A 286,831-nucleotide genomic window follows, 5' to 3' on the forward strand; every position below is an offset into this window, starting at 1 on the left:
AAAATATTCATGCACATGTGGAAAATGTATTTTAATGCTTTATGATAAAATATTAATTTTGAGCATTAATCCTAATTTCGAATTTTGAAGAGATTTACAACATTACTCTATAATTTTAATGTGAATTTGTTCCCTTCTTGCTCATGCTTGTTTCCTTGATGTGCTTGACTCCATTGTGTAGACAACTTGAGTTTGAGACTTCTTTATTCTTTGAATTCATTTGTTATCATCAAAATCCATGTGTAAATATATAATTACACAAAACTTGAAATCTTGGGTTCAACATTTTATTTGCACATTAAAAAAAACATAGAAAGTTTGAGGTCTTGATGAAAGTCGGAAAGTTTCTGATGTTTAAGTTAGTATCTCTTGAATAGTTTATACAAGAGTTCAGAATAGTTAGAGAATTTTTTATACCCAACGACCAGTTTTTACACTAGGTTTATAAGGCGGGACAATTCATACCCTACCTCAAGGAGTATATGTCCCCTTAACTTAATTTGAATCCTTTAAAGTGGCGTAACTCCTATGGTGCTGCCATTAATGTGGCGTGGAGTCTGGGAATCAGTGTCATTAATGCATTGTAGCTTCCTGACCTCTTTATCTCATGGGTGCTCATCGCCAAGCCTCTTTATACTTGTTGTTGGAAGATCAAGAATTTTCCATATTTTCCGCCCACTTGTTTGTGCAGGTTTTTTAGTGCTATTTGTCATAAGGGGTACTGGGACGATGAGTCACTTCCATCTTTGCCCATGGGTTTTTTTGGCGTAATTGTAATCGTGAGTTAGCTTCAACTCTAGGGTCAGGTGGCCTCAGCAAGCCAAGGGGTAGCTTGGCTTTCCTTATATGGACTTGCCTCCTCGGCTTTTAGTAGGGGGAAAATCTCTTTAGAGTGAGTGTTAAACAATTTACCATGGATACACCTCTTCCCTCTATAATTAAGTAAATTACCCTCAAAACATATGTATTTATATATATGTGTGTGCGCGCTTACCGTTAAAAAACAAAAAAGCATGTATCTTAAATTTATTCATTTTTTTCAAAAAGTAGTATTCGAGATTTACTCACCTTAATATTGAAATATTATTTATGTATGTATATATATATATATATATATATATATATATATTGTGTGTGTCATGTTTATTATATGTGAAGTTTTCTGCACAAAACAATTTAAATATATTACATGACTTTCATATTACTTTTTATTTATAAAAAGGAGATGATATTGCTTATCAATTTTTAAATTTTCTTTTAGGAAAGTATAAAGAAATAATCTTAAAGTGATGAAAATATTTACATTTATATTATAAGGTAAAATTGATCAGATAAAAGTATACTTATGTAAAATTAATTTTACTCTATCTATTACATTTATATATAAATATTGCTAGAATAATACTAGTTAGTCCCCTCATTTTGCCCTCTCAAAGTTATCCTTACTACATTTTTTTATTTTTTTTAAATGGTTAAAAATGTTACCACTAATGCATTTGTGTAGTTTTTTTTTAACATTTGAAAAAAATAAAAATAAAAATGCACAAAAAATTAATTTAAACTAATGGTAGCTTTGAGGTGGCAAATTAATAAGGCGAACCCATATGCTAACGAGTTCTTCTACAGGTACACAGGAATGGGTACACGCGGGGGAATCAGCCGACATGTATTATTAAAATAAAAATTAAAAATTAAAAAAAAAAAAAGATGAGAGAGAAATGTCAAAATGAAATCTAGAAACCACATCCAGCTCTCATGTACCTATTCAAGTAGATGAAATCCCATGTACATCCAGCCAAATCGAAGAACTGACCCAAGAAAGCAAACCCAGCCATCAACACTTACAGCAGTACAAGGAGATTGTACCGAACTGATCCAAGAAATCCAGGACAGAGGTCTTCGCTTGGAAAAGATGATCCAAACCTAGTCAAAGATAGCCACCGAATCTGCCCCAACTGGTGGTCATCGTTGTGGGTAGCCAAAGAGGTCTTTGTATGATTGGTCTGAATTAGTTGTTCATAGAAATACAAAATTAGGCGTTGTGAGTGATTTATTTTTGGATTTAAAAATTGTGCAACTTTTTTATACTTTATGTAAATTTGCTCTTCAGAAACTAGCTCGTTTGTATTTTAATTTGCCTATGAAACAAATGTTACATGGATATGGGTGTAAAGATCCTCATAGCATGAAGAAAGTATGCGTATAAAGCTAGATCCTCATATTCTCCATTCAAGTTTATTAGTCTGTTATAGCAGTTCATAGCATCTTGGAACGATGGCAATGAGGTATGCGGTTGAATCCACGAATGTGAAGACGAGAAAGGAAGAAGAAGATGGAAAGATGAAGTTGAGAATTGACTGACTTGTTTTCGTGGCTTTGTGTCAAAGTGAATCTGCTTGCATATGAAACACAGCGTTTCATTTATCCACGTGGGACCCGTGTGCAAACAGCATTTTTCTATGCTAATTAATGCCACCTCCATACATGTATAATGCATGCATACATTAACTGCTGCCCTCTATAATAGAAGTATACCAACAATAATGCAAGCAGTTACCAATCAAGTGTACGTAACTTCGTGACCTACCGCGTTCTCCATAACCGGCCATGCATGAAGCCACGAAGTCATTATTTTCTTCTGGTGGAGATTAACTTCCTCCGGCCTGCATGCATGATGTCGTCATCTTGTACCATAGGTTCATGCATTACTCACGTCATCTTCAAAGCATATACTTCAGTATAATACTCCAAATATTCCAAAGAGACTTCCACCGATTATTTTTTTTGTTTTTAATTTAATGATTAAGAAAATATTTTTTAATGAGTTTGTATTTTTTATTTTCTTAAAGATATTTAATAAAAGAAATTTTAAAAATATTTGAAAATAATAATAATAATAATAATAATAATTTATATAATGCAACGTGGCGGTGGCCTGTACGTCTGTGTGTGTGCAGTACCTTTGGAACACATAATTAACATACATGACTGAGTGATAAAAGTTTATTGTCTCGATGTCTATTCCATTATTGTATGATAAAGTCATGAGAGCAGTGTCAAGACTCAAAACACGGTACTATTGTAGGATTCATTATTAATTATAAATAAAATAAAATATTAATACTGTGTATACTAATTTGGATATATAATATTAATAAATAATGATGCAATTCAATAACGTCTAACCTTGCAGGCAGAATTTTTAGGAAATTAGTAAAATTGTTAACGTATATAGCTCATAGCAGCTGCAAAGAGATTAATACAAATCACGATTGGATTAATTATTAATTAACTTCACATGGATGCATGGTGAATGTCTTTTGAAGCATCTACGTACACAGACTTAGAAAACACGAAGATCATCAACTGCTTACACACGATCGAGTCTTGCTAGCTTGAGAGCACACATTTATTTGACAACCATCAACAATTTTTTTTTTTTTTTTAAAAAAAAAAAAAATTGTTTTTTCTGAATTTTGAAGAAGATAAGTACGCTTGTTGATGATTATCAAACAAATATAATTGTGTTATCATTTTTCTTAAGACGCAGATATCAACTCCACCAAATTGCTGAAATCTCGTGTAGCACGGCCGCCGGGGCTAGCAGCCCTGTGTACAATATCTTTGAGGGATTGGGCTTTCTCCCTCATCTCCTTCCCTATTTCATGATCCAAGATGAGTTCCAAGCTCTTGAGCAAACCACCCTTTGTGAGTTTCCCACCCTCTACTATGAGACCAGTCTTCCATACCTCCTCTACCAGCCGTCCAGTCATTCGTTGATCCCCGAAGAACGGCCGGCCGATCATCGGCACTCCAAATGCCATACTCTCGTACACGGAGTTGCAACCACAGTGCGTCACGAAGACACCTATCGAAGTATGTGCAAGCACTTGTGTCTGATTCGTCCATGCCACTATTTTTCCTCGAGAGCTTGTTTTTTCAAGAAACTTTCCGGGCAGGAGTTCCTTCATATTATCCTTGAGAGACCAAAGAAATGGAATCCCACTCGCTTCCAGTGCCTCGGCAATTGCTGTTAACTCTTTATGGGGTAAGTAAGCCGTAGTTCCAAAGCTAACATAAGCCACCGACCTAGCTTTCCTCTCATCCAACCACGACAGGCACCCCGTTAAATCCGAGCTCGACGGTGGCAATGGCGGTGGTGGCAAGGATATGGTGAGAAAGCCCACGTTAAGCACCTTTCCCAACTTCGTTTCTAGATCCTGATTGAGAAGAGGAGGGTTTAGCTCTTCACAGAAGTTAATCACTACAGCAGTTGCTCGTGGTAGCACCAATCCAGTTTGGGCCAGAGCGCGCGAAAAAAGTGACTCTTCTTGGTTCTCAGGTACCAGCACCTCCTCCGGCAAGTCGGAAACACGCATAGCTGACAGCCCTGGAATGAATTCCAGGGTTCCATCTTCATCTTTACGTCTAGCTCCAGCCCCAACGCCATTACTGGAGTAACGCTTGCGGAGAAGGTCGGTGTAAACATGAGCAGAGAGTGAGCAGGGCAAAGACAGCCAAACCGGGATCCATGCAGCATGAAAAGACTCCGCCACGTCTCCAGCAAACGTCAGGAATGCATCGGAGAACAAGTAGGAGATACTCTTCCCAGTCTCCGCGACTGCCGCCTCTATCCCCCTTTTGATGTTGTCGGCCGGAAAGTCATTGAGGAAAAGTTCCACTTCCTCCAGTGGATTTTGAGAAAGCACGTGACCCGCCGGCATGCCATCGTCGACATCATAGGCTTTTATGTTGGGTGGGAAGGCGACGTCGGCTTTTGCAGCGGAGAAGAGTGAGCGGTTGGACTTAGCAGTGTTTATGAAAGAGAACCGAACGTCAGGGGCAGCGCGTGCTAATTTGCGAACCAGATTCAGAAGAGGCACGGGATGGCTGCCGAATGGAAAAGGCAACACCGCCACATGCTTTTGCGAGGACTTTTCTGTGAGCGACATGATCACAAACCTGCCCGGCCTGGATGTAGGTCTTTAATCGAGCGAGAGAGATCAAGCGAGAATTAAATGCCGTTCTAAATTCTAATACGTAACTTGTTAACCATCCATCTTTATGTAGCACCGTCCTATATACACACAAAATGAATAAGGATCCGACGTTCCAACGTTCCATCAGCTGGCCAGTTGGTGTCGAGTCATCCCAATGTCTTCGAAGGGTAGGTGTACGCAACACGTGATTTCAAAGCACTTCTTAGTAATTTAAGACAGCCTGAAGTGGGGACGATCATGTATTTCCCTTTAAATATTCTATTTAAATACAGTCCATCTGGAATCATAGAATATTTTTATGATTTTAACTGCTAAAGCTGGCCCAGCCAGCCACTGACGTGATCATCTCCAAACATATCGATCGCACCGTTGTTGCTTTAGATAGCTGGAAAAAATTTAGTTACAATTATAATTGTATGTTAATATATATATTAATTTAATATAATTATTTAAAAAATTAATTTTATTAAAAATAATAATAATTTAAATTTTAAATATAAAAAAATTAATATTGATACGTAGATTAATATATAATTTTATTTATATATATATTAAAATTTATAAAAAAAAATTAGGTAAACGGGACCAAACCCACTGATCCGGTATAAAGTTTGATTCGGTTTTTTTATATCGGTACTTAAATCAGAAACAGGTAAAACTACCAATTTATAAAAATAATGGATTATTTTAAAAAAATATAAAATTAATACGTACCGATTTCATCCTTAATTTTATTCCAAACAAAACCGTACGGATTAGTTAGACCTGCTCTTTTATGATCAGCAGCTGGCCCGAGGACTACTTTGGTCTATCTCTTAGGTCAGCGACACTCTAAAGATATGTTTCGCCATTATCAATTTACACTCCAGGCAGCAGCAAGCACGTGTTCCAGTTCAAATACCTCCAGCATCCTTATCTTTTATGAAATTTTGGGCATGGACTAGAAAGTTACACGCATTAGAGCATTGGCATTGGTTTGGCCAAATTCATCTTTAAATTTGGCCAATAACAACACTTTTTTACATTTGCCTACTCCATCAAAATTCAATTCCCACATTGGATTAGCCATTTATTCTCTACATAATAATAAAATATTATTAAATTAATAAATTTTTTATTTAATTTATTTTCTCATATTTTGTAATTCTACCAATTAAATGTTAATAATAATTATATTATATTAAATTAATATTACAAAAAGTATTATTAAATGTTAATAGTAATTATATTCTAATTAAATTAATATTAAAAAAGTATTATTAAATGTTAATAGTAATTATATTCTAATTAAATTAATATTTAAAAAAGTATTATTAAATGTTAATAATAATTATATTCTAATTAAATTAATATTAATATTACAAAAAAGTATTATTAAATGCTAATAGTAATTATATTCTAATTAAATTAATATTAAAAAAAGTATTGTTAAATGTTAATAATAATTATATTATATTCAATTAATATTAAAAAATATTGTTAATAATAATTATATTCTAAATGTTAAGTGTTAATTATATTCTAATTAATTTAATTTATTTGTTTGGAATGAGAAATTAATATTTTAATGTTTGATGAATGAATAGTGGTCTTCCATCTTTAGCCAACCACTATAGCAAAAGTCCAAATTATTTTAGATTTGCCCAATCCAATGTGAAGGATTTTTGAGCCAAATTATGTAAAATTTAGCCAAGCACCTCATTTGGCCAAGCCAATGTGGATGCTCTTACCGATGCAAAAATCGCTATCACTACTGTGGCTGAAAGTTTTTCCTAATCAATATTCAAAAAATATTATTTATTGTCTAGAAGGTTTTAATCATGTAGAATAATGATAAGTTTATTACTCACTCATTAATTTTTTATTACTCTCTTTATTTTTTTCTTTATTTTTTATTTACTTAATAATTAAGAAAATAAATATTAATGAAGTTATATATTTTTAAATTTTTTTAATAATTAAGGATATTAAAAAAATAATTAAAAAATAAAAATTTTAATTACATTAGAATAATAAAAAGATGATAAAAAGTTAGTAAGTTTATCATCACCCAGGGTTCTGCTTGGTAAGTGAGATGAAAATTTTGAATTTAAGATAAAATATTAAAATATTATATTTTAATATTATTATTATTTTAAAATTTGAAAAAGTTAAGAAAAAGTTAAATTATTTATTATATTTTGTATGGAGATTTAAAAAATTTATAATGATAAAATGAAAATTTTAAATTTGAGATAAAAATTTCTATCTACCAAACGGAACCTCAATGTATTCATCAAAATTAAAAAAAGGTTGCGCGCGTAAATCTTGTTTAAGCCTTCAGACCACAGACTTTTGGCGGAAAGTAACACATGCTCGGAAAGTATCACTAACCAATATTAATATCCGGAAAGTATCACTTACCACGTACCACGCTGGTAGCTGGTTGGAGAAAAATGTTTCACACTTCTCGATCTTTCCAATATTTAATATAAAAAATATTAGCGCGTCCCTATGGATTTATCTATTTATTTTAATAGCTTATATATTTTAAATTATTATTATTATTTTTATTTAATATTTAAAAAAATTAATGTATTGATATATATTTTTATTTTAAAAAATATTTAAATATATTTAAAATAAATAATAAAAAATTTAAAATTAAAAAATGATATTTAACTTATTGGGTACGTTGGCGGCTAAACAGCACAACTCTATTTAGAGTTTTATTATATACAAGTAAAATCGTGTAGTAATCTGTGTATTAATACTGATTCATTTATATTCAAAATTTAAATTAGTACAATTTTTAATAAAATTTATTTTTTAATCAATCATATTAAATAGATACACATATTAGTATATAATTATGTTTGTAAATAGATTTTTTACCTTATTTAATATAAGAAAAATGTACGACCAGACTAATGATAACAACTTATTAAACTTGTGGATTAATTAGTATGTCATTTATTTTAATAGTAAAATTTAATTTATAAAAATTAAATTTGATTTTTTATTTTTTAATTTAAATTATATTCTAAACGTCGACTTGTGGATTAGCTTCCGCCGCGACCACGACAACGACCGAGCAAGTTTCTTTTCTTTCAAGCCATTAAATGCAAGCTTTGTTTTTCAAACAAAGATCTTAAACCTACCATTCGTAGATGTTGAAATTTGAAAGTTAAGTCAATGCTTATTACGTCTTGTCCCCCCCTCGTTTTTGCCTAAAAAAAATAGATAAATGTAGTTTAATTTTATAAAATTTTATTATACCGAATACAGTTACGTGGCGTAACTTAATTCACTTGAAAAATATACTATATAAAAATGTCTAACTGAAAATAACACGAAAAATTATAATTGCTCAAAGAGTTTATCTATTAGTACAGTGTGTAATTATATTTATAATTAAATTTTTTTAAAATTTAAATTAACATTATTTTTAATAAAATTTATTTTTTAATTAATCATATTAAATTAATACATATATTAATATATAATTATATTTATAAATAGATTTTTTCTTATTCAAAAATTATGTATATTGTATGCTAACTCCTTTATTGAACCAGAGTTGAATTCAACGGATACATGTGAAGAGGCGATATCGTCTCCTTGACAAAAACAAGTTCTTCCAACGTCGTCAGTGCTGTCGTTTGTCAGTTTAGACAATCCCGAAATTGACTTTAACAGTTAATAATTTTGGTAAAAGTAATGTTACATATATTATCTTTTATATATTCTTTATACATTTTATTAATATTATTAACTGTATAAATTTTTTTGATACGTAAATAATTATTTTAATAAAATATATAAAAGAATATATAAAAATGACTATACATATAAATTTTGTTATAACAAATATATCCTTATCAAAAATTCTACTCATCATTTCTACGATACAACGTGCTATTTTTTTCTTACCAAATATATAACATATGAATGATGAATATAATAATTTCAGTAAAAATAAAATGAAAACATATAATAAATAATAAAAATAAAATAAAAACAAAATATAAAATATAGTGTGTGAGATGATGATTAACAAAACTCTTTATATATGTCATACAAAGAATTATTTACTTCTGCATATAAGTTGTTAGAATTAATAAAAGAAAAATGTTATGGTGTGTAAGTTGGTGCATTTAAAAAAAATAAAAAATTGATTAAATTTGAGATTCCCATAAAAAATTGTTCTTAAATGGTGACCCATATATAAATTTTAAAAGAAGTATACGTGACTTGCACACAAACTATATATAGACTTAATCAAATCAATATAAATAGATGTGATGGTTTGACATTTATTAAATTTGAAGAAAAATCTTTTCTTGACTATACTATTATTAGAATATCAAATTGGGCTTTGCTACACGCAGTTGGGAAACGCAGTCGGCGTGTAGTCGGCTGTACAGAATGAATAAAAAAAAATTATAAAAAAATTATTTTATATTCAGGGGGACCTGCATGAATTATAAAAAGCTATAAAAATAATTTTTTTTTTTCATGTAGGTCCTGTATTAATTTTTTTTTACAGCCGACTGCACGCCGACTGCATTTCCCGACTGCACAAATCATTTCTGTATCAAATTTGGTTGTGACTGATGTAACGCCCCGTGCTCGAAAGGTCTCAGAGAGTTACCATCTAACATCTAAAATCATCTTCTCACAATATAAATAACATTTCCAAATATTTCATAAACATGAATTCACTGATTCTCACCAAAAATATATACAATCCTTACAAAGTTTTCAATGAAACAATCCAACAAGATAAACTAACAACTCCACAAATTCTCAACAATAATAATAAATCACCCTGTAAATCATATCAATATAATAACAAAATCATCTACACTAAATAAATTCCCCTCATAACCACAATACCCTTAGGCACTCAATAAATAGTCCACGGCTAACCCCGCCCATTCTTTCCAATCTCGGTTCTCAAGTGCATCATCAAAATCATCTAAAAATATTATAAAGATAAATGAGTGAATTATCAATAACTCAGTAAATTGATGACATATACCAATATGTAAACATGAGCATTTACAAAATATATGATGCAGAACAAAATATTTGTAGCGTTAACATGTAAAACAAAACATGTTATTCAAGTTAATAGAGCGATAGTTCAAAATATTTATATTCCAAAGTCATTTGGTATAGCATAAATTATCATCATCATCAAATCACATGATAACATAGTCTTTGTTTAACCCTTGTGGTAAGGTTGTGCTATCCTAGATGGTTAAATCAGGCAGCGATAGAAGTGAATCTTCCTCTTATCATTATCAGAATCCTGAGTGTGCACACAAGAAATATCAAACAAAAATCACTTTTATTTCTAAAGTAGGTGTACTCAGAGACAGAGAAGTTAGTACCAACCCAAACAAAGGCCATGGTTTTACACTTGTGGTGAGGTCTGAGCAGAGATCAAAGCAAAAATAGAGCCAAATACAAAATTAGAATATCATGCCAAAAGTTTTCATATGCCACATTATATCAACATTGAGTACTAAACATATTCATATCCTCACATAATCAAAAACAGATTTAAAGTATCTTCACTTAATCATGCATAAATATTTAGATTTCATAATCACTTGTTTTTGCACATTTCAAAAACAAATCATTGAGTCTGTTTCAAATTTCTTTTCATAACAAAACATACATACTTTTGTAAAATCAACCACAGTCCATTTCTTTTATGCAAAGTTTATCATAGGAACCCCGCTTACCTAAAATTTTTACTTTTTATGAATTTTTCCACAACAGTGCTGAATGAATATCAATCGTTACCTATAAAGTAGTTACGTAACTTTCATAAATTTTCAATTGAATATGTATTTCGACACTTAAACCAGAAATATTAAAATAACTTATTTTTTCCTAAACATCTAAAATTCTTGTAAGCCTAAAATATCATCATTTCTCAAATTTATGATATCCACTTAATTTCTCCAACTAAGATAATAAACTCTAAATTATTTATGACTGAGATCTAACTATCAAATTTTAATACCAACTAAAATAATTTAAAACCCTAAGTTTTTTTATGTTAAACAACTTTGTAGGCTAATTTAAAGTGAGCCGAAGCTCGCTTAAAATTCGGCTCACTTAAAGTAACACAATAGTTTTCTAAAGTCATGCTTGGGTCCATCGTAAAATCAAACCCAACTGAAATATGAGTATTCACGATAGATTTTTTATCTTATCATTTAAAATATATGATCAAATTTTTTTTATATATTATTTTTATAATATACAATATATCAACTTATCTAGTTTTTGTTCATATCATTTAAATTTATACCTTTTAATATTTTGTATGAAAAAAAGTACGAGGAGAGAAAAATTAATTTAGAAGAAAAAGTAAAAGAAGAGATAGAAAATAAATTTAAAAAAATATTTACATTTATGCACAGTCTCTTATACATCTAGCGGCAATCCTGAAGAGAAATAGAAAGAGAAATAGAAAATAGAAATGAAATGGAAAATCCATCCCCATTTAAACTAATTTCCTTTAAATTTTATATAAAAATGAGTTTTACAAAACCGGGAGTGCTTTAAGTTCAAACACCTCATGCTTTGGCTTATAACTCAGAAGGGAAAATTGTAAAATATCATAAAACTAGTTTTTTTACTATGAGCAATGTTACATACAATTATAGAATTGTAAACGTCGTACAATCACTTTAAAAAAGAGTAAAGTCTTCGATTAAAAAATTAGTTTTTTTTTATATAGATTCCATATTAATTCATTTTTTTAAAACGACTGTATACTGCTTACACAATCACAACTACAAATATCATTTCTCTTTGTACTATAGGCGTAAGGAGCTTTACGTAAAATGCAAAAGCCTTAGTTTGTAAGGATAAATGTTCGTTAGAGAGACGCAGGGCCGTGCGATGGAGACTCATCGTGAGAGCAGCTACGAGGAGGTGGCGAGATGGCTAAGGCGGCGGAAGTGCACTGTGGGAGCGTGAGAGAGAGAGAGAGAGAGAGAGAGAGAGAGAGAGAGAGAGAGAGAGAGAGTTTACATTGAGAAAGAGGAAGGGGAGTTGCTAGTGCCGTCATGGTGTAACCGTGTAAGGCAGCCACCGAACAAGGTGGGCTTTCGGTTTGGGTGGAGCTGGGCGGTTTGAAGAGGCTAAGCATGGGAGGGATGCCCACGGGCCACAGTGGTCTCAGTTTGTTTTTGGCTTCACGGTTGTACTCGATGCAAATTTCTTGGTAGTCATCAGTGGCGTATGTTGGGTGGCCTTCTAAGGGGTTGCCTGGATTTTGTGTCTCACGTGGGTGGCATCCCGTGCACTCAGCGGCTGGCAGCGTCGTGCGGTTGTGAAACCATTAGACGTGGGGGATCCTTCTTCCTTGGTCGTGCTCTGTTTTGAGTCTTAAAAACAGAGTTTCGGTTTGGTTTATAGAGGGTGGTGCAGGCTGGCGGTTTGCCGTGAGGTACTGAGGATGGCTTACTCATCCATGGGTTGGCAACAGTGATGGTGGCCCTTGGTGGAGGTACTGCGGCGTGGGGTGTGTAACAGTTCGGGGTGGCCATAACATGGTACGGTGGTGAAGGGCAGAGGCGTGAGGCAGTGGGCCCGGCAGCTTCCGTCGTGTAGGAGCGAGCTCGGTAACATTAGGTGGTGGTTCAAGAGTGCAACAACCACGCTAGGTCTCGGTTTGTTATTTTTGAGGTGGAGGAAGAGGAGAGTGGCAGCGGATTGGTGGCTCTCCATTTGGTTGGGCTTTGATGATGATGGTTGTTGCTGGTGTTTGTTAACAGAGGCTAAGGGGATGAACGCCAAGTGCATGACTCTCTATAAATGTGTAAATGTGATTGTGTGTGCAGTGGCTTGCGGTTTGGGTTGGCGTGTATGGGGATGAAACGGGGAGGGGGAGCCGTGTTTCGTGGTGGTTGATGCTTGAACGTGGGGCTTTGGTTTTGGGATGCTCTGAACGTGAGGAAGGGTGCGGCAGCCCTAGTTTTTGATGAGGAAGATGAGCCTCCATGCACGGCTTGGAGTTTATACACAACTGGTCTTGGGCCTAACGAATTTGGGTCCAGTTTATGGGTTTGACCTACAATATTCTTCAAGGGCCTAGTATCAAATAAATTCTTATGGGCCCATAACAAATTCTAAAATAACCCAACTCATTCCAAAAACATTTCGGACCAATTAGCAAATAATAAGATTCTAATCAGATCCCTAAAATATCGCATTGTTTTAACCTAATTATCAATCAGTAAAACCCAATATCCCACCATAAGAAATTTTGGGCCCGTAGACTATTTTAAAAAAATAAATTTTCTCGTTAAAACTTAGGTGGGCTTCTCCAACCTTATTAACCAAAAAAATTTATAGAACACGGGCTTAGCATTAGGATCCAGGTGTTACAACTAAACCGTAAAAGACTGAGAGTAAATAAAATCTCCCCGTGTCACAACAGGATTATGGGAAATGTTGCAAAAACATGAAACATATACAAACTTTAAAGGATCTCTGTTTATCTTTTGTTTTTTAAGGTAGTATTATAAGTTTTGGGTAAAAATCCTATTTTTTTCAACTTACCTACAATTATAAAACTGCATCAGTCTCAAGCATTGGAAAACAAAAGAAGTCTTGGCTTTAACAAACTTTGAAGTCAAATCCCTCCTCCTTCCGCCAGCAATATAAACACGAATTAGTACAAGCCCATCGTTAGTGGAAGAACTAATTTATTGCCTAAAAGCTCAAACCCATTTCTATCCAGCGATAGATATGGAAGTTTAAAATTAGATATGGGTCACGCTCCCTCGTTGCCCAAAATTCAGACTTTGACCCAATAATGAAATAAACTAACCCCCACTCCGCCCCAAGTAATCCACAATCCTGAATATCTTCTAGAGACCGGAGAACCACTAGTTAAAAGAGACTCTCTCTCTCTCTCTCTCTCTCTCTCTCTCTCTCTCTCTCTCTCTCTCTCTCTCTCTCTAGTTTGTGGATTCAGTGAATCCAGCTCTCTGTTTTGAACTTTTGGCACCACAATTTTTACCACAAAGAAGATATTTAAGTTTACGTGCATATAGTAATTAAGTAGCTAGCTAGATATTGCCAAAAGTTCAATTTAAAGTGGTCCGTGGTCTCTCATCTATAGAAATGTTTTAATCATAAATAAATCCCATAAAGTAAATTCATAAACTGACATGACTTTATATGCCTATTAGATTGTAAAGCTACTTTAATTGTAAAGTAGATCTAACGTATCATATGAAATCATATTAATTTTTTTATTTACTTTTATGGAATCTCTTTGTGGTTGTAATACTTTTTCCTCTTATAAATTTTTTCTCATGTTTTATCTTCATTTTGTTCTTGCCAAAAGTTCCCAATATTTATAAACCAAAAGCAATAAAATCAAATTATTAAAGGGTGTTTTGTAACTACCAGTATTGAATCGCTATGAGTGCTTGTAAAAGAGATGAACGTGGTGGTCGAGTGTGTCTATAACACCATCGATGCTAAAGTTAGAAGATATCAAATGTTGAGAAGAAGAAAGCAAGGGCAGAGAGTTAGTTCATGGTGATTAACTTTTGCCTTTTACCCTCTCCCCCTTATTTATACGCCTTTCTCTCGAGAGATCTCTGGCTCATTTGTCACTATCATGATGAACTCTTATTTTGGGCTGCATGACGTCGCATTTAATATAATCTTTCCTGTCAGTGACATGGACTCGACCTTAGTGCTAGCCATTCGACATCGCATTTAATGCAACTGATCCTATCCAGAGCAAGATCCCAATCGAGTTTTTCCTCATTAACGCACCAAGCTTAGGAGTAATATGTATGCTTGTCCCTTCTTGAGCATGTGTTTTTTTCCTTCTATTCCTTGGACTGGGTCATGGGCCACCAATTTTTGGCGAAAAATAGTAGTAAAAAATAATAAAAATTAGATGAAAAGTATTGATAAATAATAAATAGTAATACTCTAGTATTCAAATCAAGTTCAAAATTGTTTATGATCAAATTCAAACTTCAAAGTCCTAGCAAGATATTAAATCGGGAAAAAAATATATATATGATACTCAATATATAGAGGTGAAGGTCTATTCAAGAAAGTATAAATAGTTATTGACATTTTCTATTTTATATTCAGGAATTGGGTGTTGACACGAAACAAATGCTCATTACTCAATGAGTTTTATTACGTAAGAATAAAGTCACTTATTAATACTAATTTTTTTATATTTAAAATTAAAATTAACATTATTTTTAATACAATTTATTTTTTAACTAATCATATTAAATTGAAATACATATTAATACACAATTATACCTGTAAGTAGATTTTTCTTTTACTCAATACTCACGGCGCGCCGCCTGGTTCCTATAAATGTATTGTGGACTAGTTTTGCTTCCACTAGCGCATAATTAAGGAAGTAGCTAGCAGATTGGAATATCTAGTTTAATTAGCTACGTACCGGCCGGCCAATTAATCTCATAACTTGGGTTGACACTTGAGTCTTGATCCCACATTCCTACCCAATCGATTGAATGCTGTGAAAATGAGATCCATGCCCTGCCCTCAATTTCTGACCATTTCTTTCTTTTCTCTTTCACTTTTACTCGGCATACGGCCGTGTTTTCTTCTTCCTCACCACAATTTGTGCGACATTTACGGGATAGACAGCAGAAGCACCTTCTTTGTGTTTGCTCTCTCCCACGCCTCATGCAAAGTGACTCGTCTCCGATCCCGTGCAAGCTGGAGCACAGCTGCACAGGTGATCATAAAGAAAATCCCAATAGCTGTAGATTCTGGTGGATACGTGTATGGCGTCCATTTGCTATGACGTGCACGTGACTATCACCAGGTGAGAGCGAGAGAGAGAGAGAGAGACGCAAATAATAGATTAAAATATAATGGTTTCGTACACGTAATAAATCTTCCAAAAAATGGTATAATGCATGTACACCGGGATACTGATATTAAAAAATCCCGTGAGCACGTTCTTCGCCCTGACAGCATTCAGCAATATGAGTTGTTATATTAGAACGTCGTTTCAACTGCGGCCTCGGGGATTCAGAGCTGAGACTGAAAAGGAAATAAGATATTAAAAATTGGGAGAAATCTTTTGGGCTGGTGTCATGCCTCTACCTCATGCTAGTTTTGTCAGTTGACAATTACTTGCATACCCTGTATTATAATATAATATCACTATGCTTCAATGACCATTTTAGCATCGTCCAACTTTTCCTTCTTAAACAATTTTTCTGCAATGCTCATCTGACTGCTACGTACTTGAAAAGAATTTTCTATTTTTCTTCATTTTGTTTAAGGAGGTTGCTCTTAACATATTCACTTCAATTTGTTTAATTGGTCATTGCCTCCTTCATGAACCAAACAAGGCAAAAGAAAAGACAGTTTTTTTTTTTAAGTTCTTCAACATTTGTATGCTTCGAGAGAGAAAAGGGGAGGGGGACCAAAGATAATGTTATGCAGAAGAGTTTGGTTTCTGAGATTAAAACAATGAATATATGGTTATCCAAAAAAAAAGAAAAAAACAATGAATATATGAGGTTCGCTCATATTCCACTCATGAAGAAAAGTTGACTGTTTTGGTTTTGTTATTTCTTTCTTTTTCATGGGATGTTCATGACGTTGTCTTCATAATAGTGACATGTTCATTTGTTTTTTCTTGATTCTTGTGGTATTATAGGCAATGAATATTCACATGAACCCAAAGACTCAAAAGAGAAGGTTAATGAAGAAAGTACATATATACTAGGAGGTCCATCTTCGTGCAATACCAATTGTTGTTTTTTTTTTTTTTTAAAAAAAAGAAAAAAAGGAAACAGCTTCATTTCAATAATATCAATCAATACAGAGTTTTTTCTTCGTTACATTAATGAGAATTGAAGGAGGCCATTTTTCAATCTGTATCTATTCTTCTTCCCATGACAAAACTAATTTAACAAGTTGAATTACTGTGTTTCCTTCTCTATAAATAAAATAAGTTTTTCAAGATGGCCAACCAGCTTTTAGAAGATTTCGTCTATAGTTTGTCCATACCAACTATCAAGACTGGCCAATTTTCTTCTTCACTATTAATGGCTTTTATAATAGCTTGAACATGATCGCCTGCAAGCATCACATTTGTAAATTCTATTTCAGAACAAATTTCCATAACCCTTCAAAGTGCACTACATTAAGCAATTGTAGGTTGGATAATATGTCTTTTATTTGCACAAAGTGACACCAAAATCTCTCCTTGATCACAACCCATCTGATCAAGGTAGGTAACGAAATCAAACCATAGCGACAGCTTACAGGATTCTTTTATTTTCTCTCTACTTAGGAAAAACCCATCTTAGCTTCTTCTAGAATTTCTTCCTATCCACTAGGTGGAGGGGGTTTTAGGGTTTCGGTTCCACCCACCTCCTCCCTTAGCCAGCTACAGTAGCTCTTTAATTTTATCTTTTCCTGTTTTGTCTCGTTTTTCTAGTTTTTGTCTTAGGTTTTTCTCCATAGTGCTGAATCTTGCTGATCTCCTGCTTTCCAATGACCTATGACCAACACACACCACCTTTTTTGCCTCTCTTGTTGCCGATCTTTAAGTTTTCAGAAGAAATTCATTGTTTTGTTTGGCGCGTTCGTCGCACGCACAACCGCATCCTGAAGTGGCTTTTGAGGTCATTCGCAGCCCCTCCAGCTTCAAAGGCTTCGAATCCTTCGGATCTGCCTGTCCATTCCACTCCTATGGTGGCCCATGTTCTACATGTGCCGCCACTACCTATGTTGGCCTTTCGTCGGCAATTCAGTCTTATTTTTTGTTACTACTTTTCTAAATTTCTATTTTTCCTAACTAATGATTAAGAGATAGTGGTCATGGAAATTTACTTCAACTAGTCATGCCCAGTTTAACTGTAGCACACTTTTCACTACAGCTTCTAGCCATAGGTTTATAATGTATTTTAGCTCCAAAGCCCTCATTTTTTATTTCATTAATATTGTATTTATTGATTTTGAGATGATTATTGGGTACTCCCACCCCCTTATACTCTTATATCTTGTAATCTGTAGTTTAATCTAAGAAATGCTTGCTTTGAAAAATAAAATAAAATAAAAAATCTCCTTGGATTAATAAAAAGCAAACTTGGTCGTGTGCATGCTGAAGTCTAATTAAAGTGGAATCCCTGTTTGGTTATCAAACGCGTTGGTTGGCATGAAAATTGCAAGCAATTCCATTCCATCATGCTCGCAAATAACGCAATCATTATAGCTAGGGCGCATTGATTGGCCTCCCACTCTTCACTAGCTTTCCCCACCCCCATAAAAAGTTCTGTTCTTAAGTGGGTTTCCTAGTTATCAAAAACTTTAATCGCAAATAGGAACCGCAATAGCAAGGCAAATGGACTAATCCCAATTGTACTCGCCCAATCAATCTCATAGAATCATCCTCGATCGGATGCTTTCAAAGTGGTTGGAATGTCACAGGCCAATGAAAAAGCGGGCCAAATTTAAAAGCTTCGTCACGACAAGAAAAATGCATGTTCATTTCATTTGTGATGAAATTAAAATTCTTGATTTGATTGCTGTCTATTTTTTTATGAAGTCGCTGAACTTACTAGATGAATTGTGACCTAAACCACTTAAAAATGTTTGTATTGTCCGCCACTTCCACTTATATAATTGTGGAAATATCTAGTAAGAAATAAGAAAAATAAAAAATACTCTCTAATTTTCTTTTCTTTTCTATTTTATTTTCAAAAGATCTCTTCAGTTGTTGATTTGTTGCTAGTTACCCATTTCAAAAAGAATTATTACGCTCGTTAACCCCTTAATCCATTTTACACCACACACTTTATATGGTACTTAAACCCTTAACCCATAATTGAGATTTTCTACAAACCCTTTCCAGGCATTTTCATGAAAATCTAGATTTTGGTTGTTGCAGATCTTCGTTCAATTCGCAAATGAACAGTGAAGACATTGTTTGTTTGTTTATTGGTTGAGTTTGTAGGGAGAGATAAATAGGGATGATTCTCTAATCGTTTTGATAGAAAGTAAAAGTTTTTTAATTGTATTTGAAATTTGGGATCTGTCCCTATTATTCTAGTTACCCTATTCGTGTGTATGTGTAGTCAAAATAACTAAATATGCTAACATGACTTTGTAGAAATAGAAAATTATTAAAAAAAAAAGGGATGAAAAATGAATTTACAAGAAGGCAACTGAATCAGGCATACAAAGTAAGTGGGAATAGTGATGATTTCAACTTTCTCAACAAGCAAATGTTGCATAAGGAAAACCTAATCAAATTTCAAAGTAGGAAAGTGGAACAAAATGAGATTTACCTTATGTCAAAGGAAAAGGCGATGCCAAGATGAAGAGAAGCTTCAATGGTTTAATTTGGCAATGATTTTTTAAAATTCTTGATTAGCTTGGAGGACACAGGCTATGTTGCGGGGCAGAGAGAGCTTGAGGAAAAGATAGAGGTAAGAGAGAGAGAGAGAGATTAAGGGGAGAGAGGTAGATGACAGATGGTGATGATGAGTTTGACATTGAAAAAAAAAACACATCATGTGTGGGGTGTGGAGGTGAATAGTTGCTGATATATAGCATATCTCTTTAAAAAATACTTCTATGCTCCATACTTTATACTGCTCAGTAAGCATCCTGATTTGACACTACAATATGGTGTTATGTGACTTATTCAAAAAAAAAATTAAAATACAGACATAAGAGTAGAAATATTAAAGGATTTTAATCTTCCTCTTTTAATGCTTTCTTTTGTTTTGAATAGATATTTTTTAATATTTTTAATTAGCCTCACGTTGTAATGCCACTTCAAGGGGTAAAGTGAGTGTCATAAATTAGAGGGCATATTGGCATTATCCTACTTATTTTTTAACTTAATTTCTGCTATTTGCTTCAGCTTATATATCTCACCAAGATGCAAAACAGTTGATTATCATGATATCCACAGAAGCAATCTAAATGTTTATACTTCAATTACAAATTATATCCACATTTCATAATTTGTTCTTAAACTTCCTTCACTATCAGCAAGTACACAACCTCTCGAAATCCTCTATGTTTTGCAATTCATTCCGAATATTTACCTTCTGAAAGTAAATAATTTTAAAAATCCTTAATTTTGAAATAGAACTAAAATTGATATAAATTATTTTACAACGTAAGAATGATTTAATATTAAATGATATATAATTCCTTTAAAGTCACGACTCTTAATACAGTATGGGCTAAAAACTTGTGACTATATCAGTACTCAAGTTATCCTTTATAGGTAAATTAGTTGAATGACATTACCTAATGAGTTCTGCTACCTCCCTTGGGGAGGGATGTGGCCCGATAACCTATCGAATAAGGTAAAAAATTTTAACACATTGGGGACACAAATTTGGAGCCCAAATTCGGGTTCTCAAAGCATTTATATTACCTAATATATATATTTAGGTATGGTTTGGTAGTAAGATGAGAATTTTAAATTTTAAAATGAAATTATTATTTTGAAATTTTAAAAACTTAAAAAAAATTAAAAAAAGTCGAATTATTTATTATATTTTATATGAGAATTTAAAAAAATTATAATAATGAGATGAGAATTTTAATCAACCAAACTGAACCTTAACAACATATATGATATATCGATCCCGATTAATTTTATAATGAACTAAACGTCAAAAGTCTTATAAATTGATAGTATATAGTTCGGTTCTCTATATGAAAAATTGAATTCAAATCCCCCACTCCACTTACAAAAAAAGCTTTATACTGAACTCTTCATCTCGTTATGCAATTAAAAAATATTCCTTCCTTATCAGTGTCATATTAAGGCTAAGATCGAGAAATGATTTTCCATGATAGAGCCGAACAACTATAAACAGAAAGGAATTAAGGATAAGTAATATTACCAAATATCAAACAAACAGATCAATTGAAGTATAAAAGTTTGTCAAATTTTTTTAATTGATTTTTGTGAAAGGGTTTTAATGTTTTTTTTGTTTTTGGAAATGGTGAAAGTAATTAACGATTATATTATTATTGTTTGACATCATATTGATATAGGTGGCATTTTTTTTCATTGGATGGAATTTTTTTCTATCTTAGAAACGAATCACCCTACCGTACTTAATCAAAATAATTACTTTTTTGTGAGAAGGGTAAAATCCATTGATTACAAGATTGCTTTAAATCGAGATCCACCATAATTGCTCAGTTACTCGTAATAGAATATAGGACTCACACTGCCTATCTTTTTTCCTCTCTTAAATCTTAATAATGCACTTTCTTTTAATTTCCGAAAGTTTGAAACACTTTTGAGATGGAAAGTTGAATAAATTACGTCGAGGCCTCGATTGTAAATTACGTCGCCAGACATGACTCTTTCTGCAACCCACTAGTTTATAAACAGCTCGTACGCTGTGTATCCGCCACCAAGAAGACAAAGAGAGGGACAACCTTGAGGCTTAAAGAGAGGATCATCAGCCTCCTGTTTCTCTCTCTCACTTGTCCTCTCTCTAGACTGGTTTTAGAGAGAGAAAGAGGCATTTTCAAATATAGAATTAAAGGAAACGGTCCTTTATCTCAGCGAAACTCCATTAACAGAGCGACAGTAGTGGAGAGGGGGCGAGAGAAGGGAAATGGGTGGGAAGAGATTCGCTGTTCTTCTGTGCGCGGAGGACTCTGACTACGTGAAGAAGATGTATGGAGGGTTCTTTGGGGTGTTTGAGGGAATGCTGGCCGAGGAAGGCGAGACTTGGGACGTGTACCGGGTGGCTTGCGGCGAGTTCCCGGAAGACGAAGAGATCGCTCTCTTTGACGGGTTTGTGATCACCGGAAGCTGCAACGATGCGCATGGGAACGACGTTTGGATCTGTAAGCTCTTGAATCTGTTGAAGAAATTGGACTCCATGAAGAAAAAAGTACTGGGTATTTGTTTTGGACACCAGGTATGTATCTCTTCTTTTGATCTTCTTTCTATACAAACTCGTAATACTAAAATTGGCTGTTTGTGTTTTTTGTAAATCACCTCCAATTCTTTTTGGCATCCTGTCATACATGTTAGTGTCTTAACTATCATTCTCAGAGAATGCGATGAAAAATTAGAGAAAGAAATAGAAATGCTTCCAAGTCTCTCCGCGAACAAAATAGTCGGACAGTTTTTTTTTTTTTTCTTTGGGGGGGGGGGGGGGGGGGGGAGGGGCGGCGCGGGGGGATTTGGTTGTGCTCTTTTCCTTGTTGATATTTGGTGTCAAATGCCAACCTAGTTGTTGTTCACCACCCACCATGGATGCCACATTGCACATACAGCCCATTCAATCCCAACTCCCAAGCACGTTAGCATCTAGCTATTTTTTGCTGGGTTTTAGTTTTTTCTTCTTTCCAATTTTAAAATGATACTTTATCAGGGTTGGTTTTTCTTTCTCTTTTTCTTTTTGGCATTCCAATCTAAAATTCGATCCATTCATATTGAATGGTATTTGCACACATGTCACACGGCCAATCTCGCCATCTGGGAGGCTCAAGTTTTAGGCCGTTTCCATTCTTAAATTGAGTCGGGGGAAAAAAAGAGAAGAAAAATGGAAAGCCCTTTTGATAATAGGGATTTCTTCAACTCTTTTTTTGGGGTCGTTTAAAGTCATAGGACATACGTCATACGTTGATTTTCCTGTTTCACGAGCGCAATCACTCCGAGTGAACACGAAAACTGTCACGAGACAAAAAAGTTAGAAACGCCAATGCCGCAACTGTGAGGGGGCAGAGAGAGAGATATGAAAGGAACAAAATCTCGGTTGACGGTTAGTTATACGGTTCGGTCCCGCTCCGATTTATAGACAAGACGATCGAGTCTCGGTCCTTGACCGCAGCATGCTGCATGCGTGGTGAGCCGTCTGTACTATGTACCACACGGGGCCCATTTCATACTTTATTATCTCCTATTTATTCATGCCCACTTAAAATTGCCTCCTTTAACACTCAGCTTTGTCAACCTTCAAAATAATTTAAACAATGCCACAAACTTCAAATTATTCAAGTTTCAAATTCCTGATAAATCCCCTTAATTGTAGACATGCTTAAGTTGGTGGGTAGGACTTTTAGAAACCCAGAAAAAGTCAAACAATAATTTGGAGAGCTTATTTAGATGGTTCCAGATCGCTAGTGGAAGTTCTTTCTTAAGCCCACATGAAAAATATTTTAGTAGAGTAGAAATCTCGACAATGCATGTGTACAACTGAGATGCTTATCTAATGATCAGGCATGTTTCAACCACTGGTTTTATTTATTGAATTGTTCTCTTTTTTGTTTTTAAAATATTAGATCATGACAGGTTTCTTTTGTGGGTTGTGGCTTTGTTGGGACATAGATGAGATAAGTTTCCCACATATGGTTGTCACATGTTACTGCGCTGTGCATAAATCTAGCTTATAATCCAATCAAATAATTGTCTTGGAGCCATAATGCTTACCATAAAATAATATGGAACAAAGTGCAAAACATTAAAATACGTTATCATTCTCTACACTGCTGGCAATGTGGACATGAGCCATTTATTTATTTATATATATAGGCTCATTCTATGGTTGTCACATAGCAATTGTCGGTGGACAAAGTCAGCATCTATCTGCTTAGCAAATGCGATGCCCTTTTGATCGCTATTATTGAATTTTGGTACGTGTGGGGACGTACTAATTTGGTTACCTGTTTCAGCCACGCCATCATAGTTTAATTCTTAGAATGATAATGAACCATGGGTCCTACATTGGATTTCCCAAAGCGACATGTCCTCTATTAATTATCCCCCGTCGTTAAGAGTACGAAAAGGAAGGATGTCCGACACTACATGTGCATTCGTTCTCTTTCTTTCTGATTTTCCAACCCATGAAAGATTGGAATTTGGTTTTATTGGATAAAGTTTTCTGATTGATATTCCATCAGGCTAAGATATTGCGAAGGACAAACAATCATATCGTTCATCACGCATTGTCGAGCGCACGATTCAATTCTATTTGGACAAGATGCAATTAATGATTGTTTTTGTTCTTTCTGTTTTTTTCTTTAGTTTTTTGTATAATATATTTATGGTGACAATTATGACTTATGAGCCACATGTTTCTTGCTTCCAAATCATGAAAAAAAAAAAAAATTTCTTTTTAACGCGAAAGTGAGCCATCATGGTTTTTTATCAGATACTGGCCCGTGCATTGGGAGGAAAGACAGGCCGGCACATGTCAGGGTGGGACATGGGAGTCACAACCATCCATCTATCAACGTCCTCGAAGTTCCTTTCATCTTTAAAACTTCCTCCGACTCTCTCTCTGATCGAATGCCATCGAGACGAGGTATTTTTATGTTTTTTTCCTAAAAGGCCACCTGGTAACCCAAATTTCTAAATGATCACGAGCACTGGAAAAAAAAAATGATTAATGCTGCTAGCTTGAACTAATGTAATATATATATATATATATAAACCAGGTCCGGGAACTTCCTCCCAAGGCTGAGAAGATTGCATGGTCTGATAAGACTGGAATTGAGATGTTTAGGTGTGGGAACCATCTAATGGGCATCCAAGGTCACCCTGAGTACACCCAAGACATTCTTCTGCACCTCGTTGATCGTCTTCTCCAGCGCAATATGATCGCGGTATGTCCTCTGTTGGATCGATCAAACATCAGGCTGAGCAGTAAGCAATAGAATGGTGTAGATAGTTCGTTGAAGAACATTAATTTTGACTATTTTTTTAAATGTTCATCACGTGCAGGATACTTATGCTGAGGAGGTGAAAACTAAGGCCGGGGCACGTGAGCCTGATAGAGAGGCATGGAAGAAACTGTGCATTAGCTTTCTCAAGGGTGGATTATGACGATGACGATCTCAATATTAAGAATAAAATAAGATTGTAAATATCAATTTATCCTCGGAATTAGAAGGAATGAAGAATTAGAGATGTGTGATACATCGGTGATGAGCTAGATGCATTGCTGCTGCATTAGGAGGCAAGTTTAGCTGTCTCTAAGTTGGCATTTTTTAACTTTTGAGATATGATTAACTGTAATCCGTATCGTAAAAGGAATCTCCAAAGTCCCTTGTCCATGAAATTACAAAAGTTTTTCACAATTCAAGTTGTTTTTATATTTGTGCGATACTAAGTATGCCATGAAATAAATAAATAAATAAAATCTGTTGATTATACCATTATACTGAGCATTAATATAATAAAACAGATATATATATATATATATATATATATTGAGATATGATTTATCATGAATGGATGGGTAAATATAAAATACGATTTATTCATTTAAAAAATTGCCTACTGATATAAATTTAAATTTAAATTATGGGGTTTTCCACTTATAATTGCATTATCTCGAATAGTAAAAGATACCCTCCCCAAATTTCTGAGTGGAGATATATAGCTACCAAGAAACAAAAAGGTGGGCTAGAACCAGTGGGAATTAATTAAAAGCTTCTTTCTCTCTCTTTTTTCCTCACCATCAATGGAAGTATGTGTTGTCCCACAAACTTCTGGAAGAATAAGGAAACATGAAACTTTGAACTGATCTCCCAGTCCAATATTCCAAGTCCTTTATCAGAATTGTGATGGTTGTTTTTCCTTCTCGTCCATTTTTTTAAAGCGTTTTTTCCCCTTTTGTTACCGAAGTTGAATATTGTAGACAGCAAAATGTATCGAGTCCTGTGGGGAATGGAAACCATGACCTTTAGAAGCTTGGTCGCAAGTTGGCCATTCGTACTTTGACCTTTCAAGGCCCTGACAGGCTTTGATGTATAAATATAACTTTTGACTTTGGAATGACAAAAACAATGTTTGACAGTACCTAGGACTAGGTCAAATATTCTACGTGTGTTGGAAGTAAAGAAACTTGCGAACAATGTTGGCGCACGCGTTTTGGTTACAGCGTAGAATTCCACTAAACCGGTTCACGATTTTTAAGATTTTTCATGTTCCAAGCTGGCTCCGTTCATATAAATATGATATATGATATAATAATGCCCCCGACCAATGATTTAGTATTTTATTTGCAAAGATGTAGGTCGGAGGCAACCGAGGATTCAAGCGCAAATGCAAGAAAAAGAATTCATCAGAAGTACTCGCACGTAATCTTTTTTTTTTCTAACAAATAAATAAATCCCCGATAAGCATTCGAATGTTTCAACGAACCCTACAACTTTTTCAAGCGTGTTATTCCGAAATATTCAAGACGTGAAGAAAGGGAAACCCATTAGCAAAAGAAAACTGCATTCTTCTGTTGTGGGCCTAGCAGGTAGAATTGCACAAGTCCAAAACGGCGGCGGCAGCAGGTTAAATTTTAACTAAAAAATAATTAAAGTGTAAAATAAAATATTATAATAGACTCAATAAATAAATAGTAAATTTAACTTTTAACTATATGATTAGCCATATTTATTAAGTGAAAGAGACTAGCTAAAGTTTAAAATCAATATTTTAATAGAATAGTGAAAGATTTGTTGAGCCTATTATTTGATGATGTAAAAAGTAACTAGTTAAAATTTATAAAAGTGAATTTTTTAATTAAATTTTAGTTAAAGTTTGTTGAATCCATTACTAATGCTTTTAAGTTTGACAAACCTATCTACAAGGGCCACTCGACCAAGGACGCATCCGGTGTTTATGTGGGCATCCACCCATCCCCACTTATCTTGGAGTTTTATTTTCTACGTAACTTTCCCGAACAAATGAGTACTTAACTTTTGTTCTATATATGTCATTATTCAAGTAGGAAGGGATGCAGCCACATCACGCCACCTAGCAATATTAGATGGCGAACAACCAAGTTCCAAGGAGATTTTGAGTGGAACCAAAGTGAATAGACAAGTTTCTTTCCTTTTCCCCAACCCAATCCTACCACACCATTGCAGGAGGCCAACTTGTAGATATATTGGGTTTTGTCACCCTCGTTTTTCAAGAGCATTGCAGGTCGGGAGATCATATTGATCAAAGATGTATTTAGGTGTTGCGATAGTCAACACTTCTCTCCATACTCCACTCTATTCATTACTTTATTATTACCTTTTACATATTTTTTACTATTATTCAATATTTTATTATTACTTTTCACTACTTTTTTTCACTAATATTCACAACAATACTTAAAATAGAAAATAAAAGTTCTCTAGACCATCACTTCTGGTTGGTTGAATTTGTCCGCTTCCAAACATTCATTCCATCAATCAAAAAATTCCAATAAGTAATACTACATGCAATTGTAAAATACACAAACGACACAATTATTTTGAAAAGATAGATCCAAACATTCACATTTTTCAAAATGATTACACGACATTTGCGTAATCACGAGTGTAACTATCATTTCTCTTTTACAATAATAAAACATAATATTCAACCATCGAAATTATTTAGCATTTGAGCAGGCGGAAAACAAAAAACCATAGTTATCCGCATGCCAGACACGTATCAACAACCCTAGGATAAGAGTTAGAAAGAATCTTATAACCTGTCGGTCTATTAAATCCCAAATAACAGCTCTTGAATGAGATATTGACAAATAGACTCCTCATTATAATTCCCGTGTGCTGCAGACTAGATGAAACCCATGTTTCGCTTTTGATATTTCTGCTACCCAACATCACCTCCTGCTTCGACCAACCCAAATCTCAAATCAGAAATAATAAAAAAATGAAATACATTCAGCAAAAATAATGAAGCAAGGAAAACGAAAAATGGACGAGCAATGGAGCTTGGGGCGGCGTCGATTTGCGCTCCAACTAGCAGTCGCTGCAACAACCCACCACCCACATCGCCGCCACCATTTTCTCTATCATCGGCACTATTTTTTGGACTCATTTATCAATTATTCTTACTCTTGAGTTATTCTCCATTGCATGTTATTCTATGGACGTTTATTTTGTATTTTTTATTTTTGAAGGAGCGTTTGTGCATTTTCGTGCTCCAGCACCTCGTTTGCCTATTAGCTTCATCATAATTTGTTCATTTGTGTATACATATGAAAAAAAAAAAAAATTTGTTCATTTGTGTAACTGAATATTAACCCACATTGTTTTTTAGCTCATTCATAATTTCTTTAGAATCATTATTGAAATGATTCGTTATGATCTAATTTAATAGACTTGGGAGATGAAGAACATTCAAGATTTTGAAGCAATAGGATCTGGTAAAGTTAGAAAACAAATTGTCGACGTCGATCTGAGATTGGCAACTCATTTAATGTCCTCGTAGAGATTAGATGGGTCTGATAAGGGGTTGGCGGTAAGAACAATGCCCCGATGGTGAACCAAAAGTTTACTCATTGAAGCTGTGGAAGAATAGAAGGAAATGGGAAGAAGAAGAGACGAAGACAAGGGAAATGGAAATGGGAAGAAGAGAAGGGAAGGAGAAGAGATGAAGCCGATCGAACTCAAGTTTGCCTTGTAGTGTGAACGCAATAAAGGAGTTTAGGATTTAGAAAAGGGCGCAAGGTTTCTTAATTAAATCATCTAGTGTAGTGTTCCCTACTGCTTTTGTGTGTGCTTGCTTATGTGGAACACTTCAATTGGAAGCTGTTTATTGCTTAACAACGGACGGACCGTTGTAAAGCGGCCCTCTAAGAGTTACCATCACATCTACCACCTCAACAGCTAGCTGATCGAGCCAACTGAGTAGGAGGCCGAGTTAAAAAGTGCTCGAATGTATTGGCAACATAGCACTTGCAGTGCCCTTAGATAGCTGTCAACAAAGACCACTTACCTGAATCCTTAATTATTCAAATTCAATTTAAGAGAAGTCAAAAATCAAAATAGGATTGTAGAATGTCCCAGTTCCAATAATAATGACATGCTTAAAGACACTCTTATCAGTATCTTCTGATGTAGATTATTATAAACGTCAATCTTCAACCATAAATGGAGTACCATATCACCATTATAACAAACATAAAATTGGGTTCATTGGTGCAAAGTTTCCATTGCATGGCAAAGTAAACTGGAGTGTCTAGGCATTCAACATAGAACCGGAGTTCCTCCTGCACTCGGCCAACATATCCATGTAGAACTGACACTTGCTGATGTCATTTCCATAGTTGTTCAAGCACTACAATAAAACAAAGCCAAAGAGACATTACCACTAAATTAATTTTCCACATCTAAAATTTATAACACAAATCCATCCATATATAAAAACAAGTATCTTAAAAGCATTATGATGTAGCAGGAAAAGAAAATTGAGAAAAATAAAACCGACGCGACTCATCAATTGCCAACTAAATTCTGGGATTCTCAACATAGTGTAGCTAAAACAGACAATTCATGTCCCTATTTAAGAACATTAACCATTTTCCAGTAATACAATGGAGCTATCAGCTTCAAATACTTGCATGAAAGATGTTAGGCCACAAACCTAGTACAAAGAGTACATTCTAGATTAAGTTGAAGTTTGGATAGTGAGTTGAGATGAAAGATGAAAAATGAAATGGAGCTATCAGCTTCAATTTGGCTGCTAAGAGACTACTGAATTCTCATATGTGATCAAATATATAAGAAATTTTAAATTCCGTTTGGTAGATCCATCCACCCAGGGATCCAACCGCCTGGGGAGTGGATATTTTCAAAATTGTAGTTCTTTATGTGAGCATGCATGAAAGCAAATTATTTCAACTTTAATATCTCTCTAAATATACCATCAGAAAAAACAATCGTGAACATGTAATGTAAGAGCAGAATTTCATACATCCTGAAATGCCTTGGAGTGGATGTTGCATGCATCAGAGCCACCAAAACTGTTTGTGGTAGGAGCTGGGGCAGCAGCCGCCTCAGAGGCCACAGTTTCATGTTGAATAGTGCGAGGACCCATCACAGCATCCACAGCCCTGTGGGCCACTGCACTTCCAGTGCCAAAAGCCATTCCTGTAACAAGAGAAAAATTTAGACTGGTTTTCACTTTAAATGAGCATCAACACTATCGCTATGCAAAGTGAAATAATCCACATCAAAATTTACCAATATATTTTTCCTTCACATACCCTGGGCTATGGTCGAACCAATGCCTCCTAGAATGGATCCACCACCACCGCCCTGTGCAGGAGCTGGAGGAGGAGCATGGTTAACTGCATAAAAAAAAACATTACAATCTCTCGTAATCAGAAAAATAAGAAACAGAATATGATACAAGTAAACGAATCAGGTGGATGACCCAAACAATGTCACGAAGTGTGAATAAGATATTAACCAAACAAAACGCTTGGAAGAAAGGACTCGTAAGTAATGCATACAATGCGTGACGCAATAATTAATACCTGGCTGAGGTGGGTTTCGCGCCGGTGCATGACGAGGGGGTGCACGGGAAGCAGATCTTCCTGCAGCGGAAGTCAGAATCATTGACCAGCCAAACCAATAAAACATGGATAAACGAAAGCATTATGTTGATTCAAAGTTGCAATATCATTCAGATCCACATAAATATATTTAAACAGAAAATCCTACACCTATCCCTAAATCCCAAGTTCCCAGATCAATCTACGCGCAATACCCACTAGGCCACGGTCACAAGCAAAAAAAAGTACAAAAATTTTCAAATCTCAAATTTCCCAATATCTGGGAAGCGATAACACTAACGCCCTAAATCAAAAATAGAACCGAATACAAATATTGACCTACTAAAGCATCTTTTTATTTTACAAAGCATAGCCTCAAAAAGTTGAAATCTTTTTAAGTTTCTCGGTGGTTCGCTCAGCTGCCAAACAAAACCGTACATAAACGGAGGACAGGAAACCCTAGAAAATATCAGGAAAATAGAAACAAATTGATGATAGGTAAGAAGAGAGATAAGGAAGACACTCACCTCCGGAGCTTCGGCGAGGCATGATTCGTGATGAAGCGGCGGAGAGAAAGATGCGATTAGGTCGGAACTTCCAGAAATATGAAAATACAGAGACGTAATAAGATATTCGTGACCTGTAGGCTGTGGCTCCTTAAAACCCTGAACATAGTTGAAGTAAGGCCAGATTCATGTGAAGCCCATAACGTGGCATCGAATGATTGGTTTTCCTGGTGATATTACTCTTTGGGCCGAGCCGAACATAACCGAGGAAGCTGCAGATGAGTTAAACAAGATGACAGCGGCTCCCGATGGACCCATCTACAAAAAGGCCTTTCAATGCCAATAAGAACTCCGTTTTCATTAATAATAAAAGGAACCTTATGCACTATACTACTACCTTATCTATATAGTAAATTTATATTTTACTATATATGATATGGTATATTTATTATCATTTAATAGTAAAGAAGTATGTAATAATTGATTATTCAATAATATTAAATGTGGCATATTTTATTTAATAAAATAATAATATAGTATATAGAATTTTCTTAATAATAATCAAGATCATGTTGGCAGAAACCTTAATATTATTTTTTTCTATTTTTTTTTCTCTTGCCAGTTAGAAACCCTTTGAACGCAAGGATGAAATGCATATCCCTTGTGGTTGCAGTGCAATACTGTTATATTTTAGATTATGATATATTTACTATCACATCTCTATAATTGTAGTCATATTATCTTTTTAATTTTTTTCTATGAAAAATTGACTTTATTCATTCATCTGAAAAAAATTAGATCCATAACCAGATATATACAGAGAAATTCTCAAATTACAAACTAACTACTACATTTGGAGCTCTACCAATTCACAAATTCTTTTGTGATTGGTATAGTCTTAACTACTATTATAGCTCTCTATAGACAAACCATTTAAGATATAGCACTTTGCCTAAAACAAAGACTCATACCTCACACTTCATAGGAGAATAGGACTTAACCTATACGGACAAAAAATCTGATAGACGATATTTTTATTTTTTATTTTTTAACTAAACAAAATGAAACAACAATGAAAACAAAAAAGATATATGTGAAAATGATGAATTACGTTTTAGATCTACTGCGGTAGACTTTGAAATTTGCATAAAAGTCATATCTAAATGATCTAATCTGGTGATCCGCTACTATCTTCTCAATAATCGACCTAGGAAGTATCTTGTGCTACTCATGCCTTACAAGAGGTGTCGGATAACTGTAGATCCGTCTTTTTAACCTTAAAGAAAATAAAATAAATTAAGAAAATAAGAGAAATGAGGGAATGAGAGGGATAAGAGGATGGATAGAGAGAGGAGGGAAGGAAGAGAATAAGGGATGGAGACAAGAGGAAATGAGAGGAAGAATGAGAAATGAGAAGGAGGAGGAGCTCGGCCTCTGCGATTTGGAAGATTTATGAGAATGAGTTTGAGAGGGAGAGTGGCGGCACTAGGATTTCTCCCCCTAACAACTATAGTATCTTTTTATTTTAAAATAGATAAAATCATTAATTTGATCACACAACTATATATCAATTAAGAGTAGTGTTATATGTACTTTTAGTTTTACTTGCACTTTTATTTATAAAAACTTATTTTGTTAGTTTCTTTTTTAAATTCAAATTTTGAATTTCAAATTTTAAGATTTTCAGCATATCAATAACTGGCATGTGAAGAAGTAAGTTTTTTTGTAAATTTTTCTTAAGTATATTTAACATTTTCCATAAAAAAAAATGCTATTCTTACTAATAAATTTTACCTTTTTATATATATAATTTGCTTACAAACCCTAAAATTAATAACTTCACTTATCGCGTTCATTTGATTAATAATGATAGTTGACAGTAGAAAGTGGAAGAGTATGGTATCAATTGGCCTGGGGGCATGAAGTCCATCAATAATATAAAAGAGTAAGCTTTAATTCCCAAACATACCCGACACATCTCTTTTGAAAAATTGTTCCCCACTTACCAACATCCAATTAGACAAGAAATCCATCAACAAGACTAATGTCATGAAGTTATATTAGTTATTTTGTGAAATTTCATTAGAGCATCCTTAAAAAAATTTAGTTCGTTGGTCAAAGAGTAAAGTTAATAAAGAGATGTTTTCTTCCATAAATTCCTTTTTCTTTTGTTGTCATTTGTTTGGTTATAAATGAAAAGGAATATGCTATATGTAGATAGGATCATGCCATATCTTAATAAGAAAAATTATATTTATAATTCGATGTGTATAACATATTTAATTTATTAAGTACTTATATGCTATAATTTAATTTAAAATATAAATTTTAAATTAAAATATTATAAATTAAACACTATTATGTAAGTAATATAAATCATGTGCTCTATCTTCTCATCTGTAAAATTAGATACGCATGCCACCGTCTCAAGCAACCGGCATAAAACCCGGTGAAATACATGTCCTATGTACTTCATTTATCTTTTTTTGAATAACATATTGGTAAATAGATTAGAGTAGCTATGTTTCAAAGTTTTATACCATATACCATTTATATGTTTTAATTTGATTTGTAAAATTTAAATTTTAATATTAACTTTTTAAATTAAATTATATCCCATAAATGATATTTAGTACAAAGACTTTCAAGTATAATTACTCAATAAATTGTAAGGTTGGAGAAAATCACCATCGTCTTCAACCGACCAAATCCATATACATTTATATAAAGAGTAGTGCTATTATGCTACCCAAGTTTGCCTACTTGGTGTGCCCTTAGTACACATTGTACTTTTTTTTTAACTTTTTATTTCAAATATTTTTTAACATGTTTAAACATTTTTAAAAAAATCAATACACTAACAATCACTTATCTAGCTTTGATTCCTAAAATAAATAACCATGTTCTTGTTAGTGAGTTAAGTCAATAAGTTTGTGTAATGTACCGTACAAACATATAAATTGAAAGTACTAGTAACCAGGTTAAAAAAGATTATACCTACTATCACGTCAAATTGCCAAAGCACATTCATTTCAGGGAGGCTCATCACATATAATATCATAGTGGCCTATGAAACTCTACACACCATGAAGAGCAGACAAAAGAAAATTTGAGAGTATGGCGCTTAAACTTGATATGGCTAAAACATATGATAGATTAGAGTGGAAGGTCTTAGAGACAATGATGAAGAAACTTGGGTTTACGGATGGATGGATAGACTTGGTTATGGAGTGTATAACATCTGTATCCTACTCGGTGTTGGTGAATGAATAACTTAGGGAGATTTTCAAACCATCAAGAGGTTGAGGCAAGGGACCCAATCTCTCCTTATCTCTTCATATTGTGTGCTAAGGTTTCAGGTGCTTTGATTGAAACATCAGAAATAATTAGTAATACAAAATGAGTTATTGTTGCTAGGGTTGGCAAAAGAACTAACCATATATTATTTGCAAATGGTTGTGTCATCTTTGGAAGAGCACTACTTTTAAAATGGCTACAGGTTAGTTTTTGAATAAACAAAAACATCCATATTCTTTAGCTTTAGTATTGCAGTAGATACAAGAACAGTGATTTTACAAACAACTGGGGTATCGGCTTGTGGGAGTTATGAAAAAGATTTAAGTTTGTCCTCCTTTGTGGGTAAATCTAAATACAACACTTTTAGACACTTGAAGGACATTTTGAGAGATATATAATTTGCATTGTATTATTCATAGTTAACTAATTTAGGAGTATTTTTTGATAATCTACCAATTATCAACTATTGTATTAGTAAAATGTTGTATATAAATCTTGTGCGTGTAAAAGGTATTATGTAAAGAGAATAATTGAATTACTACATGTAAGGTGATTGTAAATGTAAAAGGTGTTCTACATAGATTCTTTATAGTGGTACTACTCAAAAGTGTAATAGATTTCTATCTCTATCTGGAGGAGGTTTAATAGTGAATTTGAGAATTCTCATGAGTAGATTGAGGCAAGAACATAAGTAGTAGGGTTGAACCTTGTTAAAATACTGATTTTGCTTTTTTTTTTTACCCCTACTATACATATTGTATATACTACTACTCAGTATTTTGTTCATATTTTATATTCTAATTGTTAATTTTTAAATATAATCCAATTCACTTCTCTTATATTAGTCATTTGGGCAACAATGATACTAGAATTTATTGGAATAGCTGGAGCAAAATGAGTGAATCGAAGAGGACTGGAGGGTTGGAATTCAGGGATCTTGAATGTTTTAACATAGCCTTACTTGCAAAACAGTGTTGGAGGATAATTCAAAATCTAGAAACTCTAGTTGCAGCAATAATGAAAGAGAAGTATATTAAAAATGGGGTGTTAATGGAAGCTAAAGAAGGGGCTAGACCATCTTTGATATGGAAAAATATGTGTTCATCCTTGGACTTGGTCAAAGTTGGCTTGGTGTGGAGGGTAAGAAATGGGAAAATGATCAAGATTTTGAGGGATGGATGGCTGCCACTACAACCACACAACAAAGTTCAATTGCCAGTCAAAGAACTTAATATTGAAGCAAAAGTCTGTGAACTGATTGAAGATGGAACAATGCAGTGGAAGAATTGGTTGGTGGATGGAATTTTCAGAAGAGAAGAAGTTGAGGCAATAAAGAACATCGCTTTGAGTACAACAAGTGCAGAGGATAAAATAATATGGGGCCCTAGTCCAAAAGATATATTTACTATAAAGAATGCCTACCATGTAGAACAATGAGAAGATTGAAAGTTGAATCTTCATATTATAATGAACCATAATCAGTATAGTGGGGCATATGGAATTAAAAAGTACTTGGATCTGTCAAGCACTTCACATGGAAGGCAATTCTTAACATTCTCTCATCTAAAAGTAATTTATTAAGAAGAGAACTATAGACACTAGAATGTGCCCAATCTGTGAAAAAAAGAGACCATTGTTCATGCACTGGGGAGTTGTTCTACTGCAATAGATGTGTGGATTGAAGCATATAGAAAGATTAAAAAATTATCAACCATGGAGATGGACTTTATAGATATGTGGAAGAGATTGAATGAGAATGTAACAACTGAGGAAGTTGAACTTGTAGTCTGTGTGATGAAAAGGTTATGGCTAAGAAAAAATTCTCTGATTTATGAGAATAAATTTGAGGATCTGAGACGGCTATTTAATTATGCAAATAAGAAAAAAAAACCTACTAGAATACCAATCAGCTCAAGGCAAGGGGAGAGATGATCATCAACAAAATGCCATAGCTAGACCACAAGCAAGGTGGCTAAAACCAATTGGGATTTATCATTTATGCAAGGACTAATTTTGATGGTGCAGTAGATACTAAGGAAAAAAAGGTTGGAGTTGGGATTATTATCAGAAATGCAGATGGGGATTTATTGGCATCCCTATGTTCACCTACAACCTACTGCGCAAGGTCAGCCGCGACAGAAGCTTTGGTACGAGAACAATGACATTATGCATGGAGTTGGGGCTGTCACATGTGATTACGGAAGGAGAAGCTTAGATATTCATTGAAGATATACTTAAGAACTAGGAAAACTGCAGTGACTATGGAGTATTGATAGAAGATATGAGAAGGATGTTGGGTGAAAGACAAAGTTGGAAGCTCCAATTCACATAGGAGAGGCAAATTCTATAGTTCATAACCTTGCTAAGTTAGCCACAAATATGATAAAAGAAATGACGTGGACTGAGGATTGTCCTAGACAAATTATGAACTCAGTATTGAGAGAGAAACAATGTAATTGTATTGTTTCAGTTGATAAAAGCTAGCGATCAAATTAGAGAACAAACTCGAAGCATGAAACTAGCCCCTCATTTGATTTTATAGATTAAATGAGATGAGTTGAGATTAACATTAAAAATTAAATAAAATATTATTAAAATATGTATTTTTAATATTATTTTTATTTTAAAATTTTAAAAAATGAAATTATTTATTTTATTTTATGTGTAGAGATTTAAAAGAATTATAATAATAAAATAAATTAAGATAAAATAATAATGAAGTAAATTGAGATGAGATGGAACGGGAAGGCTACCATACTCTGTCCTTATATTAAAGGTATATAATATTTTGAAAATAAAAAAGAAAGAAGAGAAAAGGGGGGAAATCACCGTCGTTCTCAGCACGAAGGAGCCTAGTTTAACACTCCGCACCAATCCATCGCTCCATAGAAGCCCCCATGCCAAAAAAGCTCGGAATCCCCAGTCATACATAACACGCCTTCACGATCTCTCTCTCTCTCTCTCTCTCTCTCTAAGTTCCAAAGCCCTAGGGTTCCGAATCCAACACCACCGATCCAATCCTATCCAGTCCAGTTCAATAATTTCATGGCGGACGAGACAGTCTCCGCACAATCTCCTCCTGTGTCATCGTCGGCGGCGGCGCCGCTGGGCCACTCGGTGATCCCCATAGTAAACAAGCTGCAGGACATCTTCGCCCAGCTCGGAAGCCAGTCGACCATCGAGCTTCCACAGGTCGCCGTGGTGGGCAGCCAGAGCAGCGGCAAGTCCAGCGTGCTCGAGGCCCTTGTCGGTCGCGACTTCCTGCCCAGGGGATCGGATATCTGCACTCGGAGGCCGCTAGTGCTGCAGTTGTTGCAGACTAAGAGGAAGCCAGACGGGACGGAGGAGGAGTATGGGGAGTTCCTCCACTTGCCGGGGAAACGGTTCTACGATTTTTCAGAGATTCGGAGAGAAATTCAGGTACCTTTTGTACGCTGTTGCTGTTCCCAATATTTGTTTAACTGGAGGTTGTTTTTTATTTATTGTCAAGGAAGTGCGAGAGAATATGATTGACTGTGATGATTTTGATAATCTGTTTGGACACGAGGTTTTAGTTGTGGGGTTTATGGTTGTTTTGTTCAGTGAGAAGTGTGGGAGAGTATAAGAGAGGTTGGATTTTCAGATTGGTAGTTAAAATGTGTTTGGTTGCTAGGAAAAGTTTTAAGGAAATGTGATTTGTATTATGTTGTCTCGAGTGTATGATTCGTGACAATGCCACAGTTTACTGACGTAATAATATTTGACTGCTATCGAATGGTTTAATTAATCTGCATCGGAACCATCTCACTTGCCTTATAAGTACGGCAGCAATTGTATTGTATATGAAGTTTCTCTAGCACGAGCGCACTCATATATTAAAGAATTTGTAGTTAACTGAGGATATGAGGCGTTTTTTTAGTTGCGTCAATGCTTTAAAAATCACCTATTGCTCTCTCTCTTCGTTGCACTAAGCAAAGTTATCTTGAGACTGTTGGAGTTTTGTATTGTTTTTTCTCGGTTTGATGAGTAGCTAAAATCTTATGGGACTCAAGTTGTGTGAAATTTATTTGTGAATGAACATTGTAGTGGTTTTTGAGCACCAATTTTCTCTTTTAATGCATTTTATTTTCTTATTAAATAACCCCAATTTACTATAGGCTGAGACGGAGAGGGAAGCAGGAGCTAACAAAGGTGTCTCAGACAAGCAGATTCGTCTGAAGATCTTTTCACCAAATGTTCTTGATATCACACTTGTGGATCTACCTGGTATAACAAAGGTTCCTGTTGGTGACCAGCCCTCTGATATTGAAGCACGAATTAGGACAATGATCATGTCATACATTAGGACACCAAGTTGTCTGATTCTGGCTGTTACACCAGCAAATTCAGATTTAGCAAATTCAGATGCGCTTCAGATTGCAGGAAATGCAGATCCTGATGGTGAGTTCTGGAGTGAGAAAAAATATCTTCTTTGGTATGCCGTTGTCTTCATTTTTTTATTTTACATGTATTTACTTGACTTGTAAGTTTTAATTTTCTAATGGCAGGTCATAGAACCATAGGTATAATCACAAAGGTATATTATTTCTTAACTTGACTTTCAATTGTTAAAAAAAAAATCCTACTTTCTCTGCTATTGATTTTTTTTTTTTCAAACATTGGCAATTTGCGATCATTTTCTGATGAGATTTGGTGTTTATCTGTATGACTTTAGTTGGATATTATGGATAGAGGTACTGATGCCCGTAATTTATTGCTTGGAAAAGTGATTCCCCTCCGACTTGGATACGTGGGAGTTATAAATCGTAGTCAAGAGGTAATTATGTAGCTTTTGGGAGATGTACAAATGTCTCTTAATAAAATCTTTAAATTAGCTTTTCCTTGTGGGCCAAGACTGAGATGGACAACATAGCATGCAAGGCTAGTTTGCTAGTAGGATAAGGGCCTAATTATATGTTCAATTTAATGCTTTGAACAGGATATTATGCTCAACCGAAGTATCAAAGATGCTATTGTTGCTGAGGAAAAGTTCTTCCGCAGTCGTCCAGTATGCCCATGCCATCCCATATTATTCATTGCTTCATATAAATTCCATTAAAAAATAGTATAGTTAATTTTATTCTTCTTATTAGGTATATAATGGTCTAGCTGATCGATGTGGCGTTCCTCAGTTGGCAAAGAAGTTGAACCAGGTAGGATTTTGCTAAACACAATTCACTAAACATGCTATAGAATATCATACAATATAATTTAACTATTCCAAAGTAGATTTTTTTTTTTATCATCATCTACTGCAGCTCGAGTGCACACACCCCTCTTCCCCTCTCTTGGCCCCCTTTCCATATGACACAGTTGGGCGGTTATTTTGCCCCCTTCTAAGTTAATGTGATTATGGAAACTTCATGGTATTTTTGTGCCATGAATGCTAACTTATGGTTTTAATTCATAAATCCCCTATTAACATGAGACTCGTTGTGTATATTCATTTGCAGATTCTTGTACAGCACATTAAGGCAGTGCTTCCAGGGCTGAAGTCACGCATAAGCTCTGCATTGGTTTCCATGGCCAAGGAGCATGCAAGCTATGGAGAAATCACGGAATCAAAGGCATGTTTTGTTATGTCGAGAGTGCATGCAACTTTGGTTGGCATAATTTTTCAATCGATTGCATCTATATTGCTTGTCCTGAGGAGTACATGGGCTCTGCCTATTTATGTGGATCAATAAAATCTCTTTTACCTATCCAAAAAAAAAAAAAAATGCTTGTCCTGAGGTTATAGGTTCTGCCCTAGGCATAACAGTGGAATGTAAATTTTGCATTTCATGCCAGGTGTGATCCAATGTTGTGTATGGTATGGAATGATCCAGTGTTGTGTATAGTATGGAATGTTGGAGTTTGAACCGATTTTTCGTTTGTTCAATTTGTCACTGCTTTTTTTTTCATAAACAAGAATTATATTGATGAAATAGGCATAGCCCAAGTACACGAGACATGTACAAGAGCAAATTTTGTCACTGTTTGATGTTCATAAATTGTTATTTCATTTTGAAATCTTCTGTTGGCTACTTTTTAATGCTTTGCTTATAATTATTCAAACATGTCCACTAGTGGATTTTTTAAAAATATTTTTACTGATTGCTACATTTTATACCCCTTCACACTCAATAAGCTGTTCAGGGAGCTATTCTTGCATTTTGCCCTTCCTATGATCTGGTTTCCTTTCTGCAATTCTAGGTAATGGATTGATGGAATAATTTCCAGATGTCATTGCTTGATTTCATAATCTGCTCTTTATCCGCTTAGTTGGAAGCTTCTTTTTGGTTACTCATGTTTTGCAAGTTACTACAGTTCTCGTAAACCCCACCCCGTAGGGTGGCTCGAGGCCCTCCTGCATACTTAAAGCTCGGTATTTGGCTATTTCGCTTATACTAACTCACTTCTTCAATCCAATAGGCTGGTCAGGGAGCTCTTCTTCTTAACATTCTTTCAAAGTACTCTGAAGGTAAATATGTTTGTGTAGTTTATGTCACCTTTAGTTCTCAATAGTGCCATCAAACTAATGTTCTGAGCTATGTCTATACCCTTCTTGGTTCATTGATTGTGTCATCTTTTAATTCTCATAAACAGCATTTTCTTCAATTGTGGAGGGGAAAAATGAAGAAATGTCAACATCTGAGTTGTCTGGCGGAGCAAGAATTCATTACATATTTCAGTCGATCTTTGTCAAGAGTTTAGAGGTGTGTTTCAATAGCTACAGTTACTTTCCCTGCAACCAACCCCCAACCCACCTCAATGCATATAGGTTTGAGGGTGTGATTGCATGGTACTTCTTTCAGTTATTGTTTTTTTTGCTATAATCATTGGGTAATCTGTACTACTGACATACCATTCTATGTGAAAAACTGTAAATGGTTGTTAGAGTTGCATTTTTGCTCATTTTCTTTTGAAGCAAGTAAAATTTATGTTCACTAAATGAGGTCACATTGCGAGCAAACACTTAACCAAGGACGACTATTATCCATACACATACATGCATGTCTTTCACCAAACATATTCTTAAGCCAATTAACAGTCAATTATCTCCCTTACAAAGTTACTTCTGGCCGTCTATACACCACCCAATGGGACAATTTATGGTGTAGCTAATCTCTGGATAATCCTACAGTTAATAAATATCTCTTTCACTTCCTGCATTCATATCTCTTCTGATTGTCTACTCATTATGAAACCTCAAAAATTCCTTCCCCGTATGTAATTGTATACCATAACTACTGACAAATAAAAAAAAATTGTATACCATAGCTGTAAAAATGACCTTTGGTATTTTTTTCCCCATAAGCAAACAGGGTAGGAGGGGGCAACGAGAGGTGGCTTCCCTACTTGGATGCGTCATGCCAATACTAATGCATCAGACCCCATCATAACTTTGCCATAAGCGTGCTTGAGCGAGAATAGTACTAGAATGGGCGACCTTTGGTATGATTGTCACAAGAAACTTCCCTCTCATACACCCTACAACCAGAGTTTACAAATCTGCCACCAAATAGAGAATTTCCTCCATTGTTAAATTTGGTTTTGTGTTCACCCTTTAAAATGAATTTTATTTTCACTGAATGATTGTAGCGTGAGGCAATCACTATACTTGTTGAATAAAGTATGTTTCATGAGTGAGCTAGCAGGCTTCTGTGGGTGATGTAATTAATTCCATTTTGGTACCTGGGAAAGAGTGCTGGTTTTTTTTCTGATGCCAATTGTCTCTGGTGCAATTTGATCTCTCTTGCAGGAGGTGGATCCATGTGAGGACCTAACTGATGATGACATTCGGACTGCCATTCAGAATTCAACTGGCACTAGATCCGCATTGTTTGCTCCGGAAGTAGGTCTTACTTCTTTTTTAAAAGAAAAAAATTATTTAATATCATGCTATTAAATAATTTCTTACTTTTTCTGTGTATTAGGTGCCATTTGAGGTTCTTGTTCGAAGGCAAATAGCACGTTTATTGGATCCAAGCCTTCAGTGTGCCAGGTTCATATATGACGAATTAATGAAGGTGGGAGATTTTTCATTTCCTATCTCTGGTGGTCTCACAACTGAAGCACTTGTAAATCTTGATCTCAAATTAACACTGTTCTCTTCTCAGATTAGCCACCGTTGTCTAGTGAACGAGCTGCAGAGATTTCCTGTTTTGAGAAAGCGTATGGATGAAGTTATAGGCAACTTTCTGCGAGAAGGCCTTGAACCCTCGGAAACAATGATTGGGCACATCATTGAGATGGAGGTATATTGAATTCAAGATACAAGTTTATGCTCTAGACTAATAATGCATAAATTATGTAAATGGTACTTTTTTTACTTTCCTTTTCATTATGGGGCCTTCTAATTAAATTTTTCTACTAGAAACGGATAACGGCTAATGATTTTCGATTTTTCCACACCACATGACTTGGATTTCTCGTCAGTCAACAGTAATTAACTTATCCATCAATACTATTCAATGTTTACCTGCACTTATAAGCACCTGCGAAACATGTCTGAATATACCCTATCTAAATAATGTGACACAAAACACTATTGGTAGTTGCATAAGATTTATATATTTCAGCGTATGGCTATCTTGAGTGTGAGTCATTGCCTTTGTTGTTCCCCTTTTCTTTTGACATGGTAACTTTTTTTTGATAAGTGACTTTTGACATGGTAACTAATCCTTTTTTTGATACTGACATGGTAACTAATCTGGTCTTGGATGGAAAAGGAATCTAACACCTGTGAGATCAACAGTCAAAAAGTTAAAAATCCTTTTGCCTACTTCTCTCACTCACATTATCGTCATGATTTCTAAAATAAAGTTATTCATTTTTTGATAAGTTAAAAAAAAAAAATAAAGTTATTCATATTGCCTTATTATCAAATAAATAAATAAATAAATAAATAAAGTTATTCATATTGCCTTGTGTCAATCTTTTACCATGCTTCCCCTTCATGATGTATCGACACTCTATGGTGCTTGTTGAGCCATACAGGCCAGTTACATTAAATTTAGTTATGATGTTTATGAATGCTTAGGATTTTGTAATGTAATTGAATTTGCAGATGGACTACATAAACACTTCCCACCCAAATTTTATTGGGGGGAGCAAATCAGTAGAGATTGCAAAGCAACAACTTCCTAAGGTTTCTCTTCCTCTTTCCAGGCAAAAGGTAGACATCTGCTGTGCTTATAGTCATGTATGTTCTGCAGTCAGTATTATCATTCATTTCTTCTTCTTTTTTCCCATATTTTGTTTTGAAAGGATGGCATAGAGCCTGATAAGGTGCCAACATCTGAAAGAAGTGTGAAGTCTCGAGCCATTCTTGCCAGGCAAGCCAATGGTGTTGTGTCTGATCAGGTATGGAGACTATATTTCTTCAATTTGGAAGGAATGAATGCATGGAATTTTGAAGATTGTGAGAAGACAAAGGATGAATTTAGATCCTTGGTTCTGACAAACTCTTTATGTCTAGATGTTGGCTTAGAATAGTTATGGCTTTTCTAAGTATCTCTTCTAGCTCTTAATTAGGTGTTTTTCTCTTATATGCGTTTTGTGTACTTGGCGTATTCCTATTCCTTCCTTAAAATTAGGGCTTGTTTGGGAACATGAACCATCTCATCTCATCTCATAATTTCTCATAATTTTCTTCCCAAGCATCACTCAAACATAAATACTTTTCAATTTCAAAGTTTTAACTTTTTTCATCTAATCATTACAACTTTTCCAAACTTTCAAACAAAACACAAAGAAAACATCAATTTTCAAATTCCAAAACAAAAATAATATTAAAATTTTTTATTCTAACAACATCCCCTTAATAAATTTATTTTACGTATAGAAAATTTATCTCAATTTGTCTTTTTGTTAGTTGGATGCTTTCTCTTGTATTCATCCTACAAACTATTGGTTGTCCCCCCCCCCCCCCCCCCCTTCCTCCCTCTTTTTTCCCCTTTTCTGCGCTTATACTAAAGTTGTATTACAAAGAAGCTGTCCCCTCCTTTTCTCCCACGGCAACACAATATAAACCAATATACAAAACTTTTACCCATACTTGTTATTATAGGCTTAAAGTAACAAATCAATATTTTTTTAACACAGACTATTCAGTTCGTTTGATTTTTTTTTTTTTTTTTTGTGATTTCTGTTGGATGACTGCAGGGTGTTAGGCCTGTAGCTGATGTTGAAAAAGTCACATTGTCTGGTAATGAGTTACTTTGATATTTTATCCGTAGTTGTTTTTTCTCAGATGATATGGTTTGGACTTTCTATGCCTGTTTCTTTTATCCTCAATGATGTGAAATTCATGAAAGTAGTTAGTACTAGGATTTCAAGATTTTATAAAAGTTGGAAGGATTGATAATTGATAGGAAATACAAGTGGTTCAAGTTGGGGAATTTCATCAATTTTTGGTGGAAGCGATAACCGTGCTTCCGCTAAAGAAAGCTTGATGAACAAGTCGTTTAGTGAATCTGTTCACAGCTTGGAGCAAGCCTTCTCTATAATCCAGTTGAGAGAGGTATACTTTATCTGTCTAGTATCTGTTGTGGCTTTCCAATATTCTCCCCCATGTTAATATTTTCTAATAGATACTTTTTGATATTCTTTAAGCCACCAAGTGTGCTGAGGCCCACAGAAAATCAGTCAGACGAGGAGGCTATTGTAATTGTAGCCACAAAATTGCTGTTAAGATCATATTATGACATTGTTCGGAAGAACATTGAGGACTTTGTACCTAAAGCAATTATGCACTTCCTGGTATTCTCATTCTCTTCCCGTCATATAATGTAGAGTTTCATTTTTTTGGCCAATGTGCATTTGTCGGAATGGGTTATTGGGTTAGGAGTGACCTTATGCAGCTTATAAGAAATTCTTTTCAAACTTGCAGATCTCCCCATCCTCCACCCCCTCCCAAAAAAAAACCGTTTCACTACCCTAAAATTTAGTATGAACATATCTAAAAAAATTGTCCAGATTTCTGCTATAATTCAAAATCTAACCCAAATCTCATTATCCATAGTTTGTGATTTTTAATTGCTATAGACGTGTGCCCTATATTTCCAAACTGGTAAATATAGTGGTACTACTTTTTATATCTGGAAGTATGTTTATGATACCTTTTTTGTTGTATGGCACAATATTAATTATGAAAAAAATATATAAATATACTAATTTTTATAATACTTATTAGGCTCCCCCAAAGATGAATTTCTGAATTCTCCACTGCTTATAGGCATGTGAAAACAATGTTGACCATCTTTTATTTTCCTCAGCACTAAATGTCTTATGACAGCATCTAAATGGTGGCAGGATTCCAACAATCAATAAAAATTGTACATGGCCTTGCTCTCTATCATTATTTGTGTGGTGAAAGATTCCTCATTAGGCAATTTTTTTTTCATATTATTATTTAGGCTGTTATTGCTACATATCCAGGTAAACCATACAAAACGTGAGCTGCACAATGTTTTCATCAAAAAGCTTTACAGGTAAGGTAGAGTAGCTTAGTGATATATAATCCTTTTACTTGCAGATTGTTCACTTGTTTGTCTGTGCTGATGATTGTGTTCCATGCATTTTATGATCAAATCAGAGAGAACCTGTTTGAAGAGATGTTGCAGGAGCCGGAGGATGTAGCAATGAAGAGAAAGCGCACTCGAGAAACACTCCGAGTTCTTCAACAGGCTTTCCGGGTAAGTATTCGTGATCGGTAACCCACAGCGCAGAGGGTTTAGTGAAATTAGGGTCTGCCAATTCATTTTGATCTCTCTACTGCATTCAATTTTTTATAAGAGTAGTGAAAATTCACTAAAAATATTTGGGAGATTGGTGGAATTCATTGAGACTTGTTCTTTCACGTGTAGACATTGGATGAATTGCCTTTGGAAGCTGAGACAGTTGAGAAGGGTTACAGTTTGGGAGCTGATCCGACAGGGTTGCCAAAGATCCATGGAATGCCGTCATCATCACTGTATTCTGCCGGCAGTTCCACCGATTCGTACTCAGCTTCTCCTAAAAACCCGAAGTCCCGGAAGTCATCTCACTCAGGGGAGCTTCAGCCACCAATTTATGGTAACACAGATTCTAATGGAGGCGGACGCATGCACATGCCAGGTCTCTATCCGACGGTGGATCTGTAATGAATTTGACCGAGCGCATTAATCCTCAAGTATTTCTTAATGCTATAAAGGCTTTTATTATTCATTTGATTGCCTTGTCCAACTTTGGAGATGGTTGGAATTCGACCTGCCAGGGAGGGATCATTGGTGGGGTCAGCATTTTCTTTTAACTTGACTTGTGCAAGCCAGATACTGGTATTTCTCTGTTCTTTATTTATTTCTATTTTGTTACTATATTATAATATAGGGGTGATAATTGCATTGTTTACGAGGGACCAAAAAGAATAAAATGGAGCAGATAGTACTCCTCTAGTCAGCAGCTGCAGCCATTGAACATGTATATATATATTTTTCCTTTGCAAGCTTTTTGGTTTGAGATATGTTGAATTGTGATGGTTTTGAGCCAATTGTATAATCAATCATCTTTGGAGTACCTTGTATTAGCACTATGCTCAGCTACCAGGTAGGAGGATAATACTGTACCCTTGTCGATTGTAGGCGGATCGGCTCCTTTGCTTTGCTAAAGAAACTCACACAATACGATTTGAAAAAGGTTGTGGGTATATGGTAGCAATATTTGTTTTTGTCTAAACCGTCATCATCCACCAACCAAAAAAATTGGGTTGCTCCAATCCCAATCAACCACGGGAAATCTCAGAATTCGCAATCTAATTTGAAGAAGAAATAAATAATGCCAATATTATTGCTGCAAAAACGAAGAAACGCACAAAACAGTGTTATTCTTTCAAAAAAGGATATACTAATACACGTGAAACGAAAAAGAAGAGGTTTCATTATGGTCCGGACGTAACTACCCTCAAGATACATATAAGTACTTCGAGAAAGTTAAATACACCGCGTTATATGTGCAGTCGGTCAAAGCAAGTTGAAACTTACTACAGTTGAATCTAGATCGGTCAAACTTTTTTTTTGTCCCCCCTGCCATGACAACTGTAGTGGCACTGCAAGATTAGCAAGTAGTCACTCATCTTTCTGCAGTTACAGCTAAGTTATCGCCATTAGCAGTGGAGACAATCTCTGCAACCTGAGTTACAGCATCCGACTCACTAGCGTCACCATCACCCTGTGATAAACACCCGTGGAAAGAAGTGATGATAAAGGATAGAGAATCACTACACACCCACACACATATATTTTACAAATACATGTGGCCAAGAACCAGAAATTGCCTAGTGGAAGAAGGGTTCGAAGAAAGCAGAATGTTCTTCACAAGGGCTGTAACTCTACCTGTTCAGTTGCCTTCAAAGAAGGATCCTGGATACCCATATTTGAAACCTTAGAAAGATCTCGTAAAACTCCCTGCAAAACTCAAGTTATTATAATGAGATCACTGAACATACCATGAATTAGTTTTGTGTGGGAAAAGAAGCATGGTTATGAGTTTAAAGATGCATGTTTTCGTGCTCATTAAAAGGGTTGGGAAGAGTATGGATGTAGAAACAAAGAACACATTTTTCTCTTATCCTTCTGGATGATCAGGGGAGGCAATTCAAGCACGTGGTACAAAGTAACAAATAAAAAAAATTATGATCCTACAACCTCATCTATTCTAACAATGTTCACTACAGAAGCCAAGAGAAAAGATCAAATGAAGGAGAAAGTGGAAGTGAAGGGTATAGACGGTAAATATAATTGAACCTGATAAATACTACAATAAACAGTGAAGGTGAAGAACCGTGCAGCCTGTAGGGACTCAATGCACTCAGTATACATGGTTTTTTAAATATCCATATTTCCAATGAAAAAGAGAAGAAAATCAATCAGTATACTTTTTTGTAATTGCACAAACCTTGTTGGCCCACTTGAGCCCGCATGCATTACACAAAGTCCTTGGACCAGTTGGCCCTCGACGCATCATTGGAGTGGACTTTGAACTGATTCCACAATGTGTACATCTGCATAGAGTGTTGCATCAAAGGTTTACAAGAGAAGAGTATCTATTGCATTTTCTTTGCAAATATAAAATGATGTAAAGTTCAAACTTGCAGCTATCATCCTCTTCTGAGGACGCATCAGAAATTCAGGGAGCATTTATTGTAGCACCTTAAATGGAAAGGGCAATAGGCAGGTCATAGGAAGACTTCTTTTATGGTCCTCCGAATAAGCAAGAAGTTTCCTTATACATTGGGGAAAAAGATTAACACTCACGAAGTCTCCTGCATGCTATCATCTTGTCCAGGACCCTGTGTTGCACCATAAACTGAAGAATCTGATCCTGCTTCATCAGATATGGTCTTGGATGATGTAAACTGACCCTTCTTACGCTGCATCCTGACATAGTCATAGATGAAAGACGAGAAGGTGACCAGAAGGAAAAGCCCTCATGGTAGAATGAGGAAGACAGCAATATAAGTGGGGAAAAAAAAACTGAAGGCTCAAAGAAAACCAGTTCAACTAGTATTCTATGTTGAACAGAAAAGATAGTTTCTACACCCAATGATTTTATTTTTATTTTTATAAGTAAACACTTGGAAACAAAATGATAGTATGGAAGGAATAGAAATTAGCCCTTTTTAGCATTCCAAGTCCTCCCACTTTTTTTTCCGTGTTCATTAATTAACCAAGGCAAGAAAGAAAAAAAGAAACAAAAAGATTATTGAGCTCCAATTTTGTCGTATGTAAGTATGAATCCCTTGGGCAAAGTGATGGGGAAACATCCAACTAGGCACTGCTCACTCCCCCCTCTCCAAAGATAAAAGGATGTATTTTCTTGACATAAAACCAACATTACATTTATAATAAGAATGGATTAATTCAAAAATAATAAGGAGCTTTTAATTTGCAACTTGTTTTACACTAAAAAGTGTACTTTAGACATAGGCACGATATAATACCTGAGTGCAACTTCTTTCCGCACACTGTAACGGATTTTCTTATCAAAGCATCGCTCTTTTCTCTTCTCCCGGAATCGACTTAAAGAAGCAGCTCTCTGTGGTTGAATTGACCTCCCAGGAAAGTCGTTCATGCCCTGGAAAAGATGTAGCCAAGCCAGTGAAAGTAAAAACAAATCAACACTCTATGGAATGTTTTATATTTTTCAGAAAGTTTGTGTGAATTACGCATTTACATACCCTTTGATTAAGAGGGACTGTTCCCACAGCAGGAATGCCGGAAGGGATTTCATATCCACCCAAAAGTAACAACACTGCCTGCACCTGTCAAATCAATCCAAAAAGCTTAGATTACATAGTATTTTCATATTTACAAGCTTTAAACCCTAAAAACACCCGCTCATTTGAAACCACGCAAGATCCATTAAAGAACCACTTTATTCTTTTCCTTCTCTTCTTTGGATGGAGAAAACTATCGTTTTCTGGCGGAGAATCGGCATCATAGCACAAAATGTGGCATTATAACCAAAATCCATTTGGAAACTCTACACGTGTACACACGATTAGAAAACAGCGTCATATAAAAAGTAAAAGAAAGAACCACTTCACAAAATACGCAGTCTGCGGGCAGATAGAAAGCACAAGGTATGGCCTTATAACCAAGATCCAATTGAAAACTCTATAATGATCTAATCTATATTCTTTTAAGGGGAAATATCATTAAAATGGCGGGTGTGAGCACACAATTGGAAAACAGCGTCATAAAGTTACAAAACGTAGCACAATTAAAAAAAAACTAATCACAATCAAGCTAAAAAGTTAGAAACACTGACTTCCCCCGAGTGAATTAGTATGATAACACTGCATACTCCAACAAAGAAACTCACTGCTAAAAGGCACCCATGGCACAAAATAAACACGCACGAAAATTCACCAAATCAATCAAACCCCGTGTCAAGATCCTAAACTTACAGCCAAAATACAATCAAACACATTAACAACGCACAATTCCCAAAATTCAGTAACCCCCCATAAGCAAAAACCCGAACCTTATCCGGAGAGACGGCATCGAACACGTAAACCTCACCCTGGAACGAAAGCGTGAGCTGGTCAACGCCTCCGCTACCGGCCACTGGAGGATAATCAGAGCTGGGAACGTAGATAGTATTGGGAGCGACCTCCTGGACGCCACCGTTAAACGTCACAGCTACGGCGCCATCTTCAAATCGGATCTGAGGGTTGTCGATGGACTCCTCACCGCCAGCAACATCTTCGTCTTCGTCCTCAATTTGACTCTCAATATTATTGGTCATTGCTACTGAATTGAACATCGAAGCTTGGCGATTCGATTCCGGCATTGTTGCAGCGTTACATTACAGAGCCAATTCAATTCGAAAACAAGTTGAAGCAAAAATAAAGAAGCTAAATTCCCAGAATACGGCTAACACCGGAATGATTGACAACAAAGAGCCCTAAAACAACCCAAAGAATTCACGAACACAAGGAAGAATAAAGCTCTCGAGAAGGTCGACAGCTCGGAACCACAACAATTCAAAAGCGCAAAATTTTCGGATTTAAAATAAAACCTAAAATTCAGTACCAGTAACAAACCAAAAAACACGAAATTATCCCCAAGAATTACTAGAGTTCATTTAAGAAAACCGACAAGAGAATTAGTAATCCAATGTTCAAGGTCGCATTAAATGGATGATAAGGTTATAGTTGAAAAGGCAATATCTAAAAAGGGGGGGAAATTTTGAGGGCTTGGTTGAAAAACGTGGAAGAAGGAGAAGACGACGGTGGGAGAGAAGAGACGAGTGGCCGTAACGCTACTGCAGGGGACAACACGCAGTGGTGAGAGAGCCCGTAGGCTTTTTCCCTGGAGCATTAGCACCAAGCATAAAATTTGGCTGATATTGGCTAATCATAAAGTTATTGAAGATATTAATTTATATTAACTAGTTAATTAATAATAATTTTTGTATATTTTATAAATACATTTTATATATTAATTAATTTAATTTTTATTTAAAATTATTATTTTTTAATTATTTTTATCAACCTAATTATCCAACATAATATAACCTTATTTATAAAAAAAAAAAAACATTTCTTGAAAATCTGGATTTAATATAGCCTTGTTTATTGATAAAAATTTTAAAAATGATTTAATAAAGCCTTGGTTATTATTTATATGAGTTTGATGGGTGAATAGTGACTCTCTAGTTTTAGAAAGTCTTCTACAGTTACTGTAAGTCAAAATCTAAACTAAAGGTATTTAGCTACTCTAATGTATATCATATATACAAAATTTAGCTATATTTTAAATTTCATTGACATTTGGCTAGTGCTCTTAATTGGCATTGTGAGTGGATAGGAGGTGATGTCATGTTTTACAATTTTTCTTACAGAAATGCTAATGCCACACATGGTGGATCATGACTGTCTTTTTTTTACTTAGTGATTAAAAAAATATTTTTTAATAACGTTGAGAATTTTTTAAAAAATATTTAATAGCATTAAAAAAATACATGAGAAAAATACATATATATTTTGCACTGTTGGAATCTCCCATGTGTGACTGTAGAGCCACTTTTTTTCTTAAGCATCCGTGCATTAATTTAAGAAAAAATAAATTATATAAATTCCTCTAAAAATTACCGTCCGATTAATAATAATTTCAAGAAAAATTATATTCATGTTATTTGTTGATAATGTTTACTCTGGTATTACGCCATTTATAAAAACCTTAAATATGTTTTATGCTAAATAATGTCATAAGTTTTTAATTTATTATGGTGGTTAGAATAAACTTGTAAATAAAACTTATTGTCAGACTTACAATTATAAGTTTGGGACTAGTTTGGAGAAGACTTCTCTTTTTTTTTTTTTTTTTCAAAGTTAAATAATGGATGCGTGAGGGAAGGTTGAGACGGAAGTTTCTCAAAAATTTAATTACAATCACCATTACACACGAATAAAAGTACATTAAACATACATGAAGTGCTACCGTCACAAAAAATTTTATAAAAATAAACTCACGATCTAATCGTGTCTGAAAAATTTAGTTATAAACATAACTGTTTATTAATATGTGTATCAATCTGATGTGATTTGTCAAAAAGTAAATTTTTTTTAAAATATTATCAATTTAAATTTTGAATATGAATGAATCAATATTAATATGCAGATTAGTACGCAACTTTATTTATACGTAGTAAAACTCTAAAAGTTAAATTTACTTAATAAAAATAATTTTATTTAATAAAAATAATTTTATAATTTTATCTACAATATTAAATCACGTCAATTTATAAATATATTTGGATGAAATCTATTTGTAGTTAAATCATTCCTCTAAACAAATATATGAACAAAAATAAAAGCCAAAGGTGGGTGGATTGTGAACACAAATTCCATCATAGTCATCGACTCATCATAATATATACATCAACAAAAATCCCCTTTAGCGTTTATATTATGTTATTAGTACGAATTTAACTTAGATTCAGTGTAAAAATACGTATCTTATTATCTTCGTGCATTAATTTTTAATATTCCCTGAAAGAATCGTTGACATTAGTATATTCCATTTACGATTTACTATGACGTTGACATTCCTTGTTTTAGCAGCAATCCCATCAACCCCCTCTCCCCCCAGTTTGTTATATTTACCTTATCGCAACACCCACGGATATTCTGGAGAACTGAAACCATGAACGTAGAGGAAGAAGTTGAGCGTCTCAAAGAAGAAATTAAGAGGCTTGGGAAGGTCCAAGACGATGGTTCTTACAAGGTACACGCTAGAACTCGGCTTCTTTCTCAGTTTGTGTCCTTTTTCCTTTACACGTAGTAGTAGATTTGCTCTCACTTTTCTCCATCTTTCTCACCGACAAATTCCTATTGCTCCTTTGGTACTCGACCCAGATCAATAAATGACTTGAGTGGTATTTGAATGTCCGAAAGTTGATGCGATCTTGATCCGGATCCAGATTCTTCGTACCGTTTAAATGGCCGATCTATAACATACAGCTGATATAGATGGGAGATCTGACTGCGTCTGCATTCCAGTTCCTTTTATTTTATTGTCTGATTGGATTTCCTTACATATCCAAATGAATTAGATCGTGCCAATTTCAGTTTCAGACCATCCTAGGGTAGGAAAAAATCCAAGGGTTCGCGGGTTTGAAAAATGGCCTACATTCCGGAGTGTTCTGACGCTTTATATTGCTATATGCTCGAGGATTCATTTGTCGGAAGTTGGGTTAGAAAGTTGTCTGTTTTTTATATATAATATATATTTTCCCCTTTAGATATGCAGGGTAAGGGGCGGAGACATTAACCTTTTGCTTTACAATTTCCATTTGTTCTTCAATATGTCATCTGGGTTTTTTCTAATGATAGAAATTTGGCTTGTCTGTCTGGAAGGTCACATTCGGCATCCTATTCAATGATGATAGGTGTGCAAACATATTCGAAGCATTGGTTGGGACACTACGAGCAGCAAAGAAGCGGAAAGTTTTGACATATGATGGCGAGCTGCTGCTGCAAGGAGTCCATGACAATGTAGAAATCATACTCAAACCCACGCCAGCTGCTGTGGCAGCGGCCACAGTGGCAACCGATGCAGCTGTAGGGAGTTGAACATTTGTGCTGTTGCTCCCATCGTGACGTGTTTGGAAGTGAAGTATGCTTAATATTTTGCTGTTCTATGATGTGTAATTTAAGAGACAAACTTACTTTGACGAAGATGTTTGCACTTGTTTGATTCTCCATGAAATTGATCTTTCCCCTCCCCAAAATGAAAATGGAAGTTCAAGTTTGACATCCCGGTATCTATCTCACAAGTTTAAGCCGAGAAGCACACAAATTATCATGTCAATGCAAAGCTTCTCCAAGGCAGTTACTGTATAAAGGGTCCGAAAATGGCCTGAGACCAATAATCATCTTGGAAGTTGGAACCAATTATTACCTTGAGATGGGGGATGAACTTCATATACAACATCATACAGCCTTTGGATCAAATAATGAAATTGAGCACAATGACATTGGGACTACAACGCCATCCAACATTGCACTTAGGTTTCAGGACAGGGCTGTTAAAGTTGGGAACGGGGCTCAATCCTTTTTCACCTTCTCTGTTCTCAAAATATTCATCAGTACACTTAGAAAAATCAGTCATTATAAAACATAAAGGTAAACAATTAGAGCCAAAATACTTTTGCAAAAAATGCCAAGATTGGCATGCCCAGAAGGTCTAAATTTTCCTACTGTAATGTACAGTGTACACAATATTTTTTTTTTTGTTTGTGGGGGGGGGGAAGCAACTAAAACAAGCAACAAACAAGAGTAGTCGTCTTCTCTCAAAACATTATGAGCCATGGCCAAGGATGAGAAGATTTCATCGTGATGATCCAGTAAGAATGAATGCATGGAGGAGACTCTGAGCTGCCTGGGTTTCATCAGGTGTCCCGGATATGACAACAATCCTGTCACTTGATCCAGAGAGAGGATCATGCACTATGACCTTAGCGCCTGATATCTGATCAGAAATGCCAGAGAAACCACAAGTGCTTTAGAGAATAATTTTTGTAAAAGTTGATTTTAAGAATAGTATCTTAAAAAGACTAAAAATTGATGGCAACCATGGTCTATGGTACACAAGCATCAAAAGAAAAAATAAGAAAGGCCATTAGAGGTCTAACAGTGTCGTAGCAGCCACTTTGTGCATTTGCTGAGTTTTGAGATAAGGTCACTTCCACATATATATAAATTGCAATATTTGGGAAGCTTTAGAATTATAGGTAGAGATGGGGTAGCCATCATTAACTACCGGTTTGGATACAAAACTCATCTTAACTCATTACAACTTTTCCAAATTCCCACATAAAATATAATAAATAATTCAACTTTTTCAAATCTCAAAACAATAATAATATTAAAAAAAATAATATTCTAATAATATTTTATTCAACTTTCAATTTTCATCTCATCTTAACTCACCATCCAAACATCTATATGACTACTTGCAATGTTAACATTTAGAATCTGGGGATACAATGCTAACAGTATTAAAGGTTGAATTGGCTTAAAAAAAAGGGTGGGGGTTACCTGTCTCAAACGAGCCAGATTGCTACCATTATCCCCATAAACAGAGCTAATTACATTATCAGGAACTATGATCTCTACAGTCGTGTTTGTCACAATGGCAGATTTGCTTCTGCTGCAAATACCAAAAGAAAGTGTCACTGACTAATTTAAGATGCATACAATTTTTTTTAATCAGTAAATTAAATCATCAAAGTGTAGCCATGGAGTTTCAAACAATTAAAGATGCATGCAATTACACAGTTTTTTTTTTCTTCTCTTGATCCATCAAATAAAGTTTTATTGAATTATGTAAATAGGCATGCTGAGAACACCTAGTTCAATAACACAGTTTCAGACATACTTTTTTTTTTTTTTTTAAATAAGTAAGAAGTAAATTTTATTGATATGAATGAAAGAGGCATAGCCCATATATACAGGAAGTACAAACGAATCACCTAAATACAGTTTCAGACACTGATTGTGAATATGTTATACTCTCTTCTCTTTCTTTCTGAAAGTACGTGGACTAGATAGTTATTCAAATCAAATGATAGCAGATGCACACAATTATACAGTTTAGACCTTTTGAATTTTTTTGATAAGTAAGAGAATATTTTATATTATTCGCTTTAATTTTTTCCATGGAAAGCACATGGATAAGATAGTTATTGAGTCAACCCACACATTGATAAAACAGCGATGATGTAGTCAATCCTAAATTTGTGTGGCTCTTTGATGGGGGAAGGACCATGCTAGTCATCTGAGTGTCTGGTATGTAGTGGGTGCATCTTAGTGTCTTCTTACTCAAATAAATCAACGAGAAAAATAGATGGTTCTCGTTCTTGAAACTCCACTCTTTAAGCATCACTGCAGGTATATGCAGTGATACCACACAAAGCAGCTGTGTATGATCACATCTTAGATAAGTAATTTATTAGGTATTATGTTTACTGCTGGGATTGTGGTTGATTTTCCCCCCATCTTTTTTCTCTCTCCTCTACCTTTTCTCTCTGTACATGTGCACTTCTCTTCCATGACTACATTCCATGGCGGTTTAGCACCAGTACGAATTAACATCTTATAAGAAGTATAAGCGTTAAGGATGGGGTACATGAAGGCCTTGAAGGATGCGCTCGATCAGATGATAAGAAGAAATTTATCAAAATTTTCAGTTAAGGCAGCAGTGCTTATATTGCACAGAGGTTCTCTACGTTCAAGGTTGGGTCCTCCTCCAGTGCTGCACAAAATCTACTGGCGGCTGACACCCACCAGACGGGGTCAGCACAGAATCGACCGATGGGGGAAGGCGAGCCGGTGGCCTGATTCTTGGCCGAGGGGAAGAAGCCAGCGGCGCTGCCGTCAGACATAAGGGAAGCTGGGTTGGTTTTTGATACAGAAAATGACAGCGGATCTGATCACACAGATGAGAACTCACCCCAGAATGCACCGTCGTTGGAAATGGTGGACCTTTAGGGCCAGGAGAAGGATCCAACAGAGGCGAGGGGTTGCAAGGCTGACACGGAGGCAACGGGAAGTCCACTCACTGCGATGGTTGTCTTTGACTCCAATGGGACTGAAGGAGAGTATATGCAGAGGCTAGTTTTGGGCTTAGACAGAGTGGAGGTGGCACAAGCAGCACCTTTGGTGTGTGAAGATGCTTGCTGGGAAAAACCAACTCCACTGTTGTCCCTACATCCAAGCAAAAACAGCAACATCCAGGCCTCAGATTGGGTCTTAAGGCAAAGGAGATTTAACCCTGTGTGGGGATTTTATGTGACGGTTTCGAGGATCAGTTCATAGCCCTCCTTGCAGCTATAGAAGCTGGAAAGAATAATTGGTATCACCCAGGGAGCTCACATCAGCTACGAAGAAAACAAGAGAACTCAAAAGACTTGACTGGACAGTAAATGATGGAGCAAGAGAAAAAAGCTCTAACTGGGGGAGGGTGAAGGGAAGGGCAAAGGAGGTGGTTTTATGAAACCAAAAATTGTTTCTTGGAGCGTAAGGGGGCTGAATGAGAAGGATAAACGCCTTGTGGCGAAGCACAGGGAATCATGAGGAGGATGGTGTTCTAATGAGGTGAGTGGGCCTCATGGAGAGGGGCTATGGAAACATATAAGAAGAGGGTGGGACACATATGCAGCACATACTCACTTCAATGTTGGAAACGGATTGAAGGTAAAATTTTGGCATGATGTATGGTGTAGGGATTGGGCACTCAAGGAAGTTTTTCCACGAGTTTATGGCTTAGCAAGAAGGAAAGAAGCATTGATTGCGGATTTATTTATCATCTCCAATGGCCTTCCCCAATGGAATATTACTTTCCTTAGAGATGCACAAGACTGGGAAATGGATGACTTTTCGGTGTTCTTTGACCATGTGTACTCCACTCGTTTGTCCGCCGGGGGGGGGGGGGGGGGGGGGGGGGTGAAAACAAGATCTATTGGTGCCCCTCCTCTAAGAAGGGAATACTCACGGCCCGCTCTTTCTACCAAACCATGACCATGTGCTACCAAACTGCTCTTTCTACCAAACCAAGATCTATTGGTGAAGACAACAAAGATCCGTTCCCATGGAAAAGCATCTGGAGGAGCAAGGCACCTCTAAAGGCAGCATTTTTTGTATGGACGGCTTCTTTGGGGAAGATTCTCACTATGAATAACTTGAGGAAACATTGTATTATAGTTATGGACTGGTGCTATATGTGCAAGAAGAGCAGAGAGTTCATTGACCACCTACTACTACATTGTGAGATTGCCATGACCTTGTGGAATGAAGTCTTTGCTCAATTGGGATTAGTTTGGGTGATACCGAAAAGGGTATGTGACCTTCTAGCTTCTTGGAGCGGTATTCAGGGCAACTCTCAAATTGCATCCATATGAAAGATGATAACTCTACGTCTATGGTGGTGCATTTGGAGGGAGCGGAATGCAAGAAGCTTCGAAGACCAAGCGCGATCGATGGATGAGCTTAGATTTTTTTTTTTCCAATACTTTACTCCATTGGTCAATTGTAATTGATTTCCATGGCATGCTATTTCATGAATTCCTTGTATCTCTAAATTAGCATGCCTAGGCATTGCCCTTGTATATGTCCCGTATAAATGTTTACAGCCTACTAGGGCATGGACTTATGTCTACTCTTTTGATCAATAAAAATTTGTTTACCGATTAAAAAAAATGTTTACTGCCGAATAGGGCATGGACGTGATATGCATGAAGCATCAGCTAGAACTGAGTGGCATGTAAGAGGTCCCACAGGTACAACTATGCATAAAGGTAATTTTTTTGATATTCAATAATAAGATGCAAGAATGCACATAACATGATAATGCACAACAGCATCTGAGTTAATTATGAGTCAACACTCACCACTATTTCAAATTTAAATTGAAAATGACATTTCATTATCTCTGCAGATCTCATTTAATACTCACTAGAGCAATAAACAATAAAGGCTTTGATAAACATTAAAAATTTTACAATGTACTATACTCTTAATGTGAATGAAATGAAGTACAAACTTCTGAAATTGCAGTCCACTCGCTTGGAAACAAAACTAAAGACAGGTATAAACGAAATTATTTATGGATAAAACAATGGATGGAGCACTTTGAGGGCCTAATTAATCTTCGTTATCTTGGAATGTTTTGATTTGAGTTTTAGTTGGTACTGAATCCTGATCATTGATTACCTTTTTTGATGCTATAATAGGTAGCAGAATAGGTAATCTCCAGCAGACACTCCAAATTTAATTCCAATTCCCCAAAACCAAAAAAACAACATTGATTACCTTTTTGTTTTTCCTAATTGTTTGTACAAATCTGATATCAAAGTTCATTCATATAAAGCATTCCAGGCAAACAGAATCAGAACCAGACGAAATTGAATTTGGTTTACCAACCTGCCAAGTTCTAAGCCACCTTTAAGAGAAGTGAATCCTCTGCCAGCATCGGTATTGCTTCTTGGATTTACTCCAACCGCTAACTGCAAATGAACCCACCCATAAGAGAGAGAGAGAGAGAGAGAGAGAGAGAGAGAGAGAGAGAGAGAGAGATCTTACCTGTGATGCCCATGACCTTGGTGAAGGAGGAAGATCTAAACCATGGGAACTTCCAAGATGATCTATACTTTGACTTAAAGTAGTATGTCGACTGAGACTATGGGAAACACCTACTGATGGATCTGTACTTTGAGTTAGAGAAGCATGTCGACTGAGACCATGAGAGACACCAACTGATGGATGACTTCCAATAGGCACAGGATCTCTGAGTCTTCCATAGGGGCTGGTGTCAGACAACATAGAGGAGCTGCTCCTTGCTCCGACATTGTTCTGGGTGCTGGAGAAAAGGTTATCACGCAGTCTACCAGTTACATTATACAATGCATCTTGCACATTTGAAAACTCTCCTGAAATCTGTCAAATAAATAGATGCCTGAATACATTGCAGTACTTGCAGATTATTCTATTTGATTAAAGCCACCATATAAACAAAATCACCAGATGAAATCTGTATTATTCAGTTTGCTAAAAGATTGTTTCCCCAAGGATAATTATATTAAACTACTAATGCAAACATCTTTTCTTGAGAAATTAAAATGATTTTTTTTACCAAAATTGAAAAGGACGAAGCTCAAACACACATGAACTGCATTTAAAATACTCCTAAAAAATGCAGAAGACCAAAGAATTCCAAAAAAAGGGACATGGAATGCGAGCAATCATATCATATCAACAAACCTGGAAAGAACAAGAAGGATGAACCTCTGGCTGGTTCAAATGAGAATACTCCTCAAATAAACTACGTTGTCACATATTATAGATTTGAGACTTCCCTTAAATCTTCTTTTTGGCATAAAAAATATGCAGCCAGTGGCCAGGCATTATGCTCAAGAAAGACCCAAAAGCAATTAACTTTGAGTAAAGAAAGTATAGCCATTAATTTGAAAAAAGGATTTTATGCAATGCTTTTATAAAGAGCTAAGAATCATCCCCCCCCCAGCCCCCAAAAACACAAAAGCTCTCCACGCGATATAAGGAATAAATAAAATTGAAGCTTCCTTTGCCACCCTTCCATTGTACTTCAAAATAAGTGACAACATCTCACCTGCACCACTTGATCATTCTCTGACACACACTTTGGCACCTGTTCACCTCCAATTATTCGTATGCCAGCACCTGTAACCTTCCGCATCTCTGAAATTATTGCACCTCCTTTTCCCAACAAACAACCAACTTGGTTTGAGGGGATTACAAGCCGCACAGTAACAGGTGACCCCTTAGTTGAGACGGAATCTTGCCCCTTCTCAATACCTGCCTCTATAGACCTAGAGAAAACAAGAACCACCGCCTTTTGTGCTGGTGAGTATCGTGAATCAGGATTCTGCACAATAGAAATCCAGCCATAAAACCTATTAATAACCCGTAAGTAAGCAGATGTACTTAATGAGAGAGAGGGGGAGAGAGAGTACTCATCAACAAACCTCTGATGCAGTAATGGTAACTAATCGTTCATCACACTCAGCTATAGAAGCTCCAATACTTATATTAGCACCTGTCTCATTTTGAAATGCCCTGACAATGGCACCCCCTTTTCCAATTACGCCTCCAACCCTATCAGTGGAACAAAGCATCTTAAAAATAACATCCTGCAGCTGTGTTTTTGTTTCCAAAGCAGGAGCCCTTTCGACCTCTATTGACACCGGATGAACTCCTGAAGCATAATTCATAGAGCTGTATGGCATACTGCGTGGCCCTGAATTTCTCTGTGAAAGATGATCTAAATAGAGGTCAGATAAAGTCTCATGGGGAACTGCTTCTACAGGTTTGCTTCCAATCATCCTTGTCTTGTCAACTGGCAGACAATCTTGAAGACAGCGGGACACAGCAACAAGCGCTTTCTTTACAGCCAAAACATTCCCTTCTATCTGCAACATTGTTAACCCATTTATACAAGGGAACAAGAGAAAAATTTCCTATTAAAATACCATAGCAGTAAAAGAAAGCATCAGATAAACCTACATTTCTGCCACTCATGAAACTGTAACAGACCACTTGTACATGAAAAATGCAATATCTCGTTTTAGTTCCACCTCCCAGGCTCCCTCACCCATTGATACTTATAAAAAAAAGCTCCCCACCCATTAATTAAAGGATGAGGCTAAACACAAGAAAAAGGGGAACTCAACTAAAGACAGTGACTTCTCATGCACGAAATGGTACTCTTGCTTTAAAATGTAGACTACAATACCTTTCACTATGTTTTTGACCCAGAATGCGCACAACTTTTCATTAACCACGGCTCACTGGTTAGGATTTCTCTTTTTTCAATTTATTAGGTTATTGAATATTGTTCAAGAATAAAATAAATAAATCAGGAATTATTTTCTTCAAAATTTGGCTTGAGGTTCAAGGGCTTGACCTCACTAAACATTTCTTTATTTTTTTTTAAGTACACATTTCTTTATTTTCATTAGAAAATGTTAGAAAATTGTATTCAATATATTCTTACTTTAAACTGAATTATAAAAATATACTAGGATTTTAAACAGAATCACTGAAAGAATAAATTTAGTTCTCTCTCATGATTTGGAAAATTTTCACTGCTCCTTTCCCCACAAAGGATATGTAACTGCCTAGAGCTAGCTCTTTGAATAGAAACCATATCCGAACTCGCCTAATGTTCTTTGGACTAAACAACATCTTCAAGTAAACATACAATATCTCAATCCTCAGGTCAAGTTAGATAGACTCCGGTTAAATAATATTAAAACATGAAAATGTAGGCCTATATAATTCTACCGTGGAGATCCACTGGTTTCACTGACGTATTCTCAAACTCAATATCAATACCATTGCATTCCATCCTAGGGTAAGGATTTGGTACCTAATTGGTCATATACTAATGTTGTTACTTATAAAAGATGTTGTGATCAAAAGAGGTGCTAGGCGATGCAATTCTCTGTCCAATATTTGCAGTTGCACTCTCAAACAAGTGTTTTGAACCCCAATACCAAGGAAAACACTAATGGGAGGGTTAACCCTGTTCAGTAATAATAAAAATGAAAAACAAAAGAGCCATTCAATGAATAAAAGATGCAAAAAATTTAAATAATTTCATGCATCCACTGCTAAAGCTAACAAAATCAGGAATAAAGGATTGCGATGCCTGATTAGCTAATTTCTAACACCGAGAGGATCCCTGTATATATACTTGAGTTGTAACTTTTACGTTAACAAAAATTTGATACTTACTAAAAAAACATAAAGTAAACTGCACATAAAACTAAAAGTAAGAATATATATGCTTGCTTACTACTACATAACACACGACAATGCAGGCCATAACATTGCATAATATCGAAACTCGTCAACTACTCTCCCAGCCTCTAAATCTAGCTTAACTGGTCCAGAAGAAGTCAACTAAATGGTAAACAAAATTTAGCATACAACAGATGAATCCTAGCACAATGTACACTAGAAAGAAAGCAAACAACCAGCGAATGCTCGACTTCAAAAGAGTTGAAAACAAACCTTACCTCGATCATCTCGTCGGATGGGGCAGCACAGGCCGGCAACTTGTCGGTCAAAATCCTAATCTTGCAGCCACTCTCTTTCCTGATCTTCTCCACGACCTTCCCTCCCTTCCCTATCACGGACCCCACCTGCGTCGCCTCCACCAGAAGCCGGCACGATACGACCCCGACCCCAACCTCCGAGCCGTCACTCTCGGCCGCCACCTCCAGTATTCTCTCGAAAACCTTCATCAGGGCCTCTTGCGCCTTCGACACCTCAACAACACCGTCTGAATTCAGGGATACTTTTTCTTCGCCGGAGCCGCTGTAGTTCTTTAGAGTGATGTTGGTGGTGAGGGCTCCAGGGGCAACGACGAGAATGACCCGGTCGGGGGACTCATTTGGGGCCTCCTCGATCCGGATCTTAGAACCGGTGGACTGCTGGAGAGTCTTGATGACGTTGCCAGACTTTCCGATGACACCGCCGATGCGCGAGGAGTGGCAGAGGAGGCGGAATGCCACGTGGCCCAGGGGGGTGGAGAGTGGAGGGGGTGGGTGCTTGGAACGCTTGGAGGCCCCATTTGCGGGGCTCGGGTCGTACATGGAAGCCGCGGTGGATGCGTAGAGTGTCGAATTCGAACGCTTTACTGGTGGAGAGAGATAAGTGCTGCCCATAATCTAACTCGCAAACACAAGCATATACCCTCTCTCTCTTGTTCTGTCTATGCAGATTAGGGTTGCTTCTATTCTGCCTGCGTCTCTACAACGGTTTCTTGGGGAGTTGCAGTTTCAGTGAGGGAGAGGGAGGGTTTTGGGGCTAAACTTAGGATCAGCGAGACGTCGCCGTACGTACTGAAGTAAGCGCTATTTATTAATTAATTTCCTTTGGGTGCTGCTCGAGCGCTTTGATTTATTTTCTGAACCCAGGTTAAATTTTAGAATAATGATAGGTTTACCACTATTTTATCACTTTTTTACCACTTTTTTTAATTTTTTAATTTTTTTAATTTTTTTTTTTACTTAATGATTAAGTTATTACTAAAATTATATATTTTTAAAATTTTTTCTTAATGGCTAAGGATGTTAAAAAAATACTTAAAAAAAATAATAAAAAAATAAATACACTATAAATAATAAAATAGTGATAAAAAGGTGGTAAGTGTATCATTACCCTAAATTTTAAATGACTGTCAAAAGTCGAAGGTGATCCGCATATCACACGTGGCGCACACCGAATGGACAAGAGGACTCCAATCAGTACAGTATACGTCAGCATAATAGGTTAATAAAAATTACAAACAACTCAACAAAAATATAAACATACGTCTATTTTCACAATTATGTTTTAAAAAAATAAATATTTTTATAAAATATCTTATAAAAATAACGTTATTTTATAAAAATATCATTATTTTAAATATATATTTTATAAAATATATTGCAAATATGTTGTTTATTTATCATAATTTTTTTATAAATTACTTTATCAAAATACCCATAATTTAAAATATAATTATATAAAAAATCGTAAAAAAAAATATATATATATATATATATATATAGTATCTATAATTTTCCTTGTGGCTTTAGCTTAGTATTGTTTTCCAACAGAGCCGCGGACTATTCCTCAGAATCGCCATCAAAACATGCACCTACTTATTTGTATATTAGGATGCAACCTCATGAATTGTACTCTTGCTATTAATACTATTGTCTTGCTCCTTTTTTGTTATAATCTTCAAGCTATTCTTAGTTCCTAAGAAGATGAGTATGAAAAATAGGGGAAGACAAGGAAAGATTGGAATTTTACAACTGATACTTGGAGTGACTAGTTACAAACATTTTTTTTTTTTTTTTTTTTTTTTTGGGGTGTAATCCCTTGATTTTTCATAGATGGACATTGTTCGTAACACAAGCGATTGATTTGTAAACTAATAGAGTCACTAATCTTCAAACTTCATAGCCAGGATTTACTTTCTGTTGAACATCTCCATAACTCTCCAACTCTTCCATGTCTTCCAAACTTCCAAGAAACAGAGGAAGTCTTTGATGCAGCTCGACTGGTTGAATTGAAAGAATCCTGTTTTTACCATCAGATCCTCTGCCCCCTGCTTGTTCCACAAGAAAACTAAGAGGGTTTCCCTCATAAACTATACGGAGATGGTCCCTGGGATTCATTGCCACCCCTCCATACATAAGAGTCCGATGGAGATCAGCTACAAGAGAACATATATAACGGGCTGAGTACTTCTTGGGGTATCTGCCTTTTCCTTGTCTCACGGTGTCGATGTATCGCCTTAACCCTTCAGGCCAGTCGAAATATCGTGCATCATTCACTGAATAGATTTGCCCTGACATAATATAGAGCTGAATTAAAAGGAATCTAAAAGCATCTACACTAACACAGATAACTTTGGGTTATTCTGATCCTTTATATTAGATGCAAATAAAGTTAGCATAAACTTTGGGTTATTCTAATAATTTATATAGAACTATAATGTCATTCATGCATAATTACCATATAACAAGTGAACAGATTCATCATACCTCGGGAAGGAATTTTAATGCTTGGATGTGTGAGAATGAAATCTCCCGTTGAATGATCCAGAGTAAATGCATGTGTCCCTGAGCCAAAGCTGGCACAGAGTATTGTAGCTGATGAATACAGAACATAGCCAGCAGCTACAAGCCTCGCTCCAGTTTGGAGCGAATTCAGCAAAGCCTTCTCCTCCTTGGGTAGATCATCCAGCTCCACAAGACGGTTGTAAATTCCGAAAATTGTTCCAGTTGGAATGGATGCATCAATATTCCGAGAACCATCAAGGGGGTCTGTTACCACCACAAATGGCCCACCGTCAGTTAACCAGATTGGAGCATCATCTTCCTCTGAAGCCATGACAGCAACTTTTCCAGAATTGCGAAGAGATGACAAGATGATTTCATTCTGCACATTGAACAAGAAGAAATATTGGCCATTCATAATTGTTTCTTCCTTACTTGCCATTACTGGCCATGGACAAAACCAAGCTGCCGTATGCATGATTTTCCCTATTGGATAAGTAAAAAATTATTCAAAAGAAAAGGGGCAGCACAACTTAGAAATACAGGAAAGATTAACAGGTTCCCAAGAAGTTAAAGTCTAAACTACGAACAATCTAAAAGAGAAGGAAAATAAAAGGGGTACTGCCCATAGCAGTGATCAAATCATGCAAGAATTTTCAAAAAATAAGCCTCTGCTTATTCCAGAAAATCTCAACACCATGACAAGTCGGGTTATTCCTTTCTTGCCAAACCCAGATAGGACCAGACAGGAAATTTTGATATATTACTGGTTCTATGTCGCCAAACCTCCCTTTCTAAGGCAAGCACCTCAACAATTATATTAGAAATTACCCTTTGGGCCTACGGACTCCCAAAAGATGAAACACTCACTACAATAGGTCACCCTTCATAGTTTACTTCTTATTTGAGATCACTACAATCCATGCTATGGAAGTTTCACTAGAACATTAGTATTGACCTTCTGAGACTGGACCAGTGTTCATTTCACATAATTCCAAGGGGATTGACTAGGTTACAGGTCGTGGCCCACTATGTGTACAGTACATGTGGCCTTGCCAACCCAACCTGTTGAAAATGTTTGAATACACGAGTGAGTTGGGGCACTAACATAAAACTATAAACAGGTTTGGCTGGATTGGTTTGGTTTGACTGGGAAAGCTTGCTCAAACTGCACCTATATCGCTAACCACCATAGCAAGGAAGGCAGTATAAGTATGTTGAGCTACTCATAGTTTGAATCAGGTTAGAGTTTACTGCAAATATTACGGCAGCATGCAATTCCAACATATACAGGGTGCTTAACTGGGAGTCAAATTTTGCCCACCCAAATGCTGGCCATGTACCTCATGATGTAAAATAAAGTTGCTTTCCATCTTCTCAAGAAAACGATAATGTCACAGCAGAAAAATTTCCAATGCAATGTCAAAAACAAAACTCTCTAATTGAGAGGCACAAGAGAATTTCATACACGCATTTGCTTGCATTTGTAAGACTAAAATAGCAATTTAAGCAACTTACCTTGGCAAAAATTTGCACACCATTATGTGAATGGTGGTTAAAAAAAGGCCGTGATATGGTTCCGTACTCGGTCACAACGGAACAACATAAATACTCGATAAGTCCAAGGGGAAGCGCAAATACTGGGAGCATTTCAAAATATACCATCACTTTGATGCTCATCCAAGTCTAATAGAAGCTACGGGATGTCCAATCCTAGGATTTTACCCATAATTTGATAATTTTATCAATTGAAAGCTGTAATTAGCATCAAATCCAATTACACGAGTGTGCATGCTGCATATAGTGCAAGAAACCCCCGAACTTAAAAGATCCTTAGCAGACAAAAGAAAGCATCGTTCCTTCAGACCAACAATCTCCATGTAAAATGAAGGTATCTTGTATATTCATTTACCTTGAGAATGTTCAATACACAGTGTGCTATTTAACGGAAAATGTTGCTTAGACATAGTCTCAAGCAGATTGTGTGCGCTGGCATTTCCAGCCTAGCTCAGAGTCGGTTACAACAGAATACAATGCCTCAGTACAAGAAACAATTTCCAAAACAGAATTACATGATTATTCTAGAAGATACTGCCGAGCTGGAGTCATTGTTGGGACCACTTCCAATTTTGCTCTTGTGGAGCTGAGCTGGAGCTGTTATTGGCCTTCATGCTTTTACCCTCCCGCGAGTCTAGCAAGGGAATCATGGTGAGACTCATACGAAGTTGCAAAAAACGAGCTGAAGCCAAAGGCTTTGTGAAGACATCTGCGAGCTGATCATGAGAGGAAATGAAGGCAACATTCAATGTTTTTGCTGAAACACTGTCACGCACAAAATGGAAATCAATTTCCATGTGCTTAGTGCGAGAATGAAGAACCGGATTGGTTGACAAGTACGTTGCACCCAGATTATCACACCACAAGGTGGGAGGTGCGGAGAGAAAAATTCCAAGGTCCCTTAGAAGAGACTGAAGCCAGAGGAGCTCAGCTGTGGAGTTGGCAAGGGCCTTGTATTCGGCCTCAGTATTGGAGCGAGCGATAGTTTGCTGCTTCTTGGACCCCCATGAGAGAATATTTGACCCGAGAAAAACACAGAAACCAACAGTTGAGCGGCGATCGTCAGGGCATCTGGCCCAATCTACATCTGAAAAAGCATGTAGAGAGTAATTTGGAGAGGGCCAAATGTGAAGTCCAAGCTGAGTGGTGTGCTTGAGGTAACGTAAAATGCACTCCATGGCCTGCCAGTGAGGGACTTTGGGTGCATGCATGAACTAACACACTTTGTTCACAGCAAATGCAATATCCGGACGAGTTAAGGTCAGGTACTGAAGACTACCGACAGTGCTTCTATAAAGAGTGGGATCAGTGAAGGAAGGGCCATCAGTAAGAGATAGATGAGTCGATGTAGACATAGGAGATGAGACTGGTTTTGCAAGATCCATGTTTGTGTGTTTTAGGAGATCACAAATATATTTGTGCTGAGATAGATGCATCCCAATAGGAAGCATGTTTATTTCAAGACCAAGAAAAAAATGCAGAGGCCCAAGATCCTTGACTGGGAAAGACGTGTTTAGAGACTTCAAAACAGAGGATATAGCAGCTGAACAGGACCCAGTAAGGATTATATCGTCGATGTAAACAAGTAAAAACAGAGTGACATTTTCATGCTTGTTAAAAAAAAAGAGATGGATCAGCAGCAGAAGAATCAAAACCAAGATCAAGTAGTCGAGTGCTTAGCTTAGAGAACCAAGCTCGTGGAGCTTGTTTGAGGCCGTATATGGCCTTGTTGAGCCGACATACATGGGTTGGAAAATCTTGATTTATGAACCCAATTGGTTGAGTCATGTAGACTTGTTCGTGAAGATCCCCATGCAGAAATGCATTGTGGATATCAAGCTGTCGGAGAGACTAGCGTTCAGTGATAGCGATGCTAAGGATGGTCCAAATTGTTGTTGGCTTAACAACAGGACTGAAAGTCTCAAAATAGTCCACGCCATCCTGCTGGTGGAAACCCTTGGCCACTAAACGAGCTTTACGGCGCTCAATCGAACCATTAGATAGCTTTTTTGTCCTGAAAACCCACTTACACCCAATCAAATTAGTGATACCAGATGAAGGAACAAGAGACCAGGTATTTGTTTGTAAAAGTGCTTGAAATTCCTTGGACATGGCCAGTCGCTAGTCATGGTGTTTGGCTGCTTCACTGTATGAGGTGGGTTCTTCGGGTATGGAGGTGGTAATGGTGAGATGACTACGTGGTGGTGACCAGAGCACAGTTCCATCGGTGAAACGATGAGGATGGAGAGAATTTTTTTTCGAACGAGTGATGATTTGGTTAGACGAGGGGGGATCAAGCGAATATTCGGGAGTTGGAGAAGATGATTATGAGAGAGAAGGTACAGAGAAAGAAGATGAATTTGAGTTGGCAGGCTGAGACGAAAGGGGAAGTGTAGTGTCAGGCTGAGAGGAATCTGGAATTGGACTGCGGGGCTGAGAAGAAATGGGAAATGTAATATTGAGCTGCGAGGAATTTGGATTTGGATTGTTGGGCTGAGAAGAAATAGGAAGTGAAGAGGAAATGGGAAGCGGACTGGTAGTGGTGTGGGGCCGAGTGGACTGGGTTTGTGAAGATGAACCGAAAGAAGGAGAGATAGGTATTGGGCCCAGGATTGACGGGAGCGTTGAGGGAATGGGTAGAGAAGGTTTGGAAGTAAAAAAAAAAAAAAAGGAAAAAGGTGTTCATCAAAGACTACATTGCGAGAAAAATAGATTCACCCAGTGGGGACGTGCAAGCATCTGTAGCCTTTGTGAGAGTCACTGTAACCTAAGAATAAGTATTGCATTGATCAGAAGTCAAGTTTGTGACGGTTGTAAGGCCTAAGATGAGACCAACAGGTAGTGCCAAAAATCTTAAGAAAAGTGTAATCTGGAGATTTTGAGAAAAGTTTTTCATATGGAGATTGATTTTTAAGTATTGGAGTGGGAAGACGATTGATGAGATATATTTCCATATGAAAAGCATCTACCCAAAAAATTTGAGGTAAGGATGCTTGAGCCATAAGAGCAAGGCCCGTTTCGACAATATGACGGTGTTTTCGCTCCACAGCCCCATTTTGTTGATGGGTATGGGGACAAGATATTCTAGGAGAGATGCCTTGATTTTGAAGGTGATAATGAATGGAGCGATATTCACCACCCCAGTCAATTTAAAGAGAGATTATTTTAGAATTAAACAATAATTCAAAAGGTTTTTGAAATTTAAGAAAGACTGAAAACACTTCAGATTTTTGAACAATTGGGTACCACCATGTATAACGTGTGAAGTCATCTAAAAAAGAAACATAGTATTTAAATCCTTCTCTAGAAAGGACTGGGGCAAGACCCCATACATCAAAATAAACTAATTGAAGAGGCCTAGTTGAGTGCTGATGGGAAGAGTGAAAGGGGAGCTAGGAGCTTTTGGCTTGACAGCAAGCTGGGTAGACTTGAGGAGTGTCGTGGTGTGAAACTGGAAGAGAGTGGGTGGTGATGATGCAATGAACTAATTGAAGAGTTGGATGCCCAAGTCGTGCATGCCATTGAAAAGAAGAAGTGCGCTCGCCAACTAGAGCTTAAGGAGAAGATGGAGTGATAGCTGAGGGAAAGGAATAAAGACCATCATGCGTTGGCCCACGAAGGAGAGTGATCCCTGTCTTGGAGTCCTTCACAGTGAAAAAAGAACTATGAAACTCAAAAAAGACTGAATTATCACAACAAAATTGTCTAACTGATATGAGATTTTTTGTAATTTTAGGAACATGTAACAAATTTTTGAGAAGAAAGGAACGGGAAGAAGTGGTAAGAGAAGAATCACGAATATTGAAAATAGGAAGTGCCGAGCCATCACCAACACGTATTTGATCATTACCACCATATGGAGCCGAGTGCAAGCTGAGGTTGGCTAAGTCTGAGGTGATATGGTTTGTAGCTGTTGTATCGGGATACCAATCCATTGATGGAGAAGAAGCAGACGTTGTATAATGAGCAGTGAGTGATTTTGGAGGGTCACTTTGGTATGAGTGATCAAACCGATAGTAGCATTGCAGCGCAATGTGGCCCACCTTACCACAGACTTGACATGTGGGTTTAGAGTGAGGGAGAGATGAAGGCAAGTTGGTAGATGAAGTTGAGGAAAAAGTTGGAGTAGACCGACCCTTGCCATGACCACGATAATTGCCGCGATAAGTGCCACGGTAAGAACCACGGCCACGAGCAGAGGACGTGGTGATATTAGCCGAAAGATCAGTAGACACAGGAAGATGGGTGGAATGAGATAAACGATTTTCATGAGTTAACAGAAGACCATAAAGTTCATCAGGGGATAAGGGATCAACCCAAGCAGTGATAGATGTCACAAAAGCATCGTACTCACTGCTGAGTCTAGCAAGAAGATACAAGATGAATTCTTTGGAGGATAGAGGAGTACTAGCAGCACTCATGGTATTGGAAAGATGTTTAACTTTCCAAAACTAGTTCGAGACCGAGCTGGAGCTTTTGGAAATAGTGGCTAGTTGATACCTGAGTTGGATGACTCGGGCGTGAGAGTGAGATGTAAAGGGTTTGTCCAGAGCTTTCTAGACATCATGGGCAGTAGAGTGACCTACGACCTGAGCGATGAGATTATCGGATAGAAAGGAAATAAGAGCACTTAAAATGAGTTGGTCAGTTTGAGTACAAGCAATAAATTCAGGATTGGGTGTGATTTGATCAGAAAGATATGGGGCCGGAGGAAGAACAGACCCATCCACAAAATGGAAGAGCTGCTGACCACGAAGATATGGAACCAGCTGGGTGTGCCAGAGTAAGAAGTTATCATGGGTAAGTTTGACAGTGACGAGGTGAGAAAGGTGAGGGAGAGTAGGGGTGGGTGATGGTAGAGGTGGTGGTGGTGGAGGAGGAGCATTAGAACTTTTTAATAGAGACGACTCTTCCCCCATTATTTGACGTTAGTCTTCAAAAAGCTCTGATGCTATGTAAAATGAAGGTATCTTGTGTATTCATTTACCTTGAGAATGTTCAATACACAGTGTGCTATTTAAAGGAAAATGTTGCTCAGACATAGTCTCGAGCAGAGCGTGTGCGCTGGCATTTCCAGCCTAGCTCAGAGTCTGTTACAACAGAATACAATGCCTCAGTACAAGAAACAATTTCCAAAACAGAATTACATGATTATTCTAGAAGATACTGCCGAGCTGGAGTCTGTTGGGACCACTTCCAATTTTGCTCTTTTGTGGAGCTGAGCTGGAGCTGTTATTGGCCTTCATGCTTTTACTCCACATCGAGAATTAAGATTCAAGCATTTATAAGACTACAATTATTAAGCTCATTTAGATTGCAAATAAAGAAGTTAAAGAATCTAAAAACCAGAAATAATAAGTAAACTTACAGAGATGATGTCAAGCGGCTTTGGAGCATCCCTGCCGGAGCCATTGTTACCGGCAAGACTGGTCTGTTTCCCAAGACTGGAATTGAAAGGAGAGGCCACCAGAGCTGCAATTCTCTTGCAAGCATACTGAATGTGATCAAGCAAGACCACAAGATCATCTCCCACATCGATTCCACCCTTACCCACATACTCATTTAAAGTACAGATACCATTATCAACCCCAATTGAAGAACCATCCACCACCTGTGACCTGACAACAAAACCAGACCCACCAAGAGAAGCCATTCTTCGTTTTCTACAGAAGAGGCTCCGTGGAAAAAGGTGACCTTTTGGTGGGAAATTATGCAACTTTGGCAGGATATAGCGATATTTTGTTGGGAGGACCTGTGCTGAGTATGAAGTTATTCTGGGTGTTTGCATATTATGGTTACAATCGGTTCGAAGGTTGGAAATTTAAAAATTGTGTCATTTGAGATGCCGAGCTGTGCAGACCTGCTTGGAAGAGATTGGACTTTATGAAGTTCGCAAGAAGGAAAATAAAACCGAAGGGATAAGACGATATCTCTCTTTTGCCATGAAACGAAAATTATTCTGTATTCCCCTCTTTTCACATAAAATGGGCCCCACGTCATAAATTTCTCATATAAACGAATCGATGCTGCATCCTATCGTAATTTCACGGCATTTTCACTCGATGAGGGTGAAATGATTACAGTAAAAGTCTAAAAAATACCAGATATTTTACCTTTCGAAATTTTAGGATGTAATTTAAAATTGTTTTCGGGTTTGTTTATTTGTTTTTTCTTAACGGAGAGGCGTCATTTAGTGTAAAATAATAAATATATAATGTCTGAAATGAAGATCATCCTCAAATGGGATAACTTTTTGTATTTAATTTTAAGCGGCTCCATATATTATAATTAATAGATATATAAATACATGAATAAGGAATAGGGGATCCAACAGACATATTTTCTTAACTATTGCAGCATTAGATAAAAAGAAAAAGAAATGAATACTAGAAATAAATAAATGTTTCTTACCCTTTCAGGTTAAGAGAGTCATACAAAGTGATAGTTTTTATACAATCTAAAAGTGAGATTATAGTTAGATGACTGTAGGTCATGGTGATTGTAATGACTGTAGTTTTTCTTGAAGTGACTATTGGGAAAGTTTATTACCTCATCTTCATAATCTTGTGGCCAAATAGGACAACTCTTATAATAAAAAGTTAGATAAAAAAAATTTAAATCAATCATGTTATGTTGTTGCAAAACTCCTCATTTTTTTTAAAATAGTACGCGTGATTCTTGCGTCAGAAGCAAAAGTTAAAAAACTGGGTCTCATGATTGTGGCAAAACTAGACCACTAACAGACTAAAGAGGGGGTGGTGACTGCCGGGTATCAACGGTTAGAATATTTTACTAAATTTTTTAAATATAAGAATATCCCTACAAAATTTGAAAAAATAAAAAATAAGGAAAAGTGGAAAATAATAAGGATAGCAGTAAGATAGACGTAAAAATTGACAGATTATAATTTGGACCAACTCCATTAAACTTTAAAATCTGTGACGAAACCCACATGCATACTTCATTGTAACCACAACAGTTAAACTTGAAGGATTTAATGGTGGCAAATTCGTTGATCTAACGAGTGTAATGAGAAAAGCTTTTGAAAGGTGTGGCGCATAAGGCTACATGCGGTTGTTGGTGGTGTGTGAAGCACACGTGCAACGATTATCACAAAACCGCCACTTCTCTCTAAACTAAAGGCGGCTTGGGAGCCTTCCATACTACTAGTCCTTTTTGGCCTTGGAAAAAGCAAAATAACTAAGAAAGTGAAACTAACTTTATAGAGTTATTTTTCATATATATTAATCGGTTTAGTATAAATTTTTAAGAATTAAAATTGGATCAAAATCGATTTAGTATCAATTTTCGTATTTTAAAAATTGACTTGACCTGAACCAGATTGATATATAGTTTTTAATTTTTGTATACTATATATAAAAGATTTTTTTGTAGTATATTATATATTATACGCTAAATTGTTAATTAATATAACATAAGTTATTGATCTTATTATTCTTATATATTAATCTTATAACATAACATTAATATAACATTTAATATAAATTAAATTAATCTTTTTAATATAGCATTTGATATAATGTATAAAATTAAATCTTATAACATAAAAATAATATAACATAAAATTTTAATCTTAAACATAAACATTAATATTAAGTAATTAATATAAACTTACTTTTGTGGAGAATGACTATTAGAGGAATCGGTTTTCAAGTCTCAAGTTATACAGTCCTATAAGTGTAAACGGAAAAATCAAATCGGAACTTTACTTTGGCAACTGAAGGCTGTAATGTCACACAATTTGACATGGAGTTTAAAACTTGCTCGTGTTCATATATGGAGCTTATGCATCATGTTGGCCTATACATGGCGAAAGGAAGGGGAGCAAACATAGCGAATGAGGTGTCATTTGACTCGCAAAAGAAGCCATGAGCGAGAGAGTTCAGCATTGTCAAGATAAATAAATCTTGCACCACATGGAGGCCAGTACTTAATTATATGATAAAGTGTGTCTGTGTTCTCTCTTCTGAATAAAGTTGTGCCAAATACATTAGGATCGATGAGAAATTTGAGTAAAAAATAAGTATACACGAGAAAATTCCACTCGTAGCACTCCAACTCTAAACGTAACATCCACATCCATATGCCTACCACATCAACGATATTATGCGAATGATCCCGGAATGTTGAAGTAGCAGGATGTTCATTAATAAGAACTCCATTTTTGTGCTACTTGATCTCGGGGCTTACCATATGTATTATGATTTTCATAGTCGATAGCATCACGATGGTCTTGATTATGCTATCTATCTTCTCAACTGCCGCCCACCAAATCCACTCCTTTCCCACCTAGAGATGCAAAATTAAAAGCATAGAGAAAGCCTTCAACAAAGCGGGGATATAAAGAAATACTGCAAGGCCTGAAAAATAAATAGAGAAGAACATTAGAAGCAAAAATGGCTATAATATCACAGATAGAGTGATGGTGGAACTCCATGGGAGCGAACCAGTGTTATTATATTGCGGATCCTCATGTTGAGTGCCAATTCAACTATGTCTAGCTAGCCACATTACTTTCCAGACCTGCACAGCACGCATAGTGCAAGCATAATGAAGAAATAAATTATAAAAGAAAACATCATGTTCAATTCATTAATGAGCGTAAATGCTGTCTTTACTAATTGTGAAAAGACTTTTGATTGTTTTGCATTTGAATTCTATGTTTTTGAACAGCATCCCAAACGTTAGACCATCAACAGGCCTCGCATAGTTACACTTCTAGTTAGAGTATTTCACAAGACCATCTACAGGTTAGTATATGGGAAATATACCGCATCAAGTTACGAGGCAAAACCCTGATTATTGATTTGTAGAACTACAAATATTTATACATACATTAATAAAAGGGTTGCCTAAAAATAAAGAGCAATGGAAAGGGCCATTCATTGTATTTCAAATCTAGGATGGTTACTCTCCGTGGAGTCAATAATGCTTACAAGTGCACCGGTCAGTTAAGTGATGAAGAGCTCCAGGATTTCTCTACCATACTTGGAAACAGCAACTTTCCAGTAATAATACCTTCCAATACTGCACAATGAAATTGACAAAGGAAACCACAGTAAGAGGATCTTAAACTCTGTTATAACATGCCAGGCTCAACATTGAGTCACTCTAGAGAAAAATCATATTTAAGAAGTACAATTCACGTAGAGAAATTCTGCAAGCAGGGGCGAAGCTAGAAAAATTATTCTTTTTTTCTTTATAGTGACAAAAAAATACAAAAACAAAAACCAGCATTTTTTTCATCTTCAGATTTTTTTTAGCTTGCTCCCCAATACCCCTTGGTGTATGGTCCCAAGTGAACAGGAAGGCCACTAATGTCTTTTTTTTTTTATGTGACGACTTGATATTATGAAACATTTGGCATCCATGTTTCTTGGCTGTAATAAATCCAGGGATATATGTGGTAAATAATCTAATTGTGATCCAGTGCTACTCGTAAGTTTTTTATGTCAAAGGATGCACATAATGCTTTCTTCATATATAAGCATGATTTGGGAATTCTCTGTTATGCATAGATGTGCAAATCAAAAAACTTGATTCCATACTAGAATTGAAACAGATTATTGTATGTATGCTATGCTAGAGGCGCCATGGATCCCCCTTTCCAAAGGAGAGATGGGAACACATGACAAGGGCCATGTCCAACAATAGTATGTACATGCCAACAATTAAAAGATGCAATTATATGCAAGGTTCTACTAAAATTCAATATAGTTAAATGTCTAAAGAAAATAAAACCCCAAGTAATCATGGAACTGCATGCAAACTTGTTTTCTTTTTACATGAAAGGAACTTACCTTACAAAATCTGAGCAACGAATTTACAAGTTTGAACATAGGATGTACAGCTGAAATCTACTCTTGAAGCCTCAGCCTATTGAAGAACAACAAGAAGTGATATTCAGGGGCCCAATAGACAAATCCAACAACGGGCCCCCCTTTAACATACTGCAGAATCCCATTGAAGATGCAAGATGCAATCAGTATGCATTTGGGGAAACAGTTAGAGTACAGGCTCAAGGAAAAAACCCACATATATGGTAAAACAACTAGACAAGATATAACAGCAAAAAGTAGACCTTTCCATCAAGAATAACAAGTTCACCATCAACCCATTGAGGATTGTGAAACCCAGGCTCAGCAAGCCTCCCTTGACCTTTATAGCGAGCAATCTGAGTAGCAAACAGCATCATGAAAAGCTCTTTGAATCAAAGAAAAGTGAAAGGGATGATAATGAAAACAGAAATGGGGACAAGATTAGAAAATCTTGGCAGGTTGAGCTAAATATGTACCACTCCAAGTTCTTCTGGAATGATCCCTTTATGTGGAAGCTGATATCCTTTCCCAACCTTTGCACGGAATGCCACCTGCAGAAACCAAAAGTTAAGACCTTTGAAATTCCAAGTTTTTACACATGAAATATGAATAATGGATCATGTGTTTTTTTTTCATAAATATCATTACTGCCAAATTTTCACCAATATTGAGTAAATTTGTCACAATTCACACTGGCTGGAGATCTTTTTATAGGCAGTAATGGTATCATTTTTTTTTTTTTTAAATTTTTTTATAGGGTAGTAATGGCATCAACTCCTATGGCCATATTCTATTCATAACGTTTGTTATTTGCCTTTTAAGCTTAAAACTAACATAAAACTGCAAGCTATAGTAGGTTTACGTCCAAAACGCTATATTAGACCAATTCAAAGAGAAATCATTTTTTGGTGCACAAAAGTAAGTATATTTATGAAAATTTGTGGAGCCACCACTCATTAATAAGAAACACAAATATATGTTATATACCAGTAATGCAACATGATTTCAGTTAATAAGATCCACAAAATCAGGCACTAACGATATAAGATAACACAACATAATTGGTTTTAAGAAATTACCTTGCCTGCTGGTACATAAGGATCGCCGATAAGTTTTATGGCTTCTACATATTCATAAAACTCAAGATCTGATGGCTCCCTTTTCCCACCATCCTCTCGCCACTGACCAAATTTTCGGCTTAGATGAATGACTTCTGATGTGGACAGCCCATGTGCACCAATGTACAGTCCTGACAAAATGGAAATATTCTCAACTCCTTACACCCTAAGCTGGTTTAAGGGAATGGAAAAAAAGGAGGAAACACATTCTAGGATTTAGAAACATAACAAATAAGTACGATAAGAAGCTAGTTTTGTATAAAATCACAACAATGTTAAAAAATGAACAAGTCCCATGTGAAATCACCACTTAGAGGATCTGTAGATGTTGGCATTTTAATGCGATTGAAGGTTGTCGATCCAGAAAGTGGTCGATAATTTTGAGCCTGGCTAAGTGTGAGCTTTATTAATTCACCAACATCTTTGAGAACCTGACAATTAAAGCATAATTTTACAAACGAAGCATATTCGATAGGGAAAACTTCACAATAGAAACAAGTTTGTAAGCTCGAGATATATTAGGTAGATCCACACTCTACAAAATGTGTACAAAGGTATGCCAAGTGAAAACGTCAAACCAACCTTCAAGGGTATCTTCTCCCTACCGATGAATTTAGCAAGATCCAACATAACATGGTCAATCTTGCGTTGGCCTTGAGGCTTAGCTGATTTATTTACTGAAGCTTGTTTCTTGACACCAGAATCCTGCTCATTGATGCTTTTCTCTATAGATAAGGAAAATGAAAAACGCCCCTTCTTCTCTAGCTTAGCAGGTATTCGTAGTAAATCTTTAGTAGGCAAACTGTTGGAGAGTTTCTGTACAAGACCACCCACAACAACTTTAACTGCAATTTCATTTTGATCCTCTCTTTGAATAATTCCAGGATCAGCATCCATTTCAATTTCATCTGCCTCTTGGTTACTTTCCCCATCATCTTGATCTTCTGCTTCTACCCTATCTATCTCATTGTCCTTCTCTTCATCTTCTTCCTCTATAATCTGCTCAATCACTTTAGATATTAAATCTCTGTCTACCTTCCCTGGTGCTGTAACTTTTAAAACCTTGACCTTCACACCAGGAATCATATCCTTCAATATGTTCTGGAAACCAGACAGACAGTCAGCTAGATCAGAACTATCGTCCGTATCATCACCATCTTTGGGATCTTCAGTATTCACAGCAAACAGATCTCCTCTGTCTTTCGTCGAGTCTAATGGATTCAAGCTGCTAGTGGCACCAAATGTTTTAGAGCGAACTGTCGGAGAGCCTTCGAAAAATCCCCTCTGCTCTAAGTACACGGCCTGAAAATGACATGACATAAAGATAACATATAGAGAGAGAACATTCAACATAGAAGTACATAAGAATGAACCACCTGAAACACGTCTATGAAGATGGGGAAAAATAGATAACAAACAAAAAGGGAAAAATGTATTATACAAGAGACCTTAATAAATGGAGAAAATGTACCTTCTGTTTATATTCACCTCTCTTGTTCACTGTAAGAAAAACTTCAAACAAGGGAACACCAGCTGCAGCTGTAGCAAGTTGACTGGCAAAGAAGAAAGAAAAGGAACCAAAAAAAAAAAAAAAAAAATGATGAACAGAAAGCCTTAAAAATATAAGAATCTTTAATAGTAAGAAAAAGTGGCATGTCATGTCGCAGGATCCAATTGTAAAAATTTTGCTGACACACCAAAATTGCTTTAAATTAAAAGTATATAAGAAAAGGTGTGCAAAAACCATAACGTGATCTAAATATAAATATTAAACTGTCCAACAAGACATCTTCCATGAAATAATCGATTTGGAAAGTTCATTATGGTATCTCCTTCATGGCCTAAAATTGTAACTAGGTTCAATATTTGTTTACTTCCTGGGTACTTGGACTTTGCCTTGTTACTTGTCTCAATTAAATTTACTTATGCATAAAAAAAGATTAAAACAGAAAGCAATAAACTAAGAAACCCCAGGAAAACAAAGGGCACAAATGCCTTTACATTCCAACAAAAAACAACTTAGAACATCTGTAACATATGAACCTAGAATTTAGGTTAAGTCAGTTAGAAATTATTTAGTTATGTTATGATTATATTTATTCTTTTTATTAATTACTTATTTATTAAATTATCTCTATGGTAAGATTTTAAGTAATTAGATTGCTACGACACGTTTTCTAGAAAGATTAGTAACGTCTAGTGCCTCGTATAGGTCACGAGCTACGACGTGAGATTTCTGAAGCAGCGCTAAGAGGTAAATAGTATGATCATATAAATGTACACGTAATGTAAATATTATAATTGGGTATGATAATATGATATGGTTTTGATGGTTATCTACGTTGCGCTAAGAGCCAAGTCAAGGTTAGATTGCTTTCACGAACTTCTATGAATTACGATGATTTACATGAAAGTAAGCCTATATATATGTTATGCTTTTACGGATTGTTGATTGATGGATTGAATGTTACAAAAATCACATGGAAATCATGATATGATCATATAATAATTTAAGATAGGTATTCTATGAATTAAAATAGCCAGATCATGCATGCTTCATTCATGTAGTACTTAGACCATATATGCCATGTATTGTTCATGCAATAACTTAAGTCAAGCATGCCATGTAATAAATAGCCTAATCATGTATGACATGTTCATTAGTTCTCAGATCATGCATGCCATGAAATGTCATAAAATGATTAAATCATGTTAGGCCATGTCATGCTATACTATACCATGTACAAGAATATATCATGTTATGCCATGCCATGTACAAGAATATGCCATGTTAGAAAAGTCTAAGAAGTCCAAGAAAATTATCATGCATCAAGAAAGATAAACATTTTAAGGTAACACGGATCCAAGCGTGTTTACCACAGTTATGCTAAGACGGTACCACGGACTCAAGCGTGGTTACCACAAGTTAAGTGAAACACGGACTCAAGCGTGTTTCACTCCATGTCATGCAAGTTAAGTGAACATGGACCCAAGCATGTTTCACTTCATGTCAAACAAGATAAGTGAAACACAGACCCAAGCGTGTTTCACTCCATGTCAAGCAAGATAAGTGAAACACGGACTCAAGCGTGTTTCACTCCATGTCAAGCAAGATAAGTGAAACACGGACTCAAGCGTGTTTCACTCCATGTTAAGCAAGATAAGTGAAACACGGACCCAAGCGTGTTTCACTCCACGTCAAGCAGGATAAGTGAAATATGGACTCAAGCGTATTTCACTTCATGTTATGCAAGTTAAGTGAAACACGGACTCAAGCGTGTTTCACTACATGACAAGTTATGTGGTGCCATGAAATAAGTACAATTCAAGATAAACAAGTTACTCATGCATTCACGCTTCATGTTTGCCATGATTATGAGTGTTTCCACCCATGTTAATCCATGAATGTTATATGAAAGTTATGATAAGGCTTTAAAAACCAAATTTATGCTAAGCTAGATAGTATTTTACGGTATGATGTATTATTTACTGAGTATTCGACTCATTTTTGTTGTTTGTCTTTTTGTTTTCTTCTATGTTGATTGCCTCAGATGGTGATTATGATGATGCAGAGCTGGATGGCCAGGAGTAGATTTAGTATAAGGACTTAGAGATGAATAAGTGTCATTTACACAAGGATTAAGTTTCTTTTATGTCATTTCAATAATTAGTCTTGTTTAAGATTAGCTCATGTTTTGCTTTATTCAGTTTCAAGTTTCAAGACTATTTATATCCTTTCAGTTAAGTTTCTTTCAATAAATGAGGTATTTCAGAGTAATGAGTCTCTTTACCGGGCCTTTTATCATGTTTGTTAGTAACGTCTCTATCCTACGAGAACGGGGTGTTACAACATCAGAGCTCCAATCTTGGCTAAAACATCTGATCAAAATGAAAGAACTAATCAAGAAAAAGACCTTACTGAGGGCTATAACTTCTTGCCACATATCTTCCATGCTCTGCTTTTATTTGAATAATTAGACCATGGGGATCAGTGATATCTTGTGCAATGCCAGCCCACCATCCAACCTGGGAAACAAAATAAAAAACTACATAACTCCAAGTAACCTACACCATATCAGCAATGTGTTCCATTACTTATTAAGGACAGCATTGTCTATTATTAGGTATTATTGATTTGTCTCGGTAATGTGTTCCATCGGTTCCAGGAAAATGAATATTGATTCTGTGAACAAATAGCAATGTGATGGTATTACCAATGAGCTTTGGCTCAACGGGTGCCTCCTCTCTCTACTTACAAACAAAAGATGGCACACCAGCAAGAAAAATCTAGCAATTTTGGTTGCAACCAAACAAGAACCATATTAATTTTACAAATGAAAAGAAACAGAAACTTGTTAACATTTTAAGCGTACAACAACAAATTTGCAATAGAGGAAATGAGCCAATGCGATTTTCTGTTTGCTGCCTCTTACCATGACTGACTTTGGATTTATTTTGCTCCCCACCCAAAAAAAAAAAAAAAGAAAAAAAAAAGAAGAAGGAAAAAATAAAAGAATTCGCAACAGGTGACAACTCAAAGAATTGTGTGTGAGAATATATGCAGAAATGTTACTTAGAAGAATAACAGAAAAATATCATGAGCCATTAGTGTTAAATAGGAATAACAAATTACTAAAAGAATCATTTACCAATCTAAAACCTTTTACACTTCCACATTAAAAAACATTTTTGCAATGTATACAAATTGCTAACAAGGAAAAAAGGTTATGCAGCTCACCAATCCAGCACCAGCATTGTCTCGTATGTAAGCTGCATCCTGAAAACGCTCTTCCTTTATGGCTTTCTGGAACAAATAGATTCGCAAAATAATAATAATAATAATAATAAAATGAACCAAAAAGGGCTTGAAAAAAGAGTGTTATTTTTATTTTCTTAATGAATGTTTTCATACATTCAGATGAGACATCACTCTGCCAACAGTATCATTTGTAGCTGCAGCAGCAATGGCCACCTTGAGCCTAGCAGCATCTTCATAATCCTCTATATATGCAGCATGACCTAACTTCGACTGTGAAGAGCAAAAGAAAATAGATCAACGTATAAATTATGTCCACACAACAGATGCTAGATAATAATCCAATCCAGTAATTTGATGGCAGTTTCAGATGAACGTGCCATGGAGGTCAAATAAGTTAGTTTCTTGAAATTCATAAAAAACAATACTAAGTAGGAAGGATGATTCTGGAAACTCATTCTGAAGATAAAAAAAAACCAATAGTATCATATAAATAGTATATTGAAAGCATAAAGCTATCTCAAAATATCACCCGCAAGGACAGTGCTGGGAAAAACAATTTATACCATGTTGGCAACTAGCTAAGCTGGTAAAGTTATCTGGTATTATGGAAGGTTAAAGTGAACTAGGGATTACCTGGTATTATGAAGTGTTAAAGTGAACTAGTAACACCATTTTATTTTCAAAACTCTGAAAGAGGGAATTTCTCTGTCTTTCCAACGATGCACTTTTTCGTAGGCTACAATTGCGATTGTTTTTTTTTTTTTTTACAAAGAATCAAGAAGTTTCATTAATAAAGCAATTGCTGAATTTACACCAACCAATTTTTTAGTTTGTTCGTTAGAGTCCATTGTCTAATTTGCTCTTCTTCGGCGTCAAATGACCCAGCATAGAAAATATACGAACAAAATCGCAATCCCATTCATGCAATAATAAAGACGTAAAAACTGAAATGAAGCCGACCTTAAGAATGGAGACAAGGCATTCCTGGCCATCTATTTCGTCGAAATGCTTGCACCAGCGATCCCAATCCCACTCTTCCTCCTCTGAATCACGGCTCTGGCTCAGCTCACCATCGCGAACATCATCGGCCTTTTTCCGGTTGGAGTTGAAGTAGGAATCGAAGCGTTCGATCGCTGTCTTGACGACGTCGTGGAGCAGAGAGTCCCATCGCCAGCGGATGTTGTTGCCTGGAGAGGATGAGGCGTTATGGTGGGAGCGGCAGATGAAGGAGTCGGAAATCCTAGAGAGGGAGAGGGAGTGGGGCTGGGACGGGTAGGATAGTCTTCTCAGATGGGGACGGGAGAGGAATTTGGGGTTGGGAAAGACCAGGTTGCGAGAGGTCGGAGGAGATATGGAAGCCATGAGAGAGAGAGAGAGAGAGAGAGAGCTGTGTTTGATTATAAATGGTCGAGAGTGGTGCTTGTTGTGTGGCTTTCTGGGCAGAGTTGTGGTTACGACGAAAGAAAGCGAAAGCGAAAACCATGTTCGGCCGACAGTGAAAGTGTTTCTCTAATCTCGTTATAATTTTCTTAAATTTTTATATAAAATATAATTAATAATTTAATTTTTTTAATTTTAAAATAATAATAATATTAAAAAATAATATTTTATTTAATTTTTATTTAATATCATTTTATCCGACTATCTCACCTGTAATAGTTCTCACTACCTCACCTGTAATAGTTTTCTCTGACCACCGCTGCGTAATATTTTAACTTATTCAACTATTTTGGAAATATAAATACAATATCATTAAAATATCTAATAATTTTCTGATCAATTTTCAATCAAATTAGAATTTTTCTCCTCATCATCTTTATATCAAATACCTATTAAGAAAAGAAAATAAAAAATAAAAAATGAACACAGATATGTTATATAGAATTTTTCTTCGTATTAATCTGAAAAATGAAGAATTCGGAGAGTATTACTGACAACTTGTAGATTTCTCAGGATTTGCCATTTGGTTTACACAACCTCTCAAAATTCTTGAGGATTTTAGTCCAAAAAATGCTAATGGCCCAAAACAGTGTAGACTGTAGAGTTGACATTTTTTTTTTCCCTTTTTCTACATTATAATTAATCTTTTCTTGGGATGATCCAAAAAACATAAACACTGAAGTAATTTATTTTTGACAGATAAAATGAGATATTATCCCAATACAGCTTTCAATTATTTTAATTCTTACACGATTTAACCCTTACTAACACTCAGAAATGTACATAGAATTCTTATTTAAAGGGATCAGCAATGACTTGGAGCTCAAAATCTGGCTTCAGATAATGAGCAAGCAACTCTGCATACAACTCACATCTGGCAGTCGTTCTGAATTCCCACCTGTCTTTTATCTGCCTACAAAGGTTGAGATCCATGTCTGAGATAAGCAGTCCATCCCTGTTACGGGAAAGAGATGGAGTGCAAGAAGCATCTGGGGCTGAAAAATGACTGGATCCATAGAAATGCCCAAAATTTTGAGGTTTGCCATCACTGGAAGTGCATGGGTGGGTGAATTTCTCAGTCCCAACACGATTGATCGACCCAACGAAGTAACTGTTTGCTATTGCAGCACTACGGGCCTGTAAAACCAACAAATTACATCAAAATTTCATGAAAATCTCCTTGTTCAAATAAAATATTCTTACTTCTTAGTTCTTTATTAATACTAATTGATTGCTTAGAAAAAGAGAGAAAAAAAAATGACAATTTCTAAGGGCTTAAAAACTGTAAATATGTGAGAACAAGGGTAGCAAATGACGACCAGAAATGAGATTTTACTAACTACAACAATTGGGAGATAAATGCTGCTTCTTTATCATCTTTAATAACAATGCTAATATGCTATATTTTAAGTGGTTGTTAATTTAAATGGTTGACATGTGAAGTTATTTAAAATGTGTTACGTCGGTCAGTATGATTAAAAATGACAAGATTCTGGATGAATAGTATTATTTTAAAATATGTAGTTGTAAGATGAAAAATTCTTGTAGATGGACCCATCTCACAATGGATCGTTACCTACCTCTATGCAGAAGAATATGGGGCTGCTATGTAACAATCATTATCACAGGCAGAATCAAGATTCAGAAAATATAAATCCATCAAACAAAAAGTGAAATTCAACAACAAAGCAAAGGGATAGAGAACAACCTCGACAGGCCACATTTGTTCACTGGTTTCGCCAGTGGAAGCAGAAGGGTTGAAAACAATCTCTGCACCATTCAAACCAAAAGCTAACCAATTCAAAGGATGGTGCCTCCCATAACATAAATTAACAGCTATATTTCCGAAAGCCGTCTCGAAAACAGGATGCCCAGTGTTGTCTACCATATAGAATGAGCTCTCGTTCAAGTCTACACTTCCGGGTATATGGTTCTGCCGAAAAAGTCCAATTTGATCTTTATGTCCTCCAAAAAAGGTAGAAAAATTATAGACAGCAGACAAACTCTTAGCTTACCTTCCTATGCTTGCCAATTAAGTTGCCATGATTTCCGATTACAACAACTGAATTCCAAAGAGTCTCTCCACAACTATCATCCCTCTCAATAATTGGACTTACAATAACCATATTATATTTTAGTGCGAGATCCTGAAGAAATTTGGTTGATTCCCCATTAACAGGCTCTGCAAATTCACACCACCCCTTCTCCCGTGTAGAGAAGACATATGGCATCATCCATGCTTCCTGGTTTAAAATTTTTTACATCAATGTCACTTGAGATGCAAAGTGAATGAATAAAATTATTTCACCCTCATTCCATGACCTACTTGTAGGCATAATACGTTGACTCCCGAAGCACCGGCAGCCTCAATGATTGGCTGTAATTTCTGAAAGATAGCCCTCTTTTGTTCCAGAAAAGGGGCTGTTGTTGGAAGAACTATGGAGTTCTGAATAAGGCCAACCCTAACTGCTCGTGGTTCTCTAAAAAACTCTTTGTTTGCACGAAAGCAAAAAGCCTGAAAGGATTTCATACAAAAGCTTAGGATCAATCAATAATGTTACAGCGATTATTTAAGAATTAGTTACTTGGTATGAATTCTAATAAAGCAGAAGGAAAAGGAATTTATGGTGAGCCTATTACTTCAAAGAGATTCTATGGCAAATCTAGGATAAATGACTACCTGGAGGTCAAATTCATATTCTGAAGAGAGAGCTTTAGCGGATTCTGGAAGATCTAGTGTATCAATTGCTCTTCCACAATTAAGCCCCAGAAGCAAGCGGTTAACTTCCTGTGAAATTGAAACCATGTCATCAGTAACTAACCCAACATTTCTATATGTGGCATCAAGCATGAGCAGCACATCCAATTTACGAGGAAGATATATAAAACCCACCTTCCATCACAATCGCAGGAATCTTTGAAGCAGTAAACAACTTCTTTTATTTAAGTTCATTTACATCACTTATATAATAAGATTTGATTGCTATAATTTAAATTTAATTTTTTTTATTTTAAATCAAATTATATCATATAATCATTCTTTTAAATGGGTTAGTCACACTCATTTATAGATTCAATATTTTTAACCCCTTCTAAAGAGAGAGAAAAACTGATTTGGCCGTACATATTATTGAGAATTTGGCTCTGTTGAACTGAGCATCTTCATTAGAATAGCCAAAACTAAATCTTTGTTTTAGTTAATATGAGATGAATTTGATTTTGATTATTCCATTCACATCAAATTTTCACATTAAATTATTCATTATATATTAATAAAATAATATTAATTTAACTTTTTAAAAATTTTAATTTATTTAATTTTATCATATTTTACTATTCTACTGATTATATATTAATTAGTAATTATATTCTAATTAAATTATTAATTAAAAGATCATATTTTTAATAGTCATTTATGCTAATAACCATAAATGAGGTTGTCTTGTGTCGAATTACTTACAGATGACAGCAATTATGAAAATTATACTACTTATAAAAAAATTTAATTAAGGATAGGAACCTGGAATGATATATTTTGGCATAGGCAACAAAATTTAGACCCTAACAAAGAATCAAACATTTTCTCTTTTTCCAATTGCTATGAATTAATTAAAAATGCCAAATTAATATGCAATGGAGAAAAATCTAATGGAAATGCAAAGATGGTTGCAGTGAAAGCCTGGATTCAAGAGAAAGAGAGAAGGTCCCAAAAGAAATAATAAAATAAACATTTTATTTCTTAACGGTATCAAACAAATATGACTTTTGATTTGAAAATACTGTAACTTAAGTTAATTTGTAAAAAAAATTATATTTATAATAGTGGTTGGGTAAGTGTTATGTAATTTAAAAAAAAAAAAAATTAATATAAAATTTATATAAAAACTTAATTAATTTTTAATCGTAAACCCTATTCTTTTTCATAAGATTACTCATCCTCCTATCCAAAATTCTAAAAATCATTTAAAATAAATCCGTATTCGTAATACGTTTTCAACTCACTCCAAAAATAAATTCGTAATACTTTTTCCTACACGAAGTGAACACGGATAACAGTGGAAACGGAATCGGAATTTTCTCGCGTAAAAGAACTGAGAAAAGAGAGAGACAAGGAAAAATTAAAACAACCTGGAAGAGCTCAGGCTTGAGATTTGCGCTTAGAAGAGAGTAAAGCGACTCGTACCCATAAATAGAACCGTCGTTCAAGGCCTTGGTTTTTTCTTTAACTTGTCCATTTTCTGCTTCAACGTCTTTGGATTTATCCATTTTCTTTATTTCACAGAGAGAGAAGGTGAGAAGGGCGATGGAATGGAATATGTGTCAGAAGTTCAGAACGACACGACTCAGAATGACGAAGACGATTTGTCTCTTTCTCTGACTTCCTTGTCTGTTTAGAGGATATTAGAAACTTTGGGAGCAAACGCTGTCGGATATAGAGAGGTCCGTTGCAGAGCCATCGGATCAGGAAGCTGTTGATGTAGTGGTGGTGGGGTAAAGGTCACGAAGGTTTCGAAACTTGGACTGCAACGAACGGTCAAGCTACCTATTAAGAGCCCAACGTCGGAGGATCAACCATCTGCTAGATAACGACCTCCCAATAACCGGTTGCCGTTTAGAAATAACTCCCTATTTTGAAGTTGTTGATGTAGTGGTTGTGGGGTAAAGGTCACGAAGGTTTCGAAACTTGGACTGCAACGAACGGTCAAGCTACCTATTAACCGACAACCATCTGTGAGATAACGACCTCCCAATAACCGGTTGCCGTTTAGAAATAACTCCCTATTTGCCACGTGTCAGTTCCCAATTTTAGTTCCTTGAATCGCTGGGAAAGAATCCCGCTTTCCAGAACCTCGCCGCTCCAAATCGTTCCAACGCAAGTTTGAGGATTTTCACGAATCTTTTTTTTTCCTGCGCAGAAAAAGGGTTTTTGTTCTTCCTAGGAGCTGAGAAAGTGTGAGAAAATGCCGAGAAACGAAGAGGAAGAGAGCTTGGGGAGGACATCTCCTACTACGAGCGGCACCGTTAGACTGAGAGTCAGAACAGACCCTTTCCTGTTGGTCTGTAGGGGCTTCAGCGTCATAACCTCTCTCACTGCGATCCTCTGCATAGCCGTCAACCTTATGTCTGCCATTCGATCCTTCGAGGAAGGATCTGATGTAGTCCCTCTCCCTCTTTTTGCTGTCGGTGTGTCGCGGTCTATATATGTCCGCGCGCGCATGTGTACATGCTTATGTATTTGATTCCACACCCAGGTGAAATATTGAGTGGTTATTTGATGGTAATTGCAGATATTCGATGGGATATTCCGGTGTTATGCCGTTGTGATTGCGTTCTTTGTGGTTCTGGCCGAGACAGAATGGGGATTCATTCTCAAGCTCTGGAAGGTTCGATTTGTTCATTTGCGATATGAATTGTTATTTTTAAGTAATTTGAATTTTAAGCGTAGTTCTAGGAATTCGAATTGGAAGTTGAAGCTTGAAGTGTTCGTTGTTTTTTTGGAGCGATTTTGTCTCGGACTTTCCATGTGTTTCCTAATTCTCGATTCTGCTTCCATATCTTTTAACCATTTCCTCTGTGTACACTTTGTTAATTACGATACCCTCGTATTCTTCACACATATTGTTAGGGAAAGAACGAATGGACACGAGTGCGTTGTTTCAAGTGATGACTTACTTTCTGGAGAACAAATTGAGATGGCAGTTAGCTCAGCTTTCTAGCGTGGTTGCTCTTCAGCTAATGACAATAAATTTGATCTCCCCAAGTAGTTTGACATATTGTTGTCATCTTTGGTCAAAAAACCATTTAAATTTTGAATAATGATACCCTTACCACTAATTTACTACTCTTCTACTACTTTTTTTTAATTTTTAAAAAGTTTTTCTTTTATTAAGAAAGTGATTATCAGTAAAATTATATATTTTTTTAATTTTTTCTTAATGATTAAATATATTAAAAAAATACTTAAAAGAAAATAAAGAAAAAACAAATACACTAGTAAAGTAGTGGTGAACGAGTGGTAAGTCTATCATTACCCTTAAATTTTTATGTTGCTTGATGACACCTTGCACTCTTTGGTCGTTTTACTTAGCATATCAAAGCATGTGTTAGGACATTAGGTTATTATTCAAGGACCTTCATGAAATCCAATTTTCGGACAGTGCATATGTTACCTTTTAGATCACTGATCTTATTGAAAATCTGTCACCATTTTGCAGGTGTTGGAGTATTGGGTTGGTAGGGGTATGCTGCAGATCTTGTATGTCTTCAATTTCATAATAAATTTGATTTTGTCTACCTGTATATCCTCTCTCCTGACAGCGTCTAACTCTCAAACCCAATTAAAGTAAACCTGAGTCAAATTTTCAAATCCTAAAATTTTGTCTTTAATCTTTGTGATGGTGAGTTGAATTTGATTTGAGCCCAGTGCCAAACAGAAACAGGCTTAGACTAATTAATCTGGAATGTACCTAAACGCATTCATGAATCATAACCATTACCAAACTAGATAAGAAGGACGCATGACTATGATAGAGGGTGTGATAAACTATATTATTGGACATGAGGTAGAACTCTCAAGAAATCATTATAATTTCCCTATAAGGTACTTTTATTAATACACAATCTGGAAAACAAATGAAAAATGTTATTTGGTTGTTGAATTAGAACTTTCTCTTCAGTGTTGCAGTGATGACAAGAGCTTTCCCTGACTATACTGGGGTTCGGAAGGCGCTTGTTCTTCTTCAAAACATATCAAGTTATATGCTTCTTGCTTGTGGTGCAGTCTATTTGGTTTCGGTAAGAAAATGGAAAGCACAAATTTTTAATTCAGGAGTCATGCGTGTGAGCATGTGTTTTTCCCTCGTTTTCTTAGTCAGTTCCAATAGGTTTCTAATTTGCTCCAGTTATTCAATCATTTCTTGCTGCATTGAGGTTAAAGAATTAATTGACTAATGAATATGATGTATAAGGGTCCTTTTACTTTTATATGTATATGTGTCTTAGTTGAGTTTTGAAATCTAAGACATCTTTGGAATGAATGAACTCAGAGCTTGTAGTTTTGCATATGTTCCCTTTCAAGTTTTTAATTTCTTTAAGTAATAATTTTATTACTTGATTCCTGTTCCAACTCCAAGGGACTCCTATGCATGGGGCATCTCAAACGTGTTCGGCAGCAACAGGAGATTACAAGGGACCAAGCTGTCAAGGATCTGGAAGTAAGCTATTCCATCACTGTGTGTATAGGATCTTTCATTTCAATTTACCAGGGTTTAATCATGGTGTAGATTTATGTGTGAAACAGGAGAAACTAGTCACTACTGCAAACATGGAGGGAAATTAATTGCAATTACTTCCACCTTTGATTGTCTTCTAAAATTGAAATTCTTTGATAATTCAGGACGCATAATGATGGGACATTTTAGAGCGTTCATACAAATATAGTAGGCTTATGTAATTATTGGGGAATGTTTGCAATAAATCCACTTTCCACCATGCTGTTTAAGGTGATAGCATTTGGAGGGTTAGGATTTCATATCTTCTGAACTTATGGCAGGATTCCCCTGAAGGCCCTGTTGACTGGTAAAATAGGCATAAAGATACACAACCTCAAATCAAGTCACTTTACCAGAATTAATGGCAGTTGATTGTCTAATTGTATACATGTACTTTGGAATGATGTTAACTCCTCAGTCCTTTCCTTCAATTGAATGCATGTTGATTTCATGCAGAAACTCTGTATTGACTTGCTTTTGCTGACAATTATAGGAATTGGAGCGGCGTAGAGAGGAACTTGAACAATTGCTTGTTGCAGAGAGGGCCTAAGACTATTTGCCTGAGTAGTCCAAACACATTCAGGTTTCAAAGGCAACGGAACTGAGTCTGGAAAATCAGTCCTTTGAATTTGTATCGTCATACGATCATGCAGTTTCATTGTGTACAATTGTTAGTTGCCTTCATGGGATTGTGTGTATGGAATAAGTCCAAATTTTGTGTGTAACAGTATACTTAATGGGAAAGAGGCATGTTTCTCGAGGAAATTGCTAGTTATTTAAACGAGAGAGAGAGAGAGAGAGAGAGAGAGAGAGAGAGAGAGAGAGAGAGAGAGAGACCCCAGCAGCTCTATCCTTTGTATCCCTGGAATTCATTTTCGAGCAACATTGTGTATCCATGGAAGACAGCGCTTGATGCTCCCTATATGCTCCAAAGTCTATGTTTTGGCATCTTATGTGTATAGTGCATTGTTCTATTGCCCAAACTCTGATGTGAAACATGGATGAAAAGTTAAACGAAAGGATTGGAACAACAAACTATTGGCACATCACCAATCATCTGAAAGATATTTTTAATTTTCAAAGACCGTTTTTATTTTTCATTTCCAGTAACTGTAAAACCTAATTAAAAATAGTACGCACCCTTCCTTCCACGATCTCAACTAGAAACTGCTTTTTCTGTTCTTTTTTAATATAAAACCCAGCAGTTGGGGATATGTATTAAAGCTTCAGAAAAGGAGAGGAAACCCATGTACACTTTCAAAAGGTGAAGACTAACAATATATATCGTTGGCACAAAAGAAGAGTAAACAAAAGAAACGATCTTCGTATATATGGCAATCCTAGTCTATCTATGTTCAAGATCCCTTTGAGAAGATGAGGCAGGTCTCCCACACACATCCACTCTATTAATTGCGGAGGCAAACAGCGAACAAGGAAGTCGGCGGCTGCATTGCCCTCTCTGTACAAATGCCTTATGACCAACTGCATGGTTGTGATTAAGGCTTGTATCTCCTCCCAAAAATCCTCCAGGTACCAAATCCCCACCTTATTCTTCTCCAGCCATTGCACAACCAAAAGGAAATCTAGCTCTATTTCTACTTTCCTTAGATCAAGTCTTCTGCAGAACCTTAGTCTGTGAAGTAGGGCCATAAGTTCTGCTTGGTTGTTAGTATTGTGACCCAGGCTTAGAGCAAAAGCTAAGATTATTTTACCTTGATCATTTCTTAAGACCCCACCAGCCCCCATCTGTCATGGGTTTCCTCGGCAGCTTCCATCGACGTTTAGTTTGCACCAGTCCATTGTCGACTTGCGCAAGGTCACTAATTGCACTCTTTTCCTTTTTCGGATCCTTTGATGGAATGCACATAGCTTTCAGTATTTCCTCATCACCAGGTTTTGACTTATTTCTAGCTTTTAGAAAAATCCCACACCAAACAATGGCCGCTTTGACCAACTGCCACAGGGACTCAGTTGATGCTTTAATTGCTTCCATTATTGCTTTGCATCGCCAGAGCCAAAGAGACCATGTTAATATGGAGGGAATGAGACCAATTAGGAGTCCTTTTTGAGATGATCTGCCTGCACGCCTAAACCATAGGTTTATTTTTTCCTTCCATTTTTTTTGGGGATCAAAAGGCATTCCCACCTGTGTTGAAGCTCTATTCCATAAAGCCTTTGCAGTCTTACCTATGGCTAGGACATGGTTGAGGTCCTCCAGCTTTTCCTCTTCACAATATTCACATTTTGAGACCATGGGGATACCAATTTTACTGATCATGTCATCAACTGTCAACTAGAAACTGCTTATCGCTGTTGGTGGGTAGTACTCCAATATCCTAGCATTCCCAACTCTTATATTTTTACAGGCGAAAATGAACGTACATGTAGAAGAATTATTCTTGAATACTGTAACACACATAATAAGTAGTGTTTGGATAACTAAAAAATATGAGAAAAAATGTAAAGAAAATGGTCAGATTTGAGGTTGACCCAGCCTCCAAGAGAAAAGAAAATAGAAAAATATTTTCATTAATGATTCTGGATTCCCTTACAAGTCCCTCATTCTACCACATATATGACTCTCTCTTGGGCCACAGGCCACTTACTCCAACGGTAACATAAAGCCACAATCAAAATATAACTAACAATAAATGGCCCAAGGCCCAATCAACAAGACTCAAGCAAATAAACTCAACTACTACTTCTTGTTACTCAACCCAAGAAGCCTTCCTATCTCTATTGCAGACGTGTGACAAATACGCGCGCGCCCGCACGTTCTTTCAAGTTCTTAATTCTTTGGACAAATTACGAGTAGTTTTTGTGCATGAAAAGCAGAGATTTTAATATTAACGGAAGGACATTTCAGAAATTCATTTAAAATATGTTGGGCTTTTATTAGGTTTGACAGAGATGTAGGAATTAGGATGAAAAATGAATATATGTAATAATTTGGGATGTTATTTAAGGATTTTGACTCTTTGAGAAGCAATTTTAATAAATAATTGTTTTGGGGTGCAAAAGGGAAATTTCCTGTTATGAATCCGCCCTTTTGTCTCGGATTTGAAACCTGCTTCCCGCTCGTCAACCACGACTCTCTCTCTCTCTCTCTCTCTCTCTCTCTCTCTCCAGCGGCGCGTCTCTGAATTAGATTGGCTCATAGGTACGTTTCTCTCTGCTTCAAAAATCTTTTTGTTCATGGGTCTATGACTTGTGCTTCTCCCTATGTTCGCTTCTGATTTTTTCTGATTCCTGACAAAAAAACCGGTCAGTTTCCCAGATCGAAACTGTCCAGGGTTTCCTCCGACTGGGTTCTTAGGAAGTTTATGAAACAAACCATTCAGAAAATGTTGCAATTTTAGGCTGTGCTTGTCTCCTCCAATATTCACAGCCTTGGGGTCTCTGCGAGACCGATTTAGAGCTGATTTTACAAGTGCAAATGCATATTGATGTTGTGTATGTGTGTTTTTGTGCATTTTCCATGCTCGAACTTTTTCTGGAAGTACCCACAAATTTTGGAAAATGGGGTTGAGTTTTTGTGACAATGTATAAGCACTACAGTGCATAAACTAGAATGGCTTTCCTTCCTTCGCTGGAAACCATCAATTAGGAGCGTAGAGTTAGATCATTGGCTTAAAATTATGAGTGTTTGCTTCAACATGATAACTCACTTTCGTCTTTAATTTGATCAGATATTCTTCAAAATCCATATTCAAAAGCAAGGGAAATGGAGGATCTCTGTAAAGAGCTAGACGAAGTCAAAGCGGAGATGGAGAAGCTAAAGGTAGAGTACCGACTTAAAATAGAACATTCTGAGAGCTTAAAAAGAGCCTATGATGAACAATTGCTCAGTTACCAAGAAGCTAAGCGGCAGATTGGGCAACAAGCCCAAGAACTAAATGCCAAGTCCGAGGAGATGTCTGAAGTGATGCAAATTCAAGAAGGTCTGAAATCCAGTTTGCATGAAAAGGAACTATCTCTTAGGCATTTGAGTTCCGTAAATGAAAAAATCAGAGCTGATTGTGGGGAGAAATCGCAAAAGTTGGAGGAACAAAATAGAGAATTGGTGTTACGTTTAGATGAAGTGACGACCAGAAACAACGAATTGGAGCAGAATGTTTGTGCAAGTCATAAGGAGATCGAGGGCCTTAAAAGAACCTTGCTGGTTACAGAGAGGAAGTGTTTTGAAGCTGAACAGAAGGCTCAAACAGCCAAAGAACTGAGGCAGAGAGATGACATAATACTTAAATTGGAGGATGAAAATAGAGATATTTGGGATAAGTTGAAATGGAAGAATGAGCAGTTTGAACATCTTGAAGAAGCTCACATAAAGCTCCAAGATCAGTTCCATTTGTGCAAGGAGGAGTGGGAGACAGAGAAATCAATATTGCTTGAAGAGATTTTGTCATTGCAGACGAGTTTAGATGCTCAAACTCGTGTCTTAGAAGGTCTTCGGACTCGTTTAGAAATGTGCAACCAAGCCTTAGCTCACGAAGAAAGCAAGAGAAAATTTCTGGAGGTTCAAGTATCTGAATTCCGGTCACATTTTGATGATGTTTTCACCCAGTGTAAAGAAGAAACCTCGGAGATCCAGAACTTGACCATTCAGAGGGATGAAGAGATTGCAAGGCTGAGAAACTCACTTGGAAGAAAAGACACACTTACGAAAGAAACGGAATTTCAAATAGTTCGTCTCCAGCAAGAGAATAAAGAACTCACAGAATCTCTCAAAGAGCTTCCGGATGCTCAAATTAGGAATGCGGGAGCCACTTCTTCACGGACAAAACTGCACAACAAGCTCAGAGGCTTGGAAGAGGTGCCTAGCAACTTTTCCAAAAATCTGAAAAGAAAAGAACCGAAACTGAATTTTCAGATGGAAAGGTTGAGAACGGATATTATTAGTTACAAATTTGAACTGAGGTTGAAAGAAAAACATATAGACGAGCTTCAGAAGGAGCTCGAAAGTTTCCATTCTGAAATTGCGGTTTTGAATGAAGAGAATGCAATGGTATGGCTGGTTTTAAGATCAGAATTTTCAGAGGCTTTCACCGAAAAACTGAAAACTGATATGGAGCTACACGACAAAGAGAAGAAAGAAAAAATTTCCACTCTTACAGGGCAGTTGGAAGTGAGTAAATCTTGTCTTGATGTTGGGGAAGAAAGTGAGGACTTGACGTCCTTAAGGAAGAGGGTCGTGTCCTTGGAATTTATGCAGGCTTCCAAGGAGGATGAGCTTCAGCAACATAAGAAAATGCTTGAGGAATCGTCTGAATGTCAACTTCGCTTGAAAGAGCAAGTAATGCTGATGGAAAGTGCGCTACAAAATGAGAAAAGGGATGCTTTTGAGGCATTAAAAAAGGTGAATTTTGAATTGGCTGAAAAAACTCGTGAAGCCAAGCAATTAGAATATGAGTTACAGAATTGGAAGTCTAGTGCTGAGCGCCTTAAAGCCTGCGTTGATGAAAATAAAGCTACCTGTAAACAAATGAAGACTTCCCTTATTGCACAAGCCAAGCTTGAACAAACGCTCACGACTGAGAAAGAAAGCCTTCTCGGCATTTCCAAAGACCAAGAGAAAATAATTGAAGGTCTGCAGCAACATATTGTTTCTCTGGAAGCTAGAATTGCAGTCATGGCGGAGGAAGTGGAAGCTTTTGTTCAAGAGAAAGACAGCATTCTCTTAATTGCCAAAGAGAAGGATAGTTTAATAGAAAATTTTCAGAAAGATATTACTTTCCTGAATCAAGAGTGCCTGAGAAGAGAAGCAGAAGCTGCAGTTCTTGGAAGGCAGGCTGTAGAGAAAGCCTTTGAGCAAGAGAAAGAGAGGCTTATGTATATCATGAATGAGAAAGACCAGAGCATCAAAGATCTCCAAGTACACGCTATTTCATTGGAACAAGATCTGGAAAGTGCAGCGATATCCTATTTCCGAGAGGTCATAGAAAAGGAAGTTGAGATTAATGTTCTTGGTGAAGCTATAAAGAAAAGTGAGTATCTGACAAAGCTAGAGATTGAAGAGAAGAACAAGGTAATTGTCAATTTAGAAAAAGAAGCCTGCAATTTACAAAAGATACTGGCATGTGAGGAGGAATCCTTGCTTCATTCCAAACGGCAGGCAGAGCAGTATCAAGCGTTACTGGAAGCTAACAATTTTGAAACTCAAAAGTTAATGGATGAGCAGAAGAGTATGGAGGGATTATTTAAGGAGCTTGACTTTGAAAAAGGGGTTCTTCTTCAGGAAACTAAGAAGTTATTGGCAGAAAGGGGAGATATTTTAGCTTATGTTGAGGAAATATCGGATCGGATTGTTGAATTTTCTTCCGAGGAGCTGAAACTGATGAAACTTTGGGGAAGAATATCGCAGAACTGCGAGGAAGAGACAGGAGGCACAACGGATTCAATGGCGCATGGTGAGAACTATTCTGATTCTACAGGAGAGAATGCATACACATATTTTTATGGCACAGCAAAGAAATTTGAACCAGTTGATGTACGATCACCGCTGAAAGAAGTCAACCATTGGTAGCTATAATCAGGTAAAAATATTATGTCCTGAAGAATATGCCACCAAACAAAAAAAAAAAAAAATCATTTGTCTGTCACTTCTTTCAGAATGTCATCATGCGTTATGTGATTTTTTTCCTTCTTGCTTACATGTGTAGTATCTTCCAGTGGCTTGTAAGATGTGTACAAGCCAATTGTCTTTTACATGCAATCTCAAAACTGAACTTATTAAAGTTTAAAATTGCGGTGCTTAAGAGGCCATGCCGTGTTTGAAGCTCAGAGAGGTTTTTGTAAAATATCAAGTGCTGTGTTACTTCTTCTCATTAAAAGAAAAATATAGTGTGTTAAAGTGAGCCATCGATTATCTTATCTGGTGCAAATAAGAGGTCCACAGGGTGATATATTGAAAGAGACAAAATAAATGAAGCAGAGAGAGAGAGAGCAAGAACGTAGGAATTTGCATTGTTCCAACTTAGCAAGCATTAACGAGGATTGACGAATAACTCAGGGGGTACTAAAAGAAATATTGAGAACCAAGGTAGGAAAGTGTCAATTAATTGAGTCAGAGGCAGGGGGAGTACGACATATTCTACCCCTAGATCAATCCTATACAAATTCGTGAAAAATAATAGACAATTAAACGGAAACAATGTTGAACTTCTATGTTTTTTAATTTTTTAAAATTTTAAATTTATAGATTTAGTAATAACACTCGGGTCAATCTGTTGTATTTTTAAGCCTCAAACCGAACACATTTTCCTTGGTATAGAAGGTAGTGTAAGGTGGAAGGGACTTTCACTGGTACAATAATGTGATACCCCATATGATAATGATATGTGTATATTGTGTTGAGATCCAATATTACTTGAAAATGAAAAGTTTTTACTCTTTACAAAGTTCCAATGAAACTCTAATTGTATCATTGATAAGTCATTTTGGAATATAGGCCATGTGGTTTAAACCTTTCATTTGGGCGTTACAAACAATTTGCCACCGTGAGGCATACCTTTGTGTTATAGTACTACTACATACAGGCACAAAATTGTCTGTATGCGCACCCTCCCTACGTGGCAACACGTATTTATTTTATTTTCAAAAAAATATGAAACATGATGTATGTCATATTGGTAGTATCGACTTTCCTCTGATTTCCGTTTCAACTTCCAAAGCAAGTAAAGTAGTCTAGCTAAAAACTGCAACCCAGCAACCAACAACCACCATTCATGATCTCCTGTCTTTCTTCACCACCCCATTCTCTCTCTCTCTCTCTCTCTCTCTCTCTCTCTCTCTCTCTCTCTCCATACCCAAACCTTCCAAATAGGCTACATAAAAGTCTTTTTACACTACAGACAAACAGACCCTCTCTTTCTAAGAATGATCGGGCCAAAATTTGTAAAGAAGGAAAAAAGAAAAAAACAGAAAAGAAAAGAAAGATAGAATAGGAAGGACAGGAGGAAGGAAAGAAAGATATGTCTTCTATTGTCCTCCAACCATAGCACTCATTCCTCCCCATTCTATCCCCCATTTCTTTTCCTACTCCTATGAGGTGAGCTTTGTAGTTTTGTTTGGTTTCTAAGTTTTGGTCTTGGAATTGTGGTTTTGGAAAAGAAATCGAGAACGGTTTCGGTGGGTTCTTATCAATCTTCAGTCTTGACCTTTAAATCTCTAAAAGTCCCAATTTGAATAGGATTGAAATTGACTGAGATTGGAGTAGTGAGTTACCTAGAATCAAATCAAACTTGGAGAAAAATCCACAGTCAGACAGACAGAAAGGGTAGATAGGGTTAAGAGTTTTGTAATGGGAATGGGAGTCGCACAGAGATAGGGCTGGGGGAGTTAGAGCAATCTAAAGCAAAATGTAAAACACATCGTTTCAATGTGGATGGAGGAATTCATCAGCAGTTCGGCTTCAACTAAACGCACAGTTTTATTTAACCAAAAACGATCATTTTACTCCACGTAAGATGTTGTCCGCGTGGCATTCTGTCCGTATGCCTGGGTTTAGAGTTTTTCTTTGTGTTATTACACGAATATATTTCCTATGATTACTATATCAGTTCAAATTTATGGAAACGCTATTACAAGCATATACCAACAGTACTGGAAACAATAGAAAGCATACCTCAAGTTATACAACAACACATCTAAGTTAAATGATGGGGTTGCCAATCATCATTATTATGCATTCTTATTGGATGAGTTTGGCTTTTGAGAGTACTTTGTGAGCCATTTCTGCCTGTTTTTCTCGGCTGTTTTCCGATTTTCAGAGAATTTTGTAAGCCCTTCCTGCAATGCTCCAAGATTTACCCCATTGTCAACCAAAATGCTTGTTGCACCCATTTTTGAGACCTGTAAATCAAAACATCAAACAACTGTGAGATGATTTTTTTTAAAAAAAATACAAGAAAGTCCAAAAAATACACGTCCAACTCAAGAAGAGATGCTAACACTCAAGCAGATGAGAAAAAAGGGTAATTTTGCAAATAATTTTACAAAAAGATTTGATGAATGCCATTTTTACCTCTTGGATGTTTCTATTCTCATCATCAAAAAATAGCATTGAGTCGAAGGGAACCCCAGTACTTGAATGAATTTTCTTGAAGTGATCTGTCTTGTGTGTCCAACTGGAAAAGATCTCCTGGACAATTAAATCAAGAGTTACTGCTAAATATCGTACCCAAACAAAATATTGCATCAGAAATGGTTTGAGGAGGGCATTTCTCTCTGTATGTTTATATGCAAACTAAGCAGGCTAACAAGAAAAGGTGAAATAGCTAAAAGCATTCATTGTTGGGCCAAAAAGCATTTCTTTCCTTGCTCACCTGGGCTACAAACATGGACTTGATGCTTAATTTGTCAATAAACGTCTTTGCTATATCTGCAGTTGGTGATCTTGAAGCAATAGCCAGATCAATCCCTTTCTCCTTAAGTGCATACAGTATTCCTTTGGCATGGGGATACAAAGATGGCATCTCACGTTTGGAGCGACATTCACTTTGAAAAACCCAGAACAAATTGACATCAGATATAGATGAAGCCAAGCATTTGCAGGAGAAACTTGTTAGGTTGTGTACTTTGTTCTGGTTTCTATTCATTTTCAATCTTCACACTGGTTTCAATTGCAATTTGGGAGAGAATAAGCAGTGCTGCTAGAGAACTACTAATACTAGCACCAAAAAAATTAAATGCAGAAGATGGAACATGCACCATAAGTAGCATGAAACTGCATATTATTCATTTATTCATTGCCTTCGATTGATTTTTTTTTTTTTTTTTTCATCAATAAAAATTTGCCGTAGTACTCCTTCTGCCTTTTATCCTCAAGCAGATAAATGTCTACCATAGTACGTCCTCGGCCTTTTTTATCAACCTAAAACGCTTAATTTTTGTGCTGGATCAGGGAAGAATACATAAAAGATAATGACTAAAAAAAACCTGGCATAGTTATGTAATTAGATCCTTTCTCCATGTTGTAATTAAAATAATCATGTCCGTTTGCTAATCTGCTATGTTTAATTGCAATAGATACCCAATTCTAACAAGAGGTCACTATCAATTGATTTAAGCATTTTGGAAGGTCTTGGAAGACATCATTCCATTATTGAATGGCTGAATATCATTCACGCCATGTTGAACCTGATAAAATAAATAAGATCTAGATGATGCAGGTCCTCCTCCAACATGACTGAAAACAAATAGAAACCTAGAAATAGTCCTCCACGCTTTCATTTTTCATTTTTCATTTTTGTTAGGCTATTTGAGTTAAATCACTCAAAAACTAGTTCTTAGAACTCAGAAGGCCAAAAATGAAAATATCTTTTTTTGTTACCTGTTTTTCCTGAAAAAAAAAGAAACCTCAGGATTTGAACAAAAACCTTAAACAAATCCCCTTTGATCCCCAGGAAAACGTGGGAAACAGATATTGGAATATTAACTCTGAAATTAAATCAAGGAGAAAAAACCTAAAACCCTAATGGAACCCCCACAATTGAGAATGTTATGTAGAAGCTATCATGTTTTGTTTTATTCTGGTATTTTTCGAGTAACCCCAACTCCAAAAGAATATATAAAAACAACATAGAAAAAGATGAGAGAAATACCAGTAAAATGGCCAGAGAGTGTAATCGAGATCGAAGACGACCAATCGGGGAAGAACTTGGAACATTCCTATTATCTGTAACGCCTCCGTCTTCACCCTCTCGTCCCCCATTTCGTCTTCTCCGATCTTCTCTGATATCGCTGATGATGCTAAACCAACCGATCTGGTCTACAAGTACACACCCTCTGGGTGTCTCTACGATGTCGTATTATTGATACGCATTTTTTTTTAAATAATTATTGTTATTTCTTTTATTTTTTTAAAAAAACCTCATCTCGCTGACGGGCTACGGTTCTGCCCTCCCCTGCTTTATTACGAGTGGCAATTTGCGATAATAAATTTAATATATAAAATTAGTGTATTTGAATTTGATATAAATAGTCTCGAATTAAAATGGATTGTTTCATTAATCAATGATTAATAAACAAATCCGAAATTAACTCGTAATAATTTATATAAATTTTATTATTATTGGATTATAATATTAATATAATTCAATATATTTATATTTTTTAAAATTGATATTTACAGTCGTGAAATACAGAAATAACATATAATCTCTTTTAAAAAAATAAATACATAATTTACATGAAAAAAATTAATTTTTTAATAATAAATCTTAATTTTTTTCAAAACAATTGTGTGGTATTTACGCACTCTGTATGTATCATTGATCTATGTTTTTATTGTTAAAATTGCAATTATGAAATTATGTTCATATTTGTTATAATTGGGTTTATAATAATTGATATAGGTTAAAATTTGAAAAATATTAATATTTTTTATTCGTATATGGTTTTATTATTTTTATAAAAATATTGTGCTTACTAATAAATATAGATTTTAATTGTTATGAAAAATTATATTAATTAGATCAAATAAATTAATAAGGTTGGTTTAACCTATTTATATAAAACAGATTAAAATGAATTGTATCTTATTAAATAATTTCTAATTAATTAATATTAAACAAGTTAAAACTGATGATATATCATGACTCATTGTTTAAATATTAAGAGTTTGAAAATCTAATCTATTTAACTCAACCGTATTTATATTCACCCACATAATTAAATGTTCATGAGAAAGCGGAAACGAGCACGGTCTATCAAGAAGAATTGCGACTCTTTACCTTATCACTCAGATACTGGGGATTTACAGGTTCGGTTCCTTTTTGTGCAGTGCGTTCAGTAACTTTTTTCTCAAGGTATCTAAGAACTAGGCCTCGATCAGTCAAAATTCTTGATTTCTCTTGTTTTCAAATTATTAATTAATGTCAAATTTAAATGCTCTCGTTGTAGAGATGTAATTGATTTAGTTTGATTTGATTTTAAATATGTTTTAAAATTAAATTGATATACACTAATTTTAAAAATTAAATAACCGATACTAGACAGATTCATCACTTTAAGTTTTAGTGATTTTTCTGATGAAGTAACAAGGTCAGGCGCTTAGGAAGTCAGGCTTGGAATAACAAACTGATACATTAGAAAAAAAATATCTAAATATAAAAATAATATGCAACAAAAAAAAATAAGAATTATTTATACTATATCATTTTAGGGACCCAAAGCTAGGCATGAAATGCAGATAAAAGAGATGAAAGTAAAATCTTAAAAATTGTGATCCCAACTCACAAATAAGTTGGTTGAATAAGAGCACCTAAATTTTATTTTGGAACATAACAAACATTAAACGAAAGACATTCTTCTCTCAATAAAGGAACGAAGGTTTGAAGATCAGGAATTTGGAGCAGGAAGAAATTCACTCAGCAGCAGCACTTGCAGCACTAAGGTCCACAGAGAGATCAAGAACCTGAAACTTACAATAAGGGAGATGAATATATATATATATATATATATATATATATATATATATTTATATATTTATATGCTTTACATATGGAAACAATATGAAGAATAGCTTTAGACCAAAATGATCAAGAAGTTGAACTGCCTTCCTATACTACCTAGATTAAGTAAAATGAACAGCACTAATTATTATAAAAAGAACCCCATGATAGATGTATTTACAAATATGACCCTTCTAATTGATTTAAAACATTATACTGATATATGAAAAGCTGACCTTTCCAGTAATCTTACTGTACATTTGAATCACATCTTCGACTGTGGACTCAAAGTGAGTCGTCGCATCATAGCTCTGCGAGAAGAAAATTCTACAGATAAGAAAGCAAGAACAGAAGCTACACTGATTTTGTCACTGAAATAATGAAGTTAACCCATGAGCTTGTTCTGTGAAGTACCGATGTGTTTGCAAAAATCCTTCATAAAGGAGAAGGAAAGACAGTCTAGGCTCTCACACATCCTCACATGACAAGAAATTATATAAGGTTCAGATATTCCTCCATATGAGACAAGAGAATGAAAATTGTTTCTAAACCAACAGTCATCATCAAACAACATTTTGGGTCATCAAGATGTCATTGAATTCACCAAAAACTGGGTTTTCAACACTTGTACCTGATTAAGTTACAGTTCACAATTTTTGGATTTAATCATTTTTTGTACATACCATAAACAGAATATACTTTTTAGCTGCCGGCCAACTATGGGATCTTTTTATTTTTTTGAAAATTAATTGACACGCAATTTCTTTGTCCTTGATTTCTAAATATAAGAAAACGATACTATAAGGTGAAATTCGTTAAAAAAAATTCATGTACTAGGCATAGGCACATAGCCTTTTTTTCCACTTGTGCTGTTAGCAGGTTGCAAATAAGGGAAATCTTTATCCTTTCTGGAAAAATCAAAATATAAATAGGGCGGTATTTTACTTACTGTAGATATGAAACAGTTATCCTCTTCATGCTTGTTGGTGGGTACAAATCTGTCACAAGTCTCATAGAAAATTTCATCCACAGGTCCAAGTAGATCAACGCCAGGCTTCAATTCCTCCTCAGGTTTGTCAGTTTCTGCCTCTGTTAAAACAAAAGCAATGTACTTTCCTTTTGGAGCTACATTGTGAGCATAGGAGCAACAGAAGAGGTACCTGCACTATGAGTTAAGAAGCACATTAGAAGGTACCTGGGAAAAAAAAAATTCAATTTCCTTTAATTTTTATATCAAGCATTGGGCAATTGTAAGCATATAATTATTAGAATGAACCACTCTTATGTTACATGTTGCAAATGTGCAGAGGCTGTAACACACTTTGACATTATCAAAAGAAATTCGGGGAAACTGGAAAGGAATTCAGAAAACTTACATGTCTGATTTGCGGCCAAGTTGCTTCTGTGGCAGGATAACCTGAACTGAGTGAGAATCTTTGGTGTCCGGAATAGGGTGGCTCATTATACATACAGCACGAGCAACTTTTCCCACCTTTTGAACCTGTTCCATTTTGAAAATAGTGCCGGATGAGAGCCAGATATGATGCTCAAAATTAAAATAGGCAATTCAGGCTTGCGTATCGACCAGTTGAGCAGGAAAAAAATTGCACTGTTAATGAGTTGGGGACAATTACCTTATCAGATAAATATGATGGATCACAAACGACTTTCTTGCATTTAGCAGTTTCTCCTTCAGAAGTCACACCAAAGGCTTTCCCATTGTCGTCAAACTCCACCTATCATCCAGTATATAGAATATTAACTGAAATTTGATTGGATGAATTCAGATGTAGCCGTATTAGCAAAAGCCAATATATATGGATTGCTTCTGTCAGTTGTGTTGAGTTTTGCTTCTTTTTAGTCCCACACCGGTGGGTTATTAAATGAGGGGCAAAACTTAGGGTTATAAATAAGGGGCTTAACCTCTTAGTTTAAGTGCACCAGTTGAAAGCTTATCTAGTAACTTTTGACTTTAGTTAAATTCCTCTATTAACCTTTTGTAAAAGGGGAAGAGGTGTAGAGTTAAAGATTTACTAGTGGGATAGCTTTGTGGGTGTGGTGAGGAGAAAAATTGTGTGATTGTAACAATTTTTCACATAGTGAATTTTCTTCTCTGAGTCTGGTGGTTTTTATCCTGTTTTGGAGTTTCCACGTAAATTTCTTGTGTTGTTATTATTTCTCTATTTTTCTTGTTATTCCTGCAAAGGGTAGATCCTAAGGGAGGTGAATTTGGGAGGTCCAAATTCCCAACAATTGGTATCAGAGCCACTAGGTTCTTTTTGTGGGGTGGAGCTTTAATGTGGTAGTGTGGATACGTACAGTCTAAGGAGGTTCTGTCTAGGAGATTGGAAATTTTAAGTGTATCCATTGTGACCCTCCAATCTTTCCTGGGAACTGACTTAGTGAGGTACTATTCATTTCTACAGTAAATTCATCAAAGCAACGTCAGGAAGTAGGCCTTCAAATCTTGTCAAATTTGAGGTGGAGAAATTTGATGGGAGAATCAATTTTGGCTTGTGGCAAGTACAAGTCAAGGATGTTTTGAATCAATCAGGATTACACAAGGCATTGAAGGGCAGACCAACACATGAAGTCAGCACTGGTACTAGTGTGACTGGTGAAAGTAGCAGATATAAAATGAGCGATGAAGATTGGGAGGATCTGGATTTGAGAACAGCAAGTGCAATACGTCTGTGTCTGGCCAAAAATGTTCTTGCAAATGTGCATGGAATATCTACGGCAAAGGAACTCTGGGAAAAACTTGAAGAGTTGTATCAGACGAAAGGCGTATCAAATCGTGTGTACCTGAAGGAGCAGTTTCATACACTGTGGATGAATGAAGGTACAACTATTTCAGATCATTTAAGTGTTTTCAATGGCATTGTCGCTGAGCTAGAAGCTATTGGAGTTAAAATTGATGATGAGGATCAAGCCTTGAGACTCATCTGGTCTCTTCCACTTTCCTATGAGCACATGAAACCTATTTTGATACATGGGAAGGAGAAAATAATTTTTTCAGAAGTTACCAGTAAAATCTTTTTTGAAGAGAGAAGACTAAGTAGTGGAAGTAATGCTCCACTTGAGAACTCAGTAATGGTAGCAGCTGGAAATGGGAAGATGAAGAACTCCATGAAGAAGAAAGTAGTCTGCTGGGAGTGTGGACAATCTGGGCACGTCAAGAAAAATTGTCCAAGAGCTGGAGCAGGTTCGGCAAGTGGCTCCAAGTCAGTAAATGGAGATACTAGAAATGATGCTAATATTGTGTCTCTCTCCATGGAAGATTTTGCTCTTTAAAAAGAGACATGTACATTCTCATGGCATGTCGCTAATTCCCAAAGTTGTCATGATAGAGGATGTGTTAATGTTAGCGGGTCCACAAGTTTGCACACAGGCATTGGTTTGGCATTGATGCAGGGTGTGTGGTGGAAATTGATGTCGATGACTGATGAACTTCCAGGAGAGCCAAACGTGGAAGTTACACCATAATTTTCAGCAAGGTTATTTTCGACATGGGCCGAAGTGAAATGCTTGGAATTGGTTTATTCTAAATGGGTATGCTTTTATGGTGAAGCATGATAGCGGAAGTTATGAAGATCTTCATTGAGGTGGAGCTTTGCTGTGGGACCAGTCAAAGTCGCAAGGTGGAGATTGTTGAGTTTTGCTTCTTTTTAGTCCCACACCGGTGGGTTATTAAATGAGGGGCAAAACTTAGGGTTATAAATAAGGGGCTTAGCCTCTTAGTTTAAGTGCACCAGTTGAAAGCTTATCTAGTAACTTTTGACTTTAGTTAAATTCCTCTATTAACCTTTTGTAAAAGGGGAAGAGGTGTAGAGTTAAAGATTTATTAGTGGGATAGCTTTGTGGGTGTGGTGAGGAGAAAAATTGTGTGATTGTAACAATTTTTCACATAGTGAATTTTCTTCTCTGGGTCTAGTGGTTTTTCTCCTGTTTTGGAGTTTCCACGTAAATTTCTTGTGTTGTTATTATTTCTCTATTTTTCTTATTATTCCTGCAAAGGGTAGATCCTAAGGGGGGTGAATTTGGGAGGTCCAAGTAACTTTTGACTTTAGTTAAATTCCTCTATTAACCTTTTGTAAAAGGGGAAGAGGTGTAGAGTTAAAGATTTACTAGTGGGATAGCTTTGTGGGTGTGGTGAGGAGAAAAATTGTGTGATTGTAACAATTTTTCACATAGTGAATTTTCTTCTCTGGATCTGGTGGTTTTTCTCCTGTTTTGGAGTTTCCACGTAAATTTCTTGTGTTGTTATTATTTCTCTATTTTTCTTGTTATTCCTGCAAAGGGTAGATCCTAAGGGGGGTGAATTTGGGAGGTCCAAATTCCCAACAAGTTGTTGTGGTCGGTATAATGGTGAAAAGCACTCCAATGACATCTACGGACTTCTATTATTTAGAGTTGACCGTTAAGATTTAAAGAGTTGGGGAATTGGCAAAAAGCAATAAAAAGTAAACTGCATGCAAGTGCCAGGCCTCGAGGTGGCCACCGCCGACAATGAAGACTCTGTAGCATAAGGATGATTCTGGAATCGAGGTTTTGATGGTTGGTACTCTGATTCAGAGAAGGATGCTTAAATCTACCATATTCGAGTAGGCAGGCAGAGAGAAATGCAGAGAAGCACTATAAGGCTGAGCCATTATTATGTGGAGAACAGAACGAATTACTAGCTGTGAATAAAACTTGAGAAAAAAATTCAGATTATTAAAAGAAACAAAAGATGGATTTATTCTTCAAAAAGTGAGGTATTATATGGATACCATCCGACTTGGGGTTATTTGATTAAGGTGGGTGTTCCCTAGGGCCTTACTCCTCTTCTCAAATGTTGAGCCTCAAGGCATTTTCGGTGAGTTTCCATGTAGGTTTGAGTCTTCGAATGTTTGTGCCTAATTAAACGATGGTAAAATATATTGGAAACTCAAATTTTGGCATTTTTACCTTACATTCTGGCTTGTTAAACATGCAAGTTCCACCATAAACCACACTTAAACGTGCAAATGCATGTAAGTGAGGTATTATATGGATACCATCCGAATTTGGGTTATTTGATTAAGGTGGGTGTTCTCTAGGGCTATAATCCTCTTCTCTAGGGTGAGTTCGGTCCGGTCCGGGGAGGTTTTGTGAACCGGACCAGACCTATTCGGTCCAGGGTTTTCTCACTCTGAACCGGACCGAACTCCCTCAGGACCGGTTCGGTCCGGTCCTATTCGGTCCTGTCAGTCTATTCGGTCCACGGTTGACTTTTTTTTTTTTTTTTTTTTATCTAATGACATTTTATTTAATACTTATGTAATTATATTGTGATATATTTAATATATATACATATAGTATACTATTATATATATATTAGTAATACGCTAATACTATTAGTCTATTAGTAATAATACTATAACTAATAACTATATGTAATAAAAACTATATTATAACTAATAACTATATGTAATAATAGTAATAGTGATAACTATATATGTAACTATATGTAATACTAATAACTAATACTATTAGTCTATTAGTACTAATAACTATACTAGTACTAATACTATAACTAATAATTATATGTAATGATAGTAATACTATATGTAATATTATATTAAATAATAGTAATACTCTTATTACTAATACTCTATGTAGTTATAGTGATTTAATACTAACATATTACATATTAAGCTAACTATACTAATACTATTATAAATTTACAAATATATGATATATTATAATTTATACTATAACTTTTATAATATGTTAATACATTAATATATATACTAGTACTATATATTATAGTTAATAGTTATACATTAAAGACTATAGTAATACATTGATACTAAATATATATAGTTATAGACTTATAATGATTTAGTTATTATGAATTTATGATTAGTATAACTAATACTATATAATTGTATTAGTATTAGATTATTAGTAAGTCAATTTGGCTATATTATATTAGTAATATTAGTTATGTTGAATCAGTTAGTTAGTATAACTATATTATACATTATTAGTATTAATATAAATATTAGTATTAGTTATAACTATATAGCCTATATTAGAATTGAGAGTCTTAGACTATATAATAGACTAATAGTATTAGTACAACTATATAAGTATATTGTATAGCTATATATTAGTTTTGATTATAGTGATTAGTATAACTATATAATAGTAGACTATTAGTATAACTATATATTAGTATTAGTTATATTGTTATGGCGATTTAGTATATTATCATTTATATATTATATTTATATTATAACTCTTATAATATATTAATATATACTAGTACTATATATTATAGTTATATATTAAAGAATATAATAATACATTCATACTAAATATATATAGTTATATTTCTAGTGATTTAGTTATTAACTTATTAGGATTAGTATAACTATATAAATTATAATAGTATTAGACCATTAATATAGCTATATATTAATAATATTAGTTATGGTGAATCAGTGCTTTAGTATAACTATATAAGTATTAACTATAATGATTTATATATATTAATTAAATATAAGTATAGTGATAATTAAATTATATTAATTATAGTGATAAATATACTATATAGCTATACATAGTATTAATTATAGTGATTAGTATAACTATATAAATTATATAATAGCATATTAGTATTAATAGTAGACTATTAGTATGGGTCACTATAGCTATTGTTGAAGTATTAGTTAAAGTGATTTAGTATAACTATATTAATATAAGTATAACTATAGTCTATATTAGACTATTAATATTTTTTATACTATATATAATTATATAATTAATTATATACAACTATTATATAAATAATATATATAAATATTTTTTTTTTTAATTTTCTATTCAGTCCGATCCGGTCCCGGTTCGGGGGTTTTTGTCTGGGGTGAAAAACCCCCGGACCGAACCCTTTCGGTCCCTTAAAAATTGGACTGGACCGAACCGGTCCCAATTCGGTCCGGTCCGGTTAGGTCCAAACAGGACCGGTCCGGTCGGTTTATCTGGTCCGGACCGTCCGATTCTCAACCCTACTCTTCTCAAATGTTGTGCCTCAAGGCATTTTCGGTGAGTTTCCATCTAGGTGTGAGCCTTTGAATGTTTGCAATTTGCACCAAACAAAAACGATGGTGAAATATCTTGTAAACTCAGATTTGGCAATTTTACCTTACATTCTGGCTTGTTAAGCATGTAAGTTCCACCATAAACTGCACTTAAACGTGCAAATGCCTGCCAACAAGTAAACAAAAAATCATAATGGCAACTTATATTAGCTCTGCACATTTGCACAATGTTACAGATGAAAACCAAACCTGAGGCAATTCACCCAGTCCATACAATGGATAGATATAGGGAGATCCTCCTTGAAAACGTGCCAAAGACTCTGCATAAAGCTTTACACAGAGAGAGAGAGAGAACGTTATGGCGTTGAACTTAAATAATCATTCTCAAGCAGCTTTATGTTAGCTAAAGATATATTTTCCTTCTTCATAAGAGTACTCCTGGCAAGGTTTATACTAGTGAGTAGCACAGACGTGAGGTTTACTCTAAGAGTGTATCAGTTATGTAAAAGCTTGAGAACCCCTTACGAGAAAAATGCTGTAATCTAGTCATCTAGACATAGTGTAGAGCATTGGCTTCTCTTCCTGGTTTGAAAATCCTAGTGGGGTAAGACTGGTGGTTATTACAACTAGCACTCATTAAGTTTCCATTATAATACTGGCAAAAGATGATGACATAACTGACATGACAAGAAATACTACCAGCTCATTGATCTTTGGTTGATAATCCATACTGAGTCCTTAAATATGGCAATCAGTTTGAAAAAAAAAAAAAAAACTGTTCAAGACTTTGGTTGATGTCTTTAATATTGACCCATACTAATTCTAAAATAATTCAGAAGGCATCAGACTAATAGATTATATTTATTTCTCTTCATCTCAATTTGAATTTCATGAAAAGCTGTAATACCTTCAAAGTAATATGTCTGTAATTTAATCAGCAAGTAAAGGACAATAGAAATAGTTACAAATTATCATCATATGTAGTGTAGTTTAGTAGATTTGTTAATTCTCTATGGTGTTATAGTGTACATTTTTAGTCAAGATATTTGAGATTACTATACAAATATATCACTGACATACCTCTTTAAGCATGGGCATACACCACATTGTGATTAGCTACCTACTCATATTACTCAATCAGGTAGAAGACATGGATGATTATATGGAATCTTCATATATTACTCTAAGATATAAAATAATTAACAAAGAATGCAGTAAAAACCAATAAAAGCACATGCTATAACTAAATATAATAGAGAAAATAATTGCACCTTCATTCTCTTCACAAAATCTTTGGCTGGCTGATCCAAGTAATCATCATTTATATAAAGTGCAAGGGCATGACCAATAATGTCAATTGTATCATCTTCTAACCCGTATTTTCTACATTAAAAAAACATTATCATACATTAAGGTATCTTTAGTAGACATTGTTGAATTAGTACAGCAACCAAAGGTAGTTTTATATTGGAGTGACAAAATTCTTCTTTCCAGATACATTCTTGATATTCAGCCACTACTTCAGAGAGACATAGCCAATTTAAGATGAAGATATAAAAGAATTTATATAACCATGATCGGCGATTATGTTTTAGAATGATAAAAGAATACCATGAGTATGCATTCATATAGTCTAGAACAAAACTTCTTCGAAGAGAAAAGGTAAGATTTGATCTTAAAAAGGCATGTCTAATGTTGGTTTGGAGCATTGCTGTGAATATTTGAAACAAAAGACTGCCATTTCGCTACTTGGTCTTTGTTTTATTTTCTCTCTTTTGGGAATTCAAAACGAATGAATTGATAAGACGAACTTGTTTGGCTACTCGAAAATATACGAGAAGGCAAAATTAAGGAGCTAAACCTGCACTCAAAATATTTTGCAAGTGCAAGTTTCTTAGTTATGGGTAAATTCAGCTGCTTTCGTACAGAAAGTAATATAAGAGAAGGAAATTAGAAAATACGTGATAAGCTCCCTTGCTGTAACTTTTTCCAAATCCAGCCCCTCATGAGATTTTGGATCATTCTCTTCATAGTCTTGGACAAAAATGAAGAATTTTCGAGCACGACGCTTCTCAAACAGTCCCATCAGTTGTGATTTCAGCGCTTCCACATCAGTTGCTGGAACTTTGTCAATCTAGACCAAATAATATTCCCTTATAAGCTCTTAATTAGAATAGTGATATGTTGTATTGAGAGGTGGAAATGACGGACTTAAGGATCAACTGGAAATGACCAAACTTAGAGAGAGAGAGAGAGAGAGAGAGAGAGAGAGAGAGAGAGGAAAATATAAGTTGTTAACGAGTTTCGTACCTTTCCTTTGTTGTACACAAAACTACCATCTACAGCCTTGAAGTGTAGATACTTGGTAACATCCGTGTGAATGAGAACACGGACCAATGTACCATTGGCCATCATGAACTACAAAAACACACGGGAGAAGGTTTTCACCACAATATGTATACATAGGGAGGATAGAAAACGGCATATTGAATGTGAAACAACTCATGTCGAGGCAGTAATGCACCGCCATTAAGATTTAGCAATAAAAAATTTCCAGGGTAATGCTTCGTCTATTTTGAGGCAACCAAGGCAGAAGTTGCGTGGTATCAATTTATATCATTCAGTTAAAGGGGACATGGTCCATACCACTAAGATACAAGTTGCATTATGTTTAAATTCACAAAACCAAAGGACATAGTTGTGACAGATTGAAGTACACGCCCAAAACAAGAAGATACAAGTTGCATTCATTTGAATTCATTAATCAAGCCCTTTTATTAATATAACACAAATAATAACTCCATTCTTGATTAACATATGAACACAGTACGTCATATTCTATACAATGAAGTGGATCAAATGGGGCTTTGTAAGGAAATCTATACATAACTAGTAAGTGTTTGCTATGCCCATTATACAGATCCGCAATATACAGATTCTGATGCAAACACATTATACAGATACTATATCCAGCTGTTGCACTGCCTTAACGATGTTTGAGAAGCAGTATGTAAAAGATGCAATTTAAGAGCATTAGAATATCACATTAGCACTATGGTATCATCTGATAAACGGGCTACCTTGGGTATCATGTCAACGTTGTACTCTCTGCTTGAGCCCAGATTTCCTGGAGGCTTGTCATTTCCTCTGAAACGCTTCCAGAGCTATGAAGCAGAGGAGAAAACAAAGTTTTAACAAAGAAAAACAGAAACGTAGGGAAAAAAATCAGACTACGTAAGTATAGGTGAAAAAATGTGCCAGTAATTTGTTATAAAAATGACCATTTCCTAATAAATTGAGTCTATTCTCGTCACAAATAATCGTTTTTTCTGTTATGAATTTTTTAAAATGAAAAAAAAGAAGAAGAGGAGAGAAAGAAAAAGAGCCTGCAATACTATAACAACAGTAACCTGTGTAAGATTAAGAGAGCTTGAGGCTCCTCCATAATAGTCGTTTCTGTCCATATGCAATACCTGTTTCAAATTAATACTGATCTGAGCCAGATAGCAAAAACCAACAGCTAATTCTAAGATACTAAGTGCAAGTATATCCTTGGTGGAATTGGAACATATAAGTTACACAAAAAATGGGATGAAAGAACTTTAATCACATGAAATATGGTAAAAGTTGAGATGGTTTAACTGTAGATACTATAGGAAACAAATTTTGTAAGATAATTAGTACCAATAGGAAAGCATCATAAACTTCCAAAAAAAATATAAAAAATAATTCATTTTTTTCAAATCACAAAATAACAATTTTATTAAAAAATTATATACATAAATAATATTTAACCTTATAATATTTTTATTTAATTTTTTTCTTTCTTTTTTCAAAAATCCATAAAACATCTTAACTCAAATAATTTTATTACTATTCAAAAATGTCTCATTTTATCGTATCTTATCTCAACATCCATCCAGCCTAAACCTAAGAAGGTTTTAAGTTACTTACCCTAAGGCGGGCGAGCCCCAATAATGCCTTTAAGAACAAAAGTCGAAAGGCTGGCTTTGCAATAAATCGTAACAAATTTTGAAATAATATGATGTAAAAGAGGCATTAGTAGATTAGAAAATCAATTACTGTGTTTTCTTCTCGGCACTTTTTTCCTGGTCCCCAAAAATGCATCACATATTGAGTTATAAAAACAAACAGAGAAATCCAGATTCCTTTCAAGATTGAGAAACCCGCCATCATTGGTGTTTCACAATATGGCCGAAATCCTTCTAATATTGGATACTATATTACAAGATATGAAAAAATGAGACTCGCCATAGAACAACTGCATAGATTCAACAGAAGAAAGCAATATATTCCTGCCCTGTCGATCAAAGCGAAACCCAAAAGGTGTAATCTCCAATAAGTTGATTTCAAATTACAAAAGAGGTTGAAGCCACCGTCAAGGCAGATGGATTGTAATCATGATCGATCGTATAAGAACTCCATGCCTTATTAATCCTATTTTTGTTGGTATCTGCCGTTTCTGAGTAAACCTTTTGTAATGATGAGAACTTCATGTGCACTAACTGTTGTACGGATACGAGGCATTCAACTTTGATGGGACAGCCAAAAGGAAGTATTGTTACAATAATATTCTCAATGTTGAAAACAATAAAAACAATTGTCAATTGTAAGCTGACAAAGTCTCTTGTTTTCGCATATATGATCATGTATTACGACATTCTCCAAACCATTTAGGGATCATCCAGAGAATTAGCTACCTTTTATGATTTTATAACTACAATGACCTAAAACAACGGACAAAGAAGATAAAAAGAAACAACGAATACAGGCCAAACAAGAGAAGAGTCAAAGAGACAAAGGAGACGCATTACTTTGAGTCCATCAACGGAGAGAAGGCCACTAAGAATGCACTCCTTGAGGCCAGTCCCGAGAACGATCACGTCGTACTCTTCATCCATAGCTCATTCAAGTTAAGAAAATGGAAGAATTACTGATGCAAAAAGTGAAAGAGAGAGAGAGAGGGTGAGAGCTAGCTTTAGGAAAAAATCAGGGAGAGAGGGAACCGGTTTAATTTCGAGTGTGTGATACAACGTGAGACTTGGAACAAGTCTTGAGCGGGAACGAGACTAGCGCATGGACGTACGACAGCTACGCGCACGGGACATCAAGCGTGTGGCGTCCACGAGCCAGCTTGATCAAACAACCCTAGCTGTCGTGGTTTATTTGAGGTGATCGATCAATGACGACGTGTGATCGATCTAGTTTATAATTATAATATATAATAAAAATATCATCATTTTATTCAATGGGTTTTATCCTTTTTTAATTCCTCCAGTTTGTCGAATATCACGAAAAGTATTATTCATGGTATGATCATTTGCGTCAGGAGTACCCTAGCTGCATGCAGCTAGCTAGCTTCTTTAATATAATTTAATATTATTGGTGTTCTGAAATTAACCATTTATTTGACTCAAATCTCTTGATGTTCTGAAAATTAGTATAAACACATGATCATCTGTATACAATATTAAGCACTAAAAACCTAAATGGATCAGTTATCGTTAGCTAGCTAGCTAGGATAAGGCCTTATAATCGTTAATAAATTATAACTAATTACAGCCATGTACGTGTTGTAATTTATACTCATGCTTTCCCAATATACATGAGTAGTCAGTCCTCTATATATAAATATCCAAATTGTTGCATAGATATATATTTCAATGGATGGAGACAGGTAGCTAGGAAAGGGACCCAGAAAATGGCCCGATCTTGCTGGATGACAGTCCGGCCACATATTATATATTAGAGTTTCGTACATGCGCATAATGATAGTATATATAATGCCTAGTGGCTAGTACGTACTTTGGAGGACTTGCCATTGCCTATGCATGTAAGTTGGCCTGATTAAAAATAGGAAAAGTATAATTGCACTTATAATTGAGCACTAATTTATATACAAATATGATGTTATTGATCAAAAAATAAATTTTATTAAAAACAGTATTAATTTAAATTTTAAATATGAATAAATCAGTATTGGTACACAGATTAGTGTGTAACTGTACTTGTATGTAGTAAAACTCTTAAAAATATGTAATCAACTTGTCCATTCCATGTATGTATATATATATATATATGTGTGTGTGTGTGTGTGTATGCCTGCATGCAGCATGGTGAAGTTTCTAGAAGCTGATTAATTAATTAAACTTGGCACTTCATAGACTTGCTAATTCCTATATTATTGTTAAAGTTACTCCACTAATTCCTCGGACTCATGTTAACCCGTTTCCGGGGTCCGATCGAGTACCAAGAATGGTTCCTTTTTTTTTTTTTTTAGTTTTTGTTGCCACTTTTGGTCATTTATGCGTGACTGCATCCATGGATTATATATAATTATATGCAGCAACTCAGAATATTAAGAATCGCAGTTACATACATGCACCGGAAACCAAGATCGTTAATTAAACAGAGGCACTAGATCATCATAATTAGGAATAATATTGTGGGAGCTGAGACAATATGGTTTTAAGGAGTCATTAACACTAGCTGCAGCTTCACAAGCAAAAAATGGGACCTCTCATATTACTGACGCCAGAGGTCCGTTTTTTCGCCTGTGAAGCTTTTTCAGAGCTACATTCCGTGCCCCCTCGTCATTATTTATAGAGAATACTTGCATATCCCGACAATGGGTCCAAGCATTTCTCCCGACAATTTTTTTTTTTTTTTAAATGTTCAAGGATATGAAAAGGAAAAAAAAGAGAAATACATAAATAAAAAGATCATTTGATCTTGTCGGTAGCTATCCTCCTGCTACAGCCATGGCATATTTATATGCATGTCATCATTGTCAACTCGACATATCTTGCCACATTTCCCAACACTGATCAACCCCTTCGTTGATGATCTTATTTCCCCCCGACTTTACTTTCCATAGAAACAAATTGGCCCCTTGATGCGTCCATTACATGATAGTTATGCTTCTTCAGCTTATCACCCTATACATAATTGGGAGATTGCAGGAATTTAACTACTCTAGAACTAGAACTGAGCTGGGTTTTATATATACTTAGCCATGATGCTTGTTTTCCAGCTGGAAAAATGTAAATCCTTGCACTCTTGATCTTCTTTTATCTTTCAAAATAAGTCGGGGAAAGGTAACCTGCGAGGCATGGAAAGATACACAAAGGTAAAACAAAACAGTTTCTCTCCATGGCCAGTATCAGCACCAATGTCTTGGCATTTGGTCACTCACCAAAATTATTGATAAGTTGGAATCGATATCACCCAGAGACTGCAAGTACTAATTATTTCATTCCATTATAATATTTCTAGTTCGATAAGCCCCAATAAAATGTTAGAAGAATGTATTGTTATAATGCAGGTCCAACAAATATTAAAAAACTCAAGGATAGATCCATCTGTTCAGTCAAGCTGTTTAATATGAGGTCTCTAAATATTGGGTTGAATTTTTTTTTATAAAATTGCATGCTTAAACTACAGAAATTATATCAGTGTAAAATTGCAAACTTACCCCAACTTGAGAGAAGTGTTGGATATGTCAGAGTCTTGAATAGGAGCAGCTGAGCTGCAGATATTGGTGGCTAACTCAGATGACTGACCTTGTTCAAGTAGATTGTGTGTTTGGGCGTTAAACACATTCTCCACCTGTTGAAGATACATTTTCATTAAAATGAGAAAGTAGGAAACAAATAAAAGAAAAAAAATCAAGACCTGATACCTGTTTGAGTTGCTGGTTCTTGTCCATCAGTTCTGCGCTCTGCATTTAAAAAAAAAAAAAAAAGGCAAAGTAAGATGAGAGAGAGAGGGAGAGGGAGAGGGAGAGGGAGAGGGAGAGGCGGGGAGAAAGATATCAGATTATTATTAAGAGATTCAAGCTTTAACGGGAAAGATATTTAATTCAACGCGATAATTATTACCTAACTTCTTAATGTCCATGATTAGACACATGATACCCTTTCTGGCGGGAGTGGAAGTCTGTTTAGATCGAGTCTTAGGATATAAACAATTTAGCCCATGGAGTCAGTGACTAATTTTATTATATGCCAGACGTGTCTTCATGATTTTCATACACTTGGCGCCAACTTGCATCCCAGTATTCATTTCTAATAATCAAACAATCCCTTCTAAAATTGTAGTCATTATTTACAACTACATATTCATAGATACCATCACTTAAGAATGACATATGGATAGCTTCTGAGATTATAATAATTGTACAAATTGTCTTGGAAAAATTTGAAGCTTGGGACCTAACCTTGCACTCAAGGGCCTTGATCTCTTCTAGAAATCTGTTATTCTGAAACACATCGAAATTTTTCTATGTTAAGACATGCACAGAAATTTCAAACGCTGCATTATGATGCCAGCAAACAGAGACAAACCTTTGTTTTTGAAACAAGGCTCATGCTTACATCAAGCATCTGCTCTAGTTCCAACAATTCTTCAATACCCAATCCTTGCAGCTCTTCGCCCTTTATCCTCCTGTTGGGTGTAATAATTTCTCAACATTAACTTAGTGTGGAATGTGCATGTTGTTACAATCGAGTTGATAGCAATGTTATTATGGTACCTCAGTTCACGAGCCTTCTCCACGATTTGCTTGTTCAACAGGGTGCAGGTACTGCGCTCAAGCTAACAGTGCACAAAGAGTAGCCATTAAGAAGATTTTTCATGAGGATATTCTGTATATGATCTGTTTACAATTAGCATTGGTAACATAGCAACGTTGCTAAATTACGAAGTGATCATTTCCTTTCATAAGAAGTTTTTAAGGATCTCGTAGATGTTTGGATAATCAATCTGGGATTGCTTCAAGGAGTTTGTTTAAGTAGTTTCAGAAAACGCACCAGGCTAATTTTCATACCATGGTATGATTTTCTGTTATATGAAAGTTTCAAAGTTTTCATGACAGTGATTTTTTTTTCCAAATGAAAGAAGCCTGGGACTTTATTGATATGCTCTCGATTTTGACAGAGGAAAACCTTTTACAACAAAATTCTTGTAAAAAGCTCCCCCGTGAGGGAACCAGCCATGTTCAGAAAAACAAAACTAATGTTTATCTTGGAGAAAAAGGGAACCTAATGTCGGAAACTTGGCATTCCTTCTCTGTCAAGTCTGAGATGGAATATGAACTAATCTGGAAGCACGTTTCCTCATCACAAAACAATTACATGAATTAAACACACCTGACAATCATTTAGGAAATAATATTGATAAACATTGGATATTTTTTTTTAATAAGTAAAAATATTATATATATACATACACATCAATAAGAGTAACCAAGTATATTGGACGTATACAAGAAACCACCTAACCAATACTGGAGAGCTCCTAATGATCCAAAAAGCCCGTGAAAATTAGAAATCTGTTCAAAATACACCAAGCTCCGATCGGAATAGAACACACCTCCCCAGCCCCAACCTCTTGTTTCCCATAAGACTAATACTCCACCCGAAACTCCCCCTATGAAGACGTCTTCATAATGCCCTCCCTTTAGTCTTCCCTTGACTTGAGTTACCTCCCTCAGTGTCATAGAGGACGTCTTGTTTCTCATGCTAGAGAGCTCCTAATGATCCAAAAAGCTTATGAAAATTATAAACCTATCCAAAATACACCAAGCCCGAATTGGAATAGAACACACCTCCCCAACCCTAACCGGCCCCTCGTTTCCTGTAAGACTGGGCTGGTTTGGGTGGTGAATTCATTATTTTATCATTACCTTTTACTATTTTGTATTACTATTCACTACTATTCAATACTTTTCATTACTTTTTCACTATTATTTACAAAGTATCTGAGATCACTTTACTACCCAAATATAACCTAATACTCTACTCGAAACTCCCTCTACGAGGACGTCCTCATAATGCCCTCCCTTAGATCTTAATAAGCTGAGACCCAAAAGTTAGAGGAACCACATAAATCAATTTTGAAGAAATTTTAAGGCTCCATATATATGAAGTTAATATAAAATTAACTTGAAAGGAGGGTATATATGTTAATGGCCTGGCAATATTGTGTTTGTAGTTATAGTCTGGCAAGTAATGTCTTTTCTTTTGAAGTACCACTACGTACTGTCTTATGAGTCAAGAAAGTTTTAAATCTTTGTAGCCTCAAACTATTTATTGGTTTATTTATAAATAACATGATCAACATGTCATGACTCATGATCTAGCTAAAATATTCTAAAAGAGACATTATTCACGCGCTGAAAATACATATCGATCTTACCTGTAGCTCAAGAGATGGACGTTGGTCCATTTTGTCAATATTCTCTGAATGCAGATCAAGCTTCTGAATTACCTCCTGCATACTTCAATAAATAAAACAAGAACGGATTTAGTTCGTTGAACCTTTGTTTTCCCCAGAATAAAATAGAAGTTCTGATGAAGTTATAAGCTTCTAAAACATAATACTAATTCTACAATGTCAATAGGATTTAAATAGATAATCTCCTCCCACAAGAGACATTTTTTTTTTTTTTTCAGACTGAGATACATGACTTTTGTCTTCATGGATTAAGCATGTTAAGATCCCCATTTAGGCCTTATTTTTCACATGACTTATTGTAATATTGACAACAAATGGATCTCACCTAATTTTTTGGGAGGCATGAGTTTTTTCTATTTATAGTAATTATAAAGGGCTCAAATTGTAATAATATCGACTACAACTTTTTGACTACAAGTGCATGTGTGACATAAACTTTCCTTGTGTCATTATAAATGTGATTAGAAACAATCTCAACTAGATTTGTGCACTTGAGCCATGCACTGAATGATCTAACAAGGACGTCAAAAATTTAGAGCGAAAATCATAATCCGCAAATTGAGTATAGAATGGTGATGATCATCACAATAAAATCTCAAATTGTTTGGAAGAATCTATTGCAATTTATAATGACTTTAATGAGATAAAATATAAGGTGGATTTGGATGTATCAAAGTTCTTGACCAAACTTCAAGGTTGAGAGAGAGAGAGAGAGAGAGAGTCTCATAATATTTATTGAGCATTTAATACCATCTAATTATAATTCACTTGGTCAGCTACAAATGCTATGAGACCAGTTTATGTGCCTATCTCTCTCTCACTCTAGACCCTAGAGTTCTAAAATCCAAATCCATATTATCTCATATGTGGTTATAACTATCCTTGAATGTTCAGCTTATGCTTTATCAGACAATATTTGTTGTCAAATTCCATCAAGATATGACTGATTTAATACTAATCAGAACTTGTAATTAATTTTAATCTTCCATTAAATAAGATCCCGAAATAAGATCACCTTAGAGCTTGTGTTTGCTCTGAATTAGTTGGAGCTTTTAATTTCAATCTTCCTTTTAGGGAAAGTCGACTATATATATTTCTCTACTCAAATAGAAGAGAGTAGTTGAGACACGCACTAAAGCATACGATCTCTGGCTGGTGGTATTATCGAACTATATATATATATATATATTTTAATTTTAAACTAATACAATAATTAGCTTATAAAAAAAATGAGGGCTGGTAACTGAATTATCATATTGACACATCCATTGCTGTCTCCATGCCAGTACCCGTGTAATCAATTAAACCTCGAAGCACAAATGAATAGTTCATATATGGCACATTTCTATGCACCCTCAAATATTGATTTGTACAGAAGATTCAATGACTTCTAAACCGGCCTCCAGTTTTCACTAACATATATGAATCAAACTTTGGTTTTTTGCTATTGCATTCAAATGTTGTACATAAGCGTTATAAAACAAACAGCATGCAGCAGCCTCCTGTGAAAAGAACTACATACGTACTGCGCCACCTGGGGTGAGAAGGGGACTTGAGAGGGCAGTTCAAAGTAAGTATTATAGTGAGAAAGTTTGTGCAAGTCAAGAGTGTGCAAGAATTAAGCCCTGTGCAGACCCTATGAATTAAATGAAGACAAAAACTCACTTTTTTTTTTTTTTTTTTTTTTTTATTGTGGATATCACTTTTTTAAAAGACTTGCAAGCTCTGAATTTATATCTAGAATTACTATTTTCTCCAAGATTTGATATAGAACTTAATAAACCTATCTAGTGATAACAGCTCAAGCAAAGCAGCTACTTAAATACTAAAGCTCTCTATCTTTGAACCAAGCTCAACAACTCAAGGCTCGGCTTGGTGCGGTTGGATTACAGCTCTAATTTTCCGTGAAAGTTTATCATGAAACCCTACAAATTTGTTGATATCATCCGTAAGTGCTTGCTTGTAATTGATCCATAAATGTTGCTGAGATTTTAGTGATCACTACCTAAATTGAGATTAATCCCTTTGAAAGCCATGCAACCATGAGTAACAAATACAATCCAAGATAAGTTTAGAAGTTTCACTAGCATGACTATTTTAAACAATATTGCTAGCTAGCTTTTACGGTAAACAAGATGATAAGTTGGCATGATGGCCAAATTAAGTCACAATGTTATTATCACAATTGCTACTAAGACCATCATGATTGGTATTGAAATTGTTGGAAAGTTTCCGAATTTATCCAGTCAACTCTACCTGGATTATAGGAGAAATTTCTGTAATTATGTAAATATTTTTAGGAGATATTCTAGGATATATCCTTAGGAGATCTTCTAGGAGATTTGTTAGCATTTGTCATTCTCTCCTTTTGTTATCCTTTCCTTTTTTTATTCTTTCCTTTTAGCTTATTCTTGTAGTCTATAAGACATACGGATTGTACCTTATTTTAAAATAATAAGAAATACTATTCCAATTCTTCTCCACTTCTAGATGATATCAAGAGCCTGGTTTTCTTTTCCTTTAGGCAGTCATATCCCCTAAACCTAGGCCTTGTTGCGTTAACCCTGTTCAGCCTCCACTATGTCTAAAATTTCTGAAACTTCACCATGGCTAGACCTGAACATGTGGTCTATGCCAAAAAACCAAAGTAGCCCATACCAAACCCCATTCGTCCAAATCACAAATATCCATCTCAATGAAGTCAACTTCTTGAGATGGTCTCAGTCAGTTCGAATGTATATCTGCAGGAGAGGTAAGATTGGGTACCTTACTGGTGAAACCAAGGCCCCTGGCAAAGCAGACACATCATATGCTATATGTGATGATGAGAATTCCATGATTATGACTTGGCTTGTGAATGCAATGGCTGAAGAAGATGGTGAAACCATGGCCCCTGACAAAGCGGACACATCGTATGCTATATGGGATGATGAGAATTCCATGATTATGACTTGGCTTGTGAATGCAATGGTTGAAGATATTAGCGCTAATTACATATGCTATCCTACTGCAAAAGCACTCTGGGATAATGTTAGTCAAATGTATTCTAACCTTGGAAATTATTCTCATATTTATGAATTGGAAAAAAAAAAAAAAAAAGAATGGCAAGACCCAACAAGGGGAAGACAATGTGACTAAGTATTTTAATGTCCTTAAGGGATTGTGGCAGGACTTGGATCTATTTAATGATTATGAATGGAAGAGCCTTGATGATTGCAACTACAACAAGAAGGTGGAAAATTCAAGAATTTTTAAATTCTTGCTTGGACTCAATGATGAGTTTGATGAAGTCAGGGGGAGGATTCTTGGTAGACAACCTCTGCCCCCAATCGAAGAGGTATTTTTTGAAGTGAGACGTGAAGATTGTCGTCGGAATGTTATGCTAAAGAAAAGGGGTTGATGGAACAGTTGAGAACTTGGCTTTGGTTGCTGCTAATCCTATTGTCTTGGCTGCTGCTAAGGCCTCCGTACAAAGGTCATGTCTCAATCAAAAATCTCGAGTATGGTGTGACTATTGTAATAAGCCATGCCATACTCGAGAAACCTACTAGAAACTACATGGAAAACTAGCAAATTGGAAGAGCAGCAAGCCCGAACTGGGAAACAACCAAGTGATCCCTAGAGTAAATGAAGCCCAAACCAATGTTCTAATTTTAGAGCAAATGGATCAACTTCTTCAATTGCTGAAATCCAATCCGATATCTAGTACTTCTATTGGTTCCTTGGCCCAAACAAGTAATATGCCGAGTGCCTATTCTAGTTCTCTAGCCTTTGCACCATGGATTATTGATTCAGGTGCATCTGACCATATGACCAGTACATCTCAATTGTTTCAATCTTATCATCCTTGTCTGGGTAATAAAAAGGTTAGGATTGCAGATGGGAGTTTTTCATCCATTGTAGGAACATGTTTAATTAGAATTTTTGGGAAAATAGAATTAAAACTTGTGCTTCATGTTCCTAAACTTAGTTGCAATCTTCTATCTGTTGGTAGATTATCCCGTGATTCTAACTGTCGTATCATATCCTTTGATTCTCAGTATGAATTTTAGGGCCAGAGCTTAGGGGCGATGATTGGCAATGCTAGGATGATCGATGGCCTTTATTATATTGATGATACCCTATTCACCAATAGACGAGCTCAGGGCTTGAGTGGTAGTACTAGTTCAATCCTTGTGTGTAATCAAATAATGCTTTGGCATATTAGATTAGGGCATCCTAGTTTTTCTTATTTAAAATATTTGTTGCCTGGTGTGTTTAAAAATTTGGACTGTACTTCTCTTTATTGTGATATTTGTCATTTATCAAAAAGTCATTGATTTCCTTAAAATTCAAAAGGCTACCATGCATCAAAGATTCAAAACCTTTTTATTTGATTCATAGTGATGTTTGGGGTCCCTTTAAGGTTACTACCTTATCCGAAAAAAATAGTTTGTGACTTTTAAAGATGATCATACTTGGATTTGTTGGGTATGTTTGATGAATAGAAAATCTGAAGTTGAAATATTATTCAAGAATTTTTATGGTATGATTGAAAATCAATTTCATACAAAAATAAGCATACAAAATATTTCAACAAAGTTTTGGGAATTTTTTTGATTGAAAGAGGGATTCAACATCAATCCACATGTCGTGCCACCCCACAACAAAATGGCATCGCTGAAAGAAAAAATTGTCATTTGCTTGAGGTTGCACGAGCTATAATGTTTTCTATGCATATTCCAAAATATTTGTGGGGGGATGCTATTCTAACTACTTGTTACCGTACTAATAGAATGTCTACCCGTGTGCTGCAGTATATCACTCATTTGACATGCCTAAAAAAAATCCTTTCCAGATAAAAGGATAATTTCTGATTTGCCTCTAAAAGTATTTGGATGCATTGTTTTGTTCATATTCCAGCTCATCTTAGATCTAACCTTGATGCTAGGGCTGAAAAATGTGTGTTTTTTGGATATGCTCCCAATAAGAGAGGCTACAAATTATCCAAAAAAAAAAAAAAGAAAAGAAAATTCACATAAGTATGGATGCCATTTTTGTTGAAAATTAGTCTTACTTTAACCAAACTTATGGGAGAAGAGAGTAGTGAAGATCAGTTTTGGTAAACTTCTATACCAATGCCAATGTTTTCCTTGACATTGACATCTCTCTACAAAACATTCAAGGAACTAAAATTTTAAATAGTGAAAAAAATGGGAATCCCATTCTGCCTGTACAAAGCATAAGGGAATCACAAACAGGGGGAGAATTGCTACAGAATAATCCCTCTTCTGACCTTTGTGTTTATACTAGAGGCAGGTATCGTTCTATTACTAAGGATCATCCCACAATTCTATAGCAAAATCAATCATCACCTCCAAAAACCGGTCATTTGGAAATCCCAGATAATCCTTCTACTACACTTCCAGTTGATCAATCTACTAACCTTGATGTACCTATAGCCATTAGGAAAGGAGTTAGAACCTGTACCACACACCCCATTGCCAAATATTTATCATATAACAGACTCTCGTAATCATAAGGCCTTTACAAATATTTATCATATTTCTCACCTATTTATTCCAAGGACCATTCAGGACGCTATGGATCATTTGGATTGGAAGTTAGTAGTTCTTGAAGATATGAATGCACTACGGAACAATGGTACTTGGAAAATTGTTGATTTATCAAAGGAAAAGAAAACTGTAGGTTGCAAATGGGTGTTTACAGTTAAATGCAAGGCTGATGGCAGTATAGAGAGATATAAAGCGAGACTCGTTGCAAAAGGGTTTACACAAACATACGGAATTGACTGTCGAGAAACTTTTGCTCCAGTGGCCAAGATAAACTCAATCCAAGTTTTACTCTCCTTAGCTGTACATTCTAACTGGCCCTTACACAAATTAGATGTAAAGAATGCATTTTTAAGTGGAGATCTAGAGGATGAAGTGTTTATGGAATTACCACTAGGTTTTGAAAGTAATCTTGTTAGAGATAAGATGTGTAAATTGAAAAAAATCATTTTATGGGCTCAAGCAATCTCTAAGAGCTTGGTTTGAATGATTTGGGAAGGCTGTAAGGGGTCATGGTTACTGCCAAGGTCATGCTGATCATTACACCATGTTCTATAAGCACTCAAGTGAAGGGAATGTTGCTATTCTAATTGTTTATGTTAACGGTATTATTTTGACAAGTAATGACAGCAAGGAACTTAAGATATTAAAACAGATGCTTGCTAATGAATTTGAGATTAAAGACTTGGGTGACTTGAAGTATTTTCTCGGTATGAAATTTGCAATGTCAAGAAAATGTATTTTTGTTTCACAAAGAAAATATGTGTTTGATTTGCTTGGCGAAACAAGTTTACTAGGGTGTAAAGCAATTGAGACACCTATAGAGCCTAATTTTAAACTACAACCTGCCAAGCTTGAAGAAGTAACCAATAGAAACCAGTACCAAAGATTGGTTGGAAGGCTATTTATCTATCACATACACGTCCTGACATAGCCTTTGTTGTCAATATGGTAAGCCAATTCATGCACTTACCAGGGTCTAACCACTTTGATGCAGTTTATAGAATCTTGAGATATTTAAAGGGAACTCTAGGAAAATGTCTATCGTTACAAGACCATAGACATCTACAAGTTGAGGTGTACATTGATGCATATTGAGCTAGGAGTATAACCGATAGTAGATCAACTACTGATTATTGTACCTTTGTTGGCAGAAATTTGGTTACATGGTGCAGCAAAAAAACAAAAGGTGGTAGCTAGGAGTAGTGCAGAGGCAAAATATAGAGTAGTAGCTCATGGAATTTGTGAAGTGTTGTGGATTAAAAAATGCTTGGAAGAATTGAAAGTCACTAATCCACTACCTGTAAGACTGTATTGTGATAACAAATTTGCCATAGCCATTGCTCACAATCTAGTGCTTCATGATAGAACAAACCATGTTGAGTTCGACAAGCACTTTATAAAGGAGAAGCTGGATAGTGGACTAATTTGTTTACCCTATATCTCTACTATTGAACAAGTAGCAGATATACTTACAAAAGGACTACCAAAGAAACAATTTGAAAATTTGATCGGCAAGCTGGCTATGGAAGATATCTTCAAACCAACTTGAGGGGGAGTGTTGGAAAGTTTCCAAATTTATCCAGTCAACTCTCCCTGGATTATAGGAGAAATTTTTGTAATTATGTAAATATGCTTAGGAGATATTCTAGGATATATTCTTAGGAGATATTCTAGGAGATTTGTTAGCAATTGTCATTTTTTCCTTTAGTTATTCTTTCCTTTATTATTCTTTTCATTTAGCGCACTTATCCTTATAGTCTATAAGATCACATACGGATTGTACCTTATTTTAAAATAATAAGAAATATTATTCCAATTCTTCTCCACTTCTAGATGAAAACTAACATGGAAATTAACCAATTTTGGTAGAAACCGAGTTAGTAGACTAACTTATGTTACTTGCTTGCGCTGAAGTACAATAAGTGATCGGACATTGTGATTGAGAATCAAGCAATATTACTTACAGCATAATTTCTTACAAAATGTTTCCTATTCGTGTTATATTTGATTGGCAAGAATAAATAACATGATGCGTATGACTAAGATCCCCCCGTGCCAAACATAATAGATTTATTTTTACATAAAAAAGTGAGCGATGTTTCCCTCCCAAATAACTAATTAAAATCAAAATTCTTAATTTTCCTAATTACAAGGGTACGTCATAAATCCTGCACGCAAATATCCCACCATGGTTTAGATCGAAGCTCCACCTTTGATCTACATAAACATCATTAAAGTTGATTGATCAGTGTGAACCTTTCTGATCATGAAAACTTGCTGAGAATTTGTTGATTCAGACCAACCTATATATATATGATCAGGAAAGTGATAGGTACGAAACACGAAGAGATTGAATGTGAAAAAGTGAGATTTGGTGATCCAAAGGGCTCTAGAGTTGGATATTGATGCATATCGGGGAGACTCACTGCAAATCTCATTATGAGGTATGTATTATTGCGTTTAATATATGGTGGTAATTGTGAAAACTAATATTTCTGATAAAAACAAACTTTGAGCTCTAGTAATATTGTAAGATCTATACAAAGCCATATAGTTCAAAAAATTTAGTTAGGTGTATGGAAGTTACCAAACATTGCCTAGTTTCATTTTCATGGTATAATATTAACATGCATGGCCAAATTTCGGATGATGTAATTGATCATGATCATGTGGTTTTGTCATATGCTCCTTATAAGATCCTATGCTAGTTCGAAAAAACCATAGATAAATTAAAGAACGTAATGGCAAACAATGTGGGGAGGTGGCCGTTAGGGAGGTAATAAGGGAAGATCAGAAATACAATTTTTTCTAAAAAATAAGGACAACAAGACACCTGATTTGGAACTTTTTCTTAAGAAGACTTTGCATGTGATGAAAGGTGAATCTTGTTGCGTTATTAACATGGACGTCCTATATACCATTATGACACGTCTGATCGATGGAACTTTCTCGACCTTGTTTTGAGTGTCATGGATTGCCTAGACATGGTAGTTGACTGCTAATCTTATCAAAATGTAAGTGTTTTGATTCAGCGAAATGCCCGGATCAGTTACAGCCAACCCTGAGAAAAGAAAAATATTTTAGAGTGGTACTGCTTGTGATTTCAAGGTTCACAATCTGAGGTTGTTGTGGTACAAGGACAGGAAGGTGCCCATCAATTAATATTTTGGAGTCCTCTTAATCTAATTGTGACTTAAGAAATCAGATAGTAGAGTTTTGGTGGACAAGATTAACTCCAGAATAAGGTTGTAATTGAACCAGTCTGTTCAATAACCCACTCGATACTTACTTGGTTAAACTCGAATTGAATTCGACTCGTGAAAAAAAAAGGCTCGCCCATGACAACAGATGCTCGCGCACTTAGTAAATGATACATACTCAACTAAGCTTGACTCGACTTGGCTAAGACTCATTCGTTTATGCTTGAGTCAACAACTCATTAGCTTGACTTGATTAAAATTCATCATTCATACATTAATAAATGTGAATGTATATATATTGGTTAATGATATAAGCTTAATACATTTTACAATTAACAATCTAGTATGTAACCTAATTACTTATGCCTATATATTTAGTATACTTCATAACTATTTTACAATTTATACAATAGTTAGTCAGTAAAATTTAATAATTTCATATACTAGTATATATGTAGGAATATTCATATATAAAATGTTGATATATACTATCATATTATCTATATGTTTGGTAATTTATGTAGGTATATAATCTATGGTTATTATGGATAGATATCAACTAAATTATTTATAAATTTTTACAATTTTCTAATTCAATAAAGCGTCTATGTGTTAGTTGTAAAACATTCCATTAAAACTAGATTTTTTGTTTATATAATTTCTTAATTATTATATTTCATTCATAAACTAAAAATTAAGCAACTCTGACTTGTCTTAATGTGAGCTCGAGTTAAAAACCTAACTTCCGGACCCGAGCTCAAACAAAAATTAGATAAAAATCTAGAGTTCGATTTTTTTAAACCGAGTCGGTCTCAGCAATCCAAAGACCAGCTCGGCTTGATTACAGCCTTACTCCAGAATGATCAGAAGCTGTACCTATAACTACCTATCATATAGGCTGATCTCTATTCTCTATATATGTCTCTAGTTTCGAATGCATCTACTGGTGTGCAATTGGAGTTTGTTTGAATAAGCTAGGCTAATTTTCTCACGCGATGTTTGGGTGGACAGAATACAACAAATTCTGAAGTACTCTTTCAATAATGTATTTTGATCGTTTCTCCAATATGGCTGGTCATTTTTCGTAAGAGTCATTTTTATAATTCCTTAGAATTAATATTAGTTGTATCTAAGCAAGAGTTATTTTTTTGAATTAAATGTTTTTTTCATGAAGAATGCAAGTTTTAATTTCCTATACTTCAAGGGTCATTCCAAGTTATTTAGTGATGGTCGTACATTTTGCTTTTTCTCTATGTATTTTACTATGAGTGGTCTATTCTGGTGACCTTCGTCGGAAGCATTTTTCTTTTCTTGTTTTCTGGTTATTTATATGTAAGGTGCAGAAGGGTAAACTGATCTTTTGTTGGCTGGAATTTGTATTAAAGTGTTGAAATGGGAAGCTTGCATTGAGAGGAAATAAAGGAACAAAACAGTGCGTTGGCCATTTAAGTGAAATGGTGCGCATTGAGGATAACAAAATTAATGACTTGGGGATTAAGTCTTGTTCCTTTACGGCATCATTTAATTCATCATCTTCCTTCTATAAATATGAATGTAATAACAGACTAATACTCATTGAACAATTTGCTTAATTCAATTCTTTCTTGTAAGGAGGTTTTGGGTTCCTCGAAAACCCTTTTCAAGAATCAATAACAGTAGGTTCTTGGTTTCCATTTCATTCTTGAGTGAGTGAGGTTACTGGGTTATTTCTTTATGAGTTCGTGAGTATCTGTTCTATTTCTGACTTGGTACCTTAGAAGTTGGTATCAAATAGGCGATCCTCTCTTGGCAATTACTTTGATGGCTGAAGGCACGAGGGGGGCTATCAAGTCCCAAATTGATGGCAAGCAATAGGAAGCAGTTGAAAGGCAATTGGATGATCACAATAGTGCACTTCATGGTCTGACTGATAGGTTAGATCGAATTTCAGAAATGCCAAGTCTTTTGTTGAGACTAGATCAGTTGTTCATAATCTTGATGTACAAAACAGTAGTGGATGGAGTTATGAAGAGGAAAGATTAGTCTTACCTCGACGAATGAGGTTAGATTACTTTGATGGTACTGATCCATCAACATGGGTTTTTAAAGCAACCCAATTCTTTGACTTCCATCAAGCACCTTTGAGAGAAAGGTTAGTGATAGTAGGTTATCACATGGAAGGTCAGGCCTTAATTTGGTATCAAGATGCATTGGATGTTGGAATCTTTCAATGTTAGGATACCTTCATTAAAGCAGTAAATGTTCAATTTTGTCCCATTGCCTACGATGACCCCATGGAGGCTTTAAATCACCTCAAGCAGACCACTTCAGTGACCAGTTATAAGGATCAGTTTGAGCTCTTATCGAATAGACTTAAGGGTCTTTCTGAAAGGCACAAGTTGAGTCTATTTTTTAGTAGATTGAAGGATGAGATTAGGCTTCCAATCAGGATGCTTGATCTCATTAATCTTAATGTTGCATTTGGATTAGCCAAGATCCAAGAAGAATATGTGTTGGCCTCCAGAAAATCCACTAGATTCATGAGCAGTAGTTTTGGTAAAACACAGTCTGAGACACCTAGTGGTCGAGGTCAGAAGTTTGTTGGACCAGTCAGGAGGGTGTTTTCTACACAAATGGATGAGAAAAGGAAAAAATTGTTGTGTTACCATTGTGAGGAAAAATGGAATCTAGCTCATGTTTGTAAAAGGATGGGCAAGAGGATTTTGTGCTTCCAGAATCTAGTGACCAAGAAAAGGTATTACAGGAAAGCAATGAAAACAATGAGGGGGGGATGGAAATTTTGATACATGCGTTATCTGGGTGCATGAATAGCAACTCTAAGAAGTTGTTGGGAAAAGTTGGTGATGCTTCTATTGAAATATTGGACTTTGGATCTACCCATAATTTTCTTGACCCTCTAGTTGTTAAAGCAGCTAACCTGAAAGTTGATGCAAGTACCAAACTAGATTCGAGTTGCTGATGGAAATTTTCTTTTAAGTCATGGTAAATGTGAGGAGGTCCTTTAAAATTCAAAGTTCTTATTATTTCATTTCATGTTCTTGAATTGGGAGGATGTGATGTGGTTCTTGGAGTTCAATGGCTTAAAACCTTGGGACCCATTATTTGGGACTTCTCAACTATGCCAATGTCTTTTTCTGTGGGGCAATCTAAAATGAAGCTAAGTGGGATATTGGATGCCCAGTTAAAGATGTGTCAAGGACTAGGCTGTTTCAAATCTACTCTAGTTAACCAACAAGGTTGGTTTTTGCAATTTTTGGCACAAAAACTTGATAAACCAGTGAGCACTTGCCTGGAAGAGGTTGTTGTAGTAGTTGATGAGTTTGCAGATGTGTTAATTGAGCCAGCTGGTTTACCACCTAAGGGAAGTTTTGATCATCAAATTCTCTTGAATGATAATACTACACCTATTTCAGTTAGACCTTATAGATATCCCCATTACCAGAAAACTGAAATAGAAAACATTGTTAAAGATTTGCTCAAATCTAGTGTGGTGAGGGCTAGTTAGAGTCTCTTTTCTTCACTTGTTCTTTTGATGAAAAAGGCAGATGGATCATGTAGAATGCGCATTGATTATAGTGCACTTAATCAAGTAACTATCAAGGATAAATTTTCTATACTTGTCATTGATAAGCTACTTGATGAATTGTTTGGAGCAAATCTGTTTTCAAAGCTGGATCTTAGATCTGGGTACCACCATATTAGAGTTAAGGAGGGGGACATTGAAAAAATAGATTTTCGAACTCATGAGGGCCACTATGAGTTCTTAGTAATGCAAATCTTGAGGGGTAGCTCAGTTGGTCAGGCCTTGAGTTTGCTCCTCAATGGTCACTAGTTCGAGTCCCTTAAGGGCTATTGGAGGTTTACCTGACTGTTAACTTCAAGGTCTCATGGGATTAGTTGAGGTGCACGCAAGTTGGCCCTGAGACCCACAGATATTAAAAAAAAGAAAAGAGTTCTTAGTAATGCTTTTTGGATTTACTAATGCACCTGCAACTTTCCAAGGTTTAATGAATGACATATTTAATCATTGTCCCAGAAAGTTTGTTTTGGTGTTTTCTAATGATATTCTTGTGTACAGTTCTTCCTTGGCTAACCATTTGGAGCACTTGAGGGTAGTGCTGGGTGTTTTGACGTAGCATATTTTGTTTGCAAAGAGATCTAAGTGTAAGTTTAGCTTAGAAAAAATTAATTACTTAGGCCACTTAATTTCTGCAAAGGGGGTGAGAGCAGATCCTTCTAAGTTGGCAGCAATGGTTGATTGGCCCATACCTAGTTTCTTAAAAGCATTGAGGGGGCTTCCTTGTTCTTACTGGGTACTATAGGAACTTCATAAGGAACTATGGAACAACAACAGCTCCTTTAACAGACTTGCTTAAGAAAAATGAATTTCAATGGTCAGATTCTGCAACTTGAGCATTACATAAACTGAAGGAGGCCGTAACTAAGCCTCCTGTTTTGAGGCTACTTGACTTCACAAAGATCTTCACTATAGAATGTGATGCCTTAGGCATTGGTCTTGAAGCAGTCCTTATGCAAGAAGGACAACCTATTGCTTTTTATGGCAAAGGTTTAAAAGGGAAGGCATTGCTGCTCTCTACATATGAAAATGAGCTTTTAGCTCTTGTTTCTGCAGTATGTAAGTGGAGACTTTATCTGTTAGGGCAACCTTTTAGAATTAAAACAGAACAACAGGTCTTAAAACATCTCCTTGAGCAAAGAGTTGGTACTGAATTTCAATAAAAGTGGTTATCCAAGTTGCTTGGATAGGACTTTACCATTGAATACAAAATAGGCAAAGAAAATGTAGCTGCGAATGGGTTATCCAGAAAAAATGAGGATGATTATGCTATGTTGGCTTTAATCACTTTTCCTACTCTTTTATGGATTCAGGAATTAAAAGATAGTTATAAACTATCTCTTCAGTTAGATAAGATTGTGAAAAAACTCAGTTCTGGTTCGCCAGGGCCTAATAAATATAGCTTACAACAAGGGTTATTGTTGAAGAAGGGGAGACTTGTTCTGGTTCCTAATTCTTCTTTCAAAATGAAGATCCTTGACTATCTTCATAACAATTCGCAAGCTGGGCATGTTGATTACAAGAAAACACTCCAGAAGTCTAGAATGAAGTTTTATTGGCAAGGGATGAGAGCTAATATTCGAACCTTGGTAAGGGAATGTGTAGTCTGTTAGACTAGCAAGAATGAAATAGTGAAGTCAGCAAGACTTTTGCAGCCATTATCAATTCCTCATTCTTCTTGGTTGGATATAGCAATGGATTTTGTTGAAGGCCTTCCTCATTCTAATGGTTTTTCTGTCATTCTTTTTGTGATTGATAGACTAACTAAATTTGCTCACTTTTTTCCTTGTCTCGTCCATTTACAGCAGTTGAAGTGGCTCAGACATTCTTCTCAAGGGTGTTTAAACTTCATAGAATGCCTAAATCTATTGTGTCTAATAGAGATCCTTTGTTCACAAGTTTATTCTAGAAGGAAATGTTTAAAGTGCAGGGGGTCTCACTTCACTATAGTGGGCAAACTGAGAGCTTGAACAAGAATGTGGAAGGGTATTTGAGGTGTTATGCAAGTGACAAGCCAAAAGAGTGGAGTATTTGGCTATCTATGGCAGAATAGTGCTACAATACGACACCTCATTTTTCAATTGGGATGTCTCGTTTTGAAGCACTTTATGGTTATGCTCCAAAGCTGCTAACTAATGTGCCTGGAACAACTTCTAATACAGCTGTAGACCATCAATTAAGATCCAGAGATGAGCTCTTATCCTTGTTGAAGGAAAAAATCCAGAAGGCTCAGCATAGAATGAAGTTCTTTGCTGATACCAAGAGAACTGAAAGGGAATTTCAGATAGGGGATTGGGTTTTCCTACGGCTTCAATCCTATAGACAAAAAACTGTGGCTTTAAGGCACAATTTAAAGCTGTCACCAAGATTTTTTGGTCAATTTCAAGTGATTGAACAAATTGGATCAGTGGCATATAGATTGGATTTTCCTGACTCATCAAAGATTCACCCTGTCTTTCATGTTTCTTATCTCAAAAAGAAACTTGGTCAAGGTGGTTCTCCTTTACCAGTACTTCCTCAAGTTGATGTCCAAGGAAGGGTGCAGCCTGAACCTGAAGTAATCCTTGAAAGAAGGATGAAAAAGGTGGGTAACCAAGTAGCAACTGAGGTCTTGGTCAAATGGGTTGGTGCCCCAATTGAAGATAGTTCCTGAAAAATTTTATGGAAATTTAGGAACCTGTATTTGCACCTTGTGGACAAGGTTCTTTGAACGGGAAGGGAAGTGTTAAGGCCTTGTCAACAAGATCCTTAAAAGGGGTGGAGAATGTAAGGTGCAGAAGGGTAAATTGATCTTGGTTAGCTAGAATTTGTCTAAGTGTTGAAATTTGCATCGAGAGGAAATAAAGGAACAAAACGGTGCGTTGGCCACTTAAGTGAAACGGTGCGCATTGAGGATAACAGAATTAACGGCTTGGGGATTAAGTATTGTTCCTTTATGGCATTGTTTAATTCATCATCTTCCTTCTATAAATAGGGATGCAATAACAGACTGATTCTCATTGAACAATTTGCTTAATTCAGTTCTTTCTTGTAAGGAGGTTTTGGGTTCCTCGAAAACCATTTTCAAGAATCAATAACAGTAGGTTCTTTGTTTCCATTTCGTTCTTGAGTGAGTGAGGTTACTGGGTTATTTCTTTATGAGTTCGTGAGTGTCTGTTCCATTTTTGACTTGGTATCGTACATTAGATGTTACTTGCAAACAAGGATGGGTTTTTTAAAACACTTGCTTATAGAAACAAAGGTGTTTGTCTTCTTGTTGGTGGGGGGAAAATACTTTCATATCACTAAGAGGAGTTGGAACGTTACTAAGGAACTTAATGGTGCTCATCAGTCATGCCAATGTTCGTTGGCTTGCAAATAGGATGGAAGAATGTTCATTATTGGAGGGAAAGAAAGAAAGAATTTTGCAAGACATATCGTAATGGTAACAAGGCTTTGTTCGCCGTGTGGCAAGGCGGATTACCCCGTTCGCATGGCAAGGGGCGGGGTCCCACGCCAGTATTTAGGTTCTTCGGTGGGGGTGGGGTCGGGATGGGGTGGAACCCCACCCCATAAATACCCCACCACGCCCCAGTTTTTAATAAATTATATATATAATTATGTAATTCTATATAATATATATTTTACCCCAGGTGAACAAAACGGTGCCATTTTGACACCTAGGTTTTTTTTTTTAAATTAAATTAGTAGTATCGTTTTGGGTTTACTAACCTAAACCCACCCCTCGATCAAAACTGAAGCCCTGGGCCCCAATCCCCATTACCCATATACTCAGCAGTCCGTCTCCTTCCACTTCCCCAGTCACAACCCCCTGCCGCCAATCCATGAGATTATCACCGCCATCACAACCCCCTTTTGCCACCACAGCTGACCTCCTCGCCATCTGTGCTCGTTGTCGTCACCAAAGGTAAGTCCAAGACTCCGAATATCTCATCTATTTTTTTTTTAATTTTATATTTTTATAGAATTAAATGGATGATGAAATTAATGGAGATGGAGGATGGAATTGCAAATGGAGGATTGATTGTGCATGCGCGTGATGGATCTGATTGTAATTGAACGTTTGGATTGTGATTTATTAGGGTTTTGTGATTTATTTCGGTTTTCATGCATTTTTCTTCCACCTTCGGTTTTTCTTCACCCATTTATCACCACAAAAATTGATGAACACAAGAACACAGAAATTGATAAAAAAAAAACTAGCAGTAAACGGTTTTTTAATGGGATTTAATGGTGGATTAATTGTTGCGATTGTGAGATCTTGTACGTTACGGCCTTGGAGAAATTCTCTATCATGTTTTTTTTTTCTTGTTTCTTTAAGGGTTGTTGCGATTGGGTTTGGGTTTTGAAAATGGGTTTTCTTGTTCACATTGATGAACAACTTGCGATTGTGTTTGGGTTTTACTGGGAGAAGGAGATGTTATTTTTATCTTGTAACCTTCATGCATTTTTGTATTTTGGAGATTCAATACCTTGTGTCTTGTGATATCAGTCATGATATGGAGAAAATATATAGGACGTTTTAAACATAAGTATTTTTCTTTTGTTCATCTCAGACCATATAAAACTTGTTCAGTCCATTTTATCATGTAGAATAACATAATTTTCCACTTTTAAAATTGTTAATTCTAGAAAGTTGATCATTTAAAGTCTTCGATCATATAGATCAGAGTATATATATATATTTTAAAAAGTTATTTAAATAGAAGGTGAACAACTACATCCTAAAAATAATAAAACCTGTTTTGGAATGCATTGCACTTGGTTGGATGTTAATATTTTTCATGTTTGCTATTAATTTCAGATTTGTTGTTTGCTTGAGTTAATAGAAATGCCGACAGATTCTAGTGCGAGCTCCCTTATTCAGGATACCTCTGCCTCTACCCCTACCACTACCACTATGCCTACCACTACAGAACCTTGCCACGCCCTCAAGCCCAACAGGAAACCCGCTTTCATAATTTGGTCTCACTTTACCAAACCAAAGGGTGGTGACCCTAATAACCTCTAAACCAAGTGTAACTATTGTGGTAAAATTTATAAATGCCATTATAGGAAACATGGCACCTCACAATTAAAGGTGCACTTATAAGATCAATATAAAAAAGTCCAATTCCAAGATCTTTGCAAGAGAAGAGCCAATCTAGGCTAGAAATTGGACTTTAAAAAATGGAGGATGATAGTAGTGGAGGTGCAACGTCGAAAGGGTACACGAAGTATGATCCTGAGGAGTGTAAGGTTCACTTAGCTTGTATGGTCATCATGGACAAGCTACCTTTTCAAATTGTGGACGGGAAAGGGTAATAAGCGTATTCTCATTGCTTGGAACCAAGGTTTCAACTTCTTTCTCACCACACGGTGGCAAAGAATGTAAAAAAAAATTACCGATATGAAAAAGAGAAGTTGAGGGGTTTTTTGGCTATTCAGTTTGTTTGCCTCATCACTGATTGTTGGACATCGTTCCAAAATTTTAATTATATGTCTTTAACTTGTCATTTTGTTGATTATGATTGGACATTGCATAAGAAAATTCTTAAATTTTGTCAAATTACCGATCACAAGGGTGAGACGATTGGGAGGGCCTTGGATGCCACTATAAAGGAGTGAGGGTTGACAAGCGCTGTGACATGCACAGTTGATAATACCTCATCTAACAATCTCGCATTGGGATATCTTAAGACATTTTTTAGAGAGGCAAATAAGACAATCTTGGGTGGTGATTATTTGCATGTAAGGTGTGCGGACATATTCTTAATCTTATTGTCAATGATGGTATGAAAAATCTTCATGACTCGATTGCTCAGGTCAGAACTACTGTGAGATGGGTGAGATCTTCTCCTGCGAGATTGGAGAAACTCAAAATTGCTGCGAGGTCTACAAGCCTAACATCAAAGAATGGGTTTTGTACTGATTTGACTACACAATGGAACTTAATATTTTTTATGTTGGAGGTGGCCCAAGAGTATAAGTTGGCATTTGCATTATTGGGTGAGGAAGACATCCAATATGTAAAATATTTTGATGGTCACGCGGGATTGAGGAAACCTATGACTGAGGACTAGGATGTTGTATCTACTTTCATAGATTTTCTAAAGCTTTTCTATGAGGTTACCATAACTTTATCTGATTCTTTGTATCCTACATCCCATCATTTTTGTCAATAAATATGTAAGATAAAAGAAGAATTAGAGGAAATTATCGCAGGCGGTCACACTAGGCTGCGGGAGATGGCATTGTTGATGAGGGAGAAGTATGACAAATATTGGGGGGAGATTTCGATATGGCTAATATATTATTATATGTAGCTGCTGTCCTTGACCCCTAGTTTAAGGTGGATTAGGGGGTATATGGATTGGGTATTGCCTATAGGCAAGTATGGACGAAGCATATTGCATCAAGGGTTAGGGAAACCCTTAATAGATTACTTGATAAATTTACCATCTTGCGGGGTGATAATATTGCAGCACCTACACCTATCCCCCCACCAATTCTAGATCCCAGGGCTGAGAAAAAAACATAAATTGGACTGGGGTGATAGGATGGAGTAAAACCCCTTCACGAGGAGTGCTCCAGAAGCTAAGTTAGAGATGGATAGATACTTTGCAGCAGATCTTAAACTATATATACGAGACTTTGATATCTTAGCTTGGTGGAATATACATGTCCTCAAGTATCCCATCCTTGTACAAATAGCCCGCAGTATTTTGGTCATCCCTATTAGTACGGTAACCTCAAAGTCAGCCTTTAGCACTGGAGGGCACATATTGGATCCATTCTAGAGTTTATTAAATCCTACCACTGTAGAGGCTTTGATTTGCATCTCAAATTGAATCACAGGGAATCCAATTCATATTTTGGATGTTATTGATATTGTCAGGTCGACGCCAAGGAGGAGGGTGCTAATGAGCCTAGATCTGGTAATTTGTCACTTAAATTCAATTTTCTTATTTTAATTTATTTATTTTCATTTAATTGGTGTTAATTTTAAATTTAATTGTTGTAGTGATACCTAGGACAACGTCTACAGCTACCTCCATTGCAGTATGACTATGTGTATATTAGAGTCTAGACCCACCATTGCTCATGGTTTGCACAATTAATCCCTTAATCTTTTTTCATGCTTACAAGTTAAAACTTTATATTTATAATTCTAATTCGTTTTATTTTTAACTTATTATTATTACAGGTTTTATGATCTTGAATTTGATTCTCATAGCACTCAATAGTGAACACAACTCAAAGTCTCAATGAACTCACCGCCACCCACAATTGATCAAACGTCCCAATGTTATGATTTTGTCAATTTACAATTAGTTGTAACGTTAATAGTAAAATTTGTAGTATTTATTATTTTTATGTCTTTGTAATAGTTTATTAGTTATCTTAATTTGTATCATTATACATTTGTAATAACTTAGTGTCTTAATGATGGTTATTACTTAGTACTTAATAGACTAATAGTATTAGTTGGAACTTAGTAATTAGTATATAATTAATAGTTTCTATTCAATTTTTTTTTTAGCTGTACTTAAAATTTAGGCCCAAAAAAGGGTTTAAATGTGTTTATGGGCCATTTTGGGCCCAGAAAACTGATATGGGCCGAAAATGGCCCAGATAATCAAAATGGGCCAAAGGCCCAAATGTACCCATGCGGGGGGTGAACGGTTGGATGTCCACCCCCGCACCCTCGTGGCAGGACAGGGTACCTCGCCCCAGCATGGACTGGAGCTGAGCACGTGGACGAAAACCCTCCCCCCGCATGGCCCTACCCCTGGGGAGGGGGGGAGGGGGTGGGTAGCACCCCTACTACTTGGAATTAACAAATTACAGTGGCAGTGGGCGTCAAGGTCTTCAAGTAATCCTGGAAGGAATGAAAGGACGGGGATGGCAAAGTTTTTCTTTGGAGCTAAAACAAGCTTTGTCCATCCCGTTAGACAAGGCTCAAGCTGTGTCTCTATGTTTGGATAGGGTGGTAGTTAAAGGGAAGGAGATAGGCAGTCCTCAGTGCTGCATTTAAATGATAAAAAAGGCAATGTAGCAGGGAAGAGTACTACTACTGCAAAGAAGCATGGGATGAGATGGTGTGGTGTACCAAAAGGGAGTAGTGGTGGTCTATCCCATGCTAGTTCAACCAAAAAAGAGGATATGTAAAGTGGACCTGGGCCAAGGCTAGTGCACTAATGAACCGGAGAGCAAAGATAAAGAAAAGGTTGCCAAGAAATGGGCCGAAGCCTCTCAGGCCCACTAAACGTAAAACCAAACTTTTGAGTGGGCTAGATGCATCCAACTAGTGTACCTAGAATGAAATGGGGTTTCAGAAGAGTTGGGCCTTCTTCTTTCGTAAAGGCCTCTCCGTCCATAACCATGAACATGACACTGGAACAACTTTAACTAGGGATGTCACAGAACCTTGCGGTGACAACATATGCACCTATCTCCGACATTATTTTGTCGGTATGGTTGATTGAAATTGTACAACGGGAGGGTCAGTTAATTATGCGATGAAACATAATCATACATCGGAGTCCTCTGAGTCAAATACCGTTACTACTGTTGTGAAGGTGATATCTCCAATGCAGCATACCAAGATTTTAGTGTCACTTGTTGATGAGAGACTAGGAGCATAGCCGGGAGGGTTCAAGCATTATGGGGTGGCACAGAAGCTTGTGTTGAAGACTAATGGGTTGAAGACTTACCTCCGTGCCATGAATCTGACTATGGCAGTGTCGAACAATGGTTGTGTAGCTGAAATACCACTACCTATTGAATCTAAGAGTGCAACACTGGTTGGGGAAATTTTACATAAGAAAGGGGAGGCCGAAATGGAAGTAGCTTTGGTTTTAGTTGAGTCTAGCGAGGGAAGGGAGAAAAAACAACCCCTGGATAGGGGGTGTAAGGGATGGAGGGGCAAGACAAAAGATGAAATGGAAGAACCCATTCCTTTAAACTCGTTTCACCCCCATGTGTTAGATTGGATAATTCAAAAGGCTTAGAGATTAAGCATTGTGTAGGGATTACATGCGAGGGCTTTGAAGATGAAATCATAGCATTACTCACAGCTATAGAGGTCGAATATACACAATCCAAATCTAATTCATCTGTCAATTTCGCTAAAAAAAGAGAGAAAACTCAAGAGGCTTTATTGGCAATGAATGTTGATGCTATCATGCTAGGGAGAGGAGCCATAACCAGGGACACCTCAAGGGAAGGGCAAAGATGGTCTCTCTATGAAATCAAAAATAATATCATGGAATGTAAGAGGACTCAATGAAACTAACAAGCGTCTCCAGGTCAAAAACTTAATTCATCAATGGAAGGGTGATGTTATTTGCTTACAACAGACCAAGCTGGAATTTATTTCAAGAGAACTATTTCAAAGTTTTTGGAGATGTCAACATGTTGGGTGGTTGTACTTGTCATCTAAAGGAGTTTTAATTATGTTCGATAAATGGGTGGCGGAAAGATTGGAGGAATGTGTGGGTGAAATCACCGTGGCTTGCTCTTTTAAGAATATAGAAGACAATTTCCAATGGACATTTGCTGGAGTATATGACCCTCATATTGACTTGGAAAGAAGGCTATCATGGGAAGAAGAATAGGTCTTCTTAGTTGGTGAGAGTTACCAAGCTGTATAAGGGGGTGTCTTTAATGTAACTTGCTTCCCAAATGAAAGGTAGGGTGTGTCCCACATCAACTTTGCCATGAGGGAGTTTTCTAACTTTATTTTAGAACATGAGATTATGGATATTCTATTTATTGGAGGTACGTTTACTTGGTCCAAAAATCAAGAACACCCATCTTGGTCAAGGATTGATAGGTTTTTTATAACTCCATACTGGGAGTTATATTTCCTTGATGTAACTAAAAAAAGGTTAACCAGGTTATGCTTTGATCATTTCCCTATCATCTTAGACTGTGGAGGCATCCAAGGGGTAGAAGATATTTTAAATTTGAGAATATATGACTTAAATTTGACGGTTTTGTGGACAAGGTCAGACAATGGTGTTCTTACCATTTTCTAGGCTCTCCAAGTTTCATAATGGCAAGAAAGTTAAAAGCATTGAAACAAGATCTGAAGCGACAGAATGAACAAGTTTTTGAAAACGTGGTTGAATAGAGGCGCTCTCTCTTGGAGGAGCCACAATGTTTGGAGGGCGAGGAGGAGGTAAGAACTCTCCCTGAATCTTAGAGGACTCGCAAGAGTTGGGGATAACAAGTTTCTTTAGCTGAATAATCTCCTACCTCTTACTTCTCATTCATAAATAGCAAAAATAGATTACATAGATCAGAAATTGAAATTTGGCTTCCTATCATAAAGGGATTCAAATCTTTGATAAGATATGTTTCCCATACTTATCTACCCAATCTAAATATTCAAATCACAAATCCTATAAATCTTATACAGTTGTACAAATCTGTCTATACCTGAAATCCATTGATAAAACATAGGAATTAATTCTAGTAAATATAATCCACTAATACCCCCCCTTAAATTGATGCTAGTGTATCTACTAGCATCAATTTGCTAACTAGGAATGGATGCAGCTGTTTAGTCATCGCTTTTGTGAATATATCAGCTACTTGAAGATTCATAGAGATATGAGGAAGAATAATAGACTTAGCCTCATAGGCTTGACAAATATAGTGACAATCCACTTCAATATGTTTGGTACACTCGTGAAATACTGGATTGGCAACAATTTGAATGGCACTAGTGTTGTCACCATGAAAAGGAGTTCGCTTGTCTTGCAAAAAACCAATCTCTTGAAGAATGCCCCTCAACCACATCACCTCAGGGCAAGCTACTAACATAGTTATTCAGGTTCAATAGAGGATTTAGAAACACACTATTGCTTCTTGCATTTCCAGGATATGAGTGAATCTCCAAGAAAGATGCACCAACCAATTGTAGAATGCCTAGAATCTGGGCAACCAGTCCAATCCGCATCATTATAAGTCATAAGTTGTAGAGAAGTGCCAACAGGAAAAAATAACTCACAGTTAGGAGTCTCAATCAAATATCTGATAATACAACGAACAGCTACTAAATGCAAGTGCCAAGGTGTGCCCATAAATTTATTGATAATATGGACAACTTATGAGATATACAGACGTATGATAGTGAGATAGATTAGACTCCCAACAAGCTTCCTATATAATGTAGGATCAGAAATTAAATCACCCTCATCCTTTCGATACTTCACGTTAACTTCCATAGGAGTATCAAATGAAGTAGTCTCCCCCAACCCAGCCAACTGAACAAGGTCCCAGGTGTATTTATGTTGATTAATAAATAACCCATGTGGCTGATTTTGAACTTCCAACCCCAAGAAATAAGTCAAAATTCCTAAATCTTTTATATGAAAAACCTTATGCAGATGCATCTGATACCTCTGAGTAAATTCAATACTGGATCCCGTAATAATGATATCGTGCACATAGACCAACAGGAAAACAAAACTAGAATCACTCTTATAAAGGAACAAAGAAGCATCATACTCACTCTGAGTGAATTGAAACTCAAGTAAGGTATTGCGGAACTTCTCAAAACAAGTTATGGGAGCTTGTTTTAGACCGTATAATGACCTTTTCAGCTTACAAACATCAGTAGCTAAGGAGAGGGGCATACGAGAAAGAAGTTTCATGTAAATGTCCTCTTTTAAATTACCATGAAGGAACGCATTATTCACATCTATCTAATACAATCGCCAAGATTGAGAAGCAGCAATGGCAAGAAGGAGACAAACAACCGCCATCTTAGCAACAGGAGCAAACATCTCATCATAATCAATCCCATATTCTTGTCTATTTTCCGAAGCTACCAAACAAGATTTATATCTCTCAAGGGACCCATTTGATCTAAGCTTCATAGAATATACCCACTTACTACCAATAGGTGTCATCGAAGAAGGACAAGACACAATGTCCCAAGTGTCATTGGCCACTAGTGCATCCATTTATACTTGCATGGCATTCCTTCAACACTCATGTTCCATAGCCTACTTATAAGAGGAGGGAATAGAAATATAAGAAAGTGTAGCAGACATAGAAGAATGAGATGAAAAACCATACCGATCCGGGGGTTTGGAGACTCTAGAAATATGCCGACGAGATGGTGGATCATAAGATATGTCAAGGGATTGAATAGGAGCCATAGGTAGATGCTTAGGAGGGGCAGAAAGAGTGGTCAGATCTAATGGATGAGATGATTTACACCTAGTGTAAACACAATCAGGTTTAAACCGAGTGGAAGCTGGTGTAGAAGTTGTATCCTCATCTAAAAAATTTGGCAAAACACAGAAACTAGGAGGAATAGGGTCTAGATGAGTATGAAAAAATTGTTGTTTGTCAAAGAACACCACATTTTGAGAAACTGTAATACGTTTAGCCTAAGGATTATAACAAACAAAACCCTTCTGAAAAGAATTATACCCTAAAAAGGCACATTTGACTGATTGAGCAGAAAGTTTGTGTCTTTTGTGATATGGAAAATACACAAAACAAACACAACCGAATAAATGCAATTGAGAATAGTTTGGGGAGTTCCCAAATAGAAAAGAATAAGGAGAAACATTATCTAATACTGGCGTAAGTAATTTATTAATTAAATACACAGTAGTAGATAAAGTTTCACACCAAAAACAAGCGGGCACAACCGAAACAATTAGGAGAGCCAATACCATATCAAGAAGATGACGATTCTTTCTTTCAATTTCTCCATTTTGTTGTGGAGTATATGGATAAGAACGTTGAGAAATAATTCCTTGATCTTGAAGGAACACTTGAAACTTAGTAGATATATATATATTCTCCCCCTGAATCGAAGCGAAGAACATTAAGAGAGGCAAAAAATTGATTAGTGAGATAAGCCACGAAACGCTTGAATACCAGAAATACTTCATTCTTAGTGCGAAGAAAGTAAATCGACGTAAAAGGAGTATAATCATCAATGAACGTCACAAAATATTTATAACGATCATGAGATTCTATCGGGGCAATACCACACACATCACTATGAATAACATCAAACGTACAAGTGGCATGGGATCCTTTTGAAGGAAAAGGCAAAACTTTACTTTTAGCTAACTTGCATATATCACAATCAAAATTTAATTGATCAGGAGAATAGAGCTCTTTATTGCCAATTAAACTGGAAGATAACAACTTATGAAATATGTGAGAATTAGGATGGCCCAATCGCCAATGCCAATCCTTCACACTCAAAGTACCAACATTACAAGAAAACAAAGATAAATATTTTGACTCAAAAGATTTTGAATCTAAACATAATGGAAACAGTTGACCCTCTTTGGGACCCCTTTCGATCATCTTTCCGTCACCTGATCCTGTACAAGACAACCAAAAGAAGTGAATGACACTCTACAATTGCTCTCAACTAATTGTCCAATAGAAATCAGATTGGTATTTAATGAAGGAGACACCAAAACATTATTCAAGGAATGAGAAATGTCACCTATGGTATTGATAGGTAGGGCACTACCATCTGCCGTGTGAATTTTAAGTGGAACAACATACTATGAGACATTAATAAGAGAGTGAGAGGCACTTGTCATATGGTTGGTGGCACCGGAATCAAAATAGCAAGGTTTAGAGGCAGATTTGGTTTTACCTGAAATACCAAAAGCTGAAAGAGCTGAAATGATGATTTGTTGTACCATTTCTGGTGTAATAGAGGTGAGATTTTGAGAAGTGGAAGCGGGAACGTGAAAGGAAGTGGACAAGGTAGAGCTGGCAGCACTAGTAGCCTCGGTAGTAGCTGAGTAGGCAGTTTCTTGGTGACGTGGAGGATGTATCAGGCAATCCTTGATGATATGTCCTTGCTTATTGCAATAGCTGCAAGTTTTCTTAGAGCAATTTGCAGCGAGATGCCCATAACCTTTGCAACTATAGCATCGAGTGGTGCTCAAATCCCTCTGGTTTTTCCTTGAGCTGCATATGCCACAAGAGCGGGAGTAGCTTCTTCCATGGCTGTTTGGGTCATCAATCTTTGCTCCTCTCAAAATCTCTCTCCCAAACACATATCAAGTGGAGGCACATGATCTCGGTTCATTAGATTAGCACAAATAAATTCAAATTTAAGCCTTAGTTTCATAAGAAACTGTGCCCACATAATTGCTTCATAAACAGCTTGAATATCGACCAAAATTGTTCCCGGAATTGAAGTGTATACAATATCTATATACTTAGCCCACAAGTTACAAAAACCAAAATAAAACCCCTCCACACAGAGAGCTCCTTGAGAGAAATTTGACATCTCTAGTTCGAGTTGAAATCTCCTAGCTGCATTATTCTGAGTATATAGCCACTTGATATGATTCCACCTATCACGAGCATTCTTGAATGAGCATAAATTCAAGATAATATGGGGATCAACAGATCCAAGAATCCAAGACATGACTCGGGCATCCTTGCTTTCCCAAGAAGCTCGTTGATCTTTGTCCTCCAGTGCCACACTACCCCCATCAATATGACCCCAAACTTCCTTTCCTTTCACCAATAGTTAAAATTGAAAAGACCACGCAACATAATTCTTTTCATTGAATCGAACCGGAAGAGAATCTCTAATTTCAGAAGACATGATAGACAAGAAACCCTAGTTGCAACCCTTGAGACTAGAGAGAAAAATAGCCGCAACTTTGGAATCAGAAAAACCCTAGCCAAGAATCTGGAAACCAGGAAAAAAAAAAATCTTAGAATCAGAAAAACCTAGAATTCTTAACCTTTCTTTGATACCATAACAAGTTTCTTTGGCTGAACAATTTCCTGCCTCTTTCTTCTCATTCATAAATAGCAAAAATAGATTACATAGATCATAAATTCAAAATTTGACTTCCTATCCTAAAGGGATTCAAATCTTGCATAAGATATGTTTCTCATACTTATCTACCCAATCTAAATATTCAAATCACAAATCCTATAAATCCTATACAAATCTATCTATACCCAAAATACATCGATAAAACATAGGAATTAATTCAAATAAATATAATCCACTAATAAAAAAGAATAACATTGATGAATGAGATCTCTTGAAAACAAAAATCAATGATGCTATGGCTCAAGGAGGAGACAAGTGCATGAAGCTCTTTCATTGGGTGACTAATTCATATAGAAGGGACAATGCTATCAACATGCTATCAATAGAAGTTGGATATTTTTGTTTGCTGGAAACTAAGATGGAATTCATGGATCATAGCTTCATCACTAGCATTTGGGGTTGTCCATTTGTGAGATGGGTATATCTTCCCTCGGAGGGAGCATCCAAGGGCATCCTTATTATGTGGGATTCAAGGGTGGTTGAGTCTACTGAGGGGTGTGCTAGAAATTATACGGTGGGGTGTTCATTTAAAAATGTGGAGGACAGCTTCTGTTGGGCTTTTGTTGGTGTGTATGGGCTAAGTGTGGACACGAATAGAAAGGTCTTGTAGGAGGAATTAACGGGTTAGGGTAGCTAGTGGAACCTATCATGGTGCATTGACGGTGACTAGTGTTTTCCTAGTGAAAGATTAAGAGAAGTCTGGCGTAACCAGGCAATGAATGCGTTTTCTGAATTTATTTTCGATATGGATATGGTGGACTTACCACTTATTGGCAGCATGCACATTTGGTCTAATAATCGAGCTTGGTCTCGTTTGGACAGATTTTTGGTGTCTCATTCATGGGAGGTACATTACTCTCCCTTGCTTCAGAAGAGATTGGATAGAGTTTGCTCTGACCATTTCCCCACTATACTAGATTGTGGAGGCATTCATGAGGATAAAATATACTTAAATTTGAAAATACGTGGCTGAAAATTGAGGGTTTTGTGGAGAAAGTGAGGTCGTGGTGGACCTCGCATTCTGTTGAGGGTTCACCCAACTTTATCCTAATTGGAAAATTGAAAGCATTGAAGAGGGATTTGAAGAGGTGGAATGCTGAAGTCTTCATATTAATAGTAAAAAATGGTCTCTTATGGAGGAGTTAAAGGACTTGGAGAAAAGGGAGGTGAGAGCTCCTTGTGGAGGTATGGGGGACGAAGCTAGAATCCACCTTGTGGGTTGGGATAAAGTTTGTTCTCCAATTCAATGGGGGGGATTGGGAGTGCGTAATGTAAGGGTATTCAACAAAAGCACTATTGGGGAAATGGTTATTGAGATATCATAGTGATGGAGAGGGCTTGTGGAGAGAAGTGATAAAGTCTAAGTATGGGAGCCTAAGGGGGGGTGGTGCTCTAACGAAGTCAGGGTAGCACATGGAGTGGGCTTGTGGAAAAACATAAGAGCTGGCTGGGACAGATTTTCTCATTTTTTTCAAATTTATAATTGGCAGCGGCAACAATGTTTCATTTTGGCATGATGTTTGGTGCGGGTACATGGCTCTTAAGCAGGCGTTTCCTATGCTTTACCAAATCGCATGCGACAAGGAGGCTGTTGTGGCTGATTTATTGACACGCTCTAATGGTGCTGTTCATTGGAATGTGATTTTTTCAAGAGCGGCTCAAGATTGGGAGCTGGACATGTTGTCTGGTTTTTTTGACTCTCTATATGCTACATCTTTTGGAAATGTGATGAGGGATAGGCTGGTGTGGAAACCAAGTGGTAATAAAAAATTATCGGTGATGTCCTTTTATTCGGCCCTCTTGGGCCTACACCATGGTCATAGCTATCCTTGGAAAGCTATTTGGAAGTGCAAGGTACCTTCCAAAATTGCTTTCTTTGTCTGGACAGCATCTATTGGGCAGATTCTTACCTCGAATAATTTGAGAAAACGTGGGTTCATTATTTCAGATTGGTGTTATATGTGTAAGTGTGATGTGGAATCTGTTGATCATCTCTTATTACACTGTGAAGTAGCTCGGAGCTTATGGCATGATGTTTTTAGTAGGGTAGGGGTGGCATGGGTCATGCCTAGAAGTGTTAGGGATCTTATGTGCTGTTGGAAAGGTATACGAGGAAATGCTCAAATCGCTGCTGCATGGAAAATGATACCTCACTGCATTATGTGGTGTGTGTGGTTGGAGAGAAACAAGAGGTGTTTCAAAGATATGGAGCTCTCTATGGCTGAACTGAAACGTTTCTTTTACTGTACTTCGCTTTCCTGGGCTTCGGCCATTATTTGTAATACAGATGATCTTCATACTTTGCTTGTAACCCTCACTAGTTCTTAGATGTAACCTGGCATGATCTTTGTATACCTCTAGTGTACTCAGGCTATGCCTCTTTATGAATAATATTTACTTTTACCTATCAAAAAAAAGGGAGGTGAGCACTCCTCTTTCTAAGGAGGACTCTTGCAAGAAATTAGCTGTTACTTTGAAGCTGAAGAAGGTATTACTAATGGAGGAAATCTCGTGGAGACAAAAGTCAAGAGCCATTTGGTTGAAGGAAGGGGACTCTTGTATGAAAATTTTCCATCGGATGGCTAATTCTCATCGTATGAATAATGCTATCAAGGTGCTTCAGGTTGAGGGAGGTTTACTTTGATTATGATGTTATTAAGAACCATATTGTCACTTTCTACGAAGATCTACTTGCTGAAAAATCCTCATGGAGACCCAAACTAGATGGTATGTCTTTTGAGAAAATAGATCAAGTAAGCTCCTTGTGGTTGAGAGACCTTTTAAAGCAGAGGAGGTTCTTCGAGTGCTTCATGGGATGGCCAAGGATAAAGCCCCAAGGCCATATGGGTTTTCAATGGCCTTTTATGATGATTGTTGGGATGCGGTAAGGGAGGATATTATACAGGTTTTTTAGGAGTTATGCACCTTTGGTAAATTAAAAAAGCATTAGTGTGTCTTTTATTGCTCTTATCCCTAAGAAAGTTAGGGCAATTGAGGTGAAAGATTTTCAGCTTATTAGTCTCATTAATAGGGTGTATAAGATGACCTTAAATGTGTTTGCCAATCGAATGAGTAAGGTTATGAGTGGTATTATATCAAAATCCCAAAATGCGTTTGTGAAGGGTAGACAAATCTTGGATTCGGTGTTAATTGCCAATGAATGTCTAGATTGTAGAATCAAGAAGGGTACACCCGAACTCTTGTACAAGCTGGACATGAAGAAAGCTTATGACTATATTAATTGGAATTTTCCATGTTATTTACTTGGGAGGTGCGGTTTCGAGGATAGATTGATTTCATGGATTAGGCATTGTATAACTATGGTTCGTTATTTGTATTGATGAATGGAGTACCAGAAGGATTCTTTAACAGCTCTAGTGGATTTAAGACAAGGGGATCCCCTCTCCCCTTTGCAATTTGTCATTGCCATGGATGCATTGAGTCACATGTTAAGTGCAGCTGTTAATGGAGGTTTTTTTTGCTAGATTCTCTATGGGAGATGTTACTATATCTCACTTACTATTTGCTGATGACACGTTGCATTTTTGTGAGCCGGACAATGATCATATGCAGTACTTGAAGGCTGTATTATGAATCAGTTTCAGGCCTGAAGGTAAATCTCTTGAAGTCTAAAATGGTTCCTACGGGTGATGTGAACAATATTCAGGGTTTGGCGACTATCTTGGGTTGTTAGATTGCTTCGCTGCCCTTGAACTACCTCCGTCTTCCAGGGCTACTTTCAAAATAAAATCAGTTTGGGATGGTGTGTTAGAAAAAATCGAAAGAAGATTGGCTAGGTGGAAACGGATATATTTGTCTAAGGGTGGTAGATTGACTCTCATTAAGAGCACTTTATCTAATCTCTCTACTTATTTTTTATCCTTTTTTGCTACCTGCAAGAGTGGCATCTCGTATTGAGAAAACTTTTCGTAACTTTCTTTGGGGAGGAAACTAAGTTCCATCCTGTAGGTTGGGATAAAGTTTGCTCACCAACACCATGTGGTGGCTTGGGGGTGCATAATGTAAGGGTCTTCAACAAAGCACTTTTGGGGAAATGGTTGGTATCATAGGGAAGAGAGGGCTTATGGAGCAAAGTCATAGATTCTAAGTATGGGAGGATTTCCCCCAGGGGGGTTGATGCTCTAATGAAGTTAGTGGGACACGTGGCGTGGTATTGTGGAAAAACATAAGAGTTGGATGGTGAAGATTCTCTCAATTTTTCAGATTCACAATTGGAAGAAGCATTAATGTTTACTTTTGGCACGATGTGTAGTGCAGTGAAACGTCTCTAAAGTGGTGTTTCCCATGCTCTACCAAATTTCTTACGACAAAGAGGCTGTCATGGCTTATTTATTGTTACTATCTAATGGTGATGTCCATTGGAATGTGAGATGTTCGAGAGCGGCTCAAGATTAGGAGTTGGATATGTTTGCTGATTTTTTTGATTCGTTATTTGCAATGTCAATTGGCAATGAGATGAGGGATATGTTGTTGTGGAATCTAAGTGGAAATTAAAAAAAAAAAAAATTCTCGAAATGAGATGAGGGATAGGTTGTTGTGGAATCCGAGTGGAAATAAAAAAAAAAATTCTCAGTGAGCTCCTTCTATAAGGCTCTTTTGAGATTTTCTAATAATCATAACTATCCTGGGAAGGCTATCTGAAAGTGAAAGATACCTCCCAAGATTGCTTTCTTCGTTTGGACTACATCTCTTGGGTGGATTCTCACCTCTGATAATCTGAGAAAATGTGGTCTCTCATTATTTCAGATTGGTGCTTTATGTGCAAGAGTGATGGGGAATCAGTTGATCATCTTTTGTTACATTGTGAAGTGGCCTGGTGCTTATGGAATGAATCTTTAATAGAATAGGGGTAGCATGGGTTATGCCTAGAATAGTTGGGGATATTATGTGCTGTTGGACATGTATAAGAGGAAATGCCCACATCGTCGTTGTGTAGAGAATGATCCCTCATTGCATTATGTGGTCCTTGTGGTTTGAGAGAAACAAGGGGTTCTTTAAAGACATGGAGCATTCTGCAGATGAGTTTAAGCGATTTTATTTTACAATACCTTACTCTCTTGGGCTTCGGCCATTATTTGTAATAAAAACAACCTTCATGATTTGCTAGTATCTCTCACTAGTGCTTACATGCACTTAGGCATGTTCATTGTATACAAGAGTACTTGGGTGATATCTCTTATATCAATATAACTTTACTTTTATCGAGAGAGAGAGAGAGAGAGAGAGAGAGAGAGAGAGAGAGAGAGAGAGAGAGAGAGAGAGAGAGAGAGAGAGAGGATGAGAATTCTGTGAATAGTAATGAAATTGTTTGAATTAAGATATTTTATTGGATTTTGAGAAAGAAGAAAGAAAAAGTTGAATAATAATATTATATAATTAAAAATTTGTTTGAATATGATTGTGTTTTGTTTGGAAGTAAAGGAAATTTGTAATAATTGGACAGACTAATTGAAAAAGTCAAAGATTTGAAATTGAAAAGTATTTTATATTTGAGTGATATTTGGGAAGGAAATTATGAGAAATTTTAACATGAGATGAGATGGTCCCAACTTATCTCACTTCCCAAACATGGCCTTAGTAAGATGATTTTGGGCCCTGTGGAATGTAGTTTTCTCTATGGCTTCTCGAGCTCTCCTTTGTTTTGAAATTGTCTCGAGTTTGAGAGTTAATCTCTCAAAGTTTGAATTGGTGCTAGTGGGGGTTGTCCATGGTGCAATGAATCTACCCTCATGGTGCAGTGAATCTAGCCTCTCTTGGGATGCAAGGTATCTTCTTTACCCATGAAATATATTGGCTTACCATTGGGCGCTTCCTTTAAATCAAAGAGGATTTGGAATGTTCTGGTTGAAAATGTAGAATGCAGATTGGCTTCTTGGAAGAGATTGTACTTGTCTAAAGGTGATAGGCTCACTTTGAGTAAAAGTACTCTTTCTAATCTACCCATCTAGTTTTTGTCCTTGTTCCCACTCCCCACAAAGGATGTCATTTGTATTGAGAAACTACAACGAGACTTCTTGTGGAGTAGGTTGAGGGAAGAGTTCAAATTTTATCTGGGAAATTGGTCAATTATTTGTACACCTGGGAGTGGATTGGGGATTCGTAACTTGATGAAGTTCAACCAAGCTTTGTTGGGTAAATGGATGTGGCGGTAACAATAGGAAATGGGGGCTATATGGAAGTCTGTTATAGATTTTAAGTTTGGCGAGGCTTGGGGAGGACGATGCTCAATGAGGTACACGATCCATATGGGGCGAGTCTATGGAAATACATTAGAAAATGACAAGAGATCTTCCGGAGACATGCACAAGGAACTCGTGTCACCTTCCCTACCAAAATGACAAGAGATCTTGGTCTTCTCTAGTAACTCCCCTAAAGGGAATGTAGGCTTCATTAGGGTAGCCCAAAATTAGGAGTTTGAGGCTATCACAGAGTTCTATGCATTACTATATTCCGTATGCGTGATTGAAGGTATCATAGATTCACAATTAGATCATTCTACCAAGTTTTAACGAGCCAAGAATGACCACCTCCCCATGGAAGAATATATGGCAAAAGAAAGCTCTCTCTTTTTTGATATCTGTGGATGTCTGGACCAACTTGCACTCACATAAACTAGTCCCACGAGACCCTAAAATTAACGGTCAGGTAAACCTCCAGTTCTCCTAAGGGGATTAGAACTGGTGACCATTAGGGAGCAAACCCAAGACTTGACCAACTAAGTTACTCCTCAGGGTTAGAAGAAATCTCCTTTAAAAGTAACTTTTTTTTGTTTGGACAACATTCTTGGGCAAGATTCTTACCAAAGTAATATGAGGAAATACCAGATAATGGTGTTGGACTAGTGTTGCATGTGTAAGAAGAATGGTGAATCAGTAGATTAATTACGTTTAAAGTTTTTTTTGTTTTTTCAAAACATTGTTCTTAAGGACGGGGGCCATTGATTTTAATGGACTAAATGTCCATGATTTTCTACTTTCGGTTGTAAACCCTAGTTAGCTTTTTCTCATGTATGTATACTGTGTACTATGAATTTGCCTCCTCTTACGAATAAAACTTCTTGATTGCCTATAAAAAAATATCATCTTTTGACTTTTGAGAATAAACCATTCTTCTCATTAAATCTCATTCTTGATTAATTGGTTTGCAATGTGTAGTCATCTTTTGTTGTTTTCCAATCAATATAACTTTAAATTTGGGACATTGTGTCTTTCTTTACAGTTTAAATGACAACTGCAACAGTATGCCAGGATGTGTACTTCAACAAATGAAGCTCAATTTTTAAGGCTAATCTCAGGGGCGGATTTTGGGCCGGGAGGGGCAAGCACCCTGACCTAAAAATTTAGAAAATTTTCCTTCCTCTTTGAACCCCTACATCAAGGTTTTGTTAGTCCTCAACATTTAAAGGAGGTTTAGATAGTGAGTTGAAATTAAATGAGATAAGATGAAAATTGAATAAAATATCGTTAGTATATTATTTTTTAATATTATTTTTGTTTTGAGATTTGAAAAAGTTAAATTGTTTATTATATTTTGTGTATGAGTTTGAGAAAGTTGTAATGATTAGATGAGATGAGTTGAGAGGCTTCTTGTATCCAAACAACCCCTTAAATAACCTCACCAGTCATTGTCTAAAGGTGGCATGATCACCTTGGTTAAAAGTACTCTTTCCGTACAATTCGTTATCGATGAGGTTCTTAGGGTCTATGTGGTGAGATTTTTGCTGTTTTGAGCATTGTCTTAGTGAGAGTAGGGTGATTATGGGGCTTCCGGACCATTTGGTGATAGAATCAAAAGAGTTTGACTTGTTGAAGGATGGGAAGTTCTTGTTCATTACAGAGAGTAAGAGGATGGTGAAGGAGATGAGGTTGGAAATTCTTACAGTGCATTGGTTTGCAAAAACTCTGGAGGATTGCATTAAAGGTGATAAGAAAGATTTTTATACTACCATGGGTCCATAAGGGAGGGTACCGTAAGTTTTATCACGCAAAGGTGTTTGAACGTTCATGGACATATCATGGCTCTAGTGGAGTATGGTGGTGGAGGCAAACGTAGCTTCATTTTCATACCTGAAGATATGGGAGGAAAGGGCTAGAGGAAATTGGCGAATGCACTGTGGGAAGTAGTTTTGGAGAAAGGACTAGAGTTTCATGGCAGATGAGGGGAGGTGCAAAGGCCATGGGTGGTGGTGAATCACTCATAGCGTCGTTCGTATAGGGAGGTCCAGGTACAGCAGAAGATGCCGACTCATAGTGCTGGTTTAGCAGTGAAGATCGACAGGGGTGGACAGGCATCACTACCCTCTAGGAAAGCGGGGCACAGTGGAGTGGTGAAGGAACCAAGCGTGTTGTTGGATTAGCAAATGAGGATATGCACAAAACCTTGTTGGATGTACAAACACAACTGTCGGTACTACAAGAAAGATAGAGGTCTTGATACAATGTGTGGAGGAGGATGGTCAAATGGGCCTGGGTGTAGGGTGCCGACGAACCCAATAGACCTTCAGGTCACTCAGCAGACTCACAAGAAGACAATGGTGACTTTGAGAAGCTCAGCGACGGCGACAGAGGACTTGGGAGAAGCTGATGGTGCCAAGATAGGTTCGCGAGGGTCTAAGATGCTGATGGTGGGGTCACGAGGGTTTAAGGAACCTCCGACAGTGGTCCAAAAGGAGATCTCGGTGGTTCTGATGGTCAATCCAATGTTGGATCTCAATGTTTTCTCACCGGGACAGTAGAATCCTAGCCACAACATACACAGACAGGGCCAACGAGTAGTGGGGAAGAGGCTCGGGTGGTTTCTACACTGGGGAAGGTTTCTGGGCAATCTAAACAACCATAGACAAGATCAGAGAGTTGTGGGCAAGATGTTCAGGTGGTTTCTACTCTAATGAAGGTTTCTAGGCAGCAACATGGGGCAATGAAACCAACACCAAAACCATTATGCACTTTGTCTAAGCCTGAGGATCTGAACTACACTCTTCAATTGGAGTATAAGGAGGCGCAGGTGGACCCTGAACCGTTATGCATGTTGTCTCCATTACTCACAACACAAAGTGCGTCATCAGATTGGGTGATTCAAAAAGTGAAGGATATCCAAGAGTGTGTAGAGATTTCTTATGTCGGATTCGAGAAGCAATTCAGGGCATTATTTATTGCTATCAATGTGGGTCAGTTCCAATCTCCTAGATTTGCCTATAAGAGAAATAGGGAACTAAACCGCCTCACTTGTTCAATAAACTATGATGGAAGGGAGGGGAGCACTAGCAAAAGTAGATCCAAGGGAAAAGCTGTGTTGATCCATAAAGCCTAGAATTCTCTCTTGGAACATTCGGGGTCTTAATGATCCCAAAAAGTGGCTACGGGTGAAGAATCTTTTATCGGCATTTGGAAATTGGACATTGTATTTTTGCAGGAAACCAAAATAGAGTTAATGGATCGTAGCATCATCACTAGTATTTGGGGCTATCCATACGTGAGATGGGTGTACTTGTCATCCGAGGGAATATCTGGGGGTATCATTATCATGTGGGATTCAAGGGTGGTTGAATCTATTGAGGAGTGTGTTGGGAATTATATGGTGGCGTGCTCGTTCAAAAACGTGGGGGATCGTTTTTGTTAGGCCTTTACTGGTGTATATGGGCAAAATGTGGACACACTTATGGGAGGAGCTAGTGGGATTGGGCAGCTGGTGGAATTTACCGTAGTGTATTAGGGGTGATTTTAACATTACTCGATTCCCTAGTAAAAGATCGGGAGAAGTACAATAAAGTCAGGCGATGGATGAGTTTTCTGATTTTATTTTCGATATAGACCTAGCGGATTTACCAGTTGTTGGTGGCGTGCATACTTGGTCTAATAACCGTGCTTGGTCTCACTTGGATAGATTTTTGGTGTCCTCTTCTTGGGAGGCACATTATTTTACCTAGTTTTAGAAAAGATTGGATAGAGTTTGCTCGGATCACTTCCCCATTGTATTGGATTGTGAAGGCATTCAAAAGGATAAAAGATGTTTTTAAGTTCGAAAATATGTGGCTGAAAGCTTAGGGTTTTGTGGAAAAGGTGAGGTCGTGGTGGTCCTCGTATTCTTTTGAGGGATCACCAAGCTTCATATTGGCATGTAAGCTGAAAGCATTAAAGAGGGATTTGAAAAGGTAGAATATTGAGGTCTTTAGTCACATTAATAATAAAAACAGTCCCTTATGGAAGAACTAAGGGGTTTGAATGAAAGGGAGATGAGCATTCCTCTTTCAATTGAGGACTCTTGCAGGAAATCAGCCATCACTTCAAACCTAAAGAAGGTGCTTCTTATGGAGGAAATTTCATGGAGACAAAAGTCCTGAGTCCTAAGGTTGAAGGAAGGAGACACATGTACTAGATTTTTCCACCGGGTGGCTAATTCTCATCATAGAAATAATACTATTGAGGTGATTCAGGTTGATGGCCAAGTTTACTCGGATCATGATGCTGTTAAGAACCACATTGTCAATTTTTACACAAATGTTCTTGCTGAAAAAACCTCTTGGAGACCTAAACTCAATGGTATGCCTTTTGAGACTATTGACCAACTAAGTTCTACGTGGTTGGAGAAACCATTTGAGTCGGCAGAGGTTTTTCAGGTGATTTGTGGGATGGCTTAGTATAAAGCCTCGAGCCCGGATGGGTTTTCGATGGCTTTTTATCATGATTGCTGGGATGTAGTAGGTGGAGATATTATGCAGGTTTTTCAAGAACTTTACACATTTGGCAAATTCGAAAAAAGCATTAACACGTCTTTTATTTCTCTTCTCCCTAAGAAAGTTGGTGTTGTGGATGTGAAAGACTTTCAGCCTATTAGTCTTATAAATGGAGTATATAGGATTATCTTAAAAGTGCTTGCCAATTGCATGAACACAGTTATGAGTAGTATTATTTCAAAATGCATTTGTGAAGGGGAGACAAATTTTGTATTTGGTATTGATAGCCAACGAACGCTTGGATTGTACAATCAAGGAGGGCATACCCAGGCTTTTGTGCAAGTTAGACATGGAAAAGACTTATGACCATATTTATTGGAATTTTTTATGCTATTTACTTGGGAGGTGCGCATTTGGGGATCGATGGATATCATGGATTATGCATTGTATATCTACAATTCATTACTCGGTTTTGGTGAACCGAGCACCGGAAGGATTCTTTAACGGCTCTTGGGGCTACGCCAAGGGGATCCTCTCTCCCCTTTGCTATTTGTTGTTGTTATGGAAGCACTAAGTCGAATGTTGCGATCGGCAATGAATGGAGGTTTTCTTGCTGAATTTTCAGTGGGTGGGGTTACTATATCTCTCCTCCTCTTTGCTGATGACACACTTTTGTTTTGTGAGATGCACAGTGATTATTTGCAGTACTTGAGGGCTGTATTACTTTGCTTCAAAGTGGTTTTTAGACTTGAAAGTAAATCTCTCCAAGTCTGAAATGGTTCTTGTGGGTAGTGTACATAATATCCAAGATTTCGTGAATATCTTGGGTTGTAAGGCTATCTCGCTATCTTTGAAATATTTAGGCCTCCCATTGGGGGCTGCTTTCAAGTCAAAAACTATTTAGGATTTTGTGTTAGAAAGAATTGAAAGAAGATTGGTTGGTTGGAAATGGCTATATTTGTCCAAAGGTGATCGTTTGACTCTTATCAAGAGCACTCTTTCCAACCCCCCTACCTATTTCTTATCCCTTTTTCCATTACCTAAAAGTGTGGCTACTTGTATGGAGAAAATTTTTCACAACTTTCTTCGAGGAGGCATGGAGGAAGATATTAAGTTCCATCTTGTGGGTTGGGATAAAGTTTGCTCACCAATTCCATGTGGTGGGTTGGGGGTGCGCAATGTGAGGGTATTCAATAAAGCACTTTTGGGGAAATGGTTGTAGAGATACCATAAGGAAGGGGAAGGTTTATGGCAAGAAGTCATAGGTGCTAAGGGAGTATGATGGGGGGATGGTGTTCAAAGGAAGTTAGAGGGACACATGGTGTGGGTTTGTAGAAAAATATGAGAGCTGGATGGGGAAGATTCTCCAAGTGTTTCAAATTCGCAATTGGAAGAGGTAGTAGAGTTTACTTTTGGCATGATGTCTGGTGCAGTGAAAGGGTCTTAAAGCAAGTGTTTCCCATGCTCTACCAAATTTGTTGCCACAAAGAGGCTGTAGTGGCTGACTTAGTGGTAATATCTAATGGTGCTGTCCATTGGAACATAAGTTTCCCGAGAACTACTCATGATTGGGAGTTGGATAGGCTTGCTAATTTCTTTGACTCATTATATGCAATATCGATAGGCAATGAGATGGAGGATAGAATGATTTGGTATTTGAATGGAAATAACAAATTTTCGGTGCGTTCTTTCTACAAGGCCCTCTTGGGAGTATCTAATAGTCATAATTTTCCTTGGAAGGCTATACGACAATGTAAAGTACCTTCTAAGATCGTTTTCTTTGTATGGACTACATCTCTTGGGCGGATCCTCACATCAAATAGTTTGAGAAAATGTGGTCTTATCATAACAAATTGGTGTTTTTTGTGCAAAAGTGATAGGGAATCAATGGATCATCTCTTGTTATATTGTGAGGTGGCCAGGTGTTTATGGAATGAGATTCTTAATAGGACAGGGGTGGCTTGGGTCATGCTTGGAAGAGTTAGGGACATTCTGGGGTGTTGGATAGGAATTATGGGGAATAAACAAATAGCTTATGTGTGGAGAATGATCTCTCACTGCATTATGTGGTGCTTGTAGCTAGAGAGAAATAAGAGGTGCTTTGAAAACATGGAGCATTCTTTGGATAAGCTAAAGCGATTCTTCTACAAGACTTTGCTTTCATGGGCATTGGTCATTATTTGTAATATAGATAATTTTCATGACCTGCTTATATCTCTCCCTAGTACCTAGATGTAATTAGGCATGCTCTTTGTATACTTTCGGTGTACTTCGTGTTCACCTTTACTTCAATAAAATTTTACTTTTACCTGTAAAAAATAAATAATAATAACCTCACCAACTAACATCAAGATAAATTGATGGCGAGCTCGATGGTAGTACGTATCTTCCATTCTTTTCAAAAAATCAATCATGTAACAGATAGATTAGCTAAGCTGGGCTCTAGTGGTAAGGAGGCGTTCTTTGAGTCCAATCACAATATGCCAAAAGACATTTTGGGAGCTATTCGTATGAATCAAGCTGGTTTACACGTTCTTCGTAATAAATAACAGGTTTGTATATAGGTTTGTTTTTAGCTTTTCATTTTCTTATGGTCTACTTTTACTTGTTGTTTATGTGTTTTATTTACCCTTATGTATTGTATAGTGATAAGTTTTTATAGTTGGTTTTGATGCCTGGGTTTGGCCTTTATGATTATTTGTAACCCACAAGTATTCGGTTGAACCATGGTATTCCTCCGCCATAAGTGAATGTTATCAATAAAATTGGAATACCATCCTCTTTTCTAGAAAAAAAAAATACTCACCAACTAACAAAACGTTTATGTAATCATATTTCTAAAATGCATTTCAGCCCCCAGATTTTCAAAAAACACTTTAATAAATTTTTAGAGGCGTGGGAGGTTGAAAAGGAAGTGATCTCTTAGATTTTTCAGAGGAAGGGGAGGTAGTTAAGCCTCTATCAGAGGGGTGCATCAACAAGGAGACATGGTTGTTGGAAATGGAAGGGGGTTAGATGGGGTACTGGGGTATCATCAAAAATGTTGAAGGAGGCTAAGTCAATGGATCATCCAACAAATATTGTGACCAGCGGTGCAGAGGGAGATAAGGATGAGATGGATAGCCCAATCCCGCTATGTACTATCTCTCCAAAGCCAATGTATAGTTTAAAATCAGACTGGGTGTTAAAAGAAGTAGAGAAACTTCAAGAGTGTGCGGGGATATTGTGTGTTGGGATTGAAGATCACTTCAAAGCCCTTCTAATTGCAATAGAGGCAGGGAGAACTACAATCCTAAAATCAGCAATGAAACAAGACAGGGAGTTGAAATGCCTAAAAAGTTCTAGTAACTACTATAACAATGAGGGAAGTGTGGGGAGGGAGAGGTTGAAGGAAAGGGGGACATCGTCTTTTAATGAAGCCTAAAATTCTTTCTTGGAATGTAAGGGGGATCAATGATGTGAATAAACGTCTTTGCATTAGACCCATTTTCCATAGCTAGAAAGTTGACATTGTTTGCCTTCAAGAGACTAAGTTGTGTGGTATTGATAGATACATAATTCGTAGCCTGTGGGGTTGCTCTTTTGTGGGTTGGTGTTATTTAGCTTCATTGGGGGCTTCGGGAGGTGTGTTGGTGATATGGGATAAGAGAGTGGTGAAGATAGTTGAAGATTTTATCGGGTTGTTTTCAATGGCTGTAACTTTAAAAACATTAAGGATGGGTGGATGTGGGTTTTATGGGCCCAACATGAATAGAGAGAAGTTTTATGTGGGAAGAATTGGCGGGTCTATATTCTTTATGGGATTTACCTTGGGTTCTTTATGGAGATTTTAATATTGTTCGGTTCCCTAGTGAAAGGGCAGGGGCATTTACTTCGACAGGTGCTTTTCAGAGCTGATATTTAACTTGAATCTTATGGATCTTCCGTTGATAAGGGGGGCCTATACTTGGTCCAACAGTCGAGGAGGGTCCCAACTGGATAGATTTCTACTTCTTGGGAGACACACTTTTTGGATCTATGTCAAAAAAGGTTGCCACGTATATGTTTCGATCACTTTCCAATTTTGCTTGATTATGGTGGTATTCATGGGGGTAGGCATTCCTTCAAATTTGAGAATATATGACTGGAAGTTGAAGGATTCGTGGAGAAGGTAAGGGCTTAGTGGGATGGTTATTCTTTTGTTGGTACCACTAGCTTCATAGTGGCGGGTAAACTTAAAGCCCTTAAGTTTGATATAAAGAAGTAGAATGAAGAAGTATTTAGACATACTCATGAAGTGGAGAAAAATATCCTTTGGGATGAGTTGCATGCATTGGAGGAAGGGGAAGTTAATGAGGATTCTTTGTAAAGGAAGAATGAGGTGGTAACTGAAATTGAAAAAGTTTGTTGATGGAAGAAATATCTTGGAGGCAAAAATCAAGGGCACTTTGGTTGAAAGAGAGGGATAAATGCACTAAGTGCTTTCATAAAGTGGCTAATTCACATAGGCGCAACAACACTACTGAAGTCCTCCATTCCGTCTCAAATGTGTTGCATTCTCCCGAAGAAATTCAAGATCATATAGTGCAATATTATGAGGATCTCCTTGCTGAAAAAATAGAATGGCGCCACAAACTTGATGGTTTAATTTTTGACCAACTGGATTCGGATGTAGCAGGTTGGTTGGAGAGGTCGTTTGATGAAGAGGAGGTGCATCTTGTGGTGAAACATATGTGCAAAGATAAAGCCTCGAGCCCGGATGATTTTTCTATGGCTTTCTTTCAAGAGTGTTGGGATATAATGAAGGAGGAAGTGATGCAGATTTTTCATGCTTTTCATTCTAGTCATAAGTTTGAAAGTCACTAAACGCTACTTTCATTGCTCTTATTTCGAAGATAGTTGGTGCCTATGAATTGAAGACTTCCGGCCTATTAGTTTGGTAGACTTCTGGCCTATTAATTTGGTAGACTTCTGGCCTATTAATTTGGTAGGTGGGATTTATAAAATCATATCTAAAGTGTTAGCTAATTGTATGAGTTTGGTGATGGACAATCTCATTTCCAAACCTCAAAATGCTTTCGTTCGGGGCCAGCAAATTTTGGATTCAGTTTTGATAGTAAATGAGTGTTTGAACAGCCAGTCAAGAGAATGCATCCTGGGGATCCTTTGCAAGCTAGACATGAAAAAGGCTTATGACCATGCATGTTGGGACTTTCTTCTCTATATGCTTAAAAGATGTGGTTTCGAGGATAGGTGGTGTGAATGGATTAAACATTGTGTTTCGACCACTCGGTTTTCAGTTTTAGTCATTGGAAGATCATGTAGATTTTTTCAGACTTCTAAGGATTTGAGAAAACGAGACCCGCTATCCCCTTTACTTTTCGTTATTGTAATGGAGGCATTGAGTCTCATGGTGGAAGCTGTCGTAAGGAGGGGATTTCTTGCTGGTTTTTTAGAGGGCAGCAATAGTAATGTTAGTTCCATTTCTCACTTACTTTTTGTGGATGATACTCTCATTTTTTGTGATGCTATTAGCAGCCAGATTCAAGCTCTAAGGGCAATTTTGTTGTGTTTTGAAGCTGTTTCAGGACTCAAGGTGAACTTAGGGAAGTCGAAGTTGGTTCCGGTGGGGGGTGTGAGTAATATAGCCTCTTTAGCAGAGTTATTGGGTTGTAAAATTGCCTCTCTTCCTATAAAATATCTTGACTTCCCTTGGGGGCATCATTCAAAGTAAAAAATATTTGGGATGGAGTGGTAGAGAAGATTGAGAAAATATTATCAGGTTTAAGGCGGTTATACCAATCGAAAGGAGGGAGATTAACCCTCATCAAAAGCACCATTTCCAATCTTCCCACTTACTATCTTTATCTCTTCCCATTACAGGTGGGTGTGGCAAACAGGATAGAAAAGTTGTTTAGAGCTTTCTTGTGGGGTGGCATGGGGGAAGAATTCAAATTTCACCTTGTAAATTGGCAAAGGGTGAGCTGTCCGATTGCGAATGGGGGTTAGGGGTGCGAAATTTGTGTGTTTTTAACTAGGCACTACTAGGAAAGTGCCTGTGGAGGTACGAAATGGAAGGGAACTCGTTGTGGATAGAGGTTATTGATCACAAGTATGGCTGTGCGTGGGGGGGATGGTGTTCTAAAGAGGGTAGGGGGTCTTATAGAGTAAACCTATGGAAATTCATAAGAAATGGGTGGAACACTTTGGTGAAAAATATCTCAAGCTTGAGGTGGGTGATAGAGCATGAACTCGCTTTTTGTTCAATGTATGGAGTGGGGAAAGCCTTCTTTACACTATTTTTCCAGTTGTTTTTTAACTTGGCTGGAAATAAGCAAGTCCCAATTTCAGAAGTACTATGTCATGCCAATGGAACGATAACTTGGGATGTCACTTTTACAAGAAACGCTCAGGACTGGGAACTTGAAGAGCTAGCAGATTTTTACAATTATTTGTATTCAGAAAAGCTAGAAGGCAATGGGGGTGATCGTATGTTGTGGACTCACACGGGGAGAAAAAAGTTTACTGTTAAATCTTTTTATAAGGTTTTGACGATCCAACAGCCCCCTTTCTTTCCATGGAAGAGTATATGGAAGGTTTTAGTACCATCTAAAGTTGCTTTCTTTACCTGGACAGCTGCACATGGGAAGATTTTAACGGTTGATAATCTAAGAAAGCGAGATATAATTGTCATGGAGTGGTGCTACATATGTAAAAGGAGTGGGGAATCGATTAATCATTTGCTTTTACATTGTGAGGTGACTGTGGAATTATGGGCTGGTATCCTTAGTAGAGCCGGGCTGAGTTGGGTTATGCCTAAGAATGTGGTGGATCTATTAGCATGCTGGAATAGGCCTCACAATAGTGCTCAACTGGCAACAATGTGGCGGATGATACCTTTGTACTTAATGTGGTGCCTATGGTCAGAAAGGAATTATAGGTGGTTTAACAACAAGGAGCGTGTAGTGGGGGAAATATGGAATTTTTTTGTATTCTCTCTTTTCCAATGGTTTTCTGCTATTGTATTGAAAGGTGGGAATGTTCATGACTTTTTATCTTCTTTCCAGTTTACTTCAATGTAATCAAGTGTCTCACCTTGTATACTTCGTACTTGGGCATTGCCTAGTTTCATTCTATTCAATAAAGATTATTACTTATAAAAAAATAAAAAATAAAAAAAGTGTATATATATTACCCATATTTTAAAAATATAAAGAATCCCTTCATTTAGCTAGCTTTCTTCTAAATCCAAATTTTATCCCAAAATATCATAAAAATAAATATTCTCTTAAAAGCCAATAAGTTTGACCTTAAAAAGTTTTCTAAAAGCTAAAAAAATATTTTTCTAAAAGTCATAACGTGTGATATTTTTATTATCTCCCTTGAGCTTTCTTTACGTTTTTCCTTGTTCTTTTCTATTCTCTCTTTTTTACTCGTGGAATAATTTCTTTTGGAGAGTTGGATTGGCATGGGTAACTATGGTATATTTGAAAGGAAAGAAATGAGCGAAAGTTCGAGAATCAAAATGATCTTTGGATGAACATAGAAGTCTCTTCACCACCACGATGTTTTTATGGGCAATAATTAATATAGATTTCAATGGGCTATGTCTACATGATTTCTCTGTAACTGTATTTACTTCCAACCCTTAGCTAGGCTCATTATCTTGTATACATCCCGTGTACCTGAACTAGGCCTATTTAACATTCATCAATAAGTTGTTATCCTATATAAAAATAACAATAAAAAGTATTGTGTTTTTTCTTGTGTGGTGATCGAGTTTATTTTTTTCGTGTGGTGAGTTTATTTACTCCTTGTGTCTGCACTATATTATCTTCTTGCTCAATGAAAAAAACTGGTATCAACTTGGTATCAAAATATTTTCTTGTGTGGTGAGTTTATTTATTCCTTGTGTCTGCACTATATTATCTTCTTGCTCATTGAAAAAAACTGGTATCAACTTGTTATCAAAGTTGAACCTTGGTTTTTTATAATGTTTTCTTGGTGTTTTATAATTTACAACCGATACAAGAAATTCGTGGACTAAGTAGTCCATCAAAATATGTCACACTTGTCTAAAGGAAAACTTTAAGTTCATCCATTGTCTCCTTGCTATCTTCAAAACTTCTATCAAAATGCGCCACAATAGAAATATAAGAAACATATATATTCCATATTGTTTCCACTAGTGGATTACCTTGTAGACCCTTCCAATTACTAACTAGAAAATCTACCAATTTTCTAGGCATCACCAATATTATCCCATTCTAGCAAAGAAGTTGTCCCACTAGTTCTTGGCTAATTCACAATGAAGTAACAAATGATCTATCATTTACCCATTATCTTGGACAATTATGTTACGGAGATATAATTTGGGAGAATTATTGTATTTTTGGTGATACTTTCCTTTATAGTTAGATTATATTTAGCTGTCAATTAGGGTGTTTGGAAATCTGGCAATTAGGATGTAAATTCACTTCTATATAATGAAGGCAAACCCTCTAAAAAGGGCATTCAAACCAAATTGACGTGGTACCAAAGCCCCTACTCTGATATTCATCTCTGTGGTCTTAATCTCTCGTGTGCGACAGGAAGGATTTTTTTTCCTTCTCTATTTTTGCAAGCTTTCCTTGCTTGGGTTGTTCTAGGTTGGGAGTCAGAGCTATCTATGGTGTTCCAGCTTGTGGGTTTGACATTTCTGGTGACTATTGGCGTTCGTGTGCCTTGTTTGTTGGCTGTCGACTTCTGAGGGTGGTTGTGTGGCTATCGGCATCTTCTGAGGGTAGTTGTGTGGTTGTCAATCATCTCTGTAAGTGTTCTTGGTCTTGGCACATTCATTGGGCAATTGCATGCTTTATTTCTTGGGTTAGCCTTGCTACTTCTATTTTTTGTTGGGATTGCTTGGATTTTTATTTTTATTTTTTGTAGCTTTCATCATGTCTATTGAGAATACTATTGTTCAATTTACTGGAAAGAATTTTCTTACGTGCATATTTCAGTTCAAAATGTTTTTGAAATGGAAAGAATTATCATATCATATTGATAGTTTTGCTAAAGTGCCCACTGATGAAAAAGAATTTGCCCAATGAGAGGTCAAGGATGCTAAAGTGGTCTCTTGGCTGTTGGGGACGATTGAGTCCCATCTTGTGACCAATTTTCGTTGTTTTACTATGGCTTAGGTTATGTAGGACTATCTTCACCATATTTATCACCAAGACTATAGTTCTCAGAAGTTCCAATTGGAGTTGAAAATCAGCAATTACAGTCAAGGTAATTTGACCATTAAGCAATTTTATTCTGGTTTTATTAATCTCTAGAGCGATTAATCTGCTATTGTTCATGCTAAGGTTGCTCTGATAACACTAGCGACTCTTCAAGTGGTTCATGCTGAGAGTCAACATGACCAGTTTCTGATGAAGTTTCAGAGTGAATTTGAACCTATCTAGGCTGGCTTATTGAATCGTAATCCAATTCTTTCTTTGGATATTTGTTTAGGAGACTTATTGTGTGAAGAATAATGGCTATCCACTCATATGGGTATGACTTTTAAGGCTGTTAATGTAGCCTATGCAGCATAAGGAAGAAGAAGGAACAAGTTACAATTTTTTAGTTGCAAGGAATTTGGCCACATTGCCCGCAATTGTCCTAAGAAAGCTTCTAACTACTGAAAGAAGGAAAGCTATTTCATCAAGGACAATCGAGTGCGGCCCCAGAATCGTCAATTCCAAGCTTTTCAGGCTAATGTTCATCCCTTTTCTTATTCTGCGCCCCCCACCGTAAGCCCTGATTCCTCTGTTCTCATGCTAGCAATAGTACAACAAATGATTGTGTCTACTTTTACAGCTTTTGACCTGCAAGGTATGTGTACTAACTCCACTTCTTCTTGGATTGTTGATTTGGGTGCTTCTAATCATATGACTAGTAGGACGATGGGTTTCCATGGTGTTCATAAATATGAAGGCACGCACAACATTTAAATTGCTTATGGCAGTACTCTTCCTATCACTGCTGTTAGTAATTTGGGTTCTTCATTTCGCAATATTTTTATCTCTATTAGATTATCTACCAATTTGATTTCTGTTGGACAATTGGTGGAAAATGATTGTGATGTTCATTTCTCTCGCGATGGTTGTCTTGTGATGAATCAGGTATCAAAAACAGTGATCGTGAATGGGCCTGAAGTGGAACGTTTATTTCCTTCATAGTTTTCTATTCCTAATGCTATTTCTCTTACTTATATGGCTACTGCCAATAATGGTGAAGTCTGGCATAAGAAATCCGGTCACCCTAATTATGTTGTCTCAACTCATCTTATAAAATATGATTTTTTTAGCAATAAAGATTCATTTTCTTCTTCTCCTGTCTCTTTTGATTGTGCTATTTGTCATCTTAGTAAAAGTAAAACTTTACCTTTTCATGTGCATGGTAGCCGTGCTTCTACCTATTTTGAGATTATGCATATTGATGTTAGGGGTGTGAGTCCTATTATTTTTCATGGTCAATATTGTTATTTTGTGACATTTATCGATGATTATAGTCGATTCACCTGGATATATTTTCTCTGTTCTAAAGTTAATGTGTTTTTTATCTTTCAAAAATTTGTTGCGCTTGTCGAGATGCAGTTTGATACTTGTATCAAAACTTTATGCTCCAACTCCGAGGGGGAGTACATGTCTCATTCTTTTCAGACTTGCCTCTAGCAAAAGAGAATTATTTCCTAACATTCTTGCCCTTATACCCATCAACAAAATGTGGTCGCTGAGCGTAAGAATCTTCATCTCTTAGATGTTGTTCGTACTTGTTGATTGACTCTTTTGTACCTTCTCAATTTTGGATAGAAGCTTTATCTACTACTGTCTATTCGATCAATCGTTTGCCTATCACTCTAAATTATGATTCTCCCTACTTTCGATTATTTGGCATAACTCCTGAGTATCAATCCTTTCATACATTTAGGTGTGTTTGTTTTATTCATATGCCACCACTTGATCGTCACAAGCTTGCTGCCCAGTCTATCATGTATGCCTTTATGGGCTATAGTCCTACTCAGAAATGATTTGTTTGTTACGATGCTCATACAAATAAATTCTGGATTTCTCGAAATGTGATTTTCTTCGAAAATTAATATTTCTTTCAGTCTCAAGTTATCTCTAATCCTCTCATTGCTCTCTTACCTACTTTTGACTATGTGCCTTCCTCTATTGAGCACCATAAACCAGGTGTTGTGTATCATCGACATGTTCAACCTTCTATGATGCCTATTCCAAACACTTATCCATCATCTAATCCAGTGGTTCCTAGACCTCAGCGCTCCACCAGAGTTACACATGCACCAGATAGGTATAGTTTTCCTCATACCTTGCTTACTGCGACTCTCAAAATTATTTTTGTTCCTTCCTCCTATGCTCAGGCAGCCACCCACGCTTGTTGGCAATAGGCCATGCATGAAGAGATCCAGGTTGTTCAAGAAAATCACACCTAGGATATTGTGGTTTGTCCTTCTAGTGTTAAACCTATTAGTTGTAAATGGGTGTACTCCGTCAAGTTTCGTTCTGATGGTTCACTAGACAAATATAAGGCCCACCTTGTGGCTCTGGGGAATTGCCAAGAGTATGGTACTAATTATGAAGAAACATTTGCACCCGTTGACAAAATAACTACTATGAGGACTATTTTGGCACTTGTTGCATCACAAGGGTGGTCTCTCCGGCAAATGTATGTGAAGAATAATTTTCTGCATGGGGATCTGAAGGAAGAAATTTATATGACTCCACCTCCCAGCATGTTTGCTACACCTTCCTCCTAGGTTTGTCAGCTAAAACGATCTTTGTATGGACTGAAACAAGCTCCGCGTGCATGATTTGATAAATTTCGCTCTACTCTACTTGCCTTTCCTTTTGCTCAAAGATAGTTTGATTCCTCCCTTTTTCTTCGTAAGACTTACACAGGAATTGTGCTACTTCTGGTTTATGTTGATGACATTGTGATTACAGGCTCTGATGCTGATTTAATTCAACAATTGTAACAACATCTCAAGGCCTCCTTTCACATGAAAGATCTTGGTCTCCTACAGTATTCTTGGCCTTGAGGTGCAGCTAACTCCAACTGGTACCTTGTTATACCATCACAAATACACGCAAGAAGTGATTTCTTTGGTTGGTCTCCAATCGGGTAATTCTAGTTTCGTCAGGAGGAAGGCGAGCTTCTATCATATCCATTCTTGTATAGGTAGCTCATTGGGAGTTTGAACTACTTGACGATTACTCATCCTGACATTTCTTTTGCTATGCAGTAAGTTAGTCAATTTATGCAAACCCCCAGATATCTTCATTTAGCCACTATCCACCACATTATCCTATATATGAAGGGCACCTCTAATCGCAGGTTATTCTTTCCTAAGGAGTCTTCCTTATAGTTGGTGGGGTATAGTGATGTTGATTGGGTTGGTTGTGTGGATACTCGTTGCTCTATCACAGGGTGGTGCATGTTCTTAGGCAATGCTCTCAATTCTTGGAAGAGTAATAAGCAAGACAAAGTTTTCAAGTCCTCCACCGAGTTTGAGTGTCGTGCTATGTCTTCCGCATGCTCTATGATCACGTGGCTTCGTGGGTTATTGGATGAACATGGATTTCCTCAGCTTCATTCAACTCCTTTCCATGCTGATAATATAAGTGCTATTCGAATTGCCTCTAATCCGATTTTCCATGAGCGTATAAAGCATATAGAAGTTGATTGTCATTCCATTTGTAAACCTATTGACAAGTATGTAATTGCTCTTCCTCACATTTCCACCATACTTCAAACTGCTAACATCTTCACTAAAGCTCTCTCTCAGCATCGACATCAATTCTTGATTGATAAACTGATGCTTCATGATCTTCCAGCATCAATTTGAGGGGGAATGTTACAAAGATATGATCGGGAAAAATTATTTTATTTTTTGTGATACTTTCCTTTATGGTTAGATTATATTTAGCTATCAATTAGGGTGTAAATACTTACCTTGTATAACATACTAGAGGCTAGAAATCTGGTAATTAGGCTGTAAATTCACTTCTATATAAGGAAGGTGATCCCTCTAAAAATGGCATTTAGACCAAATTGAAAAGTTAGACCAATCCACTACAATAATCCTACACTTTCTACCACACCAGGTTGTTTGGGAATGAGAATAATTAAAGTTGCATTGAGGCTTTTCTTCAAACTTTTCTTCAAACCTTCCATTTGCATGAAATTCATGAAAGACTCCCATGATGTCATCTTTAAGCACTTCCCAACAAGTTTGAAAGAAGCCATAGAGAAACAATTCAAACCTGCAACTTCGTCTCCTACCATTCTTCTTATCGCTTTCCAAATCTCCATATCTTCGAAAGGTAGCTCAAGTTGTTCTACTTCTTGCGACTCAAGAACATCAAAGGTAAGTCCTTCTAATTTCAGTCTCCAAAAAAATTATTCCGAAATCAAGCTCATAGTACTTTACAACGTGGTCCATGATTGTTGGTTGATTTGAAGTAGCCACCCCATCCACCAACAATGTCTCAATGACGTGTTCCTCCTATGTGAATTTGCAACTTGGTGAAAAAATTGGGTGCACTTATCCCCCTCCTTCAACCATAAGGCTCTTGATTTTTGTCTCCAAGATATTTTCTCCAATAAAGAAACCCTTTTAAATCTCACATACACTTGGACTTTATGAGCTCTCTCCTCTTCAAATAGTTCCTAACCTTCTCATACCCTCTAATCCCTTGAGTTTTAGTATGCTTCTGGCCTTCCACATTGCCGAATGCCTCCTCATTCCAAGCCCTCAAATCTTTCTTCAAAACCTTCAATTTTATTGCCATGACATAGCTTGGATTGCCGTGAAATTAGTGTGAAGACCACCACTGCCGGACTTTCTCAATGAATCCCCCTGATTTCAACCACATATTTTCAAACCTAAAGTGCCTTCAGCCTCCAAGAATACCTCCGCAACCAAGAAGGATTGGAAAATAGTCTGAGCAAAGCCTGGAGAGTCTCTTCTTAATAAGATTTGGGTAATGTGCTTCCCATTTATGTGATACCAAGAGTCTACAGAGCCTAGACCAAGAGGGCTGTTCTCAGTTATTTAACCAAGTAAATGAGCCACCTGCAAGAGGAAGATCTAATAAATCTTGTTCAGAGATGAAGTTTGAGAATTCTATCATTGCCAGATTGGAACTAGAGTCACCCGATCTTTCACTCAGAAACCAATTGCCAAGGTAAATCCCACTATATGATCTTTACACCAGCCAACTCATCCCATAATAACTTTCTTGTGTGATCTCCATTAGGACCATAAACCCAATTTGAGCCTATTGGAATCTTCTAAAGAGCAAAAATTCATTCTCAAACAATGTGGAATCTGATACATCACCTACTCTTATCCTTATCATAAAAGGTATCACAATGCCCCCCTTAAATTCTTGATGTCCTCGTCGTGCCTATCCTTTGTTAGTGGCACGGCTCAAGTCCTACATTTCTGATTGAGATAAGGCTCTAATACAATTTGTAACACCCAAATGGAAGACAAATATTCCAAAAGACTAGTTAATGATACAATTAGATCCAATGGGGCTAGTCCTTTATCATTTTTGGACAATACTTTACTAAACATGTTATGAAATATTATTTCTCAAAAAATTTATTTGCATTGCTTAATAATTTATTGGGACATCTCATGAAAAAATAGTATTACATGAAAAGTGTGGCTGAACCGAAAAGAAAATAGTGGTTTCATAACGTGGACTTTTATATATGTTATCATGACATATTCATAGAAGATTTTTATTTGGAAACTTCATGTGCTTTATGGTACGGTTACATTTACATGAAAAACACGTGCTGGTTCTTTTTAATTATGGAGTTAATAATGGGATATGTTATATCACTATAAGGGAAGCGGGCTTTTGTGATCAAAATTTGATGACTAAAATGACTATTTTCCACGATTTTCGTAGGAAATAGTCCTTTTGGTCACAAAAGCTCACTTCTCTTGTAGTGTATATGAGTCTTGTATTAGTATGGCACCATTACTACATTATATTGGAAATGATAACTATACCGAAGGTTACTAAGAATGTGTAAACCCTAAACAGAGAAGTAAATGGGAAGGATAACTACACCAAATAACATTGAGAAAGTGCAGATTTCAAATAGAGAAGAGTTTATGGGAATGATAGCTATCCTTGAAGGGATAGTTCCCCATGTAGATAAATTTTTTGAAGTGCTTCCTTATATGGTACAAGATTTTAATTTACATTCAATACTATGATTTTAGTTATCACTTTTATTTTAATCTTATTTTTTATTTAATAAATGAGGCTCATATGCTACACCCTACTTAATCAATCATACTTATCAAGCGGTGGACTTACTTGCCACCTGTAAAATTTTTTATTTTACAAATATTAAAAAATAGCATGCAAATACGGAAGCTTAGAGGACACATAGGAGGGTTATAAGAAGGAGAGCTAGGAAATAAGTGTCATCTATAGAATAGTTAAAATTTTATTTGAGATTTTTTTGAAAGAACAGTCTGAGCTGGTTTGATGGTTTTGGTGAGATGAAAAAAACATGAACTCAATTTCTTATATCCAAAAGTTTTTAGTTTATTCGTTTTTTTTAATTACCATTGTGACAACAATAGGTTTATCCCCAATATTTAAAAAAATTTGGGGCATGAAAAAAATGCCTTCCACCGAATTTAAAATCATCTTACTTAACACCACAATGACAATAACATTGTCTTGGGCTTTTAATAAAATTATGAGGTACTGTAAAAATATGTGTTCTAACTTCGAAGGTCAATCAAATTGCTTTGTGAAAATTGAGGACCAATCTAGGTAAGCTAAGAAATATATCAATATGTATTACTTAGGGTATTCCAAAAATAGTTTAGAATAATTTCAAAATAATTAGCCTACATGCCATGTACCATCAACATTCTAAGTCTATTGCTTCCGATGCATTAAAGAATTTGCAATTTGAAGTTTTTTAGAAGAAGTTATGGCAAATTTCCAATAGGCCAGGTGCCTGAGATGCATGGCAGAATGCTATGAAGTTTTTAAAGTTGATCTCTTGCTTTCAATTATCTCTGGCTTTTGGTATCTCTTATATATCTTTTCATTTTTTTAAGTGTCCATTATAGTTCATAAGTTTTATTAGATTTATCTAGTCAACGGTCCTTGCTTTATATTCAATGTCTTTTCATGAAACAATGTAAGTTATGTAATTAGCCTATATGCTCGGGGAGTTATTCCAAATTAACCTAGTTAAAACCCAAATCGTGAGTGAAAAAGCATAAGGTGTCAATTTGAATTAAAATCAGCCTCTGGCTTTCCTGTATCTCATTGGTGTTCTTCACTTGGATGGTGAGCCTATGATCATCTACCCCTCGTAATTAAGTGTGTGGCTGTGTTACGTACCTCCTTTTTTCTCTCAAAGAAAGAAAGAAACCTAGTGTCTGACGAGATAACTTTAATTAACATATTATATAATATATATATACATATAAAAAGAATATAACGAAGTGTTTGTAGTTTTTTGACAAATTTGTTCTTCTAGGGAGTACGCGGTGAAGCATCCTGATCTTTATGACTCCCCTCTATATTTTTCCTTCAATGTGGGTGACAGATCGATGCGGCTTGATTTCAGTGCATGTGTCGAATGTGCAGGAGTTTAATTAGATCGAGAAGGATTTTTCCTACAGTGATGACCCGGTAGATATTGGAAATAGCAGTATTACTATCAATGGATGCACAGAACAGTTAGGAAATGCAGCTTGATTCCAGTGCAGGTGCATGTGCTGGAGTTTAATTAGAGAATTTTTTCCTAAGGTGATGATCATGATGTGCATGGTTCGTATGTATAGGAAAATTAAGCACTTAATGGAAGCAAAAACAGTTTCGGAATCAAGCATCACTAATAGGAAAAGGCACCACTAATTATAAGGGAGATTAGCTATTTATACATATGTTCTAAGATATGTAAAAACAATTTAATTTACGCTCTCCAGTTTGCATAAGTAATACGTACTGGAATACAGTACTCAATGTAATGTTAACATTGTTACGATATTTTACTCCTGTTTGTGATTGTATATCATATCTATAGAGCATAAGATCCATGTATAACTCAATTACTAGTTCATATATATCTCCCACTTTGAACTTTCTCCATACATTTACAATGCAAGTCCAAAGTTGGCAGTGTTATTTATCAGTACAATATAACAGTACCACAACTAGTTAATTGACACTAACATGCACCATATGCATACATATATACACACACGTATATATATAGAACAACAAACTAGACACAATGACGTTCATAAGACATATACTGATTGAGGATATCGAAAGACAGCACATTTTGGTGGCTTCATTATACGGATTTGTCTTCGAATATATTAAAGTAGCTGTTTTCCACTTACATGTTTCATCTTCATAAAGTTGCACACATGAGTTTCATATCCATTTATTTTGAGGTTGGGTTTTTGTAAATTCTTTACCAAAGAAGATCAGATGGTGGGGTTGGTCATATTGCTTGGTAGAATTGAGATCATCATGATCACTCACTAGCGTAATTAGCAATTCTAGCATCCGGCTTTCTTTGAGAATAACCAGAAATGTTTTCATTTTCCTTGATATTGTAACTCTAAACCAGATGCTTTAATCCCAAAACATGTTCCTAAATTAGTAATTCATATGATTCATTTGTATACACCTTATATTTTATGATGATATCCTTATAGAAATGCTGTCAACAGATTAGTAGGACAACAAAAGTGGATAAAACTAGGAGGAAGTGCAAAAAGATTAAGATTGCGACGCATGCATTAAAGGAAAACTTGAACACCTAATTGAAAAATCAATTATTCATTATAAGCTAGTAGTAAATAATTAACGATGTCACAAGGTCTTATAGCGGGTAGTCTACAAAATGAGTAGCAGCTAGCAACCTACGCTAAACCCTTATGGGTGAAATTAATTACGTCTCTCTTGCTTATCTCTAGCATGAAGATTGAGATTTAAGTATGCAGAAACCGTATGATTCTGTAGTACTTTTTTCTTTTATTTGATGTATCGTAGTACATTCTCAGTCATTTATCTAGTTTGTTTAGTCTTGTTGCTTAAAAGATATTTTATTTCAATTAAGCGTCTAGCTCTCTTTCAAAAACCATTGGTGAATGCAAGAACAGATCAATCTAAAGGTGTAGACAGCTACGTACTTACTTTTTACTCTAATAAATAGGATATATGTTCTTCTATAAGTAAAGAGGAGTGAGAGAGGGAGAGGAACCTTGGGCTGGCGTAATCAAAGAGCTTTCCCGTAGCCGAAAAGACAATGAGCGCTATTTCAGCATCGCAGAGAGTTGAGAGCTCCAGAGCCTTTTTAAAAAGTCCCTTCCTCCTCTTAGAGAAGGTCACCTGCCGTGCTGTGGTGTTATCGATCCTCTTGATCTGAATTTTCTTTCTCGTCATTTTCCAGGAAAAATCGTCCGACGCTTCATCACAACCACCAAATAGTCAGTATATACTAGTATTCGACAAAAAGAGAAGCTCCTAACAAGGAAATTTTAAAAGAAAGATACAAAGTGATACGTGGAGAGATACGAAATAGAGGTCATATATACTTCATAGGTTTTCAGATGGTTTAGGAGAAATCAAAACTACACTTGCACCAAAGAGGGATGATTTTCTTTCTTAAAAATTCAATCGAAGTGAATCATAAAAGGAGAAACTGCAATGCTAATCGTTAAGAATTCAAATCAAAACATAAGAAAGAAATCAAGAAATGATCTTTACACAGACGTAAACTGGCATCAAATTAAGCAGTTCTCTTTTCACAGAGAGAGTATAAATCGTTGAGATAAGAATAGATGGAAGACCGATCTTTTGAAAAAAACCAAAGAATCAAACTGGGTTTGCTCTCCCCCTGGATCCCCGGGGAAAAAAGGGAAAAAGAAGATAAAATTCAAGCCACCCTTCACACGAAAAGTCAATTAATCTAGCAGATCCCCTACAAGTCTACTAGGGATAAGGCATTTCCGTAAATGAAAAACGGAGAGAGAGAGAGAGAGAGAGAGAGAGAGAGAGAGTGGTGTGTAGAGTAAGAAAGGAAAACAGAAACATGGGCTGTCCAAATAAGGGGACAAAGAGCCGTACGTCGGCAAATGTCACCAAAAACCTGGGGGGGAAAAAAAAACCCTAGTAAGAAGTAGCGTAGAGTTGAAGAAGAAGAAGAAGAAGAAGAAGAAGAACAGGGAACCCTACCAATCCAAGCTCGATAAGATTGTAAGTTGCCAGAGATGGTGGGAGATATAGGGATTCGACAGAATTAATTTTCTGGGTGTCATTGTTTACTTTTTCTTACTTAACTTTCTGGGTTGTTGTCGTTTGTAGCGCTGTTTGAAATCGATCTCGTACACTAACCAATAATAATAAAGACCCCAATGGTCTAGAGAGAGAGAGAGAACCAGAACAGGCTTAAACCCGTTTCCTTCTTTTTCCGTGGGGTCTATCTTCACCTCCCAGGTAAAGAACATTAGCATCCCACCACCTTAATATGGCCAAAAGCATAGTTCTCTTCCATCCAAGAATATTTTTTGTCCCGTAGCTTTGAATTTGACGGTGACCAAAAAAAAAAAAAAAAGGTCAGTGCTACTCAACTGTCCAGCGGAGGGTGGCCCCTCAGCTAAATATTATTTTATAATTTTTTTATAGTTTTTAAGTATGTTTAAATATTTTTTAAAATTAAAAAATACATTAATATATAAATATTCACATTTTTAATTATTAAATAAAAAATTAAATACATAAATAGTAAAAATGAATGAACATAACATCTTCCAAATTTCAATGTGTATTTGGATTATTTTTATTATAGTAAACATTGATTTCCGTACAACTAGCCTGGCCGCATTGACTGACAGTTATTAACCTTTTTTGTACCCTCGTACCCGTCATGTCTCCCACCACCATCAATCTGGTAAGTGTTTTTTTTTTTTTTTTTCTCAAGCCAATCTGGTAAGTGTTGAAAAGTTACCTTCTTTTTCTCCTATTATTATTTGTTTATGAAAAATGATGTCTTTAAACTTAATTATTAATATTCGGTTTGAACCATTACAAATTTTCATATCAAATTAAAAATTTTTATTTTAATATTATAATTTTTTCAAATTTTTATGTAAAACATAATTAATTAATTAATTTTTTCTTAATTTTTTTAATTTTTAAAATAATAACAATATTAATATTTTATCTTAAAATTCAAAATTCTCACTTCAAAATTCTCAATGGTTAAACCGAACTTAATATATTAAGCATTTTGCAATAAAGTTTAAAATTAGAAAACAAAAACAAATTTGTAATAATTAAATAAATGTAAACATTTATTATAGACAGTGAGGTTATAAATTTTTATGGATAATATTAATATGCATTTTGAGTCTTGAACGCTCATACATTTAATTTTTTAAAAATAATTTACTTATTAAAAAAATAAATATTAATATATTGGTATTTTTTAATTTTAAAAAATTTTTTAACATGTTTAAAAAATGTTTAAAAAAAAATACAATTTACACTAAGAGCAAATGGGCAAATTGAGGGGCATTATAGCAATACCCAATTTTTATTCATCATCTTTTACACCACACATTATACATACTTTTTATTTTATTATTTTTTTTTATCAAATATGTAGTATTTAGATGATGAATAGATGAACTTAATTAGTTTAGTACAAATAAAATATAAATAAATAAATAAAATATATCATATAGATTAATGAGTAGGAGAGCTCTATACCAATTTATGTTGCCTTAAATTTTTCATTTCATTTTTTTATCTATTTTTCTATTGTTTGGTTGGGTTTTATATTTTACAATCGATTCCTTTTGAGTAGGTGCCAGCGCCATTCAGCCATTTTTCTGGCCCAAATTACGACTTCGAGTTCCCAGTGTACGATTTGAAAATCTTTCTCGCTGCTTATCTAATTTCTCATATATGTTTTTTTTATTTCTCCAAAAAAAATGTTCATTGAAATTTCTTATCTGCTTTTCATTTTCCATTTCCGTTAAACCAGCTTAATATGAAAAACAACAAGAATAATTAATTTTCTCAAGTGTTCTCATTTCCCGTCATTAATTTGAAAAAATAAAAGTAAAAGACTACGTAGTCATTTGTTAGGCTATCTATATGGGTCACATCCGTACGTAACTGATCGATGTTCATCCGTACATAACGATGATATAAATTAGAAATAGGAATTTGGAATATTGCCGTTTTAGACATTAATGATATTAATTTGTTCTATGATAGTTCACAAACAACATACGTGTGGGCATCTTTTTTTTATTTGCACATATTTGGAAGTTGAAACAACATTAATTACGTTAATTTTGGAAAACTACAGCTTACATTGTGGTCATCGTGTCAAGCTTGGCATCCGGATTTAGTCGGCAGTAGAGAATTGGAGTTCCCCCCCCCCCCCCCCCCCCCCTTCCCTTGTTCATGAGGCAGTACCGGATCATGCGAATAATGAGCAATACAGAATCAGTATTAATGCAGATCGAGCAACGGCATGCAGTAAAACAAACCCATATGAACTGACATTACAATCGACAACAGTCACAGACACATGTAGAGGACTACAAGACGACCAATCTCTGGCGCATATATGACAACAGAATACATTAATTAGCCGAACATAATGATCAAAGCCATGTCACAAGGATGGTGCGCCAAGATTTCAGGGATTGTTGGCTGAGTGAGGAGGGATGGAATTGCCCTTGTTAAGTGTTGGGATGGTTGGGAGTGCGGGCTTTGGCAGGTCCGGGAGATGAGGTATTGTAGGCACTTCTGGCTTCGGCACAGTCGGCAGTTCAGGCTTAGGCAAACTCGGGATTTCAGGTAAGTCTTGAGCAACGTTGGTAGCTCAGGCTTCGGTAAACTTGGTACATAGGGAAACGATGGCAACTCAGGCTTAGGAAGCCATGCATAGTATCTCTGGCATCGCTGTCTGCAAACGTTGTCGAGCCCCTGCAAAGACTGTGCTGCAGTTCATGCTCATCAACAACATGATAGCGGCTACGCCGGTTAGCAACATTCGAGAGAGAGTTAGGAAGGCAGTCTTGAGCCATTCTTGGGCAGATGAAAGTTTGTGTTTTTTTTTTTTTTTTGTATCTGTCAGAGGGCATTGAATAATCTTGAGCACAATGATAACGATGTTTCATGTGCATCCTTGAATATTAAAATATAAAATAAATAATAAAATATAATTTTAAATTTTTTAAATAATTGATAATTTTATATAATATCATATCAGAAGTTTGAATACTCTACATTTTATTATTTAATTAAATATTTTATATATTGTATCATGATATCATCCATTAAGGAGGAGTTGGTCTGTCACATATGAAGATAATATTAAGATATAAAAATAATAATAAAATATATAAATGAATAAGCCGTACGGATTAGGTTGGTTTGTGAGAAAGCTCTGCTGCTGTTTGTTTACTTATCACCTGCCTATAGACACGCAGGCACAAACACACGTAACAGTAACTTCAGAAACGGTCGCATAATTCATAAATACCAAATTTATTGGCTATTTATAACGATTTACGTGAGGCATAGGCAGGCATAGAGAGTGGAAATCGGGTACTCACACTTGTCCAGAGTAGTTGAGTTATAAATGTAAAATCTATTAATTGTCTGCCGCTGAAGCTTTCATTGCCATTGGATATTCTACAAAACGAATTTGATTCCTAGGGGCAATTGATCGAAACATTTGTTACCAAGTATCAATGATTCCCTAAGAGTTTAATGGCGTGATAGTATATAATCCGATTTTTCAATTAAATTCAAAACCCTCCACGTCTGTATAAAATATATATATATATCAATGATTCAACTATCTGTTAGGTACACTTGGTCAATTATATGATGGCTAGCAAATACACGGGATGCACATAATCTAATTTCTTTACTGGTCAGAAACTTGGGTTGAAGCCTCATGAAACTGGACCTCAGGAAATGTTGACCCAAGAAGAAAATGTCAACTTTTAAGCATAGAACAGGCAGCCTATCTATTCAAGATGGCTATGGGCCAATGCTTGTTGCTTTTGATTCTTTTCAATAAGCAGAGGCCCATGAGTAGGATTTGAAAGTGCGACAATCCGTTCATCTATTTGGCAATGCAAGATGTGTAAAATTACTAGAATGTTAATCTGCAACCTCGATTATCGATACACCCAACACAAAACTAATATCAATTTGATATGTATTAACCACAAAACTAATACCATTGGGAGGTCGTAATTGCTGCTCTGCGCCAATGCATATGTCCCGCTCGTGGCAGGCTTATGGATGATGATGTTGCTAGCTTCTCGCGTATGTTCGCGGATGCTATCTGAGGCAGCCCATGTTTACAAGCTGACTTCATCTTTCTCAATTGAAACAAAGATTATATTGTGGTAGAATCAAAAGTCAATTCCATAACTTTAAAAGCAGCTACCAGCCTACCACGCCTTCAGCGAAGCAGGCTTAAGAGGTCCTTTCAAATAGCAAACGTCTCAGTACAAACTGATGATTGATATTTTACAACAGGAATTTCTAATCAGAAAGAATTCAGTCCAGTTGCTATATTTTAATCCAAATTCAGCACCAATAAAATTGGTTTTTGACGGCAAATCTGCTATTTTTCTCCCAATTACTTTCCTTGTAATCCAGTGTCCACTTCTCAAATGTACAGTCGACGAAGTCATAGTACCCGCCATGAACTGAGAGCTCTCCTTTAGCTACTCTTTCTTCTATCCATGGGTAAGTGAGCAAGTTTATCAAGGAGTGGTTGATTGATTCCTGTAGTAGAGTTATAAAAACGTGTTAAGAGCCTTTGGGACACAAGAAGCGAGAACTTCTCATAAATCTGAAATATTGTCTTCTATTTTCAGAGCACCTTCCATTAATAATTGCCTTTACTTTTGTATTTGCACAAAGCTTGTGCACTAACACCTCACACTTAAAGACCCAACTATTATAAGAGGGTCAAGATATTTCAAATAGTATTCTACTGCGTTTCTAAAACCTCCACTCACAAGATTCACCCATTGAAACTCATTCACCAGCACATCCACAACACTATAATCCATACCCTGTCCCTGTGCCCTCTTTTCCTGACCGCATTGTGACTTGATGTTGTAGAGCGAATGATTGTCTTTGTGCCAAAAGGTGCCCTTTCTAACCTAGTAATCATTTCTCAATTCCTATATTAGAGAACACATTTACATTGTTGCAGAAATAAGGATGTGAATACTTGTTTATATCATACAGTAATACCACGGGATTTAATTTCTAAAATTAAGGATGCAAGAAGAAATTACCTTCTCACAGTGTCTGCATTGTTGATCAAAGCCTAGGTTCGAAGCTGCAGACTTTGTGATTAACTTCGCATTCTTTCCAACAACAACCCAACTTCTAATGAAGCTACTGTATAGAAACGTTTAGCCAAGTGAAAAAAAAATATCCACCGCTATCTAAGACAAGTACTAATATGTTCTCTTAGACATGTACCTTATGAAATATGCAAAGACTAGTAAGAAAAAGGGTAGAGTTGTCTTAATTACCTTGAATCTACTTCATCTTCCATACTCATAAGGGCACGAATGCCTCCACAGCAACTGTGGCCAATGACTAGTATGTTCTCCACCTGCAATGGGAATTATCACTCATCATTTTTGGAGCCCCATACCAAGAGAGTGCATTGGTAGTAAATGGGATTCTGGATTGTTTGGAAGTGAGAAGGTTTTGCTCTTTATTATGAAATGAAGGGGCACCAATTGTTCCATTGACCAGTCTTTTTAGAGTATGGACCATATGTGGTGGCTTGAGCTTATATCATCTCATAGAAAGGAAAAAAAAAACTCCAGATTAAAGATGCAAGATTCAGAGTGAATTACCCAATGAATCATTTTCATTTTCTAAGCAATTCCCACATAGAAAACTGGCTTAAGGTTATGGTTCATGATATGATACATTTTGACACTTGAATTCATAGTCCCGAATGATTTCTAACAACTTTGCAATGAAAAAATATACTTCTTTTCTGCATAACTTATTTTTTTCTTTTAGACACAATTTCATTCTCCAACTGAAATATATCCGTAAAAAGTTTTCGTAAAAATTACAGACAGAACTTTACCTAGCATTAATTGACTCTGCAACTAAGTTTTTTGTCAGAGCATTTTATTGATCAATCCCGACTACAGATAATTTTGAGTGCCAAGTGAACTGTTATGCTGCCTTCGTCACCCTCACCATCAATAAAATGTCTTTCAGAGGCTTCTACGATACATGATTCATGGAAAGAAAGAATCCTACGCACTAGAAATCTAGGTATGAAATACTCACTTTAAGAGAATTTACAGCAAATTCTAATGCGGCATTTGTTTCTGAGGGTCCACTCTGCACATACAAAGAAGGAAAAAGGAAGAGGGATTATGCTTTGTGGCCTCAATGCTCACCTGTTGGCAAATAGAATTTCAAAATAAACCAAATGCAATGAAATATGCACCTCAAATGGAGGCACCAGATTTGCTACATTTCTAATCATGAATGCTTCCCCTGGTTGGAACCCCAGGATGTTTGAGGGGCAAACCCTAGAGTCTGCACAAGCAATAATCATGAACTGTTCTGCAACTTGTTAGTTTTAACAGGCTACCCATCCTGACACTTCAAGAAATATAAAAAGAGAAAAACCAAAATCCGTCCAATATGTTCCCGACATTTTGTATGGCACATGTTAAAAATAAATAATTAACAATGAGGACTAAAACAGAAAAAATTATCACCTTCGGTGCTTGAACCTGGGCAAGATTTTGAAAATGCTCCAAGTTTTCCCTGCGCAGTTAATGTAAGTGACTTTAGAAGAAACTAATTGGTTTAAAGCCGACAACCTTAGGCCAGAGTTATTTGCGGCTTACTCAAATTTACGCCTTTTGAATCTCAGAAACCGATGTTTCAGATCTTCAAATAAATCACATCCATTTTCACTTTCAGCCAAGCTTTCCACCCTTCTATTGTCAAGTTTCAGAGTCGATCCTGGAGGCACCTTTGAAGCCTTACATTCGGTACGTGGACTAGTCCTGCAAGCGTCATAAATATACAATTAAAGCGGTTGATTTTTATAAATTCATGTTGAGACATATGTTTGTGTCAGAGGATAGGGATGGCACTCGAACCAAAAGAAATATCATTTGTACAAACCAAAAATAAAATCACCATTATATAGGGTGAATTTTCAGGCCCAGTTTCTAATTTTCAGTTCAGAGTCATTAACGAGAAGGAATTCCCAAACTTTTTATTTATTGTTTATATTAAGAGATCGATATACGAGATTGAAACTGGAAGACATGTTGACCAATTAAAACCAACTTACTTGAAAGAAGTAAATACTCTCACATGGGTCTGCTCAGTTTCTCCTGATTTCAACTTAGGACCAAAGATCTGTTGTCAACGGCAAGAGATTAACGAAACCAAACAGAACGAGTAACCTCCGAGAGAGAGAGAGAGCATGCCGGGACTTACTGTCAATCTCTTTGATGAAGTTCTGCGAGCATCAAAGGAAGAATTGAAGAGCTGCGAAAAGGAGGTTGGTGAAGGAGTAGCCATTGGAGAGGTCTAAGGTGAAATGGACTCTGCGGGTGTTGGAATGAACGTGGCAGCGAGTGGATCTGGAAGAAGCATTGGTATTAAAAACTAAAAACAAGGAAAATGCAGATGAGTAGGTTGGTTGGATCAAGAAACAGTTGTCTGTGTCTCCAAGAAAGGCGGAGAAACCGAAGTTCGAAAAAATGGCCAAGTGTTTGTTCCATTCCACTTTACGGGCAATAAAGCTCCAGTGCTCCACCACGTTGTGGGACTTTCCACCTTTAAAGAAGTCGTGTGAAACCCTACAGTTGTCTGCCCTCTTTTTTTTTTTTTCTTTTCCTGCGACTCTTTAACCGTTTTTTAAACTTGTTCTTGTACACCTTGGTATGCAGTTCATGGGTTATTTATTTATTTCCATAAAACCATGTCACAAATTTGATTTGTCAATTCAGTTTCCGAATTTGTCAAAGCTATTTGATCTTTTAAAAATAACGAGTTTGTTATTAAGTTACTTATATACTATATGTAAGGGAGTTTTCCTCCGAGCCAAAGGCCCAGAGCCTAAGCCCAATACCATAAGGGTCTCGAGCTGGCCAAATGACCCATCGGTCCAATCAAAGGGACTTAGGCCCTAGAACAGAAGTCAGTTTGTGATCTTGAAAGCGCAGAAAACCCACCATAATACAAAGAAGGGATGGACATGCCACATTGACAAAGTTTAACCCCATGTAGCCTTGAGTAGATAGGTGGGCTCAAATAGTGTGAAGCCCTTGATCTTCTGAAGAATAGGGGAGGAAGAGCCTAATGACGTGTATCCCCTAGCAGAATTGGGCAGAGAGCCAGGCTGTATTAAATGCACCACTTGAGAGACCATGCTACACTAAAGGAGCATGACTAAAGGAACTACAGAGGGGACACATCCCCTGACACAGGGAATTGGCAATTGACTCCTAGAAATTAGGTATATAAAGCGATTCCTAGGTATTATGAACACTCTCTGAACTCTCCATATTTGCACTAAACTCTAAGATGATATTAACTTTGGCATTGAAGACTCCTCGACCACCATCATGGCCCCTGTCTCGCATTGTTTTCTTTGAATATACAGGCCCAATATCGAAAATCTAAGTTGTTGAGAGCCCGATCCAAAGGCATGCAAAATACTACGTTAACACTATACATTTGCCACTATTCACCCCACACCTGATGTGAATTTTTTTTTCTTCTTACCTGCGTTTTAAGGAGAATAGGCCATTTTGAAATCATATTCATCCAATCCCGTGTTAATCCCTCATCTGCCTAGTACCCATGTGCTCCTCCCTCTGCCCAATGCCGCCCTGCAATGCGCCTCCCTCTGCCCAATGCCGCCCTGCAATGCGCCTCCCTCTACCCAACACAACCTCGCGACGGCTGGCAACAGCTAGAGTTGGACAACATACAACAGGCATTTGAGCCAGCATAAAAGAGAATAACAAGAATTTACAAAATCCTTGATGTGTTAGTTGAAATGCGAGTTCAAGTTTGAGCACTAGCTGCATCTCCTTACTGACCGACAAAGACCCAACACAAAACCAACATCCTCAGCCACATAACAGCCTCTATAACTTCAATCTCTCTGTTTGTCCCTCTCCTTACCATTATCTCTACAGTTCTACTGTTGTTCTTCAAGAGAGAGCCAAGAGTCCCGATTCATAGGCATGCAGAGGCCACAAAACCAACAATCATGATCTGCCAAACCAACCACCATTCATGGCTACACTTAGTCCGATGACCTCCTTGGATTTCAAAAGCTACTCCAAGACAACCCATCTCTCATCAACGACAGAAACCCAGTCGTAAGATCTCATTCTCTCTCTTTATATGAGCTGGTTTTTTCATTTGGCCTAGAAACACAATTCTTTTGTGTACTTTCATTTTGATGCCACCCCCCCCCCCCCTTTTTTTCAAAAATATTGTGAATTGTGTCCAAAAAATCACAAATTTCTTGATGCAGGTTCTCTTCCGCATATATTTGGACATACACCGTGGGGGCTAAGAGGAGATGAAGGATTTTGGGAGAAATTTAAATCGCAGAAAAGCATGGGTAAAGGGAGGGGGAGCTGCAAAGAAGAGGGAAAATTGCTCGCGGGAGGGATTGGAATGTGGGGTTTTTTTTTGAAGGGGAGGAGAGAATCGTGAGACTGAAATTGGTGAATTTAGCACAGGACCAATTCACTTGTTAATGAACCTGATTTGTCACGTAGGGTGTGGGATGTGATGACCCGCTTTTAAGTGTATTTTCGCTTAAATGGTTGTTTTTATTTTAATTAATATATTAGTTATTTATTTTAATTTATTTGCGTTTTAAATTTAGTTTTTAATTTATTTGATGTTGTGTTTTATTTCTTTTAGTTGTTTTGTGGTTTTAATCTCTTTTTGGCGGTTTAGTTTTGTTTTCCGGATGAGGATTAGATCTCCTCTTTTCCCTACATCTCTTTTCTTTTTTTTTTCTTCTTCTTTCCTTTCTTTTTCTTTTTCCTCTTTCTTTTTCCTTCTTCTTTTCTTTTTCCTTTCTTTTTCTTTTTTCTTCTTTTTCTTTTTTCTCTCTTCTCTCTCCCCGATCGGTCCCCCCCCGAGCTCTCTCTCTCTCCTCCCTCTCCCTCACGCCGAACACCTTCTCTCTACCGGCCCACCGCCGTCCGGCCACCACTCGGCTCCCCACCGGTCCCATTTTCTTCCTCTCCCTCCGGCGCACCACCCCTCCAAAGCCCACCCCCAACCGGCCGGCCGTTTGGCCGGAAAAGCTCCAAGAAGGGCGCACGGATTTTGCTCCGATCCGCCGCCGTCGCTCCACCTCCGGCCACCACTTCATCACCGACTCATTGCCGTCCTAACCCACCCATTTCCGGCCTCCAACGACCACCGGAACAGCTCCTACGAGCTTAGTTTCCGATTTGGGTTTTTCGGCCATTTTTCGGCGATTCCGCCGCCACCCACGGCCGTTCATCACTTCCAATAGCTTCACAACCATCCCTAGACCATACCCTATCAATTTCGTGTCCTAGTTTGTCCCCGTTCAAAAGTGGGTTTTTCAAACCCACGGCCGCAGTGAATTTTCACTGTGACGTTGCTTTTCCGCCGCCGTTTGCAACGCCGCTTGTTTTCTAAAATTACCGTATAGCACTGTAAGTATTTTCCAAACCCTATTTCAGATTTAAATATATATCGCTCATTCAATTTATTTATGGTTGTTGGTTGTTGATTCCGGACTGAGTCCGAGGAGTTTCGGGGGTCAGATGGATGGAGGACGGAGTTGTCTGTTTAATTGATTTATGTTGTTTGATCATTTTATTATGCATTGTTATGGCATTTCATGGTGCATGCACGTGTGTTTGTGGAATTGTGTGAAAAGCCTGTGTATTGGCGTGAGTGGTTTTACGGGTGCGTGTGTATCACGCGCCCAAGCCGGGATGGGTTATTATCTCGGTGGAACTCCTCTGGTCACTCGGGAGCGGGATAAACTGAGTGATGTCCCCTGAGTTGTCGCTAGACGACGGGAGCGGGACTAGGGGTTGCTTGGCTACGAACGCGCCGGGCGCAGAACCGGGCATCGCCCTACGCACCGACTCCGTGGCCCTTCGCTGGTGAGGGCTAGAGGATGCTTGGCTACGCACGCGCGGGGTGCGGAACTGGACATCGCTTGTTAGGTGTCACACGCGCTGTGGTACTCTGCGGTGTGGCACTGGAGCCAGGGTGTGCGGATGACCCCTAGGGGAGGTCATGGTGCACGCGGTTAAAATTGGATAATGGTTTGAGAGGCCAAATGGGACTTTTGGCGTGGTATTGGGCCAAATGGACTTTTGGCGAGATATTGGGCCAAATGTGACTTTTGGCGTGTTAGTTAGAAAGGTTGTGTGTTTTTGGGCCAAATGGGTTTTTGGCGTGTGTGGAAAACGGGTGTTTTATAGGCTTTGTGCATTGGGCATGTTTCATGCATCTTGGTTGAGTTTTATGTGTTTTTATCTGGTAGTGTTTGAGTTTTACTTACCTGCGGTACCATTTTTGGTTCCGTAGCTTTTGGTGCAGAGTTAGAGGACGAAGAGGAGGAGGCTGAGCCCGAGGATGCGGCTCCACCGGGCTGCTGATGCTATGTTTTATATTTGTTTAAAACTGTATTTGTGTTTTGTAATATTTTATCTATGTACGTTTTAAACAGCTTGTATTACGTTAAGAAAAATTCTGGTACTTAGTTATGACTTTTGTTATCCGCTGCGTGTTCTTTCGTCCACATTTGTTGCCTTTGCACACACTTGGCACCCGTCGATAGGATGGTGACCCGGGTTGTCACCATTCGGACGTCTCGATTTCCCCTTGTTTGGGCGTGGGGATTTGGGGGCGTCACAGGTGGTATCAGAGCGGTTTGGCTCTGGGTAAAACCACGTGTCCCGTAGGTAGTACCAGAATGTTTTTAAAGTTGTGTTTTGAAAATTATGTTAAGTATAGTTGTTTTATTTGTTTTATTTGTTTGGGCTTGTTTGCTTGTTTTTATTTTATTTAGTTATGTTTTGGCATGCTGGTTTCTTTTGTTTCTTACTGTGTAGTGCTGTTTTTGTTTTTGTTGGTTTTATGATGGTTTTATTTGTTTTCTTAAAGGAGGGTCAAGAGTGGTGTTGTGACAGGAATATGGGGAGACCAGGGAGACCAAGGAAAAATACTCAGGAGCCACGGGACAATACCTCCAAGGATGACTCCATAGCCGAAGCAATTCGGCAGATGACGGAGTTTATGCAACAGAGTGCGAGGTCTCAACAGGCAGGGCCTTGGCCACCACAAGGACCTTGGCCACCGCAAGGAGGTCCTTGGCACCATCAGGAGGGCCTTATCCACCGTCAGGAGAGCCTTGTCCGCAACAAGGAGGGTATTGGCCACAACCAGGAGGTCCCTGGCCATATCAGGGAGGGCCTTGGATGTATCCAGGAGGGTCCAGTAGCATGGTGCAAGCCGGATGCACCTATGAGCGCTTCTTGGCGCATAGGACTCCACACTTCACTGAAAATGAGGATCCACTTCAGGCTGGAAAATGGATCAAAGATCTGGAGAAGACTTTTGAGGTGTGTGGGTGCACTGAGGCACAGCAAGTACTTTACGCCAGCTATCTCTTGCAAGGTACTGCTTCTGATTGGTGGGATACCAAGAGGGTGCTGTTGGAATCTGAACTGGGATCTTTCGCTGCGGTGACCTGGCAGCGTTTCAAGAAGGAGTTCAATGACCGCTTCTTTCCCGCATCGGTAAGGAAGCAAAAGGCAAGAGAGTTCTCCAATCTGGTCCAAGGGGGCGCGACAGTGGAGCTGTACGCCCGGAGGTTCATAGAACTTGAGCGGTTGCTCCTCACCTTGTCGCCACTGAGGAGATGCGTCATGACATAGGCCGTATGGTGGTCAGCCATCGGATATCCACTTTTCAGGAGTTAGTGGATGTGGCCACCCTTATAGAGCGGGAAAATAATCTGAGTATGGGCTCCCCTCCAGGGCAAAAGAGGCGGAGTTTTTCTGGTGAAGGAAGCAGCTCGGGTTCGCCTTAGAAGTTCGTTCAGCGGACCGGGACTCGACCTCAAGCATCCTCAAGTGTCCGCATGGGAGGACGTGTGCCTGTTTGTGGAGCTTGTAATAGAGCTCATGAGGGCGAGTGTCGGACGAGTAGCGGACCCCAGTGTTATCGGTGCGGCCAAGTGGGACATATCGCTCGGGATTGCCCCGTCAGAGTTCAAGGAAGCCGTGGAGGTAGACACGGTGGAAGAACCAACCCGAGACAAGCAGTGCAAGCCCGGGTTTATGCTGTCACACCCGGAGAGGTGGATGATGAGGCACCAGCGACCCATGATGCTGGAGTAATCACAGGTATGGATTAATTTAATTTTTAAGTTGGATTTAATTTTTGGTGCATTTGGTTTCTTCGTTGTTTTTTTTGGATTTCATGGGTTGTGTGTTTGGTTCAGGAAGAGTCCGTTTGTATGAGTTTTATGCTTGTACTTTGTTTGATTCCGGTGCTTTACGATCGTTTGTGTCTTCCACGTTTGCTCGGGTGTGTAACTTGGTCACGGAACCGTTGTCGAAGGCTATGGTAGTGACTCTACCCGATGGTGAGATGGTGTGGTGTTCCAAGGTTGCTTTGGGATGCCCGTTAAATTTTGAGGGAAGATTCTTAGATGCTGATTTGGTGGTGTTCAAGCTGTTGGGTTTTGATATCATCCTCGGGATGGATTGGCTATACCGATATTCTGCGAGTATTAATTACAGAAGTCGGATAATTAGCTTTCAGCTTCCAGATGGTGATTGTCTGGAATTTGTAGGGAGTAGATTAAAAGAGAAACCGATGATTATATCGGCGATTCAGGCAAAACGAGAGATTGCATGGGGAGCGGATGCATTCTTGGTGCAGATGGTGTCCACGCCGTCCGAGAAGAAGTCTTTGGCAGACATCCCAGTTGTGGAAGAATTCCCCGATGTGTTTGTGGATGACTTGCCCGGACTACCCCATGTTCGGGAAATGGAGTTTGTTATAGATTTGGAACCTGGAGCGGCTCCTGTGCATAAAGCTCCTTATCGCATGGCACCGGCTGAATTGAAAGAGTTGAAGACTCAGTTGCAAGAACTGGTAGAGAAGGGATTTATTCAGCCTAGTACGTCGTCATGGGGTGCACCAGTTTTATTTGTTAAGAAGAAAGATGGAACCCTCCGTATGTGCATTGACTATCGGGAATTGAATAAGGTGACCATCAAAAATAAATACCCTCTCCCGCGGATTGATGATTTGTTTGACCAGCTTCAAGGAGCAGCCGTGTTCTCTAAGATTGATCTGAGGTCGGGATACTACCAGCTGAGAATCAGAGACCAGGATGTGCCTAAAACTGCTTTCAGGTCGAGGTATGGGCATTATGAATTTAAGGTGATGCCGTTTGGGTTAGCTAATGCCCCTGCAGCGTTCATGGATTTGATGAATCGAGTGTTTCGACCTTATCTGGATTCCTTTGTGGTAGTATTTATTGATGATATACTGATTTATTCCCGAGATGTTGAAGAGCATGTGTATCATCTTAGTCTGGTACTAGAGAGATTGAGAGAACACCAGCTATACGCCAAGCTCAGCAAGTGTGAGTTCTGGTTGGAAGAAGTTAAATTTCTTGGGCATGTAATTTCCCGGGGCGAAGTGGCAGTTGATCCTAGTAAGGTAGAAGCCATATTGTCATGGCAGCGCCCGACAACAGTGCGCGAGGTCAGGAGTTTCTTGGGGCTCGCCGGTTATTACCGAAGATTTGTAGAGGGTTTTGCTCGCCTATCCGGACCTCTCACAGCTTTGACTCGGAAGAATACATAATTTGTTTGGTTAGAGAAATGTGAGAGAAGCTTCCAGGAATTGAAGAACAGGTTGACAACGGCACCAGTGTTAGCACTCCCAGAACCGCATAAGCCTTTCGTAGTCTTCAGCGATGCGTCTAAGTTTGGTTTGGGTTGTGTCCTTATGCAGGAAGGACGGGTTGTATCCTATGCATCTCGTCAGCTTAAGGACCATGAGAAGAATTATCCGACGCACGATCTAGAATTGGCTGCGATTGTTTTTGCACTCAAGATCTGGCGGCATTTCTTGTATGGGGAAGCTTGCGAGGTATTTACCGATCACAAGAGCTTGAAGCATTTGTTTTCCCAGAAAAATCTGAATATGAGGCAAAGGCGTTGGCTGGAGCTAATCAGTGACTATCAGTGTGAGATCAAGTACTACCCGGGGAAGGCTAATATAGTTGCTGATGCTTTGAGCCGGAAGTCTCATTTGGAAGATGAAGCCGAGCCGTCAGAAGTGGAATCGTTGCTTTGTGGGATGAGAAGGCTCCTTATAGAGAGTTCGCAGCAAGTAGAGATTTTGTCTTCAGTTCTTGATATTCGGGTAACTGATTTTGAAGAATTGAAAGCTCTCCAAAGAAAGGATCTGAAGCTGCTGAACATCAGGAAAAGAGTCCGAAAATCTCGAGGGCCGTTGCACTATAGCATGGATAGTTGTGACGCCCCCAAATTCCGTTTGGGATTGGACGGACATTTGAAGCGTCGAGACATGCAACACAAGGTTACCTGCCCCCGTTCATGACATATAAGATGCAATAATCCTAACATGCATCTAACATTATGCAATATTCGCAGCGGATAATTTTTTTCTTTAGCAATACTATGCACCAAATTAAAATATCCCAAATACTTAAAACATACTTCATATATAAAGATACATTGAATAACTAAGATCACAGAACTATTCCAAAATAGTTATGATCTAAAAGTACTGGAGATGCAACTCCATTGTACAAGTAGTAATTTAACTACTATATTAACCTTAACGACGCACCGTCGTTCAGTCGACTATATCTAGTTGGTCAGCTCCTGATCTTCCTTCAGGTCCTGTAACAAGATCTACCATTCGGGGGGAATGGTAGTTGGGACTACCACAGTGAGATTTGATTACAAATCTCAGCAAGTTAACAAAAAACTTCCATACAGACTAATGATGCATGTATGACAGTAAAAGCATAAATGCATAATCAAATTCATAAGTAATTAAAGTATAACTTAGCGTACAACATAGCATAATTGACATAGCTTAAATTGAATCATGAACTAAACTTGACTTGACATGAATTTGATCTGAAACTTGACTTAGCATGAACTTGCTCTGAAACTTGAATTAACATGAAAAATACATACTCCACAGTTGTTGTGGCCCCATGTATTCTACGTGTAAATACATACTCCACAGTTGTTGTGGCCCCATGTATTGTACGTGTAAATACATACTCCACAGTTGTTGTGGCCCCATGTATTCTACGTGTAAATACATACTCCACAGTTGTTGTGGCCCCATGTATTCTACACAAACTTGACTTAACATTAAAAATACATACTCCACAGTTGTTGTGGCCCCATGTATTCTACACAAACTTGACTTAACATGAAAAATACATACTCCACAGTTGTTGTGGCCCCATGTATTTTACGCATCACAATTGTAGTTAAATACATACTCCACAGTTATTGTGGCCCCATGTATTCTACACATCATATTGTACTCAAGATGAAATGTGATTGGAATACGAAAGGACTGAAGTCCTGACGTAACATAACGTGACTTGAACATAACTTAGAATACATGACCAACTTGAGATAGAAACATTTCGTAACATGGCATAACATATAATAGACAACATATTTAACATGACATACTTGCAACAGTGAATATTACATGACTTGACATACATGTAATAGATGGCATACTTAGCATGACGTACTTGTAAGGTACAGTAATACATGACAGAATATATTATGTAACAGATAAAAAATTGATGACAGAATAAATTCTGTATAATAGACAATTACGTGATAACTTGGCATGGCATGACATATATGATAACACACATACATACACTGTAATTCCTTTATTTAGCACACATACACAGTAGTCTGCTAGTAAGTTAAAAGCTAACTTACCTCGATCTCCGCATTTCTTATAAAACTTCAAGTGCGATCACGAGGAACTGTAATTAGTAATTCTAAAAGTTAGAACTAAATCACTAATAATTTGAAATATGGAAAATACTAACTTAAAGAGTAAAATTTTTATTTTACTCTCTACATGTGGAAAAATGACTGTTTTACCCATAACTTAAGGATTTTGCATACTAACTCTAAAAGTTTCTAAAATTTACATTCCTCATGTAAATTTTATCCTAAACTTAAATATCAACTCAGAAAAATTTAAAACAAAACATAACTATGAAGAACACACTATGGTTGAAACATCCATAGGCCATTTCCCTTTATTTTTGTTGCAATTCCTTCCAACTTCAAAACTCATGCTTAAACCAAAATTTTGCAACAAACATCTTCCAATCCTAAGTTCAAAACCATACTTAAAACATCCATTTAGAAAAAGCTAATAATCAACACCAAACTTTTTTGTAAAAAGATCCAAGCACTTGAATCACAAGTTTTGACATTAAATCAAAACATCTCCAAGAGTTTCAAAAAAATCAAATCTTACTTCTAACATATTCATAATATCATCCTAACATCAACCATGCTTTAAATTATCAAACCAAAGTCACCAAAATCACAAAATAACATTTGGAGTTTTTGGTTTTACACTTAATCCAAAAACAGAAACTTTTTCTTCAACTAGTTTTGATAAATATCTTGATCTATGACTTATAAATATATGATCTTCAAACCAAACCATCACATGGTTTAAAAAGATGTCCTAAAACATATATAAGCTTCTAATTCAAGATCACATGGTTAGAAATTAACCAAAACATAAATTTAGCCAAGAATATCCACACTTTGGCTTGTTTGAATATCTCTTTGCATAAAATTTCATATCTTTGAAACTAACATCAAATATCTTCAAAATAATAATATAACATGTATATAAGATACTTAGGATCCTCCAATAAAATTATTAAAATCATTAGAATAGGTTTAGACCACCAAAGAGTTAAACTTTCTCAAAACAGAAACTGTTTTTCTTCTTCCAGTTTCTAAGTTTCTAAATCTAAGTAAATCTTTCATCAAAACCTTTAATCATGCAAAAATCCTCAACCAATAGTCACATATACATGTTAACAATACTCCATAAAAATTTCGGACCAATATCTATCCATTAGCTTGGTCAAAAACTCCAAACTATAACATATTCTCCAGTTTATCTCCCAGAATGACCTTTCTATAGTTTATACAATATTTAACTGACCAAATGATCTTCAAATGGGGCAAATAAGATATCCATGTAAACTAGACTCAAAAAGGAACAACTTATATGAAGGAGACTTTATGATAAAACACTTACAACAGCTTCGAAATGGGCGTGCAAAAGACCTCCTAAAAGCTGTCCGAGAGAGAGTGTTTGATAATCTTTTATTGGAAGGTGTAATTAGATAATTTCGTGGGGAGAGGTGGCTGGAGATAATTATGGATGAGATATGGAAGAGATAAGGCTGGAGTTGAGAGTTGAGTGTAGTTTTCTCCTACCCAAAATATCTATAAAAGATTATCTCATAATATTTTATCTAATAATATCTATAAAAATCAACTCAAAATATTTTTACCCAATAATATTCATGAAAATTACCTCAAGATATTTCTTTTTATCCAATAATATCTACAGTTTTAAACAGACGTTTTGACCGAAAATATAAAAAAATGTTATTGCGCCATAAGACTTTAAATAACCCTCCGAGTCTAATGGCACAAACCATAATACATTTTGACACTTCTAACTATCTCCAATAATCAAAAACACACTTCTGATACCATAGTAAATAATAACACTAACTATGTAATTAGACAAAAACCTATATGATTAATGGATTCGTGAAAACTTATGGGGTTTTCACGAGGTTCTTAAAGTTAATAGAAATTTCACAATTGAATTTCTAGCGGGCTGTTACAATAGTGATGGGATACTTCGGTTCCGAGATCGCAGAGTGGTCCCAAAGGGCTCAGATTTCAAAGAACGGATCATGGCGGAAGCTCATGCGGCCCCGTATTCAGTTCATCCCGGCAGTACAAAGATGTATCGAGACTTGAAGAAAAATTACTGGTGGGATGGAATGAAGAAAGACGTTGCCTTATATGTGGAGAAATGCCACACGTGCCGTCAGGTAAAGGCCGAGCATCAGAGACCTGCAGGTATGCTCCAACCCCTCCCTATTCCTGAGTGGAAATGGGATGACATCACGATGGACTTCGTAGTGGGTTTGCCGAGAACGCCTAGTGGGAAGAATTCTGTTTGGGTGATTGTGGACCGGTTAACGAAGAGTGCTCATTTTCTGCCTGTTAATAACACCGACTCTTTGGGTAAGTTGACCCGTTTGTATGTCAAAGAGATAGTGCGACTACACGGCGTACCAAAGAGTATAGTGTCGGATCGAGACCCGAGGTTTACGTCGCAGTTCTGGAAGAGTTTGCAGGCAGCTTTGGGTACTAAGTTGAAGTTCAGTACTGCTTATCACCCGCAGACAGACGGCCAGTCAGAGCGCACCATACAGACCCTGGAAGACATGCTGCGAGCATGTGTCATGGAATTCCAAGGGAGTTGGGAAAACCATTTGCCGCTCATCGAGTTTGCCTACAATAACAGCTTTCATGCGACCATTCAGATGGCTCCCTACGAAGCTCTTTATGGGAGAAAGTGCAGGTCGCCCTTGTGTTGGGATGAAGTTGGGGAGAGTAGAATTATTGGACCCGAAATAATTCAAGAAATGCAAAGCCAAGTTCGGATCATTAGAGATAAAATGGCGGCAGCTCAGAGTCGCCAGAAAAGCTACGCTGATACCAGGAGGAGAGAATTGTCATTTGAAGTTGGTGATTGGGTTTATCTTAAAGTCTCTCCCATGAGAGGTGTTAAGCGTTTTGGTAAGAAAAGGAAACTAGATCCGAGGTACGTCGGCCCTTTTCAGATTCTGGAGAGAGTAGGGTCCGTCGCCTATAGAGTTGCTTTGCCAGATTATTTTGGGGATGTTCATGATGTCTTCCACGTATCATCCCTGAAGAAGAGCTTTGGACAGCAAGAGCCACGTTTCGTCGACCCAGCAGGTATTCAGTTACAACCGGATCTCACCTATGAAGTTGTTCCGTCGCAGATCATGGATTGGAAGGAGCAACAGTTGAGGTCCAAGACGATACCTTTGGTTAAAGTGGCTTGGGGAGATCCGTTAGCACAAGACTTCTCTTGGGAGCGAGCAGCGGACATGAGGGAGCAGTACCCGTACTTGTTTGAATGATGAAGGTATGTATTTTAATCTTGATCTCAGTTGGTTTATGAGCGTTTATGTGGCTTGCTTTAAGTTGGTGGTTGATTTGCAATTTCGAGGACGAAATTGTTTTTAAGGAGGGGAGGATGTGATGACCCGCTTTTAAGTGTATTTTCGCTTAAATGGTTGTTTTTATTTTAATTAATATATTAGTTATTTATTTTAATTTATTTGCGTTTTAAATTTAGTTTTAAATTTATTTGATGTTGTGTTTTATTTCTTTTAGTTGTTTTGTGGTTTTAATCTCTTTTTGGCGGTTTAGTTTTGTTTTCCGGATGAGAATTAGATCTCCTCTTTTCCCTACATCTCTTTTCTTTTTTTTTCTTCTTCTTTCCTTTCTTTTTATTTTTCCTCTTTCTTTTTCCTTCTTATTTTCTTTTTCCTTTCTTTTTCTTTTTTCTTCTTTTTCTTTTTTCTCTCTTCTCTCTCCCCAATCGGTCCCCCCCCGAGCTCTCTCTCTCTCCTCCCTCTCCCTCACGCCGAACACCTTCTCTCTATCGGCCCACCGCCGTCCGGCCACCACTCAGCTCCCCACCGGTCCCATTTTCTTCCTCTCCCTCCGGCGCACCACCCCTCCAAAGCCCACCCCCAACCGGCCGGCCGTTTGGCCGGAAAAGCTCCAAGAAGGGCGCACGGATTTTGCTCCGATCCGCCGCCGTCGCTCCACCTCCAGCCACCACTTCATCACCGACTCCTTGCCGTCCTAACCCACCCATTTCCGGCCTCCAACGACCACCGGAACAGCTCCTACGAGCTTAGTTTCCGATTTGGGTTTTTCGGCCATTTTCCGGCGATTCCGCCGCCACCCACGGCCGTTCATCACTTCCAATAGCTTCACAACCATCCCTAGACCATACCCTATCAATTTCGTGTCCTAGTTTGTCCCCCTTCAAAAGTGGGTTTTTCAAACCCACGGCCGCAGTGAATTTTCACTGTGACGTTGCTTTTCTGCCGCCGTTTGCAACGCCGCTTGTTTTCTAAAATTACCGTATAGCGCTGTAAGTATTTTCCAAACCCTATTTCAGATTTAAATATATATCGCTCATTCAATTTATTTATAGTTGTTGGTTGTTGATTCCAGACTGAGTCTGAGGAGTTTCAGGGGTCGGATGGATGGAGGACGGAGTTGTCTGTTTAATTGATTTATGTTGTTTGATCATTTTATTATGCATTGTTATGGCATTTCATGGTGCATGCACGTGTGTTTGTGGAATTGTGTGAAAAGCCTGTGTATTGGCGTGAGTGGTTTTACGGGTGCGTGTGTATCACGAGCCCAGGCCGGGATGGGTTATTATCTCGGTGGAGTTCATCTGGTCACTCGGGAGCGGAATAAACTGAGTGATGTCCCCTGAGTTGTCGCTAGACGACGGGAGCGGGACTAGGGGTTGCTTGGCTACGAACGCGCCGGGCGCGGAACCGGGCATCGCCCTACGCACCGACTCCGTGGCCCTTCGCTGGTGAGGGCTAGAGGATGCTTGGCTACGCACGCGCGGGGCGCGGAACTGGGCATCGCTTGTTAGGTGTCACACGCGCGGTGGTACTCTGCGGTGTGGCACTGGAGCCAGGGTGTGCGGATGACACCTAGGGGAGGTCATGGTGCACGCGGTTAAAATTGGATAATGGTTTGAGAGGCCAAATGGGACTTTTGGCGTGGTATTGGGCCAAATGGACTTTTGGCGAGATATTGGGCTAAATGGACTTTTGGCGAGATATTGGGCCAAATGTGACTTTTGGCGTGTTAGTTAGAAAGGTTGTGTGTTTTTGGGCCAAATGGGTTTTTGGCGTGTGTGGAAAACGGGTGTTTTATGGGCTTTGTGCATTGGGCATGTTTCATGCATCTTGGTTGAGTTTTATGTGTTTTTATCTAGTAGTGTTTGGGTTTTACTTACCTGCGGTACCATTCTTGGTTCCGTAGCTTTTGGTGCAGAGTTAGAGGACGAAGAGGAGGAGGCTGAGCCCGAGGATGCGGATCCGCCGGGCTGCTGATGCTATGTTTTATATTTGTTTAAAACTGTATTTGTGTTTTGTAATATTTTATCTATGTACGTTTTAAACAGCTTGTATTACGTTAAGAAAAATTCTGGTACTTAGTTATGACTTTCGTTATCCGCTGCGTGTTCTTTCGTGCACATTTGTTGCCTTTGCACACACTTGGCACCCGTCGATAGGATGGTGACCCGGGTTGTCACCATCCGGACGTCTCGATTTCCCCGTGTTTGGGCGTGGGGATTTGGGGGCGTCACATGGGATGTGGGGGTGGTAAACTGACTAATGTCTAGAGTTTCCCTTTTCAAAAATATCATATCTCCAATACTCCATCAATTAAGATAGAAGATAGAATAAATTTGAAAGATTGCGAATAAAATGTTAAAAGGAATCTCAAGAGTGAGAATGTTAGTTTTGAAGCAAAGATTACGCATGCCTATAATATATATGTGGCAGTATATCTAAGAAGTTGGTGGCTCGAGATTTAATCATTATACTTTCAAGTTTGTATGAAATGCACACGCTACAAATTGTTAATATGATAAAATTTAATTTAAAAGAGAAGTTAAAATTTAAATTATCTTTGTAAATTACATTTTGACTGCATTTAGGATGTATTTTTTACATCGATTCATCGAAGACTAAAAGTGCCTAACAATTCGGGTTGAGGAGTTATGACAGGATTTAGAAATTCAGAATTGTGGTGGTGTTTCTGTCACATTAACAACCCAATTATTATTATTATTTTTAAAAAAAAAGAACCACTTTTTCTTTGGAGACAACATTGATTCCGAAAAATACGAAGTCCATAACGCAAAGCTACTTCAGCCTCTGAGTGACCATATTCCCAGAAGAAAGATGGAAGTTTAAGTCCTAAGCCTTTTATACAACCAATTACGACGACGATCCTATATTGTCAAGGCGAAAAAAAGAGAAAATTCCTTTTTAAATTTAATTTGTTAATTTGCCAGATCTGGTGGGTCAAATTTGGGCCCAATATCCATTCTCGAAATGGGTCGAGTAGAAATTGGTCGATGAATTCCTAAATGCGCTTGCTTTTATTGTGGGCCTGATCCAGACTTGGTAGATGTAGCGCGTACTAAATTTAACGAGTGCATCTTAACGGCGCGTGAAACACGTAAAAAAAGCGGCACGTGCAAAATAGAATAGCGCGTGGATAAGCACTAGAAAAAGCAAGTAAAGAAGCACGTGCAAATAGGAGTACCTAAGCGATGTGCTACGTCAACGTCAACTGCGGAAACTGAAAAGTGTGCCGCGTTGGCGACAATGACGTCGGAAACGCGTGAAAAATACGGATAAAAGTAGAGAAGAAACAAAATGTGTGAGAGGTGTGCAAGGGGGCGAAAGTCAAGTACCGAAAAGAAAAAAAATCCTTTGCCACGAAAGAATCGGGAAACAGGTACTGATCAAGAAACGAAGTAGTGTTTTCTATTGTCAAGCAGAATTCAGGGCTCGGGAAGATCAGTTTTGGCATTAGAATTTGGAATGGCAGATTGTTTCTCTGTAAATGAACATATATATGCAGAGAATGAAAGCTTCCTAGTTCTTCATCTGGAGGGAACTGTAAATCTGCAAAGAGAATGAGAGAGGACTCGAGAGTAAGAACATGGCCTTGTGATGATCATTATTGTATGAGTCAGACAATAAGAAATGACGACTGATTTATACAAGTTTGGAGACTAGGGTAAAGATTCCAGTACGTTACATTCTTATAAAGTGTAAGTTATACTTCCAAACTTCAGTCAGAACTAAGTTGAGAAAAAACTTACCTCATAATATACGGAGATCGTTATTCCCTCACTTGGCCATATGCAACTTTGATCAGATGGGGGCAGAAGAGAGAAGCAGAGTAGGGTACTGCACTGCTAAATTTGTCTACGGCTAGAACAAAGTGGAAAGACTGCATACTGGGTATCAAGAATCCTACCAAGAATGTGAAGATTCAATGAAGCCTTGGGAAATCAAACTGTACAGTAATTTTTCACATGATTTCTTTTAAATTTGATTCGCTGCAAATGATGGTACCCAGGTGATGATACAAGCAATGGATTGCAGGTTTAAGATCATGGAGCATAAACTCCAGTTACTTTCTCATACATGTTGTCCGGTTACACGGTGCAAATCAAAGGTGGTATGCTTATATACTCAGCTTTTCTATCATGTTTGAGTCACTCTGTCTCAGGGACCGCCACTTTGTTGAGCAACTATTTGCAGGAGACGGGTCAAGACTCAAAACTACTATTGCAATTCGAATTGTCCATTCTCTTGACAAAGCCAAGATCCTTTATCGAGCCACACTTGTTCTCTGGCAATAAGAACCTATTTTCACCAACTTCCAGAAAATATGGCATATAAAAGGATATCCAGAGTTGTTTTGGAGAGTTTCCAACTAAGCTTTTACACACAGAATGTCTGAGGCTCTAACGTGATCTGCGGTCGCGTTTATATAAAGAGAAATGCTGGGTCTAGAGGCTAACGTGGATGGATACAAGCTAGATTTGGAAAAAGAAACAAACATAAGGATTATTACTTCAGGGTCCATTCATTTTCAACTTAAGATCAAGAAAATATAATTGAACAGTAATACATTCATCGATTTTGATTTCCATGTCTTATGGCAATTTTTTCAAGAGAAGAAACTATTTTGCATTTTCAATCTTGGAAAATTGTAAAGCAAGTAAAACATATCACAACCAAAACTATGACTTTCAGTATAACCAGGTTTCACATAGCAAAAGTTTCTTGGAGCTGGATTTTGATTGATGGCAGTTTACTTAACTCTAAATTAATTTGGAAAGTGATTGTCAAAAAAATTTATGCTAAAGAGATGAATTTTAAGTTTGATGTCATAACCAACGAACTCGTATTAATAGGTTATACGTATAAACTAAAGACCATGGCATATGTACTTTTCTCCAAATTAAAACCATGGCATTTTCCCCTTTCATATTCATGCTTTTTTTTTTTTTTTTGGATCGATAAAAAGAAATAGCACATGACCAAGAATAAGACTCAAAAGTCTCATACCCATGTACTTGCTCCAGAAAACCTGAGACTTCTACAACTGCACCAGTCAATGAAACTCCCTTTTGTTGCAACCATTGAAAAATAGCATATAATGAGAATACCTAGTTTTTATTACAGTGTTGTCGCTTCAGTATCAAGTAAAGTGTCATGTAGGCTGCATGAATTCTTTCATCGAAAAGAAAACACAGAATGAGAATACCATCACAAAAGTACACCAAGACAAATGTTTTTTATACTATCAGCAAAAGAACTAGAAAAAAGATTAACAATATTTTCAGAAACAATCAGGTTCCTCAATAACTTACCCAAATAAAATAAAATATAACTTAAAAATAAGCAGAATTATGGCCAGATCACTTGGTCAGAAATAGTCTTTCACAAACTGGATGTACTTGAATCCGATCACTAATCTTAATAAAGAAAGCACGCACATTAATAAGAAAATTATTAGAAGTGGGAATATTATGTTAGAGGGAGAAAGAGAGCTTGGTATATCCTTTTGCAGATTTAATTGGCTTCTAACTCTTTAAGATCATAAAAGCTTTTGATCAAAGACAAAATTTCTGTATCAGTAAGTCTGCTTCTACAAGAAACACACGATGGGGCCACAGAATCTGAAACGACAAACAAAAAGTTCATATGCTTCAATATATTTGAGCTGAACAGAGGAAGAGAAAAAAAAAATGACAAGATATTGTTGAAAACACCAATATACCAGGTCAAATGCTATCAGGGGATTATTCAATAAATTAAGCTTCGCCAATCAGCAACAAAGATGCAAAGAAATCTGTTACATGCCCTGAAACATGGTAACTCAATGTATCAAGCCCCGGAGTCACCATAGAACAACCATGCCGCTTAGATCAGCACTAAAGAAACACACAAATCAAACTGAGTTCTAGATGACAAAGACCGGACTACTAATAAATTTTGGCAACCTTCAGTAAGTATTTGTACCACTGATGTTAATCTCAAAAAAACCACCCAGCATGAGACGAGAATATTTTTCAATTAAAGGAACATAGGTAGAGAGCTATTGAAGCGACAACACTCTAATAAAAACTAGAAGTTAATTAGTGTTTATTTAGAGTATCGTCTCAAGGAACTTTAACATAAAGCTATTGAAGAGACGATAATAAAGGTTCCGACCAACCTGGTCCTCTTCATGGGCACCGCTGTTACCAAACTTTACTAAAAACTCGGTCATCGAGTCTTACACAAGAGGCTAATCACAGGGGAGGAAACAATCCTCCTTATAGCAGTTACGAAACAGACTGGGAGCAAACTGCTGTGGAATTATATAAAAGATTGGCTAAACGATACACATCTGACAAAATGCACAGCAGCTCCGCTTAATATAATCGTACAAAACAAGAACAGCAACAAGAAAAGGATCGAGTCTTACTTCACCAAGTAACCCTTTTTAGCCTTTAAGAATCGGCAAGCTACTCAAGAACTCATCAAGACCCTCAAAAAACCCAATCCCTTCTATGTTATCCTCCTCCCCATTCCCTGCACTAATCCCCCGCGCGGCCTCCTCCGCCTCATTACTAAACTCCACATTCAAATCCAATTTCCCCAACTCCGTCGTGCCCCTCTTCCTCGCACCTCCCGCAGCAGTCGCTCTCTTACTCGAATCAGCCCTGGAAGAATCCAAATTTTCACCAATGCCCACATTGGGCTGTCCCTTCTTTACTCTGTCATTCTGCAGTTTCTTCACATTTGCGCTCGTGGAGGCTCTTTTCTTCGCCTTTCTCTTCCTCCTATCACTCCCCCACTCATCGTCAGAATCCTCACTCGATTCAGAGATTTCCTGTAACGCTTCGTCGTCGTCGTAATAAACCCATGGCCCACTGTTCCGTTTCGAAACGTTTCGGTTTGATCCACTTGCTTGAACAGGACAAGCGAACATTGACGATATGGGCGTCCATTTCGATGACCCGCTCGTGTCTTTAGCATTAACAGAAAATCCCAGCGGGAAGAACGCCCAGCAGCAGAAGTAAGTGTCTTTGTCCGTCACCGGCGGTGATGGTATCATCACCGCATGGAACGCCCTCTTACAGTCCTGGCACCGAAGAGTACAATCCTCGTAAACCCTAGGGTACTCATATAGAACGTAGCAGTACGGACACGCCGTCCAGAAATTCGGGGATCCCGGCTCAGTCGGAAGAGTCTTCCGGGTCGACTCTTTCTGTCGAGCGGGTTCAGCAGTAGGCCGAGGCTGACGAGTTGACTCGGTAACGTTGTTGAAACTCGGCCCATCTTCCTCAACTACCGCTTTTCCGTCCTTGGTTCGAGGGCTTCTTCTCATAGGTGGTTCTTGCAGCTCTTTATGGTGAGGTGGCTGAGTCGATCCGGAGGCGGAGTTCACACTCAGCGCGTTATCGTAATCGGCTTTCTTAGAAGGGTTGGACAGGACGGACCACGCATCGCAGACGAGCCTGAAAGCATAATCAGCGTAGGCGATACGGTTCCTTTCCGGGTGGAGGAGGAGTGCAAGCCGCCGGTACTGGGTGGCGATGAGGTCGAGGCTGTGAGTCAGCGGGGCGAGTTGCAGGATGGCGTACCAGTCGTGCTGGTCTCTGATAGTCCGGGTCTCGCCGGCTATAAGGGTATCGGCCACGGCGATTATTTGGTCAGCGAACTCGATCCGGATACTCGGGTCGGAGTCACGCGCCCGGATCGCGAAGGACTTGGCACCGTGCAAGTCACGTGCGATGAGGAGCCTCTCCGCTATGCTCACCCACCTCGCCGCCTCAGCCCCGTTGTTATTAGGGTCCATTTTCGCTTAGACACACGCACGCACGCACAGAGAGTCTCTCTCTCTCTCTCGCCTTCTCTCTAACAGTGGATTTCGTCGGTTCAGGACTGTGGTTGGAAAGGAGTGAAAGAAATGAAGGTGGGAATTCAGATGGACGAAAAAGGACCAGAGGATTGTCGGAAATGACTGGCACGATTTGTGTTAAGTTGGAGTTGGGGATAATTTACTTCTGATGGCATTTTAGTCAGTGCGCAGTAAATCCGTATCCCCATGTTAGATAATTGTTTTTATCCGTTGGTGGAGTGAGAGTGAGCGTGTTACAACTTTGTGAATAGGAGTTCCTCCTGGTCCTCCTGGCCACTTTTGTTGTACAGCCGGAGGTAGTTCGGTCTGGAGTTAATTCACTTTTGGACGCCGGCGAACATGTACCAGAATCTTGCTATATGAATGTGCACGGTTGACCGTTCTAACGTAAGGTCAAATGTGACCGTTTATATTGTAAAAATTATATATATTTTTTGTAAGTTCTAAGAAAGCCAGGTGGAGAAATGTTTTAGTAAAATAATTTTATAAAAATTAATTTATAAATTAATTTATAAAGTTATTTTTATTATAAAATAGATTTAATGTATTATATAAAATTATATTAATTTATGATTTATTTTTATAAAATTTTTTTATAATTATAGTATTTCACTCTTTTTGTATATATATATGAATAATGTTATATACAGTTATTTTTAGATATTTTTTAGATATTTTATTAATGTGATTGACTGAATTAATTTTTTTTAATAATCAACTAATTATATCAATATACATAAAAAAATATATATATATAAAAATAACTACATATATCAGTGGAGCCTTGTGCATTTATCATTGTAATTATGTTTAGCATTCAGTAAAGACCATTGCCTTCTTGGAAAATAGAAGGCACTCAAAATGTGATATGACATTTCGCCACTAACACAGTAACACCTCTTTTATTCCCGTTGTGGGGCGAACCCTGTAAATTAATTGGGTAACCAAGTCTACGGCAGTGGGCTTTATTGGCAATGTGGGTTGTCACAGGAGAGTTGGGGATAGACTATAGTAAGCATAGGTGTAATATGGGCTATAGCAAAAAAGGTAGCAGCGTCAACTTTGGCAAAGTGGGTATGACACCAAAGTTGTGGGCTGCAGCAGATTAGGACAGTGGGGAATAGTCGGGAGTGTGGGCTTTAATTAGCAAATTAAGTTGGCAGTGCAGGCAAAGGTCGCAATTATGTGGGCTGTGCGGGGTTGGAATAGCAAATTAGCAATAATGCTTATAATTGAATGCGAAGGTGGTAGTTTTAGTTAGGCAAAGTGGGTTTGACTGGCAAGGTTGTTGGTAGAGCTGGTTGAACAAATTCAAAGAGATGAGGAGCTGCTTAGGGCAACATCGATGATTGAAATGGACAATGGAGCGAATAATAGATCGACAATGAAGCGTTTGAACAATGCCATCGCTGTTAATGGAGTGCATCGGGGGCTTATATTTTAATGGAAGTGGTATATGAGCAATGGGTAAAGTTTTTAACATCCCCTGTTAAGTTACAAATATATCGATATCACTAATTGTAAAAATAGTTACAATTTTTTATAGAATATTTTATATTGATTGGATCTATTTATTTATTGTGTAACTTTCAAGACTACCCATCTTGATTCTTATCGTATGGTATCCACGAACTCTTTTGCATCGGCAGCATGGAGACCATGGTGAACCAACATGATATTTATTCAATAAGTAATGGACAAGGAGGTGAGCTAACATGGAAGAAAATCCAGTTTATTTGTTATTTTTTCCCATCCATATACAACCAACAAACATCATGGACGAACACTCCACACATTTCTAGCTGGCTATTTAAACCCAAAGCAGAGTTCTTGATTTTTCACTCTTATTCATTCTCCTTCAGTTCTAAATCAACCTTGTTAGTTCAACCTTTAATAATGGCTTCTTGCAATTACTTCCTGTTTGGCTGCTTCATGGCTCTGTTCTTTTCGAGCATCCATGTAAGCCTAGCAACTCGTCAACTCTTACAAACTACTATCCCCACTCTGCCTAAACCAACATTGCCGCCTCCTTTGCCTTCTATTCCTACACTGCCGCAGCCCCAAGTCCCAAAAATCCCAACACAACCATCTCTGCCTAAGCCCGGCACTCTGCCTCCGTTTCCCAGCTTCCCCACCATACCCACTACTATCCCAAAAGTGAACCTGCCCCCTTTCCCAACCATTCCCACCATCCCCACCCTTCCATCTGGAATTCCTTCCATTCCCTTCTTCTCTCCCCCACCTGCAACCACCAGCCCTTGAGGAAGTTCAGTCGAAGTTCTTCAGTTCATGGAGTTTTGCGTGGTCTAATAGCGCAATATACAGTGCATTTCGTTTTCGAAGGCCTTCTTGTCTTTAATTCTTCCATCGCTGGGAAAATTAATACTCGAGGCTTTCACGTTTGTTGCAGTTGATCTTTACATATATCCGTAGTTTGTCATGATCATTTAGTTCAGTTTCTATTGTTTGTTTGTTTGTACGAGTTTGAGTTCCTAATAATATGGAGTTGTTTCCTTGGTTTTGTTATGTTCCTCATGAGCCACTTTCAGCTTTAATCGTGTTACAGGAACACATGAGCAAATATATCAAATCGTAAAAATTTATGTGCATTTATAACATCCGAAACAGAACATTTTGTCATTCATAAAAACCACTCTAGATTACAACTACTAACATATGTGCTAACATTAGCGTATGCCAAGATTTATCGAACTTCATTCCTATACACGTCGATATCAAACACCTAGAACTTGATTTCAAACATTAAAACAGGGGTTCATAGAGACTGATCAGCTGATAAGTATCATATGAACTGAATCCCCAATTGAAATTCAAAGAAAATAATAAATATTGCAAGAATCTGCACGGATATTGAAACTAACAAGCATTTCAATGGGTTTACTTTTGGTTTTATGTAAACTATATAGTTTTACACAAAGCATTACGTATTGATGTCAATACTGTCACGTCGAATAAAGAGAGTAAAGATAACTTTTACTTTGAGGGAAAGAAAGTCTCAAATTTAAAACTCTCCTCTGTTCCAAAATTTAAACTTTGACAGTGGCGATGTGGGACCCTGCTATATTAGTACGTATCAAGTCGCGAGTTTAAAACTGTACATTTAGCACTACTCTCTGAGTTGTTAGGTGAGATCGTTGGTTCGAAATCTGGTGGAATTGAGAGAATTGCAAGGAAATTAATAAAAGAAAAAAAAAATTATAATTTCTTAATGGAAGAAGAAAAATAAATCCTCATAATTATAAATATTTCAGTTGTTGGCAAGAATAATTACTATAAATAGGGATAGTAGGCAGGCAGCCGACCACCCCGCCCCTAGCACCTGCATGGGCGGGGAGTTGCATATGGACCCTGGCATCTAGTCCCGTCCCATATAGACAAGTGATCTCGCTCGACTTTTTGTGGCAGATGGATGGCCTCGCAAGTTGCAAATCATATGGAACCCGACAAATAATGTAGATTTCACAAATTCTTTCACAAAATTTATTGATCTATCTATCAAATCCTCAAACCAAATCTCAAATACACAAATCAAATTGCAGCAATATACACCACGACTCGTAGAGACCCAAGCCTGTCGTGGCCGTGGTTCTAAACACGATATCTATCGCAACAATAAACCCGGCCACCTCTCATTTGATTTTCTTATTTTCTTTCATTTGGCATCTATGGCAGAATATCGCAATCAAGGCCAATTAAGAGGTGTATTTTAGATTAAACGCGCAATAAGTAAACAGAAACTCTTTGGAACGAAAGCTCTATTCTCATGTGTATAATGGCCACAAATAAATTGATGACAAATAAGCATTCTCCACAAAAGTCACATGAGCCGTATTATAGGGAAGTAAAATCAAACTAAAGAAACCATGTTGTCTATTTTATTCTGAAGACACAAACCCGCTCATCCGCTCTATCCACGCTGCAGTATGCCGCACGACTTTCATACAGATGCAGGAGCTATAGATTGGTACACCCGTTCAGACAGTCGCACCTCCAGACCAAGAGATCCCTTCAAACTATTAAAAACCATGACACCACGTCTTCTCGAACTTCCTCGATATCCTACCTCGCCAAGGCAACAAACGTGAATTGTACTTACTTTCCTTCTTTCTATTAACATGGTGATCCTGAACCTTTGTAGGGTCAGTAGCATCAATAGTTCTACTTTTGTATCCATTAACAAGCTTAACATCAAGGACTCAAATTATTCACCAATCAGCTCTAATGAAAACAGGGCAAAGCAAAAATCTCTAATCCAAAATTCAGGTAATTTCTGGAATTCATCATAAACCCAATTCATCCAATTGCCTAAAAATTAGGAACCAACAAACCGTACCCCAAAAAATTCCAAAAAGTTGAGGTTGATTCGTAAAAATTACAGCCTTTTCCCAGTGCTCCGTCATCTTCCCTGCACCATCCATCCCACCTTCAGTTTTTTTCCTTTATAAAGAGAACCACACAAGCATCCTTCATCTCTTCAGGTATTCAAGCCTTCTTTAACTCATTCAAGTTACTAGGTTTTCTTCATACGTCAAAACCCTACATCACAATGAACATACAAATAGCTACTTGAATAGACTAAATTGCAATCCCAGTTTTAGTTTTCTTGGTGAGGCCGATTTCTCATGTTTTCTTGAGAGAGAGAGAGAGGTTTCGCTCGACAGGAAAGTGAAAACTTTGTCTCTATGTAGTGCGGTCACATTGTTGTTAAGATGTAGTATCTACGTTACATATCTTTATTGGAGGCCATTATTTGATAGAGATTGGTTTAGCCGTCGAGAAGTTATTCTCATAAGTAAATGTGAATTTTATCTAGAAATTAACAAGTAGGAGCAGCTGGATATATACCAAATTACAGGCTTACAGCCCATCGAATGGCTTTATAAAGCTGTTCTTTCCTGAGCCTAGCATCATGCACTAACTTGGGTTATAAGTGCTTAATCTGTCACAAATTAATTAATTAATTAATTACGTTGTTGACGCAATAAATTAAAGCTTAATTAGAAAGAGTAATTCTAGGGAGCAGCTACTGTTCATGCTGCACACCACACACTTATAGATTTTAATAGGGTGTAAGGATGCTTTTTATAAGATATATAGATGTTTTTTATAAGGTGTGTGGTGTGCAGTGATGAATAGTGACTGCTCTCAATATTTTCTCAATTAGAAAGAAAGGGTGATTCGGAGATCAACGTACGCACGTGTCGTGGCATCAAAACTGCGTCGTGGGCTCAAGTTAGATAACCGAGCAGGCCGTGACTCTAGAATCTGTTCATACATTGCAACTAGCTGATTACAAAGTACTTTAGTAAACTGATCAATTAAGCCCCAATCACATGATTTATAGGTCAACAACGTAAGTCGTTTTGGTCAAATAAAGTTAGCTAGGGAGGTCGTGAACCAATTAACTAGGAATCTGTCTCCATTCGCACGCATCACGCATCACGCATCGTTTTGATTACCAATTAACCGCGTGACGGACGGCCTTTAACAAGATCATCCCTCTGATCACCTATAAATTCATCACTTCATCAGTTTCATGTTGAGGTAGTGAACGAAGAATCCGCCTTTGAACTTCATTGATTACAGCGATGGCATCTTGCAAATCCAGCTTCATCTTAGCATTATTCATGTCCGCCCTCATGTGCTTGTCGAGCATCGATGCAAGCGAGGCAGCTCGTCATCTTCTGCAAACGACGACGATTACACCTCCTGCACCATTAACCTTGCCAGGAATCCCTCATTTGCCTAAAACAGTATTGCCGCCTATTCCTTCACTACCACAGCCCTCGCTGCCAAATCCTACAGTATTGCCTCCACTTCCAAACATTCCAACTATCCCAAAGGTCAACTTGCCCCCACTTCCAAGCATTCCAACTGCTCCTACTGTCCCGACTATTCCTACTATCCCGTTCCTTTCCCCACCCCCTGCAGCCACTAACCCTTGATGAGTATGGCGATTTTACTATCGATCTATCTATATAATATATATATCATGTGCTGCCCAGTACCATTACTATATATTGCTTGCATGGGATGGCTGCAGGCATATATACGTATGCATCAATATCGCTAATCTAGTGTTAAATTATGGAAATTACTTAATACTCCCACCTATATATATATATATAGACACATATTACTTCATTTATGGAGTAATTCATTTGATCATATATGTTCTTATAATCGATATGGGGTACTATTATATTTTAGTCGTTTTACAGTCCTCGTGTGTCGTTCTTCTCTTTTCTTAATTTATTTTTGTTCCCTGATTTCTTTCTATCTGATTCATTTTGCATTTGGAAGTTTATCAAGCTTTGCGGAGTAGTCAATTTTTGTAGCACAACGGCATCGACCGATGAGTGGCAAGTTAATTAGAAATCCATGTAATAATGGCCGCGGGGGATAGTTAAGTTGATGAAGCTTCTGAGATATTGTAAGAACATGATCACAAATTGGACGCAGATCATAGCATCTGGCCTTAGGAAAACAAATGGAAGATTTAAATTTGTTAATAAGGAAATACGACTCCAAAAGAAGTTTCATAACGCAAGATAAATTAAGCTAAGTAATAGACACGGACAACGCGAATTAAATGCACGGTCTCTGGATTTGGTAACACCTCTTCCAATTTAGTATTATATGGGATGGCTATGTACGAATTAAGAATGCAAATTCTAGACTCGATTATCTTTTTCTCGTGTAATATATTTCCATCTAGAAACTACATATGAAAATTGGAATAGAGGAGGATGATCTGGCGCCCTTCTCATTATCACCAGACCGACATCGCTCAGAGGGCTTGGTCTTGCACTCCCTGTTTTTCAACCTGCATGCACCATGCATGGCAACAAAGCTAGTCCTTTTTATTTTTATTTGATTGTATTGAAGAATCAAGATTTCGTAGCCTTCTGGCCAGAACCTAGTTTTTTTTTTTTTCTTTTTTTTTCTGGGTGTCTAAATAAGTAATTTGCTCCATTGTTACTTTCTTTTATTTTTTGGGTAAAGGTCTATTTTTTAAACGTTTTTGTTTACTGATTTGATTGTCTGATCAATCTTAAGAGATTGTTTAATACAGAAAGAGACAGAGACTATATTAAAAGTAAGGTCCTAGCCACTAGCCAGCTGAGCCCCACATAATCACAGTACAATATAGGAGAACTGGACGCTTGAAAACGTTTTGATGGGCCGCAGAGAGTAGCTGCTGCTGCACTGGTCCTTGTTCAGTGGCGCCATAAGAGAAGGAAATAAATAAATAAAATAATGTCGCCGTTGTTTGGAGTTTGGACTTCGAATTGTTTTCCTTTTTGGTAAGACCGATTATTCTCTGGGAAGAACTAAAAAGGACTTTGGTTGAGCTGTGTACTTGTATATTTTCTTTCTGCTCAATGATCCATTTACTCTCGAACAACCATTTCAATGGCACCCCTGGATTTACAGCAATAACTCATGATACTACTAGAAACTGGAAACATGCATGTGGATTTGAATTACTTCATTCAATTGCTTGCTTTAGTGCATTCCAAAATCTCAACTGTGTTGGCTAGCTCACCAGACATGGTTGCAGAGCCCCACACAACTCAATGCACCTAAACCGATGTGAAAGATAGAGGCCCACGAGTAGGCGTTTACTTCCCCACTAATATACCATGCTTTTACATGTTGCTTATTTAAGCTCAAGCTCTGCTTGAGCCCAACATTGACAAAGCTATATTCTCACTTGGTGATGGCTTCGTGTCATTTCTGGATTCTAACTTTCTTTGTTGCTTTGTTGTTTACAGGCAGCAATGTGGCTTCAACAGCTCGTCATCTTTTGAAAGATGCCAACTCCAAGGGTCCATCTTCAGCATCAATCTCTCGGGTTGTGCCTCCCTTGCCTAAGCCCAAATTACCTCCATTCCTAACTTCCCCACCGGCCCTATCCCCAGAATTGCCTTTTTCATCACCTCCACCGTCACAATTTCCGCCATCCATTTCACCCGAATCGCCCTTCTCATCACCTCCACCATCCGAATTGCCACCAACCAAATCTCCAAAATCGCCGTTTTTCCCACCTCCACCATCGCAATTGCCACCAACCAAATCACCAGAATCACCCCTTCCATTGCCTCCACCATCCCAATCGCCACCAGCAAAATCGCCCCTTCCATCGCCTCCACCATCATATTTGCTACCACCCAAATCATCAAAATCGTCTGTTCCACCACCTCCACCATCGCAATTGCAACCACCCAAATCACCAAAACTGCCCCTTCTAGCACCTCCACCATTGCAATTGCCACCACCAAAATCATCTGTTCCACCACCTCCATCATTGCAATTGCCACCAGCCATATCACCAGAACTACCCTTTCTATCACCAGAAATACCGCCTGCTACAACTTCGGCACCCACATTGCCAGAAGAACCACCTATTACAAACTTGACCCCCACAATATCACCGATGTCACCTCCCTCCACGCTGCCAAAGCTCATGTTACCTCCACTGCCTGGCATGGAGTTGCCGCCTTTGCCTAAGCCCGTATTACCCCCCATTACCTCCTTTGACAACTCTACCTCCGGTTCCCATCATCGGAAAACACACAAATTCCTCAGATACATCCCTCTCCCCTCCTCCAACCACTAGCCCTTAGATATGGTACTTGCTCATCGTGGGTATGCCTCCTCGTTCGTGTGAAGTTGGGCCGTTGGGGTACTATTGTTATTTGTTATCACAATTTAAACGGGAAGAGGCCTTTAATTTTGATTTCTCTTTGTATCTTTTTGGGTCATGTAGCTATTTGTCACGGGAAGATGCCTTCAATTTTGATTTCTCATTGTGCCTTCAAGCTCGTCTCGCTATTTATTTGAACTTATTTATGGGTTAATAGGCTCGTGATTTGGATACCGCACAAGTTGTAATTTTTTAAAATGAGAAATACGTATAAAGAAATTATATAAATTTTAAAATTATTTTTATTATAAAATAAATCTAATGAATAATATAAAATCACATTAATTTATAAAATCCATTTTATATAATATGTTTGTGCTTATACCACTCTTCTTTTAAAATAATCGTTAAAAATTTTATGAAATTAAGCTCGAGTTACGAGATTGTAAGTAATATTATTTTCAGTCCTATTGCCCGTTACAGCTACTCAGTTAGGACTTAACGAATGGAAGACATGATCCAATTAGAGTTGATAGAATAATGAATAAAAATATAAGAGAATTATTAGGAAAACAATTATTTTAATACGTTAGAAGATATTTTGCACGTTAACATATAAAAAATAAAAAATAAATTTGTTTTTTTTGGTGGATATCCAATTTTTAGATTTAAAAATTTTTGATTTTTTTTTTTTATTATGGTTCTGAATTATAACTCAAGTTAACTTTTTTTTTTTTTTTGAAAATATAACATTGAATTTATTCAATAAACTGAAGTTATAAGTGTGACTTATCAATATAGAAAAATCTAGACTATAAGCCAACCTACGCATCTGCTCTGAAACATTCCCGCACACATAGTAGCGGATATTGTCTTAACTTCTAAATCTCTCTTAAGCAAGAGAGAGAGAGAGAGAGAGCGCTCTGTATTAACAGAGAGGAAAGACCCCCTTCATCCTTCCAGGGAGGCGAATTACAGCACGCTATTACTATGGACACCAAGTCTAATAGCCTAATTCTACGATATTAATAACTAAATAGCAAACTACCATGCAAAACAAACATAAAACAAAACCCCAAGCACCGGACTGAGCCCCGACAACACACCTACATGCACGAGCCCAGAACGACACGAGCACCCAGCTCACGCATGGACCACAGCCTCTACTATAGAGACTGGCCATACGACCACCAGCCATAACATCGTCCGCCACTCTCGATCAGCTCTTACCCCGGATTGTAACTGATTAAGTAGCTCATCAGTTCACTCGAGTCAAAACACTAATGGCCCTTACAACGTGGACTTTTAAACAATTTTGTCTAATTTTCTCATCCACTACAGCTCATCACCGCATGGCACATGACACTTGTATCCCCGCACGACACATGACACCCGTATCCCCTGACAGCTCATATGCACTATCTCTGAGCAAAACACGTTTTGCCCCCCACTGCCAGGCGTTTTGCACAATCTATACAACAACGTTTTTTCGTTTGAGCAGCACCCTGAAACCACTAGCCAGCCCATCGAGTGAGATGATGAACCCACTACCAGTTTCACGTTTCACCTCCATTTCTACTGAAAACACTGCTACAAGTAAGTTAAGTTGCCCTAGACGCCGCGGTGGATAGTACTCTTCCCCTCTGCCCATTGCCGTTGAGGGCCTTATTGATAGTTATCTTAAACAAAACACAAATCTAAAATAGAAAAGAAACACTGAAAACAGCAAACGAAAACCAGTGTTTAACAAAAACCAGCAAATGAAAAATAAAAACAGCAAACAAAAAACAACAGACGGTGCGTCACCCCCATTCCAACCACCTTCCAAGAGAATCTTCACCATGAGTTCCGCATGGCTTCACCCCATAAACCTCCTTAAAACCCCCATGTATTCCAGCATGCCTCCCAAAACCACCTCTATTTTCCATGGATAAAACAGAGTCATTGAATCCTAGCGGGAGTACACCCCAAAACTACATGCATACCGTAGCTTTTGAGCTCATAAAACCATGGCTCTACTCACACTGAAGACACTCCCCTTTTCCATCACGCCCAACTACGTGGATTTCCATGATGGTCCATCTTTGAATCGAAACGCACTCACGGCCAAACAACGATGTCAAAAACCCTCCACCTCCATCGTGTAAAAACGCGTTCATCACGTCCGAGTGAAAAAAAAAATGGTAAACGACCAAACAACAACGTCAAAAGCCCTCCACCTCCATCGTGTAAAACGCTTTCATCACGTTCGAGTGAAAAAAAAAATGGTAAATGGCTTCAAAGTCCTTGACCATGTAGTGAAACTTTTCAGGCCACCATGATCACCTTCAACCAACGCTTATTAATGAACAGAAACCAGCATAAACAAACCAAGGGAATGGAGGGCATGGACGGCTCCCCCCCCTTGGACGGTTTACTCATTTTTTTTCTTTAGAGAGAATGAGGAGCTTCTCTCACTACTTTCAACATATAATAGTTAAACATCTATAACTCAAGTTAACTTGAATGGATATTTGGACTGCATTACACGTTAGGATCCGAATTCAAAGTATAGCCGGATACCTTAATCAGTACTCAAATAAACAGTGCTAATTGTAATGAATTATATTGAGATTAAAAAAATTAGATTGAATGGAAATCTAAAAAGAACAAAAAAAAAAAAAAATCATAGTAGATAAGTTCATTTTAATCAAGTGGATCGAAAATGTTAACGTTTTAGAAGTCATTACTGATAATCCAATGGACAACGATATAATTTAGGAAAAATATAGTTACAAGCATAATTGTGCACTAATTTATGTACCAATGTGATGTGATTGGTTAAAAAGTAGATTTTATTGAAAACAATGTTAATTTAAATTTTAAGTATGAATAAATCAGTATTGGTACACAGATTAGTGCGCGAGTATGCTTATATGTAGCAAAACCCTATAATTTATGCGTTAGAAACTATTGATCGTCAATCTTGCATACAGGACGTTGCTTTTTCTTTCTGTGTGTGGATTTGTGGGACGGCATGAGTTGCACAACCATACCGCTCCCAATAAATTCTCCTTCATATTCTCTAAAATATATCATTAATTTTCTTTTAATATATTAATTTTTACAGTATATCATACATCAACTTACTTATTTTTTATATTTTTTTAAATATTATATTTTTTAATATATTTTATTCATTTCAAATAAAGTAAAAAGTAAATAGAAACGAATAAAGAGTAAAAAGTAGAAAAATAAATCAATTAAATATTCATATAAATATAAACAGTATTCTATAAATGTGAATGTGGTACTGTAGCAAACTGGATATTAATAATAAAATACAAAATCGGGCTATTTTGAACAGGTATTTTTTTTTTTTATAACAAAAATATGGGTTTTACATGGAACTTTTAGAAGTGGAAAATATGTTATATTTTTGTTAAAACGAATGTAAAACGTGAAGATGATTTAATTAGAGGAACTTTATTAATTTGAAAAAATGACAATAAATTAAATTGTTAGTGAAATATACAATAATATAATAAAAATTACAATTAAATTAAAATTAAACTAATTTGGACTGAGGTATAGAAATATCGTTTTCTTTTAAGAAATTCAAGTCATTTGCAGTACAAAGTCTCAGATTAATCAGTACAGCATAACTCTTTTTGATTTGACTCTTCCAAAATATAATAGTTCAACTAATCGTTGTATAGTCTGAAACAACTCTACACAAATAATTGAGCCCAAAGCTTCACTCAAAGAACATCTTTTTATTGTCTAAAAAATCTCTCCAAAATATTCACACTTTTAACTTTAACTTTTTTTTTTTTTTTTTCAAAAGTAAAAACCCTACTTTGGTACGTATAGAAAAATAACTCTAGAAAATGAACTACTACACAGGACGCCAATCTCTCTTCAATTTTTTGTTTTTTGTAAGTTGGCTTTGTATATGAAGAAAGTTTTGCAACAGAATGACAATTAAATGAAAAATAAAAGAGTCTTGCTATACAATCTCCCCACTATAGCACAACCTAGGGCCGTACACCAAACCGATGAATCGACCTCCACCGACAGAAACTGGCCGTCGGAACTGGCCAAAACCGGCAAAGAACTGGTTGGTGGTCGAGTTAAATATATAGAAACCAATGTCGGTTGGTTCGGTTTCGATTTTCCTGTGCGAAAAACCGCTGAACCGGCCGATCGGTTCTTATATATATTTTTTTCTTTTATTACATATATAAATGACACCGTTTCACTCATGAAATATTGAAACGGCGTCATTTAGATCTAGGAAATAGAGCAAAATCTAAAGGAACGGCGCCATCACCATTCCAGAATGAGATTTTTCATCATCCCCAGCCCCTCCTTCTTCCTCCTATCTCCTTCTTCCTCAGCCTAGGTTTTCTGCAACTCTCTTCCCAGAGTAATAAAACGATGGCAGACGACAGCGCGGCTTCCCTCTTTCATCACAGAGATGCAGATGTCAGACCGAAGACCGCGCCGACACAGTCGAGACTGATGGCATCGATTTTTTCTCCCCCAGTCGATTGGTTTCGGCCGGTTGGAAGCAACCCTCTCCCATGTCGATGGGGTTTCAGTTTGGCGTTGAAACCGATGCCGACATATCGATTTTCAGCCCTAGCACAACCTCCTCACACTGATGACCTATAAATTTTTTTTTTTCAAAATTAACCAAACGAGCCGTTTTAGATTTAGAACCTTAAAATAGAAAGCAACATCCAATCCCTGCGTTCTCCCCAACACCCACCCACTCCCCCAAGCTTGGTTCTCTTCCACTGGGTTTTGTTGCACAACACTTCTCACCGCACTTCTTTTGAAATCCGCTTGTCTTCTGAAGTTTGGTTATCTTCTATGCGTTCTTTGAGATATTGAGAATTTTGATCAGAAAGCAAAGAACGTACTAACTAGATAAACGAGGAGCCCATAGGTGAGAATTTAGCATTCTTTTTCCACATATAATAAAAAACCTAATGTGAAAAATTAAAACACAAGCCAAGCTCAAAATAGAAGCCCACAAACTATTCTCAATAAACAAGGAGAACAAGACTAGCCGATTCATCCATAATATCGATAGGCCATTGCGAAATTCAAAAGAAATGCAAAATCAAGAATATCAAGAAAATAAAAAAATAACTTCAGAATATGAGACACAAAGGGATAGAGAGAGTGAGAAAAAATATTAGAGCTCTACAAGCTTGCCGTTCTTGATTTTCTGGTGACCACGACTTTGAGCCTCGCTAGATTCAACAAAGAGCCCAAAGAAGAAGTATGAGAAGCTTAGAATCTGAGAGCAATTCGCATTTGGCAATGAATTTGCAGAGGAGAAGGAGGAGCAGAAGTGGATGGAGGGGAGAGATAAGAAAGAGAGAAGAGTTGAGAAGGAAGAGCCATGGACCGCAAACGTGTTGAGCAAAGAGCTCTACACCAAACCTCAAAACAGCTCATTTGGTTAATTTAAAAAAAAATAAATTACGCGTTAGCAGTGTGGGGAGGTTGTGTTACAATAGGAAGGTGGTGTAGAATATTTCAAAATAAAATAGCTAATGTTAATACTCTAAACTGAAAAAATTAAATAGAGCAGCCACCCACCAACGGATATTTTAATAAGCATTAACACACCAAATGGCTAAACGGTTATAAGAGCATTCACATCTGGTTCCCCAAAGCACCGGATTCCCCATAATTTGGGATTTATTATGGAGTTTTCATCAAAATGTCCTCCACATCCGGATCCCTATTTTAGGAAAAATTTTTAGGGAATGAACAGTGAGTCCCCATTGGACTCACAATTTTCTAAATCATTTTTATCAATATTTTATTCTAATATATAAAATAAATAATTTTTCAATCATCTACACTTTCTTTCATACTCACATTTATTATAGTTTTAAATAATAATTTTAAAAATAATTAAATTAATTACGAAAATATAAAAAAATTAATTATAAAAATATTATCATACCTACAAGAAATAATTTAAATTTTTGTTTAAAATATTCACTATAGTAATAATTCAAAAAATAAGAAAAAATATTGAGTAGTTAAAAATTTGTAGATAGAAGTGAAAGAAAAAAGTAATAAAAAAAGAATAGAAAAATATTATTTAATAGAATAGAAATAGGGATTAGGAATGAGATGTAAGGAGTTTTTGAAAGATGAATAAAATTTAAAAAAAAATTTTAAAAGATGTGATTTTGAGTTAAATTATAGGAATGGAGATGAGAAATCGGATGAGAATGCTCTAAGATCACCTTTTATATACAGACATGCATCCAAAATAAGAGAAATAAAAACCGAATTAAAGAAGTAACGGTAATAATCTCTCAAACAAAAATGTTATTAATAAATACTATATATTAAAAAATACCAACATAAATAAAGTAATTTTATTACTCATTTTAGAATTTGTCATTTTCAATCATACACTCAGTTGTCAATCACTTGTGATGCTTCAATTTGGTCGCTTTCAATTTGGTTCTTTTCAAAAACCAAGCGATGGGTGCAGTTGGTTTATTTATAGGAACAAAGTCAGAGTTCGTTGGGAATGGTATATGAAGAGAGGAGAACAAACAAGTCTGAATTGGGTTTTCCGTGAAAGTTGAAGGAAACGCAACACGGGGCAAAAAACAAAAAGAACAACTGTTAAAATATAACAGAATTTGGGGGTCGAATCGGAGAACAAGCGCTTATTCGACCTGAATAGGCAGAGGAGCAGCTGACGAATTAGTTAAGCTACTAGAAACTTGAATGGTTTGCGGTTAAATACACTGCATTAAATCAGGTAAACACTATTTCCAACTTTGAGCTACAATACATCTACTTTCATCTTCATATATATTTAAAGATTAACTGTTTATTACTATTCCTAATCTTTTATTATAAAATCATTTCCCCTAAAGTGTCATTCCCATTTTTGACCGTGAATCCGTTTATTCCTCTCCTATTCTATATCTACCTTTCTATCCTTTCAATAGCCCGTGAATCTAATAGTAAGTTATTTTTATATATTTTTTTACATCTTGAGTATTAAAAAATTAAATATAACTAATCACAATAATAAAATATATAAAAAATACGCAAAAATAAATACATTTAACATTACTTGAAATCATTTTTTCCTTTCAATTTTTTCTTTCCATTTTCTTTTTCTTTCTATTTATCTCTCTTCTCATGGAGCCCGACACTCTCTCTCTCCTCTTCATTTTTTATTTAAGTTTAGCTAATTCCAACCTTCTAAACTCACCATTTTTTATATAAATTGAGTTTTATTACGTACGAATAAAATCGTATACTAATCTGTATATTAATATTAATTCTTTTATATTTAAAATTTAAATTAATATTATTTTTAAAATAATTTATTTTTTAACTAATCACCTTAAATTAATACAATTATTAATATATATTTATTATTCAACTAGATTTTTCCGTATAAATCACCCGATCACGAGGAAATCTTAGCGAGGAAGCGGGCGTTTTGAAAACCATATATATTCTTTGCAGAACCCACGGCTTTTTGAAACTGCCGCAAGGAAATTCGCACTTCGCACCACACTTTAAACAGTTCCGCTCTTCTATTGGCTACCGTACGGTCAGCTCAGACCCGGTTCGGATCCAACTGCGTCACTTGAAATCATAGCCATTACCTGGTAATGATTACCTCCGTCGACGCTTTTTGTAATGCTTGTTTGTTTTGTCACCGCATTGGGGTCTGTTTGGCTGCCATGAAATCTATTACTTTGATGGACCGCGTTTATGTTAGTGCAGAATCCATCTATTTGTTTCTTGGGACTGTTTTTGTTTATTTATTTTGACCTGCTGAAGAGTACAGAATAATATGAGTTATGCCATGCTTAAAAAACATATCTAACACGAAGAATCCTTCAAAGATTTGGTGTTTAAATGGTGGGAAAATTATATATGGATGGTGTTATGAACCCTGTTGTAAATTGCTGGAATGTAATTGCAAAAGAGAATGTAGACGTAACAATGGATGCTGTAATGGAAATCAGAGATGGATATGAGGTGTTTGTGAAAATGCTAAAGAGAGTCACATATTCTATGGGATTCATATTTAATCTTGAATAGGGGTGCAAAGTCTGACACTTAAGTTTCTATGAATGTTCATGCCTTTTTTAATATTTAAATGTATTTTTAACTTGGAGCTGTTTTCTTCTTATCTGTTCTTTTGGTACCTTGTGTTGGTGCTAATGTCCTTTTCTTTTCCCGGCTTTCATTTGTCTACGGGAATTCCACTTAATATAATAGAGACGTCGTGGAAAGGAATTACAAAGTAGCTATTTATTGTCAATCTTGAATTTTAGTGGCACAAGGTGTGATGAGTAGTTGTATTATGTTCGAAACACGCCATACAAGTGGATTGGTCCTGGATAACTATTTTTAAGAAAAGTGCAGCAATATCACTCATCGATTGTGTGATTGTGACAGTGTTGTCAACTGTAAGCAGCTTTAGTTTGCCTAGTGAGAGTTGCAAAGCTTTGTATGGCCAAAGATATTAAGTTTAGAAGATTGTTTTGTATCTGATATTCCATTTGTTATAGTCGTGCTTCGACCTGCTGAGTTCTATAGGCCCTTGCAGTTTTAAAATGAGGATACATGATGTCAAACATAATCATTAAATCTTTATTAATGGTTTGATTTCTGTTGTTTGAACTGACGTGTAACCGAATATTTTGAATGCTTGGTTTAGATCTTTTAGGGAGATCCGTAAGAGTTATTCTTTTTAGGGAGATATTATGAATGTGTAACCTGATTGAAATGACTGTGCTTGTTTCATTTCATGAGATAGTTGATAGCAAGAGTTAGATACTGTCTAAAATGAAACCAGTCCGATTATTATTGTGCTTCCATGTGGACTGGTGGTGAAACACATTTGAAATGAACTGGGTTTTCATCACAACTTCAACTTTTAAATTCATTTTCAGCTAGGAAATTAATTCGTTTGGCAAATGGGTTGGCAAAATGTGTTGGTTGGGTAATTAGGTTGAGAAAAAAAAATTAGTTGGGAAACAATAATTTAAGTATCAAATTAAATTATTAACTAACATAAGGTTAGTGTAATTGCAAAATATGAAAAAAATAAATTAAAAATATTATTATTAAAAAAATAATATTATATTATTATTTTGACTAATCTAATAGCTAATCCAACGTGGGGTTATGACTAAAGAGGTTTTGGATTTATAGAAAACATGTACTTTTCATTTAATTTTAGAAATGACTTTGATGAAACCAATGCCAAACCTCTAAGGTCCAAGGCTAAGTGCCAAACCTAGGTTGAAAAAAAAAAAAAAAAAGTTTAAAACCCACCGATTACTCAAATCCTCAACTTTTCTCTCTTCCTTTTCTTTCCCCAGCCCTCTTAAATTTTTCTAATGATCTTTTCATTTGTCATTTAATCTCTAGTATGTCCGGCATCAATTTTTCTAATGACCTTTTCATTTGTCATTTACTACTAATTAAAGAACGCTGACTTATATAAATTTATGATTTTTGTTAACTTCTATAAAATCATAAATTTATGACATTTTTTAAATTTATTTGAATTTTTCTACTGAACTTTTTATTTCTCATTTACTACCAATTTTGTTTTTGTTTTTTTTTTTTTTTTCCAACTGGTCACTCGGGCAGTGCACGTTGTGTCATTTCTAGTGTGTGTATATATATAAATGCTACTTATCATATTCACGTATTAATATGTGATTTGTCAATCATGAGGGATAGTTCAGTTAGTTAGGCCTTGTATTTTCTATCCAATGGTCACCAGTTTGAATCTCCTCAAAGTCACTAGAGGTTTATCTAGTTGTTAATTTCACGATCTCGTGAGATTAGTCGAGGTATGCATAAACTGTTCTGGACACCTATAGATATATATATATATATATATATATATATAAAAGAAATGATTTGTCATTTTTGTTATTTTAGTTAAATACACATATTTACATATCGATATGAACATTTAAATAAAATGACAAAAATAACAAATCAAATATTATTGTATCTAGCCTAAGTAAATTTTTTCAATATGTGTGGCGCCCCACTATATCGATTTGTACTTTTACTTAATCAATGCTATACAGGGAAGGGATAATTATTCTTGCTTTTACTTAATTAATGCACCGTATGGCTTCATATTATATGAGAAAAAAAAAAAAAACCGAGAAAATGGCCGGAATTAATTAATAAATTAATATTGTTCGATTAATGGGCAACAGTCGGTTCACCGTCAAGGAAACCAACCTCTTGTAGCGTTTCGCATAGGATTTCCGCTAGTTTCTTCAGCTAAATATATAGGGGAGTGCTACGGCCACCGCTGTGCTCCGCTGGGCCAATTTCTTTTTTTTTTTTTTAATTTTTGTGTTTTTTTTTTTACATTATCTTTTTAATATTTTTAAATATTTAAAAAAATATATAAAAATCACAATAATATTAAAAAAATTTTACTTAATCATCAAGAAAAAAAAAAAAAAAAAACTGGGAGCGGTAGCTCCCAGCGGGATCCCCCAGTGGGGGATCTAGCATTTTTCAAATATATAATATGGTAGCTAGGCTGTATGTTATACTGGGTGCGTACTGGTTCAATATATATTTTCTGGAGGATAAGAAGCTAGCTAGCTTTTTTTTTTTTTTTTAATATATAGCTAGATCATGCCATCAAATCTTTCATGAGCATGAACACTTTTCATAATTTTCATATATATATATATATTAATTAGATTCTCCGCCTCAAACATGACACATACCCAAAATGAAGGTTTAATATTAATATAAACAAATCGAGTTGAATCCAAAAAGGATATACTTTTCTGACAATATTGTGATGATATGGATCTATACTGATCACTGTCTCCCACATCGATTCCATGTGACTTCCAGAAAAGAATGGCACAATGCCACAATTTCCATAGTGATAATTAGAATGTTGATTAGAAATGATTTGAATAATTCTTAAATAGATAAATTTTATATAAATTTGAATAAAAAAATAGACTATTTAAAAAGTTGAAAAAATTATTTTATTAATAAAACCTACTTTTTTTTAACGAAGAATTTACACCAAAATTGTGGCTATTTCACCTCATTTTCTCACTCAAAGAGAAGAATCGAAGATGTCTGTTGATTATACTGATTTATGAAATCAGCCCTCTTAAAAAATAGGGAGGCCCAAAACCCATGTGAGAGATCAGTCCACGTACAACACAATTGAAGGGAAAGACTATGGACATTGGATTTAACGGGAGGCTATGGACATTGGATTGAAGGGTATTTATGTAATAACCAAAACGAGCTTCACATTTTTTGGGAAGGTTGAAGGCAAAACTATAGAAAGAAGCACAGAGGTTACGGGGGAGGGGCTTCCTGCGACAGGGGGAAATCAATTCACCGAGAGAGAAGGAAGGTGCGGCGGCGGATCTGATCGATAGAGAGTGGCCGGCGGCACAAGCTGGAGAGAGAAATTTTAGAGAGAGAAACTATCAAACAGTGAGGAGAGGAGGAGGATTCCGGCGTGGGCTTACCGGTAAGGTGTGGGTTCGGCGGGAATAGATCGGCTGGCAGTTTCTGGGTTGCCTGAGGGGTGACCGACGTCCTTTCAGGTGGCCGGCGACGGCAGCACGAAAAACACAGATCAATAAGTCATTGCCGATAGAGAGAGAGAGGAGAAACGACGGGGAAAAGAAGGGGCTTACCGTCAGCGTACTCTGTGGTGGATTCCGGCTCGGTGGTGGTCTGGTATGGAGAGAAATTGCTATGGGGTTTCTGTTTTTTTTTTTTTTTGACGTGGGGCTTGTTGTGAGAATCGGTTTTGGCTGTGAGGGGGAAAACAATGTGAATAAACGGAAAGGATTCAGCTAGAGTTTTAAAATTTGATTCTGACTACAAATTAGGAAACTGCCCCCACTAGGAAATAAACACTGAAAGTCTAACGCGTGAAGGGTAGAAGATTTCCCATTCAAAAACAATTACCATCTCAAAATAGATATATACAAGAAAATAACATTACTAATGATAATAAAAATAGTAATGAAACAATAATAATAATCCAAATTCAAATCCTAATCTTTAGGACCCGTATGTTACAGTATATTTGGTGGAAATAGATGATTTATATTTATTTGTATTGTGAAAGATGATTTTAGGCGACATGTAGTAACTCTCCGACCCATCCGGGTACGGGCGTTACAAATAAGAGAGTTAATTTTTTATGATGACAAAATGGAACGTTAAACTCAATTAAGTCTTTTCCAGTTAGTTGGCTCTGTTGATTTGAACTCTATTTGATTCTTAGAAACAAAAATCCTGAAATTCGAAATGCTGAATTCGTTATTTTTTTACTCTTTCTTTCAGAAAACTAGATGGTTACTTTCCTGTGTGATCTGCTGGTTGATTTTTCTTTGCTAACTGTACTTATATGTCCCACTTCTTATGTTGATTGTATACAGTGTTGTCAATACAAGATGGCGTATGAATCTGGTAGCACTTCCCAAGATGGAAGGGACGAAGGTTAGTTGATTGCCTCTTTAAAAAAAAAAAAGAAGTTTCTTCGTGCTGATAAAATTAATTTGCTAGCTATTAGTTATTTATATGATGACATATGATTTTTGCATGTGTAATATCTATAATGTTGTATCTGCCAGGCAGATTCTAAGCACCACCGGAAAAATTCCACTACCTATTGGAAACAAGAAGAAAATAATTGACCTTGTAACGATCCAAGGAAGGCCCAAGCCATATTTGGTCCCGTGATCCAATAAGTCTAGTAAACGTTACAATTGTAGCCCCTTGGAATCATTAGAAAGTGCTTGAACTTCTTACTTCCCAAGCAATGTGTGATCTCATTCACCACCTTCCTATACACAATCCAATCTAGAGTATTACAAACCTTATGCAAGATGGAAAGCTAAGGTGGACATTTAGAGCTTGGAAAAACAATTCCACTACCTATTGACAACTAGGTAGAAGTAAGACATTTAGAGCTTGGAAGAGGAGATAGTAGCTACCCTTGCCAAGCCACTTATGTCCATGTGTATGCAATACTTGGGCACATTTTTTTTTTTGTGTGTATGTTAAATTTTCATGTAATGTATACTTTGTAGCTTGTCATGCTTGCAATTAAATACTTGTTGGAATGTCTGATTTGGCAGATGATGAGGAAGAATATGAGGACGTTGGTGGGGGTAACCGGTTATTGGGATTTATGTTTGGAAATGTTGATAACTCTGGAGATCTTGATGTTGATTACCTGGATGAGGTAACCTTATTCTTCCTTTTTGTAATCTTTATTTTATAACTATACATGTAAACAAACAAACAACAATATGTACATGTATGTTGGGGTACTTTTGCAAATGCTGATATGATTTCATGTATACTTATGGTGTATAACAAATCCCACATGTAGAGGTCCCTAAAGACCTTCATCAAGTCACCCACGTTGACCTCCCAATAGGTTTGAAAGGTGGCCAAAGAAAACACATCTGGTCCGGCCGCTTTATTAATATTCAAAGCTTTCAACACCTTAAGGACCTCAATCTCCTCAAACTCCCTTTCCATCTCTTCCTCGACACCTGTATAGTTGAATGTAATAGAGTCTTTAGCCTATCTTAAATCCAATTAGGGAACTACTATTTAGGAAACACAAATTTGAAGAGAGAAAACTAAGCTAAATCCACATAGAAAGGCCAATTAACTAAATAAGGCTCATACTAATAAAGTGAGACATGATTCACAATTCTGGTCTTTAACCAAGAAATAATGTGTATCTTTGACTTTGTAAAACCTAGTGGTATTAGATGAAATAAGATATTGTTAACTCAATTTATTAGCTACCATGGATTCTTTGACTAAAAAGGTTTATTGCTTTGTCTACAGATTTAGGCCTAGGCTCCACAAAGGATATTTCAAAGGGCTAGAGTGGGAATATCCTTTTTGGAAGCCATATGCTAGAGCTATGGGTTGCATAGCTAAGGAAGTTGTTTGGTTTGGAAAGCCATAAGCATTCTACAAATCCTCAATCAAACCTCCACCAGAAACATAGTAGAGAAGTTTTCCCCAATCTTTCTTCCTATGTCATGTGATTTTCAACCCACCAATTTTTAGGCTATGATGTATCTTCTCAGGATTGGGCCTTGCCGTGTTCATCAAAACACATTCTACCTCTTGCTCTCTATTATACACTCAACTAGTCCATTTGTTTCCTTCTCTCTCTCTCTCTCTCTCTCTCTCTCTCTCTCTCTCTTGTTTCTCTCTGTACACTTGGCGATATTTTTCCTAATTTTTTGCCAAAAACACCAGTCTTGTAACAACCATGGATGGGCTTAGTAGTTGATGGCTTAACGTCCTTATAATTCGGATGGGTTTATTAAGAGAACTTGTGATTGAATCAAAGTTGTTCATCCTTGTTAAGGAAGGTAGGCAACTTCATATTATCAAAAGAGGATGGAAGAATGAGTAGGAATTATGGGTGGAAGAGAACACTGTCCAGTGGCTTAGAAAGGCACTGGATGCAAGTCTAAGTGGTGAGGAGCGAGAGGTTACCTTGCACAGAGATGCTCCTACGGCAGGGGTTGTTTCGTGGTGGTGTCTGTTTTTCGGGAGGGTGGTAGGAAAAGTTCCATTATTATTTTGGAAGGAGAAGGGGGTAGAGGTTGGAGGAGAATGAGGGATGCGTTGGGGGAGGCTGTGCAAGAAGGAAGAAGAAGGTTCGCCACGCCTGGAGGTGCTCAGCCATGGAAGAAGGTGGAACCGACGAGGTCTTACAAGGATGTTGTGGTCCAGGACGAAAAGAGGGGTGGCGCTGGAAACAATGACAGGCGTTGGCCTCAAGCCACAAATTTCGTATGACATTTGAACGCTGGCAAGGAGGTTGACAGAGACGTATGCTGTAAGGTGGAGGATTTGTAGAGACAAATATGGCAATTGTAGAAGGAGATGGCTAAGATTAAGAAGTTGGTCGGGCAAAATAAGGAAGAGGACGTTGGAGAGTTGGGTTGGAGGGGGTCGGGCCAAGCCCAGAGGCCTGCGTACAAGGAAATGGGTAAAGGTAAGGGAGAGGCCCTTGAAATGTCGAGACAGGTGCTTGGGCCAAAGTATGGGCCTTAGCCCAAGACCCAGGTCAACGCTGGAGGGAGTAAATTGTGGGTGGGCCAGAAGGATGGGCACCAGCACACGCTTTAGGGTCCCCAACCCAGGGCCCTTCAGCCTGTGCCTGTTGCTGAAAGCCCTGGGGCTTCAAATAGTGCAGCGCCGTGAGGTATTGCTGTGGTTGCTCAGCCGCGACAGTCGCCGGTGCAGGGGTAGTCGTTGGAGGGCACCCAGAAATCACCGATATCGACGGTGATGCTCACCGATGCCGACGGTGATGCTCACCGATGATGGTCTGCACGAGTGGGGTGGTCGGAAAATGTTGCCATATTGCTCTAAAGACTTCGTGAGTCATTTGGGAGGGTCTTCTCTGCCGGTGGTGGGATAGACAGTGCCGATGACACACTAGGTAGGGGTTGAGACTGTCATGGTGGCGGCGAACCCTTCCAAGCAAAGTTTGGAAACTATTGTGGTGGTGGCGAAGGATGACGGGCTTTTAATGGAATCGGACAGTGAGGATTTGGTTTCTTCAGATGATGAAATGCTTCTGAGGTCTATTCAGATTGGCTCAGATCTCAACGGGGTGGACGAAATTTCAAGGGTTGAAGATACATTTCGCACTCCTTTGAATATAGTCCCTGTACAACCATATGAGGAAGCAATTTTTGATCAAGTGGTGGTTGCAGATCAGGTTGAAGTGGGTGAGCCTATCCCTCTAAATTTCATGTTTCCAGGTCAACCCAGTATTTCAGATTGGGTCTTTAACACGGTAAAGGATATTCAACATTTAGTGGGATTGAGGTGTGAAGGATATGAGGATCAATTTATGGCCATACTTACAGTAATTGAATCGGGCCACCAACAACATAGGAAAGTAGACTCAAAAAAGCAGAGAGAGTTGAGGAGGTTAACTTGGTCCATGAACTTGGAGGGTAGTGCAAGTAGGGATAGGACTAAAGGGAAGGGGCAGGCATATCCCAAATGAAACCAAAAATTGTATCGTGGAATGTTCGTGGGATGAACGAGGTTAGTAAGCGTCTTCAAATAAGACACTTGCTTTGAGAGTGGAAGGCGAATATAGTTTGTTTATAGGAGACAAAGTTGAAACTTATTAATAGGAAAATAGTACAAAGTGTATGGAGCTGTTTGTATAGAGATTGGGTGTATTTAGCAGCAAATAGGGCATCAGGAGGCTTTTTGGTGATATGGTATAGAAGAATGGTGGAGAAAATGGAGGAGTTTATAGGGGTCTTCTCGGTGGCTTGTTCCTTTAGAAGCGTGTCAGATGATTTTATGTGGGCTTTTGCAGGTGTTTATGGTCCTAACTTAGATCATGAGAGAATATTATTACGGGATGAACTCGCTGGAGTACATAGCTCCCATGGTGTATTGGTGGAAACTTTAATGTTACAAGATACCCAACTGAGTGTTTTGGGAATAGAAGAATAAGGCCAGCTATGACAGAATTCTCGGAGTGCATTTTTGATTTGAATCTTGTGGATTTACCACTAGCGGGGGGTGCTTGCACATGGTCTAATAATCAGACATGGTCTGGACTAGATAGATTTCTAATTTCTCCAGAGTGGTAATGTCATTTCCCAGATGTATGGCAAAAGAGATTGCCTTGCTTGTCTTTAGATCACTAGCCTATTATGCTGGATTGCGGAGGAATCCAAAGGCGGTGTAGGTATTTCAAATTTGAAAACATGTGGTTGAAGTCAGATGGGTTTGAGGAAAGGGTTTGGCAATGGTGGTCTTCTTATTGAATACAGGGAACCCCCAGTTATATTTTTGCAAGTAAATTGAAAGCTCTAAAAAAAAGACCTAAAGTTGTGGAATATGCAGACTTTTGAAGATATAGGAGAGCACAAGACAAGCAAGGTAATGGAGATATAGGGGCTGGAAAGAATACAAGAAGCCCGGTCCTAAACTAAGGAAGAAATTGCACTAAAAGTAGAGCTGGAAGCAGAACTTGAAAGAATTGTTGTTTTAGAAGAGACCTCTTGGCGTCAAAAGTCAAGAGCGTTATGGTTGTAGGAAGGAGACCGAAGTACTAAGTTCTTTCACAATGTAGCTAACTCACACAGGAGACACAACACCATTCAGTTGTTGAAAATAAAGGGTGTTGAGTGTTGGGAAGAGCTATAGATAAACAATCATGTAGTTGACTTTTTTGAGCAATTACTTTCTGAGCATATGGGTTGGCGGCCTAAACTTGAGGGGCTTGGTTTTGATTCCATTGAGCCTATTGATGTTTGTCGTTTGGAGAGGCCTTTTGAGGAAATGGAGGTTTATGAAGTCGTGAGTAAAATGGTTAAAGACAAGGCTCCGGGCCCTGATGGTTTTTCGATGGGTTTTTTTCAAACGTGTTGGGTTATATTAAAAGATGATCTTATGAAAGTGTTCCAGCAGCTTTACTCGGCTGGGAAGTTTGAAAAAAGTCTTAATGCTACTTTTTTGGCACTAATACTGAAGAAGGTGGGGGGCTGAGGAGGTCAAAGATTTTCAGCCTATTAGCATAATAAATGGGGTATACAAGATTATATCCAAGGTATTAGCAAATCTGTTGAATGAGGTAGTGGGGAAGCTAATTTCAAAACCCCAAAATGCTTTTGTAAAGGATAGGCAAATCCTAGATGCGGTCTTTATTGCGAATGAATGTATAGATAGTCGCTTGAAAACTGGCAATGTAGGGATTATGTGCAAGCTAGACATGGAAAAGGCGTATGACCATGTCAACTAGGATTTCCTTCTTAATCTTCTGGGGAAATGTGGTTTTGGGGAGAGATGATGCTCGTGGATTAGGTGGTGCATATCAACGGTGAAATTCTCCGTCTTGATTAACGGAAGCCCAACTAGTTTCTTTCGTAGCATACGAGTTTTAAGACAAGGAGATCCGCTGTCCCCATTACTCTTTGTTATTGTGATGGAGACGTTGAGTAGAATGTCCTCGGCCTTGTTGCGAATGGTTTGGTGGCTGGTTTTGCTATTGGCTCTCCGGATAGGGGACTTGTTAACATTTCTCATTTATTAGTTGCAGATGATGCTCTTTTCTTCTGTGAAGCAGATCCAAACCAGTTTTGAGTTTTGAAGGCCCTTCTCCTTTGTTTTGAAGCAACATACGGGCTGAAAGTTAACTTGAAAAAATCAAAGATGGTGCCTATTGGAGGAGTTTGTCGTATCAGACAGTTGACTAGTATTTTGGGATGTAAGACTGCCGTTTTACCTATGACATACCTGGGCCTTCCATTTGGAGTGGCATCGAGAACGACCTCATTGTGGGTTCCAATTATTGAGAAAGTGGAGCACCTTCTGGTAGGATGGAAGAGAATGTACTTGTCAAAAGGTGGTAGGATTACCTTGATCAAGAGTACTATTTCTAACCTACCTACCTATTTTTTGTCCTTATTTCCTATTCCAGCAAATGTGGTGCTTCGCCTGGAGAAGCTGTAAAGGGATTTCTTGTGGGGTGGAATGGGGGAGGAATTTAAATTTCACCTTGTTAAGTGGGAGAAGGTTTGTAGCCCACTCTCGAATGGCAGCTTGGGTATTAGAAATATGAGAATTTTTAATTGGGTGTTACTTGGTAAATGGTTGTGGAGATATCATAAGGAACCTGAAGCCCTTTGGAAGATGGTGATCGAGAGCAAATATGGGGGCCTATGGGGGGTTGGTGTACAAAAGAAGTGAGAGGTGCGTACGGAGTAGGTTTATGTAAACATATAAGAAGGGGGTGGGAGGTATTCTCTCGATATACTTGACTCTGTTTAGGAGAGGGAACATGAATAAAGTTTTGGTATGACATTTGGTGTGATCATGTTGCTGTAAAGGATTCTTTTCCTTTACTATTCTGAGTTGCAACGGACATAGATGTTTCAGTAGCAGATGTAATGGGGAGATCAGAGGAGCAAATTCAGTGGAACATCAACTTCAGTAGGACTGCACAAGACTGGGAGATGAGCAGTTTTGAAGCTTTCTATAGCCTTTTGTATGCTAGTAAACCGCGTAACTTACAGGATATGCTAAGGTGGACACCTGCAGGTAAAGGTACTTTTTCGGTGTGCTCTTTTTATAAGACCCTTACCCAAGAACCATCTATCTAATTTCCATGGAGAAAGCTTTGGAGACATAAGGCACCACCCAAAGCAGCGTTCTTTGTGTGGACTGCTTCCTTGGGTAAGATTCTCACAAGTGATAATTTGAGGAAACGTAGGGTGATCATAGTAGATTGGTGTTGCATGTGTAGGAGGGGGGGTGAATTTGTGAATCATCTCTTAATACACTGTGAGATAGCGAGAGGGTTATGGAATGAAGTCTTTGGCAGAGTTGACTTGGCCTGAGTTATGCCTGAGACTGTGGTAGCGGTTTTGGCTAGTTGGACAAATTTGAGAGGCATTCAACAGATTAAAGCAGTGTGGAAGATGATTCCTATATGCATCATGTGGTGTTTGTGGCAAGAGCGCAATGAAAGGATGTTTGAGGACAAAGAGGGATTGATGGAGGAATTGAAAGCCTTCTTGACTAGAACCCTTTGTACTTGGGCCATTGTGGTTGATTTCAATGGCTTAGACTTTCATGATTTTCTTATTTCCATTGCTCCTATCTATTATACATTGTACCGGGCGTTATGCCTATTCTTTGATTAATATATTACATTTTACTTATAAAAAAAAAATCTTTCTGTTATGTGTTGTGAAACTAATGCTATTAAACCACTCTGCTTTTCAGGATGCAAAGGAGCATCTTGCTGCACTAGCTGACAAGTTGGGTCCCTCTCTGACAGACATAGATGTATGAATTCTCAAGCCTGTGTTATTCTGGTTATGTGTGACCTAAGGTTGTCACTTTGGTGTTATTATTATTTGAGGGGACTAGTAGGTTTCTCTCTTCCTTATTTCTGATACTAATAGTGTTATTTAACTTTCAGTTGTCAGTAAGATCACCACGCACACAAGGTGATGCTGCTGAACAAGGTGATTCTACATGCCAGAATAACTTTGTGCAGTTTTTCATGTTTTCTTACCATTTCTTTTTCTTAAACTGAGTAATTTTATAATTTTTGGGTATATTTTGTGAAATTTAATGACACTAGTCTTCTGGGTCTAGTATTGGCATGCTGAGGCACATAAGTTTTGGCGAACGGAGTTGGCATTTACCTTGTGGGCTTATTCTGATAGTCTAGATTCGCTAATTTCAGCAAGGTTGAATAGATGCGTGTTTTCAAAGATTCAGCGTGGGCATTTTTTTGGGAACACTTTCGGAACCTGTTGTGCCTGATTAAGTTGTCAGCATTTTTCCTCAATATGTCTACCTATATAAATCATTTTTCAAAAAAGATAGAAAAATGGTGTGGTACAGAGCATATGTTTACTGTCAAAGTGTATGAATTGGCCCAATAGTTTGGCCTTGAGTTCTGTATATTATATAGCCTGTACAAGAATGCTATACATGGAAAGCAAATAAGTTCCTGCATGATTCTGGCCCTATACATGTAAACTATAATCTGTCAAATAATGTATGCTAACTGTACAGAATAATGAATGGAGAAATAAGGAAATAATTGTGGCTGAAATAAGGAAAGAAGTATGGAAAGCGTTGACATTTACAAACAAATGTTGGATCTACACACAATGAGTCCTCACACGGTACAGGAATAGACAGAGAGAGAGTTTTAGAGTGGCGTAGCTTTTCAAGAAATTCGTTACTTACTGTAAAATTAGAACAGCAGAGTTTAAAAGTTCCCTTACAGGCTGTCTTGAAAGTGCACATAGTTGGATTTACATAGGGGTTTATATGAAGAGCTGTTTTGAGATGGAGGCCCCAATTTTTTTTTCCCTTGAAAATGGTTTTTTCGGAAAATTCCTGTTAACCAAAGTCACCAAGAAAGGTGCAAGATACCATGAGGTTGACATCTGGTATATGTCTTTCTGTCTTCCGATCCTTTTTTGTTTTGGGTTTTTTCTTTAGATTATGATGAGAAGGCTGAAGATGCAATTGATTACGAAGATATCGATGAGCAATATGAGGGTCCAGAGATTCAAGCTCCTACTGAGGAGGACCATTTGTTGCCGAAAAAGGAGTACTTTTCTGCTGATGTTTCTCTTGCTAGTTTGAAGCCTACATCTGTGTTTGACGATGAAAATTATGATGAGGAGCTTGAACAGGAACTTGAGATGGTGGATAATAATTTTCAAGTTCAAACTATATCAGGTCTGGTATCTAGTGATCTATTACTTATTTATTTTCTCATCACTTACATGCCATTTTTTCTTCATAACACACACTCATATGGTTTGGGTTCAAGTTGCACCAAGTTTAAGTCTTGTTAATATTAGACCCCTTAAAAAGAACTTTCGTTGGATAGGGATTTTGATAAATCCACTGCTCAATTATATGCTCTCCTAATAAGCTTTATATTTGCTAAATATCGAAATAGGGGTTGGCTGAAGTGGTAAAGGCCTTGGTTTTGGTGGTATGCTTCTTCCAGGTCTAAGGTTTGAATCCTCTTGGGTACAAACAATTTTTAAGGGCTGGTGGGCATTCCTTATTTTCAAAGCAACGACCATTTCTCTTGTTCCATGTGCACCACATTAAGTATAGAGGCACCATCTTCCAAACAACTGTGATGTGACGATTGCCCTGGTTTCCTCTCCAACATGACAATAAATCTATCACCCTCCTAGGCATTACCCATGCAATACCAAGCCTAGTGAAGATTTCATCCCATAAAGCCTTGGCTACTTCACAATGGAGGAGGAGATGATTCGTTGATTCACTATTGTATTAGCACATGAAGCACCAATCTATTATGTAGAGGCCATGCTTTTTCAGCATGTCAATAGTCAATATTTTCTCATGAGATGCCAACCAGCCGAAGATAGCAACTTTGGGGTAACATTCCTCCTCCAAATGAACTTCCATGGGAAGGCATTGGAAGAGTGAGTCGTCAGTACCTTGTAATAGGATCTGACTGAGAAGTTCTTGTTTCCTATAGGTGCCCAAAGTAATTTGTCCTCCCTTCCTTCCTGTAAATTCAGCATGTATAATGCACTGTAAAATTCAGCAATGTCTCCCACCTCCTAATCATGTTCAGCTTTAATAAATCTCACGAACCATTGAAAGGATTCAGCGGAGATGTCCATGTTATCAACCACTGACGCACCCTTATCTAACGCAATCCTATAAAGAGAAGGGAAAGCATTCTTCAAAGCAACATCACCATACCAAATATCTGGCCAAAACTTGATTCGCGTGCCCCTTCCCACATCAAATATGAAATTACCAAGTAAATCTTCTCAACCATTACGGATAAATTTCCAAACACCCATGTCATACGCCCCTCTTACTTCATTAGAGCACCAACCTCCCTAAATGCTCCCATTTTTTAACATCTATGATGTTCCTCGAAAGAGCATCTCCTTCCCAATGATACCGCCATAGCCATTTTCCTAGAAGGGCCTTGTTGAAAGTTCTCAATTTTCTAACCCCCAACCCGCCACAAGAAAAGGGTGCAGACTTTATCCCACTTAATCAAATAGAATTTTTTTGCTTCCTTTAAACTTTCCTACAAGAAATCACCGAAAATTTTCTCCTGTCTATTCACCACCCCTGTAGGCAAAGGAAAAGCTAAAAAGTTCATTGTGAAATTGGATAATGTACTCTTGATTAATGGGTTTAGGGACTTTTTCTTTCATACATTGTTACTATGGGCCTCATCTATTGTATTGAATCGATAAAAAAAAAAAAAGGTCAAGCAACTACATCAAAAACCTCTATTCCTAACATGAATGGACGCTTTGTCATTAAGAGTGTTATAACCTTCATTACCATTATTGTGTGTTCAAGTGGGAGATGTAGATTTAACAGGTGGTGATGAGACACACACCAAATGATGTACTATTTGAATTTACACCCTCTCTATGGTGATGGTTCCCATGGAGGTGTTGGTTGAAGAAGTGTCATGTGACACAACCGTTTGATTTAGTCAAACGGTTGTACCTTTTGCCAACAAGTGCATTGTTGTCTATAAATAATAGGGGTATAACGGGTCCGATTTGATCCGATTTTGTATAAATTTTGAGATTGAACCGGTATGTATTGGTTTTATATTTTCAAGAACCAATTCCGGACCTATTATCCTCCTAAATTGGTACTTATGGTTTTGTCGGTTCCGGTCCGGTTTTCCGGTTTTAATCAAGTGCCAATGTCATAAAAAAAGTATACTAGATCTTGTTTATACTAATACTATATATTATACTATTTAATGTTACTACTACATATAATATATATTATAGTGATACTAAGACTATATGTTATGCATTATGGAATATAATAATACATTGATACTAAATTATTACTAATACTATATACTATACTAATAGTGGTATTAATACTATATAATAATATATGGTCATAGTGACATAGTCATAGTGAAATTAATACTATATATAGTTATAGTGATTTAGTTATGACTTTTATGGATTAATAAAATATCTTTTTATTTATTAAAAAAAAAAAACAATTTCTAGTGGTCATCGGACTGAGAGATTTTTCCGCTGAATTGCCCAAGGTGCACTTATGAAAAACTCCTTGCCAAGGGCCTGTGCACCTCTGGGATTAGTCAGGTTCTCAGACACCTGGTGCCGATCAATTTTTATTTATTTATTTTTTTCATATTTTGGTTTCTTAAATTTCAATATAAAATGGTTTGGTAAAGAGATTCATATTCTGAAATACCTCATTTATTGAAAACATTAATAAAACTGAACATAACTGTTTTTTGAAAACATAAAACTGAAAACGTAAAATAAAAACATAAACTAACCCTACGCGTGACTTTAAAAAAAAAAAAAATCATAAAAGAAACTAAGTCCCTACACTAGATCTGCTCTTGGTCCTCCAGCTTTACGTCTTTACAATCATCATCTGTGACAGTTAAATGTAGAAGAGAACTAAGAACAAACAAACAAATAAAAATGAGTCGAATACTTAGTAAATAGTACATCATACCGTAAAACATAACACGACTTAATTTTTTTTAAAAGACTCTTGAAACAAACATAGAACATTCCCAGATTCTCATAGCATGCTTATTCACCATCAACACGAGTGAAAATATACATAATCATGACAAACATATGACATGAATGCATAAAATATTTGTTTAACTTGTCTTTCACTTATTATATGGTGAACCACGCTTGAGTCCGTGACACCCCATAACTTGTCATAACATGTAGTGAAATACGCTTGAGTTTGTGTTTCACTTAACATAAGGTGAACCACGCTTGAGTTCGTGGTACTGCATAACATAACTTGTGGTGAAAAAGTTTAAGTCCGTGTCACCCTTAACATAACTCGTGATGAACACGCTTAGGTCCGTGTCATCCTTAACATAACTCGTGATGAACACGCTTAGGTTTGTGTCATTCTTAATATATCTCGTGATGAACACGCTTAAGTCCGTGTCATCCTTAACATATCTTGTGATGAACACGCTTAGATCCGTGCCACCCTTAAACATCTTATATTTCTTAATGCGTGAGAACTTATTTAATATCATGACTTTTCTAGCATGACATATGCTTGCAAAGGCATAACATAACATGGCATATCTTTGTACATGGCATATCTGTAACACCCTAATGGAAGACCCAAATCATAAAAGGACTAGTTAATGATACAATTGGAGCTCTATTGGAATCTTATAAAGAGCAAGAACTTCTCATTCTCAAGCAATGTGGGATCTCATACACCACCTACCCTTAATCTTATCATATAGGGGTATCACAATCTACCCTCCTTACATTCCCGACGCCCTCGTCGGACTTGTCTGTTATAGGTGGCACGGATCAAGTCCCACATTTCTGGTTGAGATAGGCTTTGATACCATTTGTAACGCCCCAATGGAAGGCCCAAACCATATGACCTATACTCCAAAATGACTAGTTAATGATATAATTTGAGTCCTATTGGAACTTTATAAAGAGCAATAACTTCTCCTTCCCAAGCAATGTGAGATCTCATACACCAGCCACCTTTAATCTTATTATATAAGGGTATCACAATATCTTTGTACGTGGCGTAATATGATCTAAATAGAAACATTCCATGGCATACATGATTTGAGTTCTATATGAACTTTACCTAACATACTTGATCTAAATACTTCATGATATTACATAGCATATAAGATTTAATCACTATATGAACATGACATACATGATCTAGGTACTACATGAACATAGCATGCATAAACTGGCTATTTTATTACATGGCATACTTGACTTAAATTACTACATGAACATTTCATGGCTTCCATGTGATTTAGAATCATTCACTCCATTAAACAACAAATTCATTCATACAAGCATAATGTCATAATTCATTAAAAATCGTAAAAGGAATCTAACCTTGACTTAGCTCGTAGCGTGGCGTAGACAAACATCATATTTTCGTATACCATAAGAAAATTACAGTACACATGCAATTATATGATCATACTAATTACCTCTTAGCCCTACTTTCACAATCTCACGTCGAAGCTCGTGACCGAGAGGAAGCTGAGGTGACGGCGGTTCTGGGGTGGCTGGGAGTGATCGGCGGCACCAAAGAGCTCCTCGGAATGGTGGTGCAAACGAGAGAGAGAGAGAGAGAGAGAGAGAGAGAGAGAGAGAGAGAGAGAGAGAGAGAGAGAGAGAGAGAGAGAGAGAGAGAGAGAGAGAGAGAGGAAAAACTGTCAAACCGAAAAAAAATGGAGAGAGAGAGAGAGGAAAAACTGTCAAACCGAAAAAAAATGGAGGGAGAGAGAAGATTCCAGTGTGGGCTTACCGGAAGGGAGTGGGTTTGACGGGATTGGGTTGGTCGGCGCTTTCTATGGCTGTTTCCGGGGAGTTAAGTGTCTCGGTTGGCTGTCAGAGTGGTTTTCTCGGTTGTAGGGGCTGTTACGTTGGGCTGGTAGGCATAATATTTTCTCCAGATGTTTTTGTGTTTAATACAAAGGATCATGTGGGATTTGTAGATGAGGGAGAGGGAGATTCCATGAGTCTGGAGGAGAAATTGGATAAAGTCTAGAGTTGAGAGTTTGAATTCAACTAAACTTTGGAGAACTACTCCCACGAGGAATGAAAAACCGATAGGATAGGAGTTTTGAAGTGTTTGAAAAAAATAGTTTTCTGATTAGGAAATCAAACAGAGAATCAAAAGGGACTTATAGTTATCAAAAGATGAATCCTATTCAAAACCAAATTACTACCTCAAATCATATCTAATAATAATAATAAATCATACTTTTGGGATCGGATGTTACAACTATTCAAATCACACAGCCACTTTAAAATGATTTCTCACATTTTGAACTGTCAAAAAATACTAATGAAAACAATTGAAGTGCAAATCAATCTCTTACATAAGTCAAATCAATCTCTTACATAATTGACATTATGTTGAAAAAAGTAAAAACTAAAAAAATAAAATAGTGCTGTAGCATAGGTGACTAGGAGGATACAAGGTAGGCTTGGAGAGTTCGTAAGGAGGTAGCTGTGCCGTTAATTGTGAATGTGAAAGGTTGTTCAGTCCTTTGCTCTAGATCCCTCTCCTCTTTTCTTTGCCATTTTACTGAATGTTTTATATTTTCACCGGCAACTTCTAATGGTAACATGATATTCACACGACGTATAATAGCCTATGTTTTGATGGACAAAGAGAGCAAATTAACAATAAAATGGAACTTCGGGGTTGATGTAAGTCGGAACTGTAGAGACCTAACCATATCTTGTAGGGACATAATTATAGTTTCTCTGGGATAAAAACATCTGCAAGTCAAGTTATGTTTCTGTGTTATATGAATAGTATTACAACTATGCATTTTTTTTATAACCCAAGTTGAGCTAGTTTCTGTTTAGGTGAAACAGAAAAAAACTGCCTAATGTTCACAAGTTTGTAGGTGTTGGAAAAAAACTTCTTGAAGTAATTAGTTCCACTGGAGATCATGCAATCTAAAAATTTAATATCCAATAGTGTGGGATCTTTGTTTGGTTGAGACAATTACATATGGTACACATTTTTTCTTGGCTTTGGTAGTTTCTCATTTTGGAACTCCCCCTAGCTTCTCATTTTGATGCTAGACTTATTTAAGCATTCCTGCTTCAGGTGAGCAGGGTGAATGTCCTTTGTTGGCTTCTGAAGTAGAGAAATCATTTGAGGATAATATACAAGTTGGTTCTCTAGATGCTGAAGATTTGGACGTTGATGTAGAAGAGTTTCAGGTGAGCTTGAGATATTCTTCTTCTTCTTCTAAATTTTGTGTTGCTCGAGAAGTTGATGTTTACTTTTTGTTTCTTTCACTTATTGTATTCTTTATATGCTGTATGTAATTAGCATGTTGAGCTATTATGAGAATTGTTTGCAGTTGTCAGTTTTTGTATACGTCCTGTGCTTGCCTTGTCACTTGTCTCAATATAATTCTCTTATTCATTAAAAAAAAAAAATGTTTGCAGTTGCAAGGTTAAAAAAAAATGTAGGATGGTTTGGAAAGTCCTTAACAAGTAAAACTTGGGTAGATGAGTTGGTGTTGTCTGCGTAGAAAGAGTGGTAAAACAAGTAATCATTTGTTTCTGCAAGATGGTGTGGCTAGAACAATACGGGCTTTGGTCTCTAAATTTTTGGTGTTGAATTGGAGATGCCCCAAAAGGTTGTAGAGTTGTTGGCTTGTTGGAGAAGTTGGAACTTGGGGCAATGCAGCGCAGAAATTTGATGGATGTTGGAGAGGTTTTGAGGGAAGGAAATGGGTAGCTGCCAGATGGAATATGGTTCCTTCGTGTTTAATGTGGTGTCTTTGGCTGGAAAGGAATGAGAGATGTTTTGAAGACAAAGCGTTCTTTTGGAGGACTTCGGAATTTTTTCTTTTCTACTTTATGTTTGTGGGCTAGGATTTTTGTAAGGAATGAAGATAATGTACTGAATCTGTATTAGTCTTTTTCCTGCTTATAGAGTGTAGTAGGTATTTCCTTTGTATATTTCCTGTGTCCTGGGCTGTGCCTATTCTTAGTAATAAAATCTCTTATTAATTATAAAAAGAAAGAGAAATTTGATGGATGGTTTCTTTTAAGTTTAATATGGTACATGTTGTCGGAAGTATTTGCCTGAAACTTTAAGAATTGTGAGAAGACGGTGGATTAGTTTAAGACGGTGGATTAGTTTATTTTATAATTAATAAGAAAATTTTATTACCAAGTAAATAGGCATAGCCCAAGTACACAGGAGCTATACAAGAGAAAACACCAAATACAAGCTAGAAATAGGAATGACTAAAGCAAATCATGAAGACTATCTCCATTCAATACAAGAGCCTTAGCCCAAAAACACGAAGCACTAAAGAAAAACTTCCCAAGTTCTCCCATCAAGCATTCTCTTATCTTCAAAGCACCGCGCATTCCTCTCCAACCATAAGCACTACATCAAGCACAAAGGGATCATCTTCCACATGGTAGCAATATGTTGTCTCCCCTTAAAACCTTGCCAACATGCAAAAAGGTCCACCACTTGCTTATGCATCACCCAAGCAATACCTGTCCTACCAAAAATTTCATTCCAGAAAGTCTTAGCCACCTCAAAATGAAGAAAAAGATGGTCAACAGATTCACCATCTTTCTTACACATAAAACACCAATCTACGACAAATAGTCCTCGCTTTCTCAAGTTATCCCTAGTCAGAATTTTTCCAAGAGACACCAACAAAAAAATGCCACCTTAGCTCTCCAAATGCATTTCCAGGGGTAATCGTTGATACAATGACAGGTTAGTGCCTTACAAAAGGAACCAACCGAAAATCTGGAATTTCTAGCTTGAAGCCACAGCACACCATCCTCCCTTCCCTGAACAATCTTTTCTTTTTTTTTTTTTTTTTTTTTTAATCAAGTAGTTATATTCATAGAAATAGGCAAAGCCCAGATACATAGGAAGTATGCATGAGGAACACCTAGCTAGAGGTTACCCTTCCTAAACAATCTTCATATCATATAATCTTCCAAAAAAATCAGACTACATTCACTTTCCAATCATGCACATCTCTAATAAAATCCACATTCCATTGAATATTTTTATTTAAAAAAGAAAAGGAGTCAACCACTGCAGCATCTTGATCCCTAGTGATCCTAAAAAGGGTGGGATAAACATTGTTGAGAGCTGAATCCCCACACCAAATATTATGCCAAAAATTAATCCTTGTCCCATCTCCCACCTTGTATCTAATATGATTGACAAATTCCCCCCAACCCATCTGAATGGACATCCACAAACTCAACCCATATGATCCTCTCACTTCATAAGAACACCAACACCCCCACATTCTCCCATATTTAATATCTACAATATTTCTCCATATTGCATCCCTCTCAATATGATACTTGCAAAGCCATTTCCCAAGAAGAGCTTTGTTAAAGAGTCTCAAATTTCGTGCCCCCAAACCTCCACAAGAAACCGGTGAACAAACCTTATTCCAACTGACCAAGTGAAGCTTTCTTTCCTCCCCAATACCACCCCGCACGAAATTCCGAAATATCCTCTCAATTTTATTTGGCACCATTGCAAGCAAAGGGAAAAGAGAGAGAAAATAAGTAGGAAGATTAGACAACGTACTCCTTATCAAAGTAACTCTTCCCCCTTAGTTAGATCCCATTGCTAAAATATCTGTCTTTTGTTTTCCTTTGTCGTCCTAGGCTGTTGCTCTTGTAACCTTGTTTTTTTTTTTTTTTTTGATTGGTAATCAAGAAGTTTTATTCATCATAAATGGCAAATCCCAAGTACACAGGGCATATACTTGAAAGATACCTATCTAGAGTTTACAACCGAAATAAGAAAGTCATGGACATTTAGTCCATTACATACAATGGCTCCCACCCAAGAAAACAAAGTTTTGAAGAAAAAAACTTTCAGCTCCCCCATTGTTCTCTCATGGTCTTCAAAACTTCTATCATTTCTCTCTTGCCATATGCACCAACACATGCATATGGGTACCATTTTCCATATTACTGCCATCGGTGAATCTCCTTGAAGTCCTCTCCAGCAGGCTAGAAAATCCACCAATCTACGGGGCATGACCCATGCTACTCCATTAACCTTGTGTACTTGTGTTGTGCCCCCTTGTACTTTTAATAAAATGGACTTATCAAAAGGAGTTGAAGGAAAATAATTTAGTAGGATGTATTGAGATTGTAAACAATTTTGGGCCTTCTTTTTTAGATTAAGTAAATCTAATATGAGCAATGTTTGTTTCTTCATATGGTTGATATAAGATTTGGTTCTGCTCATTTTATTGTGTAGTTTTACAATATTCATCAGGTTATTCTAATTGACTCTTCAACAACATGTCAACTCTTCTTTTTATTTTTCATTGTAATTTTTCCTTTCTCATTCACGAGATCCAGCAGGAAGTGCCTCAAAACCAGGAGAGGTCAGGATCTGCACCATTGCCCGTTTTGTGTATTGAGAATGGGATGGTGATCTTACGGTTCTCTGAAATTTTTGGTATTCACGAGTCCTTGAAGAAGGGGGAGAAAAGAGACTATAGGTATTCAATCCCCAAAGGTATTGGTAGATAATAAGATATCTTCCTTTAAACTGTTTCAAAGCTGCATAATCTATTGGTTTTGTCTAGCAATAGCATGATGGAAATAATATTTGGAACTTGTGCATTTGTGGGAATGCGGGTTTGTTGTTTGTCATAGAAGATCAACCTTCTTCTTTGTCAGATTAGGAAAAAAATATATGTTCATTTTTATGTGCTGGCCTGGTTTTTGTTTAGTTTTCTGATCTCTCCCCTTTTCATCCTTCCAGATAGGTTTAAATCTATGGACATGTCTGATATTATTGAAGAGGACGAGGAGGCATTTTTAAAGGACGCTGGTCAAGGATATTCATTTATGAAACAGACACATGCAATGGAACATGAACTCTCAGCTCTTTATGAGGATGACCAAGAGGTTGCAGCCTTAGGTGTTTTGCAAGGGGCTGCCTCATTGGCTTCAGAAGATGATAGGCAAAGAAAAGACTCTTGTATGAGTGCAGAACCAATGAAAGAGGGTGCTGTGGGATATGTTTCTACTGGACTGCAGTCACCACGGTATTCTGGGTTTTACCCTCTTGATCTGCAAGACTGGGAAGAGGGAATTATTTGGGACAGTTCTCCTTTAGTGAGTGACAATTCTGTGGGAAGTGAAATTTCTGGACATGATTTAGAAGCTTCAGTTGTCATTGAAGCAGAACCTGAGACAGGGCCACCAAACCATGGGTCAGAACCCCTTGTGGAATCTGATGAGAATAATCACCGGCATTTACATTGTAGCTTTCCTAATTTATTGGAGCCCTTAGGCTCAATAAATTCTATAGGACATACAGACATTCCATACTTATCTAGCAGATACCATCCGCAACTTCTGAGGTTAGAATCCTGCCTGGAAGTGGATGTTCTTAACAATGCAGATGGTAGGAAGGAGAATTTTGGTGAGGAAATTCATCGAAGTGATGGTTTGAGGCGTTTTAGCAAACTCACATCCCAATACAGAGACATGTTGGAAGCATCTTGGTTAGACAAAGTAGTATGGGAGACAGATAGGCCCGTTGAGAAACCAAAGCTTATTCTTGATCTTCAAGATGAGCAAATGCTTTTTGAGATTTTGGATACCAAGGATGCTAAACATCTTGGGCTTCATGCAGGTGCTATGATTATAACTCGTTCGATAAAGTCAAGGAATGGGGACTCTTTGGAGCAACTTGGTCATGGAGGCCAATCTGGTTGGAGATATGTTGCTAATGACAAACACTATTCGAACAGAAAAACTTCTCAGAAAATCAAATCCAATTCCAAAAAGCGCACAGCTCATGGTGTCAAAGTTTTTCATTCACAACCTGCACTTATGATGCAGACGATGAAGCTGAAATTGAGCAAGTAAGAAGAGCTGCTCTATCTTCATAGCTTTAATGATCTCTTCTTCTTTTTTTCTGTGTTTTTACTTTTTCTTCTTGCACTAGATATAGTATTATTGATTCAACAATTTGTCGTGTGGTCTAAAATAAAGTACACTTTAAAGTAATCTACTCATCCATTCTGCCCTGAACCTAAAAGTATTGTAGTCTAAACTAAATGTATACTCTAGAGTAAGGTTATACTTCAAAGTAATCTACTCAAGTATGCTGTTCGCTTTTTGGAATGGTTTATCTCAGTCCTGTCCCTAGAAGTATGGGTTTGGGAATGATGACCTTCACTGGAATTGGGTTCAGAGAAGGTCAGGCCTGAATATGCATTAATTGTTGTATTTACATAAAAATCTTGCGACATACTTCTCTTGGTTGCATTGAAATTTCTGTTGATTAACTTGATGTTGTACATTGTAAATGGCATACATAGTAATTTTTGTAGAATGAGGTACTGGTTTTATGTATTTCCTATCATCAATGGTGCTCTGGAAAGAAGTCAAGAGGACTTGAGTTCCACTTGGTTTAAAAGTAATAAAGTGGAAGCCTTAGCCCTTTGTATAAGATGCCTTGGTTCCGCTACATTTTGGATGTCCTGCATGGTCATTGGTTAAGAGTGTAAATTTGTGTAAGTTTCAACTATGGCAGGTTCAATGGGCATGCTGCGCCGGATCAGTCCCATTATCATTTCTAATCAGATCTTGTCATTTCCTTGAATTGTAGGAAATGTGGATACCACAATGTATGTTATAGTCGCAGAATTTTGCCCATATGCCAATAAGAAGTTTATATATCATTCCTTCTAGTAAGAAGTTTATTATATCAGAGGTTATCTACAGTCAAATAGGTATCATTTCTCCTTTTCTTCTGGGCAATGCTCCCTGGGTGCATACTTGAAAAGTTGTCATTTTGGATAGATGTCCCATTACACACCCTAGGTAATCTTGACAGGACGATCCACTTACTCTGAGATGTCCATGCAACATAGTTTTGTAGATCCAGAGATAGTGCGTCTTTCATCTTTTTTTTTTATATAATTAATAAGAGATTTATTATCAAGAATAGGCATAGTCCAAGTACACATGAGGTATACAAGAGGTAATAACTACATACACCAACTAGAAATGACAGAAAAGACTTGAGCAAAACCAGAAATTCTTCTCCATTCAGTATAGTAGCCTTAGCCCACAAACATAAAATATTAAAGAAAAATTCCCTAATTTCTCCCATCAAATGTTCTCTATCTTCGAAACACCTCCCATTCCTCTCCATCTATAAACACCACATCAAACACAAAGGCTGCATTTTCCAAATGGCCGCAATACATTGTCTCCCCTCTACACCTCTCCAACAAGCAAGTAGATCCACGACCTGCTTAGGCATCACCCAAGCTATACCTATCCTATCCAAAATCTTGTTCCACAAACTCTTAGCCACCTCGCAATGAAGAAACAGGTGGTTTACTGATTCACCATCTTTCTTGCACATGGAACACCAATCTATGATGCACAGTCCACACTTAAATTTTCAGTGGTCAGAATTTTATCAAGAGACACCAGCTAACAGAAGAAAGCAACCTTACTAGGCATCTTAACTTTCCAAATGCTTTTCCAAGGGTAGTCACAAACACCTTGACATGTTAATGCCTTGTAATAGGAACGAACTGAAAATCTGAAATTTCCTTCATGAAGCCACAACAAGCTATCCTCCCTTCCTCGAACAATCTTCAACTCCTATAATCTACGAAAAAAATCAGAGATTACATACACTTCCCAATCATGCACATTTCTCACAAAATCAACATTACATTGAGGCCCCCCTTTGAGTGAAATGTTCTCTCCGTACACCCCTTTTCTCCCGTCCCCTCATCTCTGGCGTTTCTTGCCGAAGATGATCTATTGGTTTACCTTCACTCCTAATGAAGTCTAGGAAATCTTAGTGCTTCTCAGATCCCTTTTCTATACTTGAACTTTTTTCCCTGGTGCATTTTTTTTTTTGATAAGTAAATAAATTTGATTGATCCACGTAAATAGGCCAAGCCCGAGTATACAAGGAGTATACAAGAAAGAGCCTAGTTACAATCTAAGTGCTACGGATAGTAGCATAAAAGTCATGTAGACTCGTTCTAGTCAAAACAATAGTAGATGCCCAAAGGAGTAGAGTGTGAAAGAAAAAAGCTCGAAAAGCATCCGGAGAGCGTTCCTTATTCTCAAAACAGCGGCCATTTCTTTCGGTCCACGTGCACCACGTTAAGCATAAAGGTACCATCTTCCATACAGCTGCAATCTGTCGATTCCCTCTTAGCCTTTGCCAACAAGACAGTAAATCTATCACCCTTTGTGGCATGACCCAAGCAATGCCCAGCCTCGAGAGGATCTCATCCCACAAAACTTTAACCGTGTCGCAATGAAGGAGGAGGTGATCCACTGATTCACCATTGTGTTTGCACATGAAACACCAATCCATTATGAACAGTCCACGTTTCCTTAGCTTGTCCACTGTTAGTATTTTACCATGAGACGCCACCCACCCAAAGAAAGCAACCTTGAGGGGAACCTTGCTTCTCCAAATGTTCATATCCTTGTTGCGGTGTTGAGATGGGGTCAATCATAAATGTTATTATAGAACAAAAATGCTTTGAGTTCAAGAAGGTCAATGATAGGTGGTGGAGAATCACGGAAAGTAGTTGTCGTGCTATGAAATACATTTCCATGGACCAAGACTCGTTGGGATGGCTGGCTGGCAGGCATGGGGAAAGAAGGCGTAGCAAATAGGGGCTCATCTGAGTTCTTTAGGTCAAGAAGAAGTGGGGCTCAGGTATTGGTGGTGCAGCGGCAGAGCAACTTCTTTGGGAGGTTCTTTTCCCTATTGGAGTTCGGCTAAGTGAAGAGGCGTGGGATGCTTGTGATTCTGGAAGGAAGGGATGGGGTAGGGTGGAGGATTTTCGAGGATATGTTGAAGCAAATCTTTGCAAGCTCCTCTGTTTTGGGAGGAAAGAACAGAGGCAACCATTCATGGAAGCTCATTCCACCGCTACATAGTATGCCGCTTCCGTCGTATAGGGAGGCATTCCAAGGTCGGATTGAGGGGCCTCGAGACACAAAAAAGGCAAAGGTGGCAGGCTTGTTCAAGTCAGCGAGGGGAGCTCTTTTGGAAGGGGTGCAACGTGATGAAGAGGATGGCAGAGGAGACACTGGCCCAAAAGAGGAAAATTGTTTGGAAATGTTGGTTGATATTGAAAAGCAGATGTGTGAATTATGTTTTAAAATGTAGTGGCTGAAGCGGTGCGTTTTGAGCAAGAATGAAATGAACGCGGGCTGGAGTGGAATGGCCAGGGTCAGGGCGAGCCAAATGGGCCAAGTCTGGAAGTAAAGGGGAAGGGGAAGGCCTTAGGCACAGAGGGTGAAGACGTCGCTTGGCCCATCCGAGACAAAGGGAAGGCAACCGATGGAAGACATAGGCCCATCGGTGAGTGGGCCCAAGCCGTTGTCACTGACGAGGCCTCAGGCAACTTCGCCACCGCTTGTCAACCCCTCGGAGGACAGCACAGTGCCGATGGTGCTCACAACAGAGCATGGAGATTGCTCTCGGGGCATACACGACGTGTGACAGAAATGTGCATCTGGCTATTTCTTGGATTCAGTCTAGAAACATGCGACAGAGGTCGCTGGAGCTTCTTTGATGCCAACACAGGGAATCTGTGAGGACGGCATAGGTGAAGAGGCACAAAGTGTTCCATCAGTTTTACTAACTCTCTTGGAGGAAGTTACGGAACCAAGAGGCGAGTCCATCCCTCAATTTGGGCTGCCGTTATATGCACAGACGACGCCGATGGAAATGGGCGACTCTTCAAGTGTAACTCAAACCGATGTTCTGGTGTTGGAAGCAAATGAGGGCTTGTTCGAAGCACGGGAAGCATTTGAAACCGTGATATCCCTGGATGTGGTAGAGGAAGGGGAGGTGAATGTGATAGAGGGGGAAATTAACAAGGAGATGTGGTTGTTGGAAATGTAAGGGGGGACAGAGGGGCACATTGGGATATCATCAGAAGCTGTGGAGGAGGTTGAGTTGAGGGATATTGAGATTAGAGGGCCTGAGGGAGATATGGATAGCCCTATCCTGCTACGTACTCTATTTCCAAAGCCGGTGTTCAGATTTTCTTCGGACTGGGTGCTAAAAGAAGTTGAGAAAATTCATGAATGTGTGGGGATTTTGTGTCCTGGGTTTGAAGATTAGTTCAAGGCTCTTCTAATTGTGATAGAGGCAAGGAGAACTACAGTTCTGAAATCAACTGTGAAACAAGACCGGGAGTTGAAACGCCTCAAGAGTTCTATTAACTATGATAATAAGGAAGGAAGTGTGGGGAGGGAGAGGGTGAAGGGAAGGGGGCCAGCGTCTTTTTTCAATGCCTGAAATTCTTTCGTGGAATGTAAGGGGGATCCATGATGTGAATAAGCGACTTCGCATTAGATCTTTTCTCCGTATTCGGAAGGTGGACATTGTTTGCCTTCAAGAGACCAAGTTGTGTAGTATTGGTAGAAACATAATTCGTAGTTTGTGGGGCTGTTCCTTTGTGGGGAGGTGTTATTTAGCTTCATCAGGGGCTTAAGGAGGTGTGTTGATATTGTGGGATAAGCAAGTGGTGGAGATGGTTGAGGAATATATCGGGATGTTTTCATTGGCCTTATCTTTTAAGAACATTGAGGATGGATGGACGTGGGCTCTAGTGAGTGTGTATGGGCCCAATACGGATAGAGAGAGAGAGGTTTTTTGTGGGAGGAACTGGTGGGTTTACATACCGTTTGGGACCTACCTTGGGTTTTTGTGGAGATTTTAATGTAGTTAGGTTCCCGAGTGAAAGGGAGGGGGCATCTACGTTGACAGGTGCAATGGAAGCCTTTTTAGAGTTGATATTTGACTTGAATCTTGTGGACCTTCTGTTGCAAGGGGGGCATATACTTGGTCCAACTGTCGAGGGGGGTCCCGGCTGGATAGATTTCTAGTCTCTTCTTCTTGGGAGACACATTTCCCGGATCTATGCCAAAAAGGTTGCCGCGGGTATGTTTCGGTCATTTCCCAATTTTGCTTGATTGTGGTGGCATGCAAGGGGGTAGGAGTTCATTCAAATTTGAGAATATGTGGCTGGAAGTTGAAGGATTTGTGGAGAAGGTAAGGGCTTGGTGGGCTGGTTATTATTTTGATGATACTCCTAGCTTCATTGTGGCGGGTAAACTTAAAGCTCTCAAGTTTGATGTAAAGAAGTGGAACGAAGAAGTTCTTAGACATTCAAAAGTGCAGAAAAATATCTTATGGGAAGAGTTGCATGCTTTGGAGGAAGGGGATGTTCATGAGGTTTCTTTGTCAAGGAAGAATGCGGTTGTGACTGAAATTGAGAAAGTTTTGTTGATGGAAAAGATATCTTGGAGGCAAAAATCTAGGACGCTTTGGTTGAAGGAGGGGGATAAGTGCACCAAGTTCTTTCACAAGGTGGCCAATTAACATAGGCGCAATAACGCTTTAGAAGTCCTCCATTCCGGTTCACATGTGATGCATTCTACCGAAGAAATTCAAGACCACATAGTGCAATATTATGAGGATCTCCTTGCTGAAAAAGTAGATTGGCACCCCAAACTAGATGGCTTAAGTTTTGACCAGCTTGGTTTGGAGGTAGCAGGATGGTTGGAGAGGCCGTTTGATGAAGAGGAGGTGCATCTTGTGGTGAAAGGTATGTGTAAAGATAAAGCCCCAGGCCCAGATGGCTTTTCCATGGCTTTTTTTTCAAGAATGTTGGGATATAGTGAAGGAGGAAGTGATGCAGATTTTTCATGATTTTCATCCTAGCCATAAGTTTGAAAAGTCACTAAACGCTACCTTCTTTGCTCTCATCCCGAAGCTAGTGGGTGCCAATGACTTGAAAGACTTCCGGCCTATAAGTTTGGTAGGTGGGATTTATAGAATCATCTCTAAGGTGTTAGCAAATCGCATGAGCGTGGTGATGGATAGTCTCATATCCAAACCTCAAAATGCTTTCGTTCGGGGTCAGCAAATTTTGGACTCAGTTTTGATAGCAAATGAGTGTTTGGACAGTCGGTTAAGAGAAGGCATCCTGGGGGTTCTATGTAAGCTGGACACGAAAAAGGATTATGACCATGTGAGCTGGGATTTTCTTTTCTATATGCTTAGAAGATGTGGTTTTGGGGATAAGTGGTGTGAAGAGATTAAGCATTGTGTATCGACCGCTCGGTTTTCAGTTTTTGTGAATGGAAGATCATGTGGCTTTTTTCAATCTTCTAGGGGTTTGAGACAAGGAGATCCGTTATCCCCTTTTCTGTTTGTTATTGTGATGGAGGCTGCCATAAGGGGGGCTTTCTTGCTGGTTTCTCAGTGGGTAGCAATGGTAACGTTAGCTCCATTTCTCATTTACTTTTTGCAGATAATACCCTCATTCTTTGTGATGCAGCTAGTGGCCAGATTCGAGCCCTAAGGGCATTGTTGTTGTGTTTTGAAGCTGTATCGGGGCTCAAGGTGAACTTGGAGAAGTCGGAGTTGGTCCCGGTGGCGGATGTGAAGAATATAATCTCTTTAGTGTAGCTATTGGGTTGTAAAATTGCCTCCCTTCCTATAAAATACCTAGGACTTCCCTTGGGACCATCATATAAAGCAGTGAGTATTTGGGATGGAGTAGTAGACAAGATTGAGAAAGGATTATCGGGTTGGAAGCGGTTATACCTATCAAAAGGGGGGAGATTAACTCCCATTAAAAGCACCCTGTCCAAGCTCCCCACCTACTATCTTTCTTTATTCCCTTTACCGGTGAAGTGACAAACCAGATAGAGAAGTTGCTCAGAGCTTTCCTTTTTTTTTTTTGGGGGGGCGGGGGGGGGGGGGGGGGGGGATATTTCACCTTGTGAGTTGGCAAATGGTGAGCTGGCTGATCGCAAATGGGGGGTTAGGGGTGTGAAATTTGTGTGTGTTCAACAAGGCACTAATAGGGAAGTGCTTGTGGAGATACCAAATGGAAGGAAACTCGCTGTGCAGGAAGGTCATTGATCACAAGTATGGTGGTGCATGGGGGGAATGTTGTTCTTTACAGGGTAGGGGGTCATATGGATTAAGCCTGTGGAAATTCATAAGAAAGGGATGGAATGATTTTGAAAAATATCTAAAGTTTGAGGTGGGTGGTGGAGTACAAATCCGCTTTTGGTTAGATGTTTGGAGTGGGGAGAGTCTTCTTTGTACTACATTTCCAGCAGTCTTTAACTTGGCTGGAAACCAGCAGGCCTCAATTTCAGAAATACTATGTTGTGCCAATGGGACCGTAACTTGGAATATCACTTTTACAAGAAATGCTCAGGATTGGGAACTTGAAGAGCTGGTAGATTTTTACAGCTATTTGTATTCAGTAAATCTTGGCGTAATGGGAAGACAGTATGTTGTGGACCCACACGGGGAGCAAAAAGTTTACTGTTAATTCTTTTTACAAGGCCTTGACAATCCAACAGCCTACCTTCTTTCCGTGGAAGAGTATATGGAAGGTGTTAGTACCTTCTAAAGTTGCTTTATTTATCTGGACAGCCGCACGGGGGAAGATTTTAACGATTGATAACATTAGAAAGCGAGGTACGGTTGTAATGGAGCAGTGCTATATGTGCAAAAAGTGTGGAGAATCGATAGATCACTTGCTTTTACATTGTGAGGTGGCTGGGGAGTTATGGGCTGGAATCCCTAGTAGAGCCGGGTTGAAATGGGTTATGCCTAGGAGTGTGGTGGAGGTACTTGTGTGCTGGAATAGATCTCACAATAGCGCTCAACTGGCAGCAGTGTGGTGAATGATACCTTTATGCCTAATGTGGTGTCGATGGTCGGAAAGGAATGAGAAGTGCTTTAATGATAAGGAGCGTGGAGTGGGGGAAATCTGGAACGTTTTTGTATTCTCACTGTTTCAATGGTTTTCTGCTATTATTCTAAAGGGCAGGAATATTCATGAGTTTCTACTTTCTTTATAGCCTACAAGAATGTAACTAGGTGTCTCACTTTGTATACTTCCTATGTACCTGGGCATTGCCTAGTTTCTTCATATTCAATAAAGAATATTTCTTATAAAAATTTAAAAAAAAATTCCATTGAGGGCTGTTATTCAAAAAGGAAAAGCACTCAGCCACTGCTGCATCTTGGTGCCTTGCGATCCTGAACAGTGAAGGGAAGACTTTTTTGGGTGCTGAATCACCACACCAAATGTCATGCCAAAAATGTATCCTTGATCTATCCTCCACCTTAAATTTGACATGATTAACAAACTCCTCCCAACCCATTCAAATGGACTTCCACAATCCCACCCCATACGCTCATTTTACTTCATTAGAATACCAACTCCCCCACATTCTCCCGAATTTAACATCTATCACATTTTTCCATAATGCATGCATCCCTCTCTATATGATATCTCCATAACCATTTCCCAAGAAGAGCTTTGTTAAAGAGTCAAATTTTGAACTCCCAAACCTTAACTTGAAACCGGTTGACATACCTTATCCCGACCCAAGAGTGAAACTTCCTTTCCTCCCCTTACAAACCACCCCCAATCGCCCCCCCGCCGCCCCCGCGGACGAAAAAATAAGAAATTCCTATAAATCTTCTCAATTTTAATTGATACCCCAGCCGACAAAGGGAAGAGAGACAGGAAATATGAATGAAGATTATAAACATACTATTTATCAAAGTGATTCTACCCCCTTAGACAAATATAACTTTTTCCAACTGGCTAACCTCTCAATCTTCTCTATTACCCCATCCCATATCATAACAGATTTGTGAGAAGCACCCAACGTGCTCTTTCATTTTTTTTTTCTCATGTAATGACTTGATTGTCGGTTTATTTTACTTGTTTTTAAGGCGTGGCCTTTTTCTCTCTTCTATTAACATTTATTTTCTCTGTAACTTTGATGATAATTGGCTGAAAAACTATTAAACTGCATTCTTCTTTTAGGCAAGTAGACATGCCTGTGACATTTTTTTGGAAAGTACAAGCTGTCTAGTGCTATAGCAGATCTCTTTCCCCTCCAACAAAGTGAGTTTTGTGTTGGAAGGTTCCTAACTGGGACTCATTTTGAACAAAATCTAATTTAACCATCAATATTGTGGACATCACCCTCCTGTAATATTACAAGAGGTTTATCTTTTTAATTGGTATTCGGACACTTGCATCCAAATGATATTTCAAATTTTTCTCGCTGTCCTCTAAAACTTAACCTCTTAATCAGACATGACACAAAATTTACAGCACATGTTGCCTAGAGATAGAGCTGAGTATTTGGAGTTGCACTCTGTGACTGACTTAACTAAAACTCAGTACATGTACTCCTCTGGGATTCCTGTTGCAGTCTTTACCTGAGAACCTGTATCAACAATTAAGTTCTTGAGTGTCAATGTAACCAGGAAAAGACAACCTATTCCTTGACTCAAATTAGATTTCTGACCTTCATACCTTGAGCGTAATCTGTTCCAACTTTACCCAGGTTGAACTGTTTGAATCCCTGGAATTCTGTTGTTAATTAATGGAGCCTCGCTAATCAAACTTTGTAGTCTGTGCAGTCATTAACTAGACTCTTGAATTGGTCATGCTAGGTATGATGGTCTGGGGATCTTATGTAAGAATCTGACTTTAGGTTTGTCAAGGTTGTCCACTTTGGGTATGATGTCCATGAAAAATCTTAGCATAGCTAGGATGTACCCCAGCCTTGATATCCCAACACAACTTTTAAGCTTTGAACGGGCCAAGAGAATTGACCTAAACCTAAGAGCTTTATTGCTATCAGGGACAGAAAAGGCACCTGCCTTCATATTCAATGCAAGAATTATGAAGTTTTGCGGGTGTCATGATTTGAGTGTGAATGAGGACATTCCTGATTTACTTTTTTTTGTACCTGCTCGTGATCCACAGTGATGTTTCTCAGGCACAGTTTATTTTTTCATCTCTATATCTTTTGTGCATCCTTTGGAGTCTTACATGCTGTTTTACAGCAAAGAGCTAGCTAATTTTCATCGACCAAAAGCTTTGTGGTATCCCCACGACAATAAAGTGGCCATCAAAGAACAAGGGAAGTTGCCTACCAAAGGACCCATGAAAATTATAGTGAAGAGCTTGGGTGGCAAAGGATGCAAACTTCATGTGGATGCTGAGGAAACCATCTCTTCTGTTAAAGCAAAAGCTTCAAAAAAGCTAGGTTGTCATCTTTCTTTTGGAATCCTTATGTGCTCTATTTGTTCAATTTGTTATCAGCTTCTTTTTACTTTCTTAAAGAATTTGCTTAACTTAATGTCTTAGGATGTCATTTCATATTTCTAAAGACACAAAGCTTACTACAGACAGTTTCTTTCTGTAGATTTCAAGCAATCTGAAGTGGTAAAGTTATTTTACTTGGGAAAGGAGCTCGAAGACCTTAGCTCTCTTGCTTCCCAAAATGTCAAAGTGAACTCTTTGATTCATCTTGTTCGTACAAAAGTACATTTGTTGCCAAGAGCACATAAGTTGCCTGGCGAGAAAAAATCTTTACGCCCTCCCGGGGCATTCAAAAAGAAATCCGAACTCTCTGCGAAAGATGGTCATGTCTTCCTAATGGAGTAAGTGATTTTTTTTTTCCTTAAGCCCACCTTGTCCCCCCCCCCCCCCCCCCCCCGGGCTCAACCTGAGGATGGCTTACTTGCCTGATGGTTGCTTTATTATACATCTTTATATTCTTACTTATACCTTCTTGTTTTGTTGTATGGTGTCAATATCATGGCGGCAGTGACCAGTTTGAATTAACGTATGCTTTGTACTTTGCCTCTGAACTGTATTTTGGGAGGTTATAATTATGCTTTTTTTTTAAATGTCAGTTCTTGCTCTATTTTATATTTTTAGGTTTACCTGGGTTTATTTGTTATCTAGTTAGAATTGTTGCTTCAATATACATTTTTGCTTTCTTGTGTTTGATGCTTTATGTTGCATGGAGATGATACCATTCTGGCCTTTTCTTTTGGAGATTCTCAAGTTTATTGCCCTGAAGATTCAACAGAATAGTAAGTGTTGTTATCTCTGCAGGTATTGTGAAGAAAGACCTTTACTGTTGAGCAATGTTGGGATGGGTGCAAGACTTTGCACTTATTACCAGAAGTCTGCCCCAGATGATCAAACTGGCTCTGTGTTGCGCAATGGAAATGGGAGCGACAGCTTGGGGCATGTCATTGCACTAGATCCTGCTGATAAATCCCCTTTCCTTGGAGATATAAAACCTGGTTATAGCCAGTCATCTCTTGAAACAAACATGTATAGAGCACCTGTATTTCCCCACAAGGTGCCGTCAACTGACTATCTGTTGGTTCGTTCTGCAAAGGGAAAACTTTCCATCAGGCGCATAGACCGGATTGATGTTGTTGGACAACAGGTTTGCTATGGCAGTAGTCTTCCTGGATGTATCCCTCAAAAATTTCATATTTGTCTTTTTCTTGTCTATTACCACTTTCCATAAGCTCTCTCTTTCATTTTTTTTTTATAAGAAAGAGATTTTATTAATCCACGTAATTAGGTGAAGCCTAGGTACAAGCTCTCTCTTTTTTTTTAGCATAGCACTGAAGTTTCTTTTGCAACAGAGCTCTATTAACAACCTTCTAATACTCGTACAGCCTTCAGAGAGAGGGGAACACAGCCTAGGCCAGTTCGCTAAATGGAATTTCTAACTCCTCCTTATCCCCCTTAGTAACTCCCTTGGTAGGCTGGATAGAGTGCTTTTTTTTTTTTTTTTTTTTTTAAAGAAATCAATTTTACTCTGTATCCCTTGGACAAATACAATCACTTCCATTTAGCCACGCATACACTACCAAATTGTCTTTGCTTTAAAACGACTCCCCAAAGGGAGCCTAATATGTTATAGGAAGTGAAGACACCCTACATCCCAAAATACAAGAGAGGGTATCTAGCTCCTCCCATTACCAACAAGTAGTGATTCAGATTTAGCCAAGTTAATATTCAATCAGAAACTGCTGTAAAACAAAGGAATGTGCAACGCATGGAGCTATAAATCCTCAGTTATTGCCACCCTAAATATTAGTGTATCATTCTTGCAAATAAAAGACGAGGCATAAGAACCCCCTCCTCATTTCGTTTCCCCACCAAGAAACCTAATAAAAACCTCTGTCCATCAATGCTTAGACCATTCTATTAGGGGTTTTCATGACAATTGCAAACAACATTGGAAACAAAGGCTGTCTCTGTCACAGTCCACACGAGTTATAAAAGAACTTGTGGGACTCTTATTCACCAAGATTGAAAAGTGCACTGCAGAGATGCACTGTGCAAGTTAGACTGAAAGAAGGCATATGATCATCTGGATCGAAAGTCATACTGTATAATTTGAGGAGATGTGCCTTGGAGAGATATTCTAGTCCAGCACCACCTTCAATCTATCAGCAACGACTTTTGCAATGATGTTGTAGAATTCTCTCAAAAGACTTCTAGGTCTAGAGTCTTTGGGGTCATCGACCCTGCCTTCTTGGGGACAAGATCCATAAGTGCTGCGTGCAGAATTTTGAAAATCTATTCATAGCATGAAGATCTTGGAAAGAGAAATGATTTGTACAAGTTTCAATAGACAAGCCCCGTGTAGGCCCTTTGTAAAAAAGGAACCCCACCATAAAAAAATGTAAAAGAACTTTGTTTTTTGAGTGGGACTCACATTTTTTCAAAATGCCTGTACAAGGCTTGTTGTCTATTTGAGGCTTGTATCTATCGAAAACATCAGGTCTTAGGGGCTCTATCTCCATTCATTGATTTTACTACCTTGTCTAGAACTTTTTTAACATGAGCCATAGCTGTAGACTTTAATGGACTCAATTTTCATGACTCTCGTCTCTATTGATTCCACATAGATAGGGCGTACCATTGTATATCTTCTCGTGTACTTGGGCTATGCCTATCATTATTAATAAAAGTGCTTGCTTATACAAAAAAAAAATTTACTACCTCCTCAATCTGATTTTCCACAAACATCCATTGCAACCAATTTGCCTCCATTTCCCCAATGTCTCAAAAATTTAGCCCTCAACTTAGGTCTCCAACTAAAATGTTCTTGTACAACCTCTTCTAAAAATGTCCTATATGATTGTTGATCTCTTTCTGGCCGGATACTTCTATGTCCTTCACATTCATAGAGCCTATAGAATTGTTCTGTCATTGTGAATTCTTCACCTGATGGAATTACTTTGTACTCCTATCATCCTTTCTCAACCTCAATGTCCTTGAATTTTATCTACAGAAAATCTCTTCCTAGAGGGTAAGCCTTGCCACCCCACTACTAACGAACTCCTCTATCAACTTGTCTTCAACATCTAATATATTAAACAACTTAGATTACTCAAATTGGGGCAAGGCAAGAAGGGGATATTGTTTCGCAAACAAGGGATGGCGCAATGGTTCTGCCTCATTTAGGTGTGGAGTGGAGGCAGGTGGCTATTATTTGGCAGAGAAGTGGAATCTACCCTAGGGTTATCCTGTTACCGTTAATCATCAAGAAGCCAAGATATAATGTTGCTACTTTAGGTTTCATCTGAACTGTGCAATGCCCACCACTTTCATTCTATCAGATCTTCATTTGTATTGACAAAAGCTTTTCTAGTTTCAAGATTAACTGATCTGGTTTAGTTGATTTTCTCTGAAGGAACCACTCATGGAGGTGATGTCTCCTGGATCCAAGGCCCTTCAGACTTACATGATAAACAGGCTATTGGTGTACATGGCCCGTGAGTTTCGTACAGCTGAAAAGGGTCATTTGCTCCCCTGCATCCATGCAGATGAGTTACCTGGACAGTTTCCATACATATCCGAAACCATTATTCGGAAGAAATTGAAGGAGCACGCTAATTTACAGGTATCATACATTTTTCAGATTTTTTATTTGGGTTTTTTATGGACTGTAGCACTAATATCTGTGTGCTGCTTTATCATTAGATTCATTTTGTTCTACATGGTTGTTATTTTGTTTATATTCTCTACTCACCTAAATTATTCAAATGCATATGGACCATTCCAGAAGGGACCAAATGGTCAGTGGATTTGGGTTAAGAAGCGCAATTTCCGCATTTGGTCGGAGGATGAATTGAAAGAGAAAGTGAAACCTGAAGATGTGAGTTATACTATATCCCTTTTCTTTTTCTTTTATTTTTTTTAATTTTTTTTAATTTTTTATAAGAGGTAAATTTTATCGATATGAATGATTCTTATGAGTTATACCATACCTCATTTGACTTTTCTTATTTATTAATGAACAAAAGCCTTTCTTTTTAATAGAATGGATTTCATCCTTCTTAGAAACCATCTTTAAGACTGCTCAAAGTGGGTGTTTGGACCTGTGATTCATCACTTGCATAATTGTTCTGGTGACAGTATTTGAATCTAATGTGTTTTAAATAAACCATACTCAGTTGCATACATCAAAATCTGTTGTCAATGAGGATAGGTGGAACATGAGTCCTATGCATTCCTCTGATAGTAATCGATATTAGTTCATTGACTTTGTCCACTTCATTTTACACAGGATCAGCTTCTGCTTGGCAGTTGTTTGTTTTGATTATTTTTAGAATAAAGCTCCTGACATTTGTTTCTAAACTTTTTTATGCTTAGGTTTGTGCCTATGAAAGCATGCAAGCTGGTATCTACCGGCTCAAACATCTGGGAATATCAGGGGTATTGCCTACTTCTATTTCATCTGCAATGAGTCGGCTCCCTTATGAAGCTATAATTCTGGCTGCTGCATCACACATTGAGAGGGAGCTCCAGATAACTCCATGGAACTTAAGTAGCAATTTTTTTACATGTGTAATTCAGGTAAAATATGTGATTTTGTGATGTTGGTATGCCATCTCTGCTTATTGTGTTGGAAGCAGGCAGTGCTACTTATAATGCCTCTTTTTTGATATTTTACCCTCAAAAGACACCAACACAATGGCTAGCTATTTTAACATTCTATCTTGTTGAAGTTGACGGAATGTATAATGTGCTGCTAATAGAGTTTGTGATGTGTTAGCTGAAAAAAAAAAATCTAGAAGATTGTGGGTAGATTAATTACAGAACCCATCTTTGCCTTTGAAATTTGACTGCCTCACTGATTCCTCTTGCCTTCAGGAGATGAAATGGGTTTTATTTTATTTTATAAGTAAAAATTTATTAATACCAATAGGTGGAGCCAAGTACACTGGATGTATACAAGAGAAACATGTAATTGGGGCGCAGAAAAAGATACAAGGAAAAAAAGAACATAAAGCCCATCTAGAAAAAAGATCCTAACCAAGCCCAAGCCCAAAGACGCGCCTACTCCGATCTCTCACCAAACCACCACCATTTCACCAATGCCTATCCCAGCAAACCAGGTTTTGCCCATACACCAAGCCACTGTAAAATTCCCAACAAGAGAAACATGTAATTGGGGTGCAGAAAAAGATACAAGGAAAAAAGGAACATAAAGCCCATCTAGAAAAAAGATCCTAACCAAGCCCAAGCCCAAGCCCAAAGACGCGCTTACTCCGATCTCTCACCAAACCACCACCATTTCACCTATGCCTATCCCACCAAACCAGGTTTTGCCCATACACCAAGCCACTGTAAAATTCCCAACACACTCCTCAATACTTGTAAACTCCAAAGGAGCGCTAGAAATATACAACTGGTTCTGTCTTCCCTCTGATCCTCCCTCAACTTGGACTACCTCCCTTAGCGTCATAGTTGATTGCCCAAGTAAAACGCTTTAACTCTCTTCTCTTCTTAGATCTTGATTTTGTTCCAAGTACATGACCTGCGTCTATTGCAGTGAGTAGCGCTATGAATTGATCCTCTAATCCTCCTCATGCCATCCCTACACATTGTTGTATCTCATTTACCTTTTTCAAAACCCAATCTGATGATGGATCCGCTTCTCTTTTTGACAACTTGTATGCTAGGGTCCTTTGTGTTGAGGTTCAATTTTTTGTCAGGTTGGCTGGTGCTTGTTACTTTATTTGAGAGGTGAAATCCTAGTTTAGCTGCTTTCTGAGGGACTTCTTCCTTATTTTTTTATATGAAAAAAAAAAATCAAGGAAAAAGTCCCACACTGATTTTACTCTTATTCCTGACTAAGCATGGAAATAAGTTCTTTTTAGTTACTTCCTGTGTACTTGAACTATGCTTATCTTAGTATCAATAAAATTTCTTTTACTTATAAAAGAAACTTGTATATTCCAGATAAACTTTGATAAGAATGATGTTTCTATGTTTTGCACTGTGCTAAACTTAGTATTTTCCGGGAAATAAGTTCTTACTCCTTTTTCTTTTTGGCACTCTAAATATGCAAGAAATTGTTTCTTTGGGCCAGAAAGGGTGCCACTATTTCATTTTGAACCATCACAGTTTGATCTGAAAAGGGACAGAATTAATCTTCTTCAGTTGTGGTAGAGTCTTCAACTTAAATGATCATTGTGCTTTGCATGAAAACATGTTTTTTTAAGTTTCAGAGTATAAGCATGCACTTGGTGCTTGATTCTTTTAGATTATTTGCTATGAAATTTAGATGGGAGTAGTGCAAGGGCTGAAATTGTAACGTCAATAAAATTATATATTTTTGTGTTGACAATAATGTATTTATTGCATGAAAATCATATGTAAGATTTGGGTGGAGGTTTTATGGTTCTCTATCATTCAAATCCTGTGATTTCCCCTAGGGTCGTCTTGACGGGTAAGTGGTTCTGCTCCTCACATTATTGGCTGAAGTTTAAATCCCCTAACTAAACTGGCACTTAGGGTGAGAGAGAACTTTAGTGTCCAAGGTTTATGTATGTCCTGGCACAATAGAGGATGTAATTGGTTACCATGTGGATATGGCTTATTCTTGTATATGAAAAAGGAACCATGCCCACGCAATTGAGGTTTTATTGTTTTTAAATGAATTTCGTTCTTTTTTCTTTTTATCTGTTGTAGGGCAAAGAAAATATTGAGCGTTTAGAAATTACTGGAGTTGGTGATCCTTCTGGTCGGGGCCTAGGCTTTAGCTATGTTCGTACTGCTACAAAAGCACCAATGCCAAGTGCAATGATGAAGAAGAAAGCAGCTGCTGGTCGAGGAGGCCCAACTGTTACGGGAACAGATGCTGATCTTCGTAGATTGAGCATGGAGGCTGCACGAGAGGTATGTCACTTACTGAATCATTTGCCACTCAGCTTGTTAAGCTTTTCCATAAAGCGTGCCCTTGTTTTCTCAAAATTTGTTGAAGTTCTGACAAATAGAAAACAGAAAAATAGCAAATGACACACTTGCTATATTAGCCATGTGTCGGTCACAATTACGTACTTCAATATCTAACTTTATTTGTAGACACCATACCTATGGTTACTACTGCATCACACAATCCACAAACATTACCTCACCACTCTCTCCAAACTCATCTCCAACCGGGTTAAAGTGAAATGGACTGTACTTTTCTTAAGTCTCACCTATCTTTTGGTGTTTCAGCTATTGTTCTTAATGGAGGGGCAGTCTATGACTTTCTGTCCTTGTTGTTCTAGTATTAGAATGTATTTAGGTGTTTCTTTTGTATACTTCCTGTGTACATGGGTTTCGCCTATTGCATTTGATGAATAAAATTTTTCCTTATAAAAAAAAAAAAATACTCTCACCGATCTTTAGACTTCTAAAATAGAAATACATTATTCTGAAATTTAGAATAATACAACACCATATAGTCTTGGGAAAATAACACGAAGAGGTCTGGGCAAAGACCTTTGGACCACTAGAAGCTCACTAGCATCTATTTGTACAGAATCCGGAAGTTACCAAAATATCATTGTATACTATGAACCATGTAAAATGAAACAAGCAATATACTAAAAGATTGGTGGAGGGGTTGTATAAAGGAATGACCTCTTAGCAAAACATAGGCATCTTCAAGGCCTTGTAATTTTGCACTAAGCATTGGATTTTATTTATTTTGAATCTACCTACTATATATATATATATATATATATATTAAAACCTTGCAAATCACTTATTTTATTGAGCAACCCTTACAAAACCACGTCATTTAGTTTCCTATCCACGCAGCATTTCCCATTTTGGGGATATCACAGAACTGTTGCTATCTTTTTCTCATTTCTAAAGCCCAAGTAATGGTAAAGAACAATAGTTTTTCCTGCTCTTGTATTGATAAGAGGAACATGCTGGCATGACCAAGTTCTTGCAATCTAAAAGTTGAGTAATAGTTGTGGCATTCAAACTTGTAATTTGTCTACTCTATTAATTTCCAGGTTCTTTTGAAGTTCGATGTTTGTGAGGAAGAGATTGCAAAACTGACTAGGTGGCATCGAATTGCTATGATACGCAAGCTTTCTAGCGAGCAAGCTGCATCTGGGGTACAGATTGATCCCACAACAATCAGCAAATATGCACGTGGCCAGCGAATGTCCTTTCTTCAATTGCAGCAGCAGACAAGAGAGAAATGTCAGGAAATTTGGGATCGACAAGCTCAGAGTCTTTCAGCCTTAGATCATGATAATGAGAGTGACTCTGAGGGAAATAGTGATTTGGATTCCTTTGCTGGGGATTTAGAGAATCTTCTTGATGCAGAGGAATGTGAAGAAGAAGTAGGGAACCATGAATCCAAGTATGACAAAGCGGATGGTGTTAAGGGGCTTAAAATGAGAAGGCGCCCATCCTTGGCTCAGGCAGAAGAGGAAATGGAAGATGAGGCAGCTGAAGCAGCTGAATTATGCAGGTTACTCATGGATGGTAGGTATATTTTAGTCCCACTAAAGGAGGAACAGTGATTTGGTCTCTCCTTATTTACTTTAGAGGAGCTTTTATGAACATCTGTGAGTGAACCCTTTTGCTTTTCTGAGCTTTTGCAATCATGGTGAATCTGCTGGACCAAGAAAAATTTTAATGGGAAAAATATATTCATTCTTGGACTTTTTTCCCTGAACCAGTGGCATTGGTTATGCCTTACGGGTATCAAGAATCTTGATGCAGTATTTAAGTTCTTTTTTTTAAATGCAAGAAATGGATACTGGTCTTTTACCAAAAATTCACTCTAATTGTGCAACTTTGTGGCATGTCTCTAGTGATTGCTATTATTGCATCAAAACTCTACATGTGATGCGTATTTTATCTTGCCTTTTTTCTTTTTTTTTTTTTTTTTTTTCCCTGCAGACAATGATGGTGTGAGGAGGAAGAAGAAAAAGACAGGAGTTGTAAGGGAGGAAGCAGGCTTGGCTTTGGGCTCACAACCAAGTTTTAGTTTTGAGAATACAGATCGGATCAAGAAAATCATTGGTACCACCCAACCCGATGGTTCCTATACTTCGAAGGAGAATTTAATTAAAGATATAAAGGAGGTGAGAATACACATTATAGTTTAGCTTTTCGTGCATATTCATTTTAAATCATCTGTTTTACTCTCATATGAAGGTATTGTATTTCTTGTAAACCTCTGCATGTTAAGTTAGATTTGATGATGATAGATAGTTCTGTGTTTTGGTGGCAGGCTGAAAATGTTCTAATGAAAAGAAGCAAGTATGGAAAGGTGAAAGCAACAAAAAAGACTGATATCACAAATATAGGTCTAGTCAGTAAGAAACTTAAAATATCGGGAGATAAAGTCAAGGCAAGTGACCTCATCTATCTTCATTTTTTTTGTTTAATCTTTGGTGTCATACATTAAAGTTTTGCCTTGCTGGAAAAACTCTACTTAAGAGAATCTTTTGAAGACATGTCAACCTGTAACAAAGGTGCATGATGATCCTCATTTTTTTTAAATCTTTGGTGTTGTACATTATATTTCTGTTTGTAGTTATCTCTTGCTTTTAATTGTGTAGAAATATGCGATCAATAAAATTTTATTTACCGATAAAAAAAAATTGTGTAGAAATATGATTGTTAGGTCCAACATGGTGTTGATAATAAAAAATTACAATGCTGGGGGAAAGTTTAATATTAGTAACCCCTAATGGTTGGCTCAAGTGGTAAAGGCCTTGGGCTTGGGGGTATGCTCCCCCTAGGTCTAAGGTTCAAATCCCCTTTGGTGCAAACAATCTTTAGGGGCCATCGGATTGGGGGATTTTCTCCTTAAATTACCCGAGATGCACTTGTGGAAAACTCCTTGACGAGAGCCCGTGCACCCTCGGATTAGTCAGGATGATGTTCCGGACACCCGGTGCCAAAAAAAAAAAAAAAGGTTTAATATTAGGTTCGTCAGGAATTTTTAACAAATAGGTAGAGACAACATATGGCATAATTTGTGACGTGATAGAATGGCAGAGTTATATATGTGTCCAATCACGATTGGCTAATAAGATCCATGGATGTCCTCTGAGTGGATGGAAGATTCCAGATTTTTACAAAACTGCTTTGAATTTACAGGAGAGTGTGCATAATACTTATTTGTACCACGCATCTGTTAGGAAGGACGTTTGATGTGTGACTGTAACCCGAAATTGCATGCTTATTATGGGTGGTGGTCATAGCATTTACTTCAGTACTTCATCTCATGACCAAAACATCTTAATTTACTCTCCTGACTGAATCCAGGTCTTTAAGGAGAAGAAGTCAGCAAGAGAGAGTTTTGTGTGTGGGGCATGTGGTCAGGTGCGTAAATATCTAGTTATTTTAGAGTTTTTATGATGTTTTAAAAAAGTTTTTGTGTGATAGTTCACTTTTTGATGATCAGCTTGGACATATGAGGACAAACAAAAACTGCCCCAAGTATGGGGAGGATCTAGAAGCAAACCTTGAAACTGCCGATCATGAAAAGGCATCCATAAAGTTAAAATCTCTGGATCCCTCTAGTCAGTCTCAGCAGAAACCTCAGACAAAGAAGCTGATTGCAAAAAGTGCGACAAAAATTGCTGTGGTTGAAGCTCCGGAGGGTGAAAAATCTAGTTTGAAGGCAAAAGTTCTTCCGGTGAAGTTCAAATGTGGTTCCATTGACAAGCTTTCTGATAATCTCACTGCTGAAGTGGCACTGAGTACAGACCAGCCAGTCGCTTCCAATTCTGAGACTGGGAAGTCCATTGTCAAGGTTAACAAAATAATAATTCCTGGCAAGATGAAACCTGATGATGCAGAGACTCCTAAGCCCTCTATCGTAATACGACCCCCAACAAATACAGCTAAAGATCAGCCAGAATCTCACAAACGCTCTGTTGTGATACGGACACCAACAGAAACAGATAGGGAACAACCTCAGAAGAAAATCATAATAAAGCGGCCTAAAGAGATTATCATTGATGTGGACCAGGTCAGTCAGGATGGAAGTACTGGCATTGAGTACAGGAAAACTAAAAGAATAGTTGAATTGTCCAATATTGAGAAGCATAGAAAGCAGGATAATATTTATTTGGCTGAGGAATCAGCAAAAAGGAAAGCTAGAGAGGATAGAAGATGGTGGGAAGAACAAGAGAAGCAGAGAAATGAAGATAGAATAAGAGAGGACAGGGCAAGAAGGCTTTATGAGGATGAAATGATGCTAGAACAAGGAAAGTTAGCTGAGATTAAAAGATATGAAGCAGCAATCAGAAGAGAGAGGGAGGAAGAAGAAAGACAGAAAGCAAAAAAGAAGAAAAAGAAGAAGAAAAGACCTGAAATAAAAGTGGAGTATTTAGAGGACCCTAGAACAAGAAGAAATGACAAAAGGATGCCAGAGAGAGACCGGAGCGTAAAAAGGAGGCCTGTTGTTGAGCTGGGAAGGGATGTTGCAGAGTATGCCCCATCAACCAAGCGTCGTAGGGGAGGAGAGGTACTGTTCTCATTGATGCCTTGGTCTGTTAATTTCTTATGTGCATGTTTCTCTCTTATATGCCGCTTTTTTTATTACCAGTTATAGCAGTTCTTATATATGTGCTATACTCTCTCAGCTCCTAGATGAACAGTAGAGGGACAATCCTTTTCAATCGAGTGTGGATGCAATTTTTGTTCATCTTGTCCGTTGAAGAACATCTAGATAGCTTCAGGACTGAAACTCTTTTTGATGGAATTATTTTTAGATGCTAACTAAATGATTTGTGACCCACCGCTACTGGGGTGGGCTTGGATGCTCTATTGAAATGGGTGATGAGGTGAACTCCAGCTTGACTGTGGCTGAGAGAGAGCAGGTTTAATGATCCTCTCTCCCTCCTACCGAAAAACATTTGAAGTATCCTTGTGAGGGTTACTTGCATTCTTTGTAAGACACCTTTTCTGGGTCTAGCTCTCGGTGTGCTGCAAAATAACTTTGACAAGAGCTCCAAAAGTACACCATCTATTTTACCACTGCAGTTAGCAGCCACCCTAAGTTGATAGGCTTTGCTAATTACTCTCGACAAATATCACCAAAGTTTCTTCACATTAACTCTCCTAATTTTTTGGAGTTCAGACTGAAAAAAGCCATTTTTCCGAGCTACTACTGGATGTAGGAATGGATCTGGGTTTGTTGGTCGTATCCATTAAAAAAAAGGGAAAAAAGGAAGAAGAAAGAAGAAAATGGATAGTTAAGTTTTTTTGGCCTTGACTATTTACGTGGATTAATAGTATCTCTTTTTACTTATAAAAAAAAAAAAAAAGTTTATCAAACTGCAGTTTTATTTTTGGATCATGGGTTGAATAGTTAATGATGAAATCATGATCAAACTCTTCTCACAGCCGTTTCTGGTGGACAACAATAGTAAGACAATCACATCAGCAAAATAATTATAAAAATAATAGAAATAATAATGGTACTTAGTTTTCATTAACGTTATACAGTTTATTTTACTTTTGCATTCTTCTTGAATACCTATTTATGTTAAATTCTTGATTATCTCACAGGTTGGTTTGGCAAACATCTTGGAGCGGGTAGTGGAGACCCTCAGAGAGAGGTACGAGGTGTCATATCTTTTCTTAAAACCAGTTTCCAAAAAGGAAGCTCCTGATTACCACGACATCATTAAGCGCCCAATGGACCTGGCCACAATCAAGGAGAAGGTGCGGAAGATGGAATACAAGAGCCGGGAGGATTTCCGGCACGATGTGTGGCAGATCACATACAATGCCCACAAATACAATGATGGGCGCAATCCAGGAATTCCTCCCCTTGCAGATCAGCTTTTGGAGCTTTGCGATTATTTGTTAATGGAGAACGATGAAAGTTTGACTGAAGCTGAAGCTGGTATCGAGTACAGGGATTAAGGTAATATTAAAATTAACTTAGATTAGGTAATATTGAGTACAGGAATTGTTTCCTGGAAGCCCCACTTTGGTGGATCAATTTTTAGTGCCTGGGGGTTTTCATGGTTTGTAGATTACAAGGGATGGATGGGCTTTGCAGATATAGCCTATTGGATCGTTGGAAGGATCTGATCTGAAAAGAGAGAATGAATAACTTCCCATGTTCATATGTGTATATATAGGTTAGAACAGTTAATCAGCAACATGAAGGCTTCAGAGTTCTATTATGGAAAATCAAATTGTTTGTGATGTACATCAAACCACCCAGGTCTTTAATTTGTCGTTTTCATCGAAGCACTAACTTACAGATTTGGGCAGCTGTTTCCACTGTAACTGTCATAGCTAGTACCAAAGTAAATTATGTGCAATCTAATATATCTGCTATGCTTTTGGTCAGATAACAATATTTTTAATTTTGAAAAATCTAATATATTATATATTCTTTACTTTTTTTTTTCTCGGAAAAGGGAATTGGTTTGATTTAGGTGCGGTTTGGATAGTAAGTGAAGATGAAAGTTGAATAAAATATTATTATAATATTATTTTATAATATTATTATTATTTTAAAATTTGAAAATTTTGAATTGATTATTATATTTTATATGAAAATTTGAAAAAATTGTAATAATGAGATAAGGAAGATGAAGCTTCTTGTATTCAAACGGACCTTAGAAAATTGATGCCCCTAAAGCAATTAGAGGTGGATTAAACTCGTGGCTGTTATGTTTTTAACTCCAGAAAAGACAGGTGGGCCTCTAAATCTTCGTGGAATTTCTTAATAAATAGAGAGGAAGGATAACAACAAAATGAGAAAGAAAGATTCTCTACTTTAATCCCCACGCACAGGTGGATCAAGCACAACAGATATGCATATATTACATTAGTGTAGCTTGCATTCCAGTGTCAACGCAACCAAATGATTATACAAAAAAGAAAAACTAAAAACTAGAAAACAAAACACGAGCAAATAAAAATTAATCCTTAGGACTCTTACATCCATCGCACCATGGAGAGACCTGGCTATTCGGTATATCCCTCGTACTCTCTCAAGTCTCAATCCCACCATTGGTGTACTGCAACTCCCTCATCCCTCAGCCTTCCATGCAAAGCCAAGCACTCCCAATAAGCCCTCTTGCTCTTATCCCTCTCTCCACCCTTCCACCATTGATTCTTGCACTCCAAAAACAATTCATCCACCAAACAGATGCTTCCCCTCTTTATCATCTCCTCCACCACTTCCGCTTCTGCCTTCATCACCACATACTCCTCTTCCTTCACATTCTTCATTAACCAATCCGAAACCTCCACACCGGAAACGGCCACCCTGCTCAACCCTTCTTCAGGCACTGCCTGGTCAAGATTGTAAACCTCAAATTCTTGGTTCCTCTTTGGATAATTCTGCCGAAACCATTCAGTTACGCCGATATTCTCCTCAGCCAAACCCACACCAATGAAAACTTTTCGCTTATAATCTTCAAGAGTATCCCCCAACAAGTCAGACAGGAACCTGATTTTCTTTAAGTAATTGGTTGATTTCATTAAAGCCCTTCTCGGTGGCTCCAGCAATACATCTTCAAGGTTCTCTAACTTGGCCTTCTTGGCCTCGGACGCCATTTGGCAAAGGCGCCGCCTTGTGGAGGACTCCACCTGCTCATTGGACGGACCAACTTTCCTTAATGCCATAATGGTGGAATCATAGCGCCAAAGACAAACGATCCTGTAATTAGATTGCTTTCGGAAACCGGTTTTGGGGTTATCGCTCAATGGAACAGCCACAATTCCACCAGTCTTCAAAACACGGTCGACAAATTTAGTGTCCACGATGCTGGATATGAACACGAAATCAAATGTCTCTTCCGAGATCGAGTTTTGTCCCTTCAGATCAGAATCCGTTACTACGTCGATCACGCCATTGTGAAAATGCTGCTGCAGATTATGAATCATTCCCGCGATGCCGGGGCACGCAATGAGAGCCTTATCGCTCCTTCTCAATAGGCCTTCACTGGCCAAATCTCGGAAAACAGAAGTCAATAGATTGGAATTGATCGCATCAGATCCACTGTTAGCTTCAGACCGTTCTCTGATAATAGACACGATGTAAGGCAACGTGAGAATAACCAATGCCAAGAACACCGACCGAGAAAGAACGCGCAGAACCCGTGGATCGGGAAGCTGAATCACCATTAGGGTATCGGAATTCATACCCGTTCTTCCAACATTCACGTGCTTCATTTTGTTTTCGGTCTTCGCTCCAAGCCCACGAGCCAATTCCATGACTTCCTTGACCTTTGTGCTCAAATTCTATAAACAGAAGAGGTTCTCAGAAACTCGAACTCGAAATCCGATCTATGTTAACAGGAGCTTGATTCTCCGATTGGGAGAACACCCAGATGCAAAACGTTAAAGATTGTGAGGAAAACAGTTGAAAGAAATGGACTCTAACGGGTGCAAAATCTGGATGCAGTGTGGTTACCACCCACGAGGGCCACACGGCTGCTTCGGATTCTATACCAAAGGAAAAACAGTTGCCTCATCCTCTCGACCTCCATGTCTTTTTTCATAAGTTGTGGTTGTTCTTCACCAACCCAGATCAGTGGCGTTTCACATTTCAAATTTCACACAGATGTCTTGTAATAGGTAATCCAAAAGTCGGAAACCCAACCACCGTCACAGACCTGAGTAGGCAAAGAAATGGACGAGAAAAACGAGAAAGTGGGAGAGATAGTTGGATTGTGGAAACTCGGAAAGTGTGTGTATAACTTCGATGGGTAGGTTAGATAGATAGGAAAAAGGAGAGGAGTTTATTCGGAGAATTCGGAGAGAAGAGTGGCAAGGAAGTAGGAGATGAGTTGTGCGTTGTCGTATGCAGAGGAATGTGTTTGCTTTATTTAGGAGTTAGCATGACGCGTGGGAGCAGTGTGTGATTCCTTCTGAAATGGTAAAAAGATGTGAGGTGCATACGAATAGCACTATCCTTTCGCTAAAGATAAATTCTAAATATAAATCTACACACTATTCTTTTTTTAATTTTTTTAATCAAATATTTAATATATAGATAATAAGTAAAAAATAATAATTAATTTAAGAAAAATAAACTCATAAAAAATTTTAAAAAAATAAAAAAAAATGTGACATGTGGTGTGTAGGCTTATGTGTAACAATACCTTTTACTAAATATAAAGAGGGAATTCCTATAATATATATATATATATATATTGGTAGTCTTCCCTTCAACTAATGATTTTCCATGCATATCATCTATAGCTTGTTTTTACTATGTGTGAAAAAAAAAAAAAAAGATATTTACAATGGGTAAGTTTGATATTTTTTTTAAAGTGATTAAATTAGAGATATATATATATTTTAACAGTGAACCCTATATTTTTTTAAAGATATTGTGTGAGACATACTTACTTCAAGATTATATATAATATTATTCTATAAAAAAATTATATTTATTATTTTTCTTATTAGATAAGTTGTGCGGTATGGAGATACTCTTATGTTTTCACTGTGCTGTCATCCTCTTGATTTCTCACCAAAATTTGAGGATTAAGGACCCATAATAATGAAGGAATGAAAGCGCCATTTAAAGTCATAACTATCAATCTTTCTAATGTTATGTGAGTTTATTTAGATTGTGTTTAGATGCTAAAATAATATCAGATGATTCAAGTTGATACGTAAATAGTAGTAAGTTAAAATATTTTAGTAGATTTTTATTAGTCCATTGAGATGTGATTTAATATATGAAATAAGTTGAGATATATTTAAATTTTTTTATAAAAATTAAAAAAAGTAATAGATGATATTAATGATTGGCTTGAAATAGGCATTTAAATTTTTTTTATAAAAATTGAAAAAATAATATATCATATTAATGATTGGTTTTAAATAAACAAATGAGCAGTGAGAACAACACCAATTTGGTACAAAGAATCATAGAAGCTCAGGTGTGTCTCGTGCCCCAAATTAGTGCCCCCACCATGTTCGGCCTATTTGCATTGATAGAATGCAACTAAATTGGTTTGGAAGGCATATCTCAATTTTAAATTTTCATCTTATCATTCTAATTTTTTTAAAATTTATATATAAAATATAATAAATAATTTAAAATTTTCAAATTTCAATATAACTTTTTCAAATTTCAAAACAATAATAATGCTTAAAAATAATATTTTAAATTTTTATCTCTACTCAAAATTTTCATCTTACTTCCCAAACCTACCATTAAGGTACTCAGGCCTAGGGCCAAAAAAAAAAAAGGGGAGAATTGGAGAAATCGGTCTGGTATAGATTCCTATTTAGTAAAATCAGTCAAAATTTAGTCCGATTCCGATTGTAGTTTTTAGAACATCGGTTCGAACCGAACTAGACTGGTACATATATATTATTTTTAATTTTTATGTTATATATAAAATAATTTTTTATATTATATTATATGCTAAATTACTAATTATTATAGCAATAAATTTTATAATCTTATTATTCACGTATATTAATCTTATAACATAAAATCAATATAATATTTGATATAACATAAAATTAATCTTATAAATTTTAATATAATATGATATAATATAAATTAATCTTATAATTTTTAATGTTACATTTGAGTTTTGATACAACATAAAAAATTTAGTTTTATAACATAAAATTAGGAATATGAGTTAATCATTTGTTAAAACTTTTTTGAAATATGATTTTATTTATCGGTAAAATTGAAAAAAGGGGACCGGAATTTATTCGGTGGTGAATTGGTCTCATATCGGTTATTATATTTCTAAAACTTGTATATATCGATTTGGTTTTAAAATATGTTCAAAACAAAATTGAACCGAATCCATTACACCCACCTCAAAATAAAAATAAGAAATTGTGTGGATAATGATAATAGATATTAAAAAAAACATATTAAATAAAAATACAAAATAGTAAATCTAAATAGATAAAAACATCGTGAGTTCTATCGTTTTTATGGTTACTTTTTAAACAGTGAGGTCCCCTCTATACACTAGAATCCTTTCTTTTATTTAATCAATGCTATTGTTAACCTGTACAGTTTACACTCTTTGACATTTGCTTAAGTCGACCCGCACCCTTTCTATTATATTCTTTTTTTTCGATAATTTTTTTTTATGGAAAATAAATTTCATTTTATTCGTATATTTGTAACTGATAAATATAAAAAAATATCCAGATTATAAAATCAGATTATGCCCTTGTTTGGATTAACAATTTAACCACACTTCAATTAAAAAAAATAAAAATAAAAATACCTGTAAATAGATATTGTATATGGTAGAAAAACTTTCATATTTTAATAGATAATGTTTTAACGTAATAGAGGATGCTCGAGGCAAGGAGAAACCGTAGTCTATTGGTTTGGTATAAAATAGTGAGAAGGGGTAGAACCTAAGTGACTGTCGATTGAATTCCCAAAAGCGTGAGCAGCCAAAAAAATATGGGAGTGGAGAAGGAAGTGTTAAGGCCTGGAACCGGTCCCAAACCTGTAGCCGGTCAGAACGTCACCGTTCACTGCACTGGTTATGGTTAGCTCCTCTCTATCTCTCTCTGCGTCAAAAGCCCTAAATATAGAAAACGTAGGGAAAGAAAGCATACCCATACCTTAGATTCCAGATTTTGTAATATATTCTGTGATGAACAGAGTCCTTCATTCATTCGGCTTGGCTGGAGCGAGGTTTCCATTATGATTCGGCTTTATTTTTAATGTAATTATGCGATTGACTTCTTGGACTAATGGGTCTTTCCTGGTGTAAGATTTTAGTAAAAATTAATTCCTTTTTCAGTAGGTTGAAATGACCGTTTGCTTCCTGAAAGTTGGCTTTACATTCAATTTGCGTCCATGGACTTTTTTTTTTTTCCTTTTTATCTTTTCTTTGAGCTTCCAGTTTATTCACGGTAGCAATATCCTGTCTCCCTCCGTCCATCAGTTGTGAATTGTTCTCATGGTTGACTCGAATGATGGTATAATCGGACACTCACTTTTTTGAAATTTTGGGAAGAAAATTGAAGCTCCACCGATGTTCAAGGACCAAAAATCAGCCTTTTAAGTTGTAAGAGCCAAAGTTTTTCTCGACCATAATTTTTTGTTCATTTCGTTTGCTGATTTTTTTTTCTCATTCCAATAGGACTACTGTTTCAATTTTATGCATTGGTTCCCCCTTCTTTCACCCCTTTGTCTGTGCAAATGATATGGTTAAAATGACATAAGAGTTACCTGATGCCTTTCTGAGTGTTTTTGTTTAATCTTTTGAAATGAACTCGCCTAATTGATAGAATAGAAGGGTGAGAGGTCTAGTGTAGTTTTCATTTTGTGTCGCCCATTAATGTTCTTATTTGTCACAGGAAAAAATGGTGATCTCTCCCAAAAATTTTGGAGGTGAGGATTGAGCTTTGTTCCTTGTTTGCCTGTTTTTACTATTTTCAGCTTGTCAGTGGATTGTGGATTTTTTTTTCCTCTGGGCTTGTATCTGATTTGGACAAGGAGTATTTATGTTTCATATTTGTCTCATATAGCACAAAGGATCCTGGACAGAAGCCATTCAGCTTCAAAATTGGCCAAGGTTCTGTTATTAAAGGTACTTGTACCATTATGTTCTATATCTCTACCACGTTGAGGACAATCACTTAATGTTCCATGTATAAGACGGAGAATGACCAAGTTAAATGGTTGATAATGATATTCTTCTTTTATATGGCCTACAAAGTTCATAGATACTCAGTTCCTTGCTGAAAGTATATACTTGATACTCCGAATCCTTGCTGTGTATCATCAACTTTGATCATCTCTTTCCTCTTCTTTGACCAACTTTGATAAGAGGATCTGGTACTGTTTTTGTTCTGTTGACTATGTGGAAGGGCCAAGAGTTGGGAGCAACCAGATTTATTTGTTCTGACGAGAAACTAATGTTCGAACGTTGTAGGAGGTTACATATTCTCTGTAGGGAGCATGTCTCCGAGATCGATGGTAGAAACTGCTTTAGTTCTATTTTAAGGGATATATATTTTAGATAACGCTTCTATATCAACTGTGTTGTGTGTGTGTAGAATATTTTTTGATCGGCAAATAGAACGGATTAAAAATATATATAATATATTATAGATAGATAAGAATGGATTAAATTTTTTTTTGATAATTAATAAGAGATTTTATTACCAAGAATAGGCATAGCCCATGTACATAAGAAGTATACAAAGGAAATACCTACCACACTCTAGAAGCAGGAAAAAGACTAAAACATATTCTGTACATTATCATCATCCCTTACAAAAATCCTAGCCCACAAACACAAAGTAGAAGAGAAAAAATTCCAAAGTTCTGAGAGAATGCTCTGTCTTCAAAACATCTCCCATTCATTTCCAGCAAAATACACCACATTAAACACAAAGGAATCATATTCCATCTGACAGCTACACATTTCCTTCCCTCAAAACCTCTCCAACATGCAAGAAGATCTACAACTTCCTTTGGCATCACCCAATATAAACCTGCTTGACTCGACCTCATACCATAAAGACTTTGCCAGCTCGCAATGAAGAAAGAGATGATTTACAGATTCACCATCCTTCTTGCACATGACATACCAATCAGCAATGCACATAATGTTTTGTAAGGTTATCCATGGTCAAAACTTTCCCTAGAGTTGCCACCCAACTGAAAAATGCCACCTTAGTAAAAACCTTCACTCTCCAAATGGTTTTCCAAGGGAAAGCACAACCAGAATGACAAGTCAGCACCTTATAAAAAGAACTAACAGAAAACCTGGACTTTCCAGCATGGTCCCACAATAAACTGTCCTCTCTTCCCTGCATCACTTTTGAATTATAAATTCTTCCCAAAAGTTCAGAAACATCATTCACTTCCCAGTCATTTACATCTCGGATAAAATCAACATTTCACTGAATATTTTTATCCGTATGTTGGAAATAATCTGCCACAGCAGCATTTTGATCCATTGCAATCCTAAAAAGAGAGGGAAATTCAGATTTGAGAGCTGATTCCCCACACCAAATATCATGCCAAAAAAGAATCCTCTTCCCTTCCCCCACCTTAAATGTAATATGTTTTGAAAACTCCCCCCAACCTTTCCTAATGAACTTCCATAAACTCACCCCATACGCTCCTCTTAACTTCATTAGAACACCAATCCCCCCACCCACTCCCGTATTTTACAGCAACAACATTCTTCCATAAAGCATCACTCTCAAAATGATAACTCTAAAGCCATTTCCCAAGAAGTGCTTTGTTAAACATCTTCAAATTTCTCATCCCCAATCCTCCACAAGAAATTGGTTGACAAACCTTGTTCCAACTAACCAAATGAAACCTTTTCTTCTCTCCTATACCTGCCCATAAGAAATTGCGATAAATTTTCTCAGTTCTTTTTGCAACCCCTGATGGCAAAGGGAAAAGTGAAAAAAAAAATACGTGGGAAGATTAGACAGCGTATTCTTTATCAAAGTAATTTGTTTCCCTTTAGACAAGTATAGCATTTTCCATCCAGCCAACCTTCTCTCGATCTTCTCAATCACCCCTTCCCATATGGAAATAAATTTGTGAGAGGCACCCAACGAAAGACCAAGATACTTTAGTGGCAACGAAGAATCTTTTTTTTTTTTTTTTTTATAAGAGATAAATATTATTGATTTGAATGCAATATGCATAGCCCGCGTACACAGAAAGTATACATAAGAACACTTAAATACATTCTAGGAGTGATGAATTAAAGACAATAAATCATGAACATTGTCCCCGTTTAGTACAATAGCGGAAAACCAAAGTAGTAAAGTGTGGAGAAAAAAGTTCTTCAACTCCGTCAAAGTACGTTCCTGGTCTTCAAAGCAGCGCGCATTCCTTTCCGACTAAATACACCACATGATACACAGTGGGATCATCTTCCACACTGCTGCCACTTGATGACAGCCTTACATCTTCCTCCAACAACCCAACAAATCCACCACTCTTGAAGGCATAACCCAAGCAACATCAACCCTTTAAAAAATCTCATCCCACAACTCCCTTGTAACTTCATAGTGTAGTAGGAGGTGATCCACAGATTCTCTATTCTTTTTACACATATAACACCAATCCATCACTACACACCCCCTCTTCCTCAGATTATCCGTGGTCAAGATCTTCCCAAGGGCGGTGTTCCGTTCAAAGAAGGCTACTTTGGAAGGCACACGATACCTCCAAATGTTCTTCTAAGGAAATGGAGGATGATCTTGTGTTGACAAAATTTTATAGCATGCTTTAACAATACATTTCTTGTGATTACTGGTCCTCCACTTCAAATGATCACACTGTGCCATAGGAGTCCCCATGGAGTATAGGAGGTTGAGAAAATATGATCCAATAGATAATTCCCAATCTTGAAAATCCCTATTAAAAAGAATATTCCACTGATGAGAACCATGAAAAAATAACTGCATATCCACCACTGAAGCCTCCCTATTAACAGCAATACGATAAAGAGCTGGAAAAGCTCTTTCCAATGCATGATCTCCACACCACTTCAAAACATGACCACCGCCTCCTTATAAACTTCCATAAACCCACACCATACCCCCCTCTCACTTCGTTGGAGCACCAACCACCTCAAGCAGCTCCATATCTGGCATCGATAATTTCCTTCCACAATGAACCCCCCTCCGAGTGGTATCTCCATAACCATTTCCCCTGTAAAGCTTTATTGAAAATTCTTAAGTCGTACACTCCCAATGCCCCTACACAACTGGAGCACAAACTGTCTCCACCTAACTAGATGGAATTTCTTCTCCTCCCCCATGCTCCCCCATAAGAACGTCCTAAAGAGTTTCTTAATCCTGTTCCCCACCCCTACCGGTAAAGGAAATGGAGATTAAAAATAAGTGGGGAGGTTTGTAAGGTGGCTCTTAATAAGGGTGAGATGACCACCTTTTGATAAGTACACCTGTTTCCAATCAGCCAACCTTTTCTCTATTTTCTCCACCACCCCGTCCCATATAGCTCTAGCCTTAAATGTTGCTCCCAATGGGAGACCCAGATATTTCAATGGCAAAGAGGACACCTGACAATCCAAAAAGCTTGCTAAACTGCGTATGTTTGAAACTGCACCCATTGGCACCATCTTAGACTTACCAGGATTCACCTTGAATCTTGACATTGCTTCAAAGCATAGTATCAGTGCACGTAGAGTTTGGATCTGGCTAATATCCGCTTCACAAAAAAGTAAAGTATCATATGCAAATAAAAGATGAGAGTTTGTAATTGAGCCACCAGTGCCATTACCCACCTGGAAACCAGAAGCGGCAACGAAGAATCATTAATCCTTAGACCCAAGACCGCTTCAAAACATAACAACAATGCTCTCAAAGATCGAAGATGTTCTTGATTAGGCTCACAGAAAATTGAAGTGTCATCGGCAAAGAGAAGATTAGATAATTTAATGCTATTCTGATCCTCATTTCCCACCTCAAAACCCGGCAAGCACCTTCCTTCTACCGCCACTTCAATCATTCTGCTCAACACATCCATAACAAGAACAAGAAGAAAGGGTGACAACGGATCTCCTTGTCTCAAACCACGAGAGTTATTAAAAAATCCAACTGGGGAACCATTCACCAAAATAGAAAATCGCACCGTCGAAATGCAATGCTTGATCCACACGCACCGTTTCTCTCCAAAACCATACCTCCCAAGTAAGGACAAAAGGAAATCCCAACAAACATGGTCATTTGCCTATTCCATGTCCAATTTGATCAAAATTCCAGATTCATTTAAACGAATTCTGCTATCCACAAATTCATTAGCAACTAAGACTCAAGAATTTGTCTTCCCCTTACAAAAGCATTTTGAGATTTTGAAATAATTTTTTTTCCAGGAGGGGCCCCACAACTCAAAGCCGTGTGAAAGATGGTCCCTATCTGCATTATGTGATGCATATAGTGAGAGAGTGACGATCGGACATTTGAAGATAAGGAGCAGACACTAGAGAAGCTTTGATCTTTCATGTTCCATATTTTATTTCTATGGGCCATAGCTATAGATTTTAACAGCTTAATTTACATGATTTTCTTGTTTTCATTACTGCGATCTAGATAGGTCTTATTTCTTGTATACCTTTTTGTGTACTTGGGCTATGTCTATCCTTATTAATAATATCGTTTACTTATCAAAAAAAATTTTTGAAATAATTTTTCCCAACACTAAACTCATACTATTAGCTAACACCTTAGAAATGATCATATATATACCCCCCATTCACCAAACTTATAGGCTGAAAATCTCGCATTCACCAAACTAATATATATATATATATACCCCATTCACCAAACTAATATATATGTATGTATAATATTATAGACTGTTTAAAGAGAATTCACTATAAATGCCAAATTATTGTACAATAAAAAAAATATTTATAACTAACTCCTGCAATCCATTGGACTTGAATCTGAGACAACCCACAATTCCATACTTACTGGACGTGGAAGTGTGATATTAACCCAAAGGCCATTGACGAAAATATAACCTACAACCTGCTTTTTGTGTTTCCTTCATATCCTAACTTGGAGTTGGTCTTTTGGGGATAGTTACTGCTTTGTATCATTACATGGGGTGTGGGTTTTGGGGTAATTCATTCTTTCTTTTTGGACCAATCTGTAGGATGGGATGAAGGTGTGCTGGGAATGCAAATGGGAGAGGTTGCTCGTCTGCGGGTAATGCTTAACTTCTGTTCTACCTTTACTGTTTCAGACTGCTATATTCTGTTCATGTCAGATAGGATGTATATTATATTAAAGTTTGGCCATCTTGTATATTGTGATGACATATGGGGCAAATTTTTTGGAACTTTCATTTCGAGGCTTTACTTCCATTGGCATATTTCACTTGTTTGTTACAATTGACTTTATTTGAAAATTTTCAGCTTTTTACTTCCGTATAGGTTGGTATTATATTGGCACACCGCACATTTTGTTGTAATCTTAGAAGACCAGAAAAAAGCATTTGGTTCATTTACTCTTTCTAAAATTAGCATGTTCTGCATATATGTTGGATAATCTTTATGTTCTTGATCCTTTCTTAAATAATGCCCTATTTGAATCTCTCGTCACTGACTAGTCTCCACATCCTAAATTTCTTACCGTACACTACCTTAGATCCATTACTTTTATCTCATCAAGATAATTGCTTTAAGGTTTTGAAAGCTGAGTCCCTTGTATGGCTTTTGCTGTTTTTGGCCTGTGTTTTGTGAGCCATAACTTGAAATGTTCCTTATCGAGCATCTTTGGTTCCTGTGATATATTTTTTCAGTGCTCTCCGGATTATGCTTATGGTTCTGGTGGGTTTCCTGCTTGGGGTATACAACCCAACTCCGTCCTAGTTTTTGAGATTGAAGTTCTGGGTGCAGAGTGACAACTCTCCAGGAACTGGGTAACCGTTGGTAAAACCACGAGGTTATATTCAGAATAACTTGCTTGGCAATGAACATGTACCAAGATTATGACACAGAGATTGTCTGCCTACTCTAGGAGCATGATATAAATGTTATGTTCCAGCTCTAGATGCTTATGTGAAGTTAATACTGGGTTTGCTTATGATTAATACATTTTCTCTTGGCCTTCTCCATATATGATCCAAGGAATCTATTTTCACAATTTTCCTTTCATGATCCATTCATAATGCATCATTTTCCCCGGTGTTTTTGTAATTGTGATGACTGTGATACGATAGGAAGGGTGGAAATGATACGTTATGAAGAGATTGTGAAAGAAACATGGCGTCAGTATTTCTGCGAATTCCAACAACACATACATTGCTTCTTTGCATTAATCGATTCATCCGCGTCAATGTTGGTGGCTAAATCCTCTGTTACATAAGATGTCGGGTGACTCCTAAATTTGTGGGACTGGTAAATAGTCTCATTCCAATTACTCCATTATCGAGGGTGCCGGGAAAAAAGAAATCTTTATCGAGAATATGCCATATATAGTCAATATTAATATGATTGGATCTGTGATTGGCATGCATTGAATGACTGTGCTCGTGATGAAGCTGATTTGTACGTGGGGCAGACGATCAACTACTTGGGTTGGAATTCGGCATTTGCATTGGCAAATCCGAGCCCCAATATGTGTTTTTATACATCATGCATGCGGCTTTGTAAATGTTGAAATGTTGGGTTTTGACTCGGAATTCGCATTCCCAATGAATAACGGTCTTTCATGAGCCGGTTGAATTTATTTGACTTGATTTTCTTTCCTTGACATGTAGAGTAATTAACCCATTTAGCCCAAAAAAAAAAAAAAACCCAATTAGGCGGATAAATCCATATACCTCATTCGAATCCCCGCCTGTTCAACACCAACGTAGACATCGTTGCTCGTTCACCGTTATGCATACCGTAATTTGATTGAGTTGTGATCAGATCTGCCAAACGACCACGTACCGGCATGGCCCCACTTATTTGTTTTCGATTAGAGCATCAAGCAGCGCAACCCGGAAAGAAAACTTGGCAACGTTAGCAGGCAGTTTGGAGAGTCTGATTGGACTTCAACTGGGTTTAATCGAAGTTTTGATTGGACGGGGAAAATAGGAACCCTTGTAGCCATAATAATATTGTGCGGTTGTAAATATGGTTAGACTCAACCTCCTCTGCGCCCAATATTGATTGACCATATTGATGGTTTCGTTTGTGGAGCGTTGCAGGCTCGCACGCTGTGTAGAATATATTGGGATTTGGGGGAACTGACCTTGTAAAACCAGCGTGGTGGACTGCTGACTTAGACCTAGTCCTCCCATTAATAAGGAGGCCCCAAGTGCGCAACTGCGCTGTAACCTAACAAGTAGACGAAACTCGATCCTCCTAGTTGCTTTGAATATTATTGCTTGATGTCATTTAGTCAAACACCTACGACTAAAGACTGGTCACAGGACGCCACCCCGCCCAAACAACTAACGATAAACTGAATCAGATAGGACCGCGTAAACGTGCAGGAAGATTCCTTTCTATTACCTCCGGCCGGCCTCATTTCTTAATGACTACCAAAGCTTACTATAAAATGGCTTCCATTCTTGAGCTTTCTCCACACACTCCGATCTCAACCTCATCACTCAGTGTTCTTCTCTACTTCCTACCAAAAACCAACTTCTCAAACTCCTCTTTTAAAAGTGGGACTCGGAAATAATCGGAATTAACAAACACAAACATGAGTCTCAAAGGCTTTGTCGAGGGAGGCATAGCTTCGATCGTTGCCGGGGCTTCCACTCACCCTCTTGACCTAATCAAGGTGCGCATGCAGCTTCAGGGCGAACCCCGCGTCCCCAGTCCCGCCTTTCAGTCCGCCATTCGTCCCACTGTTGCCTTAAACTCCACCATCGGATGTAATAATACTTCTCTGTCCGGTACATTACACGTTGCCCAACCACCCCGCGTTGGACCCATCTCCATCGCGGCTCGAATCATCCAGACAGAAGGTCTTGCCGCTGTCTTTTCCGGTGTCTCCGCAACCATCCTTCGCCAAACTCTCTACTCTACCACCCGCATGGGCCTTTACGATATTCTTAAGCGTAAATGGTCTGATTCTAATTCAGGCTCGGGTAATTTACCTCTCATGCGCAAGATAGCGGCTGGCCTTATTGCTGGCGGTGTCGGTGCCGCTGTCGGTAACCCTGCAGATGTGGCGATGGTTCGAATGCAAGCCGACGGACGCCTTCCGATCGACCAACGCCGGAACTACAAGAGTGTGGTTGATGCAATTAGTCAAATGTCAAAGCAAGAGGGTATTCCAAGCCTGTGGCGCGGCTCAGCTCTGACGGTGAACCGCGCGATGGTCGTGACGGCATCGCAACTGGCGTCTTACGATCAGGTCAAGGAGATGATCTTGGAGAGGGGTGTGATGGGGGATGGGATCGGGACCCACGTAACGGCAAGCTTCGCGGCAGGGTTCGTGGCTGCTGTGGCCTCAAACCCGATCGACGTGATCAAAACAAGAGTGATGAACATGAAGGTGGAGCCAGGGGCGGAGCCACCTTACTCTGGTGCATTGGATTGTGCCACGAAGACGGTGAGGGCAGAGGGTATCATGGCTTTGTATAAGGGTTTCATTCCTACCATCTCAAGGCAAGGCCCTTTCACAGTGGTGCTCTTCGTCACTCTCGAACAGGTTCGGAAGCTATTCAAGGATTTCTGATCCTCCGGCGATCGAAGTAGAAATATTATTGCGATTAGAATCTACTTACGAGAACCAAAGATAGATACAAACTCTTGAGACTTATATAGGAAATACATGATGATTGTTGCGATTCTTCTTTTATTTCTAGTGTCAATGGAATCAACAAAAACGAAATGATCATCAATATATATAGCTCGATGGTAACATGATGATATCTCAGATTCTATAATTTGGGTAATTGAGCAGATCTCCAATGCTAGCTAGCTAGCTAGCTTATTACTTGGTCATGGTCTTCATAGACATGATGAGAGTATATATATTATACAGTACTACATAATTCTCTCAAATTTTCGTAGATCTGCTTAAAGATTTAATGATGGTATGTTAACCTCCACATGGCACATGATGTCTATAAAAAAATAAAATGTAAAAAATGCCAACAAAAGAACAGGAAGGTGATAGATCTCCAAAACCGAATTTAAAAAAACAAATAAAAAAATAACCACGAGTAATGATTTCATAACCACAAAATAATTTTATATAAATAAGTTCACAAACTTACCTAAGAGCAATACGTTAGATCTATGTTGTAGTATGTGGCTGATATCGAGTGAAACACGTGTACAGATAAAGCAGGCTAATGTAACCCTATTTTGATGTAGTGAAATCTAACTGTTGCTCGTTTTTGTGGATGTAGACATACTGTCGAATCACGTTAAATCTGTGTATTTTTCTTATTGAATCTCTCTTTGATTTTCTGTACTATTTATTATAATTGCCGCACGTTTCATAACTATTTATTTTACAGTAAAAATAATATTATAATCTAATGTATTACATCAAGTGATGTAATTTATAAATTTATTTTTATAAAATTATTTTATAATTAAAACATTTCAAAACATGTAGTGCTGAATATCTCATCATTCAACTGGTTGATTTCAAGGAGGCATACATGAAATTAAAAATTCTATGTCATGTATAGTATTTGTACAGTATAATATAAGTGTCCATTAACTAAATTTTAATATTTGCAATATATCGAATGTGTTATAAAACTATCGAAAGGAGAGAGAGAGAGAGAGAGATAGAACTCAAAGAAGTTATGAAACTTATGAATTTCTTAAAGAATTCAACGATATATATAGGCGTACAAAGGGAACTATGCAAGTTACTATGTAGTACTATGCTGGCACTGTGCATATTTACTATGCAGTACTATGCTGGCACTATGCACTGTGCGATGTCGGCCATTTACTATGCCAGTTACTATGCTGGCACTATGCTGGCACTATGCACTGTGCATTTGACGGCTAGCTCAAGGTGGTCATACAATTTTACAATGTTATTTTACAACACTCCCCCTTTAGATGACCACATATAATGAATATGCCTCGTTAAAACCTTGCCAAGGAAAAACCCTGTG

The 286,831-nt window shown here is 37.2% G+C and overlaps 22 protein-coding genes and 2 long non-coding RNA genes across 38 annotated transcripts; 10 read left to right on the top strand and 14 right to left on the bottom strand.

Annotated features, from left to right (window-relative positions):
- Positions 1–3,256: 3,256 nt before the first annotated feature.
- On the bottom strand, positions 3,257–5,127 carry LOC122311804 (anthocyanidin 3-O-glucosyltransferase 7-like). The gene has a single exon (XM_043126489.1). The coding sequence runs from the start codon at positions 4,950–4,952 to the stop codon at positions 3,540–3,542; it is 1,413 nt and encodes a 470-aa protein (XP_042982423.1). The 5' UTR covers positions 4,953–5,127; the 3' UTR covers positions 3,257–3,539.
- A 16,293-nt stretch (positions 5,128–21,420) lies between these two features.
- LOC122309085 (gamma-glutamyl peptidase 5-like) lies at positions 21,421–25,118 on the top strand. Its single transcript, XM_043122445.1, has 4 exons — positions 21,421–21,952; positions 24,191–24,343; positions 24,477–24,644; positions 24,763–25,118. The coding sequence occupies exons 1-4, from the start codon at positions 21,644–21,646 to the stop codon at positions 24,862–24,864; spliced, it is 732 nt and encodes a 243-aa protein (XP_042978379.1). The 5' UTR covers positions 21,421–21,643; the 3' UTR covers positions 24,865–25,118.
- Positions 25,119–28,748: 3,630 nt separating this feature from the next.
- LOC122308732 (hemiasterlin resistant protein 1) lies at positions 28,749–30,997 on the bottom strand. The gene is made up of 5 exons (XM_043121938.1): positions 30,841–30,997; positions 30,296–30,355; positions 30,023–30,106; positions 29,731–29,906; positions 28,749–29,094 (listed from the first exon to the last, which is right to left on the bottom strand). The coding sequence occupies exons 1-5, from the start codon at positions 30,860–30,862 to the stop codon at positions 28,996–28,998; spliced, it is 441 nt and encodes a 146-aa protein (XP_042977872.1). The 5' UTR covers positions 30,863–30,997; the 3' UTR covers positions 28,749–28,995.
- A 5,921-nt stretch (positions 30,998–36,918) lies between these two features.
- LOC122309204 (dynamin-related protein 3A) lies at positions 36,919–46,674 on the top strand. Of its 3 annotated transcripts, XM_043122589.1 has the most exons (20): positions 36,920–37,536; positions 38,253–38,535; positions 38,643–38,671; positions 38,810–38,911; positions 39,074–39,142; positions 39,228–39,287; positions 39,588–39,701; positions 40,549–40,597; positions 40,723–40,832; positions 41,879–41,971; positions 42,054–42,146; positions 42,237–42,374; positions 43,187–43,294; positions 43,387–43,482; positions 44,284–44,326; positions 44,493–44,641; positions 44,734–44,880; positions 45,559–45,611; positions 45,716–45,815; positions 45,987–46,674. In XM_043122589.1, exons 1-20 carry the CDS (start codon positions 37,162–37,164, stop codon positions 46,260–46,262), a joined length of 2,487 nt encoding a protein of 828 aa, XP_042978523.1. In that variant the 5' UTR covers positions 36,920–37,161; the 3' UTR covers positions 46,263–46,674. The 3 variants fall into 3 exon arrangements, 2 of the variants coding, with proteins under 2 accessions (XP_042978525.1, XP_042978523.1); XR_006242376.1 differs by lacking the exons at positions 45,716–45,815; positions 45,987–46,674 and adding an exon at positions 45,396–45,455 and having other exon boundaries at positions 36,919–37,536; positions 45,559–45,596; XM_043122591.1 differs by lacking the exons at positions 45,716–45,815; positions 45,987–46,674 and having other exon boundaries at positions 36,919–37,536; positions 45,537–45,596.
- A 287-nt stretch (positions 46,675–46,961) lies between these two features.
- LOC122309205 (GATA transcription factor 24-like) lies at positions 46,962–51,007 on the bottom strand. The gene is made up of 7 exons (XM_043122592.1): positions 50,143–51,007; positions 49,334–49,417; positions 49,097–49,230; positions 48,411–48,533; positions 48,052–48,157; positions 47,490–47,561; positions 46,962–47,325 (listed from the first exon to the last, which is right to left on the bottom strand). The coding sequence occupies exons 1-7, from the start codon at positions 50,449–50,451 to the stop codon at positions 47,227–47,229; spliced, it is 927 nt and encodes a 308-aa protein (XP_042978526.1). The 5' UTR covers positions 50,452–51,007; the 3' UTR covers positions 46,962–47,226.
- Positions 51,008–52,731: 1,724 nt separating this feature from the next.
- On the top strand, positions 52,732–53,920 carry LOC122310543 (costars family protein). Its single transcript, XM_043124502.1, has 2 exons — positions 52,732–52,889; positions 53,522–53,920. The coding sequence occupies exons 1-2, from the start codon at positions 52,809–52,811 to the stop codon at positions 53,735–53,737; spliced, it is 297 nt and encodes a 98-aa protein (XP_042980436.1). The 5' UTR covers positions 52,732–52,808; the 3' UTR covers positions 53,738–53,920.
- A 272-nt stretch (positions 53,921–54,192) lies between these two features.
- On the bottom strand, positions 54,193–63,549 carry LOC122310542 (KH domain-containing protein HEN4-like). Of its 2 annotated transcripts, none has more exons than XM_043124501.1 (7): positions 62,722–63,549; positions 60,667–61,110; positions 60,291–60,566; positions 59,246–59,599; positions 59,087–59,169; positions 55,205–55,313; positions 54,193–54,635 (listed from the first exon to the last, which is right to left on the bottom strand). In XM_043124501.1, exons 1-7 carry the CDS (start codon positions 63,370–63,372, stop codon positions 54,495–54,497), a joined length of 2,058 nt encoding a protein of 685 aa, XP_042980435.1. In that variant the 5' UTR covers positions 63,373–63,549; the 3' UTR covers positions 54,193–54,494. The 2 variants fall into 2 exon arrangements, with proteins under 2 accessions (XP_042980435.1, XP_042980434.1); XM_043124500.1 differs by having other exon boundaries at positions 55,205–55,316.
- Positions 63,550–64,364: 815 nt separating this feature from the next.
- On the bottom strand, positions 64,365–72,805 carry LOC122310876 (fructose-1,6-bisphosphatase, chloroplastic). Its single transcript, XM_043125101.1, has 3 exons — positions 72,185–72,805; positions 65,245–65,641; positions 64,365–65,048 (listed from the first exon to the last, which is right to left on the bottom strand). The coding sequence occupies exons 1-3, from the start codon at positions 72,602–72,604 to the stop codon at positions 64,648–64,650; spliced, it is 1,218 nt and encodes a 405-aa protein (XP_042981035.1). The 5' UTR covers positions 72,605–72,805; the 3' UTR covers positions 64,365–64,647.
- Positions 72,806–74,734: 1,929 nt separating this feature from the next.
- Positions 74,735–84,027, bottom strand: LOC122310619 (protein EXECUTER 1, chloroplastic). 5 transcript variants are annotated; one of them, XM_043124686.1, is made up of 14 exons: positions 83,493–84,027; positions 82,686–82,802; positions 82,512–82,577; positions 81,693–81,799; positions 79,245–79,326; positions 78,356–79,075; positions 78,081–78,204; positions 77,735–77,904; positions 77,132–77,206; positions 76,919–77,011; positions 76,638–76,713; positions 75,774–75,864; positions 75,285–75,360; positions 74,735–75,197 (listed from the first exon to the last, which is right to left on the bottom strand). In XM_043124686.1, exons 1-11 carry the CDS (start codon positions 83,892–83,894, stop codon positions 76,639–76,641), a joined length of 2,031 nt encoding a protein of 676 aa, XP_042980620.1. In that variant the 5' UTR covers positions 83,895–84,027; the 3' UTR covers positions 74,735–75,197; positions 75,285–75,360; positions 75,774–75,864; position 76,638. The 5 variants fall into 5 exon arrangements, with proteins under 5 accessions (XP_042980620.1, XP_042980619.1, XP_042980617.1 ...); XM_043124685.1 differs by having other exon boundaries at positions 74,735–75,126; positions 76,638–76,787; positions 83,493–84,026; XM_043124683.1 differs by having other exon boundaries at positions 76,638–76,787; positions 83,493–84,026.
- A 608-nt stretch (positions 84,028–84,635) lies between these two features.
- On the bottom strand, positions 84,636–88,238 carry LOC122311266 (beta-ureidopropionase-like). The gene is made up of 6 exons (XM_043125748.1): positions 88,101–88,238; positions 86,653–86,760; positions 86,299–86,487; positions 85,988–86,215; positions 85,681–85,905; positions 84,636–85,109 (listed from the first exon to the last, which is right to left on the bottom strand). The coding sequence occupies exons 1-6, from the start codon at positions 88,236–88,238 to the stop codon at positions 84,765–84,767; spliced, it is 1,233 nt and encodes a 410-aa protein (XP_042981682.1). The 3' UTR covers positions 84,636–84,764.
- A 695-nt stretch (positions 88,239–88,933) lies between these two features.
- On the top strand, positions 88,934–92,008 carry LOC122311267. Its single transcript, XM_043125749.1, has 6 exons — positions 88,934–89,128; positions 89,261–89,356; positions 90,188–90,228; positions 90,650–90,767; positions 91,106–91,186; positions 91,737–92,008. The coding sequence occupies exons 1-6, from the start codon at positions 88,934–88,936 to the stop codon at positions 91,791–91,793; spliced, it is 588 nt and encodes a 195-aa protein (XP_042981683.1). The 3' UTR covers positions 91,794–92,008.
- A 2,236-nt stretch (positions 92,009–94,244) lies between these two features.
- Positions 94,245–98,023, top strand: LOC122311094 (uncharacterized protein At4g38062-like). 2 transcript variants are annotated; one of them, XM_043125470.1, is made up of 2 exons: positions 94,245–94,403; positions 94,933–98,023. In XM_043125470.1, exon 2 carries the CDS (start codon positions 94,968–94,970, stop codon positions 97,764–97,766), a length of 2,799 nt encoding a protein of 932 aa, XP_042981404.1. In that variant the 5' UTR covers positions 94,245–94,403; positions 94,933–94,967; the 3' UTR covers positions 97,767–98,023. The 2 variants fall into 2 exon arrangements, with proteins under 2 accessions (XP_042981404.1, XP_042981403.1); XM_043125469.1 differs by lacking the exon at positions 94,245–94,403 and adding an exon at positions 94,456–94,696.
- A 1,646-nt stretch (positions 98,024–99,669) lies between these two features.
- LOC122311095 (magnesium-dependent phosphatase 1-like) lies at positions 99,670–102,028 on the bottom strand. The gene is made up of 4 exons (XM_043125471.1): positions 101,845–102,028; positions 100,567–100,738; positions 100,266–100,382; positions 99,670–100,093 (listed from the first exon to the last, which is right to left on the bottom strand). The coding sequence occupies exons 1-4, from the start codon at positions 101,952–101,954 to the stop codon at positions 99,923–99,925; spliced, it is 570 nt and encodes a 189-aa protein (XP_042981405.1). The 5' UTR covers positions 101,955–102,028; the 3' UTR covers positions 99,670–99,922.
- A 1,334-nt stretch (positions 102,029–103,362) lies between these two features.
- On the bottom strand, positions 103,363–115,945 carry LOC122309118 (guanosine nucleotide diphosphate dissociation inhibitor At5g09550). The gene is made up of 13 exons (XM_043122484.1): positions 115,598–115,945; positions 114,173–114,235; positions 113,843–113,926; positions 113,073–113,180; positions 112,724–112,896; positions 112,034–112,145; positions 111,012–111,092; positions 110,866–110,928; positions 105,330–105,431; positions 105,072–105,196; positions 104,645–104,855; positions 103,932–104,006; positions 103,363–103,658 (listed from the first exon to the last, which is right to left on the bottom strand). The coding sequence occupies exons 1-13, from the start codon at positions 115,682–115,684 to the stop codon at positions 103,608–103,610; spliced, it is 1,335 nt and encodes a 444-aa protein (XP_042978418.1). The 5' UTR covers positions 115,685–115,945; the 3' UTR covers positions 103,363–103,607.
- Positions 115,946–117,467: 1,522 nt separating this feature from the next.
- LOC122309861 (MADS-box protein JOINTLESS-like) lies at positions 117,468–178,317 on the bottom strand. Of its 3 annotated transcripts, XM_043123582.1 has the most exons (10): positions 178,158–178,317; positions 178,050–178,071; positions 177,184–177,388; positions 120,981–121,062; positions 119,317–119,378; positions 119,129–119,228; positions 119,002–119,043; positions 118,465–118,503; positions 118,258–118,391; positions 117,468–117,885 (listed from the first exon to the last, which is right to left on the bottom strand). In XM_043123582.1, exons 3-10 carry the CDS (start codon positions 177,363–177,365, stop codon positions 117,861–117,863), a joined length of 666 nt encoding a protein of 221 aa, XP_042979516.1. In that variant the 5' UTR covers positions 177,366–177,388; positions 178,050–178,071; positions 178,158–178,317; the 3' UTR covers positions 117,468–117,860. The 3 variants fall into 3 exon arrangements, with proteins under 3 accessions (XP_042979516.1, XP_042979514.1, XP_042979515.1); XM_043123580.1 differs by lacking the exon at positions 178,050–178,071 and having other exon boundaries at positions 178,158–178,315; XM_043123581.1 differs by lacking the exons at positions 178,050–178,071; positions 178,158–178,317 and adding an exon at positions 177,690–177,976.
- Positions 146,469–147,860, bottom strand: LOC122309862. The gene is made up of 2 exons (XR_006242538.1): positions 146,982–147,860; positions 146,469–146,697 (listed from the first exon to the last, which is right to left on the bottom strand). It is a non-coding gene; the product is annotated as an uncharacterized LOC122309862 (long non-coding RNA).
- A 4,043-nt stretch (positions 178,318–182,360) lies between the features above and the next one.
- LOC122308840 (beta carbonic anhydrase 5, chloroplastic-like) lies at positions 182,361–185,854 on the bottom strand. 2 transcript variants are annotated; one of them, XM_043122106.1, is made up of 9 exons: positions 185,475–185,854; positions 185,326–185,393; positions 184,871–185,032; positions 184,739–184,787; positions 184,462–184,575; positions 184,299–184,352; positions 183,515–183,597; positions 183,272–183,377; positions 182,361–182,750 (listed from the first exon to the last, which is right to left on the bottom strand). In XM_043122106.1, the coding sequence occupies exons 1-9, from the start codon at positions 185,556–185,558 to the stop codon at positions 182,550–182,552; spliced, it is 921 nt and encodes a 306-aa protein (XP_042978040.1). In that variant the 5' UTR covers positions 185,559–185,854; the 3' UTR covers positions 182,361–182,549. The 2 variants fall into 2 exon arrangements, with proteins under 2 accessions (XP_042978040.1, XP_042978041.1); XM_043122107.1 differs by having other exon boundaries at positions 183,272–183,374; positions 185,475–185,853.
- An 18,596-nt stretch (positions 185,855–204,450) lies between these two features.
- Positions 204,451–206,497, bottom strand: LOC122309928. The gene has a single exon (XM_043123723.1). It carries the CDS (start codon positions 206,177–206,179, stop codon positions 204,821–204,823), a length of 1,359 nt encoding a protein of 452 aa, XP_042979657.1. The 5' UTR covers positions 206,180–206,497; the 3' UTR covers positions 204,451–204,820.
- Positions 206,498–213,943: 7,446 nt separating this feature from the next.
- On the top strand, positions 213,944–215,085 carry LOC122309929 (leucine-rich repeat extensin-like protein 3). Its single transcript, XM_043123724.1, has one exon. It carries the CDS (start codon positions 213,987–213,989, stop codon positions 214,884–214,886), a length of 900 nt encoding a protein of 299 aa, XP_042979658.1. The 5' UTR covers positions 213,944–213,986; the 3' UTR covers positions 214,887–215,085.
- Positions 215,086–222,365: 7,280 nt separating this feature from the next.
- Positions 222,366–223,715, top strand: LOC122309470. The gene is made up of 2 exons (XR_006242437.1): positions 222,366–222,568; positions 223,188–223,715. It is a non-coding gene; the product is annotated as an uncharacterized LOC122309470 (long non-coding RNA).
- A 2,511-nt stretch (positions 223,716–226,226) lies between these two features.
- Positions 226,227–270,478, top strand: LOC122310497 (transcription initiation factor TFIID subunit 1). 4 transcript variants are annotated; one of them, XM_043124391.1, is made up of 22 exons: positions 226,227–226,673; positions 227,384–227,444; positions 228,086–228,192; positions 234,753–234,815; positions 234,952–234,997; positions 235,992–236,234; positions 242,175–242,290; positions 245,450–245,609; positions 245,859–246,969; positions 257,016–257,218; positions 257,378–257,615; positions 258,076–258,418; positions 260,687–260,896; positions 261,059–261,151; positions 261,649–261,852; positions 263,974–264,180; positions 265,296–265,776; positions 266,197–266,381; positions 266,531–266,650; positions 267,574–267,630; positions 267,713–268,780; positions 269,827–270,478. In XM_043124391.1, the coding sequence occupies exons 2-22, from the start codon at positions 227,399–227,401 to the stop codon at positions 270,184–270,186; spliced, it is 5,661 nt and encodes a 1,886-aa protein (XP_042980325.1). In that variant the 5' UTR covers positions 226,227–226,673; positions 227,384–227,398; the 3' UTR covers positions 270,187–270,478. The 4 variants fall into 4 exon arrangements, with proteins under 4 accessions (XP_042980325.1, XP_042980326.1, XP_042980327.1 ...); XM_043124392.1 differs by having other exon boundaries at positions 245,453–245,609; XM_043124393.1 differs by lacking the exons at positions 226,227–226,673; positions 227,384–227,444; positions 228,086–228,192; ... (2 more) ...; positions 235,992–236,234; positions 245,450–245,609.
- Positions 270,479–271,278: 800 nt separating this feature from the next.
- LOC122309406 lies at positions 271,279–272,499 on the bottom strand. Its single transcript, XM_043122888.1, has one exon. It carries the CDS (start codon positions 272,497–272,499, stop codon positions 271,279–271,281), a length of 1,221 nt encoding a protein of 406 aa, XP_042978822.1.
- A 3,096-nt stretch (positions 272,500–275,595) lies between these two features.
- LOC122309860 (peptidyl-prolyl cis-trans isomerase FKBP12) lies at positions 275,596–282,859 on the top strand. Its single transcript, XM_043123579.1, has 5 exons — positions 275,596–275,777; positions 276,595–276,628; positions 276,766–276,827; positions 281,897–281,949; positions 282,545–282,859. The coding sequence occupies exons 1-5, from the start codon at positions 275,690–275,692 to the stop codon at positions 282,644–282,646; spliced, it is 339 nt and encodes a 112-aa protein (XP_042979513.1). The 5' UTR covers positions 275,596–275,689; the 3' UTR covers positions 282,647–282,859.
- A 1,412-nt stretch (positions 282,860–284,271) lies between these two features.
- On the top strand, positions 284,272–285,752 carry LOC122309859 (mitochondrial uncoupling protein 5-like). The gene has a single exon (XM_043123577.1). It carries the CDS (start codon positions 284,440–284,442, stop codon positions 285,421–285,423), a length of 984 nt encoding a protein of 327 aa, XP_042979511.1. The 5' UTR covers positions 284,272–284,439; the 3' UTR covers positions 285,424–285,752.
- The last annotated feature ends 1,079 nt before the right edge of the window (positions 285,753–286,831 follow it).

Source organism: Carya illinoinensis, chromosome 5 (genome assembly GCF_018687715.1).
Source record: "Carya illinoinensis cultivar Pawnee chromosome 5, C.illinoinensisPawnee_v1, whole genome shotgun sequence".
Classification (NCBI taxonomy): domain Eukaryota; kingdom Viridiplantae; phylum Streptophyta; class Magnoliopsida; order Fagales; family Juglandaceae; genus Carya; species Carya illinoinensis.

Excerpts from the sequence above, each read along its gene's own strand:
- LOC122310497 (XM_043124391.1), top strand. The coding sequence starts at position 227,399 with ATGGCGTATGAATCTGGTAGCACTTCCCAAGATGGAAGGGACGAAG. Across the intron at positions 234,816-234,951 it reads CCTCTCTGACAGACATAGAT|TTGTCAGTAAGATCACCACG; the intron begins GTATGAATTCTC and ends TTTAACTTTCAG. Across the intron at positions 257,219-257,377 it reads AAAAGCTTCAAAAAAGCTAG|ATTTCAAGCAATCTGAAGTG; the intron begins GTTGTCATCTTT and ends TTCTTTCTGTAG.
- LOC122308732 (XM_043121938.1), bottom strand. The coding sequence starts at position 30,862 with ATGCCTCGCCGAAGCTCCGGAG. Across the intron at positions 29,907-30,022 it reads TGGTTCGACCATAGCCCAGG|GAATGGCTTTTGGCACTGGA; the intron begins GTATGTGAAGGA and ends CTCTTGTTACAG. Across the intron at positions 29,095-29,730 it reads ACTCCAAGGCATTTCAGGAT|TGCTTGAACAACTATGGAAA; the intron begins GTATGAAATTCT and ends GTTTTATTGTAG.
- LOC122311804 (XM_043126489.1), bottom strand. The coding sequence starts at position 4,952 with ATGTCGCTCACAGAAAAGTCCTCGCAAAAGCATGTGGCGGTGTTGCCT.
- LOC122311095 (XM_043125471.1), bottom strand. The coding sequence starts at position 101,954 with ATGGGGGACGAGAGGGTGAAGACGGAGGCGTTACAGATAATAGGAATG. Across the intron at positions 100,739-101,844 it reads ACTCTCTGGCCATTTTACTG|TGAATGTCGCTCCAAACGTG; the intron begins GTATTTCTCTCA and ends GGTTTTTCAAAG. Across the intron at positions 100,383-100,566 it reads AGTCCATGTTTGTAGCCCAG|GAGATCTTTTCCAGTTGGAC; the intron begins GTGAGCAAGGAA and ends TTAATTGTCCAG.
- LOC122309085 (XM_043122445.1), top strand. The coding sequence starts at position 21,644 with ATGGGTGGGAAGAGATTCGCTGTTCTTCTGTGCGCGGAGGACTCTGAC. Across the intron at positions 21,953-24,190 it reads GTATTTGTTTTGGACACCAG|ATACTGGCCCGTGCATTGGG; the intron begins GTATGTATCTCT and ends GTTTTTTATCAG. Across the intron at positions 24,344-24,476 it reads TCGAATGCCATCGAGACGAG|GTCCGGGAACTTCCTCCCAA; the intron begins GTATTTTTATGT and ends TATATAAACCAG.
- LOC122309929 (XM_043123724.1), top strand. The coding sequence starts at position 213,987 with ATGGCTTCGTGTCATTTCTGGATTCTAACTTTCTTTGTTGCTTTGTTG.
- LOC122310542 (XM_043124500.1), bottom strand. The coding sequence starts at position 63,372 with ATGGGCAGCACTTATCTCTCTCCACCAGTAAAGCGTTCGAATTCGACA. Across the intron at positions 60,567-60,666 it reads TTACCATTACTGCATCAGAG|AATCCTGATTCACGATACTC; the intron begins GTTTGTTGATGA and ends TCTATTGTGCAG. Across the intron at positions 59,170-59,245 it reads CAAGGTCATGGGCATCACAG|TTAGCGGTTGGAGTAAATCC; the intron begins GTAAGATCTCTC and ends GTTCATTTGCAG.
- LOC122309205 (XM_043122592.1), bottom strand. The coding sequence starts at position 50,451 with ATGCCGGAATCGAATCGCCAAGCTTCGATGTTCAATTCAGTAGCAATG. Across the intron at positions 48,158-48,410 it reads GATAGCATGCAGGAGACTTC|ATGTACACATTGTGGAATCA; the intron begins GTGAGTGTTAAT and ends CACTCTATGCAG. Across the intron at positions 47,562-48,051 it reads GGCTCAAGTGGGCCAACAAG|GGAGTTTTACGAGATCTTTC; the intron begins GTTTGTGCAATT and ends TGAGTTTTGCAG.
- LOC122309859 (XM_043123577.1), top strand. The coding sequence starts at position 284,440 with ATGAGTCTCAAAGGCTTTGTCGAGGGAGGCATAGCTTCGATCGTTGCC.
- LOC122309860 (XM_043123579.1), top strand. The coding sequence starts at position 275,690 with ATGGGAGTGGAGAAGGAAGTGTTAAGGCCTGGAACCGGTCCCAAACCT. Across the intron at positions 275,778-276,594 it reads CGTTCACTGCACTGGTTATG|GAAAAAATGGTGATCTCTCC; the intron begins GTTAGCTCCTCT and ends TATTTGTCACAG. Across the intron at positions 281,950-282,544 it reads GAGAGGTTGCTCGTCTGCGG|TGCTCTCCGGATTATGCTTA; the intron begins GTAATGCTTAAC and ends ATATTTTTTCAG.
- LOC122309861 (XM_043123582.1), bottom strand. The coding sequence starts at position 177,365 with ATGACGAGAAAGAAAATTCAGATCAAGAGGATCGATAACACCACAGCA. Across the intron at positions 119,379-120,980 it reads GTCCATCTCTTGAGCTACAG|CTTGAGCGCAGTACCTGCAC; the intron begins GTAAGATCGATA and ends GTGCACTGTTAG. Across the intron at positions 118,504-119,001 it reads TCAAGGCCCTTGAGTGCAAG|AGCGCAGAACTGATGGACAA; the intron begins GTTAGGTCCCAA and ends TTTTAAATGCAG.
- LOC122311267 (XM_043125749.1), top strand. The coding sequence starts at position 88,934 with ATGCCGAGAAACGAAGAGGAAGAGAGCTTGGGGAGGACATCTCCTACT. Across the intron at positions 89,357-90,187 it reads TCATTCTCAAGCTCTGGAAG|GTGTTGGAGTATTGGGTTGG; the intron begins GTTCGATTTGTT and ends ACCATTTTGCAG. Across the intron at positions 90,229-90,649 it reads AGGGGTATGCTGCAGATCTT|TGTTGCAGTGATGACAAGAG; the intron begins GTATGTCTTCAA and ends CTTTCTCTTCAG.
- LOC122310619 (XM_043124684.1), bottom strand. The coding sequence starts at position 83,894 with ATGGCTTCCATATCTCCTCCGACCTCTCGCAACCTGGTCTTTCCCAAC. Across the intron at positions 79,076-79,244 it reads GAGGTGAATATAAACAGAAG|GCCGTGTACTTAGAGCAGAG; the intron begins GTACATTTTCTC and ends TGTCATTTTCAG. Across the intron at positions 78,205-78,355 it reads GGGAGAAGATACCCTTGAAG|GTTCTCAAAGATGTTGGTGA; the intron begins GTTGGTTTGACG and ends TTTAATTGTCAG.
- LOC122309928 (XM_043123723.1), bottom strand. The coding sequence starts at position 206,179 with ATGGACCCTAATAACAACGGGGCTGAGGCGGCGAGGTGGGTGAGCATA.
- LOC122308840 (XM_043122106.1), bottom strand. The coding sequence starts at position 185,558 with ATGGCTACTCCTTCACCAACCTCCTTTTCGCAGCTCTTCAATTCTTCC. Across the intron at positions 184,353-184,461 it reads ATCTGGTGCCTCCATTTGAG|AGTGGACCCTCAGAAACAAA; the intron begins GTGCATATTTCA and ends TTGTATGTGCAG. Across the intron at positions 183,378-183,514 it reads GAAGATGAAGTAGATTCAAG|TAGCTTCATTAGAAGTTGGG; the intron begins GTAATTAAGACA and ends GTTTCTATACAG.
- LOC122310543 (XM_043124502.1), top strand. The coding sequence starts at position 52,809 with ATGAACGTAGAGGAAGAAGTTGAGCGTCTCAAAGAAGAAATTAAGAGG. Across the intron at positions 52,890-53,521 it reads AAGACGATGGTTCTTACAAG|GTCACATTCGGCATCCTATT; the intron begins GTACACGCTAGA and ends TCTGTCTGGAAG.
- LOC122311266 (XM_043125748.1), bottom strand. The coding sequence starts at position 88,238 with ATGGATAAATCCAAAGACGTTGAAGCAGAAAATGGACAAGTTAAAGAA. Across the intron at positions 86,488-86,652 it reads AATATGAATTTGACCTCCAG|GCTTTTTGCTTTCGTGCAAA; the intron begins GTAGTCATTTAT and ends AAATCCTTTCAG. Across the intron at positions 85,906-85,987 it reads TAATTGGCAAGCATAGGAAG|AACCATATACCCGGAAGTGT; the intron begins GTAAGCTAAGAG and ends CTTTTTCGGCAG.
- LOC122309118 (XM_043122484.1), bottom strand. The coding sequence starts at position 115,684 with ATGGATGAAGAGTACGACGTGATCGTTCTCGGGACTGGCCTCAAGGAG. Across the intron at positions 113,927-114,172 it reads GCTCTCTTAATCTTACACAG|CTCTGGAAGCGTTTCAGAGG; the intron begins GTTACTGTTGTT and ends TCTGCTTCATAG. Across the intron at positions 110,929-111,011 it reads GACTGGGTGAATTGCCTCAG|GCATTTGCACGTTTAAGTGC; the intron begins GTTTGGTTTTCA and ends ACTTGTTGGCAG.
- LOC122310876 (XM_043125101.1), bottom strand. The coding sequence starts at position 72,604 with ATGCAAACACCCAGAATAACTTCATACTCAGCACAGGTCCTCCCAACA. Across the intron at positions 65,642-72,184 it reads AGCCGCTTGACATCATCTCT|AATGAAATCATCTTGTCATC; the intron begins GTAAGTTTACTT and ends TTCAATGTGCAG. Across the intron at positions 65,049-65,244 it reads CATTAAAATTCCTTCCCGAG|GGCAAATCTATTCAGTGAAT; the intron begins GTATGATGAATC and ends ATATTATGTCAG.
- LOC122309406 (XM_043122888.1), bottom strand. The coding sequence starts at position 272,499 with ATGGAATTGGCTCGTGGGCTTGGAGCGAAGACCGAAAACAAAATGAAG.
- LOC122309204 (XM_043122589.1), top strand. The coding sequence starts at position 37,162 with ATGGCGGACGAGACAGTCTCCGCACAATCTCCTCCTGTGTCATCGTCG. Across the intron at positions 41,972-42,053 it reads CCGCATTGTTTGCTCCGGAA|GTGCCATTTGAGGTTCTTGT; the intron begins GTAGGTCTTACT and ends TCTGTGTATTAG. Across the intron at positions 45,816-45,986 it reads TTCTTCAACAGGCTTTCCGG|ACATTGGATGAATTGCCTTT; the intron begins GTAAGTATTCGT and ends TTTCACGTGTAG.